The 288,358-nt window shown below is 46.4% G+C and overlaps 1 protein-coding gene across 1 annotated transcript; it reads left to right on the plus strand.

Moving 5' to 3' along the window:
- The first annotated feature begins 86,052 nt into the window (after positions 1 to 86,052).
- On the plus strand, positions 86,053 to 211,193 carry LOC130367534 (erythropoietin-like). Its single transcript, XM_056569963.1, has 5 exons — positions 86,053 to 86,328; positions 178,975 to 179,096; positions 199,468 to 199,542; positions 209,184 to 209,348; positions 210,936 to 211,193. Exons 1-5 carry the CDS (start codon positions 86,316 to 86,318, stop codon positions 211,077 to 211,079), a joined length of 519 nt encoding a protein of 172 aa, XP_056425938.1. The 5' UTR covers positions 86,053 to 86,315; the 3' UTR covers positions 211,080 to 211,193.
- The last annotated feature ends 77,165 nt before the right edge of the window (positions 211,194 to 288,358 follow it).

Consider the following 288,358-nt stretch of genomic DNA (forward strand, 5'->3'; position numbering starts at 1 on the left):
TAGGTGTGACAATGGTGCCCCCAATTTAAGGAGCAGCAGCGCCTGGTGTCATAGGACAGGATTTTGCAGCTGTTCATTGTGTTATTCTCTGAGCTCAAAGAAGAAAACATGATAATAAATCCAGATAAGATGGCGGTGAGATATGGCAAGGGAGCAAAGTTGCTTCTGGGTTTACATAACCACAATCAATGCATGAGCAATTACAGTGCAAGTGCTGTTACATCAAGTGGCCACAGGGGGCACTGTGAATTTCTTATACATGATATGCTATCTTGAAAATATTCACATTTTAAATGGTTAACATTTCAGGAAATGCTGAAGTTCTGAAGAATCTGTCAATGTCACACACAGCAGGTCACCCTGGTTAAAACCTGACCAGGTCCGTCACATGATTAGTGTCTCCTGGATGACAAATATAAGACATACCAAGAGCTCTGCGGCTGGTGTAGTGAAGAAAACTGTTCCCTGTAGAGAAATGTGCCCAAGCAGCTGATGATAAATGCTGAGTCAGCAAAGCCACTGTGATTGGCTAAAATGCGCACCCCCGCCCCATACTACTGGTTGTTGGGGGGGGGGGGGGGGGGTGTAGCCTCGCTCAGCTCAGTATTTGGCACCAGCTCCCTGGACACATTTCACTACACCCCAATCTCTCTATGAGAGCAAAGAGATCGGGACAGAGAAGCGGAGAACAGGGATGTTGAAAACTGTGTCCCCGCTGCTGCGGCTCGCTCTTACCTCTGCTGTAAAACTGTGAACCCGATCCCCACAATTCTCATTAGCCTGGGGGATGTAGAAATGTGTGTCCCCGCTGCTGGCTCTCTCCATCCCGATCCCCGCAGTGAGGTTGTATTAATGTGTGTCCCCGCTGCTGGCTCTCTCCATCCCGATCCCTGCGGTGAGGATGTAGAAATGTGTGTCCCCGCTGCTGGCTCTCTCCATCCCGATCCCTGCGGTGAGGATGTAGAAATATGTGTCCCCGCTGCTGACTCTCTCCATCCCGATCCCCCGGTGAGGATGTAGGAATATGTGTCCCCGCTGCTGACTCTCTCCATCCCGATCCCCCGGTGAGGATGTAGGAATATGTGTCCCCGCTGCTGACTCTCTCCATCCCGATCCCCCGGTGAGGATGTAGGAATGTGTGTCCCTGCTGCTGGCTCTCTCCATCTCGATCCCCGCAGTGAGGATGTAGAAATGTGTGTCCCCGCTTCTGGCTCTCTCCATCCCGATCCCCTGGTGAGGATGTAGAAATGTGTGTCCCCGCTGCTGGCTCTCTCCATCCCGATACCTGTGGTGAGGATGTAGGAATGTGTGTCCCCGCTGCTGGCTCTCTCCATCCCGATCCCTGCAGTGAGGATGTAGAAATGTGTGTCCCCGCTGCTGGCTCTCTCCATCCCGATCCCTGTGGTGAGGATGTTTATAAAGCATTGGTACGGCCTCACCTGGAATATGCTGTTCAGTTTTGGTCGCCTGTTCATAAAAGGGACACTGCGGAGTTGGAAAGGGTGCAGAGACGCGCGACTAAACTAATATGGGGCATGGAACATCTTAGCTATGGGGAGAGAGAGCAAAGAGATCGGGACAGAGAAGCGGAGAACAGGGATGTTGAAAACTGTGTCCCCGCTGCTGCGGCTCGCTCTTACCTCTGCTGTAAAACTGTGAACCCGATCCCCACAATTCTCATTAGCCTGGGGGATGTAGAAATGTGTGTCCCCGCTGCTGGCTCTCTCCATCCCGATCCCCGCAGTGAGGTTGTATTAATGTGTGTCCCCGCTGCTGGCTCTCTCCATCCCGATCCCTGCGGTGAGGATGTAGAAATGTGTGTCCCCGCTGCTGGCTCTCTCCATCCCGATCCCTGCGGTGAGGATGTAGAAATATGTGTCCCCGCTGCTGACTCTCTCCATCCCGATCCCCCGGTGAGGATGTAGGAATATGTGTCCCCGCTGCTGACTCTCTCCATCCCGATCCCCCGGTGAGGATGTAGGAATGTGTGTCCCTGCTGCTGGCTCTCTCCATCCCGATCCCCGCGGTGAGGATGTAGAAATGTGTGTCCCCTCTGCTGGCTCTCTCCATCCCGATCCCCGCTGTGAGGATGTAGAAATGTGTGTCCCCGCTGCTGGCTCTCTCCATCCCGATCCCTGCGGTGAGGATGTAGAAATGTGTGTCCCCGCTGCTGGCTCTCTCCATCCCGATCCCTGTGGTGAGGATGTAGAAATGTGTGTCCCCGCTGCTGACTCTCTCCATCCCGATCCCCCGGTGAGGTTGTATTAATGTGTGTCCGCGCTGCTGGCTCTCTCCATCTCGATCCCCGCAGTGAGGATGTAGAAATGTGTGTCCCCGCTTCTGGCTCTCTCCATCCCGATCCCCTGGTGAGGATGTAGAAATGTGTGTCCCCGCTGCTGGCTCTCTCCATCCCGATACCTGTGGTGAGGATGTAGAAATGTGTGTCCCCGCTGCTGGCTCTCTCCATCCCGATCCCTGCAGTGAGGATGTAGAAATGTGTGTCCCCGCTGCTGGCTCTCTCCATCCCGATCCCTGTGGTGAGGATGTTTATAAAGCATTGGTACGGCCTCACCTGGAATATGCTGTTCAGTTTTGGTCGCCTGTACATAAAAGGGACACTGCGGAGTTGGAAAGGGTGCAGAGACGCGCGACTAAACTAATATGGGGCATGGAACATCTTAGCTATGAGGAGCGATTAAAGGAGTTACAATTGTTTAGTCTTGAGAAGAGACGTTTAAGGGGGGATATGATAAACGTATATAAGTATATAAATGGCCCATACAAAAAATATGGAGAAAAACTGTTCCAGGTTAAACCCCCCCAAAGGACGAGGGGGCACTCCCTCCGTCTGGAGAAGAAAAGGTTTAGTCTAAAGGGGCGGCACGCCTTCTTTACCGTGAGGACTGTGAATTTATGGAACGGTCTACCTCAGGAACTGGTCACAGCAGGAACAATTAACAGCTTTAAAGCAGGGTTAGATACATTCCTGGAACAAAATAACATTAATGCTTATGCAGAATTATAAAACTACATCCCTTTCCCTTATCCCCTTACATCCTTCCCTTCAATCCCCTGGTTGGACTTGATGGACGTATGTCTTTTTTCAACCATACTAACTATGTAACTATGTAACTATGATGTAGAAATGTGTGTCCCCGCTGCTGACTCTCTCCATCCCGATCCCCCGGTGAGGTTGTATTAATGTGTGTCCGCGCTGCTGACTCTCTCCATCTCGATCCCCGCAGTGAGGATGTAGAAATGTGTGTCCCCGCTTCTGGCTCTCTCCATCCCGATCCCCCGGTGAGGATGTAGAAATGTGTGTCCCCGCTGCTGGCTCTCTCCATCCCAATACCTGTGGTGAGGATGTAGAAATGTGTGTCCCCGCTTCTGGCTCTCTCCATCCCGATCCCCGTGGTGAGGATGTAGAAATGTGTGTGTCCCCGCTGCTGGCTCTCTCCATCTCGATCCCCGCAGTGAGGATGTAGAAATGTGTGTCCCCGCTTCTGGCTCTCTCCATCCCGATCCCCGTGGTGAGGATGTAGAAATGTGTGTGTCCCTGCTGCTGGCTCTCTCCATCCCGATCCCCGCAGTGAGGATGTAGAAATGTGTGTCCCCGCTGCTGGCTCTCTCCATCCGGATCCCCGCGGTGAGGTTGTATTAATGTGTGTTCCCGCTGCTGGCTCTCTCCATCCCGATCCCCGCGGTGAAGATGTAGAAATGTGTGTCCCCGCTGTTGGCTCTCTCCATCCCGATCCCTGCGGTGAGGATGTAGAAATGTGTGTCCCTGCTGCTGTCTCTCTCCGTCCCGATCCCCGCGGTGAGGATGTAGAAATGTGTGTCCCCGCTGCTGGCTCTCTCCATCCGGATCCTCGCAGTGAGGTTGTATTAATGTGTGTCCTCGCTGTTGGCTCTCTCCATCCCGATCCCCCCGGTGAGGATGTAGAAATGTGTGTCCCCGCTGCTGGCTCTCTCCATCCCGATACCTGTGGTGAGGATGTAGGAATGTGTGTCCCCGCTGCTGGCTCTCTCCATCTCGATCCCCGCAGTGAGGATGTAGAAATGTGTGTCCCCGCTTCTGGCTCTCTCCATCCCGATCCCCGTGGTGAGGATGTAGAAATGTGTGTGTCCCCGCTGCTGGCTCTCTCCATCTCGATCCCCGCAGTGAGGATGTAGAAATGTGTGTCCCCGCTTCTGGCTCTCTCCATCCCGATCCCCGTGGTGAGGATGTAGAAATGTGTGTGTCCCCGCTGCTGGCTTTCTCCATCCCGATCCCCGCAGTGAGGATGTAGAAATGTGTGTCCCCGCTGCTGGCTCTCTCCATCCGGATCCCCGCGGTGAGGTTGTATTAATGTGTGTTCCCGCTGCTGGCTCTCTCCATCCCGATCCCCGCGGTGAAGATGTAGAAATGTGTGTCCCCGCTGCTGGCTCTCTCCATCCCGATCCCTGCGGTGAGGATGTAGAAATGTGTGTCCCTGCTGCTGTCTCTCTCCGTCCCGATCCCCGCGGTGAGGATGTAGAAATGTGTGTCCCCGCTGCTGGCTCTCTCCATCCGGATCCTCGCAGTGAGGTTGTATTAATGTGTGTCCTCGCTGTTGGCTCTCTCCATCCCGATCCCCGCGGTGAGGATGTAGAAATGTGTGTCCCCGCTGCTGGCTCTCTCCATCCCGATCCTTGCGGTGAGGATGTAGAAATGTGTGTGTCACGATTCGGCTGGCTGGAGGTGGATCCTCTGTGCCAGAGAGGGATTGGCGTGGACCGTGTCGGTGGACCGGTTCTAAGTTGCTACTGGTATTCACCAGAGCCCGCCGCAAAGCGGGATGGTCTTGCAGCAGCGGTAGCAACCAGGTCGTATCCACTGGCAACGGCTCAACCTCTCTGACTGCTGAGATAAGCGCGGTACAAGGGAGTAGACAAGAGCAAGGTCAGACGTAGCAGAAGGTCGGGGCAGGTGGCAAGGTTCGTAGTCAATGGTAATAGCAGAAGGTCAGGAACACAGTAGTGGTAAACACAGAGTAGCTTTCTCTAGCCACTAAGGCAACAAGATCCGGCAAGGAAGTGCAGGGGAAGTGAGGTAATATAGCCAGGGAGCAGGTGGAAACTAATTAGGGTGATTGGGCCAGGCACCAATCATTGGTGCACTGGCCCTTTAAATCTTAGAGAGCTGGCGCGCGCGCGCCCTAGAGAGCGGAGCCGCGCGCGCCAGAGCATGACAGCCGGGGACCGGGACAGGTGAGTGACTTGGGATGCGATTCGCGAGCGGCCGCGTCCCGCTATGCGAATCGCATCCCCGCCGGCAATGTCAGTGCAGCGCTCCCGGTCAGCGGGTCTGACCGGGGCGCTGCAGGGAGAGAAACGCCGCGAGCGCTTCGGGGAGGAGCAGGGACCCGGAGCGCTCGGCGTAACAGTACCCCCCCTTAGGTCTCCCCCTCTTTTTGTCGGGATGTCGCTCCACATGGGACGAGGACATTGGGAGCAATAGTAGAGTCTCCTTCTGGGGGACAGTGAAGTCCTGGGTATGCTCATGCACGGCAGACAGTTCAGAAGGAGTGGGAATGGGGAGGGGGGGCAGAGGGTGAGGCTTGGCACGGGGCAGAGTGTCACCAGGACGGGGGCTATGAGGAGGCACGGCACAGTCCTGATAGGCCTTGGGGAGACCAGGCACAGGAGGAGACACTGAGGCTCGACAGACGGGGCAGGGAGCAGAAGTGAGGCATTTCTTGCGGCAAGCAGGACCCCAATTCTTGATCTCCCCGGTGGTCCAGTCAAGGGTGGGAGAATGATGCTGGAGCCATGGCAGACCGAGGAGGACTTCAGAGGTGCAGTTGGGCAGAACCAAAAATTCGATTTTCTCGTGATGCAGTCCAATGTTCATAAGCAGGGGCTCTGTGCGGTAACGCACAGTGCAGTGCAACTTGACTCCGTTGACCGAAGAAATGTAGAGCGGCTTGACGAGACGGGTCACCGGGATGCAGTACCTATCAAGCAAAGAGGCCAGAATAAAATTTCCAGAAGAACCAGAGTCCAAGAAGGCCGCGGCTGAGAAGGAGGAGTTGGCAGAAGGAGAAATCCGCACGGGCACAGTGAGACAAGGAGAAGCAGACTCCGTACCAAGAGACGCCAGACCCACGTGAGCTGGTTGCGTGCGTGCGTTTTCCAGACGTGGAGGACGAATAGGGCAATCCACCAAGAAATATTCGGTACTAGCGCAGTACAGACATAGATTTTTATCCCTACGGCGAGACCTCTGTTAAAGGGTCAGGCGAGACCGATCCACTTACATAGCCTCCTCGGCGGAAGGCACAGGGGTAGATTGCAAAGGATACTGTGAGAGAGGTGCCCAGGGATTAAGGTCTTTTTCCTGGCGGAGCTCCTGGTGTCTCTCAGAAAAACGCATGTCAATGCGGGTGGCCAAAGGGATAAGTTCATGCAGGTTGGCAGGAATTTCTCGTGCGGCCAGCACATCTTTGAAGTTACTGGATAGGCCTTTTTTAAAGGTCGCGCAGAGAGCCTCGTTATTCCAGGATAATTCAGAGGCGAGGGTACGAAATTGGATGGCGTATTCGCCTACAGAAGAACTACCCTGGACCAGGTTTAACAAGGCAGTTTCGGCAGAAGAAGCTCGGGCTGGTTCCTCGAAGACACTGCGAACCTCAGAGAAGAAGGACTGTACAGTGGCGGTGACAGGATCATCGCAGTCCCAGAGTGGTGTGGCCCAAGACAAAGCCTTCCCAGACAGGAGACTAACCACGAAAGCCACCTTCGACCGTTCTGTAGGAAATTGGTCCGACAACATCTCCAAATGTAGGGAACATTGTGACAGGAAACCACGGCAGAGTCTAGAGTCCCCATCAAATTTGTCCGGCAGGGACAAGCGGAGGTTAGGAGCGGCCGCTCGCTGCGGAGGAGGTGCAGGAGCCGGCGGAGGAGATGGTTGTTGCTGGTGTAGCTGTGACTGAAGTTGCTGTAGCTGTGACTGAAGCTGCTGTAGCTGTGACTGAAGTTGCTGTGTCATGGTGGTCAAGTACGACAGCTGGTGATCTTGTTGGGCGATCTGTCGGGATTGCTGGGCGACCAGCGTGGTGAGGTCAGCGACAACTGGCAGCGGGACCTCAGCGGGATCCATGGCCGGATCTACTGTCAAGATTAGGCTGGCTGGAGGTGGATACTCTGTGCCAGAGAGGGATTGGCGTGGTCCGTGTCGGTGGACCGGTTCTAAGTTGCTACTGGTATTCACCAGAGCCCGCCGCAAAGCGGGATGGTCTTGCAGCGGCGGTAGCAACCAGGTCGTATCCACTGGTAACGGCTCAACCTCTCTGACTGCTGAGATAAGCGCGGTACAAGGGAGTAGACAAGAGCAAGGTCGGACGTAGCAGAAGGTCGGGGCAGGCGGCAAGGTTCGTAGTCAATGGTAATAGCAGAAGGTCAGGAACACAGTAGTGGTAAACACAGTAGTAGCTTTCTCTAGCCACTAAGGCAACAAGATCCGGCAAGGAAGTGCAGGGGAAGTGAGGTAATATAGCCGGGGAGCAGGTGGAAACTAATTAGGGTGATTGGGCCAGGCACCAATCGTTGGTGCACTGGCCCTTTAAATCTCAGAGAGCTGGCGCGCGCGCCCTAGAAGAGCGGAGCCGCGCGCGCCAGAGCATGACAGCCGGGGACCGGGACAGGTGAGTGACTTGGGATGCGATTCGCGAGCGGGCGCGTCCCGCTATGCGAATCGCATCCCCGCCGGCAGTGTCAGTGCAGCGCTCCCGGTCAGCGGGTCTGACCGGGGCGCTGCAGGGAGAGAAACGCCGCGAGCGCTTCGGGGAGGAGCAGGGACCCGGAGCGCTCGGCGTAACAGTGTGTCCCCGCTGCTGGCTCTCTCCATCCCGATCCCCCAGTGAGGATGAAGGAATGTGTGTCCGCGCTGCTGGCTCTCTCCATCCCTATCCCCGCGGTGAGGATGTAGAAATGTGTGTCCCTGCTGCTGGCTCTCTCCATCCCGATCCCCCGGTGAGGATGTAGGAATGTGTGTCCCCGCCGCTGGCTCTCTCCATCCCGATCCCCGCGGTGAGGATGTAGAGATGTGTGTCCCCGCTGCTGGCTCTCTCCATCCCGATCCCCCGGTGAGGATGTAGGAATGTGTGTCTGCGCTAGGGGACACACATTTCTACATCCTCACCGCAGGGATAGGGATGGAGAGAGCCAGCGGCGGGGACACACATTTCTACATCCTCACTGCAGGGATAGGGATGGAGAGAGCCAGCGGCGGGGACACACATCCTACATCCTCCAGGCTGATGAAAGCCATCGGGTTCACAGTTCTACAACAGTGGTAAGAGCCGCAGCAGTGGGACACAGTTTTCAACATCCCTGTTCTCCGCTTCTCTGCCCGATCTCTCATAGAGAGGATACAGTTTGCTATATTGTTAGGGCGCAGAGATGGGGGTGTAGTGAAATGTGCCCAGGGAGCTGGCGCCAAATACTGAGCAGAGCAAGACTGCCCCCCCCCCCCAACAACCAATAGTATGGCTGCTCAGGCGCCTGCTAGCGACACGACTGAGGGATCGGTGTTCTGCCACAAATATTTTTCGCTATAGGTGTCAAATACGGTCCAAAACTTTCTGACACCAGCTGGTTTTAAAACATTTGTTTTCCATCAGAATACCACTTTAAGGCTCGGTTCACACTACAGAAAATTTCCGCCAGGAGATTCCGAGTGCGCCCAGGACTGCGCGGACACTGCAGTCTCCAATAGACTGCAACGTGTTCCGCAAGCATTTCTGCCTAAAGAATGAGCAACACCATTCTTCAGGCAGAAATTTCCAAGCGGATTTTCCGTTCACAAATTCCGAAGTGTCAATTTGTGAAGAGAAAACCATTCACTGCACTAAACATTTTAGCAAGCGGAATTTCTGCCTGCAGTAGTTTTTCTCCTCTTCCGAATACGCCACTCACAGTCCAGTTTCTGTTTCAGGCACGGCTGGTTTTCAATTAAAGGGGTACTCCTGTGGAAAAAAAAATTATTCTAAATCAACTGGTACCAGAAAGTTAAACAGATTTGTAAATCACTTCTATTAAAAAATCTTAATCCTTCCAGTACTTTTTAGGGGCTGTATACTAAAGAGAAATGCATTTCCTCTGATGACCACAGTGCTCTCTGCTGACCTCTGCTGTCCATTTTAGGAACTGTCCAGAGCAGCATATGTTTGCAATGGGGATTTTCTCCTGCTCTGGACAGTTCCTAAAATGGACAGCAGAGGTCAGCAGAGAGCACTGTGGTCATCAGAGGAAATGCATTTCTTTTTTGGATTTCTCTTTAGTAGACAGCCCCTAAAAAGTACTGGAAGGATTCAGAATTTTTAATAAAAGTTATTTACAAATCTGTTTAACTTTCTGGCACCAGTTGATTTAAAAAAAAAAAAAGTTTTCCACGGGAGTACCCCTTTAACCCCTTAACGACGCAGGACGTAAATGTACGTCCTGGTGACGTGGTACTTAACGCACCAGGATGTACATTTACGTCCTGAGCATAACCGCAAGCATCGGAGCGATGCCGGCATCATGTGCGGCAGGTCCCGGCTGTGGATCGCAGCCAGGGACCCGCCGGTAATGGCGGACACCCGCGATACCGCAGATGTCTGCCATTAACCCCTCAGATGCTGGGATCAATACCGATCACGGCATCTGCAGCATCATGGCCACTTAACAAGATGATCGGATCGCCCGCAGCGCTACCGCGGCGATCCGATCATCCTGCACGGCAGACAGAGGTCCCCTCACCTGGCTCCGCTGTCTTCCTGGCGTCTTCTGCTCTGATCTGCCTTCCCGCAGACCAGAGCAGAAGATGACCGATAACCAGTCCTATACATAGCACTGAACAGGATTAGCAATTGAGTGATTGCTATAAATAGTCCCCTATGGGGAATATTAAAGTGTAAAAATAAAAGTAAAAAAATAAAGTAAAAAAAAAATTGAAATCCCCCCTCCCCCAATAAAAACGTAAATTGTCCCATTTCCCCTATTTTACCCCCAAAAAGTGTAAAAAAATTATTTTATATACATATTTGGTATCGCCGTGTGCGTAAATATCCAAACTATTAAAATAAAATGTAAATGATCCCGTACGGTGAACGGCGTGAACGTAAAAAAAAAAAAAAAAAAAAGTCCAATATAGCTGCTTTTTTTTAATAACATTTTATTCCAAAAAAATTAATAAAAAATGTAATAAAAGTTTTGTATAAGCAAATATGGTATTAATAAAAAGTACAGATCACGGCGCAAAAAATGAGCCCTCGTACCGCCGCTTATACGGAAAAATTAAAAAGTTATAGGTCTTCAAAATAGGGGGATTTTAAACGTACTAATTTGGTAAAAAAGTTTGCGATTTTTTTTAAGTGCAACAATAATATAAAAGTATATAATAATGGGGATCATTTTAATCGTATTGGCCCAGAGAATAAAGAACACACGTCATTATTACCGTAAATTGTACGGCGTGAAAACAAAACCTCCCAAAATTTGCTAAATTGCGGTTTTCTTTTTCATTTCCCCACACAAATAGTATTTTTTTGGTTGCGCCATACATTTTATGGTAAAGTGAGTGATGGCATTACAACGGACAACTTGTCGCGCAAAAAACAAGCCTCATACTAGTCTGTGGATGAAAATATAAAAGAATTATGATTTTTTGAAGGGGAGAAGGAAAAAAACGAAAACGTAAAAATAAAATTGTCCTTAATAGTCCTTAAGGTCCAAATGGGCTGAGTCCTTAAGGGGTTAAGTATAATGTGTACATTTATTGCCTATTTGTAAGGCTTTTTGTTGGTTCAGTGGTCTCAAACTGTGGCCCTCCAGGTGTTGCAAAACTTCAACTCCCAGCATGCCCGGACAGCCGTTGGCTGTCCGGGCATGCTGGGAGTTGAAGTTTTGCAACATCTGGAGGGCCACAGTTTGAGACCACTATTTTAAGTGCTGAGGGGCTTGGGATTTGTTGTTTCCATCCTTGCCTGCTTGGACAGGAACCCCCCTTTATAATTGTACTCATTAAAAGAAAAGATGACCAGGGTGATCATAAAATCATCATCAATACAAAAAATCCAACATTAGAGGGACCGTATAGTCCTGAATACAGTTCTGTGACTTTCTCATAGACTTTATATGGAAGCAGAAATCAGTCCCCGGGATTGTCTGTGCCTTGTCCTTACATAGGTGAACGCTGAGACCTGGCGCCACCTTGTGGTGTTTAGGGAGATCTGCTTCCAGTTTATTCGGATCAAGGATTCAGACAATAAAATCCCATCATAATCATGAAATCATTGTTCAGTCTCTGCCACAATCAGGCCGGGTGCAAGGATTTTTGTCACCCTCAGGGTACGTTCAGACGAGCGGATTTACAGCGGATTTTACGCTGTGGATCCGCCGCCAAAGGACCTCTGTATTCTGCCTTTACATGTGCCTCCTCGGAGCAGTAATACGCCGCTACGTGCAGACACACTGCAACGATGTGCGAGTCGCGGTGTACTCAATGAGCTAGGCCGAGAGCTGCCGCGATGTGCGACTATACTGCGCATGCGCGCGGCGACTCGCACATCACAGTGTGTCTGCTTGTAGAGGCGTATTGCCGTTCCGAGCAGGCACATGTAAAGGCAGGATACAGAGGTCCTTCAGCGGCGGATCCGCAGCAGAATACGCAGCGAAAATCCGCTTGTCTGAACGTAGCCTTAAATATGTGATAGCCTGGGGAATGTAGGGTATGGGGATAACCCTTGCTATTCGTGACGCCAGGGTGAGGGCTCCTCAGTAATGCTTGTCTGAACGTAGCCTTAAATATGTGATAGCCTGGGGGAGTAGGGTGTAGGGAGTGTAGCTGTGCGGTGATTAAAGGGTGCTTGTTAACCCTTGCTATTCGTGACGCCAGGGTGGGGGCTCCTCAGTAATGCTTGTCCTACCGCCACCCTTCCCAAGAGCGATAGGGAGGAAGATAATAATAGAATGTCCACAACTGGAGAGTTTGCTGAAACAGGTATAACTTTTACTGAAGATTTTCTGCAAGCTTCATAAACCGAACAGTCTCTAGGCATACAACTGCTTTCTCTGGAGATTGACAAAGGTTGGGACTTTAGCAATTTAGAGTCTTTAGGTATTGTGCACTGTTCCACTGGATTTAGGGGATTTAGTTGCGGTCCAGTAGTCACGCTAGCTTTAGCGGGGGTAGTTTAGAACTCACGGTTTTAGTTCCGCTGAGGCCGGTAGGTTTTCAGGCCCAGCGTGTCTTTGAAAGCTGCGCAGATCCGTCCTGCTAGTCCGGCATCCACGAGAGCAGCAACCCAAGAGAGCGATAATTGGCTACAGCTCCCTTAAATGGGCAGGGGCTGGACTAGAGCTAATTGGTCCAATACTTGTGTCAATCACCATTACAAAGACTTGTGGGTAACACGTGACCCAAGGTCCTCCAACATACCATAGAGGTTATTAACACGGTCACATGACCGAAGGTCCTTCGACGCTAAACAAGGTAAGTACTATACATTATATTAGATATACATTACTATTAAATATATACATGTATTAGCATTAAAGAATTAGACTTAAAGAGAGGCGACTAGGGGCTGTCCCACCTGAGGAACCCTACCTGAACGTAGTTACTCTGACTTTGGGGACCTCTATACTAGGTACGGTATGCAATACGGTACCGGGACACCGCAAATACAATTTTACTGCCCCTTGACCCCGCCCATTGGCTCCTCCCGATGTATGGAGGCACGCTCGATGTCAGGATGTTGGATGGATCTTAGTGATCGCCCCGGTCTGCCTCGGAGGTGGCGCTGCGCTCTTCCAGCAGGCTGAAAATGTCAGATTATTATAGTACGGGTGGTGATAGCATGGCAGGGTTTTGCTTGATGGGCACGTGCTTCAGATGCTGGCTATCTTTATTGCAGCAGGCAGAGCGGCGCCCACATCAAGAGGGCGCTTTAGGCGGCTGCCTATTTTGCCTATAGGCATAGCCGGCCCTGGCCACAATTTGTGGTCTGGTCTTCTATTAATGGTGTGTAGGTCTGTCATTCAGTGGGATTTGTGGTCTGGGCTCCATTGATTGAATATAGTCATTCATGGTCGTCTCTGCTGTGATCAGTGATTAAAGGGGTACTACCATGGAAAACTTTTTTTTTTTTATTAATCAACTGGTGCCAGAAAGTTAAACAGATTTGTAAATTACTTCTATAAAAAAAAAAATCTTAATCCTTCCAGTACTTTTTAGGAAATGCTTATCTTTTTGGATTTCTCTTCTGTCATGACCATGTGCTCTCTGCTGACCTCTCTGTCCATTTTAGGAACCGTCGAGAGCAGCATATGTTTGCTATGGGGATTTTCTCTGGACAGTTCCTAAAATGAACAGCAGAGGTCAGCAGAGAGCACTGTACTCATGACATAAGAGAAATCCAAAAAGATAAACATTTCCTCTGTAGTATACAGCCACTAAAAAGTACTGGAAGGATTACCATTTTTTTAATAGAAGTAATTTAGAAGTAATAGAAGTAATTTACAATTCTTTAACTTTCTGGCACCAGTTGCTTAAAAAAAAAAGTTTTCCACGGGAGTACCCCTTTAAGGTCTGGTCTGGTCTTCCATTAAGGGCTGGTACATGAGGTGTCTCTGTAGTCCCTTACAAGAACTGGACCGGGTCCTCTGCGTTCTCGGCTATGCCTTGACAATGAACTTGTACTTGTCTTTCTTGTGCTCTTGTTCTACTCCATGTCTCGTTCTACTCCTATACTTCATCTTGTTCTTCCAACCCATATACAGCGGGTGAAATAAGGAGTGAACATGTCCCCATTTTTGTTACTAAAAATATATTTTCAATTTTGCTTTTGATATGAAATTGTTCACCAACTGTTTTTAACAACTCAAGTAATCCATATATACAAAGAAACCAAAACAAATAATACCAAAAATAAAAGTAAAAAGTATTGAACACACGAAGAATGGGAGGTGCAAAAGGCATGAAAAGCCAAGACAATAGCTGAAATCTATCTGTAATTAAAAAGCAATCCAGCCCCTTGTCAGTGCAAGTTATTATCAGACGGTTCAGTCCCAACTCAAAGGTGTTATTGCCGGAGGTGTCACACAAGACACATCTTATGATGGGGAAAAGCAAAGAGCCGTCTCCAGCCCTTCACAAGGTAATTGTTGTAAAACATAATGATGGTGTTGGTTACAGGCGCGTTTCTAAACTTCTGAAGGTTCCAGTGGGCTCTGAAAAGACAATCGTTTTACCATAGATTTCCCTCGGCCAGGTTCTCCTCGCAAGATTTCTGACAGAGGAGTGAAGGGAATAATTATGAGTTGTTTAAAGGGGTACTCCGGTGGAAAACTTATTTTAAAAATAAAACTGGTGCCAGAAAGTTAAACAGATTTGTAAATGAAAACTAAAAACAAGGTGGAGCTCACAACACAAGGACCGAGGTAATTAAAGCTATAGCCGGACCCCACCGGCAATGGAGTATAAATATGGACGAAATAATAACTTATACCTCTAGGGCCTCACCCCCCTTGGTGCATAATGATAGAAGTGGAAAATAAATGTAAATATAACAGCGTTACTAATATATAACATTTTAATAGTAAATATAATATAAACAACATTTACACATTTGACTGGCACTGTTGAATATTGATCCCACTGGGCCCTAGTGGGAAAAAAATGGGTGATTAAAATGGATTCAGTAAAATGTCCAATAGTCCGGTGTAGAAATCCGGAAACAAAGAATGCAAGTCCCGTTTTCTAAAAAATTAAGTGCACTTAAAATGATACAAAGTCAATCTCCCGATTTAAGATATAGATGGTGTTAAGATGATAGTTCTCACCATTAGTGGCTCAATGATCCTCTGTTGATGCTAAAGTCCCATCGGCAAGGTGGCATGGCGGTCTCACTTTCCTCTCGCAGCCCCGATAGCAGGGGGGGCGCGATGTCATGCTCCGTACTGCAAGCTCCGATGGCAGGGGAGCGCGGTATATTGGTCAGTGCTGCAGGCTGTACTCGCTCACCGGCTGCCTCAGGATGGTATAGTACGGAGTGTCAGTAGGCACGGGAGCGAGGGTGAGTCCGGGGATGGTGTCCCACGTGGAGGCTTAGGCTACGGGAGGTAGTTGGAGGACAGGTGCCGCCGGGCAGGGCGGAATGAAACTAGATTTAACTCCTCTGTTTCCGGCACTTGCAAGTTTGCAAACGGACACTGATAGCGGTAATGTGAACAGTGCCAGACACCTAAACGCGTTTCGGGGTGCTGGGAATTATAGTCCTCTGACCCCTTCCTCAGTAGAAATGTGTATATAGTAAAACTTAGTAAAACTTAGTAACGCTGTTTTTATAATAGAGTCACACCTAGTTGGTGATTACTAAAACTAAAGAAAAAACCCGGTTTTTGGATCATGATGGATGTCTCCTAGATCTAACAAATATATGGAGCGGAGCAACTCTGCCAAATCATTCAGGGAAATCGAATGGAACCTTGTTCACACCCGGTTTCCCTCAATGACCGGGAACCATATCGTTCGCAATGCAACAAACTGGATTCATTACAGGTAACGTGTCCATAAAGTTACATTCATACATTAGGTAACTTGTTGGGTACATTCAGGAACTTAGAATTATTATAAACTAATAGATGGAATAAAATAATAAATAGAAATATTAATTAAATAGAGAATAGAAATATATATACATATGCATATGGAACTATGCATATATATTAATGTAAATAAATACGTAAAAGTATATGTTAATTTATATAAAAAGTAATGATAAACAACTGATGTAAAATATATAAAAAAAAAATAATACTAATAAAATATAAAAAAAATAAAAAAATAAAAATAATAAAAAATAAAAATAAAAAAATATATATATAAATGATTGAATTATATCATTGCATTGTTTTATTTTATTGCATTATTTTATTAGTATTATTTTTATTTATTTTAATTTTACATCAGTTGTTTATCATTACTTTTGATCTAAATTAACATATACTTTTATGTATTCATTTACATTAATATATATGCATATTTCTATATATCTGTTGCCAATTTGTTGCATTGCGAACGATATGGTTGACCTGGTCATTTAGGGAAACCGGGTGTGAACAAGGTTCCATTCGATTTCCCTGAATGATTTGGCAGAGTTTCTCCGCTCCATATATTTGTTATATCTAGGAGACATCCATCATGATCCAAAAACCGTGTTTTTTCTTTAGTTTTAGTAATCACCAACTAGGTGTGACTCTATTATAAAAACAGTGTTACTACTAAGTTTTAGTAGCAGGAGAAAACATATGCTGCTCTGGACAGTTCCTAAAATGGACAGCAGAGGTCAGCAGAGAGCACTGTGGTCAGGACATCAGAGGAAATGCATTTCTTTTTTGGATTTCTCTTTAGTAGACAGCCCCTAAAAAGTACTGGAAGGATTAAGATTTTTTAACCACTTAAGGACCTAGGGCGTATGGATACGCCTTGACGTCCTGGTATTTAAGGACCCAGGGCGTATCCATACGCCCGTGGGAATTTCGGTCCCCCCCCTGTCGGCGATCGGAGCAAATCGCAAGTGAATTCACACTTGCGATTTGCGCCGATTCCGAGTCATTCGGGTCTATGGTGACCCGGAATATAAGGGGGATCGCGGTTGTCTAAGACACCCACGATCCCCCTGTAGGCATAGGAGTGAGGTGGCAGAGGTGCCACCCCTCCTATCCCTGCTATTGGTCTGCTATTGATTATCAGAGGCAACGACCAATAGCAGACCGGGGGCGGGGGGGTTAACTTTCGTTTTCCCTGTCCTGCCCACCCACAATAGGCAGGGCAGAACGGGGAACCGAAGGGGACCGGGCGCCGACGTCCACTTACCCATCTGGAGGCTGCGGCGACGGTGATCGGCGGGCGGCGTGACGTGCGTCTGAAGAGGACGGCTCCCGGGATCCTACGGAAGCCGGTAAGTTGATCTGAAGGGCTACAGTCTGAGACTGGGGTCTCTAAACTGTAGCCCTCCAGATGTTGCAAAACTACAACTCCCAGCTGTTTGGGCATGCTGGAATATGTCGTTTTGCAACAGCTGGAGGGCTGCAGTTTGAGACCACTATACAGTGGTCTCTAAACTATATGCCTCCAGATCTTGCAAAACTACAACTCCTAGCATGCCCACATAGCTGTTTGTTGTCTGGGCATGCTGGAAGTTGTAGTTTTGCAACATCTGGAGGTCCACAGTTTGGATATCACTGTGCACTGGTCTAAAAACTGTAGCCCTCGAGATGCTACAAAACTGCATATCCCAGCATACCCAGACAGCAAACAGCTGTCTCGGCATGCTGGGAGTTGTAGTTGGGTACCTCCAGCTGTTGCATAACTACATCTCCCAGCATGCCCTTCGGTGATTAGTACATGCTGGGAGTTGTAGTTTTGCAACAGCTGGAGGCACACTGGTTGGAAAATACTGAGTTAGATAACAGAACCTAACAGAAGGTTTTCCAACCAGTGTGCCTCCAGCTGTTGCAAAACTACAACTCCCAGCATGCACGGTCTGTCAGCACATGCTTGGAGTTGTAGTTTTGAAACAGCTGGAGGTTCCCCCCCCCCCCATGTGAATGTACAAGGTACAGGGTACATTCACACGGACAGGTTTAGGCATATTTTTTGCCTCAGCGCAAACTCCTAGCGGGAAACTCACCGAAACCCGACAGTGCGAAAGTACCCTAAAAACACTACAGTACACTACACTAACACATAATAAAGGGTAAAACACTACATATACACCCACTTACACTTTCTCCCCCAATAAAAATTAAAAACATCTTGTACGGCAGTGTTTCCAAAACGGTGCCTCCAGCTGTTGCAAAACAACAACTCCCAGCATTTCTGGACAGCCACTGACTGTCCAGGCATGCTGGGAGTTTAGCAACAGCTGGAGGCACCCTGTTTGGGAATCACTTGCGTAGAATACCCCTATGTCCACCCCTATGCAATCCCTAATTTAGTCCTCAAATGCGCATGGCGCTCTCTCACTTCAGAGCCCTGTCGTATTTCAAGGAAACAGTTTAGGGCCACATATGGGGTGTCTCTGTACTCGGGAGAAATTGCACTACTAATTTTGGGGGTCTTTTTTTCCTTTTACCGCTTGTGAAAAGGAAAAGTTGGGGGCTACACCAGCCTGTTAGTGTAAAAAAATAAAACATTTTACACTAACATGCTGGTGTTGCCCCATACTTTTTATTTTCACATGCGGTAAAAGGAAAAAAAGACCCGCAAAATTTGTAACGCAATTTCTCCTGACTACGGAAATACCCCATATGTGGGCGTAAAATGCTCTGCGGACGCACAACAAGGCTCAGGAATGAGAGTGCACTATGTACATTTGAGGCCTAAATTGGTGATTTGCACAGGGGTGGCTGATTTTACAGCGGTTTTGACAAACGCAAAAAAAACTAAATACCCACATGTGACTCCATTTTGGAAACTACACCCCTCACGGAATGTAATAAGGGGTATAGTGAGCCTGAACACCCCACAGGTGTTTGACGAATTTTCATTAAAGTTGGATGGGAAAATGAAAAAAATGTAACTAAAATGCTGGTGTTATCCTAAATTTTTCATTTTCACAAGGGAAAATAGGAAAAAAGACCCCCCAAATTTGTAACCCCATCTCTTCTGAGTAAGAACATACCCCATATGTGAATTTAAAGTGCTCTGAGGGCGAACTTCAATGCTCAGAAGAGAAGGAGCGCCATTGGGATTTTGAAGAGAAAATTTGACCGGAATTGAAGGCCACGTGTGTTTACAAAGCCCCCATAGTGCCAGAACAATGGACCCCCGACACATGTGACCCCATTTTGGAAACTACACCCCTCGTGTAATGTAATAAGGGGCACAGTGAGAATTTACGCCCCACAGGTGTCTGACAGATTTTTGGAACAGTGGTCCGTAAAAATGAAAAATTACATTTTTCATTTGCACAGCCCACTGTTCCAAAGATCTGTCAGACACCTGTGGGGTGTAAATTCTCACTGTACCCCTTATTAAATTCTGTGAGGGGTGTAGTTTCCAAAATGGGGGTCACATGTGGGGGGGTCCTGGCACCACGGGGGCTTTGTAAACGCACATGGCCCCTGACTACCATTCCAAATGAATTCTCTTTCCAAAAGCTCAATGGCGCTCCTCCTCTTCTGAGCATTGTAGTTCGCCAGCAGAGCATTTTACGTCCTAACATGGGGAATTTTCATACTCAGAAGAAATGGGGTTACAAATTTTGGGGGTCATTTTCTCCTATTACTCCTTTTAAAAATGTAAAATTTAGGGGAAAAACTCCTGTTACGCCGAGCGCTCCGGGTCCCCGCTCCTCCCCGGAGCGCTCGCTACACTCTCGCTACTGCAGCGCCCCGGTCAGATCCACTGACCGGGTGCGCTGCGATACCGCCTCCAGCCGGGATGCGATTCGCGATGCGGGTGGCGCCCGCTCGCGATGCGCACCCCGGCTCCCGTACCTGACTCGCTCTCCGTCCGTCCTGTCCCGGCGCGCGCGGCCCCGCTCCCTAGGGCGCGCGCGCGCCGGGTCTCTGCGATTTAAAGGGCCACTGCGCCGCTGATTGGCGCAGTGGTTCTAATTAGTGTGTTCACCTGTGCACTCCATATATATACCTCACTTCCCCTGCACTCCCTCGCCGGATCTTGTTGCCCTTGTGCCTAGTGAAAGCGTTCCCTTGTGTGTTCCTAGCCTGTGTTCCAGACCTCCTGCCGTTGCCCCTGACTACGATCCTTGCTGCCTGCCCCGACCTTCTGCTACGTCCGACCTTGCTTCTGTCTACTCCCTTGTACCGCGCCTATCTTCAGCAGTCAGAGAGGTTGAGCCGTTGCTAGTGGATACGACCTGGTCACTACCGCCGCAGCAAGACCATCCCGCTTTGCGGCGGGCTCTGGTGAATACCAGTAGTGACTTAGAACCGGTCCACTAGCACGGTCCACGCCAATCCCTCTCTGGCACAGAGGATCCACCTCCTGCCAGCCGGCATCGTGACAACTCCATTTTAGTAAAAAAAAAATGTTTTCATTTACACATTCAACTTTAACGAAAAGTCTTCAAACACCTGTGGGGTGTTAAGGCTCAGCGGACCCCTTGTTACGTTCCTTGAGGGGTGTAGTTTCCAAAATAGTATGCCACGTGGGTATTTTTTGCTGTTCTGGCACCACAGGGGCTTCCTAAATGCAACATGCCCCCAAAAAAACATTTCAGCAAAAGTCGCTTTCAAAAAGCCAAATGTGACTCCTTCTCTTCTGAGCATTGTAGTTCGCCCGCAAAGCATTTTACGTCCTAACATGGGGTATTTCCATACTCAGAAGAGATGGGGTTACAAATTGGGGGGGGGGGGGCATTTTCTCCCATTACCCTTTGTAAAAATTGTAAATTTGGGGGGGAAAACTGCACTTTTTTTTTACATTTACACATCCGATTTTAACGAAAAGTTGTCAAACACCTGTGGAGTGTTAAGGCTAACTGGACCCCTTGTTACGTGCCTTGAGGGGTGTAGTTTCCAAAATGGTATGCCATATGGGGTTTTCTGCTGTTCTGGCACCAAAGGGGCTTTCTAAATGTGACATGCCCCCCAAAAACCATTTCAGAAAAATTCACTCTCCAAAATCCCATTGTCGCTCCTTCCCTTCTGAGCCCTCTATTGCGCCCGCCGAACACTTGACATACACATAAGAGGTATTTCCTTACTCAAGAGAAATTGGGTTACAAATTTTGGGGGCTTTTTCTCCTATTACCACTTGTAAAAATTCAAAAACTGGGTCTATAAGAACATGCGAGTGTAAAAAATGAAGATTTTGAATTTTCTCCTTCACTTTGCTACTATTCCTGTGAAACACCTAAAGGGTTAACACACTTACTGAATGTCATTTTGAATACTTTGAGGGGTGCAGTTTTTATAATGGGGTCATTTGTGGGGTATTTCTAATATGAAGGCCCTTCAAATCCACTTCAAACCTGAACTGTCCCTGAAAAATTCCAATTTTGAAAATTTTGTGAAAAATTTGAAAATTGCTGCTGAACTTTGAAGCCTCTGGTGTCTTCCAAAAATAAAAACATCTCAACTTTATGATGCAAACATAAAGTAGACATAATGTATATGTGAATCAATTTATAATTTATTTGGAATATCCATTTTCCTTATAAGCAGAGAGCTTCAAAGCTTTCAATTTTTTCATCAAATTTTGGAATTTTTCACCAAGAAATTATACAAGTATCGACAAAATGTTACCACTAACATAAAGTAGAATATGTCACGAAAAAACAATCTCGGAATCAGAATGAAAGGTAAAAGCATCAGAGTTATTAAAGGAGATGTCCGGTGCTCACTTTTCTTATTTTATCTATTCCGGGCTGAAAAATAAAATAAAACGAATTTTCTCTTACCTGCCTAGACTCCCCCGGTGCTTTGGTACAGGTGTTCGGTCCCCGGGCTGTATTCTTCTTACTTCCTGTTAGCCCGGCACGTCACACGGATATTCAACCTATCACCGGCCGCAGCGATGTCCCGCCTCGGCCAGTGATAGGCTGAAGCTCCTTGTGACCTGTCGGGCTAACAGGAAGTAAGAAGAATACAGCCCGGGGACCGAATGCCTGTACCGGAGCAACGGGAGGGAGCTTGCAGCCCGGAACGGATACAATAAGAAAAGTGAGCACCGGACATGTCCTTTAATGCTTGAAGTGACAGTGGTCAGATGTTCAAAAAATGGCCGGGTCCTTAACGGGTTAATAGAAGTGATTTACAAATCTGTTTAACTTTCTGGTACCAGTTGATTTAAAAAAAAAAAAAAAAAAAAGTTTTCCATGGGAGTACCCCTTTAAGAATACTTGTGCAAGAAAAGAGGGTAGAAGGCGCTCCATGTATAAAACCTTTCGGTTAGGTGCGGTAGGGGGTGGGAACCAACCAAAGCCGCTTACCAGTTGGAGTTGTGTGGAAGCACACACAACAAGGTTTAGCGTACGGAGGTATAAACCAATTCGTCCGCATCCTTCCTGGAAGTTGAATGGACCAAGGAGTGACCGAAAAGAACAGGACTAATATAGGCGCCTGGACCAGTCCAGGCGCCTACATTAGTCCTGTTCTTTTCGGTCACTCCTTGGTCCAAGCACCACTTGTGGAAGCTTCAAAAAGACCTGAAATTAGCAGATACTTTTGTAAGCGATGCCCACCGCCGCCGCCATGTACTGAATGCACGCTCACCACGCAAGACTCCATCATTGAACACAAAGCAGGGTGAAGCTCGGGTGAAGATTGCTGCACGACATTTGGGAAAGCCGGAGAAATACTGGGAGAATATAGCGCAGTCAGATGAAACCAAAATGGAGGCGTTTGGACGCCATAATACGCATCATGTTTGACCCTAAAACACAACACATACAGTGAAGTTTGGAAGAGTAAATATCATGGTGTGGGGCGGATTTTTAGCGAATGGTACTGGCAAATTTTACATGATTGAAGGAAGGGTTTTTTTCTGGCAGTTTTGGGATTTCTGCCACTGCAGTTTTTGAGCCAAAGTCAGAAGTGGATCCAGTAGGAAGGAGAAGTGTAAGTCCTTCCTTTATATTTCCTTTTCCTTTTGAATACATTTCTGGCTTTGGCTCAAAAACTGAAGTGGCAGATATCCCAAAAAATGTCAGAGGAAAAACCCGCGTGGAAACTTAGTCTTACCAAGATATTCTTGACAAAAATCTGCTGCTGCCATCTACCATGAAGATGAAATGAGGGCGGACATTTCAGCAATGATCCGACAAAAACACCCAAGAAAATTACAAATGGTTTTAACCCCTTAAGAACCAGGCCCATTTTGGCCTTAAGGACCAGACCAATTTTATTTTTGCATTTTCGTTTTTTCCTCCTCATAACTCTCTTATATTTCCATCCACAGACCCATATGAGGACTTGTTTTCTGCGCCACCAATTGTACTTTGTAATGACATCACTTATTTTACCATAAAATGTACGGCGCAACCAAACAAATATTATTTATGTGGGAAAATTGAAAAGAAAACCGCAATTTAGCAAATTTTGGAAGGTTTTGTTTTCACGCTGTACGCTTTCCGGTAGAAATGACGTTTTCTTTATTCTGTGGGTCAATACGATTAAATTGATCCCCATGTTATATTCTTTTCTATAATTTTACCGCTTAAAAAAAAACTCAAACCATTTTAACAAAATTAGTATGTTTGAAATTGCCCTATTTTGACCACCTATAACTTTCTCATTTTTCCGTATATGGGGCGATTTGAGGGCTAATTTTTTGCGCCATGATCTGTTTATCAGTATCACTTTTGCTTAGGTTTTACTTTTTATAAATTTTTTATTAATTTTTTGGGGGAATAAAATGTGACAAAAAAGCAGCAATTTTGGACTTTTTTATTTTTTTTCGTTTACGACGTTTACCGTACGGGATAATTAACAATATATTTTAATAGCTCAGACTTTTACGCACACAGCGATACCAAATATGTGTATTAATTTTTTCTTTTACGCTTTTTTGGGGGTAAAATTGGATAAACGGACGTTTTACTTTTTTATTGAGGGAAGGGATTTTACTTTTTTATTTTACATTTTTTTACTTTTTTTTTTATTTTATTTTTTACACTTTTTATGTCCCCATAGGGGACTATTCATTGCAATCAGTTGATTGCTAATACTGTGCAGTGCTATGCATAGGACACAGTACTGCTCAGTGTTATCGGTGATCTTCTGCTCTGGTCTGCTCGATCTCAGAGCAGAAGACCCCGGGAGACGGCCGGAGCCAGGTGAGGGGATCTCCGGCCGCCATGCTGGATGATCGGATCGCCGCGGCAGCGCTGCGGGCGATCCGATCATCCGTGCAAAGTACTGCACTGCCGCAGATGCCGTGATCTGTATTGATCACGGCATCGGAGGGGTTAATGGCAGACATCCGCGCGATCGCGGATGTCCTCCTTTACCGGCGGGTCCTGCCGGGCATGATGCGTGTCACGATGCCGGCTGGCAGGTGGTGGATCCTCTGTGCCAGAGAGGGATTGGCGTGGACCGTGCTAGAGGATCGGTTCTAAGTCACTACTGGTTTTCACCAGAGCCCGCCGCAAAGCGGGATGGTCTTGCTGCGGCGGTAGTGACCAGGTCGTATCCCCTAGCAACGGCTCAACCTCTCTGGCTGCTGAAGATAGGCGCGGTACAAGGGAGTAGACAGAAGCAAGGTCGGACGTAGCAGAAGGTCGGGGCAGGCAGCAAGGATCGTAGTCAGGGGCAACGGCAGAAGGTCTGGAATCACAGGCAAGGAACACACAAGGAACGCTTTCACTGGCACTAGGGCAACAAGATCCGGCGAGGGAGTGAAGGGGAAGTGAGGTGATATAGGGAAGTGCACAGGTGTAAACACTAATTGGAACCACTGCACCAATCAGCGGTGCAGTGGCCCTTTAAATCGCAAAGACCCGGCGCGCGCGCGCCCTAGGGAGCGGGGCCGCGCGCGCCGGGACAGAACTGACGGGGAGCGAGTCAGGTACGGGAGCCGGGGTGCGCATCGCGAGCGGGCGCTACCCGCATCGCGAATCGCATCCCGGCCGGAGGTGGTAACGCAGCGCCCCGGGTCCGTGGAACCGACCGGGGCGCTGCAGTGAGGGAAGTGTAGCGAGCGCTCCGGGGAGGAGCGGGGACCCGGAGCGCTCGGCGTAACAGTACCCCCCCCCCTTGGGTCTCCCCCTCTTCTTGGGGCCTGAGAACCTGAGGATCAGACTTTTGTCCAGGATATTGTCCTCAGGTTCCCAGGACCTCTCTTCTGGACCACAACCCTCCCAATCCACTAAAAAAAAAGTTTTTCCTCTGACTTTTTTAGAGGCCAAGATTTCTTTGACAGAGAAGATGTCCGAGGAGCCGGAAACAGGAGTGGGAGGAACAGATTTAGGAGAAAAACGGTTGAGGATGAGAGGTTTAAGAAGAGAGACGTGAAAGGCATTAGGGATACGAAGAGAAGGAGGAAGAAGAAGTTTGTAAGAGACAGGATTAATTTGAGACAAAACTTTAAAAGGACCAAGATAGCGTGGTCCCAACTTATAGCTCGGGACACGGAAACGGACATATTTAGCGGAGAGCCATACCTTGTCTCCAGGGGAAAAAATGGGAGGAGCTCTTCTTTTCTTATCTGCGAATCTCTTCATGCGAGAAGAAGCCTGTAAGAGAGAATTTTGGGTCTCTTTCCATATGGTGGAAAGATCACGAGAAATTTCATCCACAGCGGGCAGACCAGAGGGCAAGGGGGTAGGGAGGGGGGGAAGAGGGTGACGGCCGTACACCACGAAAAACGGAGATTTGGAGGAAGATTCAGAGATTCTGAAATTATACGAGAATTCGGCCCAAGGTAGAAGATCTGCCCAGTCATCCTGGCGGGAGGAAACAAAATGTCGTAAATAGTCACCCAAGATCTGGTTAATTCTCTCTACTTGTCCATTGGATTGAGGATGGTATGCAGAAGAAAAATTTAATTTAATCTTGAGTTGTTTACAGAGAGCCCTCCAGAATTTAGACACAAATTGGACGCCTCTATCCGAGACGATCTGTGTAGGCAACCCGTGAAGACGAAAAATGTGTACAAAAAATTGTTTAGCCAACTGAGGCGCTGAAGGAAGACCAGGAAGAGGGATGAAATGTGCCATTTTGGAGAATCGATCAACGACCACCCAAATAACAGTGTTGCCATGGGATGGGGGTAAGTCAGTAATAAAATCCATACCAATCAGAGACCAAGGTTGTTCGGGGACAGGTAGAGGATGAAGAAAACCAGCGGGCTTCTGGCGAGGAGTCTTATCCCGGGCACAGATAGTGCAGGCTCGCACAAAGTCCACCACATCAGTCTCTAGAGTCGGCCACCAATAGAAGCGAGAGATGAGTTGCACAGATTTCTTAATGCCCGCATGACCTGCGAGATGGGAGGAGTGACCCCATTTGAGGATCCCAAGGCGTTGGCGTGGAGAAACAAAGGTCTTTCCTGGAGGAGTTTGTCTGATGGAGGCTGGAGAAGTGGAAATCAGGCAGTCAGGAGGAATGATGTGTTGAGGAGAGAGTTCAATTTCAGAGGCATCTGAGGAACGAGAGAGAGCATCGGCCCTAATGTTCTTATCAGCAGGCCGAAAGTGAATTTCAAAATTAAATCGGGCAAAGAACAGAGACCACCTGGCCTGACGAGGATTCAGCCGTTGGGCAGACTGGAGGTAGGAGAGGTTCTTGTGATCGGTGTAAATAATAACTGGAAATCTTGATCCCTCCAGCAGATGCCTCCATTCCTCAAGTGCTAATTTAATGGCTAGAAGCTCTCGATCCCCGATGGAGTAGTTCCTCTCCGCCGGAGAGAAGGTCCTGGAAAAAAAACCACAAGTAACAGCATGCCCGGAAGAGTTTTTTTGTAGAAGGACAGCTCCAGCTCCCACTGAGGAGGCATCAACCTCCAATAGGAAGGGTTTAGATGGGTCAGGTCTGGAGAGCACGGGAGCCGAAGAAAAGGCAGACTTGAGTCGTTTAAAGGCGTCTTCCGCTTGAGGAGGCCAAGACTTGGGATCGGCATTTTTTTTTGTTAAAGCCACAATAGGAGCCACAATGGTAGAAAAATGTGGAATAAATTGCCTGTAATAATTGGCGAACCCCAAAAAACGTTGGATGGCACGGAGTCCGGAGGGGCGTGGCCAATCTAAGACGGCAGAGAGTTTATCTGGGTCCATTTGTAGTCCCTGGCCAGAGACCAAGTATCCTAGAAAAGGAAGAGATTGGCATTCAAACAGACATTTCTCTATTTTGGCATAGAGTTGATTATCACGAAGTCTCTGAAGAACCATACGGACATGCTGGCGGTGTTCTTCAAGATTGGCAGAAAAAATCAGGATATCGTCCAGATATACAACAACACAGGAGTATAGGAGATCACGAAAAATTTCATTAACAAAGTCTTGGAAGACGGCAGGGGCGTTGCATAGACCAAAGGGCATGACCAGATACTCAAAGTGTCCATCTCTGGTGTTAAATGCCGTTTTCCATTCATCCCCCTCTCTGATGCGGATGAGATTATAAGCACCTCTTAAGTCCAGTTTGGTAAAAATATGGGCACCTTGGAGACGATCAAAGAGTTCAGAGATGAGGGGTAGGGGGTAGCGGTTCTTAACCGTGATTTTATTAAGACCGCGGTAGTCAATGCAAGGACGTAGAGAGCCATCTTTTTTGGACACAAAGAAAAATCCGGCTCCGGCAGGAGAGGAGGATTTACGGATAAAGCCCTTTTTTAAATTTTCTTGGACGTATTCAGACATGGCAAGAGTCTCTGGGACGGACAGAGGATAGATTCTGCCCCGGGGTGGAGTAGTGCCCGGGAGGAGGTCAATGGGACAATCATAAGGCCTGTGAGGAGGTAGAGTCTCAGCTTGTTTTTTGCAAAAAACGTCCGCAAAGTCCATATAGGCCTTAGGGAGACCGGTTACATGAGGAAGCACAGGGACACGGCAAGGTTTACTGGGAACCGGTTTTAAGCAGTCCTTGGAACAAGAGGGCCCCCAACTCTTGATCTCCCCAGTGGACCAATCCAGGATTGGGGAATGGAGTTGAAGCCAGGGAAGTCCAAGAAGGATTTCAGAAGTGCAATTGGGGAGGACCAACAGTTCAATCCTCTCGTGATGAGATCCGATGCGCATTAGAAGGGGCTCCGTGCGGAAACGTATAGTACAGTCCAATCTTTCATTGTTTACACAATTGATGTAGAGGGGTCTGGCGAGACTGGTCACCGGGATGTTGAACCTGTTGACGAGAGAGGCCAAGATAAAATTTCCTGCAGATCCAGAGTCCAAGAAGGCCACAGCAGAGAAGGAGAAGGCAGAGGCAGACATCCGCACAGGCACAGTAAGACGTGGAGAAGCAGAGTAGACATCAAGGACTGTCTCACCTTTGTGCGGAGTCAGCGGACGTCTTTCCAGGCGGGGAGGACGGATAGGACAATCCTTCAGGAAGTGTTCGGTACTAGCACAGTACAGGCAGAGATTCTCCATGCGGCGTCGTGTCCTCTCTTGGGGTGTCAGGCGAGACCGGTCGACCTGCATAGCCTCCACGGCGGGAGGCACAGGAACAGGTTGCAGGGGACCAGAGGAGAGAGGAGCCGGGGAGAAGAAACGCCTCGTGCGAACAGAGTCCATATCCTGGCGGAGCTCCTGACGCCGTTCGGAAAAACGCATGTCAATGCGAGTGGCAAGATGGATGAGTTCATGTAGGTTAGCAGGGATTTCTCGTGCGGCCAGAACATCTTTAATGTTGCTGGATAGGCCTTTTTTAAAGGTCGCGCAGAGTGCCTCATTATTCCAGGATAATTCTGAAGCAAGGGTACGGAACTGTACGGCATACTCGCCAACGGAAGAATTACCCTGGACCAGGTTCAACAGGGCAGTCTCAGCAGAAGAGGCTCGGGCAGGTTCCTCAAAGACACTTCGAATTTCCGAGAAGAAGGAGTGTACAGAGGCAGTGACGGGGTCATTGCGGTCCCAGAGCGGTGTGGCCCAAGCCAGGGCTTTTCCAGACAGCAGGCTGACTACGAAAGCCACCTTAGACCTTTCAGTGGGGAACTGGTCCGACATCATCTCCAAGTGTAATGAACATTGGGAAAGAAAGCCACGGCAAAACTTAGAGTCCCCATCAAATTTATCCGGCAAGGATAGTCGTATTCCAGAAGCGGCCACTCGCTGCGGAGGAGGTACAGGAGCTGGCGGAGGAGATGATTGCTGGAGCTGTGGTAGTAACTGTTGTAGCATAACAGTCAGTTGAGACAGCTGTTGGCCTTGTTGCGCAATCTGTTGTGACTGCTGGGCGACCACCGTGGTGAGGTCAGCGACAACTGGCAGAGGAACTTCAGCGGGATCCATGGCCGGATCTACTGTCACGATGCCGGCTGGCAGGTGGTGGATCCTCTGTGCCAGAGAGGGATTGGCGTGGACCGTGCTAGAGGATCGGTTCTAAGTCACTACTGGTTTTCACCAGAGCCCGCCGCAAAGCGGGATGGTCTTGCTGCGGCGGTAGTGACCAGGTCGTATCCCCTAGCAACGGCTCAACCTCTCTGGCTGCTGAAGATAGGCGCGGTACAAGGGAGTAGACAGAAGCAAGGTCGGACGTAGCAGAAGGTCGGGGCAGGCAGCAAGGATCGTAGTCAGGGGCAACGGCAGAAGGTCTGGAATCACAGGCAAGGAACACACAAGGAACGCTTTCACTGGCACTAGGGCAACAAGATCCGGCGAGGGAGTGAAGGGGAAGTGAGGTGATATAGGGAAGTGCACAGGTGTAAACACTAATTGGAACCACTGCACCAATCAGCGGTGCAGTGGCCCTTTAAATCGCAAAGACCCGGCGCGCGCGCGCCCTAGGGAGCGGGGCCGCGCGCGCCGGGACAGAACTGACGGGGAGCGAGTCAGGTACGGGAGCCGGGGTGCGCATCGCGAGCGGGCGCTACCCGCATCGCGAATCGCATCCCGGCCGGAGGTGGTAACGCAGCGCCCCGGGTCCGTGGAACCGACCGGGGCGCTGCAGTGAGGGAAGTGTAGCGAGCGCTCCGGGGAGGAGCGGGGACCCGGAGCGCTCGGCGTAACAATGCGAACACCGCTCCAGTGCTCGCGATCATGTCGGCGCGTAAATGTACGTCATGGTGCGCTAAGTGCTTTCTGCTGACATCTCTGTCCATTTTAGGAACTGTCCAGAGCAGCATGTGTTTGCTATGGGGATTTTCTCCTACTCTGGACAGTTGTTAAAATGGACAGAGATGTCAGCAGAGAGCACTGGGGTCGTGATGTCAGCAGAGAGCTCTGTGTTCCAAAAAGAAAATAATTTCCTCTGTAGTATTCAGCAGCTAATAAGTACTGGAAGGATTAAGATTTTTTTAATAGAAGTCATTTACAAATCTGTTTAACTTTCTGGCACCAGTTGATTTATAAAAAAAAAATAAAATAAATTAAATAAAAAAAAAGCGCCACCAGTGTCTTCTCCGTTATAAGCATTTATGAGTATCTACTAAACCTGTTTTACAACATAGACAGAAAATATAACAACATACGTTGCTGCTTGTTGGAACATCGTAACCTTTCGTTGCGAGTTAATGTTCAAATTGTTACCATCTAAGTTTGTGACTTTTGTCGTAATAACTTTGGTATGAAATCCCTATTTTATACAATATATAATCATAACGTAAATTGAGTAAATTTTTTATTAACTGAAATGAATCATTCCTTGGACAGCGAGATGGATAGCACGTTAATATTGCTTGGAATAACAGGACAGTAATAAAACTACCTTTATAGATTCTTTATTTTATCTGTGGAAATGTGTCTATTATATGTGCATTTGCTTATATGTCTGTTTTTATAAATGGAATTGTAGTAAATCAGGCGGATGCAGGACTTTGGACCTTATCGCCATTACCGCTCGCACCCAGAACCTCTAATGGTTAAAGCGGCACTCCGGTGGAAAACTTTTTTTTTTTTATTCAACTGGTGCCAGAAAGTTAAACAGATTTGTAAATTACTTCTATTAAAAAAATCTCAATCCTTCCAATACTTATTAGCTGCTGAATCCTACAGAGGAAATTATTTTCTTTTTGGAACACAGAGCTCTCTGCTGATATCATTACCACAGTGTTCTCTGCTGACATCTCTGTCCATCTTAGGAACTGTCCTAAAATGGACAGAGATGTCAGCAGAGAGCACTGTGCTCGTGATGTCAGCAGAGATCTCTTTGTTCCAAAAAGAAAATAATTTCCTCTGTAGGATTCAGCAGCTAAGAAGTACTGGAAGGATTAAGATTTTTTGAAAGAAGTAATTTACAAATCTGTTTAACTTCCTGGCGCCAGTTGATTAAATAAAAAAAGGTTTTCCACCGGAGTACCCCTTTAACGACGCAGGACGTAAATGTACGTCCTGGTGATGTGGTACTTAACGCACCAGGACGTACATTTACGTCCTGAGCATAATCAAGGGCATCGGATGTCGCGGATGTCCACCATTAACCCCTCAGATGCCGTGATCAATACAGATCACAGCATCTGCAGCATCGCGGTCACTTAACAGGATGATCGGATCGCCGCAGCGCTACCGCGGCGATTCGATCATCCTGCACGGCAGACGGAGGTCCCCTCACCTGCCTCCGCTGTCTTCCGGGAGTCTTCTGCTCTGCCTTCCCGCAGACCAGAGCAGAAGATGACCGATAACCCTGATCAGTGCTATGTCCTATAGACAGCACTGAACAGGATTAGCAATCGAATGGTTGCTATAAATAGTCCACTATGGGGACTATAAGAGTGCAAAAGTAAAAAAAAGTAAAAAAATAAAGTAAAAAAAATGTGAAAAACTCCCTCCCCCAATAAAAACTTAAATTTTCCCTATTTTACCCCCAAAAAGTGTAAAAAAATTATTTTATATACATATTTGGTATCGCCGCGGGCATAAATATCCGAACTATTAAAATAAAATGTAAATGATCCCGTACGGGGAACGGCGTGAACATGAAAAAAAAAAAAGTCCAAAATAGCTGCTTTTTTTTTAATAACATTTTATTCCCAAAAAATTTAATAAAAAATGTAATAAAAGTTTTGTATAACAAAATATGGTATTAATAAAAAGTACAGATCACGGTGCAAAAAAATGAGCCCTCATACCGCCGCTTATACGGAAAAATGAAAAAGTTATAGGTCTTCAAAATAGGAGGATTTTAAACGTACTAATTTGGTTAAAAAGTTTGCGATTTTTTTTAAGTGCAACAGTAATAGAAAAGTGTATAATCATGGGTATCATTTTAATCGTATTGGCCCAGAAAATAAAGAACACACGTCATTTTTACCATAAATTGTACGGCGTGAAAACAAAACCTTCCAAAATTTGCAAAATTGCGGTTTTCTTTTTCATTTCCCCACACAAATAGTATTTTTTTGGTTGCGCCATACATTTTATGGTAAAGTGGGTGATGGCATTAGAACGGACAACTGGTCGCGCAAAAAACAAGCCTCATACTAGTCTGTGGATGAAAATATAAAAGAGTTAGGATTTTTTGAAGGCGAGGAGGAAAAAACAAAAGCGTAAAAATAAAATTGTCTGAGTCCTTAAGGCCAAAATGGGCTGAGTCCTTAAGGGGTTAATACATTAAAGGGGTACTCCGGCACTAAGACATCTTATCCCCTATTAAAAGGGTTCTCCGATGCTTACACATCTTATCCCCTATCCAAAGGATAAGGGATAAGATGTCTGACCACGGGGATCCCGCCGCTGGGGACCCCCGCAATCTTGCATTTGGCTCCCACCTCTTTGAACTGCACGCCGCGCTGCCAGCTCACAAACTGCTGGGTGCCGACCACGGGGCTGGAGTATTGTGACGTCAGGCTCCGCCTCCGTGTGACGTCACACCCTGTCCTCGTGATGTCCATAGACTTGTATAGCAGGGGGTGACTTCACACAGGGGGGGAGTTGTGATGTCACGATACTCCGGCCCCGAGGTTGGCACCCGTCAGTTTGTGAGCTGGCAGCGCCGTGTGCACCTCAAAGAGGTGGGAGCCGAATGCAAGATTGCGGGGGTCCCCAGCGGCGGGATCCCCGCGTTCAGACATCTTATCCCCTAGCCTTTGGATAGGGGATAAGATGTCTTAGGGCCGGAGTACCCCTTTAACCATAGTAATCATTTTAAATTGACCTGATGAAAAGAGAAGGCTTCTCTCAAAACACGTTGTCCGATTAAAATTTGTACCAGTTTTTATTTTAATCGTGTCCAAGGGTTATATTTTTCTTAGCAACAACCAGTGAGCGCAGTACAAAAAAAATAACCATTTTTTCCTACGCTCATCTGGGTGTCTGTTTAGTGAATTTGTTGCATTTTGTACAAAGCGAGACATCCGTACCGATGAGAATCTGTCTGCAGAATTACATGAATGTGCTGCAAACGTCTACTGCAGTAACAGGGAAAATACAGTAGATGGCGCTAAGCATCTGGAAGCTGACAAGGAACAGGACTCCAGGATTGATTTATAGGATATCCTCAGACAAGAGAACTTATAAATGCTTGATGAGTATAACCGCTCAAAGTCTGTGCCAAAGAAACCATTTCTCTCGTATGTGAACTGGGCCTAAGAGTCAGCAACTTGGCATACACTTTACATTAACCCCTTCAGGACCAAGCCCATTTTGGCCTTAAGGACCGGAGCGTTTTTTGCCCATCTGACCACTGTCACTTTAAACATTAATAACTCTGATGCTTTTAGTTATCATTCTGATTCCGAGATTGTTTTTTCGTGACATATTCTACTTTAACATAGTGGTAACATTTTGTGGTAACTTGCATCCTTTCTTGGTGAAAAATCCGTAAATTTGATGAAAAATTTGAAAATTTAGCATTTTTCTAACTTTGAAGCTCTCTGCTTGTAAGGAAAATGGATATTACGAATATATTTTTTTTTCACATTTCCAATATGTCTACTTTATGTTTGCATCATAAAATTGACGCGTTTTTACTTTTGGAAGACACCAGAGGGCTTCAAAGTTCAGCAGCAATTTTCCAATTTTTCACAAAATTTTCAAACTCAGTATTTTTCAGGGACCAGTTCAGGTTTGAAGTGGATTTGAAGGGTCTTCATATTAGAAATACCCCATAAATGACCCCATTATAAAAACTACACCCCCCAAAATATTCAAAATGACATTCGGTCAGCGTTTTAACCCTTTAGGTGTTTCACAGGAATAGCAGCAAAGTGAAGGAGAAGATTCACAATCTTCATTTTTTACACTTACATGTTCTTGTAGACCCAATTTTAGAATTTTTACAAGGGGTAAAAGGACAACATTTTTACTTGTATTTGTAGCCCAATTTCTCTCAAGTAAGCACATACCTCATATGTCTATGTAAAGTGTTCGGCGGGCGCAGTAGAGGGCTCAGAAGGGAAGGAGCGACAAGGGGATTTTGGAGAGTACGTTTTTCTGAAATGGTTTTTGAGGGGCATGTCACCTTTAGGAAGCCCTTATGGTGCCAGAACAGCAAAAAAAAAACACACATGGCATACCATTTTGGAAACTAGACCCCCTCGGGGAATGTAACATGGGGTAAAGTGAACCTTAATACCCCACAGGTGTTTCACGACTTTTGCAAATGTAAAAAAAAATTAAACATTTTTTACCTAAAATGCTTGTTTTCCCAAAATTTTTTTATTTTTAAAAAGGGTATTAGCAGAAAATACCCCTAAAATTTGAAGCCCAATTTCTCCCGATTCAGAAAACACCCCATATGGGGGTGAAAAGTGCTCTGCTGGCGCACTACAGGTCTCAGAAGAGAAGGAGTCACATTTGGCTTTTTGAAAGCAAATTTTGCTCTGGGGGCATGCCGCATTTAGGAAGCCCCTATGGTGCCAGGACAGCAAAAAAAAAACACATGGCATACCATTTTGGAAACTAGACCCCTCGGGGAACGTAACAAGGGGTTAAGTGAACCTTTATACCCCACACGTGTTTCACGACTTTTGCATATGTAAAAAAAATAAATTTTTTTTAACCTAAAATGTTTTTTTTCTCAAAAATTTTACATTTTTAAAAAGGGTAAAAGCAGAAAATACCCCCCAAAATTTGTAACACAATTTCTCCCGAGTACGGCGATACCCCATATGTGACCCTAAACTGTTGCCTTGAAATACGCCATGCGCATTTGAGGCCTAAATTAGGGACTTGCATAGGGGTATTCTACGCCAGTGATTCCCAAACAGGGTGCCTCCAGCTGTTGCAAAACTCCCAGCATGCCTGGACAGTCAACGGCTGTCCGACAATACTGGGAGTTGTTTTGCAACAGCTGGAGGCTCCGTTCTGGAAACAGTGGCGTACCAGACGTTTTTCATTTTTATTGGGGAGGGGAGGGGGGCTGTGTAGGGGTATGTGTATATGTAGTGATTTATATTTTTTATTTTTTGTGGTAGTGTAGTGTAGTGTTTTTAGGGTACAGTCACACGGGCGGGGGTTCACAGTAGTTTCTCGCTGGCAATTTGAGCTGCAGCAGAAAGTTTGCGGCAGCTCAAATTTGCAGCCAGAGACTTACTGTAATCCTCCGCCCATGTGAGTGTACCCTGTACGTTCACATTGGGGGGGGGGGGGGGACATCCAGCTGTTGCATAACTACAACTCCCAGCATGCCCGTTGGCTGTCGGTGACTGCTGAGAGTTGCAGTTTTGCAACAACTGTAGGCACACTGGTTATGTATCACTGAGTTTGTGACCTAACTCAGTGTTTCACAACCAGTGTGCCTCCAGCTGTTGCAAAACTACAACTCCCAGCATGTACGGTGCATGGTGTACGGTGACTGCTGAGAGTTGTAGTTTGCAACAGCTGGAGGCACACCGGTCGTGAAACACTGAGTTAGGTAAAAAAAAACTCTGAGTTTCACAACCAGTGTGCCTTCAGCTGTTGCAAAACTACAACTCTCAGCAGTCACCGACAGCCAACGGGCATGCTGGGAGTTGTAGTTATGCAACCAGCAGATGCACCACTACAACTCCCAGCATGCACTTTAGCTGTTTGTGCAAGCTGGGAGTTGTAGTTATACAACAGCTGAAGGTACACTTTTCCATAGAAAGAATGTGCCTCCAGCTGTTGCAAAACCATAAGTCCCAGCATGCCCATAAGGGAATGCTGGGAGTTGTGGTGGTCTACCTCCTGCTGTTGCATAACTACAGCTCCTAGCATGCCCTTTTTGCATGCTGGGAGCTGTTGCTAAGCAACAGCAGGAGGCTGTCACTCACCTCCAACGATCCAGACGCTGCAGGTCAGTCCCGCCGCCGCCGCTGCTCCTGGGGCCCCGATCCCAACATTAACGCCGGGGATCGGGGTCCCCAGCACCCGGGGTGCACGTCCCGCACCCGCTCACGTCCTCCAGAAGAGGGGCGGAGCGGGTGCGGGAGTGACACCCGCATCAGGCGCCCTGATTGGTCGGCCGGTGATCCGGCCGACGAATCAGGGCGATCGTGAGGTGGCACCAGTGCCACCTCACCCCTGCAGGCTCTGGCTGTTCGGGGCCGTCAGAGACGGCCCCGAACAGGCAGTAATTCCGGGTCATCGGGTCACTGGAGACTCGATTGACCCGGAATCGCCGCAGATCGCTGGACTGAATTGTCCAGCGATCTGCGGCGATCGCCGACATGGGGGGACATACTGACCCCCCTGGGCGATATGCCGGGATGCCTGCTGAACGATTTCAGCAGGCATCCGGCTCCGGTCCCCAACCGGCTAGCAGTGGGGGCCGGAATTCCCACGGGCGTATGGATACGTCCTCGGTCCTTAAGGACTCGGGATGCAGGGCGTATCCATACGCCCTATGTCCTGAAGAGGTTAATGGTGGCCAAACCTGGTGATTTCAATAGGAATGGGCAATGGTCAGGAGTGCAACACTCACATTTAACCCTGGTGGATGTGGATCCGCTAGACCTTTGTGGCTGATGACTCGGACCGTACCAGGGACTGGAGTCTAAGGTGCCGCTAATTTTCACCAGAGCCCGTCACAAAGCAGGATGGACTTGCTGCTGCAGGCGCCACCCAGGTCGCTACTAGAGATGAGCGGCATTGGCCATATTTGAATTCACGATATTTAACGAATATATAGATAAATATTCATCCTATATTTGCGAATTCCGTGTATTCGTTATATTCGCATATTCGAGGAAGAAAACAGTGAGGGGGTGGGCAACTTTACTATTGGTTGCTAGGGATGTTGTTGATAACCTCTGACAAGTATTTGCATCATTCTAATTGGTCCACAAGTGAAAAGAAGGAACATGTGCATATGCGGAAAAACGAATATTCACAATTTTGAATATATAGCGAATATATTGGCAATATTCGTGAATTCACGAATTTGCAATATTCGTGATGAAAATTCGAAATGCGAATATTCGTGCCCAACACTAGTCGCTACCCCTGGCACAGCTCGACCACACAGGCGGCTGAGGAGATGCGAGGCACAGGAGGGATAAGACAGCTCGTAGTCTGGATAGCAGAAGGTCAGGGCAGGCAGCACAGTAGCATAGTCAAAGCGAAGTCGTAGGTCAGTAGGCAGGCGGCAGAGGAGCAAGGTCAAGTCACCAAAGCAAGAGATCTGGTACACGGCAAGGCAATACAATGGAACGCCTTCTCTAGGGCACAAGGCAACATAGATCTGGCAGGGAAGTGAGGAGGGTGGAGGAATTTATAAATGAGCCACAGGGGAATTACACTAATGATCGCATTTTCCCTTTACTTCTTAAAGCTCCGGCACATGCGCGCCCTAGGGGATGGGGACACGCGCGCCGGAGCAGAGAGGCAGAGGCAGGAGAAACACCCGGAGAGTGACGGACTGGGGCACGCATGCAGGCGCATCCTGCGATGCCAGTCCCAGCCTCCCAGCCCCGTTGGCATCAGAAGGTAAGGGGACCATGCGCTCACGGCCAGCGTGTGTGGTCGGAGCACAAAATGCAACAAGGAGGCATTTATACATTACATGGTTGGCCAGTCTTACTGAAGGTTGGGAGGGGTACGGCATGTATAATTTCATAATTTTGTTCTGAAGGGAGAACCACCACCAGTGGGGACCAGGGGGCAGCAGCTGTCTCTCCTCTTCCCACTGAGAACACACGATAGTCCAAACATGACCGCACGTGTGTATGAGGCTATCAGGAGGAAGAGCTGTTGGATGTGATTTTGGGAACTGTATTTATTGACGTGCTGTACAGAGACTGTCACCCTGTCCTCAGGAGCTTACAATCTAATCTCCCCATCTCACGCACACACTGAGACAAATCAGTAAATATTTGGAGAGTGGGAGATAACCCATAAAAACATATAACCTCCATGCAGTTGTTGTCTTTGGTTGTAACCCAGGACCCCGGAACCTCAACTTGAAGACAATGGGACAATGAGTAACGTCCCCATTTATTGCTCATTTATGAATAATTTACTATTATGGTCTCTGAAAAGCCTTGTCTCCTTGCTTTGTTAAAAACTTACAAATGTCCTACAATTGAGCCTAGAAAATGACTCTCAAAGATGCTCAAGTTTTGAGTTTCACGATCATAGAAAACCATTGGCCAATAAGAAGTGATTATAGGGAGTAATGTGGATGATCCGAATGTACTGCCCATATAAATATCAGGTGTCACATTAGTAAATAGCTCAATGAGCCCCTATAGAGATAAATACATAAGAAAATGGACTATGCTCCCAACATTTACACACCAGCTGAAGTAGGAGTATCCACCTGATGACTAAATTTAAAGGCAGTTTATCTCTATTGATTTTTCCGGATTTCTCTGCAGCATCTGACACTGTAGATCACCAACTTCTCCTCAGTAGTCTCCACTTCATTGGTCTTAAGGACTTTAATCTCTCCTGGTTTTCCTCCTACCTCTCTGACCGCTCTTTCAGTATCTCATTTTCTAGCTCTACATGTCACGTTGGGCAGGGATAGAGTACAGCCCTAGTCTTGCCCACTCCCTCTGTCCCTGCCTACTTGCGTACCCGTCCTAAATAACGGTTCCACAACCACAAAGACGGTTGCTTCCTAAATAAGTGAAGGACCCCAGATGAACCTTGCCAGAGGTAGTTCTTCGATAGGCATGATATACTTGTGCGTCCAAGTGGCCTCCACGATTACCACTTTGACGCCGACGCTTGAAACAGGACCTGATGAAATGTGTGTTCTCCCCACAATAGAAAGACAGGCCGTAAAGTTGGCGAAGTCTCCTGTGCTCCTCCGGGGTATGAATAGCTCTATCTTCATGGGTTCCTCCTCTGGCACTGGTTGATGATGAGGGACAGGAGAGGAGTCAAGCAGAAAGGGAGAGATATAAGAAGAACACTCGCAGACGTCTATCCAAACACACAGCTAATGTAATTTCTTGGTCAAGGGTGTGAGGAGAGGGGTAAGTAACCACATGTCCTTTAAGGTGTCAGGTAATCACAGTCTGAACTGATAAATCAAACTGGTGTGTTCCATTTGGAGGCCACACACCACTTTCTAAAGTCTGTACAACTGGTCTGCGTCCTTGTTTTAATGTGCGCAGCTGAGAGTCAGCATACGCAGCTCTATCAGGTCCAGCATACAAAAGTCCCAAACCAGCAAACAAGAAATCCACTGAGGATAACTCAGGGGCATCAGGATCAAGAGAAAATATCCACTCTTAGGGACCCCCTTGCAAAAGGGACGTTATAATACCTACTCTCTGTTCCTCAGTACCAGAAGTGAAAGGTCTTAACCGAAAGTACAATTTACAACTCTGACAAAAGGTTTAAAATGCTTTCCGGTTCCACGAAAAACACAAAGTTTACAATCTCTGAATCAACTGCTCCTGATATTCTAGCTTCTCAATCAAGTCCTGGTTTATTCTAAACTTGCAGCTGTACCTTCTCAGCTAAATCCTGGACCAACTGAGTGAGACCCTGCATTTGTTCCACCAAAGCAGACATAGCCATAGCTTGCATAATGCAGGAGCAAGGCAAATGCAGGTATTTGGGCCAGTGAAAATATCACATTGGGCAGGGATAGAGTGCAGCCCTAGTCTTGCCCACTCCTTCTATCTCTGTTTTCTTGCGTACCCGTCCTAAATAACGGGTCCACAACCACGGAGACGGTCCCTTCCGAAATAAGTGAGGGACAGTCTAATGGTAAAATTAATTGGGGTGTCCCGGTACCGTACATTCTGTACCTTCTGTTACAAGTTCCTCTGTACTTATAGGGGGCTCTTAGTGGGATAACCCCTAGTCACCTCTTCCTTCTTTAATTTTATGTGTTTGTAATATATAATGTATAGTGTAAATGTTGCTTCCAGGACCTTAGGTCACATGATTAAAAATTATATTGTTCTGCTAAGGTTAAGGACCTTTCAGGTCAGGTGCTCATGTCACATGTTGTACCACAATGCTTTGTACTAGGACTGACAGGTCTGGGGGACCAATACGCTTGAAGCCCGTATCCAATCCTCGCTCTCTTGGGTTCCGGACTAGCAGAGAGAGAGAGAAGCTCCGTGTATACCTCCAAGACCAATCTCGGCCTGAAGCCTGCTAACTTCGACCGATTACAAAACCGTGAGTTCAATCTAACTCAATCCTAATTCTACGTGACTGCTGGACCTAAATGATTCCCCTAAATCCAGTGGAACAGCGTAAAGCATTACTTCAAGCTTATTCCCTAAAGTATCCCAACCAAACCTGTGAGGAACCTAAAGTCCGGTCCTCGTAAAGACTGTTACTACGTTTAACCTGCATAAAATCTGCAGTAAAGTTATCTTCAGTTTACTTAAACTCTGGTTGTGGACAATCCTTTATTCCTCCCTATCGTTCCTGGGATGGGTGGCGGTAGGATATTTATACAGAGAGGAACCCGCACCCTGGCGTCAAGACAGTTAAGGGTTAATCCAACACCCTTTCATCATTGCACAGCTACACACTACCTACCTTACACCCCAAGCTACCACATAGCTTTTTGGCGTCTCCTGAACAGGATACGGGTGTGTGCCTACAGCTGTTGCCACCGTTTAAAGTGTACACCCCCATATAAAGAACTGTATTAATGTACTGTGAAAAACCTTCGCATACTGCGAAAAGGTGTGCGCACACAAGTGATAGGGACTGTGCTGGCATTTTTGTGTGTAAGAAGTGCGCACGAAAAGTAAGGGGGGCCCAAAAAGCGCGCAAGGAAAGCCTGCGCTTCTCCACGACCCGCCCCTGGGCGTGGCTACCAAGTACATTTGTCGCAGCCAAAAGGGAACTTAAAGTCACTGCTGTTGTTTGACGGGGGACCGGAAGTCGGGGCTGCACCGATGACGTCTTTCTGGTTGGCAGCCATTTTGGAGAAGCCCAAGATAAAAGGAGCCCTGCACAGCGACCTCTTCAGTCTGCACGAGGAAGAGGTGAGTACAGACATGGTGGAGAGAGCAGCGTTCCATGTGGCAAGAGTCCAAAGATGGTGCAGGAGCAGCGGTAAGTTGTGGCGGTCGCAGCCCAACTATTCCAAGAACTTGCCGACCGTCTGCCGCAATCGTCATGCAAGTGGGAGTATCGCATAAAGAAAAGATTGAATTCTATGTTCTGCCACACTGTACTTCTGAGATTCTTCTTGGTCTTCCTTGGCTGCAACGCCATTCCCTGCAACTGGATTGGAGAACTGGAGAAATAATTCACTGGGAACAATCCTGTCAACATTTTTGCCTCCAACCAGTTCTGCTTAAAGTTGTTTCTCGTCTTTTACCTTTACCTGGCCTGCCGCCACCTTACCAAGATTTCTCGGACGTCTTCTGCAAGAAACAGGCTGAATCACTTCCTCCACATCGTCCTTACAACTGCCCTATTGATCTTCTGCCTGGTACCACTCCTCCTCATGGGAGGATATACCCTCTTTCACTTCCTGAGACCAAAGCCATGGCTGAGAATATCCAGGAGAATCTCCAAAAGGGTTTTATCCATAAGTCCTCTTCTCCTGCTGGAGCAGGTTTCTTCTTTGTAGGGACTTAACAAAATCACGGTCAAGAACCGTTAACCTCTACCTCTTATCTCAGAACGTTTTGACCGCCTACGCGGTGCCAAGGTCTTCTCCAAGTTGAACTTACGCGATGCGTATAACCTCGTTCGTATCCACAAGGGAGATGAATGGAAAACGGCCTTAAATACTCGCGATGGACATTTTGAGTATCTTGTAATGCCCTTTGGTCTCTGCAATGCTCCAGCCGTGTTCCAGGAGTTCGTCAACGATATCTTCCATGATCTTCTCTACACCTGTGTTGTCGTATACCTAGATGACATCCTGATCTTCTCTTCCAACTTAGAGGAGCATCGTACTCATGTTCGTCTGGTTCTTCACCGACTACAGAAGAATCATCTCTACGCCAAACTGGAGAAATGCCTGTTCGAGAAACCTAGTCTTCCGTTTCTTGGCTACATTGTCTCTCATCAGGGCCTGCAGATGGATCCAGATATGTTGTCTGCAGTATTGAATTGGCCTCGTCCTTCAGGCCTACATGCGATTCAACGCTTTCTGGGATACGCTAACTATTATCGTCAGTTTATCCCACATTTTTCATCCTTGGTTGCTCCTATTGTGGCTCTCACTAAAAAGGCATCTAATCCTAAATCTTGGCCTCGAGAGGCTGAAGAGGTCTTCTCCCGTTTAAAGTCTGCGTTTGCCTCTGCTCCCGTGCTTACAAGACCTGATCCAGAGAGGTCCTTTGCTTTGGAGGTTGATGCCTCATCTATTGGAGCGGGTGCCATTCTCACTCAGAAAAACGCCAAAGGCAAGAGTGTAACTTGTGGGTTCTTCTCCAAGACTTTCATGCTGAAAGGAATTACTCCATTGAAGATCATGAACTCCTTGCTATCAAGCTAGTTTTGGAGGAATGGCGACATTTATTGGAAGTTTCTTCTCATCCGGTCAGCATCTACTCCGACCATAAGAATCTTCTATACCTTCAGTCTGCTCAGCGTTTGAACCCCGCCAGGCAAGATGGTCACTGTTCTTTTCCAGGTTCAACTTCTTCATTCACTTCCGTCCAGCAGACAAGAACATTGGTTTAGACATCATTGGTTTAGACTCCACGCCTAGGCATATTATTCCTCCTGACCGATTGATTCCTGCCACTCCTGCCAAGATTAAGCAAGTTCCTCCCGGAAAATCCTTTGTGCCCACCAGATTGAGACGCAAGGTACTGAAATGGGGTCATTCTTCCTTGACAGCAGGACATTCTGTAATAGTCAAGACTCTACTTCTTATTTCGCGGCACTACTGGTGGCCCCATCTATAACGTGATGTTTCTGATTTTATTCGGTCCTGTGTAACTTGAGCCCGTGACAAAACTCCTCGGCAAAGACCTGCAGGACTCTTACAGCCTTTACCCATTCCAGAGACTCCCTGGTCCCATATCGCCATGGATTTCATCACCGATTTGCCACCTTCTCATAATAACACTGTCATCTGGGTCGTGGTGGGTCGGTTTTCCAAGATGGCTCATTGCATTCCTCTACCAGGTCTTCCTTCTGCTCTGCAGCTGGCGAAGTACTTCTTGTTGCATGTCTTTCGTTTACATGGTCTTCTTCGGCATATCGTTTCGGATCGAGGTGTGCAGTTTGTCTCCAAGTTTTGGCGAGACCTTTGTAACCGTCTGGAAATCAATCTGGACTTCTCCTTGGCCTACCACCCTCAGTCCAACGGTTAGGTGTAGAGGGTTAATAAAGTCCTTGAGACTTTTCTTCGGCATTTTGTTTCAGCTCGCCAAGATGATTTGGTCGACCTTCTCCCTTGGGCTGAATTCTCATATAATCTTAAGGATTCCGAGTCCACGAGGTCGTCTTCCTTTTTTGTTGTCTACGGACTCCATCTCCATCCTCCCCTTCCTTTCCCAGTCTCCTCCAGTGTGCCTGCTGTTGATAAGCTGGTCCGTGACTTCTCCACCATCTGGTAACAGACCCGACAGTCGTTGTCCCAGGCTTCTTCATGCATGAAGGCGCAAGTGGATAAAGGTAGAAGACCTCCTCCGTCCTTCTCTCCTGGTGACATGGTGTGGCTCTCATCCAAATAATTCTGCTTCAAAATCCCCTGTTACAAGCTCGGTCCCCTACACCTTGGTCCCTTCCAGATTCTACAAAAGATCAATCCAGTCTCCAACAAACTCCGTCTACCTGCTACGTTATGTATTCCCAATTCCTTCCACGTCTCTCTCCTCAAGCCTCTTGTCGTAAATCGTTTTTTTCAGAAGAATCCTGTCCCAACACCTGTCTCTGACTCATCTGACGTCTACAAAGTTAAACAGATTCTTGCTGCAAAAACTGTGAGAGGTAAACAACTTTTTTTGGTCGACTGGGAGGGTTACGGTCCTGAGGAGAGATCTTGGGAACCTGAGGAGAATATCCTGGACCATGACATTCTCAGGAGTTTCCTCTCTTGTAAAAGGAGTGGGAGACCAAAGGGGGGGGGGGTATTGTTACACTATGCGCTCCAGCCTCACATGCTGGCCGTGAGTGCATGGTCCCCTTACCTTCTGCTGTCGACGGGGCTGGCACTCGCATTGCGTGACACACCAGCATGCGAGCCCCAGTCCGTCACTCTCCGGGTGTTTCTCCTACCTCTGCCTCCACCTCTCTGGTCCGGCGCATGTGTCCAAGTCCCTTAGGGTGTTCGCGCAACGGAGCTTTAAGATTTAAAGGGCCAGTACGCTCATTAGTGTAACCACCTGTGGCTTGTTTATAAATTGCTCACCCTCCTCAGTTCTCTGCCGGAGCTTTGTTGCCTTGTGCCCAAGAGAAAGCGTTCCTTTGTATTGCCTTGCCATGTACCAGATCTCCTGCTCTTGTGACTTGACCTTGCTCCTCTGCCGCCTGCCTATCGAACTCCTGCTATGTCCTGACTACGCTACTGTGCCGCCTGCCCTGATCTACTGCTATCCAGACTACGAGTTGCCTCATCCCTCCTGTGCCTTGCATCTCCTCAGCTGCCTGTGGGGTCGAGCCGTGCCAGGGGTAGAGACCTGGGTGTCGCCTGCAGCTGCAAGCCCATCCTGCTTTGCGGCGGGCTCTGGTGAAGACCAGCGGCACCTTAGACTCCACTCCCTGGTACGGTCCAAGTCATCTGCCACACAGGTCCAGTGGATCCACATACAGCGGAGTTCCTGTCTTCAGAAACGTGAGTGTTCCATCAATGCATGTACGGAGTGAGCCATCCTTCTTTCCAACAAAGAAGAAACCAGCTCCAGCAGGAGAAGAGGACTTATGGATAAATCCCTTTTTGAGATTCTCCTGGATATACTCAGCCATGGTCTCAGGAACCGATAGAGGCTATATCCTTCCATGAGGAGGAGTGGTACCAGGCAGAAGATCAATAGGGCAGTCGTAAGGACGATGTGGAGGCAGAGACTCAGTCTGTTTCTTGCAGACAACGACAGATAAATCTTGGTAAGGTGGCGGCAGGTCAGGTAAAGGAGGAAGACGAGAAACAATTTTAGACTGAACTGATTGGGGGCAAAGATTTTGACAGGATTGTCATCAGCGAATCATTTCTACAGTTCCCCAATCCAGGTGCGGGGAATGGTGTTGCAGCCAAGGAAGGCCAATGAGAATCTCAGAAGTACAGTGTGGCAGAACATAGAATTCAATCTTTTCTTTATGCGATACTCCCACTGGAATGACGAGAGATGAACAAGGGCTTGGCAAGCCGAGTAAGGGGAAGATGATACTTGTGGACTAAAGCTGCATCAATAAAGTCACCTGCTGATCCGGAGTCCAAAAGATGCAGGATCACGTGCAGTAAGGGCATCTTTAACCCCTTAATGACGCAGGACGTATATTTACGTCTTGCGCCGGCTCCCGCGATATGAAGCTGGGTCGCGCTGCGACCCTGCATCACATCGCGTCGGTCCCGGCGCTCATCATCGGCCAGGACCCGCGGCTAATACCACACATCGCCGATCGCGGCAATGTGCGGTATTAACCCTTTAGAAGCGGCGGTCAAAGTGAAAGTGAGCTAGTCAGTCGGGCTGTTCGGGACCGCAGCGGTGAATACACGGCATCCTGAACAACTTACAGGACACCGGGAGGGCCTTTACCTGCCTCCTCGGTGTCCGTCGACGAATCACTGCTCCGTGCCTAAGATCCAAGCAGGAGCAGTCAAGCGCCGATAACACTGATCACAGGCGTGTTAATACACGCCAGTGATCAGCATGAGAGATCAGTATGTGCAGTGTTATAGGTCCCTATGGGACCTATAACACTGCAAAAAAAAGTAAAAAAAAAGTGTTAATAAAGGTCATTCAACCCCTTCCCAAATAAAAGTTTGAATCACCCCCCTTTTCCCATAAAAAAAATAAAACAGTGTAAATAAAAAATAAATAAACATATGTGGTATCGCCGCATGCGAAAATGTCCAAACTATAAAAATATAGCATTAATTAAACCGAACGGTTAATGGCGTACGCGCAAAAAAATTCCAAAGTCCAAAAAAGGGTCTTTTTGGTCACTTTTTATACCATTAAAAAATGAATAAAAAGTGATCAAAAAGTCCGATCAAAACAAAAATCATACCGATAAAAACTTCAGATCACGGCGCAAAAAATGAGTCTACATACCGTCCTGTACCTTGAAAAATAAAAAAGTTATAGGGGTCAGAAGATGACATTTTTAAACGTATATATTTTCCTGCATGTATTTATGATTTTTTCCAGAAGTGCGACAATATCCAACCTATATAAGTCGGGGATCATTTTAACCATATGGACCTACATAATAATGATAAGGTGTCATTTCTACGGAAATATCCACTGCGTAGAAATGGAAGCCCCCAAAAGTTACAAAATGGCGTTTTTTCTTCGATTTTGTCGCACAATGATTTTTTTTCCGTTTAGCCGTGAATTTGTGGGTAAAATGACTAATGTCACTGCAAAGTAGAATTGGTGACGCAAAAAATAAGCCACAATATGGATTTTTAGGTGGAAAATTGAAAGGGTTATGACTTGTAAAAGGTAAGGAGGAAAAAACGAAAGTGCGAAACCTGAAAAACCCTGAGTCCTTAAGGGGTTAATTCTGCTTGACAGTCCTTTTTGAATGTGGCACACAAGGTCTCTTCATTCCATGCCAGTTCTGAGGCTAGAGTGCAGAAGTGTACCGCGTAGCCACCAATGGAAGAATTCCCTTGACAGAGGATCAACAACGCTGTCTCAGCAGAAGATGCACGTGCGGGTTCCTCAAAGACACCGCAAAATTCTGCCAGAAAAGCCATCAAATTGGAAGCTACTGGATCCCCGCGGTCCCAAAGGGGTGTAGCCCAGGCCAGAGCTTTTCCGGACAGTAGACTAATTACAAAGGCCACCTTACTACGTTCTGCCGGAAACAGTTCAGACATGAGCTCCAAGTGCATGGAGCACTGTGTAACAAAGCCTCTGCACGACTTGGAATCACCGTCATACTTGGAGGGTAAAGGAAGACGTAGCTGGGAGCCAGAAGACACTGTAGGAGCTGGTGGTGGGAGTGGGCCAGGTTGCGGTACCTGCTGCTGTTGCAAGGCCAAAAGCTGTTGCATCATAGCTGAAAGTTGAGAAAGTTGCTGCGCCTTTCGGGCAAACTGCTGTGACTGACGTACCACAATGGAGGGAAGATCCACGACTTCAGGCAGGGGTACCTCAGCGGGATCCATGGCCGTATCTTACTGTAACACTCATGTTTCTGAAGACAGGAACCCCGGGATGGACTTGCTGCGGCAGGCGGCACCCAGGTCGCTACCCCTGGCACGGCTCGACCACACAGGTGGCTGAGGAGATACGAGGCACAGGAGGGATAAGGCAGTTCGTAGTCAGGATAGCAGAAGGTCAAGGCAGGCGGCACAGTAGCATAGTCAGGATGTAGCAGGAGGTCAGTAGGCAGGTGGCAGAGGAGCAAGGTCAAGTCACAAAGCAAAGGATCAGATACATGGTAAGACAACTCTCAGGAATTCTTTCTCTCAGGCACAAGGCAACAAAGATCCGGCAGGGAAGTGAGGAGGGTGGAGGAATTTATCAATGAGCCACAGGTGAATTACACTAATGAGCGCACTGGCCCTTTAAATCTTAACACTCCAGCGCGTGCACGCCCTAGAGGACGGGAACACGCGCGCTGGAGCAGAGAGGCAGAGGCTGGGGAAGGAGAAGCACCAGGTGAGTGACGGACTGGGGCTCACATGTGGGCGTGTCCAAAGATGCGAGTCCCAGCCCCCCGGCAACAGCAGGTAACGGGGCCATGCACTCACGGCCAGCGTGTGCAGACGGAGCGCATAATGTAACAGATCTTTCCAGAAGAAAAAACATTTTGTCTGACCAATAGCTGATCATTTCAAACACAGCTGCCTTTGGTCAAGTAAAATGATAATTTAGTGTTTAAATTGTTTTAGTAGAAATTGTCCATTTCCCCTAACTTTAATCTATCTTTATAAGAAAAAGGGTTTCAGACCTCAAGGTATATACTTACTATACGTGGAATGGATCACTGGGTTCTTGATAGAAGTATATAGTGGTTAAATTGGGATATATGTGTAATGGAATAGAATGCGCAGACTAGTTGTATAGATAACCAAAAAGTGTTTATTGATTAATTAGTTACATAAATGTCTCAGCAGGGCCCTTACTAGAGACCAGTATTGAAAAACAAAATAGTATTAAAACAATGATGTAAGATAAAATAATATAAAATAATAGTTTATAGCAGCCCCCTCTGTATAACTTGGATTTTATTTGGTCAAGTCCAGCTGTTTCTGTTATCTGATCCGTATTATCGGCAGTCTTAGAATAACAGTAGCAATAGGTGTTGTAATCCAGGAAATATTGTAACAAGTAGGGATCCAGAGATACTGTAGCAAGTAACGATTGTTGGTCCTACTGCACCACTCACCGCTCCGTTTGGGTCGGGATGGTAGCCCCTGGTGTGCTGGGCTCCTCGTCACAGGCTGGCTCGGCTGGGCAGCCGGCACAATAGATTTGTCTGTGCGGTGTGTCCCGAACCTCCTCCAGTGGGGCACAGATGATTGCTCGGTCTTACGGATGGAATCACGGCAAACAGGCAGGTTGGTGTTACGCCGAGCGCTCCGGGTCCCCGCTCCTCCCCGGAGCGCTCGCGGCGTTCACCCTGTCGCAGTGCCCCGCTAAGACCCGCTGACCGGGAGGGCTGCATTATTGTCACTAGCGGGGATGCGACCCGCGAAGCGGGACGCGCCTGCTCGCGGTTCACATCCCAGTCTTCTTACCCGACCTGTCCTCCGTCAGTTCAGTCCCGGCGCGCGCGGCCCCGCTCCCTAGGGCGCGCGAGCCGGCTCTCTGCGATTTAAAGGGCCAGTGCGCCTCTGATTGGCGCCTGGCCCAATTAGTGCATACACCTGTGTCCTAGCCTATATTACCTCACTTCCCCTTCCCAGCATTGCCGGATCTTGTTGCCATTGTGCCAGTGAAAGCGTTTCCTTGTATGTCCCAAGCCAGTGTTCCAGACCCTCTGCTGTTGCCCCTGACTACGATCCTTGCTGCCTGCCCTGACCTTCTGCTACGTCCGACCTTGCTCTTGCCTAATCCTTTGTACCGCGCCTATCTCAGCCGTCAGTTGGGGTTGAGCCGCTATCGGGTGGAACGACCTGGGGGTTACCTGCCGCAGCAAGTCCATCCCGCTTTGCGGCGGGCTCTGGTGAAAACCAGTGACCACTTAGACTCCGTTCCCCTGGTACGGTTCACATCATCACCCCACTGACACAGAGGATCCACCACCAGTATCCTCACAGTACCCGGATCCTGACAGTTGGTGAGTGGATGCAGGTGATGCTTGTATGCGCAGCAGCGTGCGCATGTCCTGAACAGTAGTCCCGGCAATGGGGGGTTCCAGCTGTTGCCATTGTTGGTAGTGGGTAATAGTTCCAGAGGTGGTCTGTGTGAAGTAGGTACAGGGCTAGACACGTTTTGGGGAGACACCTTTTTCATCAGCTATTGAAAAAGAGGTCTCCCCGAAACGCCGTTTGCCGTGATTCCATCCGTAAGACTGAGCAATCATCTGTGCCCCACTGGAGGAGGGTCGGGACACACCGCACAGACAAATCTATTGTGCCGGCTGCCCAGCCGAGCCAGCCTGTGACGAGGAGCCCAGCACACCAGGGGCTACCATCCCGACCCAAACGGAGCGGTGAGTGGTGCAGTAGGACCAACAATCGTTACTTGCTACAGTATCTCTGGATCCCTACTTGTTACAATATTTCCTGGATTACAACACCTATTGCTACTGTTATTCTAAGACTGCCGATAATACGGATCAGATAACAGAAACAGCTGGACTTCACCAAATATAATCCAAGTTATACAGAGGGGGCTGCTATAAACTATTATTTTATATTATTTTATCTTACATCATTGTTTTAATACTATTTTGTTTTTCAATACTTGTCTCTAGTAAGGGCCCTGCTGAGACCATTTATGTAACTAATTAATCAATAAACACTTTTTGGTTATCTATACAACTAGTCTGCGCATTCTATTCCATTACACATATATCCCAATTTAACCACTATATACTTCTATCAAGAACCCAGTGATCCATTCCATGTATAGTAAGTATATACCTTGAGGTCTGAAACCCTTTTTCTTTTATTGTGTTCACTTTTTACACGTGGGGTTACGTGTAACGCAGAAACCTTGGCAAACACTTCCTTCAAAATATTAGTGTGAGCCCCCCAACTCCTCTTTTTACTAATCTATCTTTAATCTACACTGCTTAAAACATAAAGGGAACATCAACACCACAATGTAACTCCAAGTCACTGACACTTGTGTGAGATCCCACTGTCCACTCAGGAAGAACACTGATTGACAATCAATGGAACAGACAACAGGTGGAAATTATAGGCAATTAACAAGACACCCCCAATAACGGAGTGGTTCTGCAGATGGTGACCACAGACCACTTCTCAGTTCCTATGCTTCCTGGCTGATGTTTTGGTCACTTTTGAATGCTGGCGGTGCTTTCACTCTAGTGGTAGCATGAGACGGAGTCTACAACCCACACAAGTGGCTCGGGTAGTGCAGCTCATCCAGGATGGCACATCAATGCGAGCTGTGCCAAGAAGGTTTGCTGTGTCTGTCAGCGTAGTGTCCAGAGCATGGAGGCGCTACCAGGAGACAGGCCAGTACATCAGGAGACGTGGAGGAGGCCGTAGGAGGAGAACAACCCAGCAGCAGGACCGCTACCTCCGCCTTTGTGCAAGGAGGAGCAGGAGGAGCACTGCCAGAGCCCTGCAAAATGACCTCCAGCAGGCCACAAATGTGCATGTGTCCACTCAAACGGTCAGAAACAGACTCCATGAGGGTGGTATGAGGGCCCGACGTCACCAGGTGGGGGTTGTGCTTACAGCCCAACACCGTGCAGGACGTTTGGCATTTGCCAGAGAACACCAAGATTGGCAAATTCACCACTGGCGCCCTGTGCTCTTCACAGATGAAAGCAGGTTCACACTGAGCACATGTGACAGACGTGACAGAGTCTGGAGACGCCATGGAGAACGTCCTGCTGCCTGCAACATCCTCCAGCATGACCAGTTTGGCGGTGGGTCAGTAATGGTGTGGAGTGGCATTTCTTTGGGGGGCCGCACAGCCCTCCATGTGCTTGCCAGAGGTAGCCGGACTGCCATTAGGTACCGAGATGAGATCCTCAGACCCCTTGTGAGACCATATGCTGGTGCGGTTGGGTTCCTCCTAATACAAGACAATGCTAGACCTCATGTGGCTGGAGTGTGTCAGCGGTTCCTACAAGAGGAAGGCATTGATGCTATGGACTGGCCGCCCGTTCCCCTGAATCCGATTGAGCACATCTGGGACGTCTCTCTCCATCCACCACAGACTGTCCAGGAGTTGGCGGATGCTTTAGTCCAGGTCTGGGAGGACATCCCTCAGGAGACCATCCTCCACCTCATCAGGAGCATGCCCAGGCGGGGAGGTCATACGGGCACGTGGAGGCCACACACACCACTGAGTCTCATTGGGACTTGTATTAAGGACATTACATAAAGTTGGATCAGCCTGTAGTGGGGTTTTCCACTGTGATTTTGTGTGACTCCATATCCAGACCTCCATGGGTTCATACATTTCATTTCCATTGATAATTTTTGGTGATTTTGTTGTCACATTCAGCTATGTAAAGAGGAAAGTATTTCATACGATTAGTTCATTCAGATCTACGATGTGTTATCGCAGGGAGACCTTTATTTATTTTTTTGAGTAGTGTTTTAAGTATAGATGCCTGGTAAGGATACCAGATATGATATATGTACATACTGTATATGAGATATATAGAAAGATATTAGATAGATATAAGATGGATGGATAGATATGAAATTAATAATTTTTTAGCTAGATTGCTACATACATATGAGATAGATAGATAGATATTAGATACATAGATAGGAGATAGATAGACATGAGATAGACATATATTAGATATATAGATATGAGATAGATAGATATGAGATAGATATATAGATAGATAGATATGAGATAGATAGATATTAGATAGATATAAGATAGATAGATATAACATAGATAGATATGAGATAGATAGATATAAGATAGATAGATATGAGATAGATAGATAGATAGATAGATAGATATAAGATAGATAGATAGATATGAGTTAGATAGATAGAGATAAGATAGATAGATATTAGATAGATAGATATGAGATAGATAGATATGAGATTGAAAGATAGATATGAGATAGATAGATAGATATAAGATAGATAGATAGATAGATATAAGATAGATAGATATGAGATAGATAGATGAGATAGATATAAGATAGATAGATATAAGATATTAGATAGATATGAGATAGATATGAGATAGATAGATATTAGATAGACAGATATTAGATAGATAGATAGATAGATATGAGATAGATATATAGATATGAGATAGATAGATATGAGATAGATATGAGATAGATAGATATTAGATAGATATGAGATAGATAGATATGAGATAGATATATAGATATGAGATAGATAGATAGATATTAGATAGATAGATATGAGATAGATATGAGATAGATAGATATTAGATAGATATGAGATAGATAGATATGAGATAGATAGATATGAGATAGATATGAGATAGATAGATATTAGATAGATATGAGATAGATAGATATGAGATAGATAGATATGAGATAGATATAAGATAGATAGATATGAGATAGATAGATATTAGATAGATAGATATGAGATAGATAGATATGAGATAGATAGATAGATATTAGATAGATATGAGATAGATAGATATTAGATAGATATTAGATAGATATGAGATAGATAGATATTAGATATATAGATATGAGATAGATATGAGATAGATAGATATTAGATAGATATGAGATAGATATGAGATAGATAGATATTAGATAGATAGATATGAGATAGATATGAGATAGATAGATAGATAGATAGATATGAGATAGATAGATAGATATTAGATAGACAGATATTAGATAGATATATAAATAGATATGAGATAGATAGATATTAGATAGATAGATATGAAATAGATATGAGATAGATAGATATTAGATAGACAGATATGAGATAGATAGATATGAGATAGATAGATATTAGATAGATATTAGATAGATAGATATTAGATAGATAGATATTAGATAGATAGATATTAGATAGATATTAGATAGATAGATATTAGATAGATGTTACGCCGAGCGCTCCGGGTCCCCGCTCCTCCCCGGAGCGCTCGCAACATCCTCGCTACGGCAGCGCCCCGGTCAGACCCACTGACCGGGTGCGCTGCGATACCGCCTCCAGCCGGGATGCGATTCGCGATGCGGGTGGCGCCCGCTCGCGATGCGCACCCTGGCTTCCGTACCTGACTCGCTCTCCCTCGGTCCTGTCCCGGCGCGCGCGGCCCCGCTCCCTAGGGCGCGCGCGCGCCGGGTCTCTGCGATTTAAAGGGCCACTGCGCCACTGATTGGCGCAGTGGTTCCAATTAGTGTCTTCACCTGTGCACTCCCTATGTATACCTCACTTCCCCTGCACTCCCTCGCCGGATCTTGTTGCCATCGTGCCAGTGAAAGCGTTCCCTTGTGTGTTCCTAGCCTGTGTTCCAGACCTCCTGCCGTTGCCCCTGACTACGATCCTTGCTGCCTGCCCCGACCTTCTGCTATGTCCGACCTTGCTTCTGTCTACTCCCTTGTACCGCGCCTATCTTCAGCAGTCAGAGAGGTTGAGCCGTTGCTAGTGGATACGACCTGGTCACTACCGCCGCAGCAAGACCATCCCGCTTTGCGGCGGGCTCTGGTGAATACCAGTAGTGACTTAGAACCGATCCACTAGCACGGTCCACGCCAATCCCTCTCTGGCACAGAGGATCCACCTCCTGCCAGCCGGCATCGTGACAGTAGATCCGGCCATGGATCCCGCTGAAGTACCTCTGCCAGTTGTCGCTGACCTCACCACGGTGGTCGCCCAGCAGTCACAACAGATAGCGCAACAAGGCCACCAGCTGTCTCAACTGACCGTGATGCTACAGCAGCTACTACCACAGCTTCAGCAATCATCTCCTCCGCCAGCTCCTGCATCTCCTCCGCAGTGAGTGGCCGCTTCCGGCCTACGACTATCCTTGCCGGATAAATTTGATGGGGACTCTAAGTTTTGCCGTGGCTTTCTTTCACAATGTTCCCTGCACTTGGAGATGATGTCGGACCAGTTTCCTACTGAAAGGTCTAAGGTGGCTTTCGTAGTCAGCCTTCTGTCTGGGAAAGCTCTGTCATGGGCCACACCGCTCTGGGACCGCAATGACCCCGTCACTGCCTCTATACACTCCTTCTTCTCAGAAATTCGAAGTGTCTTTGAGGAACCTGCCCGAGCCTCCTCTGCTGAGACTGCCCTGCTGAACCTGGTCCAGGGTAATTCTTCCGTTGGCGAGTACGCCATACAATTCCGTACTCTTGCTTCTGAACTATCCTGGAATAATGAGGCCCTCTGCGCGACCTTTAAAAAAGGCCTATCCAGCAACATTAAAGATGTTCTGGCCGCACGAGAAATTCCTGCTAATCTACATGAACTCATTCATCTTGCCACTCGCATTGACATGCGTTTTTCCGAAAGGCGTCAGGAGCTCCGCCAGGATATGGACTTTGTTCGCACGAGGCGTTTTTTCTCCCCGGCTCCTCTCTCCTCTGGTCCTCTGCAATCCGTTCCTGTGCCTCCCGCCGTGGAGGCTATGCAAGTTGACCGGTCTCGCCTGACACCTCAAGAGAGGACACGACGCCGCATGGCGAATCTCTGCCTGTACTGTGCCGGTACCGAACACTTCCTGAAGGATTGTCCTATCCGTCCTCCCCGCCTGGAAAGACGCACGCAGACTCCGCACAAAAGTGAGACAGTCCTTGATGTCTACTCTGCTTCTCCACGTCTTACTGTGCCTGTGCGGATATCTGCATCTACCTTCTCCTTCTCTACTATGGCCTTCTTGGATTCCGGATCTGCAGGAAACTTTATTTTGGCCTCTCTCATCAACAGGTTCAACATCCCGGTAACCAGTCTCGCCAGGCCCCTCTACATCAATTGTGTTAACAATGAAAGATTGGACTGTACCATACGTTACCGCACGGAGCCCCTTCTAATGTGCATCGGACCTCATCAAGAAAAAATTGAGTTCTTGGTCCTCCCCAATTGCACTTCCGAAATTCTCCTTGGACTACCGTGGCTCCAACGCCATTCCCCAACCCTGGATTGGTCCACGGGGGAGATCAAGAGCTGGGGTACCTCTTGTTTCAAGGACTACCTTAAACCGGTTCCCAGTACTCCCTGCCGTGACCCTGTGGTTCCCCCTGTAACCGGTCTCCCTAAGGCCTATATGGACTTTGCTGATGTGTTTTGCAAAAAACAAGCTGAGACTCTACCTCCTCACAGGCCTTATGACTGTCCTATTGACCTCCTCCCGGGCACTACTCCACCCCGGGGCAGAATTTATCCTCTGTCCGCCCCAGAGACTCTTGCTATGTCTGAGTACATCCAGGAAAATTTAAAAAAGGGGTTTATCCGCAAATCCTCCTCTCCTGCCGGAGCTGGATTTTTCTTTGTGTCCAAAAAAGATGGCTCCCTACGTCCTTGCATTGACTACCGCGGACTTAATAAAATCACGGTAAAGAACCGCTACCCTCTACCTCTTATCTCTGAACTCTTTGATCGCCTCCAAGGTGCCCACATCTTTACCAAACTGGACTTAAGAGGTGCTTATAATCTCATCCGCATCAGGGAGGGGACGAATGGAAAACGGCATTTAACACTAGAGATGGACACTTTGAGTATCTGGTCATGCCCTTTGGCCTGTGCAACGCCCCTGCCGTCTTCCAAGACTTTGTTAATGAAATTTTTCGTGATCTCTTATATTCCTGTGTTGTTGTGTATCTGGACGATATTCTGATTTTTTCTGCCAACCTAGAAGATCACCGCCAGCATGTCCGCATGGTTCTTCAGAGACTTCGAGACAACCAACTTTATGCCAAAATGGAGAAATGTCTGTTTGAATGTCAATCTCTTCCTTTCCTAGGATACTTGGTCTCTGGCCAGGGACTACAAATGGACCCAGACAAACTCTCTGCCGTCTTAGATTGGCCACGCCCCTCCGGACTCCGTGCTATCCAACGTTTTTTGGGGTTCGCCAATTATTACAGACAATTTATTCCACATTTTTCCACCATTGTGGCTCCTATCGTGGCTTTAACCAAGAAGAATGCCAATCCTAAGTCATGGCCTCCTCAAGCGGAAGACGCCTTTAAACAGCTCAAGTCTGCCTTTTCTTCTGCTCCCGTGCTCTCCAGACCTGACCCATCTAAACCCTTCCTATTGGAGGTTGATGCCTCCTCAGTAGGAGCTGGAGCAGTTCTTCTACAAAAAAATTCTTCTGGGCATGCTGTTACTTGTGGGTTTTTTTTCTAGGACCTTCTCTCCGGCGGAGAGGAACTACTCCATCGGGGATCGAGAACTACTGGCCATTAAATTAGCACTTGAGGAATGGAGGCATCTGCTGGAGGGATCAAAATTTCCAGTTATTATTTACACCGATCACAAGAATCTCTCCTATCTTCAGTCTGCCCAACGGCTGAATCCTCGCCAGGCCAGGTGGTCTCTGTTCTTTGCCCGGTTTAATTTTGAAATTCACTTTCGTCCTGCCGATAAGAACATTAGGGCCGATGCTCTCTCTCGTTCCTCGGATGCCTCGGAAGTAGAGCTCTCTCCGCAACACATCATTCCTCCTGACTGCCTGATCTCCACTTCTCCAGCCTCCATCAGGCAAACTCCTCCAGGGAAGACCTTCGTTTCTCCATGCCAACGCCTCGGAATCCTCAAATGGGGTCACTCCTCCCATCTCGCAGGCCATGCGGGCATCAAGAAATCCTTGCAACTCATCTCTCGTTTCTATTGGTGGCCGACTCTGGAAACGGATGTTGTTGATTTTGTGCGGGCCTGTACTGTCTGTGCCCGGGATAAGACTCCTCGCCAGAAGCCTGCTGGTCTTCTTCATCCTCTGCCTGTCCCCGAACAGCCTTGGTCTCTGATTGGTATGGACTTTATTACAGACTTACCCCCATCCCGTGGCAACACTGTTGTTTGGGTGGTCGTTGATCGATTTTCCAAGATGGCACATTTTATTCCTCTTCCTGGTCTTCCTTCAGCGCCTTAGTTGGCAAAACAATTTTTTGTACACATTTTTCGTCTTCACGGGTTGCCCACGCAGATCGTCTCGGATAGAGGCGTCCAATTCGTGTCAAAATTCTGGAGGGCTCTCTGTAAACAACTCAAGATTAAATTAAACTTTTCTTCTGCTTATCATCCTCAATCCAATGGGCAAGTAGAAAGAATTAACCAGGTCCTGGGTGATTATTTACGCCATTTTGTTTCCTCCCGCCAGGATGACTGGGCAGATCTTCTACCATGGGCCGAATTCTCGTACAACTTCAGAGTCTCTGAATCTTCTTCCAAATCCCCATTTTTCGTGGTGTACGGCCGTCACCCTCTTCCCCCCCTCCCTACTCCCTTGCCCTCTGGTTTGCCCGCTGTGGATGAAATAACTCGTGATCTTTCCACCATATGGAAAGAGACCCCAAATTCTCTCTTACAGGCTTCATCACGCATGAAGAAGTTTGCTGATAAGAAAAGAAGAGCTCCCCCCATTTTTTCTCCCGGAGACAAGGTATGGCTCTCCGCTAAATATGTCCGCTTCCGTGTTCCCAGCTACAAATTGGGACCACGCTATCTTGGTCCTTTCAAGATCTTGTGCCAAATTAATCCTGTCTCTTACAAACTTCTTCTTCCTCCTTCTCTTCGTATTCCTAATGCCTTTCACGTTTCTCTTCTTAAACCACTCGTCATCAACCGTTTCTCTCCCAAACTTATTTCTCCTACTCCTGTCTCCGGTTCTTCAGACATCTTCCCCGTAAAGGAGATACTGGCCTCCAAAAAGGTCAGAGGAAAAACTTTTTTTTTTAGTGGACTGGGAGGGCTGTGGCCCTGAAGAGAGATCCTGGGAACCTGAGGACAATATCCTAGATAAAAGTCTGGTCCTCAGGTTCTCAGGCTCTAAGAAGAGGGGGAGACCCAAGGGGGGGGGGTACTGTTACGCCGAGCGCTCCGGGTCCCCGCTCCTCCCCGGAGCGCTCGCAACATCCTCGCTACGGCAGCGCCCCGGTCAGACCCACTGACCGGGTGCGCTGCGATACCGCCTCCAGCCGGGATGCGATTCGCGATGCGGGTGGCGCCCGCTCGCGATGCGCACCCCGGCTTCCGTACCTGACTCGCTCTCCCTCGGTCCTGTCCCGGCGCGCGCGGCCCCGCTCCCTAGGGCGCGCGCGCGCCGGGTCTCTGCGATTTAAAGGGCCACTGCGCCACTGATTGGCGCAGTGGTTCCAATTAGTGTCTTCACCTGTGCACTCCCTATGTATACCTCACTTCCCCTGCACTCCCTCGCCGGATCTTGTTGCCCTTGTGCCTAGTGAAAGCGTTCCCTTGTGTGTTCCTAGCCTGTGTTCCAGACCTCCTGCCGTTGCCCCTGACTACGATCCTTGCTGCCTGCCCCGACCTTCTGCTACGTCCGACCTTGCTTCTGTCTACTCCCTTGTACCGCGCCTATCTTCAGCAGTCAGAGAGGTTGAGCCGTTGCTAGTGGATACGACCTGGTCACTACCGCCGCAGCAAGACCATCCCGCTTTGCGGCGGGCTCTGGTGAATACCAGTAGTGACTTAGAACCGATCCACTAGCACGGTCCACGCCAATCCCTCTCTGGCACAGAGGATCCACCTCCTGCCAGCCGGCATCGTGACAATAGATAGATATTAGATAGATAGATATGAGATATATAGATATTAGATAGATAGATAGATAGATATGAGATATATAGATATTAGATAGATAGATATTAGATAGATATGAGATAGATATATATGAGATAGATAGATATTAGATAGATATGAGATAGATATATATGAGATAGATATATATGAGATAGCTAAGTAGATGGATGTTCGTTCTGAAGGATTTGACCCTTTTGTAACCTCAGTCTGACATTAGTCACGTTCAACACTTTTTAATCACAAAAGACCTCATTTTCACGCCAAGTATTTTCCTATTTACTTTACAGAGGAGGATACAAAACCTGGCAAAAAAAATCCCAAACACAACTAGGACACGTAGGAGAGATTAGAGATTCTTTGCTGTTCCATTTGCTTGGAATCCCCATGTGGTCTTGCAGGATGCAGATAATGTAGTCAGGGTTCTACAAAAACCCAACGAGACAACCCAACCGAAATATAGAGGTACAAAGCCGTCTTATATCATGGAGGAAGATGTAGAAACATTACTATAAAAATACAAAAAGGGATCCAGCACTGGCCACAATCACTGTTGCATTTTCTTGGCCACCGATCAATCAGGGCCTGGCTCTTGTTGAGGGATTTTCTCTGCATAGACCAGAGAAATCCAGATGCTCCTATATGTGGAAGCCGATGGTATTTGTTCCTTTTGGAAACCTTTACTATGGTGCTGGAAAGTGCGGCAAAAACTATGGCTGGGTCATTTGTGTGGCCCTTTACTCCCATTATTTGTTGGCGGCACATCCCCTATTACACTGCGAACAGCAGATAAATGAGCATTGGATTACTCGTCACCTTATCGCTGGCCCATATAATGGCCCAAAGAGGCTTCACATAGGGCAATTCTCACTCCAACACAGTGGATTAGGCTTCATACTGGCTCCACTTAGCCATATTACAGTCATGACAGGTAGCGGCAGACTGTTTAGAGTGTCTATGCCAATCCCTGTCCACCACCATAAGGGTTCCTTAATGGGCCCGACTATCAGAACCATGAACCAATGGAAGGAAGTGGCTTGGGTTGAGAAATCATGGATTTTCTTGCCCCTCGTCAGTACAGAGCGGAGTGCAGGCTGCCTGTGTATTAGAAGTCTATTGTTGTGGTAACAAATGCTGCTCCTTGAGGAGACTATAATCCTTCTAAGGCTGGGTCCACACTACGTTTTGTCCCATACGGGAGCGCATACGGCAGGAGGGAGCTAAAAGCTCGCGCTCCCGTATGTGACCGTATGCGCTCCCGTATGCCATTCACTTCAATGAGCCGACCGGAGTGAAACGTTCGGTCCGGTCGGCTCATTTTTGCGCCGTATGCGCTTTTACAACCGGACCTAAAACCGTGGTTGACCACGGTTTTAGGTCCGGTTGTAAAAGCGCATACGGCGCAAAAATGAGCCGACCGGACCGAACGTTTCACTCCGGTCGGCTCATTGAAGTGAATGGCATACGGGAGCGCATACGGTCACATACGGGAGCGCGAGCTTTTAGCTCCCTCCTGCCGTATGCGCTCCCGTATGGGACAAAACGTAGTGTGGACCCAGCCTAAGAGTGTTGTATGGCACTTCAGGAGAGTGCACCTATACAGTGGTCCCTCAACATACGATGGGAATCCGCTCCAAATGGACCATCGTTTGTTGAAATCATCGTATGTTGAGGGATCCGTGCAATGTGAAGTATAGGACAGTGGTCTACAACCTGCGGACCTCCAGATGTTGCAAAACTACAACACCCAGCATGCGGCATGCTGGGAGTTGTAGTTTTGCAACATCTGGAGGTCCGCAGGTTGTAGACCACTGGTATAGGAAGTTGTACTCACCTGTCCCCGCTGCTCCGGACCGTCATCGCTCGTCACCGCTGCCCTGGATGTTGCCATCCATCGCTGTCGCCGCGTCCCCACGGTGTCCCCGATGCTCCGGCAAGGCCTCTGCTTCCCCGGCATTCTCGCTCTCCGTCGCCGCCATCACGTTGCTACACATGCCGCTCCTATTGGATGACGGGACGGCGTGCGCAGCGACGTGATGACGACGATGGAGAGCGCCGACGATGCAGAGGATCCCGAAGAGGACGAGCCGGAGCCCCGAGGACAGGTAAGTGATCGTCAGCGGACCACACGGGGCACCGTAAACGGCTGAAGCAGTCTGCGCTGGAGGATAGCCGTTTGTGCGATGGCTCCGACATACAAAAGCATCGTATGTTGATGCTGCCTTCACCATGCGATGGCCTCTGAGAGTGATCGTATGTTGAAATGATCGTATGTTGGGGCCATCGTAGGTCGGGGGGTCACTGTATTCCATACTATATTCCATGGGAATAGGGTCTATACCTAAAGCTGATCCTATTAGATAGATATTGGCTGAACGCTCAACCAGCCAACAGCTGTCTCTTATGATCCTCTCATAGAAAAGCATGGTCAGCAAGGCCAAGCATTCTTGTGTTTTTAATAGGAAGAGAGGGGGGCATGTCACTGAGAGACCACTGGTGGCATAAAAGAAATGGACAGTTAAAATCTAAACACCTGATCCTTCTCTTTCACCAACATCGGGGAGAGTTGGGAGACCACCATACATATTAATTTGTCATCCATTTCGACCTAGTCAACTGGTTCAACCAACAACAACCTAATGTGTATGTCGAGGTTTAGTGTGAGTTTCCCACTTTGTAGTGATCTTGAGAAGGGAAGGCTCCTATTAGTCCAGAGCTTTCCCAACTTTTCACGTTGGTGACACCCTTTTCACACATGCAGTTTTGTGACACACTCCACACTGCACCACCAATTGCACATATCATGTTGTGCGTCTTACGACACACACAACAGTATTCCAGTATTAGAAATACAAATATGGCTGCTACCCCTTTGTGTCATTTCATTACCCCCTGTGCAGATGAATTTCCTCTCAACCTTGAACCCCCCCCCCTCCGTGTAACTTAATTCCCCCCCTTGATTCCCCACTGTGCCACTTCATTCCCCCTCCTTGAGCCCCCCTGTGCCACTTTATTACCCCCTGATCCCCCCCCGTGTCATATTATCCCCCCCACCTAGATCCCCCCATGTCACTTCACCCCACCATGTGCCACTTCTCCCCCTCCTCCCCTCTTGATCCCATTTTACACCTGGGCTGTGTGCACTCTTACAGGCTCAGGTATAGGCTCAGTCTGACAAATGATGTACTCTGTCCTAGTCCCACAACACCCACGGGGACTGCCACTGACTCAATATGTTGCAGCAAGCTCACCTGCATAGACTAATGGCTTCCAAGTAGTCTTGACATCTGATGTATATTCTGCCGCACCCTCATGAACAGATCTTTTGAGTCCACAAATGGTGACTGCAGGGGAAGGACTGCTACGTGATAGGATTTCTCTGAAATCTAAAACCAAACACAATTGTCACGATTCGGCTGGCTGGAGGTGGATCCTCAGTGCCAGAGAGGGATTGGCGTGGACCGTGTCGGTGGACCGGTTATAAGTTGCTACTGGTATTCACCAGAGCCCGCCGCAAAGCAGGATGGTCTTGCAGCGGCGGTAGCAACCAGGTCGTATCCACCGGCAACGGCTCAACCTCTCTGACTGCTGAGATAAGCGCGGTACAAGGGAGTAGACAAGAGCAAGGTCGGACGTAGCAGAAGGTCAGGGCAGGCAGCAAGGATCGTAGTCAGGGGCAACGGCAGGAGGTCTGGAACACAAGCTAGGAACACACAAGGGAACGCTTTCACTGGCACAATGGCAACAAGATCCGGCGAGGGAGTGCAGGGGAAGTGAGGTATAAGTAAGAAAGTGCACAGGTGACGGTACTGATTAAAACCTCATGCGCCAATCAGTGGCGCACCGGCCCTTTAAATCGCAAAGACCCGGCGCGCGTGCCCTAGGGAGCGGGGCCGCGCGCCGGGACAGCACAGACGGGGAACGGGTCTGGTAAGCGAGTTGGGATGCGCATCGCGAACTGGCGCGTCCCGCATCGCGAATCGCATCCCGGCTGGGAACATTATCGCAGCGCACCCGGTCAGCAGGTCTGACCGGGGCGCTGCGAATAGGAGAACGCTGTGAGCGCTCCGGGGAGGAGCGGGACCCGGAGCGCTCGGCGTAACAACAATTCAAGTCATCCAGAGGGAAAAGCCCTTTACTTGGGTAGTGCCTGGTATAACAACTTACATAATCCCTAGAGATACTGGAGCTCCTGTTATATATAGTTCAATAATGAAGGCATGGCCCTCCTCACCTGGCATTAGTGAATACCACAGATTCCGTTTTCAGAAGACAGAAGTAAGATTAGTTCAGGTATTGGTTTTAGAAGCCACTTAGGTTCACTTTCTCTGGTTATCTTCTCTGTGCGTTCATTTCCAAGCCAAGGACCAGTGGTTTCTTAGAACGTGACATTTTACGAGAACAAGATCACCAGTTTTGTAGAATGTCTTGCCATTTGTTCTGTGGTTGCAGTGTGGTGTAGAACGGTTTACGGTTCATGTCGTGAAGCTTTTACACTGTCCTTAGGTAATGACTTTCTTGATGAAGCCCTCAGTCTCCTTGAAAAGACGGCTTCTTGCTTAGTAAGGATAAAGTTGTTTCTTGAATGTTTCTGATGCTCCAAATTTTGACATCTGGGTTGAGAATTTCTTGACTCTCTGAGATCTGGCCATATGCACGAGATAATGGTTGGCCAAAATGGATGACCGTGGTCTGTAAATTACGGGTGACAATCAATTTAGTCTGACATTTAGCTGGCATGATCTTTGTATGAACGATCCCGTGGGACTTTGATCGGTCACAGTTCCAAAGTTCCATGTTAATGGGCAACTTTAGGGTTAGGTATTTGAGGACAGATTCAAAATCGGAGTCTGAATTCCTTAAAGGGGTACTCCACCCCTAGACATCTTATCCCCTATCCAAAGGATAGGGGATAAGATGTCAGATCGCCGCAGTCCCGCTGCGGCACCCCGCTCTCATTACAGCACAGAGTGAGTTCGCTCTGCACGTAATGATGGGCAGTACAGGGGCCGGAGCATCGTTACGTCATGGCTCCGCCCCTCGTGACGTCATGGCCCGCCCCTTTCAATACAAAGGATAGGGTATAAGATGTCTCACCACTGGGGACCCCCGCAATCTTGTATTCGCCACCCACCTGTTTGAGCTGCACGCCGCGGTGACAGCTCACAAACAGCCGGGTGCCGACCACAGGGAAGGAGTCTCATGACGTCACGACTTCGTCCCCGTGTGACGTCACCCCCGCCCCCGCTATGCAAGTCTATGGGAGGGGGCGTTACAGCCGTCACGACTCCCCCCATGTGACGTCACCCCCCCTGCCCTAGCTATGCAAGTCTATCTTATCCCCTATCCTTTGGGCCAGAGTACCCCTTTAAAGTCCTTTAATGTTTGTTCTGTACGCATGCATACATAAACAGACTCTCCATTTAGTGGCCTAGTTTGGTCAGTGTTTTCTCCCTCTTCTGTTCTCATCGGTTTGAAGAAAGAAATTAGGCATTTTGGGAGAAACTCACTTTGCACTTTAGGACATATACTAAATGTCTTCATGTCTTTACTTCAAGATCTACACCACTAGCATAAGGAAAATTGGCTCCAATATGCTTAAAAAACATATAAATAAGCCCTGGTCTATCTCGAGCTCCTATCCCGACCTCCTATCCCATCCTCCTATCCCGTCCTCCTATCTCGACCTCCTATCCCGACCTCCTATCTTGACCTCCTATCCCGTCCTCCTATCCCGACCTCCTATCCCAACCTCCTATCCCGTCCTCATATCTCGTCCTCATATCTCGTCCTCCTATCTCGACCTCCTAACCCAACCTCCTATCCCGACCTCCTATCCCGTCCTTATATCTCAACCTCCTATCCCGTCCTCCTATCCCAACCATCCCGTCCTCGTATCTCGACCTATCTCGACCTCCTATCCCGACCTCCTATCCTGTCCTCCTATATCGACCTCCTATCTCGACCTCCTATCCGACCTCCTATGCCTTCCTCCTATCTCTACCTCCTATCCCGACCTCCTATCCTTTCCTCCTTACTCGACTTCCTATCTCGACCTCCTATCCCGTCCTCCCATCCTGACCTCCTATCCCGTCCTCCTAACTCGACCTATCTCAACCTCCTATCCCGACCATCCCGTCCTCGTATCTCGAACTATCCCGACCTCCTATCTCGACCTCCAATCCCGACCTCCTATCCCGACCTTCTATCCTGACCTCCTATCTCTACCTCCTATCCTGTCCTCCTTACTCGACTTCCTATCCCGACCTCCTATCCCGACCTTCTATCCCGACCTCCTATCCCGACCTTCTATCCCGACCTCCTATCCTGTCCTCCTTACTCGACTTCCTATCTCGACCTCCTATCTTGGCCTCCTATCCCGATAATCCCGTCCTCCTATCCCAAACTCATATCCCGACCTCCCATCCCGACCTCATATCCTGACCCGTAATATGTGACCAGGTATTGAAATATCTCCAGCCATATGGAAGTTATGTGGGAACATACATTTCCCATTGATTTGCATGGGACTTTAAACAAAAACCCTGACCCTCACATATGGGGGTAGTTAAGGGTTAGATTAACTATCCTATATTTTAAGTGGACATATAAGTAACATGTGACCAAGCATTATCGAAATATCTCCAGCCGTACGGAAGTTATGCACTAACATTTATTTCCCATAGACTTGTATGGGACTTAATAAAAAAAATAAAAAATAAAAAAACAACCCCTTTTTCACCCCCTTAAGGGTGGAATTTCGAAAAATCCTTTCTTATTCCTTGTCTACGTCTTAAAAACACCTGTGCAAAAATTCAGGTTTCTAGGTCCAAGGGTTTAGTCTGGGCGTTGATGAGTCAGTGAGTCAGGTCTTCTCCTTTTATATATAAGATAAACGTTCTATTATATGTCACCTGTCAAACCCAGGAAGAACTGCGCCATTGCCTTAGAAAGATTGATACTCACAAATCAGCTGCTTCAGGTGGCATTCACCCCTTTGTACTGAGGGAGTTAGGTACAGTAATAGACAGGCTCTTAGTTGTAATAGTTAAGGACTCTACTGTATAGCCACGGTATCTGGTCCCTAGGACATAGCAAATATCTCCTGGGGACATATAGTGTTACTGGTAACTATAGGCTTGTAAGTATAACCTCCAAAACTAAGCCAAAAAATCAGCCACCATCATCTGGAGATGTAAAAGATTTGGGTACTTTATTCTTTTTGCCCTTCATTAGTTCTTGGTGCTGGTTTAACACTGAAATGCTAAAATGCTCACAGACTGTCAACTGTGACTGTGCCACCCAACTAGTGTGTCTTTGGGCCACTCTCAAGGGCATTATCAAGTGCCGGCGTTGTATTACTAACCAACGCTAAGCTGTCATGGGGGTGGGGGAGTTTTTCTCTCCATTAAGAACTAGACTTTCTTGACCATCCAGATGAGGGTTTAGAGCCTCATCACAGTGGTCCCTCAACATACGAGGGTAATCCGTTCCAAATGGACCATCGTTTGTTGAAACCATCATATGTTGAGGGATTCGTGCAATGTAAAGTATAGGACAGTGGTCTACAACCTGCGGACCTTCAGATGTTGCAAAACTACAACACCCAGCATGCCCGGACAGCCAATGGCTGTCCGGGCATGCTGGGAGTTGTAGTTTTGTAACATCTGGAGGTCCGCAGGTTGAAGACCACTGGTATTGGAGGTTATACTCACCTGTCCCCACCGCTCCGGACCGTCACCGCTGCCCTGGATGTCGCCCTCCATCGCTGTCGCCGCGTCCCCGGGGGTGTCCCCGAAGCTCAAGCAAGGCCTCTGCTTCCCCGGCATCCTCGCTCTCCGTCGCCGCCATCACGACGCTACGCACGCAGCTCCTATTGGATGACGGGACGGCGTGCGCAGCGACGTGATGACGACGATGGAGAGCGCGACGATGCAGAGGATCCCGAAGAGGACGCGCCGGAGCCCCGAGGACAGGTAAGTGATCGTCAGCGGACCACACGGGGCACCGTAAACGGCTATCCGGTGGTGGCTGAAGCAGTCTGCGCTGCCGGATAGCCGTTTATGCGATGGCCCCGACATACAAAAGCATCGTATGTTGATGCTGCCTCTGAGAGTGATCGTATGCTGAAATGATCGTATGTCGGGGCCATCGTAAGTCGGGGGGGTCAATGTATTATATCAGTGGCCAAAATTAATGGCACAAATAGCTCATAAATGGGGTCTGAATCTTTGAAGCAGTGACTCCATGACGTATCATGGCTGGTGATTGGCTGCCATGAAAAGAAACGGTGGGCTTATTTCCTAGACCTAGCACCCCCTGTCCATGGATTGTGCTTGGTATTGCAGTTAATCCCCATAAGTAAATACCAGACCTATCCAATAGACAAGAATGGCCCTGCTTCTGGAAAAACAACAAAAGCAGACATTGTTTTTAATGCTGGGTGACTCCGGTTGTTTTCGTCCCTTACATTGATGCATTCACCTCTATGAAGAAAACATGACAAAATTCCAGGCCAATAAAAGGATCACATAGAAAAAGCGCACGTTCCTGAATGTCACATCCCCATGATCCCGGCCTGCCTGTCTCCACAGCTTTGAGATCAGATCCTCTGGCAGTGGAAGACCCTCATTTACTAATTGTTATTTCTTCCTGCAGTAAACACATCACTGGGAAGGAGAAGTATTTAGAGTTGGAAGCGGACCACGGAGCACAGACGCCACTATTGTCTGGAGAGGGACGAGAAGAAAAAGGGAGACATAGGATGTAGTAAAACAAGGGCAGATGACATGCAAACATCATATCGGAATTAAATCAAGGAATCTACAGGTTTCATTCTGTACTGTGCCCATAAAATGCATTTTTACACTATATAATAGGAAAAGACTCTTGTAAAACCAATGCTTAAGTAATCCTCTTACACTACTGAACCCGCCACCCTCCTTCTCTGTTCTACTCCGCCGCCTTCTCTTCGCAGCTCCATGTGGCAATCACTGCATCAAGTTGGGTCTCTTCAGTGATGTTCTCTTGCCTTCCGGGGTCCTCTTGGCGCACATTTGAGATGGCCAGTGATCTCCTTTTCCTCCAACCTCCTGACACTATGTCCAATCTCTTAGTTGTTGCTTGTCCTGTTATCCATAATGACAGAACTCTGCCCACCCTTCTGCCTATCCCTATGGTACCATACACCGATACATCAACTGTTGCCTTATACACTATGTGGTGTCCCAGTACCGTATTGCATACCGTACCTTGTATGGTGGTCCCAAAGTCAGAGTTACTACGTTCAGGTAGTGTCCCCCAGGTGGGACAGCCCCTAGTCACCTCTCTTCTACTCTAATTTCATGTTTATATATGTACATATTTAATAATAATGTATATTTAATATAATGTATAGTATACTTAACTGGTTAGCGTCGCAGGACCTTCGGTCATGTGACCATGTTAATTCCTCTATGGTATGTTAGAGGACCTTTGGAGGTCCTTGGGTCACATGCTACCCATAATAATGTAAGGGTGATGGACAGAAGTATTGGAGCAATTAGCACTAGTCCAGCCCCTGCCCATATAAGGGAGCTGTAGCCAATGATCGCTCTCTTGGGTTGCTGCTCTCGTGGATACCGGACTAGCAGGACGGATCTGCGCAACTTTCAAAGACAAGCTAGGCCTGAAAACCTACCAGCCTCAGCTGAACTAAACCGTGAGTCCTAAACTAATCCCCGCTAAAGCTAGCTTGACTACTGGACTGCAACTAAATCCCCTAAACCCAGTGGAACAGCGCATATCAGTCTAAGGACTCTAAACAGCTTAAGGTCCCAACCTTTGTCAATCTCCAAGAGACTTTGCATGTATAGAGACTGTTCCGGTTATGAAGCTTGCATAAAATCTTCAGTAAAGTTCCGACTGTTTTCAGCAAACTCTCCGGTTGTGGACATTCAATTATTCAATACCTCCCTATCGCTCTTGGGAAGGGTGGCGGTAGGACAAGCATTACAGAGGAGCCCTCACCCTGGCGTCATGAATAGAAAGGGTTAACCAGACACCCTTTATTCACCGCACAGCTACATCACATATACCCTACTCCCCCAGGCTATCACACTATATTAGGCTTGTGACCTGGGGATTCCCTAAAAGTCAACAACTTCTTGTGGAGGTTAAAGGTGAAGATCCACACAATCCCTTAGATGTGAAGGAAGCCTGGAGAAAAAAAATATATGGCAGGAAGGATATCCGGCACTCAATGGAGGGGAAATGTTAAAAAGACCAACTTTATTTCATCCATATGAATAAAATGGTCAGAAGTTTTATATCCATTTTAGAGCATTTACGCCAGTCCCCCGCTCACCACAGCTGTGATTTACCATTTTGGCACCTGAAGTTTAGCCTATGGGGTCATATGTAATGAGAATGGTGAGCTGTAGCTAATCCTTTTCCTTTATGTAGAATCTCTTAGACTTCTCTCCCTGTCATAGTCCAAAATCAGATCCAAAGCAACCCAGCGATTACATCTCTACTGCCAGGAAGGCTTCATGTCAGTCTGCACAGGCCATGCATCCTACTGATCTTCTCCAGCCTAAGGTTGGGATTGTCATAGCAAAACCAACACTACGAGGTTCTGCAGAATGTAACATTCCAGCTAGCTGCCCTCACCCCTGTGTCTGGTATATCTGCTGCCTCCTGTATGCTTGCTGAAGAGCGTCATAACCCTAAGGAACCTCCAGCATAGATTTACCAATGCCTTCCTCTTACAATAGAAACCCCAAGACCTGCAGAGGTGCACCATTCACTTTGCTTCTCAGCCTTTTGGCAAGTGTAGTACCTACCTGTTTGTTGGCAGTGTGGAAGACCACCAAGGCAGGACACGGGAACCCCACAGAATGGTGCAGGTGTACCAGGGCAAGCTGTATGGCCAGGCGGCAGGCCCTGAAGCGACCTGTAGCTTTTGGATCTCGCCCAAAGGTTCGGGTAGAGTGAAGGCCGAGGTGCAAAAGTGCCCTCACTTTGGAGTAGCGACCCCACTTGACTGATGGCACGCAGCACACACTTTTTCTCTCACTCTTCTGAGCACTCACCTCTAGTGTTCCGGCCTTCTGGCTGTTGATCTGCAGAGGAATTTTTATAGATCTGTCTGGATGTCCAGGCAGTATTACACTTATTTATTTTATATGTTTTGTAACTGTGCTCATGTTTGGTCCTTTGGAGTATCCCTCCTGCCGGTCTAGGGGAGGTACGTGTGGCCATCAGTTTGACCTTCCTGCCATGACCCGTGGCATTCCTGCTTTGGCAGGAATGCTGAACCGGTTTTACTGGTTCCTCGGTAGCAACTTGGTTAACGTCTAGTTGTTCACCAGGAACACTTTTCGGTCCCTGAGTAGCTCCGGCAAAAGGGGACATCGTACCTGGAACCTTGCAGGTGCCTTTTGGCCCGGAGGCAAAGGGTTTGGTTTGTTGAGGGGCCTCTCTCCTCGTGCATGGTTTTTTGCGTGAACACTTGCACTTTTTACTTGCACTTGGGTGATTTGAGAGCACGAATCTCGGCTTTCAATAAGAAAACAAATCACTTTAAATTACTGCCTCCAATTGAACAAAGGTGACCATCATTATTTGTCTATATTAAAGAGAGAGACCCTTGGAAGGGCAACTCCTCTGTGGTAGCGTTTCCTACCATCTTCTGAATGAGGTTTTAAGTTTCTTCTCTCCACTTATGTCAAGAAAACTCCACTTTGGGACTGTAAATTATCCAGTTTCACACCTGGAAAAAACCTAAATAACAATTTATGTCCGTATAAGTGGGGCCTATGATTACTTTCTGTGAAATTGCCCATTGAAGCCGGGAAGCGCCAGTCCCTAGGGTAAGTATGAGTGGTCACCACCACTCCCTACTCCCAGGGTAACCTATATGCCTTCTACACTGAATTCTTCTGGAATTTGCTTCCTGATCCAAGCTTTTCTGGGTTCTAGCTTTATGGCAGTATGTTAGGATATCTACTGTTTACTAGAAAACCAGTCTTACAAAACAATAGAGCACTCACCAGGTATCTTCTGACAACAGAAAACTGTCTTTATTCCAAACAGTACATCAAACGGGAGCGGACAGGTGCAGCGGAGTGTGGGGCGCTCTGGGCGATGGACTGTGCTTCGTCAGGCCCTTGTGCACGACACGGTCCGTCGCCCAGAGCCCCCCCCCCCCCAACCCAGCTGCACCTGTCCGCTCCCCTGTTAGCTGTACAATTTAGAATAAAGTTTTTCTGTTATCAGAAGATACCTGGTGAGTGCTCCATTGTTTTTCGTTTCTCTACTGTGTGCTATACAGTGATCCCCCGACCTGCGATGGCCCCGACATACGATCATTTCAACATACGATCACTCTCAGAGGCCATCACATGGTGAAGGCCGCATCAACATACGATGCTTTTGTATGTCGGGGCCATCGCATAAACGGCCATCCGGCAGCGCAGACCGCTTCAGCCACCACCGGATAGCCGTTTACGGTGCCCTGTGTGGAACGGCGATGATCACTTACCTGTTCATTTTTTCCTCTTTGTCTGTTGAAATCCATAACTTATCCCATTTTGCATCTATAGGGTTTCTTCTTTGTGGGATTAATTGTACTTTGTAATGACATCGCTCATTTTACCAGAAAATGTACAGTGGAAAAAAAAATGTGTGTGGCAAAACTGACAAAAAGGCAAGTTCTAGGGGGATCAGTATCTACTCCGGTCCACATGATTACAACGATACCCAATTTATATAGGTTTTGTTTTAATTTACTAGTTCGGACATTTATGCATGCAGCAGTACCACATACCGTATATACTCGAGTATAAGCCGAGTTTTTCAGCACGATTTTTCGTGCTGAAAACACCCCCCTCGGCTTATACTCGAGTGAACTCTCCGCCCTCAGTGGTCTTGAACCTGCGGACCTCCAGATGTTTCAAAACTACAACTCCCAGCAAGCCCAGGCAGCCATCGGCTGTCCGGGCTTGCTGGTAGTTGTAGTTTTGAAACCTCTGGAGGTCTGCAGGTTCAAGACCACTGCGGCCTTCGACATCATCCAGACCCCCCACCCCCTTTAGTTTTGTACTCGCCTCCGCTCGGCGGGACGTTAGGGTGCGCTGGTCCGGTGCTGCAGGACGGTCCGGTGGGGAGGGATAGTCGTTCCGGGCTGTCCATCTTCACCGGGGGGCCTCTTCTCCGCGCTTCGGGCCCGGCCCCGGAATAGTCACATTGCTTTGACGACAACGCACAGGGCATTCATTAGTAACGTCCCTGTGAGTCGTTGTCAAGGCAACGCCTCTATTCCGGGCCCGAAGCACAGAGAAGAGGCCCCCCGGTGAAGATGGACAGCCGGAACGACTATTCCTCCCCACCGGACCGTCCTGCAGCACCTGACCAGCGCACCTTAACGTCCCGCCGAGCGGAGGTGAGTACAAAACTAAAGGGGGTGAGAAGGTGGGGGGCTGGATGATGTGAAAGGCCGCAGTGGTCTTCAACCTGCGGACCTCCAGAGGTTTCAAAACTACAACTCCTAGCAAGCCCGGACATCCGATGGCTGCCCGGGCTTGCTGGAAGTTGTAGTTTTGAAATATCTGGAGGTCCACAGGTTCAAGACCACTGTATCAGACATTGACAAGCGGTGATGATGAAGGGGGGGGGGCTGATGACATGCGGTGATGATGAAGGGGGGTTGGGGATGATGACAAGGGGATGATGAAGGGGGGGTGGGGATGATGACAAGGGGATGATGAAGGGGGGGTGGGATGATGATAGGCGGTGATGATGAAGGGGGGGTGGGATGATGACAAGGGGATGATGAAGGGTGGGATGATGACAGGCGGTGATGATGAAGGGGGGGGGGATGATGACAGGCGGTGATGATAATGAGGGTGTTAATGAGGGAGGTCTGGATGATGACATGCGGTGATGATGAAGGGGGGGTGGGGATGATGACAAGGGGATGATGAAGGGGGGGTGGGGATGATGACAAGGGGATGATGAAGGGGGGTGTGGGATGATGACAAGGGGATGACGACAGGTGGTGATGATGACAAGGGGATGATGAAGGGGGGGTGGGATGATGACAGGCGGTGATGATGAAGGGGGGGTGGGATGATGACAAGGGGATGATGAAGGGTGGGATGATGACAGGCGGTGATGATGAAGGGGGGGATGATGACAGGCGGTGATGATGAAGGGGGGGGATGATGACAGGCGGTGATGATGAAGGGGGGGGTGGGATGATGACAAGGGGATGATGAAGGGTGGGATGATGACAGGCGGTGATGATGAAGGGGGGGATGATGACAGGCGGTGATGATGAAGGGGGGGGGATGATGACAGGTGGTGATGATAATGAGGGTGTTAATGAGGGAGGTCTGGATGATGACAGGGGGGATGATGACTGGGGTCTGGATGATGACATGGGGGGATGATGTATTTCCCAACCTAGGCTTATAGTCGAGTCAATAACTTTTCCTGGGATTTTGGGGTGAAATTAGTGGCCTCGGCTTATATTCGGGTCGGCTTATACTCAAGTATATACGGTATATTAATTTTTATTTTCATTATTACATTTTTTGGGGAGGTGTTTAAACTTTTATTGGGGGGATTTGTTCACATTTATTACTGTAATATGCAATCTTTAGATTGCTAACACTGTTTAATGCTGTGCTATTGCACAGCATTGATCAATACTATCCACACTCTGCTGCTGCAGGAGCAATAGTGAGAAGATCAGATGACACTAAGGCAGGTAGGGACCCTCCAACTGACAAACCGCCCAAACATTACAAAGTACTTTAGATCCTGCAATTCACTTTGATCGTAGGATCTAAAGGGTTAATAGACCAGCTACTAGCTGCAGCCCCTGGCAGAGGATTCCATTTGGGGGGGGGGGGGGGGGGGGGGGCCCAAGGTGTAGAGAGGGATGACATCATTTCACAAGTTTCCAGGTTGAACTTGCTACTTTGCTATTTGTCACTAACTTTCCTGTGTGAAGCACTTATGTTGTCTACAGGTTATGCAATGTTCAAGAAGCGCCTGACGAACTTGTCAAGAAGTTTATTTGTAACCATTTGCGTAAGTGTACATGCTCGGCTTTTAGCTGTGATTCTTTACTAAAAACTCCAAAACCTAGCCAAGGATCCAGCGGTATACCTTAGGGTGGTATTGAGGATGAACCACGCACTGGGGTCACGAATACAAGGGGTTAATGCCATCTGCCCCTAGGGTAATTCCATCTGCCCTGCATCACACCCCATGCCATATCTGTCACATGAATCGTGAATACACCACTATTACCGTTGTAAGGAGAACGTCCAGTCTGAGGTAAACAATCAGCACCATCTTACCGACAACTATTACACCATCATCTGAAAATCTACCTTTTATGACTTTAAAGGGGTACTCCACCCCTAGACATCTTATCCCCTATCCAAAGGATAGGGGATAAGATGTCTGATCGCATGCGGCACCCACCTGTTTCTTGTCCGGAAGCGATGGAGGGTCTGGGTTGCGACCACGGGAACGGAAGTCCGTGACGTCATGACTCCGCCCCTGTGTGATGCCACGCCCCGTCCCCTCAATGCAAGTCTATGGGAGGGGGCGTGATGGCCGGACAAGAAACAGGTGGGTGCCGCATGCTATATTGCGGGGGTCCCCAGCGTCGGGACCCCTGCTATCAGACATCTTATTTTTTATACTTTGGATAGGGGATAAGATGTCTAGGGGTGGGATTCCCCTTTAAACTCTGGACCTTTTCATGAGGGATTTTACTATATTTTGTTTACTAAACAACTCTTTTGGCTTTTGTAGATCGATATCTGCACACGTTCTGGCCTCCAGGAGACTTTCTAGTTTTGCATAGTGACTGTAGAAAGACAATGGTAAAACGTGGCAATAGATCTGGACTACAGTAGAAGTCTTATTAGCAAATACAAAGATTACAATAGGCGAGGACTTTTTTCTTTTGTCTGCTTCCTGCGCGCCATTATATTGTGCTTCTTGTGTGAGCTGTCATTTCTAGGACGCCAACCTTTAGCTGTGCTATCTTTGACTCACTTCCAATGATTGACTGTCCTGACATCCACAGCTGTGTCTTACAAAAACTCCTTTGTATCTCTGGAGGATAGATTTCACGTACTCTATACCGTTCCAGCTAAGGAAGTAGCAGAACTCGCTTCTGATGCAACGTGGAAAATCCTGTGTGACTGTAGGAAATCTATACCGAATCATATAATGTCAACATGCGAGACATGAACGTGTGTCTTCTGGTGCACAACTAAATGGGATAAAAATCAATCATTATTGTTACAAATATCTAAAAACACAACAAATATATAAAATGGACCAGCAGCAGTGAGAAGATACAGGTCATAGTGGCAAAAAGAAGGAATTGCATAATATATAGTAGGTGTAAATGGACAGACAAACGTTCAGTGTCCCGCAAAGTTACCTATTGCATCAACAGGACATCAACTAGAACAAAAAAAGATCCTCTATCCCCTACAATAATATGCAGAAGTAATTTATAGACATCCAATTGTTGACTCTCAGGAGTAAATGGGCAAGCGATGGTGAGTGGGTGTACTTTACACAAGGTATTATGAAGCCTCATCCCTACCCCCATCAGCTGGTAGCTCAAACAATACAAATCCCATGTACCAATCCAGAGGAAACAATATGGTGTACTTACTTGCCCGGAACTATGGCCACCCCTACGCCGTTTCGCTTTAAGCTTCTTCAGGGAGTGAATCAGATAAGTCCAAGAGAGCAATTTATACACAGTCCCAACCAATAAAATCAGAGAATATAAAATGAATACCTCCTAAGACCGCTGCGGCGACCCGCATGGAGTTTCCGGTGGCCGGCGCCATCTTGACGCACATCGCGCCTGCGTGAATTGCACGCAGCGTGATGACGTAACGCTAACCGAAGATTCACGCATGCACTGAGCAAAAATACAAATTGGCGCATGCGCGTCATGCATGCAGTAATTATTCTGCCACGATGTCCCATCACTGTATAATGCATATACGGGTGCAAACGGGCAGTTACAAAACCCCATAGGCTGCAATGCAATTTAGTCACGGCCGTCAGGGGTTTTGTAGCTGTAGTGACGGAACATGTGACGGAAGTTTGTAAACGGAGAAATTCATAGTGTGAAAGGAGCCTATGTTGAGAGATCACTGTACGAATGTGCACGGATAGTATGTGAGCCCACCCCATATATTTTTGTTAATATTCTCTTCTATCTTTTTATGTGACAACACTGAAGAAATGACACTTAGTGTTGACACTCACAGTGCACGGCCTGTATAACAGTGTGTAATGTTGTGTCCCCCTAAAATAACTCAACACACGGCCTGTCTAAACCTTGGCAACAAAAGTGAGGACACCCCTTGGGCCTGAAGGCTGACATTTATCATTGCCTTTAGACAGCAGAAATGTAAACCAAAAACCGCCAAAAAGGCGCAAGCAGGGTTTATTTGCGCCTTTTGGTTTACACATTTCTGCTGATTTTGAGTTGTAATCCACAAATTTTGGCAATTCACATGATATGGAAGGTTTTTTTTTACTGTATAAAGCCCGTAATGAATTACGGCATATACGGGTGCAAACAGGCAGTTACAATTCCCCATAGGCTGCAATGCAATTTAGTCACGGCCGTCAGGGGTGGAGTCGTGATGGTCGTCATGCCCCCTCCCATAGACTTGCATAGCGGGGGCAGGTGACGTCACACGCGGGCGGAGTCATGACGTCACGATACTCCGGTCCCGTGATCGTCACACGACAGATTCTGAGCTGGCACTGTGGTGTGCAGCTCAAACAGGTGGGTGGCGAACACAAGATTGCGGGGGTCCCCAGCGGCGGGACCCCCACGGGGTTGGGGAAAAGATGTCTCAGGGCCGGAGTACTCCTTTAAGCCTCTTGGTCATGGAGTTCACCAGATCTTCACAGGCTCATATGGCGTCCTCTTCTCTCCTCCCTGATGACATCACGGAGCGGGTGGATAGACCTTGCGCTCCCCCACCTTCTATTTGAGGAGGCCCCAGAGATGCTCAATAGGGTTGAGGTCTGAGACATGCTTGGCCAGTCCATCACCTTTGCCCTCAGCTTCTACAAGGCACTGGAGGTCATGGAGGTGTTTGGGATCATTATCATGTGTGAATACTGCCCCGCGGCCCGGTCTCTGAAGGGAGGGGGTCATTCTCTGTCACAGTACATGTTGGCATCCATGGTCCCATAATGAACTGTAGCTCCCTAGTGTCAGCAGCACTCTTGCAGGCCCAAACCATGACACTCCCACCACCATGTTTAACTGTAGGCAGGACACACTGGTCTTTGTACTCCTCACCTGGTCCCCCCACACTCACCTGACACCATCTGAACCAAATAAGTTTATTTTGGTCTCATCAGACCACAGAACATGGTTCCAGTCATCCATGTTCTTAGTCTGCTTGTCTTCAGCAAATGTTTTGCAGGCTTTCTTGTGCTTCATCTTAAGAAAAGGCTTTGTTCTGGAAGGACAGACATGTAGACCGATTTGATGCAGTGTGCGGCATATGGTCTGAGCACAGACAGATTGACCTTCCACTCCTTCGACCTCTGCAGCAATGCTGACAGCATTCATACTCATATCTCACAAAGACATCCTCTGCATATGACAAAGAGCACATGCATTTAATTTCTTTAGTCTACCATGATGAGGCCTGTTCATAGTGGAATCTGTTTTGTAAAACAGCTTAAAGGGGTTCTCCACCATAAGGTATTTTTAGTACATTCCTGGCAGACAGTAATGGACATGGCTTAGGAAGGATCTGCGCTTGTCTTGGGGCTAAGTGGCTAGCTTTTTGTGAACTGGTATTTCCTATTTGACTTTTCTTTTGACTACAAATCCCATAATTCCATGTTCCTCCCTCCCACACATCAGCCACCCCACCCATTGAAACATAAATGAGCTGCAACCAAGGACATATATTTACGTCCTTGGCCGGCTCCCGCGATATAACACGGGGTCACACGGATATCGGGTCGGTCCCGGCATGCATCTGAAGCCGGGACCCAGGGCTAATAGCGCGCGGCAGCGATCGCGGTGCCGCGCACTGTTAACCCTTCAAAGTTAAAAACGGCGTCTAAAACTAAAGTGAAAGCTGCCCAGCTGCTCAGTGGGGCTGATCGGGACCACCGCAGTAAAAATGCGGTGTCCCAATCAGCTGGGACACGAGCGGAGGTCCTCTTACCTGCCCCCGACGTGTCCCCTCGGCGATTGATTGCTCCAAGCCTGAGATGCAGGCTTGAGCAATCGACCGCCGATAACACTGATCACTGCAAAGCTATGGCTTTGCAGTGAACAGTGCTGGCAATAAGTGTGTGCAGTGTTATAGCCCCCTATGGGAGCTATAACACTGCAAAAAAAAAGTGTAAAAAAAGGTAATAAATGTGATTTAACCCTTTCCTTAATAAAAGTTCAAATCACCCCCCTTTTCCCATATAAAAAACACCATGTAAATAGAAATAAATATAAACAAATGTGGTATCGCCGCGTGCGGAAATGTCAGAACTAAAAAAATATAGAATTAATTAAACTGCACGGTCAATGGCGTACGCGCAAAAAAATTCCAAAGTTCAAAATAATGTATTTTTGGTCGCTTTTTATATCATGAAAAAATTTATAAAAAGCGATCAAAAAGTCCGATCAATACAAAAATGGTAACAATAAAAATGTCAGATCACGGCGCAAAAAATGAGCCCTCATACCACCCCATACACAGAAAAATAAAAAAAAGTTATAGGGGTCAGAAGATGACAATTTTAAATTTCCGTGCATTTAGTTATAATTTTTTTCAGAAGTACAACAAAATCAAATCTATATAAGTAGGGGATCATTTTAATTGTATGGACCTACAGAATAATGATAAGGTGTCATTTTTACTGAAAAATGTACTACGTAGAAACGGAAGCCCCCAAAATTTACAAAATGGCGTTTTTTCTTTAATTTTGTCGCACAATGAATTTTTTTTCTGTTTCACTGTAGATTTTTGGGTTAAATTACTGGTAGATTTTTAGGTGCAAAATTGAAAGGGTTATGATTTTTAAAAGGGGAGGAGGAAAAAACGAAAGTGCAAAAACCGAAAAACCCTGAGTCCTTAAGGGGTCAATGGTCTTGAAGATCAGTTTCAGGGTCTTGGCAATCTTTCGATAGCCTAGGCCATCTTCATGTAGAGCAACCATTCTTTTTTTTTCAGATCCTCAAAGAGTTGTTTGCCATGATAAGCCATGATGAACTTAGAGAGTATGAGAGTGATAACACCAAATTTAATACAAAAAAGCGAGACTAATGGCTGGAGGGCAAAATATACAATAATCACTAATAGATTGCCGAAGGCAATCCAATAAAGGCCCTGAGGGTCCCAACCAAAAATTTACTATGTACAGGACTTTAATTTACGGGTCCAAAATTATAATAGTGAGAAAAGAAGGAAAAAATCACACATTTAAAAACACTATGTGCTCCTGACTGATGGCTGAATTAAGGCTTATTGGGCTCGACTAGCTCCATCATTTTCCTTAATTCGTAGGAGATACATTGTATTTTTGCATCCCAGAACTACTGATTGTTAGGGCACATAGCAGTTAAAACTATAACACTGCCCCCCTCAACGTTTCGCCACCAAGTGGCTTTGTCAAGAGGCAAATGGGCAATGGCCAATTGCCTCTTGACAAAGCCACTTGGTGGCGAAACGTTGAGGGGGGCAGTGTTATGGTTTTAACTGCTATGTGCCCTAACAATCAGTAGTTCTGGGATGCAAAAATACAATGTATCTCCTACGAATTAAGGAAAATGATGGAGCTAGTCGAGCCCAATAAGCCCTACTAATTCAGCCATTAGTTAGGAGCACATAGTGTTTTTAAATGTGTGATTTTTTCCTTCTTTTCTCACTATTATAATTTTGGACCCGTAAATTAAAGTCCTGTACATAGTAAATTTTTGGTTGGGACCCTCAGGGCCTTTATTGGATTGCCTTCGGCAATCTATTAGTGATTAACACCAAATTTAAGACACCTGCTCGCACCTAACGAGCTTCGGTACATGACACCGGGAAAGAAAATGTCTAATTAGGCCCAATTTGGACATTTCCACTTGGGGTGTCCTCACTTCTCTAGTCAAAGTTTATACATTAAAGGGGTATTCCAGTGAAAAACTTTTTTTTTTTTTTTTTTTTAAATCAACTGCTGCCAGAAAGTTAAACAGATTTGTAAATTACTTCTATTAAAAAATCTTAATCCTATCAGTACTCATGAGCTTCTGAAGTTGATTTGTTCTTTTCTGTCTAAGTGCTCTCTGATGACACCTGACTCGGGAACCACCCAGTTTAGTAGAGGTTTGCTATGGGGATTTGCTTCTAATCTGGGCGGTTCCCGAGACAGGTGTCATCAGAGAGCACTTAGAAAGAAAAGAACAACTCAACTTCAGCAGCTCATAAGTACTGAAAGGATTACGATTTTTTAATGGAAGTAATTTACAAATCTTTTTAACTTCCTGGGGCCAGTTCATATATCTAAAAATAAAATTTCCTGGATAAGGCTGGGTTCACACCACGTTTTTCAAATATGGTTACCGTATACGGTTTTTCCCCGTACGGTTCTATCCGTTTGCATCAGTTTTTGCCAACGGTTTTGCTATTTTGTTGGAATTAGTTTTCCAGCAATTTAATAAAGTTACTATTGTTCTATTGAAATTCCAATCTGCGCATGTGTCAACTCCAAAAACGGATTAGAAAAACAGTGTGCAACCGTATTCTGAAATTCTGTTTACGGTTCTCATAGACAACAATGTTAAAAGAACCGCATACGGTTCGCATACGGTTTTCCAACCGGAGGCAAATACATGGTCGACAGCGTTTTCGCCTACAGTTGAAAAATCGGCAAAACCGTATCCGAGGCTAAATGGATGCAACCGTACACAACATTTGGAATACGGTTTACAATGCATTCTCTATGCATACGGTTTCGGATACTTTTTTTGCGGAAAACCGTATACGATTACCGTATTTGAAAAGCGTGGTGTGAACCCAGCCTTACCTCTTTAAGTGTCGTCACATGAAAAAATAGAATTAAATATTTACAAAAATGTGCGAGGCGGCCTCACATATGAGAGATACTGTATAAGCCATAATAAACGCACTGACTGTGAAGTATCTCATGACTATCTAGTGACAATGGCACCTGTCAGGGAGGGAACAGTCAGTTCTTAAAGTTCTTGTGTTGGAAGCATGAAAAACTGGCAAGCGTGAGGATCCGAGCAACCTTGACAAAGGGCAAATTGTGCTGGTTAAACTGGGTCAGAGTGACTACACAACAGCCCGTCATAAGGAGTCTCCGATACTGTGGTTAGGATCTTCGAAAAATATTCCAAGGAGGCAACAAGTGACCATTGTTTGATCCATAAATAACCCACAGGACACAAAGGATCAGTAATGGTGGGGAGCTGGACACTACAATATCACAAGTCCATGGTTATGTTTTGTTAAAGGGGTACTCCACTGGAAAAAAAAATGTTTTTAAATCAACTGGTGCCAGAACGTTAAACAGATTTGCAAATGACTTCTATTAAAAAATCTTAATCCTTCCAGTACTTATCAGCTGCTGTATAATCCACAGGAAGTTCTTTACTTTTTGGATTTCCTTTCTGCCTGACCACAGTGCTCTCTGCTGACACCTCTGTTCATGTAAGGAACTGTCCAGAGCAGGAGAGGTTTTCTATGGGGATTTGCTCCTACTATGCACAGTTTCTAAAATGGACAGAGGTGTCAGCAGAGAGCACTGTGGTCAAACAGAAAATAAATGTAAAAAAGAAAATAACTTCCTGTGCAGCATACAGCAGCTGATAAGTACTGGAAGGATTAAGATTTTTTAATAGTAATTTACAAATCTGTTAAACTGTCTGGCACCAGTTGATTTAAAAAAAAAAAAAAAATGGATGTCCCCCCCCCCCCCCGCACCATCATATTATGGGACCTGCACGGATGTCCTCCCCCCCCCCCCCGCACCATCATATTATGGGACCTGCACGGATGTCCCCCCCCCCACACCATCATATTATGGGACCTGCACGGATGTCCCCCCCCCCCCCACACCATCATATTATGGGACCTGCACGGATGCCCCCCCCCCCCCCCCGACACCATTATATTATGGGACCTGCACGGATGTCCCCCCCACACCATCATATTATGGGACCTGCACGGATGCCCCCCCCCCCGACACCATTATATTATGGGACCTGCACGGATGTCCCCCCCACACCATCATATTATGGGACCTGCACGGATGTCCCCCCCCACACCATCATATTATGGGACCTGCACGGATATCCCCCCCCCCACACCATCATATTATGGGACCTGCACGGATGCCCCCCCCCCCGACACCATTATATTAGGGGACCTGCACGGATGTTACCCCACCCCCCCGCACCATCATATTATGGGACCAGCACGGATGTTACCCCCACCCCCCCGCACCATAATATTATGGGATCACTCTACATGTCTACAGATTCCTTAGGATCACTTTATAGGCCTTTTAAAAAATGCGCTCTGATTAGTTGCTATGGGCGACTGGGAAACGTTTCCTTTTCACGGGTTTTGATAACTCTCCCCAAAGGTTTTGGTTTTGCCTTTGAATCATGAAGAAACAAATCACTTCCCCTCTTCAGGAATTTCTTTTATTTGTCGCTTACAGTTTCTTATAGGGAATTGTGGAGCCTACTTAATGGTTTACTAAACTAAGAATTACGGTAAATGATTGGGGTTGGCTCTCCTCCAGAAGGAAGACAGCTGTCTCTCTAGTGCCACCTATAGGAAGAACCCTGTAAGTCAATAGAGTCTAGATAATGACTACACTCATTCCAGTTCCTCTTCCTATAGGTAACATTAAGTTTTGCTCATCCTCACCTCCCCCCCTCGGGTTCTCCACCCCTAGACAACTTATCCCCTATCCAAAGGATATCCCTGCTGCACCCGGCATTCATTTAGAGCGTTGGGCGCAGCGCCGGAGGCTCGTAATGTCACAGCCGCACCCCACTCGTGACATCACGGCCACACTCCCTTAATGTAACTCTATAGGGGGGGGCCTCCGCCCCACATCACCAGTCATCTGGCACGGAGCGAAGTTTGCTCTGTGCACCAGATGTCTGGGTTGCCGCAGCCGAGATGACGGCTAGACCCCCGCAATCAGACATCTTATCCTCTATACTTTGGATAGGGCATAAGATGTCTAGGGGCGGAGTACCCCTTTAAGGCAAACTCTCTTTTAGCTTGTTCCTACAACCCCCTCGGTGGCCTACTGTAGACCATATTCAGCTCTCCTCTCAGTCCTCTACAACCTCCATTACTTGTTCCCCTGCTGCCCAGCATATACATTATCAGAATTCTCCTAATGATGTACAGCAAACTTCACAAGCCATCATCTTGGGATGCCGTCTGACCTATACTCACGGCTCCTTATCAGATCTTATATATTTTGATCCGGTGCAGAGATGTAGAAAAATAAAGCACTCACCCGTTCTTAGATGAAGAAAACTTCTTTATTGCATCAAACGAATTTAGGGCGTTCTCATGGAGTGCGGGAGAGCGGACATTAACAGGGGGCTGGGGGAGTGGGATGGGAGACGGTCCGTATCGCGCATAAAGCGCTTTGCCAGGCCCCGAGGGCGTTCTCATGGAGTGCGAGAGAGCGGACAGGAACAAGGAACAGGGAGGTGGGGGAGTGGGATGGGAGACGGCCCGTATCGCGCATAAAGCGCTTCGTCAGGCCCCTAGGGCATTCTCAAGGAGGGCGGTAATGTGGACAGGAACAGGGGGGTGGGGGAGTGGGATGGGAGATGGTCCATATTGCTCAGACAGCGCTTCGTCAGGCCTTTAGGGCGTTCTCATGGAGTGCGGGAGAGCGGACAGGAACAGGGGGGTGGGGGAGTGGGATGGGAGACGGTCCATGCCGCTCAGACAGCGCTTCGTCAGGCCTTTAGGGCGTTCTCATGGAGTGCGAGAGAGCGGACAGGAACAGGGGGGTGGGGGAGTGGGATGGGAGACGGTCCGTATCGCACAGACAGTGCTTTGTCAGGCCCCGAAGGGCCTGACGAAGCGCTGTCTGCGCGATACGGACTATCCTCCATCCCACTCCCCCAACCCCCTTTTTCCTCTCCGCTCTCCCGCACTCCATGAGAACGCCAAGATTCATTTGATGCAATAAAGAAGTTTTCTTTATCAAAGACTGGGTGAGTGCTCCATTTTTCTACATCTCTGCACCGGATTTATATTTCACCTTATATGAGAAGCACCGGAATGGTCATACAATTGCAGGAGTTAGATGCACAGTCCCATATGTGAAGTAAGGCTCCTTTCCCACTAGTGATTTCTCCGTTATTGAATTTCCGTCGCATGTTCCGTCACGATTTTCGGTGAAAACCGGCCGTTACAAAACCCCTGACGGCCGAGACTAAATCGCATTGCAGCCTATGGGATTTTGTAACTGCAAGTTTGCACCCGTATATGCCCGGAATTCATTACGGACGTTATACAGTGACGGGACATCGTGGCGGAAAAATTACTGCATGGGTGTGTGATGTGTCTGATTGTAGGGGGTCTGACTGCTCCCCCCACGATCTCCAGAACAGGGACTAGTTTTTTCCTAGGCATGAAGTTGTGAGTCAGCTGATACATTCTCTATTGGAGGGCCGGAGGTACACGAGTGCTGATATCTCCAGCGCTCCTATAGACAGTGCATGGATAAAGGGCCAACACTCAGGGTATGAGGCTGACTGCCATCCCGGATACCCCAAGTGGGCACTGCTTTAAACTTGGTGTTCACCTTTTAGATGCACCCAGAGTTTAAATGGGCACTGTCAGATACAAAAACTTTTGATATGTTGTAAAGCATGTATAACCAATAGATTTTGCAATTGCTTTCATTAGAAAATTTTCAGTATTCCATACTGAAAAAGTTATCCATAGAACTGCCTCCCTGCCTGCTTGGACACTTACTAGTCCTGCTGTGACCATGAGTCATGGACACACTTCCTTGATTGACAGCTGTGAGTGAAGGGCTCCTCCCACTGTCAGCTTGTGTCCCACTACTGTCAGTGAGGACAAGCTGGGATTTGTAGTTTTGCTAATGCTAGGGGAGATGTGAGCAGACAGCATACTGAGAGAGGGGGCGGAGACCTGCACAGTGAGGCCACGCCCCCTCCCTTTGAGAGGACTAGTGAGCTAAACTAAAAGTGTAATAATAAAATAAATAAAGGAGCTAGACACATAAAAATTAGATGTACATGGTCAGGATTAGGTATTGAGTGATATATTAAAAAAATATTTTTTTTTTGGATCTGACAGGTACACTTAAAGTATGTGGTGGTCGTAACAGGTAAGGAACTGCGGGAGGAAGAGGGCCTGGTGCTTACGGGGAATGATGGATATGTAAGTGGTACTTCAGCAACAGTGAAAATATAGTGAAAAAATGCAGAAAATGTAAAACAAAAAATGTACATGTAAGGAAAAATATAAAAATTAAATAGAAATAAGAAAAAAAAATACAGTACACCCCCCCCCCCGAAGCCTGTCTGTCTATACACCCCCAATATAGTAATGTCTACATGTTTATTTTCCATTATTTCAGCATAACTTTGTGCTTATAATAAAACAAAAATTGAAAAACAGATATTTCAAAAAATGTAATTTACTAAGATAAAAATGACATAAAAATAAAGATTTATCAGAGGGAAAAAGGCACAATTTCTTTTTCCTAATAGAATGAGACGACAGGACCTGTCTGCAAGGAGTTAATCAATAACTTAATAATGATATGAATAATTTTAGGTACAACTGTATGGATGTCCTGTTCTTCTCTCCGTATAACCTCGGTGTATGTTACTCTAGGTATAACGCCTGCATATGTGAGTATATATAGAGCAATAAGTCTCCCGGGGGAGTAGACGTGATGAGTTCTGCATTGCCTACTTCCTTCTGGATAGTCAGTTTCTTCTTCGTTCAGGAAATCCTCCCTTACAGACACATATATGAATTGGAAAAGGCTTCGGGATCACATCCCCTCAGCACCTTTCTCCCAGTTCCAACTGCTGGTGAAATATTAACCGCGGCTGTCTGTCCTGCACGCTGCATTCCCCCTGGGAAGCCAAGAACGTGCACCTTCACAAGAACTTCTTCAGCAATATCAGACCCCATTTACTGGAATTATAAGACCTGCACCCCAGGATTTGGCTGCGCCCATCGTGGATTTAACTCTTAAGGATATCACCTTGGCTTCTTTTTGTTTGAAAGTTCATACCCATCTATTGAGATGGAATATGCGGGCCCCCTACATGTGAAGATTTGGATATGGGTGTGACTGGTAGGTAATTATTACAGTATGATTGTGCAAAGTGTTGGCATGGGACAGGTATATAAAAAGTCTTCATTTGTCATGTGAACACGGGCTGACATCTATACGGTGCACCTACTCGTACCCGTCCAGTACTGCAGGCAATGACAGGCAAATGGGAATGATGAGGAATAATCTGGTGAGTAAGAGAAGCAGAAGTCAGCGTCTCCTCACCTGACAATTATAGGACCGGGCAATTATATAGGGATGTGCTAATTATCAGTGTATATCGGTATTATTATATAGTCATGTGATCATTATCAGTGTATATCAGTATTATTATATAGTCATGTGATCATTATCAGTGTATATCAGTATTATTATATAGTCATGTGATCCTTATCAGTGTATATCAGTATTATTATATAGTCATGTGATCATTATCAGTGTATATCAGTATTATCATATAGTCATGTGATCATTATCAGTGTATATCAGTATTATATATAGTCATGTGATCATTATCAGTGTATATCAGTATTATTATATAGTCATGTGATCCTTATCAGTGTATATCAGTATTATTATATAGTCATGTGATCATTATCGGTGTATATCAGTATTATTCTATAGTCATGTGATCATTATCAGTGTATATCAGTATTATTCTATAGTCATGTGATCATTATCAGTGTATATCAGTATTATTATATAGTCATGTGATCATTATCAGTGTATATCAGTATTATTATATAGTAACAGGATCATTATCAGTGTATATCAGTATTATTATATAGTCATGTGATCATTATCAGTGTATATCAGTATTATTATATAGTCATGTGATCATTATCAGTGTATATCAGTATTATATATAGTCATGTGATCATTATCACTGTATATCAGTATTATTATATAGTCATGTGCTAATTATCAGTGTATATCAGTATTATTATATACTCATGTGATCATTATCAGTGTATATCAGTATTATCATATAGTCATGTGATCATTATCAGGGTATATCAGTATTATTATATAGTCATGTGATCATCATCAGTGTATATCAGTATTATTATATAGTCATGCGCTGATTATCATTATATAGCAGTATTATTATATAGTGACAGGATCATTATCAGTGTATATCAGTATTATTATATAGTCATGTGATCATTATCAGGGTATATCAGTATTATTATATAGTCATGCGCTGATTATCATTATATAGCAGTATTATTATATAGTAACATGATCATTATCAGTGTATATCGGTATTATTATATAGTAACATGATCATTATCAGTGTATATCAGTATTATTATATAGTCATGTGATCATTATCAGTGTATGTCAGTATTATTATATAGTCATGTGATCATTATCAGTGTATATCAGTATTATTATATAGTCATGTGATCATTATCAGTGTATATCAGTATTATTATATAGTCATGCGCTGATTATCATTATATAGCAGTATTATTATATAGTGACAGGATCATTATCAGTGTATATCAGTATTATTATATAGTCATGTGATCATTATCAGTGTATATCAGTATTATTATACAGTCATGTGATCATTATCAGTGTATATCAGTATTATTATATAGTCATGTGATCATTATCAGTGTATATCAGTATTATTATATAGTGATGTGCTAATTATCAGTGTAAATCAGTATTATTATATAGCAATGTGCTAATTATCAGTGTATATCAGTATTATTATATAGTGATGTGCTAATTATCAGTGTATATCAGTATTATTATATAGTCATTAGATCATTATCAGTGTATATCAGTATTATTATATAGTCATGTGATCATTATCAGTGTATATCGGTATTATTATATAGTCATGTGATCATTATCAGTGTATATCAGTATTATTATATAGTCATGTGATCATTATCAGTGTATATCAGTATTATCATATAGTCATGCGCTGATTATCATTATATAGCAGTATTATTATATAGTGACAGGATCATTATCAGTGTATATCAGTATTATTATACAATCATGTGATCATTATCAGTGTATATCAGTATTATTATATAGTCATGTGATCATTATCAGGGTATATCAGTATTATTATATAGTCATGCGCTGATTATCATTATATAGCAGTATTATTATATAGTAACATGATCATTATCAGTGTATATCAGTATTATTATACAATCATGTGATCATTATCAGTGTATATCAGTATTATTCTATAGTCATGTGATCATTATCAGTGTATATCAGTATTATATATAGTCATGTGATCATTATCAGTGTATATCAGTATTATTCTATAGTCATGTGATCATTATCAGTGTATATCAGTATTATTATATAGTCATGTGATCATTATCAGTGTATATCAGTATTATTATATAGTCATGTGATCATTATCAGTGTATATCAGTATTATTATATAGTCATGTGATCATTATCAGTGTATATCAGTATTATATATAGTCATGTGATCATTATCAGTGTATATCAGTATTATTCTATAGTCATGTGATCATTATCAATGTATATCAGTATTATTCTATAGTTATGTGATTATCAGTGTATATCAGTATTATATATAGTCATGTGATCATTATCAGTGTATATCAGTATTATTATATAGTTCTGTGATTATCAGTGTATATCAGTATTATTATATAGTTATGTAATTATCAGTGTATATCAGTATTATTCTATAGTTATGTGATTATCAGTGTATATCAGTATTATTCTATAGTCATGTGATCATTATCAGTGTATATCAGTATTATTATATAGTGATAGGATCATTATCAGTGTATATCAGTATTATTATATAGTCAATATATATGTATTATTATATAGTCATGTGATCATTATCAGTGTATATCAGTATTATTCTATAGTCATGTGATTATTATCAGTGTATATCAGTATTATTATATAGTGATAGGATCATTATCAGTGTATATCAGTATTATTATATAGTCAATATATATGTATTATTATATAGTCATGTGATCATTATCAGTGTATATCAGTATTATTATATAGTCATGTGATCATTATCAGTGTATATCGGTATTATTATCATGTGATCATTATCGGTGTATATCATTATTATTATATAGTCATGTGATCGTTACTGGTGTATATCAGTTATTATATGGCCATGTGATCATTATCGGTGTATATCAGTTTTATACAGTCATGTGATCATTATCGGTGTATATCAGTTTTATACAGTCATGTGATCATCATTAGTGTGTATCAGTATTATTATATAGTCATGTGATCATTATCAGTGTATATCAGTATTATTATATAGTCATGTGATCATTATCAGTGTATATCAGTATTATATATAGTCATGTGATCATTATCAGTGTATATCAGTATTATTCTATAGTCATGTGATCATTATCAATGTATATCAGTATTATTATATAGTCATGTGATCATTATCAGTGTATATCAGTATTATTATATAGTTATGTGATTATCAGTGTATATCAGTATTATTATATAGTCATGTGATCATTATCAGTGTATATCAGTATTATTATATAGTCATGTGATCATTATCAGTGTATATCAGTATTATTCTATAGTCATGTGATCATTATCAGTGTATATCAGTATTATTATATAGTCATGTGATCATTATCAGTGTATATCAGTATTATTATATAGTAACAGGATCATTATCAGTGTATATCAGTATTATTATATAGTTATGTAATTATCAGTGTATATCAGTATTATTCTATAGTTATGTGATTATCAGTGTATATCAGTATTATTATATAGTCAATATATATGTATTATTATATAGTCATGTGATCATTATCAGTGTATATCAGTATTATTATATAGTCATGTGATCATTATCAGTGTATATCGGTATTATTATCATGTGATCATTATCGGTGTATATCATTATTATTATATAGTCATGTGATCGTTACTGGTGTATATCAGTTATTATATGGCCATGTGATCATTATCGGTGTATATCAGTTTTATACAGTCATGTGATCATTATCGGTGTATATCAGTTTTATACAGTCATGTGATCATCATTAGTGTGTATCAGTATTATTATATAGTGATGTGATCGTTACCAGTGTATATCAGTTATTATATGGCCATGTGATCATTATCAGTGTATATCAGTATTATATATAGTCATGTGATCATTATCAGTGTATATCAGTATTATTATATAGTAACAGGATCATTATCAGTGTATATCAGTATTATATATAGTCATGTTATCATTATCAGTCTATATCAGTATTATTATATAGTCATGTGATCATTATCAGTGTATATCAGTATTATTATATAGTCATGTGATCATTATCAGTGTATATCGGTATTATTATATGGTCATGTGATCATTATCAGTATTATTATTCTGTGACAGGATAATTATTAGTGTATATTAGTATTATTATATAGTCATGTGATCATTATCAGTGTATATCAGTATTATTATATAGCGACAGGATCATTATCAGTGTATATCAGTATTATTATATAGTTATGTGATTATCAATGTATATCAGTATTATTCTATAGTTATGTGATCATTATCAGTGTATATCAGTATTATTATATAGTGACAGGATCATTAATAGTGTATATCAGTATTATTATATGGTCATGTGATCATTATCAGTGTATATCAGTATTATTATATAGTGACAGGATCATTATCAGTGTATATCAGTATTATTATATGGTCATGTGATCATTATCAGTGTATATCAGTATTATTATATAGTGACAGGATCATTATCAGTGTATATCAGTATTATTATATGGTCATGTGATCATTATCAGTGTATATCAGTATTATTATATAGTGACAGGATCATTATCAGTGTATATCAGTATTATTATATAGTCATGTGATCATTATCAGTGTATATCAGTATTATTATATAGTCATGTGATCATTATCAGTGTATATCGGTATTATTATATGGTCATGTGATCATTATCAGTGTATATCGGTATTATTATATAGTGACAGGATCATTATCAGTGTATATTAGTATTATTATATAGTCATGTGATCATTATCAGTGTATATCGGTATTATTATATAGTGACAGGATCATTAATAGTGTATATCAGTATTATTATATAGTCATGTGATCATTATCGGTGTATATGAGTTTTATACAGTCATGTGATCATTATCAGTGTATATCAGTATTATATAGTGACAGGATCATTATCAGTGTATATCAGTATTATTATATAGTCATGTGATCATTATCAGTGTATATCAGTATTATTATATAGTCACATGATCATTATCAGTATATATCAGTATTATTTTATAGTCATGTGATCGTTACCGGTGTATATCAGTTATTATATGGCCATGTGATCGTTACCGGTGTATATCAGTTTTATACAGTCATGTGATCATTATCGGTGTATATTAGTTTTATACAGTCATGTGATCATTATCAGTGTATATCAGTATTATTATATTGTCATGTGATCATTATCAGTGTATATCAGTTATTATTATATAGTAATGTGATCATTATCAGTGTATATCAGTATTATTATATACTCATGTGATCATTATCGGTGTATATCAGTATTATTATATGGTCATGTGATCATTATCAGTGTATATCAGTATTATTATATAGTGACAGGATCATTATCAGTGTATATCAGTATTATTATATGGTCATGTGATCATTATCAGTGTATATCAGTATTATTATATAGTGACAGGATCATTATCAGTGTATATCAGTATTATTATATGGTCATGTGATCATTATCAGTGTATATCAGTATTATTATATAGTGACAGGATCATTATCAGTGTATATCAGTATTATTATATAGTCATGTGATCATTATCAGTGTATATCAGTATTATTATATAGTCATGTGATCATTATCAGTGTATATCGGTATTATTATATGGTCATGTGATCATTATCAGTGTATATCGGTATTATTATATAGTGACAGGATCATTATCAGTGTATATTAGTATTATTATATAGTCATGTGATCATTATCAGTGTATATCGGTATTATTATATAGTGACAGGATCATTAATAGTGTATATCAGTATTATTATATAGTCATGTGATCATTATCGGTGTATATGAGTTTTATACAGTCATGTGATCATTATCAGTGTATATCAGTATTATATAGTGACAGGATCATTATCAGTGTATATCAGTATTATTATATAGTCATGTGATCATTATCAGTGTATATCAGTATTATTATATAGTCACATGATCATTATCAGTATATATCAGTATTATTTTATAGTCATGTGATCGTTACCGGTGTATATCAGTTATTATATGGCCATGTGATCGTTACCGGTGTATATCAGTTTTATACAGTCATGTGATCATTATCGGTGTATATTAGTTTTATACAGTCATGTGATCATTATCAGTGTATATCAGTATTATTATATTGTCATGTGATCATTATCAGTGTATATCAGTTATTATTATATAGTAATGTGATCATTATCAGTGTATATCAGTATTATTCTATACTCATGTGATCATTATCGGTGTATATCAGTATTATTATATAGTCATGTGATCATTATCAGTGTATATCAGTATTATTATATAGTCATGTGATCGTTATCAGTGTATATCAGTATTATTATATAGTCATGTGATCATTATCGGTGTATATCAGTATTATTATATAGTCATGTGATCATTATCAGTGTATATCAGTATTATTATATAGTCATGTGATCATTATCAGTGTATATCAGTATTATTATATACTCATGTGATCATTATCGGTGTATATCAGTATTATTATATAGTCATGTGATCATTATCAGTGTATATCAGTATTATTACATAGTCATGTGATCATTATCAGTGTATATCAGTATTATTATATAGTCATGTGATCGTTATCAGTATATATCACTATTGGAGATGAGAGAACTTTTTCAAAAGTTAAGTTTGCTGGGCTTGGAAAATGTTTGTTTTGTGTCGAACAAGTTTTCTGCAAACCAGCACTTAAATCCGCCTGAAAACGTGTTTAATACTGCCTAAGAGCTCTGAAGCCCTGTATAACATTGCTGGAAATGTATTCAAGTAGTTTTTGGCTATGTTCACACTTCGGAATGTCTGCACTGAAAATCTATGTGCGGATATTCCGGAGACTGCGGGCACCAGCATAACCTGCCGGTGCTAAGACCGCACGGAGATCCACCGTCTCATAGACGGCTAAGCCTTCTGTGCAGAGTCTGCAAAAAGAATCAACAGGTTAATTATTTCCGCGGAAGCGGAAAACTGAATTTTCGCACCAGAAACATCTGTCGTGGAAATTCCGCAATGTGCACAGCGCAGCAGAGTTCCTTTGAATACAATGGGACACTGCTGCTCCGGATCTCCAGAAGAATTCCAATGCAGAATTCCACATGGAAATTCCGGACGTGTGAACATAGCCTCAAGTGGTTTTAAGGCTAAGTTAATGTCAAAGTTACAGAAACATGCAGTAACCCATGGTAACTAACAGCTCTAGCAGGTTTTGTATGCTTTTTAACACTACAATAAAGCTGCATAAAGTACCGGCGGTTGTTGTCAGATGCCTGTCGGTGATATAATACACATGGAGGTATCACGGGACGCAATGGCTTTTTCTAAGCATTCCAAAAATGATCCCTTTTGGGAGAGGCAACAGGGGTGGTGTCCCAAAATAGTGAAGAAGAAATATATTTGGTATTCCTTACTTCCTCTCTGCAGAGATGGTACTGCGCCTACTTTGTACATCCAAGAAAGAAAGAAGAACGGAGCACATGTCTTCAGTTTAGGGGTGTGAGGTAGAGGGAGGGTGGTCCCGTGGCAGGAGGGGGAATGTCAGGCAATGGTCTGTGTCACGCTGGAATGCGCTTCGTCAGGCCCTCAGGGCCTGACGAAGTGCATTCCAGCATGACACGGACTGTTGCCAGGGCCTGACGAAGTACATTCCAGCGTGACATGGACTGTTGCCAGGGCCTGACGAAGCACATTCCAGCGTGACACGGACTGTTGCCAGGGCCTGATCAAACGCATTCCAACGGGACACGGACTGTTGCCAGGGCCTGACGAAGCGCATTCCAGCGTGACACGGACTGTTGCCAGGGCCTGACGAAGTACATTCCAGCGTGACATGGACTGTTGCCAGGGCCTGACGAAGCACATTCCAGCGTGACACGGACTGTTGCCAGGGCCTGATCAAACGCATTCCAACGGGACACGGACTGTTGCCAGGGCCTGACGAAGCGCATTCCAGCGTGACACGGACTGTTGCCAGGGCCTGATGAAGCGCATTCCAGCATGACACGGACTGTTGCCAGGGCCTGACGAAGCACATTCCAGCGTGACACGGACTGTTGCCAGGGCCTGATCAAACACATTCCAACGGGACACGGACTGTTGCCAGGGCCTGACGAAGCGCATTCCAGCGTGACACGGACTGTTGCCAGGGCCTGACGAAGTGCATTCCAGCATGACACGGACTGTTGCCAGGGCCTGACAAAGCGCATTCCAGCGTGACATGGACTGTTGCCAGGGCCTGACGAAGCACATTCCAGCGTGACACGGACTGTTGCCAGGGCCTGATCAAACGCATTCCAAAGGGACACGGACTGTTGCCAGGGCCTGATGAAGCGCATTCCAGCATGACACGGACTGTTGCCAGGGCCTGACGAAGCACATTCCAGCGTGACACGGACTGTTGCCAGGGCCTGATGAAGCGCATTCCAGCATGACACGGACTGTTGCCAGGGCCTGGCGAAGCGCATTCCAGCATGACACGGACTGTTGCCAGGGCCTGATCAAACGCATTCCAACGGGACACGGACTGTTGCCAGGGCCTGACGAAGCGCATTCCAGCGTGACACGGACTGTTGCAGGGCCTGATGAAGCGCATTCCAGCATGACACGGACTGTTGCCAGGGCCTGACGAAGCACATTCCAGCGTGACACGGACTGTTGCCAAGGCCTGATGAAGCGCATTCCAGCATGACACGGACTGTTGCCAGGGCCTGATGAAGCGCATTCCAGCATTACACGGACTGTTGCCAGGGCCTGGCGAAGTGCATTCCAGCATGACACAGACTGTTGCCAGGGCCTGGCGAAGCGCATTCCAGCGTGACACGGACTGTTGCCAGGGCCTGACGAAGCGCATTGCAGCATGACACGGACTGTTGCCAGGGCCTGATCAAACGCATTCCAATGGGACACGGACTGTTGCCAGGGCCTGACGAAGCGCATTCCAGCGTGACACGGACTGTTGCCAGGGCCTGACGAAGCGCATTCCAGCATGACACGGACTGTTGCCAGGGCCTGACGAAGTGCATTCCAGCATGACACGCACTGTTGCCAGGGCCTGACAAAGCACATTCCAGCGTGACATGGACTGTTGCCAGGGCCTGACGAAGCACATTCCAGCGTGACACGGACTGTTGCCAGGGCCTGATCAAACGCATTCCAACGGGACACGGACTGTTGCCAGGGCCTGACGAAGCGCATTCCAGCGTGACACGGACTGTTGCCAGGGCCTGATGAAGCGCATTCCAGCATGACACGGACTGTTGCCAGGGCCTGACGAAGCGCATTCCAGCATGACACGGACTGTTGCCAGGGCATGATCAAACGCATTCCAACGGGACACGGACTGTTGCCAGGGCCTGACGAAGCGCATTCCAGCGTGACACGGACTGTTGCCAGGGCCTGACGAAGCGCATTCCAGCGTGACACGGACTGTTGCCAGGGCCTGACGAAGCGCATTCCAGCGTGACACAGACTGTTGCCAGGGCCTGACGAAGTGCATTCCAGCGTGACACAAACTGTTGCCAGGGCCTGACGAAGCACATTCCAGCGTCACACGGACTATTGCCAGGGCCTGATGAAGCGCATTCCAGCGTGACACGGACTGTTGCCAGGGCCTGACGAAGTGCATTCCAGCGTGACACAGACTGTTGCCAGGGCCTGATGAAGCACATTCCAGCGTGACACAGACTGTTGCCAGGGCCTTATGAAGCGCATTCCAGCGTGACACGGACTGTTGCCAGGGCCTGACGAAGCGCATTCCAGCGTGACACAGACTGTTGCCAGGGCCTGGTGAAGTGCATTCCAGCGTGACACGGACTGTTGCCAGGGCCTGACGAAGCACATTCCAGCGTGACATGGACTGTTGCCAGGGCCTGACGAAGCACATTCCAGCGTGACACGAACTGTTGCCAGGGCCTGATAAAACGCATTCCAACGGGACACGGACTGTTGCCAGGGCCTGACGAAGCGCATTCCAGCGTGACACGGACTGTTGCCAGGGCCTGATGAAGCGCTTTCCAGCATGACACGGACTGTTGCCAGGGCCTTATGAAGCACATTCCAGAGTGACACGGACTGTTGCCAGGGCCTGGCGAAGCGCATTCCAGCATGACACGGACTGTTGCCAGGGCCTGATCAAATGCATTCCAACGGGACACGGACTGTTGCCAGGGCCTGACGAAGCGCATTCCAGCGTGACACGGACTGTTGCCAGGGCCTGACAAAGCGCATTCCAGCATGACACGGACTGTTGCCAGGGCCTGATCAAACGCATTCCAACGGGACACGGACTGTTGCCAGGGCCTGACGAAGCGCATTCCAGCGTGACACGGACTGTTACCAGGGCCTGACGAAGTGCATTCCAGCGTGACACAAACTGTTGCCAGGGCCTGACGAAGCACATTCCAGCGTCACACAAACTATTGCCAGGGCCTGATGAAGCGCATTCCAGCGTGACACGGACTGTTGCCAGGGCCTGACGAAGTGCATTCCAGCGTGACACAGACTGTTGCCAGGGCCTGATGAAGCACATTCCAGCGTGACACGGACTGTTGCCAGGGCCTGATGAAGCGCATTCCAGCGTGACACAGACTGTTGCCAGGGCCTTATGAAGCGCATTCCAGCGTGACACGGACTGTTGCCAGGGCCTAACGAAGCGCATTCCAGTGTCACATGGACTGTTGCCAGGGCCTGACGAAGCGCATTCCAGCGTGACACGGACTGTTGCCAGGGCCTGATGAAGCGCATTCCAGCGTGACACGGACTGTTGCCAGGGCCTGAGGAAGTGCATTCCAGCGTCACACGGACTGTTGCCAGGGCCTGACGAAGCACATTCCAGCGTGACACGGACTGTTGCCAGGGCCTGATGAAGCGCATTCCAGCGTGACACGGACTGTTGCCAGGGCCTGATGAAGCACATTCCAGCGTGACACGGACTGTTGCCAGGGCCTGATGAAGCGCATTCCAGCGTGACACAGACTGTTGCCAGGGCCTTATGAAGCGCATTCCAGCGTGACACGGACTGTTGCCAGGGCCTAACGAAGCGCATTCCAGTGTCACACGGACTGTTGCCAGGGCCTGACGAAGCGCATTCCAGCGTAACACGGACTGTTGCCAGGGCCTGATGAAGCGCATTCCAGCGTGACACGGACTGTTGCCAGGGCCTGACGAAGTGCATTCCAGCGTCACACGGACTGTTGCCAGGGCCTGACGAAGCACATTCCAGCGTGACACGGACTGTTGCCAGGGCCTGATGAAGCGCATTCCAGCGTGACACAGACTGTTGCCAGGGCCTTATGAAGCGCATTCCAGCGTGACACGGACTGTTGCCAGGGCCTGACGAAGTGCATTCCAGCGTGACACAAACTGTTGCCAGGGCCTGATGAAGTGCATTCCAGCGTGACACGATGTTGCCAGGGCCTGACGAAGCGCATTCCATGGTGACACGGACTGTTGCCAGGGCCTGACGAAGCGCATTCCAGCGTGACACGGACTGTTGCCAGGGCCTGACGAAGTGCATTCCAGCGTGACACAAACTGTTGCCAGGGCCTGATGAAGTGCATTCCAGCGTGACACGATGTTGCCAGGGCCTGACGAAGCGCATTCCATGGTGACACGGACTGTTGCCAGGGCCTGACGAAGCGCATTCCAGCGTGACACGGACTGTTGCCAGGGCCTGACGAAGTGCATTCCAGCGTGACACAAACTGTTGCCAGAGCCTGATGAAGTGCATTCCAGCGTGACACGATGTTGCCAGGGCCTGACGAAGCGCATTCCATGGTGACACGGACTGTTGCCAGGGCCTGACGAAGCGCATTCCAGCGTGACACGGACTGTTGCCAGGGCCTGACGAAGTGCATTCCAGCGTGACACAAACTGTTGCCAGGGCCTGATGAAGCGCTTTCCAGCGTGACACGGACTGTTGCCAGGGCCTGGTGAAGCGCATTCCAGCATGACACGGACTGTTGCCAGGGCCTGACGAAGTGCATTCCAGCGTGACACGGACTGTTGCCAGGGCCTGACGAAGCCTATTCCAGTGTGACACGGACTGTTGTCAGGGCCTGATTAAGCGCATTCCAGCGTGACACGGACTGTTGCCTGACGTTACCCTAAATTACAGCAAGAGATCCACCTGGGTAGCGGTGCCAAATATACTCTGTGCTATGTCTTTATGACTGTGTCGCTATGCTCTTATGACTGTGCCTCTTGCTGCATCTGAAAACATAGTAAAGAATTTTCACATGGCCATAAAGAGATAGGTACACCTATCACCTAGGATAAAGAGATAGGTACACCTATCGCCTAGGAAAAAGAGATAGGTACACCTATCACCTAGGATAAAGAGATAGGTACACCTGTCACCTAGGATAAAGAGATAGGTACACCTATCGCCTAGGAAAAAGAGATAGGTACACCTATCGCCTAGGAAAAAGAGATAGGTACACCTATCGCCTAGGATAAAGAGATAGGTACATCTGTCACCTAGGATAGAGAGATAGGTACACCTATCACCTAGGATAAAGAGATAGGTACACCTATCCCCTAGGATAAAGAGATAGGCACACCTAGGATAAAGAGATAGGTACACCTGTCACCTAGGATAGAGAGATAGGTACACCTGTCACCTAAGATAAAGAGATAGGTACACCTAGGATAAAGAGATAGGTACACCTGTCACCCAGGATAAAGAGATGGGTACACCTATCACCTAATATAAAGAGATAGGTACACCTATCACCTAGGATAAAGAGATAGGTACACCTATCACCTAGGATAAAGAGATAGGTACACCTATCACCTAGGATAAAGAGATGGGTACACCTGTCCCCCAGGATAAAGAGATAGGTACACCTATCACCTAAGATAAAGAGATAGGTACACCTATCACCTAGGATAAAGAGATAGGTACGCCTGTCACCTAGGATAAAGAGATAGGTACACCTGTCACCTAGGATAAAGAGATAGGTACACCTTTCACCTAATATAAAGAGATAGGTACACCGATCACCTAGGATAAAGAGATAGGTACACCTATCACCTAAGATAAAGAGATAGGTACACCTATCACCTAGGATAAAGAGATAGGTACACCTGTCACCTAGGATAAAGAGATAGGTACACCTATCACCCAGGATAAAGAGATAGGTACACCTATCACCCAGGATATTTCCCATATCACCTAGGATAAAGAGATAGGTACACCTATCACCTGGGATAAAGAGATAGGTACACCTGTCCCCCAGGATAAAGAGATAGGTACACCTATCACCTAAGATAAAGAGATAGGTACAACTATCACCTAGGATAAAGAGATAGGCACACCTGTCACCTAGGATAAAGAGATAGGTACACTTATCACCTAGGATAAAGAGATAGGTACAACTGTCACCTAGGATAAAGAGATAGGTACACCTATCACCTAGGATAAAGAGATAGGTACACCTATCAACTAGGATAAAGAGATAGGTACACCTGTCACCTAGGATAAAGAGATAGGTACACCTATCACCTAGGATAAAGAGATAGGTACACCTATCACCTAGGATTAAGAGATAGGTACACCTGTCACCTAGGATAAAGAGATAGGTACACCTGTCACCTAGGATAAAGAGATAGGTACACCTGTCACCTAGGATAAAGAGATAGGTACACCTGTCACCTAGGATAAAGAGATAGGTACACCTATCACCTAGGACAAAGAGATAGGTACACCCCTGCTCCTCCTCCAGATTTCAAATGTGCAGATGCAGCAACGTCGCCGTCACTAGTTCCTGATTAGGCCATCATGTCTGCTGACATACTTCTCATTAAAATCCTCCTCATGGTCTCCACCACTCCTCTCAGTGGGAACTTCTGATGTCTGATCCTGGGCTCCATGTTCCATCTCAGTACATCCACCATGATGCCTTACAGTATCCCCACCACACCTATCACCACAGACCCTCTAGTTCTATGCTCGGCCACTGCTTCCACCTCCACCATCTCTGCAACACATTTCAAAGGCTGACCGTAACACAACTCCTCCTCGAGGCTAATGTTACCCTTCTGCTTAACACAAGGGAAGGAAGCAAAGACAGAGAGGAGGAAACAGACTGCCTAGGAGGGCCATTGCCACCGCGCCATGTAACTGTACAAGATGAGGAATTCACTGACACCTGGCTCAATGTCATAATGTCAGACTCTTCTACAACCTTCTGAAAAGACTTCAAATAAGTCAACCAGTCCACAAGGGTCGTACTGTACTCTGAAACCAAACAATCCCTGGAAGACTACTACTATCACCAGTCACCTGGCTGCTGCTACCTTTACTAGTGCTGATACTGCCACAAACATTCTTACTGGCAGAGGACATGGCAGGGGTGTTCTGTCCTGTACCCTGTCCAAGAATGATTTTACTAGACATATATTTTTTTTTTATAAAAAAGAATTTGGAGGTTATTTTTGGGGTGACTTGTCACTCACCTACTAGTCAACTTTTACTCTCAACAGTTTAAACTGCTTAGTTATGTTAAACCCAGATACAAATACTACAAGTTTTATTAAACCCAGAAAATACAAGTAACTTAACCTTAGATGTCTATTCCATGTTCACAATACTTTTAAAACGTATTTATGCTAAAATAAAGGTCAGCCTTCTGCCTTGCTCAGTTTGCTAGGTATTTGTAGCTTTTGTGAGCTTGTATGAGCTATTATGAGCTCATTCACACCTGGCTGGGATTTGAAGTGCACCAACTGTACACGGGACTGTAAGTTACTGGAGGTCACTGTCTGAGGTCAGCCCACTAAACAATACTTTGCTCTGCTTGCAATGTGATAGCTTTTATGGGCTGGTTCACTGCTGGCTGGGATTTGTAGTGCACCAACTACACACAGCACTGCAGACGACAGGAGGTCTCTGTATGAGGCAGCCCACTGATTAAGGATTTGATCTGCTTGCTTTTGAAATCTATAGGTTTGGTGATGGCTTTATGGGATCAGTAGTCCTTGCTTAACGCTCTCTCTTTCTTTCTCAGCTTTCTCTCAAAATGGCAGCCACAATGCTTTATTGGCCTCTTTAACCCAACCCTCTTGTTACGCCGAGCGCTCCGGGTCCCCGTTCCTCCCCGGAGCGCTCGCCTCTTCTTCGTTGTTGCAGCGCCCCGGTCAGATCCACTGACCGGGTGCGCTGCGGTCCCGTCTTCAGCCGGGGTGCGATTCGCGATGCGGGTAGCGCCCGCTCGCGATGCGCACCCCGGTCCCCGTACCTGACTCGCTCTCCCTCGGTCCTGTCCCGGCGCGCGCGGCCCCGCTCCCTAGGGCGCGCGCGCGCCGGGTCTCTGCGATTTAAAGGGCCAGTGCACCAATGATGGTGCCTGGCCCAATCTTCCCAATTAGCTTAATTGGTAATCTTCCCTTGCACTCCCTCGCCGGATCTTGTTGCACTTGTGCCTAGTGGAAGCATTCCTTGTCTGTTCCTAGTCCGTGTTCCTGACCTCCTGCCGTTGCCCCTGACTACGATCCTTGCCGCCTGCCCCCGACCTTCTGCTACGTCCGACCTTGCTTCTCCCTACTCCATTGTACCGCGCCTATCTTCAGCATCTTCAGCAGCCAGAGAGGTGAGCCGTTGCTAGTGGATACGACCTGGTCACTACCGCCGCAGCAAGACCATCCCGCTTTGCGGCGGGCTCTGGTGAAAACCTGTAGTGGCTTAGAACCGGTCCACTAGCGCGGTCCACGCCATCCCTCTCTGGCACAGAGGATCCACTACCTGCCAGCCGGCATCGTGACAGTAGATCCGGCCATGGATCCCGCTGAGGTTCCCCTGCCAGTTGTCTCTGATATCGCCCGACAGATCGCCCATCTAACCCACCAGCTGTCGGAAGTGTCCACCATTTTGCACCAACATCCCCTGCCAGTTGCCTCTGATATCGCCCGACAGGTCGCCCTTCTAACCCACCAGCTGTCGGAAGTGTCCACCATGGTGCGCCAACATTCGCAACTTCTTCAGCAATCATCTCCTCCGCCAGCTCCTGCACCTCCTCCGCAGCGAGTGGCCACTCCTAGCCTCTGCCTGTCTTTGCCGGACAAATTTAATGGGGACTCTAAGTATTGCCGTGGCTTTCTTTCGCAATGTTCCCAGCACTTGGAGATGATGTCGGACCAGTTTCCTACTGAAAGGTCTAAGGTGGCTTTCGTGTTCTGCCTTCTGTCTGGAAAGGCCCTGTCATGGGCCGCACCGCTCTGGGACCGCAATGACCCCGTCACTGCCTCTGTACACTCCTTCTTCTCGGAAATTCGAAGTGTCTTTGAGGAACCTGCCCGAGCTTCTTCAGCCGAGATTGCCCTGCTGAACCTGGTCCAGGGTGTTTCTTCCGTTGGCGAGTACGCCATTCAGTTCCGTGCTCTTGCTTACGAGTTGTCCTGGAATAGTGAGACTCTCTGCGCGACCTTTAAAAAAGGCCTATCCAGCAACATTAAAGATGTTCTGGCCGCACGAGAGACTCCTGCTGACCTACATGAACTCATTCATCTAGCCACTCGCATTGACATGCGTTCTTCCGGATGGCGTCTGGAGCTCCGCCTGGATATGGACTTTGTTCGCACGAAGCGTTTTTTCTCTCCGGCTCCTCTCTCCTCTGGTCCTCTGCAATCTGTTCCTGTGCTTCCCGCCGCGGAGGCTATGCATGTTGACCGGTCTTGCTTGACACCTCAAGAGAGGACACGACGCCGCATGGAGAATCTTTGCCTGTACCATGCCGGTACCGAACACTTCCTGAAGGATTGTCCTATCCGTCCTCCCCGCCTGGAAAGACGCACGCTGACTCCGCACGAAGGTGACACAGTTCTTGATGTCAACTCTGCTTCTCCACGCCTTACTGTGCCTGTGCGGATATCTGCCTCTACCTTCTCCTTCTCTACTATGCTCTTCTTGGATTCCGGATCTGCAGGAAAATTTTTTTTGGCCTCTCTCATCAACAGGTTCTACGTTCCTGTGACCAGTCTCGCCAGACCCCTCTACATCTATTGTTTTTACAATAAAAGATTGGACTGTCTTGTACGTTTCCACACTGAACTCCTCCTAATTTGCATCGGACCTCTTCACGGAAAAATTGAGTTTTTTTTCAGGTTCTTTGGCCCCAAGAAGAGGGGGAGACCCAAGGGGGGGGGTACTGTTACGCCGAGCGCTCCGGGTCCCCGTTCCTCCCCGGAGCGCTCGCCTCTTCTTCGTTGTTGCAGCGCCCCGGTCAGATCCACTGACCGGGTGCGCTGCGGTCCCGTCTTCAGCCGGGGTGCGATTCGCGATGCGGGTAGCGCCCGCTCGCGATGCGCACCCCGGTCCCCGTACCTGACTCGCTCTCCCTCGGTCCTGTCCCGGCGCGCGCGGCCCCGCTCCCTAGGGCGCGCGCGCGCCGGGTCTCTGCGATTTAAAGGGCCAGTGCACCAATGATGGTGCCTGGCCCAATCTTCCCAATTAGCTTAATTGGTAATCTTCCCTTGCACTCCCTCGCCGGATCTTGTTGCACTTGTGCCTAGTGGAAGCATTCCTTGTCTGTTCCTAGTCCGTGTTCCTGACCTCCTGCCGTTGCCCCTGACTACGATCCTTGCCGCCTGCCCCCGACCTTCTGCTACGTCCGACCTTGCTTCTCCCTACTCCATTGTACCGCGCCTATCTTCAGCATCTTCAGCAGCCAGAGAGGTGAGCCGTTGCTAGTGGATACGACCTGGTCACTACCGCCGCAGCAAGACCATCCCGCTTTGCGGCGGGCTCTGGTGAAAACCTGTAGTGGCTTAGAACCGGTCCACTAGCGCGGTCCACGCCATCCCTCTCTGGCACAGAGGATCCACTACCTGCCAGCCGGCATCGTGACACCTCTGCTGTCTACTGATTGGCCTGGGAGCTGTATGACACATAAATCAAAGCAATGATTGGAAAACCTGGGGTCATGTGATCTTGCTGATAGTTGCAAGGTATGCTGGACTACCCTGACATTATCTCAGTGTTCCCAGTACTTTTTCCTTTTATTTAGGCGCCAAAACACCATCCTCATCCCTTCTGCTATCATTGTAGCCATTGGCAAGTCTGCACAAGCCAGCGTCACACCAAAGTTCTGAGCAAGTTCGCCAGGCCCAGCTCGCTCATCTCTAATCACTATTTTTATATATTCATGTAAACATTATAAGTGTATACCAGTATTGTTATACAGTCATGTGATCACAACCAGTGTATATCAGAATTATTATATACAGTCATGTGATCACAACCAGTGTATATCAGAATTATTATATACAGTCAGGTGATCACAACCAGTGTACATCAGAATTATTATATACAGTCACGTGATCACAACCAGTGTATATCAGAATTATTATATACAGTCAGGTGATCACAACCAGTGTACATCAGAATTATTATATACAGTCATGTGATCACAACCAGTGTACATCAGAATTATTATATACAGTCACGTGATCACAACCAGTGTATATCAGAATTATTATATACAGTCAGGTGATCACAACCAGTGTACATCAGAATTATTATATACAGTCATGTGATCACAACCAGTGTACATCAGAATTATTATATACAGTCATGTGATCACAACCAGTGTATATCAGAATTATTATATACAGTCATGTGATCACAACCAGTGTATATCAGAATTATTATATACAGTCAGGTGATCACAACCAGTGTATATCAGAATTATTATATACAGTCATGTGATCACAACCAGTGTATATCAGAATTATTATATACAGTCAGGTGATCACAACCAGTGTACATCAGAATTATTATATACAGTCACGTGATCACAACCAGTGTATATCAGAATTATTATATACAGTCAGGTGATCACAACCAGTGTATATCAGAATTATTATATACAGTCATGTGATCACAACCAGTGTATATCAGAATTATTATATACAGTCATGTGATCACAACCAGTGTACATCAGAATTATTATATACAGTCATGTGATCACAACCAGTGTATATCAGAATTATTATATACAGTCATGTGATCACAACCAGTGTATATCAGAATTATTATATACAGTCATGTGATCACAACCAGTGTACATCAGAATTATTATATACAGTCATGTGATCACAACCAGTGTATATCAGAATTATTATATACAGTCATGTGATCACAACCAGTGTATATCAGAATTATTATATACAGTCAGGTGATCACAACCAGTGTACATCAGAATTATTATATACAGTCATGTGATCACAACCAGTGTATATCAGAATTATTATATACAGTCAGGTGATCACAATCAGTGTACATCAGAATTATTATATACAGTCAGGTGATCACAACCAGTGTACATCAGAATTATTATATACAGTCACGTGATCACAACCAGTGTATATCAGAATTATTATATACAGTCAGGTGATCACAACCAGTGTACATCAGAATTATTATATACAGTCATGTGATCACAACCAGTGTATATTAGAATTATTATACACAGTCAGGTGATCACAACCAGCGTACATCAGAATTATTATATACAGTCATGTGATCACAACCAGCGTACATCAGAATTATTATATACAGTCATGTGATCACAACCAGCGTACATCAGAATTATTATATACAGTCACGTGATCACAACCAGTGTATATCAGAATTATTATATACAGTCAGGTGATCCCAACCAGTGTATATCAGAATTATTATATACAGTCATGTGATCACAACCAGTGTACATCAGAATTATTATATACAGTCAGGTGATCCCAACCAGTGTATATCAGAATTATTATATACAGTCAGGTGATCACAACCAGTGTACATCAGAAAATGATATACAGTCATGTGATCACAGCCAGTGTATATCAGAATTATTATATACAGTCAGGTGATCACAACCAGCGTACATCAGAATTATTATATACAGTCATGTGATCACAACCAGTGTATATCAGAATTATTATATACAGTCATGTGATCACAACCAGTGTATATCAGAATTATTATATACAGTCAGGTGATCCCAACCAGTGTATATCCTAATTATTATATACAGTCATGTGATCACAACCAATGTATATCAGAATTATTATATACAGTCATGTGATCACAACCAGTGTATATCAGAATTATTATATACAGTCATGTGATCACAACCAGTGTATATCAGAATTATTATATACAGTCAGGTGATCACAACCAGTGTATACAAGAATTATCATATACGGTCATGTGATCACAACCAGTGTATATCAGAATTATTATATACAGTCACGTGATCACAACCAGTGTACATCAGAAAATTATATACAGTCATGTGATCACAACCAGTGTATATCAGAATTATTATATACAGTCAGGTGATCACAACCAGCGTACATCAGAATTATTATATACAGTCATGTGATCACAACCAGTGTATATCAGAATTATTATATACAGTCATGTGATCACAACCAGTGTACATCAGAATTATTATATACAGTCATGTGATCCCAACCAGTGTATATCAGAATTATTATATACAGTCATGTGATCCCAACCAGTGTATATCAGAATTATTATATACAGTCATGTGATCCCAACCAGTGTATATCAGAATTATTATATACAGTCAGGTGATCCCAACCAGTGTATATCCTAATTATTATATACAGTCATGTGATCCCAACCAGTGTATATCAGAATTATTATATACAGTCAGGTGATCACAACCAGTGTATATCAGAATTATTATATACAGTCAGGTGATCACAACCAATGTATATCAGAATTATTATATACAGTCATGTGATCACAACCAGTGTATATCAGAATTATTATATACAACCATGTGCTGAATATCAGTGTTTCCCAGTGTTATGGTATAGTCTTGTGATCATTATCAGTATATATTAGTTATAACACAGTCATTGGATCATTACCAGTATGTATCAGTCAGGCCCCTATCACACTTCCGTTTTCACGCGGCAGTGTGACGGCCTTTGGGGCCACCGGGGAAAATAGGAGAAAAAATACAGCTGGCACCATCTTTTACTCCCACTAATCCCGCTGAAAAACAGCGGCGCCCGACAGACCCCATTGACTATGATAGGATCCATTGGGACCTTGAGCTCCGTGAAAAAAAAAAAAGAGAGTTTGATGGCTGTGGCCATTCTCGATGGGATGCAACGGTAGTGTGAAAGAATCCTTATACAGTCATGTGATCAATTTCAGTGTATATCATTATTATATAGTCACCAAACAACTGAAGAGGTAATCACGGCCCCCCCGGGTGCACTGCCTACAATCACCTGTATTACCACTCGGTTCGGACACCAGGGAGGGGTGGTGCGGGTGCAGGGGGTGTATTAGAGGCAACAGTCTGTTTCACGTCAAATGATGCTTCATCCGGCCTCTCCGTCCATTATTACATAGTCATATGATAATAAGTGTATATCAGTATTATTATACAGTCATGTGATCATTATCAGTGTATATCATTATTATATAGTCACCAAACAACTGAAGAGGTAATCACGGCCCCCCCGGGTGCACTGCCTACAATCACCTGTATTACCACTCGGTTCGGACACCAGGGAGGGGTGGTGCGGGTGCAGGGGGTGTATTAGAGGCAACAGTCTGTTTCACGTCAAATGATGCTTCATCCGGCCTCTCCGTCCATTATTACATAGTCATATGATAATAAGTGTATATCAGTATTATTATACAGTCATGTGATCATTATCAGTGTATATCATTATTATATAGTCACCAAACAACTGAAGAGGTAATCGCGGCCCCCCCGGGTGCACTGCCTACAATCACCTGTATTACCACTCGGTTCGGACACCAGGGAGGGGTGGTGCGGATGCAGGGGGTGTATTAGAGGCAACAGTCTGTTTCACGTCAAATGATGCTTCAGTCATGTGATCATTATCAGTGTATTTCATTATTATATAGTCACCAAACAACTGAAGAGGTAACCGCGGCACCCCGGGTGCACTGCCTACAATCACCTGTATTACCACTCGGTTCGGACACAAGGGAGGGGAGGTGCGGGTGCAGGGGGTGTAATAGAGGCAACAGTCTGTTTCACGTCAAATGATGCTTCATCCGGCCTCTCCGCCCATTATTACATAGTCATATGATAATAAGTGTATATCAGTATTATTATACAGTCATGTGATTATCATTCTATATCACTAGTATAATACAGTCATGTTATCCTTATCAGTCATGCAATCATGTGCACAATATGTTTTTCACTGTATACCTAGTGCCATCCACTACTTCCATATAGATAAAGATACAATTTGCATAAACACGGAGAATTGTAGGGTAGGTGTGCCATCCTCTAAACTAAGGCTATGTTATCCAATGTGTATTTCTACTACTGGTTGTCATCCGTCCCATCCAAAATAAATACAATGCTGCTTATGTCCTTAGTGGACTTCTTTATGGAGTGGCAGAAAAACTCCATCTTGGAAAATTTCCCATTGCATGTGTTTAGATCTCCTTGCTATGGCCCTGTACACCGTTTGTTCTACTCTACTAGGAGAATCGTGTCCGTTTGTGACACCTTAATTATTCCTTGTATGAATTATGTCCAGGCTCTAGTGGGTATACGCCTGATGAAAAAAACAGATGGGTTTTGAAACGCGTTGCGTGCACCTTGTACCAGAATAAACCAGTTTGCTAACAATATTTTGGATCCATCCTACCTTTTTGCGTTTCCTCCTTCTACTTTTGTCTCTACTAGGAGACTCGGGCAGAGTCAATCAGAAACTAAGGGGCTCATGGACCCCAACACGTTTTGATGTGTCAAAGCTTTGATGAAAGGATAAAAACCCTTTAAAGTGGTACTCCGCTGCTCAGCCTTTGGAACAAACTGTTCCGAACACTGGAGCCGGGAGCTCGTGATGTCATAGCCCCGCCCCCTCATGACATCACGCCCCACCCCCTCAATGCAAGTCTATGGGAGGGGGCGTGACGGCTGTCACGCCCCCTCCCATAGACTTGCATTGAGGGGGCGGGGCGTTACGCCATGAGGGGGCGAGGTTATGACGTCGCAGGCTCCCGGCATCGGCTCCAGCGTTCAGAACAGTTTGTTCCAAACGCTGAGCAGCAGAGTACCACTTTAAAGGGGTACTCCGGTGGAAAACTTTTTTTTTTTTAATCAGCTTGTGGCAGAAAGTTAAACAGATTTGTAAATTACTTCTATTAAAAATTTTAAAACCCTTCCAGTACTTATTAGCTGCTGAATACTACAGAGGAAATTCTTTCTTTTTGGAACACAGAGCTCTCTGCTGACATCACAAGCACAGTGCTCTCTGCTGACATCTCTGTCCAGAGTAGGAGAAAATCCCTATAGAAAACATATGCTGCTCTGGACAGTTCCTAAAATGGACAGAGATGTCAGCAGAAAGCTCTGTGTTCCAAAAAGAAAATACTTTCCCCTGTAGTATTCAGCAGCTAATAAATACTGGAAGGATTAAGATTTAATAGAAGTCATTTACAAATCTGTTTAACTTTCTGGCACCAGTAGATTTAAAAAAAGAAAGTTTTCCACCGGAGTACCCCTTTAAGGTGTTCATGCACATAAGAAGTCAGCAAAACCCGCCAATATTTCCTGGTGGTCTTATAAGTACGAGCACTGTTCAATGTTCATTGACTGTAGATGTAGAAGAAAGAGGAATCCAAAATGTTGGATTTCATCGTGACCAATTTTTTCTTTTTGTGGTATTTGCTGCTGCCATAGCTGTGTTGGAAGGAAAAATGGTCACGCAGTGGATTATTTCCATCTTGCCATTGAAATAATTATATACAGGTTTAGTATTTGGCTGAAAATGATCTGGTGTCTATTGTAGTCTATATATGACTAAGGATATGGTCCAGTGAGATGAGCTGTGGGCCTAGATAACTAACATCACTGGTCATCCAAGAACAAATGGCAGCACAATCTACCTATATAAATGTTTTTTTTCCCTACTGCAGGGCCGGATCATCATTGGCACACATGGAGCACATGCTCCAGGCCCCGTGTCCGCAGGGGGCCCCCGTCACATTCGGAACATCCCTGTGTCCCGAAAAATCTTTTCAGGACACAAGGATGTTACCCCTCTGCGGCCCCGCGTCAACTTTAAAAACGCAGGGGCCGCTGGGAGGTAGCGCACGCAGGGAAGTCAATGACGTCCCTGCGTGCGCCCATAGGAGAAGAGAAGAACGGAGCAGAGCAGTGAGGAAGAAGTGCGCACATGGTAAGTATCCAGCACCAACACGTCATCTTCAGTGTTCTGACCATAGTCCATAGAAGTAGATCATGACCCCGGAGCGGTGGTCGGAACACTGAAGTGGGGCAATAAACAGGCATACAGCCTCCAGCCATACACTGTATATGGCTGAAAGCAGTATGTCTGTGGGGGAACTGTACTGCACCTAATGGGGGGGGGGGGACTGTACTGCACCTAATGTGGGGGAACTATACTGCCAACCTAATGTGGGGGAACTATACTGCACCTAATGTGGGGGAACTATACTGCCAACCTAATGTGGGGGAACTATACTGCCAACCTAATGTGGGGGGGGGGGGACTATACTGCCAACCTAATGTGGGGGGGAACTATACTGCCAACCTAATGGGGGGGACTATACTGCCAAGCTAATGTGGGGGAACTATACTGCCAACCTAATGTGGGGGAACTATACTGCCAACCTAATGTGGGGGGGGGGGGGGAACTATACTGCCAACCTAATGTGGGGGGGAACTATACTGCCAACCTAATGGGGGGGACTATACTGCCAAGCTAATGTGGGGGAACTATACTGCCAACCTAATGTGGGGGAACTATACTGCCAACCTAATGTGGGGGGACTATACTGCCAACCTAATGTGGGGGGAACTATACTGCCAACCTAATGTGGGGGAACTGTAGGGGGGGGCATCATAATGTAGTGCTCCGTCTTCCAGTCAGCCTTAATCTGGCCCTGCCCTACTGATTTGGATAGAGGAAAATAAATTTACAGTAGCAGGAACATTCTATGTATTTCTTCTGTAAAACATCCTTCCTCTCCTCAAAAACTTCAACATGCTGAAAAAAACAGTCCAGCGTATATCCATATGGTCATGGCTACTGAAAATGTGACTGAGCATTTTAGGTTAAGGAACAGAATCTTCTTGTCAGAATTAAACTAAGGAAGTTACACAAGATCTGACTGGGGAAGAAACACAAAAAAACGTATAGAAACTATTACAATTCAAAATTATTTATTTAAAAGGAATAGTCTCATGGAATGAGTTTTAGATTGCAGGGGGTCCAAGTGCTGGGCCCCCCCGTGATCTCGTGTATGGAGCCCTGGTTCTCCCATGGAGCAGTCCATCACAACCCCAAAGAGGGGAACATCGCCACCCCCCTCCATATATCTCTATGGGAGAACTGAAGATAGCTAAACGGCTCTGCCATAAAGATATATGGAGGGGGCGTGGCAGCCCCCGCATCAGACAAAGGTTGTGATGGGCTGGTCCACGGGCGAGCCAGGGCTCAATACAGGAGATCAAGGGGGGGGGGGGCAAGGCTCGGACCCCCCACCATCTAAAAACGTATCCCTTATCCTGTGGATAGGAGAAAAGTTTTATTCCATAAGACTATTCCTTTAAACAGCTGTTCACAGGAGTACGAGGGTTCATTGTTAAATTTTACCCAACATACGATCCTCTTGGTTGTAATATTCTATTTTCATCAATATTTATCTAATGTCTTATGGGTATCTTAACTCCTTGGGGACTCCGGGTTTTTCCGTTTTCGCACTTTCGTTTTTTCAACATTAACGGGCTGCTATTCATAAGGTGGCCATGCGCATTGGACAGAAGTCGTGGATAGTTGAACAGTTGTTGAATGAATAATTGTATGATGTATAAAGTATTGTTTCGCAGACACAGACGTACACATTTTAGTCCATATTGGCCATGAGAGTTTTTCAATTTAGCCCATACATGACCAATGACACTGGAAAAGGGCAAACCATTTTTTGGGGAATGTTCTCGGAATGTTGTAATAACATTTAACATTCCTTCCTAAAAATTGGTCATCGCCAGGAGATCTCTCTTCAGTTAAAGATCTTCTGTCTGACTCTTGGCTGAAAATGTCAAACATGGCTAAGATGATGATGGTTTGGTCATCAGTCAGTTAAAAACAATCGCCCCCCCCCCCCCCCTGTTAAAATTCACCCAATGAATAATTGTTCTGGTTTAAATCGTCTGTTTTCATCAACTTTAATTTAATATGTGTAGGCACCTTTAGAGCAGCATCGGCTCTGGGTAGCATTCTAGTGGCTCAACTTCGTCTCTTAAAAATTGAGCAGATTGGAGCTATCCTACGATGGTGGGATTGAAGCCGCACAGCCTCATCACTTACTCCAAAAGTAACTACTGATTGATGGGATCTGGCAACTGGGACCCCAATCACAAGAATGGTGGTCAATATTCCCCCAAGAGAATAGAGCGTCAGTGTGCATTTTTAGACACCGCCTCAATCTGTCTATGGGACTCTTGAACATTTCCAAGTTACGCACTTGCTAATCTTTGCAAGCCCCACAGAGAATAAAAGGTCTGGTAGCAAAGCATGCACACTACCACTTTTTGGACGCACAACAAGGATGAAATGTGACGGCGCTATGGAGGAAGGGTAAATCCTTATTAATTGCTTTGTCAGACTTCACTAGAAAAAATGTTAGGCATCAGTAAGTCTGGTGAGAGTCCCGGATGTCACTTCCTTATTCTGATTTCTGGTTTAAGAGAATTACACACGTTCCCTCCTTGCCCTTCAACAAAGCCAAACTTACTTCCCTATTTATACAGAAACACTGACAATTAGTAAGAAGTCTCAGCTTAGTTTAAGCCTAGTGGCCAGAATAGAAATGGCAAGATTTCAGGAAAAAATGTAAAATGAGAAAAAACATCATAAAAATTATCTAAAATATGATTAACATAAAAACTTGATTTCAAACAATAGTTTTTTCTCTGATGACCCATTCCCTTTATGTTGGGTGCCGTACTTTGACTTAAAGGGGTACTCCGGCGCTAAGAAATCTTATCCCCGATCCAAAGGATTGGGGATAAGATGCTTGATCGCGGTGGTCCCGCCGCTGGGGACCCGTGATCTTGCACGCAGCACCCTGTTACAATCAGTTCCCGGAGCATGTTCGCTCCGGGTCGGATTACTGGCGATCACGGGGCCGGAGCATTGTTACGTCATGGCCCCATGTGACTTCACGCTCCGCCTCCTCAATGCAAGCCTATGGGAGGGGGCGTGACAGCTGTCACGCCCCCTCCCATAGGCTTGCATTGAGGGGGTGGAGCGTGACATCACAATGCTCCGGCCCCGTGATCGGCAGTCATCAGACCCGGAGCGAACATGCTCCGGGGACTGATTGTAACGGGGTGCGGCGTGCAAGATCACAAGGGTCCCCAGCGGAGGGACCCCCGCGATTAGGCATCTTATCCCCTATACTTTGGATAGGGGATAAGATGTCTTAGCGCCGGAGTATCCCTTTAAACTTAAGTAGACCTTCTCTGTGGATACCAGACATAAATGCTGCAAGTATTTATAGGGAAATCTTTACATAGTTTTTTTTTTTTTTTTACAGTTTTTTACTGTATTTACAGTCATTTCTTAGTTTGCTGATTCATGCTGAAGCTTCTCCAAATTGTGTTGAGATGATTTATAAGGGGAGACTTCTCCAAATGTTTTATCCATATCACCACAAGTAAGGTCAGTCCTACTGACCTCTGGCAGACGTCCAAGACATTACAAGAATGGGTTTTCCCACCACAAGTATTCATGCAGGTTCACACTAATTTCCATGTGTAATTCCGGTGCAGTAGAGTCCCATTGTTGTTAACTGGAATCCGCTGCACGGTGCACATGTAGGACGTTCAGCTTGGGCATTCTTTTGGCAGAATACATGCGGAATCATTGCCATCTATGGGGATAGTAATGTCTGTGCAGTCCTGGCACCATCGGATTTCTCAATATATACGGAATGGTGGGTGTCCGACCATTGGGACCCAGGGGAGAGGAGACCGCACATGGGTCACAACTCTCCATTCGCCTTATGGGACCGTCACTGATCATACTTTTATGACTTGTAGTATTGATGTGCCATAAATCGCTTAGGTAAGAAAAATCTCCCTTGCTCTAGGCCTTTCCTTGCATTCTTTTGTGGACTCACTCTCTAAGGCTGGGTTCACATCACTTTTTTACCAATACGGGACCGCCTACGGCTGGGGGGAGCTAAAACCTTGCGCTACCGTATCCCTGCTGTATGCCGCCCGTATGTAATTCAATTCAATGAGCCGACTGGAGTGAAACGCTGACTCCGGTCGGCTCATTTTTGCCCGGTATGAGGTTTTCCCACCGCACCTAAAACCATAGGCAACCACGGTTTGAGGTGCGGTGGAAAACCACATACGGGGCAAAAATGAGCCGACCGGAGTCAGCGTTTCACTCCAGTCGGCTCATTGAAATGAACTACATACGGGCGGCATACGGTAGGGATACGGGAACGCAAGGTTTTAGCTCCCCCCAGCCGTATGCGGTCCCCTATTGGTAAAAACGTGTGAAGCCAGCATCAGTGACGTCCTTCTTGTCATCCTCCAGGAGTCCTCATGTCCTGTGCTTCTGGCCTTGCTGCTTGCTGAATACATTTCCAGATGGCAGTTCCTTAGACAAGAATGCGGTGATATTACACATCCTAGGGGGTCGCGTGGAGATCTTTCCTGATTGCTGAGTAATTGTTTCTGAACAGTGACCTTACCAGCAGAATAGTGAGTACAGCTCTAAAGTATAATACAGGATATAACTCAGGATCAGTACAGGATAAGTAATGTAATGTATGTACACAGTGACCTTACCAGCAGAATAGTGAGTACAGCTCTGGAGTATAATACAGGATATAACTCAGGATCAGTACAGGATAAGTAATGTAATGTATATACACAGTGACCTCACCAGCATAATAGTGAGTACAGCTCTGCAGTATAATACAGGATATAACTCAGGATCAGTACAGGATAAGTAATGTACTGTATGTACACAGTGATCTCACCAGCAGAATAGTGAGTCCAGCTCTGGAGGGTGTGGTCACTAGGTGTGTCTGTCTGTTGCTGAGCTCCTGAGACTCCAGACTTCCAGAGGAGAGAGACTGATTTTTCCACCTGCCTTCCCAGGAAGGTGGCAGATTCCTGGAGAAGAGCCTCCTGCAATGGAGCCTCATGGCTCCACTTCCCGTTCTAGGCTGGCGGGGGGTGGAGTGAAAACTTTGACAGCCATTGTTCCGGCCGGGGAAAGATCTGGCAGAGTCTGCAGCAATGCAGGCTCTGCTTCTCAGGCTACGGGTGCCAGCCAGGGATCCACAGGTGGAAGAAGGGCACGGAAAAGCAGGGTGGAGATGTGGTCGGAGAGAGGGCCCTAGGAGTCCAGCTCCACGCACTGCTCCCGCATGGCCACAAGGTTTGCGGAATATGATCAGTGTGGCAGGGAGCTGAGGATGGCCAGAGCGGCCCAGAGTCTGGTAAGCGCTGGATCCCGAAAGAGAAGTCCAGGGCTGAGGAAAAGGATAACATCGCTGAGAGGCGAGGTTGTGAAGCTGGAGGCGAGGAGAGCGGAGATACTGGAGGGGAGCGGTCTCTTTAAGGAGAAACTGATAAACAACGATCGGTTTGCCGCCACAAAATCCCCAGGAAAGGTGGAGGTGGATGACGGGGCCTTACTGCCCCCCCTCTGGTTGACCTGTCAAACCGGTCATCCACCGGTGAATATAGTGAGGATGGTGGTGAAAATGTGATGGAGGAAAGTGCACAATGTGCAGAAGTTGTAGCCACTCCCTGTGACACCCAGACCCAAGACAGCTACATTGAGGCTGGACAGGTGGCACTACCACCAAGTGAGAGCGAGGAGGATGACGTGGAGGGTGAGGCTGGGGGTCTATTGAGGGCGATTGTGATGCAAGAGTCCCCAGCCCACCTCCAGAATTTCACCTTTGGTGACGAAGAGTGTGAGGATGTGGTGGTAAAGCGGAAGGCAGGGAAGTGGAAGACCAAGGAGACGGTGCAATATGTATTTGTCCCTTTCCAGCAGTCTGGGCCAGCTGCAAAGCTGGTTCAGGCTGCGGGCTCCCCCAAACTGTCAGACCCCGTTCCTGTGGTGGAGCGGGGCCAGCATGGGGGGTACAGCATGGAGTCAGAAAAGGCTTAGGGCGCAATAGTTGTGAAGCCCACCCATCCTGTTGGTAGGGAAGGGCAGGATGGGCTCATGCTAGGCAGCTCTGGCACTGCAGGACTGCCCCAGGTTGGCAGGGGGCGTGTCCAAGTGCCAGAGGCAAGCTACGCTGCCGTGTGCTCGGGGGGCGGTACCCCGAGTACTGTGGGCACTACTGGCACTGCGGGGCACTCTCCTGTGAGGGGGGGGGGGGGTGTCCCAGTGCCGGGATCAGTGTCCGGCAATGGCGCCGTGGGAGGAGCTGGGGTGCACTCAGTGGGGATGCCCCAGACTCAGGAGGCGTCATTGCCCATTCAGAAGGAGACATCGCCATCAGCATTGACCCCAGCAGCAGCCAAGCCAGAAAAAAAGACTTTGGTTAAACCAGCGGTACTACAATTCCCAGCCAGCCCAGAATCAGTTAGGCAGGGTATGAGTGCAGGATGTGAGAATGCTGAGTGTACTAGTGTTGTGGATGAGAGGAGTGTCAGTGGAGTGAATGTTGGTGGGAGTAGTGGTACGAATGGAAAGTCTGGTATGGATGGAAAAATGGATGATGTAGGTGGTGGTGTGAATGGTGGTTCTGGGTCTGGTCCGGCTGCCCCCCCGGCAGTGACTGCTCCTAGGAGCTATGCTAATGTCGCTGCCGGGGGTCCAGGGGGGTCCCCATCTCCGTCCGGCCCCGGGGGTTACTTGCAACAGTGCCTCCTGGAGGCTCTGCGTAGGAGCGACAGGTCGATCCAGGTAGAGGGAAGGGGTGAGGTCTGGGGGCTTTCCGAGAGCGGAATGGGGAGGTCTGACAACCGGGCAGGACAATAACCGCTGGAATGTGGTCCGTCTGATTTGGAGGGGTGAGGATGCGTGCCCACCTCGCGCTAAAGTGGTTGAGCTCCTCCTCCAGATGGAATTCAGGGCGAGTGACATCTTTGCCCTGATCCACCCCTACGGTTCGTCCGAGTTTGACGTCAGTTTTGTTCGGCAAGAGGGTCTCGAACTCTTCTGGTCAAACTACGAGGTGGCGAAGAACGAGCCCGGCTGGCGGGATTTTGCCGTAAAGGCAATTTCCCGTCAGAACTCAGTCAAGAAGGTGACCGTTTTGACCCGTAACGAGTCACTTTCTTGTTATGACATCATGACCTGGCTCGGTCGGTATGGGGATATGACGGACATGACCAGGAAAAACTTTGATGAGCACGGGATCTGGTCTGGGGCCTGGACGTTTTCCGTCAAACTCAGACGTTCAGGGAGTACATTCCGTCAGCCGCCTTCCTTGGACGTGACAGGATCCAGGTCTTCTACCATGGGCAGCCTAAGGTCTGTCACAGGTGCGGTAGCCCCACCCATTTTTGTCCTAGCGCCTTCGCCAGTGCGTCGGCCGCTCCGGCTGGGGAGAGCTGTGAAGTTGCCTCAGCTGGAGAGGGTACGAGCAGGGATGGGGGCGCACCAGGGCAAGTGAGGAGGAAGGGCCCCGCCAAACTAAGGAGGGAAGAAAATCGGAGGAGGAGGGAGCTGGAGAGTGCCCAAGTGACGGGAGTAGCTCCGGCCCCTGCTCCTGAAGCTGGCCCTGAAATTACTGAAGCCCTGGAGGAGGACGTGCTGGATGAGGAGATCAGGAGACTGGGCAAAGAGGAAGGCAATATGGCCGACTCTTCCGATTCCTCCCACTATGAAAGTGTGGATGAGGAGAGTGTAGAGAAGGCCAAAAAGAAAGACAAGGGCAAAAGGAAAGGGAGAAAGAAGAGGTCCAAGCCCTCTCTCCCTTGAATTGCGGGCCAGGTCCAAAACGAAAGCCTTACTGCCCCCCCTCTGGTTGACCTGTCAAACCGGTACCTCATCCTTGATAACATCTCCTCCCCCTCCTTGGAGGGGGAAGGTGAGGGCAGGGTGCCTAGGGAGAAAGAGCCTCTGGGGGGAACTGGGCCCTGTCCTGTTGAGGCACCTTCCTCGGAGGGCAGGGCTAGACCGGGGTTGGACGGAGACGGGGACCATATGGAACAAAGCGAGAGGTAAAAGCGGTCCTGCCCTTTCTTCTTCTTCTGGGGATGAGGGGACGAAGAAGAAGGGGAAGAAAAAATAAAGGTGTGGCCGTCAAACTTAATTATCCATGATGGCGGCACCCATTGACGCTGGCATCCATTAACTGTGCCAGTATTAAGTCGGATACGGCTAGATTCGCAGCCTTTGATTTTCTCGGCCGTGTTGAAGCCGACATTTTCTTTTTACAGGAGACCAGGTTGTCAGATCTAGCCTCTCTGGTTAAAGCCAGAAGAGAGTGGAGGCGGGGGCCCTCCCACTGGTCTCTTGCGGCTGAGCCGTATAGTGGGGTGGCGGTCCTTTTTACCGCTCCGGTTGAATGCCGGCGGGTTATTGAGTTAGAAATGGGGAGGTGCCTGATCTTAGATGTCCTCATGAAGGGGCAAGAGCTCCGGCTCATTAACATCTATGCCCCACAAACCAAGTGGGGCCGCAAAGATCTCTTTATGAGGATTAAGCCCTTCCTTTTTACTAGCCGGCAAGTGATTTTTGGAGGGGACTTCAATAATGTCACGAGGTCCTAAGATAGGAGAGGTTCCAATGGTCCGCTGGCTTAAGATAGCATGGTCCTCAATAATGTAGTTAGGGAAGCTCGCCTAGAGGACGCCCACATCCGGAGCCCCTCGGGCCACGTGGGTTTCACCTATCATCGAGGTAGCTGCAGGTCTAGGATAGACAGGTTTTATTTAAAGTAGGAAGCCGTCTCTTCCGCAGTGTCCGTGGTTGAGGTAGAATTCTCCGATCACTGTATGATTTTGTTTTCCTTAAATGTTTCAGAGACCCCCCGGATGGGTAAAGGTTATTGGAAGCTGAATTCATCCCTCCTGGAGGAAGCGGAGGTAAGACAGTCCTTTGAGGATTTTTTTCAGAGTCAGGTACCTTTACTGGACCTTTGTAGTAGTAAGTCAGAGTGGTGGGAGATATTCAAGAAGCGGGTTGCGGGGTTCTTCCACCAGCTCTCGAGCCTCAGGTCCCTGAATAGGTACAGCATGTATCAGGTTCTGAGCAGGAAACTCGAGCTCCTTGTCTCGACTGGAGGTAGCCAGGAGGATATCTCCAGAGTGAAGTCCTTGCTGATGAGGTGTCAGTACGATAGACAGTACGATAGACACGCATCAACCGGGATAAGTGTGAAAGTCTCTGGCTGGGAGGGGGAGATCCCATGTTTGATCTCCCGGACACCCTTCCAGGGCTCCAAGAGTCAGCAAAAATTCTGGGCATCACATTCGGCCAGGATGATTATCACACCAAAAACTGGGATGGTAAGCTCCAGGATGCCACTCAGAAGGTGAACCAGTGGAATGGTTGGTCTATGACCCTCAGGGAAAGGTTACACCTGATCAAATCGTACCGGCTCCCCTTGTTTATCTATCTGGGCAGTGTATGTATCTTACCAGAGGCTTACTACACTAGGGTCTACAGCCTGTTTTTCCAACTGTTATGGGGGAACAGGTTGAACCTAGTCAAGAGGGAGGTTACATACCGCACGAGGAGACTAGGGGGTTTATCTATGGTAAACCCCGTGGTGTTCTTAATGAACACCTTCTTGAAAGCCAACATTGCAAACCTCTGGAAAGAGAGGGCTCCTCCGTGGGTGCTCTCCTGCAGGGAATGGTTTCGGCCTTTCTTCCAGGAATGGGAGACAGGAGGGCAAGTGAAGGACCTCCGTACGCCCCATGGATATCTTCCGGCTTACGCTACCCCGGCTCTGAAGGCGATACGTCGGTGGGGTCTGGGAGTGTGGGAGATCAGGACCCAGTCAAGGCGTCTCCTTGACAAACGGGTTCTGTTAACCCACTTCCAGAAGCCTCTGGCGCTCAGGGACTGCCCAGGTCGGGATCTGAGGGTGGGGTTGTATCTTTTAAACATGAAAAGGATCTCCCAGAAGTTTTCGGACTTGGCCTGGCGCTGCTTTCAGGGGAAGCTATGTGTAAGGGACAATCTGAAGTGCAGGAGATCTGATGACCGGGGATGTCCACGAGAAGAGTGCGGGGACACGCTGGAAAGCATGGACCACTTCCTGCTTCATTGTCCCTTTAACATAGGGGTCTACAACAGGGTGGGCGCTTCCATCGGCTGGAGTCAACTTGCCGGCCTTGCCTATCCGGAGTGGGCTTATGGGGCATTCCTGGGTAGGGCAACCTGGGTGGCCGAGATCGGGGCACTTTATTCTTAGTCAGTTTAGTGGTTAGGTACTACACGTGGAACGCACGGTGCTTAGTGTCGACCCAACAGAAAATCCTCTCCGAGGTGGAGGTCTGTAGGAACATCACCGGTGACCTTGGGAAGATCAGGTCTTTGGAGTATGGCAGTCTTGGTACCAGTAGGGCTTCTCTCCTGTGGAGAGGTTTCTCATTTCATGTGCCCTAGGTACTAAACCTTTTGGGTAGAGTACCTTTTATTTTGTTTAGGGGCAGTGTTATAGGGGTAGAGATAGGGTGAGGGCAGGGTCAGATTTATTGTAGGGATAGAATTAGGGAGAATTGTAGGGGGAGTTAGAGAAAGTGTATAAAATGATTTATGTATCAGGTCTGCCATCCTTCTCCCTGGTGGTGGGCTGATGCATGTGCACATTAGCTTTTTGTTTTGTTTTCAATTTACATGGTATGAAGGGCTTACAGGCAACCAAACTTGGGCCTAAAGGGGGTTGTGGTTTGTATATAAGTTGGTTGGGAGGAGTGTTAGGTGGGGAGGGTGTATTTGTGGGTGTTGTGTTTTTTTTTTTTTTTTTGAGTGGCGTTTTAGGGACCTGACATGGGTCAGTTAAGGACTGGACTTTGAGAACTGTATGGACGGTATGGACTCTGACCCATGTACTGGAGGGGTGGTGTGGGTGAGGGAATAGTTTTAGTGTAGGTGTTTTCTGTTGTTTTCTGTAGTGTATTTATTATATTTTGTATATTTTCTGTGATTTTTGTATATATTGTGTTTTGTATATATTGTGTTTTGTATTTTTATTGTTTTATATTATATAGTGTATAGTGGCAGTCGGGCCAGTAGTAAAGTGGTGTCATATGTGTTTATGTGTATGTTTGTGTATGTTTATGTTTCTCCTTGGGGGGGCCGCTCCCCTCCGGTGTCTCTGCCCTCCTCGCCTCCGGCTTCGCGGTCCCGTTTTTCGGCGGTGTTGTCCTTCTCTTCGGTTCTGACTTGCTCTTTTTGGGTCTGGCACTCGCCGGATTCTGGGCCGTGCGCGGGTCCTCTCTGGCCGTCCTCGGCTCTTTGCCGCGCTGGGCGTGCTTCGCGGGCCTTGCACCCGTGCGGGGGCGGTGCGTGGGGCTGGGATCTTTGGGCCCTCTCTCCGGCCGCATCTCCACGCTGCTTTTCCTTGCCCTTCTTTCACTGGTGGATCTCTGGCTGAGAGGCAGAGCATTATTTTGTATCGTGTTTTTTTTTTTTTTCTTTTTTTTCTTCTCTCCCCTGGATAAGGTTAGTTTTTGAGTTATAGCCAGTTGTGCTACTTTTATGTTCCTTTTTGTTTTATAGCCAAGTCGTGCTGAATTTTATGTTTATATATTTTCTATAAGCCAAGTTGGGCTATTTTTCTGTTCATGTTTTTTTTTGTATGTGTGTTTGTGTTATTTTGGTATGGGGAAAAGAAAAAAAAAAGTGTATTTTAGTAAATTTGGGCTGGCCAGTTAGGCAGAGTTTGCTTTTGTAATTTTATTTTTGTTATGTTTGTTATAGCTGGTTAAGCTTGTTTTTGTTTTATGTTTTGTATTGGATGTGTTTTGTATTTTTATAATAAAAAGAGTTACAGGATATAACTCAGGATCAGTACAGGATAAGTAATGTAATGTATGTACACAGTGACCTCACCAGCAGAATAGTGAGTACAGCTCTGGAGAGAGGTTGGGTGTGTCTGAGCTCCTGTGACTTCCAGAGACTTCCAGTGAAGCAGCGTTTTCATCCGCCCCTACCCAGGTGTGTGGCAGGCGCCTGGGTAGGTTTTTCCTGCTATGGACCCCAGAATTCCATCGTCCACTCCCCGTTTATGGCCGGCTGGGAGTGTGAGGGAGCATGCGACGGCCAGTAGCCAGGATGGGGTGAGGCGTTCAGCCAGGACCCACAACATCCCCCCCCTCCCCCATCCCCTGCTGGAAGCTGCAAAGCTTCCAGCAAAAGTGTCTCCAGGCAAAGGAGTGCAGGAAAGGCTAAGGTGTCTGGTTCCTCTGAACCCCAGCAATGGGGAGTAAAGGGGCCCAGAGAATCCCTGGCTACCTTCGGATCCAGAATCCAGGCTAAGATGGCAGAATATGAGCAACTCGGCAAACAGCTCAGAGGCCTGAGGGAAGAGCTGAAGCTTGTGTCTTACCAGGCAGATACAGCAGCCAAGACCAAGAGAGCAGCATTCACTGCAAAGGTGAGATCGTTAAAGAAAGAGGTGGAGGATCTGGTGCAGCTGAGGTCGGACATTGTGGCTGGAGCTGGATTCCTCAGTGAGAAGCTGATCAATAAGGAAAGGTTCTCCAACATGCGTGCCACCAGAGGTTCAGAAAAACTGCATGATGACTGCCAGAGCGAGGAGGAGGAGATAGAGGAAGGTGATGGAGGTGAGGAGGGCAATGTGAGTGGGGGGGATATGGACATGGGTTCTGTTGGTGCCACCAATGTTGCCCCTGACCCCCCACTTACCCTGAGTGAGGACTACATAATGGCAGCTCAGGTGGCCTTACCTCCCTCCAGCGAGGATGAGGACGGTGATGGCAGTGACTGTGGTGAAGGCAGCGGCTTGGCGGATGGGGGTCTCCTGCGGGCGATTGTAATGCAGGAGTCCCCCACCCGTCTGGAAAATTTTTCTTTTGGAGAAGATCTGGGCCCAGAGGAGAAGAGGAGGAATAAAAAAAAGGGCAAGAAGAGGAAAAAAACTGAAGGGCAGATAAAGTTTGTGTTTTCTCCCCTCCAGCAGTCTGGGCCGGCTGAGAAGTCAGTTCAGGGTGCTGGGTCCCCCAATCTGCCAGACCCCGTTTCTGTAGTGGAGCGGGGCCAGCATGGGGGATACAGTAGTGCACCCAAAATGTCCGCGGGTGCTATAGAAAATAAAGGGCACTCTCCTGTGAGGGGGGAGGATGTCCAGGCACCAGAAAATGGCGGCAGTTTCTCCCGTTCAGGGGACGGTCCCCGGGTTGAAGTGAGCGGTACAAGTCCTGGCGCTGCAGGGCACTCCCCTGTGAGGGGGGGGAGTGTCCGGGCACCAGACCTTGGTGGTTTAGGGGGCGGTCCCCTATGTGCGGTTGGTACCGTTTCTGGCGCTGCGGGGCACTCACCTGTAAAGGGGGAGGTTCCCTGCACGTCAGCTGCAGTAGGCGGGGCAGGAGTGCGTCCGGAGGGACAGCTCCTGCCAAAATCCATGACTTCGTGTGAGGGGGCGGTGCCATCCATATCAGAGGCGGAGCCTGTGTCTGCACCCCAGAAGACTGGAAATGCAACCTTAGTCCTGAAACCGGCGACCCTTATACATAATGCAATAGACCCAGCCAGCCCAGCCTGTAATATACAGAGTGTAGGCAAGAGTGAAAGTGAGAGCAAAAATGTGTGGAAAAATGGTAATGTCCAGAGTGTGAGTTATGGTAGTGCGCATGGGAGGAGTTGTAGTAGCTGTTACGCCGAGCGCTCCGGGTCCCCGCTCCTCCCCGGAGCGCTCGCTTCACTCTCCCCGCTGCAGCGCTCCGGTCACGTCCTCTGACCCGGGGCGCTGCGATTCCGCTGCCAGCCGGGATGCGATTCGCGATGCGGGTAGCGCCCGCTCGCGATGCGCACCCCGGCTCCCCTACCTGACTCGCTCTCCGTCTGTTCTGTCCCGGCGCGCGCGGCCCCGCTCCCTAGGGCGCGCGCGCGCCGGGTCTCTGCGATTTAAAGGGCCACTGCGCCGCTGATTGGCGCAGTGGTTCCAATTAGTGTGTTCACCTGTGCACTTCCCTATATCACCTCACTTCCCCTGCACTCCCTTGCCGGATCTTGTTGCCATTGTGCCAGTGAAAGCGTTCCTTGTGTGTTCCTTGCCTGTGTTTCCAGACCTTCTGCCGTTGCCCCTGACTACGATCCTTGCTGCCTGCCCCGACCTTCTGCTACGTCCGACCTTGCTTCTGCCTACTCCCTTGTACCGCGCCTATCTTCAGCAGCCAGAGAGGTGAGCCGTTGCTAGTGGATACGACCTGGTCACTACCGCCGCAGCAAGACCATCCCGCTTTGCGGCGGGCTCTGGTGAAAACCAGTAGTGGCTTAGAACCGGTCCACTAGCACGGTCCACGCCAATCCCTCTCTGGCACAGAGGATCCACTACCTGCCAGCCGGCATCGTGACAGTAGATCCGGCCATGGATCCCGCTGAAGTTCCTCTGCCAGTTGTCGCTGACCTCACCACGGTGGTCGCCCAGCAGTCACAACAGATAGCGCAACAAGGCCAACAGCTGTCTCAACTGACCGTTATGCTACAACAGTTACTACCACAGCTTCAGCAGTCATCTCCTCCGCCAGCTCCTGCACCTCCTCCGCAGCGAGTGGCCGCTCCTGGGATACGCTTATCCTTGCCGGATAAATTTGATGGGGACTCTAAGTTTTGCCGTGGCTTTCTTTCCCAATGTTCCCTGCATCTGGAGATGATGTCGGACCTGTTTCCCACTGAAAGGTCTAAGGTGGCTTTCGTAGTCAGCCTTCTGTCCGGAAAAGCCCTGTCATGGGCCACACCGCTCTGGGACCGCAATGACCCCGTCACTGCCTCTGTACACTCCTTCTTCTCGGAAATCCGAAGTGTCTTTGAGGAACCTGCCCGAGCCTCTTCTGCTGAGACTGCCCTGTTGAACCTGGTCCAGGGTAATTCTTCCGTTGGCGAGTATGCCGTACAATTCCGTACTCTTGCTTCAGAATTGTCCTGGAATAATGAGGCCCTCTGCGCGACCTTCAAAAAAGGCCTATCCAGCAACATTAAAGATGTTCTGGCCGCACGAGAAATTCCTGCTAATCTACATGAACTTATTCACCTAGCCACTCGCATTGACATGCGTTTTTCCGAAAGGCGTCAGGAACTCCGCCAAGATATGGACTCTGTTCGCACGAGGCGTTTCTTCTCCTCGGCTCCTCTCTCCTCTGGTCCCCTGCAATCTGTTCCTGTGCCTCCCGCCGTGGAGGCTATGCAGGTCGACCGGTCTCGCCTGACACCTCAAGAGAGGACACGACGCCGTATGGAGAACCTCTGCCTGTACTGTGCTAGTACCGAACACTTCCTGAGAGATTGTCCTATCCGTCCTCCCCGCCTGGAAAGACGTACGCTGACTCCGCACAAAGGTGAGACAGTCCTTGATGTCTACTCTGCTTCTCCACGTCTTACTGTGCCTGTGCGGATGTCTGCCTCTGCCTTCTCCTTCTCTACAGTGGCCTTCTTGGACTCTGGATCTGCAGGAAATTTTATTTTGGCCTCTCTCGTCAACAGGTTCAACATCCCGGTGACCAGTCTCGCCAGACCCCTCTACATCAATTGTGTAAATAATGAAAGATTGGACTGTACCATACGTTTCCGCACGGAGCCCCTTCTTATGAGCATCGGATCTCATCATGAGAGGATTGAACTTTTGGTCCTCCCCAATTGCACCTCGGAAATTCTCCTTGGACTTCCCTGGCTTCAACTTCATTCCCCAACCCTGGATTGGTCCACTGGGGAGATCAAGAGTTGGGGGTCCTCTTGTTCCAAGAACTGTCTAAAACCGGTTCCCAGTAACCCTTGCCGTAACTCTGTGGTTCCTCCAGTAACCGGTCTCCCTAAGGCCTATATGGACTTCGCGGATGTTTTCTGCAAAAAACAAGCTGAGACTCTACCTCCTCACAGGCCTTATGATTGCCCTATCGACCTCCTCCCGGGCACTACTCCACCCCGGGGCAGAATTTATCCTCTCTCTGCCCCAGAGACTCTTGCCATGTCCGAATACGTCCAGGAGAATCTAAAAAAGGGCTTTATCCGTAAATCCTCCTCTCCTGCCGGAGCCGGATTTTTCTTTGTGTCCAAAAAAGATGGCTCCCTACGTCCTTGCATTGACTACCGCGGTCTTAATAAAATCACGGTTAAGAACCGCTACCCCTTACCCCTCATCTCTGAACTCTTTGATCGCCTCCAAGGTGCCCACATCTTCACTAAATTGGACTTAAGAGGCGCCTATAACCTCATCCGCATCAGAGAGGGGGACGAGTGGAAAACGGCATTTAACACCAGAGATGGACACTTTGAGTATCTGGTCATGCCCTTTGGACTGTGCAACGCCCCTGCCGTCTTCCAAGACTTTGTCAATGAAATTTTTCGTGATCTGTTATACTCCTGTGTTGTTGTATATCTGGACGATATCCTAATTTTTTCTGCCAATCTAGAAGAACACCGCCAGCATGTCCGTATGGTTCTTCAGAGACTTCGTGACAACCAACTCTATGCCAAAATTGAGAAATGTCTGTTTGAATGCCAATCTCTTCCTTTTCTAGGATATTTGGTCTCTGGCCAGGGACTACAGATGGATCCAGACAAACTCTCTGCCGTCTTAGATTGGCCACGCCCCTCCGGACTCCGTGCTATCCAACGCTTTTTGGGGTTCGCCAATTATTACAGGCAATTTATTCCACATTTTTCTACCATTGTGGCTCCTATCGTGGCTTTAACCAAAAAAAATGCTGATCCCAAGTCCTGGCCTCCTCAAGCAGAAGACGCCTTTAAACGACTCAAGTCTGCCTTTTCTTCGGCTCCCGTCCTCTCCAGACCTGACCCTTCCAAACCCTTCCTATTGGAGGTTGATGCCTCCTCAGTGGGAGCTGGAGCTGTTCTTCTACAAAAAAATTCTTCCGGGCATGCTGTCACTTGTGGTTTTTTCTCTAGGACCTTCTCTCCGGCGGAGAGGAACTACTCCATCGGGGATCGAGAGCTTCTAGCCATTAAATTAGCACTTGAGGAATGGAGGCATCTGCTGGAGGGATCAAGTTCTCCTGTTATTATCTACACCGACCACAAGAACCTCTCCTACCTCCAGTCTGCCCAACGGCTGAATCCTCGCCAGGCCCGGTGGTCTCTGTTCTTTGCCCGATTTAATTTTGAGATTCACTTTCGTCCTGCCGATAAGAACATTAGGGCCGATGCTCTCTCTCGTTCCTCGGATGCCTCAGAAGTTGAACTCTCTCCGCAACACATCATTCCACCTGACTGCCTGATCTCCACTTCTCCTGCCTCCATCAGGCAGACTCCTCCAGGAAAGACCTTTGTTTCTCCTCGCCAACGCCTCGGAATCCTCAAATGGGGTCACTCCTCCCATCTCGCAGGTCATGCGGGTATCAAGAAATCTGTGCAACTCATCTCCCGCTTCTATTGGTGGCCGACTCTGGAGACGGATGTTGTGGACTTTGTGCGAGCCTGCACTATCTGTGCCCGGGATAAGACTCCTCGCCAGAAGCCCGCTGGTTTTCTTCATCCTCTGCCTGTCCCCGAACAGCCTTGGTCTCTGATTGGTATGGATTTTATTACTGATTTACCCCCTTCCCGTGGCAACACTGTTATTTGAGTGGTCGTTGATCGATTCTCCAAAATGGCACATTTCATCCCTCTTCCTGGTCTTCCTTCTGCGCCTCAGTTGGCTAAACAATTTTTTGTACACATTTTTCGTCTTCACGGGTTGCCTACGCAGATTGTCTCGGATAGAGGCGTCCAATTCGTGTCTAAATTCTGGAGGGCTCTCTGTAAACAACTCAAGATTAAATTAAATTTTTCTTCTGCATATCATCCCCAGTCCAATGGACAAGTAGAAAGAATTAACCAGATCTTGGGTGATTATTTATTATTTTGTTTCCTCCCGCCAGGATGACTGGGCAGATCTCCTCCCATGGGCCGAATTCTCGTATAACTTCAGGGTCTCTGAGTCTTCCTCCAAATCCCCATTTTTCGTGGTGTACGGCCGTCACCCTCTTCCCCCCCTCCCTACTCCCTTGCCCTCTGGTCTGCCCGCTGTGGATGAAATTTCTCGTGACCTTTCCATCATATGGAGAGAGACCCAAAATTCTCTCTTACAGGCTTCATCACGCATGAAGAAGTTCGCGGATAAGAAAAGAAGAGCTCCCCCCGTTTTTTCCCCTGGAGACAAGGTATGGCTCTCCGCTAAATATGTCCGCTTCCGTGTCCCTAGCTACAAGTTGGGACCACGCTATCTTGGTCCTTTCAAAATTTTGGGTCAAATTAATCCTGTCTCTTATAAACTTCTTCTTCCTCCTTCTCTTCGTATCCCTAATGCCTTTCACGTCTCTCTTCTCAAACCACTCATCCTCAACCGTTTTTCTCCCAAATCTGTTCCTCCCACTCCTGTTTCCGGCTCCTCGGACATCTTCTCGGTCAAAGAAATTTTAGCTGCCAAAAAGGTCAGAGGGAAAAATTTTTTTTTAGTGGACTGGGAGGGTTGTGGTCCTGAAGAGAGATCCTGGGAACCTGAGGACAACATCCTAGACAAAAGTCTGCTCCTCAGGTTCTCAGGCTCTAAGAAGAGGGGGAGACCCAAGGGGGGGGGTACTGTTACGCCGAGCGCTCCGGGTCCCCGCTCCTCCCCGGAGCGCTCGCTTCACTCTCCCCGCTGCAGCGCTCCGGTCACGTCCTCTGACCCGGGGCGCTGCGATTCCGCTGCCAGCCGGGATGCGATTCGCGATGCGGGTAGCGCCCGCTCGCGATGCGCACCCCGGCTCCCCTACCTGACTCGCTCTCCGTCTGTTCTGTCCCGGCGCGCGCGGCCCCGCTCCCTAGGGCGCGCGCGCGCCGGGTCTCTGCGATTTAAAGGGCCACTGCGCCGCTGATTGGCGCAGTGGTTCCAATTAGTGTGTTCACCTGTGCACTTCCCTATATCACCTCACTTCCCCTGCACTCCCTTGCCGGATCTTGTTGCCATTGTGCCAGTGAAAGCGTTCCTTGTGTGTTCCTTGCCTGTGTTTCCAGACCTTCTGCCGTTGCCCCTGACTACGATCCTTGCTGCCTGCCCCGACCTTCTGCTACGTCCGACCTTGCTTCTGCCTACTCCCTTGTACCGCGCCTATCTTCAGCAGCCAGAGAGGTGAGCCGTTGCTAGTGGATACGACCTGGTCACTACCGCCGCAGCAAGACCATCCCGCTTTGCGGCGGGCTCTGGTGAAAACCAGTAGTGGCTTAGAACCGGTCCACTAGCACGGTCCACGCCAATCCCTCTCTGGCACAGAGGATCCACTACCTGCCAGCCGGCATCGTGACAGTAGCAGTGTGGATGAGGGGTGTGCAAGTGGGGTGCAAGAGAGAGGTGCAAGGGGAGTGCAAGAGAGGGGTGCAAGGGGAGTGCAAGAGAGGGGTGCAAGTGGAGTGCAAGAGAGGGGTGCAAGTGGAGTGCAAGAGAGGGGTGCAAGTGGAGTGCAAGAGAGGGGTACAAGTGGAGTGCAAGAGAGGGGTACAAGTGGAGTGCAAGAGAGGGGTACAAGTGGAGTGCAAGAGAGGGGTACAAGTGGAGTGCAAGAGAGGGGTGTAAGTGGAGTGCAAGAGAGGGGTGCAAGTGGAATGCAGGTGAGGAGTGGTAGTGGAATGCCAGAGAGAGGTTTGACTGACACCTCAGCTAAGAACAAGGGTCCTGGTTTGGGATCTGGGTCAGGTCCTGGTTCGACTGCCCCCCCGGTAGTGGCTGCTTCTCCCAGAAGCTATGCCAGAGTCACTGCCGGGGGATCAGGGGGATCCCCATCTCCATCTGGCTCTGGGGGCACTTGCAACAGCGCCTCCTGGAGGCTCTACGTAGGGGAGACAGGTCAATCCATGTAGAGGGGAGGGGTGAGGTTGACCTGTCTTTTTGGATAGAAAGACACGGCTTAGGCGCCTTCCGAGAACAAAACGGGGAGGTGGTCTGGTCCCTCCCGACATCCGGGCAGGAAAGTGGCCGTAGGAATGTGGTCCGTTTAGTGTGGAGGGGCGAAGATGCATGTCCGCCTCGGGGTAAGGTGGTTGAGCTCCTCCTCCGGATGGAATTCAGGGCAAGTGACATCTTTGCCCTGATCCACCCCTACGGTACTTCCGAATTTGACATCAGCTTTGTTTAGCCGGAGGGTTTGGAACTCTTCTGGTCGAACTATGAGGTGGTGAAGAGTGAGCCCGGCTGGCGGGATTTCGCCGTAAAGGCCATATCCCGTCAGAATCTGGCCAAGAAAGTGACCGTATTGACACGTAACGAGTCACTATCTTGCTATGACATCATGACCTGGCTCAGCCGATATGGGGATGTGACGGACATGCCAAAAAAGAACTATGACGAACATGGGATCTGGTCTGGGGCCTGGACGTTTTCCGTCAAACTGAAGCGTTCGGGGAGCACTGTTGCCCACATCCCATCAGCTGCTTTTCTTGGGAGAGACAGAATCCAAGTTTTCTACCAGGGGCAGCCCAAGGTCTGTCACAGATGTGGCAGCCCCACCCACTTTAGCGCAGCTTGTACCGTGCAGGTCTGTGCACTGTGCGGTGGGGTAGGTCATCTTGCCGCATCCTGTAGGCAGATCCGGTGTCATCTGTGTGGTGTCTTAGGACACCCTTTCAGCCGTTGTCCTAGTGCTTTTGCCCGTGCGACGGTCACCTTGGCTGGGGAGAGCAGTAATGTTGCCTCAGCTGGGGAGGGCACGAGTGCGGGTGAAGGTGCAACAGGGTCAGTGAAGAGGAAAAGTCCCGCCAAGCTGAGGCGGGAGGCTAATCGCAGAAGGAGCAGGGAACTGGAGAGTTCCCATGTGGCAGGGGTAGCTTCTGACCCTGCTCCAGAGGTTAGTCCTGAAACTGCTGAGGCCCTGGAGGAAAATGTGCTGGAGGAGGAAGCGAGGAGAATCTGTGGAGAAGAGGGCAGCAAGGCCGATCTTTCCGATTCCTCCCACTTTGAAAGTGTGGATGAGGAGGGTGAAGAGCGGCCAAAAAAAGAAGGGCAATAAAAGGGGAAAGAAGAGGTCGGAGCCCTCTAGTCCCCGTGCTACGGACCAGGTCCCAAGCGGAAGCCTACCTGCCCCCCCTCTGATTGATCTGTCTAACCGGTTCTCTGTCCTTGATGACATCTCCTCCCCCTCTTTGGAGGGGGTGGTCGAGGATGGGGTACCTGAAGTGGGGGAGCCTCCGGGGGGAACTGGGCCCTGTCCTGATGGGGCAATTTCCTCAGGGGACGGGGCCAAACCAGAGCCAGACAGAGATGGGGATTCAAAAATGGACCAATCAGAGTCTAAAAAAAGGCTAAAAGAGAAAGAAGCCTCCTCGTCTGGGGATGAGGGGGTAAAGAAAAGACAGAAGTGAGGGGGTTAGGGCCGTCTAACTCAATCACCCATGATGGCGGCACTCACCCCATTGACGCTGGCATCTATTAACTGTGCCAGTATAAAGTCTGATACGGCTAGATTCGCAGCCTTTGATTTTCTCGGCCGTGTTGAAGCCGATATTTTGTATCTGCAGGAGACCAGGTTGTCAGATCTTGCCTCCCTGGTAAAAGCCAGGAGAGAGTGGAGGCGCGGGCTTTCCCACTGGTCTCTTGCGGCTGAGCCGTATAGTGGGGTGGCGGTCCTTTTTACCGCTCCGGTTGAATGCAGACGGGTTATTGAGTTAGAAATGGGGAGGTGCCTGATCTTAGATGTCCTCATGAAGGGACAGGAGCTCCGGCTCATTAACATCTACGCCCCACAAACCAAGTGGGGCCGCAAAGATCTCTTTATGAGGATCAAGCCCTTCCTTTTTACTAGCCGGCAAGTGATCTTTGGAGGGGACTTCAATACTGTCACAAGGTCCCAAGATAGGAGAGGTTCCAATGGTCCGCTGGCTTACGATAGCATAGCTCTCAATAATATAGTTAGGGAAGCTCGCCTAGAGGACGCCCACATCCGGAGCCCCTCAGGCCACGCGGGTTTCACCTATCATCGAGGTAGCTGCAGGTCTAGGATAGACAGGTTTTATTTAAAGGAGGAAGCCGTCTCTTCCCCAGTGTCCGTGGTTGAGGTGGAGTTCTCCGATCACTGTATGATTTTGTTTTCCTTGAATGTTTCAGAGACCCCCCGGATGGGTAAAGGTTATTGGAAGCTGAATTCGTCCCTCCTGGAGGAAGCGGAGATAAGACAGTCCTTTGAGGATTTTCTTCAGAGTCAGGTACCTTTACTGGACCTTTGTAGTAGTAAGTCAGAGTGGTGGGAGATATTCAAGAAGCGGGTTGCGGGGTTCTTCCGCCAGCTCTCGAGCCTCAGGTCCCTGAACAGGTATCGCTTGTATCAGGGTCTGAGGAGGAAACTCGAGCTTCTCGTCTCGACTGGAGGTAGCCGGGAGGATATCTCCAGAGTGAAGTCCTTGTTGATGAGGTGTCAGTATGATAGGCACGCATCTTTGGTTTTTGAGAGGGATTTTGGGAAGTACCGCTCGCCCGACCCTTACAGAAACTGCAAGATGTCAGTGAGTAGTAAAATCATCTCAGGACTGATTGATAGTACGGGATCTCTGAATCGGTCCAGATCAGGGATCCTGGAGGTCGTCAGATCCTTCTACTTGCACCTCTTGGGGAGGAAGGATCTAGATCGGGACAAGATGTCGGCTTTCCTGGCTGAAACCATTCCTGAGCCAGGGGTAGACCCCTCTCTTGGCGTTTTGGCAGAAGAGATTAAGGAAGAGGAAGTGAGACTGGCGATCGAGGGGCTTGCCCCCAAGAAGTCGCCAGGTCCGGATGGCTTAACATCCGAGTGGTACAAGACCTTTAAGGAGTCTTTAGCTCCCCTCTTGACTGTGGTATTCAATGAGTGTCTCTCCTCGGGCACTCTGCCTAGGTCAATGAGGAGGTCAGCCCTGATTCTTCTCTCAAAGGGTAAAGATCCTAGCCGGATTGAGAATTGGAGGCCCATAGCTCTTCTCAATACAGACAGGAAGCTTCTGGCCAAGATACTGTTTAATCGGTTGGTGGATTTTGCACCCCGACTCCTTTCGGGGGCCCAGCACTGCTCTGTTCCAGGCCGAAGCACGTTAAGTGCTGTCCTCAGTGTCAGGGAGGCAGTGGAGCGGAGCAGTGCAGGTCTCTGGAAGGGGTACTTACTGTCCTTGGATCAGGCAAAAGCATTTGATCGGGTGAACCATGACTACCTCTGGTCCGTCCTTCTAAGATATGGCTTACCGAGTACTTTTGTTAATTGGCTCAAGATCTTGTATGCAGGGGCAGAGAGTTTCCCGCTGGTGAACGGTTGGTCTGGCCGCTCTTTTGAGGTTGGGTCCGGAGTCCGTCAGGGTTGTCCTTTGAGCCCGCTGTTATACGTGTTCGCAATCGATCCCTTCGTCCGGAGGGTAGATTGTGGACCGTTGGCGGGAGTCGGGATGAGTCTGGCGGAGCCGGATGTCGCCCAGAGAGTTGTGGCGTATGCTGATGATGTCACCATTTTCGTCTCCTCGAGGGGGGAGGTCGATGTGGTGATGTCAGAGGTGGACCGCTACTCGGAGGCTTCCGGGTCTAAGATCAACCGGGATAAGTGTGAAAGTCTCTGGCTGGGAGGGGGGGATCCCACATTTGATCTCCCGGACACCCTTCCGGGGCCCCAAGAATCAGCAAAAATTTTGGGCATCACATTCGGCCAGGATGATTATCCCACCAAAAACTGGGATGGTAAGCTCCAGGATGCCACTCAGAAGGTGAACCAGTGGAAGGGTTGGTCTATGATCCTCAGGGAAAGGGTACACCTGATCAAATCGTACCTGCTCCCCTTGTTTATCTATCTGGGCAGCGTATGTATCTTGCCAGAGGCTTACTACACTAGGGTCTACAGCCTGTTTTTCCAACTGTTATGGGGGAACAGGATGAACCTAGTCAAGAGGGAGGTTACGTACCGCACGAGGAGACTAGGGGGTTTATCTATGGTAAACCCTGTGGTGTTCTTAACAAACACCTTCTTGAAGCCAATATCTCAAACCTCTGGTCAGAGAGGGCTTTTCCGTGGGTACTCTCCTGCAGGGAATGGTTTCGGCCTTTCTTCCAGGAATGGGAGACAGGAGGGCAAGTGAAGGACCTCCGTACGCCCCATGGATATCTTCCGGCTTATGCTACCCCGACTCTGAAGGCGATACGTCGGTGGGGTCTGGGAGTGTGGGAGATCAGGACCCAGTCAAGGCAGTTCCTTGACAAACGGGTTCTGTTGACCCACTTCCAGAAGCCTCTGGCGCTCAGGGACTGCCCAGGTCAGGATCTGAGGGTGGGGTTGTTTCTTTTAAACATGAAAAGGATCCCCCAGAAGTTTTGGGACTTGGCCTGGCGCTGCTTTCAGGGGAAGCTATATGTGAGGGACAATTTGAAGTGTAGGAGATCTGATGACCGGGACTGTCCCCGAGAAGAGTGTGTGGACACGCTGGAAAGCATGGACCATTTCCTCCTTCATTGTCCCTTTAATATAGGGGTTTACAACAGGGTGGGCGCTTCCATTGGCTGGAGTCAACTTGCCGGCCTTACCTACCCGGAGTGGGCTTATGGGGCATTCAGGAACCTGGGTGGTCGAGACCGGGGCACTTTATTCTTAGTTAGCTTAGTGATTAGGTACCACACGTGGAACGCACGGTGTTTAGTGTCTACGCAGCGTAAAGTCCTCTCCGAGGTGAAGGTCTGTAGGAATATCACCGGTGACCTCGGGAAGATCAGGTCTTTGGAGTATGGCAGTCTTGGTACCAGTAGGGCTTCTCTCCTATGGAGAGGGTTTTCTTTTGATGTGCCCTAGGTACTAGACCTTCTGGGTAGAGTACCCTTGTTTTGGTTAGGAACAGTGATGTAAGGGGACAGGGTTAGGGTGATAGTAGGGTCAGTTTCTATTTTAGGGATAATGGTAGGGTGAGAGGTAGGAAGGTGTTAGGGAAAGTATGTAAATTTTTGTATGTATCAGGATTGCCATCCTTCTTCCTGGTGGTGGGCTAATGCATGTGTACCATAGCTTCTTGTTTTGTTTTCCGATGTTTAGGTTATGAAGGGCTTACAGGCACCGAACTTGGGCCTAGTGTGGGTTATATTGTTTATGTATGTTATAAAGTTGGTTATGGTTAAGTTGGTTGGGAGGAGTTCTAGGTTGGGTGGGTGTATTTGGTGGGTGGTGGTTTTCTTTTGGTGGACCTGGCATCGGTCAGTCGTGGCTGGACATTGAGAACTGTGGACTCTGACCCATGTACAGAAGGGCGGGTGGTGTGGGTGAAGGGATAGTTTAGAGTAGGATGTTTTATTGTATATTTAGGTGTGTTTCCTGTATAATAATAGGTGTGTATATAGTGTATATAGTTTATAAGTATAAATTGTGTACATTACATGTAATTATTATAAAAATATATATATATTAATTTTTTATTTTTATTTTTTATTTTTTTTTTTATTATTTTTTTATTTATTTATTTATTTTATTTTTTTTAATCTTGATTTGTGAATTATATATTGTTTATATTGTGTTTATAGTAGAGATAGATATGGCAGTCGAACCAGATGTTATTTTTGTAGTAATTTTTGTATCCAGTTGTGGTTTAGGTCTTGTGGGATAACGTAGAAAACTAATGTATATATGTGTGTGTGGAAGGGGAAAAAAAAAAGTGTGTGTGTGTGTATATATATATATATAACATTTGGTGTGCAGTGGGAGTGTTTTCGGTTTGTAATATGTGATTTTTCCCAAGTTTGGGTGTTTTTTGAGTTGTAGATTAATTTATCTTTATGCCTTTGTAAAGTTATGGATCTGTGATGCATGTGTGTGGCATAGTATTATTATTATTATTATTATTATTATTATTAGTGTTATTATAAAAAAAAAAAAAAATAGTTTACAAAAAAAAAAAATAAAAAAAAATAAAAAAAAAAACATAAAAAAAAAAGGGGTGTGGTGTGTAGTGGGAGTGCTTGTTGTGTTTTCTGTGTGTTTTGTAGTGTGTGTTTTTCCCAAGTCTGGGTGTTTTTGAGTTACAGCTAAATAGTGCTATTTTTATGTTTCTTTTTTGGTTATGTAAGTTGAGTATGCATGTGAGTGTGTTGTTAGATATTAGGTTATGTAAGGTGTGTTTCTTTTTGTTAGGAAAACTGGGCTGGCCGGTTAGGCAGGATTTATGTTCTTTTATTTTAAATGTAAAGTTTTGGTTTCTGTTATTTCATGTTGCTGTTTTCAGTTATGGCCAAGTTGTGCTGGTTTTGTGTTTTTGTTATGATTTATATTTTTCTAATAAAAGATCTACAAGATATAACTCAGGATCAGTACAGGATAAGTAATGTAATGTATGTACACATTGACCCCTCCAGCAGAATATTGAGTACAGCTCTGGAGTATAATACAAGATATAACTCAGGATCAGTACAGGATATACAGTGGGGATCAAAAGTTTAGGCACCCCAGGTAAAAATGTATATGCATGTGCATAAAGAAGCCAAGGAAAGATGGAAAAATCTCCAAAAGGCATCAAATTACAGATTAGACATTCATATGTCTAAAAAGTTACATTTTATTTCCATCATTTACACATTCAAAATAACAGAAAACAAAAAAATGGAAAAGTTTGGGCACCCTGCAGAATTTATAGCATACACTGTCCCCTTTGCAAATCTGAGATCTGCCAGTGTCATGGATTGTTCTAAATCATCATCTGGGAAGACCAGGTGATGTCAACCTCAAAGGTTTTAAATGCCCAGACTCATCTGACCTTGCTCCAACAATCAGCACCATGGGTTCTTCTAAGCAGTTGTCTAGAAATCTGAAACTGAAAATAGTTGACGCTCACAAAGCTGGAGAAGGCTATAAGAAGATAGCAAAATGTTTTCAGATGTAAATATCCTCTGTTCAGAATGTAATTAAGAAATGTCATCAGGAACAGTGGAAGTTAAAGCAAGATCTGGAAGACCAAGAAAATATCAGACAGAACAGCTTGCAGGATTGTGAGAAAAACAATTCAAAACCCCACGTTTGACTGCACAATCCCTCCAGAAAGATCTGGCAGACACTGGAGCTGTGGTACACTATTCCACTATAAAGAGATACTTGTACAAATATGGTCTACATGGAAGAGGCATCAGAAGAAAACCTCTTCTACGTCCTCACCACAAAAATCAGCGTTTGAACTTTGCAAATGAACATATAGACAAGCCTGATGCATTTTGGAAACAAGTTCTGTGGACCGATGATGTTAAAATTTAACTTTTTGGCCGGAATGAGCAAAGGTAGGTTTGGAGAAGAAGGGGAACAGAATTTATTGAAAAGAACCTCTGTCCAACTGTTAAGCATGGGGGGGGGGGATCAATCATGCTTTTTGGTTGTATTGCAGTTAATGGCACAGGGAACATCTCACGAGTAGAAGGAAAAATGGATTCAATAAAATTTCAGCAAATTTTGGATGCTATCTTGATGCCATCTGTGAAAAAGCTGAAGTTAAAGAGAGGATGGCTTCTACAAATGGATAATGATCCTAAACACACCTCGAAATCCATTGGGGATTACATCAAGAGGCGTAAACTGAAGGTTTTGCCATGGCCTTCACAATCTCCTGACCTCAATATAATTGAAAATCTATGGATAGACCTTAAAAGAGCTGTGCGTGACAGACAGCCCAGAAATCTCAAAGAACTGGAAGACTTTTGTAAGGAAGAATGAGCAAAGATACCTCAAACAAGAATTGAAAGACTCTTGGCTGGCTACAAAAAGTGTTTACAAGCTGTGATATTTGCCAAAGATATTGAGTACAGCTCTGGAGTATAATACAAGATGTAACTCCTGGCATTTGTCAGGGTGGTGCTTTGAGCCCACTTTTGTATGTGTTTGCAACTAATCCATTCCTTAGGAGAGATTGTGGACTGCTGGCAGGGGTTAGAATGAACCAGGCAGTTTTGGATTCCACTTTGCGGGTGGTAACAAATGTCACCAATGTCACCAACTTTGTCTCCTCACAAGAGGAAGGGCAATGAGCGATGTTACTTGGAAGTGTCCGGGTACAAAATCTACTAAGATAAGTGTAACAGTCTCTGACTGGGAGGGGAAGATCCTGGTTTTGATCTCCAACCTTTTCAGAGCCCCAGGAGCCTATAATGGTTCTCGGCATCATATTTGCTCATGGGGATCGCTGCTTAAAAGGTGGAACAGTTGGCGACTCCGAACCTGATCAAAACATTCCTGCTCCCTTTACTGATATATCTAAGTGTTTGCATCGCATTGGTGAAGCTTCCATGGGAAACTGTGTGAGGACAATCTGAAGTGCAGGAGCTCTGAGGACCGGGAGGAGTGTGGAGCTCTGAGGACCGGGAGGAGTGTGGAGCTCTGAGGACCGGGAGGAGTGTGGAGCTTTAAGTCCCCGGGAGGAGTGTGGAGCGCTAAGTCCCCGGGAGGAGTGTGGAGCTCTAAGTCCCCGGGAGGAATGTGGAGCTCTAAGTCCCAGGGAGGAGTGTGGAGCTCTAAGTCCCCGGAGGAATGTGGAGCTCTGAGGACCGGGAGGAGTGTAGAGCTCTAAGTCCCCAGGAGGAGTGTGGAGCTCTAAGTCCCCGGGAGGAGTGTGGAGCTCTAAGTCCCCGGGAGGAATGTGGAGCTCTAAGTCCCAGGGAGGAGTGTGGAGCTCTAAGTCCCAGGGAGGAGTGTGGAGCTCTAAGTCCCCGGAGGAGTGTTGAGCTCTAAGTCCCTGTGAGGAGTGTGGAGCTCTGAGGACCAGGAGGAGTGTGGACCTCTAAGTCCCCGGGAGGAGTGTGGAGCGCTAAGTCCCCGGGAGGTGTGTGGAGCTTTAAGTCCACGGAGGAGTGTGGAGCTCTAAGTCCCCGGGAGGAGTGTGGAGCTCTAAGTCCCCGGGAGGAGTGTGGAGCTCTAAGTCCCCGGGAGGAGTGTGGAGCGCTAAGTCCCCGGGAGGAGTGTGGAGCTCTTAGTCCCAGGGAGGAGTGTGGAGCTCTAAGTCCCCGGGAGGAGTGTGGAGCTCTAAGTCCCCAGGAGGAGAGTGGAGCTTTGCGGACCGGGAGGAGTGTGGAGCTCTAAGTCCCCGGGAGGAGTGTGGAGCTCTAAGTCCCGGGGAGGAGTGTGGAGCTCTAAGTCCCCGGGAGGAGTGTGGAGCTCTAAGTCCCAGGGAGGAGTGTTGAGCTCTGAGGACCAGGAGGAGTGTGAAGCTCTAAGTCCCCGGGAGGAGTGTGGAGCTCTAAGTCCCCGGGAGGAGTGTGGAGCTTTGCGGAACGGGAGGAGTGTGGAGCTCTAAGTCCCTGGGAGGAGTAAGGAGCTCTAAGTCCCCGGGAGGAGAGTGGAGCTCTAAGTCTCCAGGAGGAGTGTGGAGCTCTAAGTCCCCAAGAGGAATGTGGAGTACTTTGTTGTCCCTTAAACCTGTTAAGGACGCAGAGCTGATCCCATTACCAGCGTTTAAAACACGCTCACAGGCTGAACATGCGTCAAACCCGGTGGGTCCCAACTGCTATAAGCAGCCAGGACCCAGGGTTAAAGGGATATTCCAGGCCAAAACTTTTTTTTATATATCAACTGGCTCAGGAAAGTTTAACAGATTTGTATATTACTTCTATTAAAAAATCTTAATCCTTCCAATAGTTATTAGCTTCTGAAGTTGAGTAGTTGTTTTCTGTCTAACTGCTCTCTGATGACTCACGTCCCGGGAGCTGTGCAGTTCCTATGGGGATATTCTCCCATCATGCACAGCTCCTGGGACGTGACATCATCATTGAGCAGTTAGACAGAAAACTTCAGAAGCTAATAACTATTGGAAGGATTAAGATTTTTTAATAGAAGTAATTTACAAATCTGTTTAACTTTCCAGAGCCAGTTGATATATATATAAAAAAGGTTTTGCCTGGAATACCCCTTTAATGTCGGGCATTACCGATCCGGCAGAAGCTCTGCATTAACCCTTTAGACGACTCGATCAAAGTTGATTTCCGTGTCTAAAATGAAAGTGAAACCATCCTGGCAGTTCAGCGGAGCTGATCGGGACCATCACTATGAAATTGCAATGTCCCGATCAGCTGAGAGGACAGTGGGAGAGCCCTTACCTGCCTCCTTGCCGTCTGATCGGTCCTCTGCTGCTCCAGTAAGCTTTAGCAGGCTGGAGCTGCTGAGCACTGATAACACTGATCAATGCTATACTATGGCACAGAACAGTATATGCAATCAAAAGATTTCATGGTATAGTTAACAAATGTGAATAAGCCCATCCCCCAATAAAAGTTTGAATCACCCCCCCCCCCCATTTCCTATTTTTAAATAAAATAATGTAATAAAAATAATCATATGTGGTACCACCATGTGAGTAATTGTCTGAACTATTAACTCCTTCACTGCCGGGCCATTTTTTATTTTTGCACTTTTGTTTTTTCCTCCTCACCTTGATTGCGTTTTATTCATTTTTTGTAGTATATGAAGTGACCAAATAACGCATTTCTGGAATTTGAATATTTTTTTAGTGCTTGCGCCTTTGACCATGCAGTTTAATTAACATTATATTTTAATAGTTTGGATATTTACGGACGCGGCAATACCCCACATGTTTTTATTTATTTATTTATTTTTATTTGAAAAATGGGAAAAGGGGGGTTGTTACGCCGAGCGCTCCGGGTCCCCGCTCCTCCCCGGAGCGCTCACGGCGTCTCTCTCCCTGCAGCGCCCCGGTCAGTCCCGCTGACCGGGAGCGCTGCACTGACATGGCCGTCGGGGATGCGATTCGCACAGCGGGACGCGCCCGCTCGCGAATCGCGTCCCAAGTCACTTACCTGTCCCGGTCCCCGGCTGTCATGCTCTGGCGCGCGCGGCTCCGCTCTCTAGGGCGCGCGCCAGCTCTCTAGATTTAAAGGGCCAGTGCACCAATGATGGTGCCTGGCCCAATCTTCCCAATTAGCTTGATTAGTTTCCACCTGTGCACTCCCTATTTATACCTCACTTCCCCTGCACTCCCTCGCCGGATCTTGCTGCCCTTGTGCCTAGTGAAAGCGTTCCCTTGTGTGTTCCTAGCCTGTGTTCCAGACCTCCTGCCGTTGCCCCTGACTATGATCCTTGCTGCCTGCCCTGACCTTCTGCTACGTCCGACCTTGCTCTTGCCTTATCCCTTGTACCATGCCTATCTCAGCAGTCAGAGAGGTTGAGCCGTTGCCGGTGGATACGACCTGGTTGCTACCGCCGCTGCAAGACCATCCCGCTTTGCGGCGGGCTCTGGTGAAAACCAGTAGCTACTTAGAACCGGTCCACCGACACGGTCCTCGCCAAACCCTCTCTGACACAGAGGATCCACCTCCAGCCTGCCGAGCCGTGACAGTAGATCCGGCCATGGATTCCGCTGAGGTGCCGCTGTCAAGTCTTGCCGACATTTCCACGGTGATCGCCCAGCAATCCCTAATGATCACCCAACGAAATCACCAGCTGTCATACTTGACCACCGTGACACAGCAACTTCAGTCACAGATACAGCAGCTGCTGCCGCAGATACAGCTACTTCAGTCACAGACACAGCAGCTGCAACAGCAACAACCATCTCCTCCGCCGGCTCCTGCAGCTCCTCCGCAGCGACCGGCCGCTCCCAACCCCTGCTTGTCCCTGCCGGACAAATTTGATGGGGACTCTAGACTCTGCCGTGGTCTCCTGCCTGGGAAGGCCCTGCCATGTGCCACACCGCTCGGAGCACCTCTCTCACAGTATCCTTTGCAATCCACCCCTGTGTCTCCCGCCGAGGAGGCTATGCAAGTGGATCGGTCTCGCCTGACCCCTGAAGAGAGGACTCGCCGCAGAAAGAAAGAAGATTTACTTCTATACTGCACTGTGCGATTGAGCGTGGAACTGTATCTCGGAAAAATTGAACTTTTTGTTTTGCCCAAATGCTCCTCTGAAGTCCTCCTCGGTCTGCCATGGTTCCAACGCCACTCCTCTACCCTTGTCTGGACCACCGGGGAGATCTTGAGCGGGGGTGCTTCTTGCCACAGAAAATGCCTCACGTCTGCTCCCAGTCCCGTCAGTCAAACCTCTGTGTCTCCTCCTTTACCTGGTCTCCCCAAGGCCTATCTGGACTATGCTGTGTCTCCTCCTCACAGCCCCTGTCCTGTTAACACTCTGCCCCGTGCCAAGCTTGACCCTCTTCCCTCCCTCCCCACCCCCACACCTTCTTGTGTGCCCGCTGTTGATGTGGTTTCCCGGGGCTTCGCCACCATCTGGAAAAAGACTCTAAAGTCCCTCATACTAGCCTCATCCCGGGTAAAGAAGCTTGCCGAAGAAAAAAGAAGAACTCCTCCTGTTTTTGTGTGGCTCTCCACCAAGTATATCCGCTTCCGTGTCCCCAGTTTTAATCTCGGACCACGTTATCTTGGACCCTTTGTACTTGAGTGCTCAGAGGAGAGCTCTTGGGAACCTGAGGACAACATCCTGGACAAAAGTCTTATCCTCAGGTTCTCAGGCTCCAAGAAGAGGGGGAGACCCAAGGGGGGGGGGGGGGGTACTGTTACGCCGAGCGCTCCGGGTCCCCGCTCCTCCCCGGAGCGCTCACGGCGTCTCTCTCCCTGCAGCGCCCCGGTCAGTCCCGCTGACCGGGAGCGCTGCACTGACATGGCCGTCGGGGATGCGATTCGCACAGCGGGACGCGCCCGCTCGCGAATCGCGTCCCAAGTCACTTACCTGTCCCGGTCCCCGGCTGTCATGCTCTGGCGCGCGCGGCTCCGCTCTCTAGGGCGTGCGCGCGCCAGCTCTCTAGATTTAAAGGGCCAGTGCACCAATGATGGTGCCTGGCCCAATCTTCCCAATTAGCTTGATTAGTTTCCACCTGTGCACTCCCTACTTATACCTCACTTCCCCTGCACTCCCTCGCCGGATCTTGTTGCCCTTGTGCCTAGTGAAAGCGTTCCCTTGTGTGTTCCTAGCCCGTGTTCCAGACCTCCTGCTGTTGCCCCTGACTACGATCCTTGCTGCCTGCCCTGACCTTCTGCTACGTCCGACCTTGCTCTTGCCTTATCCCTTGCACCATGCCTATCTCAGCAGTCAGAGAGGTTGAGCCGTTGCCGGTGGATACGACCTGGTTGCTACCGCCGCTGCAAGACCATCCCGCTTTGCGGCGGGCTCTGGTGAAAACCAGTAGCTACTTAGAACCGGTCCACCGACATGGTCCTCGCCAAACCCTCTCTGACACAGAGGATCCACCTCCAGCCTGCCGAGCCGTGACAGGGGTGATTTTAGCTTTTATTAGGGATGGGGTTATTACATATTTATTTACTTTTTATTTATCTACGCATTTTTAAGTCCTCATAGGGGACTATAACATGCAATCTTTAGATTGCATACACTGATAAATGCTTCTCCATAGGAGAGCATTGATCAGTGTTATCGGTGCTCCATTGCTTCAGCCTGGCAAAGCTGAACGAAAACCTGGAGCACCATTCGAACTGCATAGAGGAATGTAAGAGACCTCCCCCCATCCTCTCAGCTGATCGGGATGCCGCGGTTTCGCCACTGCAGTCCCGATCAGCCCAGCTAGCCAGGAACGGAATTAACCGCTTTTAGACACCGCAATCAATTTTGATCGCAGCATCAAAAAGTTAATGCCCGATCGGCAATGTCCAGCATTATTCATGGGTCACAGTTGCTGAATGCCTGTCATACAGCGGGAACCCAGAGTGGACATTCATATACGTCCATTTGCCTGAAAGGGTTAAAATATAAGGCTGGCTAAACTGCACAGTCGATGACGTACACGTAAAAAAAAATACCAAAGTCCAAAATTGTGCATTTTTGGTCACTTCATATACCATTAAAAAGAATTTATAAAAAATTATCAAAAAGTCCCATCAAAACAAAAATGGTACCACGGCACAAAAAATTTGCATTCACACATCCTTGTATACGAATTAATGTAAAAGTTATAATAGGGGTCAGAAGATCACAATTTTAAACATTCTAATTTTGGTGCATGTAGTTATAATTTTTTTTAAAAGGAGATATCCAGTGCTGAAAAGATCGCGGGGGTGGGGCGGGGGGGTGGGGTTGTGGGGGGTTATGGTCCGACTGCTGGGGCCCCCCGCGATCTCCTGTAAGGGGCCCTGGCAGCCCGCGCTGTCTTTGGCGATCTCCGGCTCTGCCATGGCACTGTATTGAGGGGGTGTGTCAGCTGCCGATAAGTTTTTCAGCACTGGACTACTCCTTTAAGCAGTAAAATACCTACATAAATTGGGTATCCTTGTAACCGTACGGACCTACAGAATAAAGATAAAGTTTGATTTTTACCGTAAAATACACTGCGTAGAAACAGAAGCCCTAAAAATCTACAAAATGGTGTTTTTTTTATTTCACCCCACAAATATGTTTTTTTTTTTTTGTTTCACCGCAGATTGTTATAAAATATGTGAGGTCATTACAAAGTACAATTGGTGACAAAAAAAAAGCCCTAATATGGGTCTGTAGGTGCAAAATTTTGAAAGCGTTATGATTTTTGGAAGGAGAGGAGGAAAAAACAGAAGTGCAAAAATAAAAATTGGCCTCGTCCTTAAGGTGAAAATGGGCTTAGTTCTTAAGGGGATAATAAAGAGGTATACAACAAGGTGCACTTCTATCTCTTAGCCTATGATGGCCAGTCTCTTCTATGTGGAATGGGCCTATGGGGCATTGAAAAACCTTGGAGGCTGTGACTGGAGAACTTTATTCCTAGTCAGCTTACTGGTCAGGTACTACAAGTGGAATGCCCGATGGTTAGTATCTATGCGGCATAAAATCCTCCCTATGGATGAGGTTGTCAGGAACATACTGGGTGACCTGGTGAAGGTGCGTTCTCTGGAGTATGAGAGACTCTGCCTTTAACCTGTTCAGGACCCAAGGGACCCTGGAACTTAAGGACCCAGGACGTATGCATACGTCCTGAGTCATTCTGGTCTCCGCCGCTCGCCGGGCGGAGATCGGAAGCGGATGCCTGCTGAAATCGTTCAGCAGGCATCCAGGGCAAACGCCGAGGGGGGCCATGTAGATCGCCGCAAATTGCAAGACCTTTGCAGGTACCGATACCGGGCTGATCGGGTCTCTGGGACCCGACCTCCCAGTAATTTTTCATGATCCCGGTTGTCACAGACAAGCCTGCCACCTCCTCCTATCCCCTGCGATTCCTCGGGTAGCTAACCAACCAATTGCAGGGGGGGGCAGTTACTTCCTCCCGCCCTGCCCGGCCCCTGGAAGTCCGGAGAGAACGGGAGGAAGACCGGAGGACGCGGCGGGGGACGGGGGAGTGCTGGGGACCGGCCCCGGTACTTACCTCGTCCCTGAAGACCCGGATCCAGACGGCGGAGACGGGGCGGTGCGACAGGTGAGTGGATCTTCGGCGGCGGCGTGGGACCTTTGCAGCAGTCCAGACCGCCGTAAAGCGATCTGGACTGCTCCATCTGGTCCCCTTACACTACAACTCCCAGCATGCCCAGACAGCCTTGGCGTCTGGGCATGCTGGGAGTTGCAGTTTTGCAACATCTGGAGGTCCACAGTTTGGAGACCACTGTGCCCTTCCAGATGTTGCAAAACTACACATCCTCAGCATGCCCTTACTGTCCAGTCATGCTGGGAGTTGTAGTTCTGTAACATCTGGCCCTTCAGATGTTGCAGAACTACAACTCCCAGCATGCCTGGACAGTTTTGGCATACTGGGAGTTGTAGTTTTGCAATATCTGGAAGGGCACAGATTGGGAACCACTGTATTAGTGGTCTGCAAACTGTAGTCCTCCAGATGTTGCAAAACTACAACTCCAAGCATGTTGGTAGTTGTAGTTCGGCAACATCTGGCTCTAAAGATGTTGCCGAACTACTACTTCCAGCATGCCTGAGAATGTTTGGGAGTAGTGGTTTTGCAACGACTGGATGCACACTGGTTGGGAAACATTGTCTGCTTCCTAACTCAGTGTTTCCAACCCCTGTGCCTCCAGCTGTTGCAAAACTATAACTACCAGCATGCACTGATAGACTGTGCATGCTGGGAGTTGTAGTTTTGCAACAGCTGGAGCCCCCCCCCCTGTGAATGTACAGGGTACATTCACATGGGCAGGGGGCTTACAGTGAGTATCAGGCTGCAAGTTTGCGGGAAACTCGCTGTAATCCCCCGCCAGTGTGACTGTACCCTAAAAACACTACACTACAGTACCACAAAATAAAATAAAAAGTAAAAAACACTACATATACACATACCCTTACACAGCCCCCCTCCCCAATAAAAATGAAAAACATCTGGTACGCCACTGTTTCCAAAATGGAGCCTCCAGCTGTTGCAAAACAACAACTCCCAGTATTGCCGGACAGCCGTTGACTGTCCAAGCATGCTGGGAGTTTTGCAACAGCTGGAGGCACCCTGTTTGAGAATCACTGGCGTAGAATACCCCTATGTCCACCCCTATGCAAATCCCTAATTCAGGCCTCAAATTCACATGGCGCTCTCTCACTTTGGAGCCCTGTCATATTTCAAGGCAACAGTTTAGGGCCACATATGGGGTATCTACGTACTCGGGAGAAATTGCCGAACAAATTTTGGGGGGCTTTTTCACCTTTCACCCCTTATGAAAAGGTGAAGTTGGGGTCTTCACCAGCATGTTAGTGTAAAAAAAAAATTTTTTTACACTAACATGCTGGTGTTGCACTATACTTTTCATTTTGACAAGAGGTAAAAGGGGAAAAAGCCCCCCAAAATTTGTAATGCAGCTTCTCCCGACTAGTGAGATATCCCATATGTGGGCGCAAAGTGCTCTGGGGGCGCACAACAAGTCCCAGAAGGGAGAGTGCACCATGTACATTTGAGGTGATTTGCACAGGGGTGGCTGATTGTTACAGCGGTTTTGACAAACGCAAAAAAAAAAACACATGTGACCCCATTTCGGAAACTACACCCCTCACGGAATGTAATGAGGTGTGCAGTGAGAATTTACACCCCACTGGTGTCTGACAGATCTTTGGAAGAGTGGGCTGTGCAAATTAAAAGTGTTGTACAGCCCACTGTTACAAAGATCTGACAGACACCAGTGGGGGGTAAATGCTCACTGTACCCTTTTTTACGTTCTTCAAGGGGTCTAGTTTCCAAAATGGTATGCCATGGGGGGTTATTTTGCTGGACTGGCACCATAGGGGCGTCCTAAATGTGACATGCCTCCCGAGCAAAATTTGTTTTCAAAAAGCCAAATATGACTCCTTCTCTTCTGAGCATTGTAGTTTGCCCATAGTGCACTTCAGGTCCACTTATGGGGTACCTCCATACTCAGAAGAGATGGGGTTACAAATTTTGGGGGGTATTTTCTGCTATTAACCCTTGCATAAATGTGAAATTTGGGGGGGAAACACATTTTAGTGAAAAAACATTTTTTTTTTACATATGCAAAAGTCGTGAAACCCCTGTGGGGTATTAAGGCTCACTTTATTCCTTGTTACATTCCTCAAGGGGTCTAGTTTCCAAAATGGTATGCCATGTGTTTTTTTTTGCTGTCCTGGCACCATAGGGGCTTCCTAAATGCGACATGCCCCCGAGCAAAATTTGCTCTCAAAAAGCCAAATATGACTCCTTCTCTTCTGAGCATTGTAGTTCACCCGTAGTGCACTTCAGGTCAACTTATGGAGTACCTCCATACTCAGAAGAGATGGGGTTACAAATTTTGGGGGGTATTTTCTGCTATTAACCCTTGCAAAAATGTGAAATTTGGGGGGAAACACATTTTAGTGAAAAATATATATATTTTTTTTACATATGTAAAAGTCGTGAAACATCTGTGGGGTATTAAGGCTCACTTTATTCCTTGTTATGTTCCTCAAGGGGTCTAGTTGCCAAAATGGTATGGCATGTGTTTTTTTTTTTTTTTTTTTTTTTGCTGTTCTGGCACCATAGGGGCTTCCTAAATGCAACATGCCCCCCAAAAACCATTTCAGAATAACGTACTCTCCAAAATCCCCTTGTCGCTCCTTCGCTTCTGAGCCCTCTACTGCGCCCGCCGAACACTTTACATAGACATATAAGGTATGTGCTTACTCGAGAGAAATTGGGCTACAAATATAAGTATAAATTTTCTCCTTTTACTCCTTGTAAAAATTCAAAAATTGGGTCTACAAGAAAATGCGAGTGTAAAAAATGAAGATTGTGAATTTTCTCCTACACTTTGCTGCTATTCCTGTGAAACACCTAAAGGGTTAAAACGCTAACTGAATGTCATTTTGAATACATTGGGGGGGGGGGGGGGGTGCAGTTTTTATAATGGGGTCATTTGTGGGGTATTTCTAAGATGAAGACCCTTCAAATCCACTTCAAACCTGAACTGGTCCCTGAAAAATAGTGAGTTTGAAAATTTTGTGAAAAATTGGAAAATTGCTGCTGAACTTTGAAGCCCTCTGGTGTCTTCCAAAAGTAAAAACTCGTCAATTTTATGATGCAAACATAAAGTAGACATATTGTATATGTGAATATAAAAAAAATATTTGGAATATCCATTTTCCTTACAAGCAGAGAGAGAGCTTCAAAGTTAGAAAAATGCAAAATTTTCAAATTTTTCATCAAATTTGGGGATTTTTCACCAAGAAAGGATGCAATTTACCACAAAATTTTACCACTATGTTAAAGTAGAATATGTCACGAAAAAACTATATCGGAATCAGAATGATCAGTAAAAGCATTCCAGAGTTATTAATGTTTAAAGTGACAGTGGTCAGATTTGCAAAAAATGGCTGGGTCCTAAGGTGTAAAATGGCTGGGTCCTTAAGGGGTTAAAGTGCCTTAGCCTGTTGTCTCCCCCTGGTGGTGGGCTGATGCTGGCACATTAGTCTTTTTTGTTTTGTGCCTGCAGGCTTTGTACTTGGACTTTGCATTGTATGGTGTTATATGTACTTTGTTCTTGTGTATATTATTGTTATTCTATGTATGTATTGTTTGTTTTCATCTAGAGTTGGGGTTTAGTGTTGGGTTTGGAGGTCAGTTCAATTGGAGTGCGGGTTTCTGTGAAGTTTTTGCAGGACTTTGCTGTTTACAGATAATTCTGGTCTAATTCATGGATGTCTTTTATAATGTAGTAGAGGTTTGGGATGCAGAATTAGCTTAGGGCAAAAAAAAAAGTAGAAGTATTTAGTTTGAGCACATTTGATTCATTGTGTGTGTTTTGTAGGAAAAAAATAGAAATGCAACTGGATTAGGGTATTTTTTTGTATAACGCTACTGTAAATTGTTTATTATATTGTTACGATTATTATTATCATTGTTAGTACTTAGTAGTTATTGCATGTGTGTGTGTGTGTGTGTGTGTGGGGGGGGGGGGGGGTCTTAATAAAATTGGTGTCATTATGAACAAATGAGTGTTTAGTATGATTGAGGCTTTTCCAGTGTACGGACTATTATAGACCCACTTTTGTATACAGTCCCGGCCGAAAGTTTTAAGACTGACACGCATTTTAGTTTTCACAGAGTTTTAGTTTTCACAGAGTTTGCTGCTTCCGTGTTTTTAGATATTTTACTCACATGTCTCTAAATGCGACCAAAAAATCAACAAGTGCATTTAGTGATCCCTTAAAGGGTCTTCCGTTTCAATGCCAGACCGGTTTTGGGGCACAGCGCCAAAGGATGTAAAGTGCCTGGAGACCAGAAATAGCAGACTATTTATGAAGTGTGCTTATTAAGATCCTTGGGTAGGTGCCATCTGGCCCCAGGCCAACACATGACTATACAAAACAATATAAAGCACATTATACATTAAAAAAATATACAACAGTTTTAAATGTAAATGTATCAAGATGCTAAGTTTAATTATTATTATTAATTAGTATTATTATTAGACAAGTATTTTATAGCTCTGCATACTCTATCAGGATGCACAATAACTAAAGTCGTATTAGGATTTTGTATGTATATACGGGATCTTTGTAGGGTTTGTATACATATACCATAAATTACATATACCACTTTTGGCATAAATATATATCTCTAACCAACTGTAAATCCACTGAACTCTCCATACACATACAAGCTTGGCTTTGCCAAGGGTTCAGGTCTTTAAAATGGGGAGTAGGTAGGTAAGTCCCTGTCATACTCCATTGGCAGTGGTTTATCTCCCTAAAAACAAAACTTCAAGTTAAAATTCATCTGTCAGGGTAAACACGAGAAGCCACCATACAAATTAGATGGTTGGCTGGTCACATGTTCACCCGACACATTTCTAAGGTGTACGGGGCCTTTAGTCAAATTTCCAATTGGAAATGAATCAAAGGCTTTGCTGAAGTCCACATCGGTGATATCCACAGAAACATCTTCATCCAACACTTTTGAGATAGTCAGAGAGATTTTCGAGATTATTTTGACGTGACCTGCCCTTGCTGGTTTGGGTCTAATAAGTTGTCGGTTTTAAGCAACATATTCTTTTATTTGAGAAGATTTATTTTCAATCAGTTTTACCACTACAGATGTTTAGCTATCTGGTTCATAGTTACGAGCTTCTTCTGTATGGTACAACAATGGCCGTTCTCCAATCATCAGGAACATCCATAGAAGGGATTGGGATTGATTATAAAGCGCTCATAGATAAGAGTTCTTTATAATCTAGCATTGACTCCATCTAGACCCTTTTACCTATTAAACCTAATATGTGCAACTTCAAAGAAAACATTGACCTTTAAATACACCAGAGCTGCTTTTTTTATTTCCAGTAGCCGGACAGGATTATGTTCGGGATGGTACGGGGATCCCTAGTGGTCTTTTGTTGTTATGAAGTACAGCCTGGGCCATTTCTATGGATACACCTTAATAAAATGGGAATGGTTGGTGATATAACTTCTTGTTTGGGGCACATTAGTATATGTGAGGGGGGAAACTTTTCAAGATGGGTGGTGACCATGGCGGCCATTTTGAAGTCGGCCATTTTGAATCCAACTTTTGTTTTTTCAATAGGAAGAGGGTCATGTGACACATCAAACTCATTGGGAATTTCACAAGAAAAACAATGATGTGTTTGGTTTTAACGTAACATTATTCTTTCATGAGTCATTTACAAGTTTCTGATCACTTATAAAATGCGTTCTATGTGCTGCCCATTGTGTTGGATTGTCAATGCCACCCTCTTCTCTATATACTGCTATATACTACTATATACACCGCAGGAGAAATGCTAGCACAGGCTTCCAGTATCTGTATACACTGCTATATACTACTATGTACACCCCAGGAGAAATGCTAGCACAGGCTTCCAGTATCCGTATACACTGCTATATACTACTATATACACCGCAGGAGAAATGCAGCACAGGCTTCCAGTATCTGTATACACTGCTATATACTACTATATACACCGCAGGAGAAATGCTAGCACAGGCTTCCAGTATCCTTATACACTACTATATACTACTATATACACTGCAGGAGAAATGCTAACACAGGCTTCCAGTATCCGTATACACTGCTATATACTACTATATACACCGCAGGAGAAATGCTAGCACAGGCTTCCAGTATCCGTATACACTACTATATACTACTATATACACCGCAGGAGAAATGCTAGCACAGGCTTCCAGGATCCGTATACACTGCTATATACTACTATATGCACCGCAGGAGAAATGCTAGCACAGGCTTTCAGTATACACTGCTATATACTACTATATACACCACAGGAGAAATGCTAGCACAGGCTTCCAGTATCCGTATACACTGCTATATACTACTATATACACCGCAGGAGAAATGCTAGCACAGGCTTCCAGTATCCGTATACACTACTATATACTACTATATACGCTGCTGGAGAAATGCTAGCACAGGCTTCCAGTATCTGTATACACTGCTATATACTACTATATGCACCGCAGGAGAAATGCTAGCACAGGCTTCCAGTATTCACAGTTTCAGGTGCTGCACATCTTGTATCTTCACAGCATAGACAATTGCCTTCAGATGACCCCAAAGATAAAATCATAAGGGGGTCAGATCGGGAGACCTTGGTGGCCATTTAACTGGCCCACGACGACCAATCCACTTTCCAGGAAACTGTTCATCTAGGAATGCTCGGACCGGACACCCATAATGTGGTGGTCACCATCTTGCTGGAAAAACTCAGGGAACGTGCCAGGTCAGAGCATTCCTAGATGAACAGTTTCCTGGAAAGTGGATTGGTTGTTGTGGGCCAGTAGAATGGCCCCCAAGGTCACACATCACAATTTATATCAAATGACAATCATCATATCTGTCATGGTCGACCCACTTCATGTACAAACAAACAGTTTCCACTCCTGAAGCTCATAAGTAGGTAAAGATCTCTTTTTTATCATAGTAATTTTATTCTTCATCCAGTATTTGTATTTCAAAAGTCACTTTAAACAACAAGCTCCGCCCAAAAATCTTGCTCCATATGTAGAGTAGTAAACTCGGCGTCTGCACACCGGCCTTGATCCTCGTGTAGTTACATCATCTCAGTTGACATAAACTGGAAGCTCATGAAGCTTTGTTGGCTTATCTTTCTTCAGGAAAACGAAGGGCGCAGCATTCTAGGAACTACTGATGATGCAGCAATGGGTTACTAACATTAATGGTTAAACAAATGACAGCTCGGTGATATACCAGCTTCATCTCTCCAATAAGGCTGGAAAGAGCCGGGGTTTCATGCTAACATTGCGTCATGTGTCCTTCATGATTTATGGAGTCCCATTTGCAGAAGCTTTACAAAAAATGTTTTTTTATTTTTTTATTAACAACAAACGTGTGCTCCAATAGTAGATGACAGTGTGCTCCAATAGTAGCTGGCAGTGTGCTCCAATAGTAGCTGGCAGTGTGCTCCAATAGTAGATGGCAGTGGGCTCCAATAGTAGATGGCAGTGTGCTCCAATAGTAGATGGCAGTGTGCTCCAATAGTAGCTGGCAGTGTGCTCCAATAGTAGATGGCAGTGGGCTCCAATAGTAGATGGCAGTGTGCTCCAATAGTAGATGGCAGTGGGCTCCAATAGTAGATGGCAGTGTGCTCCAATAGTAGATGGCAGTGTGCTCCAATAGTAGATGGCAGTGTGCTCCAATAGTAGATGGCAGTGGGCTCCAATAGTAGATGGCAGTGGACTCCAATAGTAGATGGCAGTGGGCTCCAATAGTAGATAGCAGTGTGCTCCAATAGTAGATGGCAGTGTGCTCCAATAGTTGATGGCAGTATGCTCCAATAGTAGATGGCAGTGTGCTCCAATAGTAGATGGCAGTGGGCTCCAATAGTAGATGGCAGTGGGCTCCAATAGTAGATGGCAGTGGGCTCCAATAGTAGCTGGCAGTGTGCTCCAATAGTAGATGGCAGTGTGCTCCAATAGTAGCTGGCAGTGTGCTCCAATAGTAGATGGCAGTGTGCTCCAATAGTAGCTGGCAGTGTGCTCCAATAGTAGATGGCAGTGGGCTCCAATAGTAGATGGCAGTGTGCTCCAATAGTAGCTGGCAGTGTGCTCCAATAGTAGATGGCAGTGGGCTCCAATAGTAGATGACAGTGGGCTCCAATAGTAGATGGCAGTGGACTCCAATAGTAGATGGCAGTGGGCTCCAATAGTAGATGGCTGTGGGCTCCAATAGTAGATGGCAGTAGGCTCCAATAGTAGATGGCAGTGGGCTCCAATAGTAGATGGCAGTGTGCTCCAATAGTAGATGGCAGTGGGCTCCAATAGTAGATGGCAGTGGGCTCCAATAGTAGATGGCAGTGTGCTCCAACAGTAGATGGCAGTGTGCTTCAATAGTAGAGAGCAGTGTGCTCCAATAGTAGATGGCAGTGGGCTCCAATAGTAGATAGCAGCGTGATCCAATAGTAGATGGCAGTGGGCTCCAATAGTAGATGGCAGTGGGCTCCAATAGTAGATGGCAGTGGGCTCCAATAGTAGATGGCAGTGGGCTCCAATAGTAGATGGCAGTGGGCTCCAATAGTTGATGGCAGTGTGCTCCAATAGTAGATGGCAGTGGGCTCCAATAGTAGATGGCAATGGGCTCCAATAGTAGATGGCAATGGGCTCCAATAGTAGATGGCAGTGTACTCCAACAGTAGATGGCAGTGTGCTCCAATAGTAGATGTTAGTGTGCTCCAATAGTAGATGGCAGTGTGCTCCAATAGTCGATGGCAGTGTGCTCCAATAGTAGATGGCAGTGGGCTCCAATAGTAGATGGCAGTGGGCTCCAATAGTAGATGGCAGTGTGCTCCAATAGTAGATGGCAGTGTGCTCCAATAATACATGGCAGTGGGCTCCAATAGTAGATGGCAGTGGGCTCCAATAGTAGATGGAAGTGTGCTCCAATAGTAGATGGCAGTGTGCTCCAATAATAGATGGCAGTGAGGTCAATAGTAGATGGCAATTTGCTCCAATAGTAGATGGCAGTGGGCTCCAATAGTAGATGGCAGTGGGCTCTAATAGTAGATGGCAGTGGGATCCAATAGTAGATGGCAGCGAGGTCCAATAGTAGATGGCAGTGGGATCAATAGTAGATGGCAGTGTGCTCCAATAGTAGATGGCAGTGGGGTCCAATAGTAGATGGCAGTGTGCTCCAATAGTAGATGGCAGCATGCTCCAATAGTAGATGGCAGTGGGCTCCAATAGTAGATGGCAGTGGGCTCCAATAGTAGATGGCAGTGTGCTCCAACAGTAGATGGCAGTGTGCTCCAATAGTAGAGAGCAGTGTGTTCCAATAGTAGATGGCAGTGGGCTCCAATAGTAGATAGCAGCGTGATCCAATAGTAGATGGCAGTGGGCTCCAATAGTAGATGGCAGTGGGCTCCAATAGTAGATGGCAGTGGGCTCCAATAGTAGATGGCAGTGGGCTCCAATAGTAGATGGCAGTGGGCTCCAATAGTTGATGGCAGTGTGCTCCAATAGTAGATGGCAGTGGGCTCCAATAGTAGATGGCAATGGGCTCCAATAGTAGATGGCAGTGTACTCCAACAGTAGATGGCAGTGTGCTCCAATAGTAGATGGCAGCGAGGTCCAACACTAGATGGCAGTGTGCTCCAATAGTAGATGGCAGTGTGCTCCAATAGTAGATGTTAGTGTGCTCCAATAGTAGATGGCAGTGTGCTCCAATAGTCGATGGCAGTGTGCTCCAATAGTAGATGGCAGTGGGCTCCAATAGTAGATGGCAGTGGGCTCCAATAGTAGATGGCAGTGTGCTCCAATAGTAGATGGCAGTGGGCTCCAATAATAGATGGCAGTGAGGTCAATAGTAGATGACAATTTGCTCCAATAGTAGATGGCAGTGGGCTCCAATAGTAGATGGCAGTGGGCTCTAATAGTAGATGGCAGTGGGATCCAATAGTAGATGGCAGTGGGATCCAATAGTAGATGGCAGTGGGATCAATAGTAGATGGCAGTGTGCTCCAATAGTAGATGGCAGTTTGCTCCAATAGTAGATAGCAGTGGGATCCAATAGTAGATGGCAGTGGGCTCCAATAACAGATGGCAGTGTACTCCAACAGTAGATGGCAGTGGGCTCCAATAGTAGATGGAAGTGGGATCCAATAGTAGATGGCAGTGGGCTCCAATAATAGATGGCAGTGTACTCCAATAGTAGATGGCAGTGTGCTCCAATAGTAGATGGCAGCGAGGTCCAATAGTAGATGGCAGTGTGCTCCAATAGTAGATGGCAGTGGGCTCCAACAGAAGATGGCAGTGTGCTCCAACAGTAGATGGCAGTGGGCTCCATTTGTAGATGGCAGTGGGCTCCATTAGTAGATGGCAGTGTGCTCCAATAGTAGATGGCAGTGTGCTCCAATAGTAGATGGCAGTGTGCTCCAATAGTAGATGGCAGTGGGCTCCAATAGTAGATGGCAGTGGGCTCCAACAGTAGATGGCAGTGTGCTGCAATAGTAGATGGCAGTGGGCTCCAATAGTAGATGGCAGTGTGCTCCAATAGTAGATGGCAGTGGGCTCCAATAGTAGATGGCAGTGGGCTCCTACAGTAGATGGCAGTGTGCTCCAATAGTAGATGGCAGTGTGCTCCAATAGTAGATGGCAGTGGGATCCAATAGTAGACGGCAGTGTGCTCCAATAGTAGATGGCAGTGTGCTCCAATAGTTGATGGCAGTGTGCTCCAATAGTAGATGGCAGTGTGCTCCAATAGTAGATGGCAGTGTGCTCCAATAGTAGATGGCAGTGGGCTCCAATAGTAGATGGCAGTGGGCTCCAATAGTAGCTGGCAGTGTGCTCCAATAGTAGATGGCAGTGTGCTCCAATAGTAGCTGGCAGTGTGCTCCAATAGTAGATGGCAGTGTGCTCCAATAGTAGCTGGCAGTGTGCTCCAATAGTAGATGGCAGTGGGCTCCAATAGTAGATGGCAGTGTGCTCCAATAGTAGCTGGCAGTGTGCTCCAATAGTAGATGGCAGTGGGCTCCAATAGTAGATGGCAGTGTGCTCCAATAGTAGATGGCAGCATGCTCCAATAGTAGATGGCAGTGGGCTCCAATAGTAGATGGCAGTGGGCTCCAATAGTAGATGGCAGTGTGCTCCAACAGTAGATGGCAGTGTGCTCCAATAGTAGAGAGCAGTGTGTTCCAATAGTAGATGGCAGTGGGCTCCAATAGTAGATGGCAGTGGGCTCCAATAGTAGATGGCAGTGGGCTCCAATAGTAGATGGCAGTGGGCTCCAATAGTAGATGGCAGTGGGCTCCAATAGTAGATGGCAGTGGGCTCCAATAGTTGATGGCAGTGTGCTCCAATAGTAGATGGCAGTGGGCTCCAATAGTAGATGGCAATGGGCTCCAATAGTAGATGGCAGTGTACTCCAACAGTAGATGGCAGTGTGCTCCAATAGTAGATGGCAGCGAGGTCCAACACTAGATGGCAGTGTGCTCCAATAGTAGATGGCAGTGTGCTCCAATAGTAGATGGCAGTGTGCTCCAATAGTAGATGTTAGTGTGCTCCAATAGTAGATGGCAGTGTGCTCCAATAGTCGATGGCAGTGTGCTCCAATAGTAGATGGCAGTGGGCTCCAATAGTAGATGGCAGTGGGCTCCAATAGTAGATGGCAGTGTGCTCCAATAGTAGATGGCAGTGGGCTCCAATAATAGATGGCAGTGAGGTCAATAGTAGATGGCAATTTGCTCCAATAGTAGATGGCAGTGGGCTCCAATAGTAGATGGCAGTGGGCTCTAATAGTATATGGCAGTGGGATCCAATAGTAGATGGCAGTGGGATCCAATAGTAGATGGCAGTGGGATCAATAGTAGATGGCAGTGTGCTCCAATAGTAGATGGCAGTGTGCTCCAATAGTAGATGGCAGTGGGATCCAATAGTAGATGGCAGTGGGCTCCAATAACAGATGGCAGTGTACTCCAACAGTAGATGGCAGTGGGCTCCAATAGTAGATGGCAGTGGGATCCAATAGTAGATGGCAGTGGGCTCCAATAATAGATGGCAGTGTACTCCAATAGTAGATGGCAGTGTGCTCCAATAGTAGATGGCAGCGAGGTCCAATAGTAGATGGCAGTGTGCTCCAATAGTAGATGGCAGTGGGCTCCAACAGAAGATGGCAGTGTGCTCCAACAGTAGATGGCAGTGGGCTCCATTTGTAGATGGCAGTGGGCTCCATTAGTAGATGGCAGTGTGCTCCAATAGTAGATGGCAGTGTGCTCCAATAGTAGATGGCAGTGTGCTCCAATAGTAGATGGCAGTGGGCTCCAATAGTAGATGGCAGTGGGCTCCAACAGTAGATGGCAGTGTGCTCCAATAGTAGATGGCAGTGGGCTCCAATAGTAGATGGCAGTGTGCTCCAATAGTAGATGGCAGTGGGCTCCAATAGTAGATGGCAGTGGGCTCCTACAGTAGATGGCAGTGTGCTCCAATAGTAGATGGCAGTGTGCTCCAATAGTAGATGGCAGTGGGATCCAATAGTAGATGGCAGTGGGCTCCAATAGTAGATGGCAGTGGGCTCCAATAGTAGATGGCAGTGCGCTCCAACAGTAGATGGCAGCGAGGTCCAATAGTAGATGGCAGTGGGCTCCAATAGTAGATGGCAGTGTGCTCCAATAGTCGATGGCAGGGTGCTCCAATAGTAGATGGCAGTGGGCTCCAACCAATAGTAGATGGAAGCGGTCTCCAATAGTAGATGGCAGTGGGCTCCAATAGTAGATGGCAGTGGGCTCCAACAGTAGATGGCAGTGTGCTCCAATAGTAGATGGCAGTGTGCTCCAATAGTAGATGGCAGTGGGCTCCAATAGTAGATGGCAGTGTGCTCCAATAGTAGATGGCAGTGGGATCCAATAGTAGATGGCAGTGGGCTCCAATAGTGGATGGCAGTGTGCTCCAATAGTAGATGGCAGTGTGCTCCAATAGTAGATGGCAGTGGGATCCAATAGTAGATGGCAGTGGGCTCCAATAGTGGATGGCAGTGTGCTCCAATAGTAGATGGCAGTGGGCTCCAATAGTAGATGGCAGTGGGCTCCAATAGTAGATGGCAGTGTGCTCCAATAGTAGATGGCAGTGTGCTCCAATAGTAGATGGCAGAATCAGTGTGCAGATGCATAGGTTGCACATATCATAAGGTTTTGTTGTGTGTGTCTCTGTGCTGTGTATATGATGTTTTGTGTAAATTAGATGATTACTTGAGTATACGTACGTCCTGTGCATGCTCCCGTTCTATGATGTGTGCTCAGGAGTTGAGCGCGTGTCATAGCAGGATGGTTCTGATGGCTATTAATCAAAGCTGAATCAAATGATAAAAATGTTATCCCTGCTGCTCAGTCGGGCTGATTGGGACCCCAGCCATGTAAACGCAGTTTCCCAATCAGCTGAGAGGATGGCGGGAGGGCCCTTACCTGCATCGCAAGTAATAAATGTGAAGTAAGCGCCTACCTAATAAAAGTCCCATCACAACAAAAAATGGTATCGATAAAAACTACAGCTCCCTCCTCAAATAATTACCCTGATACATCCCCATATACAGAAAAATAAAAGTGTTGTAGAAGTCAGATGAGGGCAATTTCAAGCATACTCATTTTTGTACAAAAAGTAAAAAAAATTTAAAGTAGTAAAACAAAATAAAACCTATATAAATTGAGTATCGTTGTAATTGTATGGACCTCACTAATAATGATAATGTTCCATTTTTTCTAAAAGTGCACTGCATAGAAATGGAAGCCCACAAAAGTAACAGAATGGCATTTTTTTTTATTTCAACACACAATAAAAAAATTTTTGTTTTGCAGATTTTGTTATAAAATTATTGATGTCATTACAAAGTACAATTGATGGCGCAAAAAACAAGACCTCATATGGGTCCGTAGGTAGAAATGTAAAGCATTATGAATATTAGAGGGGGAGGAGGAAAAAAAGAAGGTGCAAAAATGACAATGTTCACATCACAGAATTTTCGTGAGGAATTTCCCTCTGGAATTCTGCATGGAAATTCCGAAGCAGCAGAGTCCAGTTGAATTCAAAAAGATTCTGCTGTGCACGCAGTGGAATTTCCATGCCAGATGTTTCCAGCATGGAAATTTCGAATTCCTTGTCTGCAAAAAGAATGAACCTGTTCATTCATTCTGCGGACTGCTATAAGACAATGCTTTCCTGTGCGTTCCTAGCACAGACACATTGGCCCAGATTTATCAAATAATGTCTACGGTAGCGCTATTTTCCCACATTTATTTGGGCAGTGGGTTTGACTGGCGTGCATCTTATTTATCAAGAAGGTGCAGCAGGATGATGAATTTTGCGTAGCTCTGCTGTGGCGGGAAAAGCTCTACCTTTTTCTAGACGCTTGTGAGGGAGGGAAGTAGACACTTTCCCGGGTCCTGAATTTGGCAGGTTGGGTTTTTTTGCATTTCAGACGCTACAATCAAATTTGATTGCGCTGTCTAAAGGGTTAAAGCCGGGCATCACCGTGATCGGTGATGTCTGGCATTAGAGATGGGTCCTGGTGGCAGAAAACCGCCAGGACCACCCAGCTATGACCCGCGCTCAACTCCTGAGCGCGTGTCATAGAAGGGGAGTGGGATGCTGTTGTCCACAAGAGGTTAAAGGTTGAATTGCGGAAGGTAGAAGGGATTCTCACGCCTACTGGTAGGTGGTGTAGCTTTGTGCCTAAAAAAGTACCTTTGCGGACAAAATAGCAACTTTTCACAAAAGTCACAAATGATAAATACGTGACCACTGCATGGTCAAAAAGAAAAAGTTCTACGGGCAGGTAAAAAGAGAGAAACTGTCTATATCAAAAGGCGCATAAAACTCGCTAAATATGCTGCTTGCGCCTGAACTGCGCCAAAACATAGACAAAAAAAAATGCTCTAAAAGCAATGATAAATCTCCCCCATTGTGCCAGCACCCGCAGACTGCAGAATTTTCCGTGTGGACATCCCGTAGTATGAACATAGCCTAAGGGGGTATTATGGTGTATGTGTACATGTCTAGTGTGTTTATATACTGAATGGCAACTGTAGTAGAGACATCCATCTAGTTCTGTAGTGGATCTTCTTCCGCCTTCAGAACCAGTATATTCCACAAGGTGTTGAAGCTGTTCTGCAGGAATAATGTCACACAGTTCTCACCATCTATCAGATTGAGGTTCTGACACGCTCTAAATAGCCCGTTCTGTCCTAGAGATGTCTTTAGAATTAAGATTTGGAGATTGTAAATGACATAGAAGGAAAACTCATTTTCATATTCCTGGAACCAAATCTATAACTATGTGACTCTCGCGGATGGTGAATTTACACCTGACAGGAAGGGGTCATCAATAGTGTTGGGCACGAATATTCACATTTTTGTTTTCACAGTACACATCACAGTGTCCATCCCTCCCTGCTTCCAGCTTGTGGTGTCAACAAGGCTCCAATACTAGTTACTGTGTCATACTGGCGGGTGCCCGGAAATTTGCATGTGCGAATTTTCATGCATATTGATCCCTCCCTTCTTTTAGCTTGTGGGCCAATGAGAATGATCATGTTTGCTGAAGATCATGTGATATTGCGCATGCAAATTTTATGGCGAATGCGCATGCAAATTTTATGGCGTATAGCAAAAAAAGGCTGCGGATATATGAATTTTACGAATATATGAGGAATATTGCTCCGTATATTTGACAAATATCGCAAATTCGAATATGGACTATGCCATTCAACACTAGTCATCAATTCTTGCCGCTTGTGCCAAATTCTGCTCCCCCGATTAGCATGGTGCCACAGAGATTTGGATCTATCTGACCAGCCCATGTTTCTCCAGAAATCTGGATCCATCAGACCTGGGGTATGCTTCTCCAGAGATCTGGATCCATCAGACCTGGGGTATGTTTCTCCAGAGATCTGGATCCATCAGACCTGGGGTATGCTTTTCCAGAGACCTGGATCCATCAGACCTGGGCGATGCTTCTCCAGAGATCTGCATCCATCAGACCTGGGGTATGCTTCTCCAGAGACCTGGATCCATCAGACCTGGGGTATGCTTCTCCAGAGATCTGCATCCATCAGACCTGGGGTATGCTTCTCCAGAGATCTGGATCCATCAGACCTGGGGTATGTTTCTCCTGAGACCTGGATCCATCAGACCTGGGGTATGTTTCTCCAGAGATCTTGATCCATCAGACCTGGGGTATGCTTCTCCTGAGATCTGGATCCATCAGACCTGGGGTATGTTTCTCCAGAGATCTGGATCCATCAGACCTGGGGTATGTTTCTTCAGAGATCTGGATCCATCAGACCTGGGGTATGTTTCTCCAGAGATCTGGATCCATCAGACCTGGGGTATGCTTCTCCAGAGACCTGGATCCATCAGACCTGGGCGATGCTTCTCCAGAGATCTGCATCCATCAGACCTGGGGTATGCTTCTCCAGAGACCTGGATCCATCAGACCTGGGGTATGCTTCTCCAGAGATCTGCATCCATCAGACCTGGGGTATGCTTCTCCAGAGATCTGGATCCATCAGACCTGGGGTATGTTTCTCCTGAGACCTGGATCCATCAGACCTGGGGTATGTTTCTCCAGAGATCTTGATCCATCAGACCTGGGGTATGCTTCTCCAGACACCTTGATCCATCAGACCTGGGGTATGCTTCTCCAGAGATCTGCATCCATCAGACCTGGGGTATGCTTCTCCAGAGATCTGGATCCATCAGACCTGGGGTATGCTTCTCCAGAGATCTGCATCCATCAGACCTGGGGTATGCTTCTCCAGAGATCTGGATCCATGAGATCTGGGGTATGTTTCTCCTGAGACCTGGATCCATCAGACCTGGGGTATGTTTCTCCAGAGATCTTGATCCATCAGACCTGGGGTATGCTTCTCCAGAGACCTTGATCCATCAGACCTGGGGTATGCTTCTCCAGAGATCTGCATCCATCAGACCTGGGGTATGCTTCTCCAGAGACCTGGATCCATTAGACCTGGGGTATGCTTCTCCAGAGATCTGCATCCATCAGATCTGAGGTATGCTTCTCCAGAGATCTGGATCCATCAGATCTGGGGTATGTTTCTCCAGAGACCTGGATCCATCAGACCTGGGGTAGGTTTCTCCAGAGATCTGGATCCATCAGACCTGGGGTATGTCTCTCCAGAGATCTAGATCCATCAGACCTGGGGTATGTCTCTCCAGAGATCTAGATCCATCAGACCTGGGGTATGTTTCTCCAGAGACCTGGATCCATCAGACCTGGGGTAGGTTTCTCCAGAGATCTGGATCCATCAGACCTGGGGTATGTCTCTCCAGAGATCTAGATCCATCAGACCTGGGGTATGTTTCTCCAGAGACCTGGACCCATCAGACCTGGGGTAGGTTTCTCCAGAGATCTGGATCCATCAGACCTGGGGTATGCTTCTCCAGAGACCTGGATCCATCAGACCTGGGGTATGCTTCTCCAGAGATCTAGATCCCTCTGACCAGGCCATACTTATCCCTGATTCATGCTCATACAGCCCATACTGTATGTACTAAGAAGCAGTGAGTGATAGGTTCAGACTCGTTTGGAGGCCACTGTTGTATTTGGCTGCAGGTTCCTGACTGTTATCCAAACAATTCTTGGCTATCTGAGAGCCTAGCTTACATGGTCCATATATACATATCTACACCAACATTATTGACCATAAGACATACTCAAACATATCAAAGACATATTGAAAAATGTTAATCTTTATTGTTTACAAAAATAGCATAAAAACAAGTAAAAAACATATAATAGTGAGGTACAACGGAATACACAGGTAGATGAAAAGCAGGAGTTGAGGATATGGGTAAATTGATCAAATATTAGTACAAGTAAAAAGCGGGGTGTACATTGTAACTACAGGTAAGTATCAGGTGAAACTGCAATATTAGAGTGCACACTGATGGTAAGTCACCGGTGATGCGGCGTGGGTACACAGATGAATATGGTATATAGGCCTCTATGGGAGGAACAATGGTTACTCCCCTGGGCAATAGCAGTTATAACATAATAATACCAGATTTATCAACATGAATACCAGGACACATGAACACACACCCCACAAACCACCTCTCATCTGTACCTGAATGCGTTTTCATAATGCTGCTTCGTGAGGTGGCGTCCCGTGGATGCTCCCTGAGCCTGCAGGACAGCTTGTATATCTTTGGAACTTGTTAGGGGCAGCTTATCCACCATCCGGACTATCCTGCGGTGATACCTTTAATTAATTTTTCTCTTCCGTCCATGCCCAGGGAGATCAGCTACAGTGCCATGGATTGTAAACTTCTTGATAATGTTGTGCACTGTGGACAAGGACAAATCTAGATCTCTGGATATGGACTTGTAACCTTGAGATTGTTGATATTTTTCCACAATTTTGGTTCTCAAGTCCTCAGACAGTTCTCTTCTCCTCTTTCTGTTGTCCATGCTTAGTGTGACACACACAGACACACAATGCAAAGACTAAGTGAACTTCTCTCCTTTTTATCTGCTTTCAGGTGTGGTTTTTATATTGCCCACACCTGTTACTTGCCCCAGGTGAGTATAAAGGAGCATCACATGCTTTAAACAATCTTATTTTTCTACAATTTTGAAAGGGTGACAATAATTGTGTCCGGACCATTTTTGGAGTTTGGTGACATTATGTCCAATTTGCTTTTTTTCCTCCCTTTTTTGGTTTAGTTCCAATACACACAAAGGGAATAAACATGTGTATAGCAAAACCTGTGTTACTGCAATCCTTTCCTGTGAGAAATACTTCATTTTATAGAGAAATGTCAGGGGGGCCAACATTTACGGCCATGACTGTAGATTTACATTATGAGGCCGTTCAGGTCGGTGACACCGAGTCGGGAGAGAACGAGATAAGTGCGCACCTCTCCTGGCTTCTACTAGTCATTGGTCAGGGACAAACATTCAGACATACCAAAAGTTGTCATTCATGACAGTGCCCATTTAAAGCACTGTATGGTAGTAATATTAAAAAGCAATGTATAATAATGGTGGTATTAGGGAATCATTATGTGGTGAGGATTAAAAAAAAATGGGAATGCATAATGGCAAGATTTTAGGAGGATCTGTATGGTAGTAATTATAATAAGCAAGACATAATAATGCACACTCTTTTGGCCACTATGGTGGTAGTATTTTGGTACTGTAATGTATTTGGGTACTTCTTTAGTATCTTTAGTTATAGAATTCTTTATTTTCGAAAAGTGTACTAGAACAAATAAAGGGCTATTCCAGGAAAAAAACTTTTTTTATTTTTTATATATATATATGAACTGGCTCCAGAAAGTTAAACAGATTTGTAAATTACTTCTATAAAAAAAATCTTAATCCTTCCAATAATTATCAGCTGCTGAAGTTGAGTTGTTCTTTTCTGTCTGACAACAGTGCTCTCTGCTTGTCTCGGGAACTGCACAGAGTAGAAGAGGTTTGCTATGGGGGTTTACTCTGGAAAGTTCCCGAGACACGTGTCATCAGAGAGCACTTAGACAGAAAAGAACAACTCAACTTCAGTAGCTCATAAATACTGAAAGGATTAAGATTTTTTTTTTAATAGAAGTAATAAACAAATCTGTTTAACTTTCTGGAGCCAGATTATATATAAAAAAAAAAGTTTTTTCCTGGATAACCCCTTTAGATTCGGATTTGTCATGGACCTGCAAAATGGCATTTTATCTTAGACAATTTCACATTCCAAACTGCTGACCTTGTTAAATGCTGTTAGGGCAAAGAGACACATGGTACTGTCATATATCTAGTTAATGTAGAATAATGCTTTTATTCTCTAGTGCAAAGACTTGAAGAGGCGTTCCTAAGTCCTTGGCTGCAGCACCATCTGCCTCCCCCTCTAATCACTGATTGACAGCTGGAAGCTGAGCCGTTCCAAATCTTACACCTGCGCGATGCATACAAATTGTGCACTGGGGTGAGATTTGGAAACAGGGCTTGGCTTCCAGCTCAATAAAGCAGGGACAGGGACTGGAGAGGGAGCAAAGAGGCATTCCAGCTCTCAGCACTTCAGGGGCTCGGGAACGCCTCTTTGAACCAGAGAATTAAAGGGCTATTCTGTTTTTTATTTTATTTTTTTATTTGACTATGCTACAGGGGCTGTAAAGTTGGTGTAGTTCATAAAATAGTGTCTGTACCTGTGTGTGATCCTGGTCGTCCCAGGTGTTTTCAGGTTGCAGTGCGGCCCGAGACATTACATCACTAGTCAGGTGTTCAGAGGAAGCCTATCTGCTTTAACCCCTTAACAACAATGGACGTAAATGTATGTCATGGTAACGTGGTACTTAACTACCATGACGTATATTTACGCGCCTCTATGAATGCCAAGGACCCGCCAGTAATGGCGGACATCCGCGATCGCGCGGATGTCTGCCATAAACCCCTCAGATGCCGTGAACAATACAGATCACGGCATCTGCGGCAGTGCGGTACTTTGAATGGATGATCGGATTGCCCGCAGCGCTGCCGTGGGGATCCGATCATCCAGCATGGTGGCCGGAGGTCCCCTCACCTGGCTCCGGCAGACCAGATCAAGCAGACCAGAGTAGAAGATCACAGATAATACTGATCAGTGCTATGTCCCATACATAGCACTGAACAGTATTAGGAATCAACTAATTGCTATGAATAGTCCCCAATGGGGACATAAAAAGTGTTAAAAAAAAAAAAAGTAGAAAATGTAAAATAAAAAAATAAAAAAAAATGGAAAAATCCCCTCCCCCAATAAAAAAGTAAAACGTCAGTTTTTCCCATTTTACCCTTAAAAAAGCGTAAAAAAATAAATAAAAAATTATACACATATTTGGTATCGCTGCATGTGTAAAAGTCTGAACTATTAAAATATATTGTTAATAATCCCGTATGGTGAACGGTGTAAACTTAAAAAATAAAAAAAAGTTCAAAATTGCTGCTTTTTTTGTCACATTTTATTCCAAAAAAAAAATGTATCAAAAAGGTATAAAAAGTAAATTGTAAGCAAAAGTGGTACTGATAAAAACTACAGATCATGGCGCAAAAAATGAGCCCTCATACCGCCCCATATACGGATAAATGAGAAAGTTATAGGTGGTCAAAATAGGGCAATTTCAAACATACATTTTGTTAAAATGGTTTGAGATTTTTTTTAAGCGGTACAATTATAGAAAAGAATATAACATGGGGATCAATTTAATCGTATTGACCCACAGAATAAAGGAAACGTCATTTTTACCGGAAAGTGTACAGCATGAAAACAAAACCTTCCAAAATTTGCTAAATTGCGGTTTTCTTTTCAATTTTCCATCATAAATAATATTTTTTTGGTTGCACAGTACATTTTACGGTAAAATATAATTACAAAGGAAAATTGGTGACGCAAAAAACAAGCCCTTATATGGGTCTGTGGATGGAAATATAAAAGAGTTATGATTTTTAGAAGGCGAGGCGGAAAAAAACGAAAATGCTAAAATAAAATTGATCTGGTCCTTAAGGCCAAAATGGGCCTGGTCCTTAAGGGGTTAATAGGTGGAGTGACCGCTGGGTGGGAGGGAGATCATTCTGCATGAATTCTAATTTTGCAACAGCTGGAGGCACCTTGGTGAGAAAAAACTGGTCAATTGCATTGAAGGGATCACAGGTGTGTTTCAATGGGTGGGGTGGCTGTGCGGGAGGGAGAAAAGTAACCTAAGACTTACAAACAAGGAACTATGGGACTTGTAGTTTAGGAGAACGAACTCCAACAGGAAATAGCCAGTTCACATAAATATAGCCAGAGTGATATGGTGGACTCACAACATAGCCATTTAGCCCAAAGACAAGCACGGATCCTTCCTAATCATGTCCATTACTGTCTGGCAAGTAAGTGCTAAAATCACCTTATGGTGGAGAACCCCTTTAAAGCATCTTTCTATGTTATGTTAGCACAGGCAGATTATATAAAAAGGAACCAGATGTCTCCTTTTCTGAACAGTATCAAACAGTCTCAGCAGTTTGGAACATGAATTGCAGCTGACAGATTTTCTTTAAATGACGCCCAAATTATACATTCTGAAACTCACTTAAAATAACTTGCATCCCATCTAGTAAAGGGACCAGTGGGCATCACAGTCCATAAATTACAATACTTGACCAGGAATTAAGGGAAGGCATTCTTTAAAGGGGTATTCTGGGCAAAAACATTTTATCCCCTATCCAAAGGATAGGGGATAAGATGTCTGATCTTGGGGGGCCGGCTGCTGAGACCCCCCGCGATCTCCCTGCACCACCCACTTTCTATGCGGGTGCTGAATCTCCAGTTTCGGAAACCTCCAGGTTTCCGGGACTGAGGACGGGACGTCACGCCCCCTCCCATAGACATGAATGGAGGGGGCGTGGCGTGATGTCACATCCTAATTCTTTAAGGATTAGGCTAATGTTGGCCTTAAAGGGGTACTCCGCCTCTAGGCATCTTATCCCCTATCCAAAGGGATAGGGGATAAGATGTCTGATCACGGGGGTCCTGCCGCTGGGGACCCCCCGCGATCTCCTTGATGCACCCGGGGTTCGCTTAGAGCGTCGGGTGCATCGCAGGAGGCTTGTGACATCACAGCCACGCCCTGCTTGTGGCGTCACGCCCACGACCCCTTAATGCAAGTTCAAGGGAGGGGGTGAAACAGCCATCACTCCCCCTCCTATAGACTTCCATTGAGGGGGCATAGCAGTGACATCATGAGCGGGGCGTGATAGTAACATCATGAGACTCTGCCCCCCATCGCCAGTCATCCGTCACGGAGCAAAGATCACGGGGTCCCAAGCGGCGGGACCCCCATGATGAGACATCTTATCCCTTATCCTTTGTGGGGTGTAGGTGCTCTGGTGTCCACTTGGGTACGTGGCAGGTATATTGCAGAGTTCTGATCTTCTATACTTTATTGTTATGAGCTGTTACAATGCACATTCCCCGATCCTATATTGTTATTCTAGTCTTTACTATTGTCTATTTATTGGGATTGTGCAATTGTATACTTCATGCTCTGTATTACTGCATTTTAATTGTACCCATTAACTCCTTATTCTCTGTATTCTTCATCTTGAAGTGCCTATATGATTCTATTTTTAGAGTGTTTTTAAATGTATGTGCATTTACTACAATAAAGTTTCTTTATGTCTGATTATAAAGTGTAACTCTGGTACCTTTTTCTTGGGTGTAATAGGGGATAAGATGTCTAAGGGCAGAGTACCTCTTTAACTCCTTAATGACCACGGATGACCAGAAGCTGAGCGAGCTTCATACCTGGCAGTTCCCGGTTGCTATCAGCAACCAGGACACGCGGCTAATACCGGACATCGCCGATCGGGCTGATGTCCGGTATTAACCCTTTAGATGCCACTGTCAAAGTTGATCGTGGGGTCTAAACTGGCAGAAATCACTGACGGTCTGCTCAGCGGAGCTGTTCTGGACCGCCGTGGGGAAATCGCGGTGTCCCGAACAGCTGGGAGGGTGCTTACCTTCCTTAACGCTGTCAGTTCGTCGCTCCATTGCTCCAAATCTGAGATCCAGGCAATCGAGCACAGATAAGACTGATCAATGCTATGGTATGGCATAGTATTGTTCAGTGTATGCAATCTTCGTATTGTATGTAAGCGACCACTATGGGGACAAAAAAAAAAGTGTAAAAAAAAGTTAATAAATGTGATTTAACCCCTTCAGTAATAAAAGTTTGCATCACCCCTTTTCCCATAAAAATAAAAAAATAAAAAATAAAAAAAAATATATATATATATATAAAAACCAGATACAGGAGCAGCACTCCAACAAAATAAGTGATTTAATATCTCATGTCAGCATTACAACGTTTCAGCTCCTCCTGGAGCCTTTTTCAAGCATGCATTTTTCATGCTTGAAAAAGGCTCCAGGAGGAGCTGAAACGTTGTAATGCTGACATGAGATATTAAATCACTTATTTTGTTGGAGTGCTGCTCCTGTATCTGGTTTTTATCTTGGATGGACTCTGATCAAGTCCTTTGGGACGCTGGCACCAATTTTTTGGTTGGACTGGATAAGTAGTGCTGCTTTATTTTGGGATTATATATATATATATATATATATATATATATATATATATATATAAAAACAAAAATAAACATATGTGGGGTATTGCCGCGTGCGTAAATGTCCAAACTATAAAAATATAATGTTAATTAAACCGCACGGACAATGGCGTACACATAAAAAAAATTCCGAATTCCAAAATTGCGTATTTTTGGTCACTTTGTATACCCAAAAAAAATGTATAAAAAAAAGATCAAAAAGCCCCATCAAAACAAAAATGGTAACGATAAAAACTTATATCGCCCGTATACGGAAAAAAATGTTAATTTTACTAATACTAATTTTGGTTAATTTTTTTTAGTGGTAAAATAAAATCTATATAAATTGGGACCTACAGAATAAAAATATGGTGTAATTTTTACCGAAAAGTGCACTGCATAGAATCGGAAGCCCCCAAAATTTACAAAACAGTGTTTTTTTTCCAATTTTGCCCCACAAATATTTATTTTTTTCTGGTTTCGCCATAAATTTGGTGGTGAAATGATTTAGGACCAAGTCCTTGTCCTACATTATGTTATGATAACTTTAAGAACTTCATATTTTTCATGGCATATTGTGTTTAATGTTTGTGGTAAAGTATGGTGAATGCATGCCGCTCTTGTATAAAAAAAAAAAATGGAAAATAAAAAATCTTATAACTTTTTTGAAAAGGTCTAAATTTTTACATTTTCTGACACGTAATGAAGATGGTCATGCCACATTCATTTGTAATGAATTCACAAATACAATGATCTACTTTACTAAAGGGTTACTTAGATTGATTCCCACCTTGACTCTTGGCAACATTTTTGTTAATGCAGCATGTCAGCTGTCGGACCCACACCGATCCCGGCAAACACTAAAAAAGTTGTCCTCTCACAGCCTCGTAGACAGAAAAATATGGCTAATTTTATTACTTGCTTTTTGAAGTAGTAAAATAAAAGAAAAGCTAAATAAATTTGGTATTGTAGTCATTGATGTGCACTGCCTATAAACTAAAACCCTAAAAATTCCAAAATTGTGTTATTTTTTTTTATTTTTTTATTACATTATACATATTTTAGTAAAATGAAAGGTGTCATTATGAAGTACAATTAGTCCCACAAAATAAGTGTAACTTATTGATTTAAATCCTGGCTAGTTCTGGGATTAGGAGTCCAGTGGGCTGTCCTAATAAGTGATTGACAGTCGTCTCTGTAGGCATTGTTGGAAGACGACCCACTAAAGGGCGAAGCCCAGTTATACTTTATCTTTTAGGCTCCACTCCTTCTGCTTTATAGGAATATTAGATTTCCCTTTGAAAAGAAACTGCCCCTACCAAGGGTCTTCTGAGTATGCTTTAACTTTCTTTAAAGGGGTTCTCCGGTGCTTAGACATCTTATACTTTGGATAGGGGATAAGATGCCTGATCGCGGGGGTCCCGCCGCTGGGGACCCCCGTGATCTTGCACGCAGCACCCGGTAAAATCAGTCCCTGGAGCGTGTTCGCTCTAGGTCTGATAACTGTCAATCACGGGGCTGGAGAATTGTGATGTCACGGCTCCGCCCCCGTGTGATGTCACGCTCCGCCCCCTCAATGCAAGCCCATGGGAGGGGGCGTTCACGCCCCCTCCCATAGGCTTGCATTGAGGGGGCGGAGCATGACGTCCTACTGGGGTAGACAGCTGTCACGCCCCCTCCCATAGGTTTGCATTGAGGGGCGGAGCCATGACGTCACAAAGCTCCGTCCCCGTGAACGACGGTAATAAGACCCGGAGCGAACATGCTCCGTGGACTGATTTTAATGGGGTGTGGCGTGCAAGACCCCCGCGATCAGGCATCTTATTCCCCTATCCTTTGGATAGGGGATAAGATGTCTAAGCCCCGGAGTGCCCCTTTAAGCAAACTTTTCTGAAAAAACAAAGCAGAGCTTCTCATGGGATAGTAGTCTGGATAGTGATGGTGATCTGCTAGCACGCAATGACACTGAATTTTAAATTCTTCTCCAAATTCTTTTCTTTACCCCCCCCCTTTCTTTTTATTGAACAGATCATGTATTCCATTAGCATTTTATATTTAACATTTATTTATTTTTATACCCAGTATGGTTTTATTAGTATAGTAATATACTTTATATTATATATTCTGTGTCTCTTTTTACTAATAAGTGACAATCACTATATGTTGACATGCATTGCACATAAGCCTGCATTTGCCCTTAAAGGGGTACTCCGCCCCTAGACATCTTATCCTCTATCCAAAGGACAGGGGATAAGATGTCAGATCGCGGGAGTCCTGCCGCTGGGGATCTCGGCTGCAGCACCCACCTGTTGCGGCTTCCGGCAGCAGTGGAGGCTCTCATCCTAACGCCTCCCGACCCACGCCCCCTCCCATAGACTTGCATTGAGGGGCGGGGCGTTACACGGGGGCGGAGTTGTGACGTCATGATCTCACGTCACCGTGGTCGGGAGCCGAAGCCTCCAGCGCTTCTGGAAGCTGCAACAAGTGGGTGCTGCAACTGAGATACCGGGGGTCCCCAGCGGCGGGACCCCACGATCTGACATCTTATCTCCTGTCCTTTGGATAGGGGATAAGATGTCTAGGGACGGATTACCCCTTTAATTACAGCCCCCAATTTATTGTTTCACCATCATACACATTTAGCCAGAACCAACCATGATTATTCACTTATTTTTACTATTGTACCCATTTCAGCAGCGGACCAGCACTTACATACGCGCTGCCGCGATCCCCGTTCACTGACAGCACAGACAAACACCACGCGCATGCGCGACTCACAGCGTCCCTAGCAACCTATATCACCAGCAGACCAGCGCTTACACACGCACTGCCGCTATCCCCGCCAGCTGTCATCCTCACAGATAGTGTTAGGAGGCAGCTAAACAGACCAAAGCAATGTAGAAGCCCTATAGTACACAGCGCCTAATGCTGTGGCAGTAGATGAAGGGCTTGTCAGCATTACAAGATTCTCTTACATACGTAGCTTCTCATGAATGAATGAAACACGTGGCTCACTGTTTACACTGCACATCAGTGCTCTGCGCTCCCAGCAGAAGCCCTGACGTCAGCCCTGCTGCAATCCATTATCTTTTTACGCCCTTTTCCTTTTATAAACTCCACTGTTTGCACTGCTTGCACATGCCAATTTTAACATTGAGAAAGAGGCTTGTTTAGGCCTCAAAACGCGTTTGTTTGTAATGGCTATTGAATAAATGGACTTCCTTTTCACACGCCTGAAACTGTGATTACTTGTGACGGCCTGTGACGAAAAAACCTGTGGAACTTTTTATTCCTCCAATTTATATCAGTACATCTTTGGAGCGCTCTTCCCAAAGCCCTTCTCCCTGATTACTAAGTTCTGTGAGACACCAGCTCTAGGAAGAGTCCTGGTTTTTCCTTCTTCTTCCATGTAAGAATTATGGAGGCCATTTTGCTATTGGAAACTTTCAGTGAAGCAGAAATATTTTTGTCTCTTTTTTCTGATCTGCGGCACCACAGAATCCTGTCTCTAAGCTCTACAGTCAGCTCTTTCCTTCTCATGGTGTAGGCTCTGATATACATTGTCAACTGTGAGATCTTATACAGACAGGACTGTGTCTGAGCTCTACAGGCAGTTCTTTCCTCCTCATTGTGTTTGCTCTAATATACATTGTCAGCTGTGAGACCTTATATAGACAGGGCTGTGTCTGAGCTCTACAGGCAGTTCTTTCCTCCTCATGGTGTTTGCTCTGATATACATTGTCAGCTGTGAGACCTTATATAGACAGGGCTGTGTCCGAGCTCTACAGGCAGTTCTTTCCTCCTCATGGTGTTTGCTCTGATATACATTGTCAGCTGTGAGACCTTATATAGACAGGGCTGTGTCTGAGCTCTACAGGCAGTTCTCTCCCCCACATGGTGTCTGCTCTGATATACATTGCCAGCTGTGAGACCTTATATAGACAGGGCTGTGTCTGAGCTCTACAGGCAGTTCTTTCCCCCACATGGTGTCTGCTCTGATATACATTGCCAGCTGTGAGACCTTATATAGACAGGGCTGTATCTGAGCTCTACAGGCAGTTCTTTCCCCCACATGGTGTCTGCTCTGATATACATTGTCAGCTGTGAGATCTTATATATACACGGGGCTGTGTCTGAGCTCTACAGGCAGTTCTTTCCCCCTCATGGTCTTTGCTCTGATATACATTGCCAGCTGTGAGACCTTATATAGACAGGGCGGTGTCTTGTCCAATCAGATGAATTTACCACCGGTGTCTCTGATCAGGGTGGAGAAACATCTTAGAGATGATCAGGAGAAATGGGAGGAGCCAGAGATAAATGTCACGTGTCATAGCAAAGGGTCTGAACACATTTGTACATGCCAGCGTTGAGTTTTCCTTAATTAATTTAGTATAATTCTGTTTTCACTCCATCAATATTAGGGGCAGAATTACAAAATGTGACAAAAGTGAAAGGGTTTGAAAACTTTCCAGACGTATTGTATACTGAGTGCAATGTATAAACCTGCTTTTCTTATTTGGGAATGTAGAATTGGGGTCCCCATTACAGTAACAACAGAATCGGTATAAACAATAAGAAAAAGAGGAAACTGCGTACACTGCCTGGAGGAAGGAACTGAAAGACGCAAGATCAAAGAAATCTCTGCAAATAAAGGACATCTGTAGTGCGACAGAACTTATCCCCTATCCTAGTTATAGATCGCAGGGGTCCGAGCGCCGGGGACCCCCACAATCTCCTGGATGGGGCTGCGGCAGTCTGTAGGAAGTGCAGTGTGGTCCCCAGCAGAAAGCCGTGGCAGACACGCCCCCTCAATGTATCTCTATGGGGTACATCGGCCGCCGCATCATGAGGTGACGGAACGCCCAATTTCCAGCATATTGCCGTGGCCCCATCCGGGAGATTCCAAGGGGCCTCAGCTCTGGGACCCCTCACTATCTATAACTTATCCCTTATCCTACAGATGTCCTTTAACATAAACTTTAGGCTTTTACATGCAGACTTGAGAAATATTCACTTGTGCACCTTTAGGCCGTGTTCACACACTGTAAACCGACTGTTTTGTCAGCCGTAAAAAAAACACCAACTTTTGCTTTAAATGGGCACTGTCAGATTCAAAAAGTTTTTATATGTTGTTCATCTTGGAAAAACATTAACTTTTCTAATATACGTAATAAAAAATGTATTTCCTTATTATAGAAATCATGGCTGTGTCCAAGCTGAAGCACAAGCATGGACGAAGTCTAGTAAGTGAGGGTGGGCCAGCACTCCTCTGTACACTCCCCTGTCTGATAGGACTCCTCTGTACTCTACCCTGTCTGATATCACTCCTCTGTACACTCCCCTGTCTGATAGGACTCCTCTGCACTCTCCCCTGTCTGATATCACTCCTCTGTGTTCTCTCCTGTCTGATAGGACTCCTCTGTGCTCTCTCCTGTCTGATATCACTCCTATGTGCTCTGTCCTGTCTGATAGGACTCCTCTGTGCTCTCTCCTGTCTGATAGGACTCCTCTGTGCTCTCTCCTGTCTGATAGGACTCCTCTGTGCTCTCTCCTGTCTGATATCACTCCTCTGTACACTCCACTGTCTGATATCACTCCTCTGTGCTCTCTCCTGTCTGATATCACTCCTCTGCACTCTCCCCTGTCTGATATCCCTCCTCTGTACACTCCCCTGTCTGATATCACTCCTCTGTACACTCCCCTGTCTGATATCACTCCTCTGTACACTACCCTGTCTGATAGGACTCCTCTGTGCTCTCTCCTGTCTGATATCACTCCTCTGTACACTCCCCTGTCTGATATCACTCCTCTGTGTTCTCTCCTGTCTGATAGGACTCCTCTGTGCTCTCTCCTGTCTGATATCACTCCTCTGTGCTCTCTCCTGTCTGATAGGACTCCTCTGTACACTATCCTGTCTGATAGGACTCCTCTGTACACTCCCCTGTCTGATAGGACTCCTCTGTACACTCCCCTGTCTGATAGGACTCCTCTGTACACTCCCCTGTCTGATAGGACTCCTCTGTACACTCCCCTGTCTTATAGGACTCCTCTGTACACTCCCCTGTCTGATATCACTCCTCTGTACACTCCCCTGTCTGATAGGACTCCTCTGTGCTCTCTCCTGTCTGATATCACTCCTCTGTACACTCCCCTGTCTGATAGGAATCCTCTGTACACTACCCTATCTGATAGGACTCCTCTGTACACTCCCCTGTCTGATAGTACTCCTCTGTTCTCTCTCCTGTCTGATAGGACTCCTCTGTACACTCCCCTGTGTGATAGGACTCCTCTGTACACTCCCCTATCTGATAGGACTCCTCTGTACACTCCCCTGTCTGATAGGACTACTCTGTACACTCCCCTGTCTGATATCACTCCTCTGTACACTACGCTGTCTGATAGGACTCCTCTGTACACTCCCCTGTCTGATTGATAGGACTCGTCTGTACACTCCCCTGTCTGATAGGACTCCTCTGTACACTCCCCTGTCTGATAGGACTCCTCTGTGCTCTCTCCTGTCTGATAGGACTCCTCTGTGCTCTCTCCTGTCTTATAGGACTCCTCTGTGCTCTCTCTTGTCTGGTAGCACTCCTCTGTGTTCTTTCCTATCTGACAGCACTCCTCTGTGCTCTCTCCTGTCTGATAGTGCTCCCTCCTGTCTGATAGTGCTCCTCTGTGCTCTCTCCTGTCTGATAGTGCTCATCTGTGCTCTCTCCTGTCTGATAGGACTCCTCTGTGCTCTCTCCTGTCTGATAGGACTCCTCTGTGCTCTCTCCTGTCTGATAGGACTCCCCTGTACTCTCTCCTGTCTGGTAGCACTCCTCTGTGCTCTCTCCTGTCTGATAGTGCTCCTCTGTGCTCTCTCCTGTCTGATAGTGCTCCTCTGTGCTCTCTCCTGTCTGATAGGACTCCTCTGTGCTCTCTCCTGTCTGATAGGACTCCTCTGTGCTCTCTCCAGTCTGATAGGACTCCTCTGTGCTCTCTCCTGTCTGATAGGACTCCTCTGTGCTCTCTCCTGTCTGATAGTACTCCTCTGTGCTCTCTCCTGTTTGATAGGACTCCTCTGTGCTCTCTCCTGTCTGATAGGACTCCTCTGTGCTCTCTCCTGTCTGATAGGACTCCTCTGTGCTCTCTCCTGTCTGATAGGAATCCTCTGTGCTCTCTCCTGTCTGATAGCACTCCTCTGTGCTCTCTCCTGTCTGATAGCACTCCTCTGTGCTCGCTCATGTCTGATAGGACTCCTCTGTGCTCTCTCCTGTCTGATAGGACTCTTTTGTGCTCTCTCCTGTCTGATAGCACTCCTTTTTGCTCTCCCTTGTCTGATAGTACTCCTCTGTGCTCTCTCCTGTCTGATAGCATTCCTCTGTGCTCGCTCATGTCTGATAGGACTCCTCTGTGCTCTCTCCTGTCTGATAGGACTCCTCTGTGTTCTCTCCTGTCTGATAGGACTCTTCTGTGCTCGCTCATGTCTGATAGGACTCCTCTGTGCTCTCTCCTGTCTGATATTACTCCTCTGTGCTCGATCATGTCTGATAGTGCTCCTCTGTGCTCTCTCCTGTAGTATCAGACAGGGGAGAGTACAGAGGAGTGCTAGCCCACCCTCACTTACTAGACTTTGTCCATGCTTGTGCTTCAGTTTGGACAAAGCCATGATTTCTATAAAAAGGAAATAACATTTTCTTATGAAGTATATTAGAAAGGCTAACGTTTTGCCAAGATGTACAACATATAAAAAGTTTTTGTATCTGACAGTGTCCATATTAGTCAGCTGTAAATGGTTGAAAATATAGAAGTAAAACAAAAACATTTTTTTTTTTACAATGTGTGAACACGGCATTAGACATGTGACACATGAGCTTTTTTGCACACAGACTGTTGCTATGCATAAGTATTCTGATAATATCCTAATGGTGTGCAGGCAATTACTATAAGCCTGGATTCTTTAATTATCAGATCCATTTAAAGTGACCTCTCAGTGAAAACTGAATATGCCACCTATGCCCAGAAGGGAGGAGCTCACTCACAGGGGTCTTTACATTGAATGCTCACTCACAGGGGTCTTTACATTGAATGCTCACTCACAGGGGTCTTTACATTGAATGCACACTCACAGGGGTCTTTAGATTGAATGCTCACTCACAGGGGTCTTTACATTGAATGCACACTCACAGGGGTCTTTACATTGAATGCTCACTCACAGGGGTCTTTACATTGAATGCTCACTCACAGGGGTCTTTATATTGAATGCTCACTCACAGGGGTCTTTACATTGAATGCTCACTCACAGGGGTCTTTACATTGAATGCTCACTCACAGGGGTCTTTACATTGAATGCTCACTCACAGGGGTCTTTACATTGAATGCTCACTCACAGGGGTCTTTACATTGAATTCTCACTCACAGGGGTCTTTACATTGAATGCTCACTCACAGGGGTCTTTACATTGAATGCTCACTCACAGGGGTCTTTACATTGAATGCTCACTCACAGGGGTCTTTACATTGGCAGTGGGTATCATGAGCCGCCTATAAACCCATATATATGAAATAACTCTCTGGGAATGTGTGACAGGGCCGTCCATATAAAGACCCCACTATATCCTCTAGTGGGCAGTAGGTGATAACTTAGGGGATGGTGTCTTCCTTTTGGCCACACCCCTTCCTGAATGGTCACATTATTATACAATACGTTTTTAACCTCCAACAGCAGCCGTCTGAATTAAATTGTCTCCTCTCTGCTGTTTTCCAGGTTTACTTATCCTGCTACAGATGTTACTTATTAATGTGAAGCTTGTTACTTCCCTGCCATTCTGCGATAAATCAGTTCTCGATTATTACATCAGATCCATCGCTGATCAAGAAAAAGCAATGGTGAGCTACAGGAATGTTCATAAAGCTATAGATCAGAGATGTTTCTAGTGCTAAACATATAGTTTCCAAAGAGAATTGTACGAGATATCCAGTGCTGAAAAACGTATCCCCTATCCTAAAGATAACGTATCCCCTATCCTAAAGATAACGTATCCCCTATCCTAAAGGTAACGTATCCTCTATCCTAAAGATAACGTATCCCCTATCCTAAAGATAACGTATCCCCTATTGTAAAGATAACGTATCCCCTATCCTAAAGATAACGTATCCCCTATCCTAAAGATAACTTATCCCCTATCCTAAAGATAACGTATCCCCTATCGTAAAGATAACTTATCCCCTATCCTAAAGATAACTTATCCCCTATCCTAAAGATAACTTATCCCCTATCCTAAAGATAACGTATCCCCTATCCTAAAGATAACTTATCCCCTATCCTAAAGATAACGTATCCCCTATCCTAAAGATAACGTATCCCCTATCCTAAAGATAACGTATCCCCTATCCTAAAGATAACGTATCCCCTATCCTAAAGATAACGTATCCCCTATCCTAAAGATTACTTATCCCCTATCCTAAAGATAACGTATCCCCTATCCTAAAGATAACGTATCCCCTATCCTAAAGATAACTTATCCCCTATCCTAAAGATAACGTATCCCCTATCCTAAAGATAACGTATCCCCTATCCTAAAGATAACTTATCCCCTATCCTAAAGATAACGTATCCCCTATCCTAAAGATAACGTATCCCCTATCGTAAAGATAACTTATCCCCTATCCTAAAGATAACGTATCCCCTATCCTAAAGATAACGTATCCCCTATCCTAAAGATAACTTATCCCCTATTGTAAAGATAACTTATCCCCTATCCTAAAGATAACTTATCCCCTATCGTAAAGATAACGTATCCCCTATCCTAAAGATAACGTATCCCCTATCCTAAAGATAACGTATCCCCTATCCTAAAGACAACGTATCCCCTATCCTAAAGACAACGTATCCCCTATCCTAAAGATAACGTATCCCCTATCCTAAAGATAACGTATCCCCTATCCTAAAGATAACGTATCCCCTATCCTAAAGATAACTTATCCCCTATCCTAAAGATAACGTATCCCCTATCCTAAAGATAACGTATCCCCTATCCTAAAGATAACGTATCCCCTATCCTAAAGATAACGTATCCCCTATCCTAAAGACAACTTATCCACTATCCTAAAGACAACGTATCCCCTATCCTAAAGATAACGTATCCCCTATCCTAAAGACAACGTATCCCCTATCCTAAAGACAACGTATCCCCTATCCTAAAGACAACTTATCCACTATCCTAAAGATAACGTATCCCCTATCCTAAAGATAACGTATCCCCTATCCTAAAGATAACTTATCCCCTATCCTAAAGATAACGTATCCCCTATCCTAAAGATAACGTATCCCCTATCCTAAAGATAACGTATCCCCTATCCTAAAGATAACGTATCCCCTATCCTAAAGATAACTTATCCCCTATCCTAAAGATAACGTATCCCCTATCCTAAAGGTAACGTATCCCCTATCCTAAAGGTAACGTATCCCCTATCCTAAAGGTAACGTATCCCCTATCCTAAAGATAACGTATTCCCTATCCTAAAGATAACTTATCCCCTACCCTAAAGATAACTTATCCCCTATCCTAAAGATAACTTATCCCCTATCCTAAAGATAACTTATTCCCTATCCTAAAGATAACTTATCCCCTATCCTAAAGATAACTTATCCCCTATCCTAAAGGTAACGTATCCCCTATCCTAAAGGTAACGGATCCCCTATCCTAAAGGTAACTTATCCCCTATCCTAAAGGTAACGTATCCCCTATCCTAAAGATAACTTATCCCCTATCCTAAAGATAACGTATCCCCTATCTTAAAGATAACGTATCCCCTATCCTAAAGATAACTTATCCCCTATCCTAAAGGTAACTTATCCCCTATCCTAAAGGTAACGTATCCCCTATCCTAAAGATAACTTATCCCCTATCCTAAAGATAACGTATGCCCTATCCTAAAGATAACGTATCCCCTATCCTAAAGATAACTTATCCCCTATCCTAAAGATAACGTATCCCCTATCCTAAAGATAACTTATCCCCTATCCTAAAGATAACTTATCCACTATCCTAAAGGTAACTTATCCCCTATCCTAAAGGTAACTTATCCCCTATCCTAAAGGTAACATATCCCCTATCCTAAAGATAACGTATCCCCTATCCTAAAGATAACGTATCCCCTATCCTAAAGATAACGTATCCCCTATCCTAAAGATAACGTATCCCCTATCCTAAAGATAACTTATCCCCTATCCTAAAGATAACGTATCCCCTATCCTAAAGATAACGTATCCCCTATCCTAAAGATAACGTATCCCCTATCCTAAAGATAACTTATCCCCTATCCTAAAGGTAACGTATCCCCTATCCTAAAGATAACTTATCCACTATCCTAAAGATAACGTATCCCCTATCCTAAAGATAACTTATCCCCTATCCTAAAGGTAACTTATCCCCTATCCTAAAGATAACGTATCCCCTATCCTAAAGGTAACGTATCCCCTATCCTAAAGGTAACTTATCCCCTATCCTAAAGGTAACTTATCCCCTATCCTAAAGGTAACTTATCCCCTATCCTAAAGATAACGTATCCCCTATCCTAAAGATAACTTATCCCTTATCCTAAAGGTAACTTATCCCCTATCCTAAAGGTAACGTATCCCCTATCCTAAAGATAACTTATCCCCTATCCTAAAGATAACTTATCCCCTGTCCTAAAGGTAACGTATCCCCTATCCTAAAGACAACGTATCCCCTATCCTAAAGATAACGTATCCCCTATCCTAAAGATAACGTATCCCCTATCCTAAAGATAACGTATTCCCTATCCTAAAGATAACTTATCCCCTATCCTAAAGATAACGTATCCCCTATCCTAAAGATAACTTATCCCCTATCCTAAAGGTAACGTATCCCCTATCCTAAAGATAACTTATCCCCTATCCTAAAGATAACGTATCCCCTATCCTAAAGGTAACTTATCCCCTATCCTAAAGATAACTTATCCCCTATCCTAAAGATAACTTATCCCCTATCCTAAAGGTAACGTATCCCCTATCCTAAAGGTAACGTATCCCCTATCCTAAAGGTAACTTATCCCCTATCCTAAAGATAACTTATCCCCTATTCTAAAGATAACTTATCCCCTATCCTAAAGATAACTTATCCCCTATCCTAAAGGTAACGTATCCCCTATCCTAAAGATAACTTATCCCCTATCCTAAAGATAACTTATCCCCTATCCTAAAGATAACTTATCCCCTATCCTAAAGATAACGTATCCCCTATCCTAAAGATAACTTATCCCCTATCCTAAAGATAACGTATCCCCTATCCTAAAGATAACTTATCCCCTATCCTAAAGATAACTTATCCCCTATCCTAAAGATAACGTATCCCCTATCCTAAAGATAACTTATCCCCTATCCTAAAGATAACTTATCCCCTATCCTAAAGATAACGTATCCCCTATCCTAAAGATAACGTATCCCCTATCCTAAAGATAACGTATCCCCTATCCTAAAGATAACGTATCCCCTATCCTAAAGATAACTTATCCCCTATCCTAAAGATAACGTATCCCCTATCCTAAAGATAACGTATCCCCTATCCTAAAGATAACTTATCCCCTATCCTAAAGATAACTTATCCCCTATCCTAAAGATAACGTATCCCCTATCCTAAAGATAACGTATCCCCTATCCTAAAGGTAACGTATCCCCTATCCTAAAGATAACGTATCCCCTATCCTAAAGATAACGTATCCCCTATCCTAAAGATAACGTATCCCCTATCCTAAAGATTACTTATCCCCTATCCTAAAGACAACGTATCCCCTATCCTAAAGATAACTTATCCCCTATCCTAAAGATAACGTATCCCCTATCCTAAAGATAACGTATCCCCTATCCTAAAGGTAACGTATCCCCTATCCTAAAGATAACTTATTCCCTATCCTAAAGATAACTTATCCACTATCCTAAAGATAACTTATCCCCTATCCTAAAGATAACTTATCCCCTATCCTAAAGGTAACTTATCCCCTATCCTAAAGACAACGTATCCCCTATCCTAAAGATAACGTATCCACTATCCTAAAGATAACGTATCCCCTTTCCTAAAGATAACGTATCCCCTATCCTAAAGATAACGTATCCCCTATCCTAAAGATAACGTATCCCCTATCCTAAAGATAACTTATCCCCTATCCTAAAGATAACGTATCCCCTATCCTAAAGACAACGTATCCCCTATCCTAAAGATAACGTATCCCCTATCCTAAAGACAACGTATCCCCTATCCTAAAGACAACGTATCCCCTATCCTAAAGATAACTTATCCCCTATCCTAAAGATAACTTATCCCCTATCCTAAAGGTAACGTATCCCCTATCCTAAAGGTAACTTATCCCCTATCCTAAAGGTAACGGATCCCCTATCCTAAAGATAACGTATCCCCTATCCTAAAGATAACTTATCCCCTATCCTAAAGATAACGTATCCCCTATCCTAAAGATAACTTATCCCCTATCCTAAAGATAACGTATCCCCTATCCTAAAGATAACGTATCCCCTTTCCTAAAGATAACTTATCCCATATCCTAAAGATAACTTATCCCCTATCCTAAAGTTTAAGATCACGGAAGGTCCGACCGCTGGGGCCCCCCATGATCTCCTGTATGGGCCCGCGCTGCCTTAGGCAATGTCCGGCTCTCCCATAGCAGGGTATTGAGGGGGCGTGTCAGGGGGGGGCTCTTGCGGTCGGACCCCCTGCGATCTGAAAGTTATCCCCTATCTTTAGGATAGGGGATACGTTTTTCAGCACTGGACTACTCCTTTAACACAGAATTACAACAGAGGGTTATTACAGGTCTCATACGTGTAGAATAAGCGCTGCGGAATCTGTAGGCGCTATATAAATATAAATAAATAAATGTACAATGTGATCATCAGAATCCAACACTTTACAATGTAGAAGTCGACTTTGGACCAACACGTTCCGTAAATGATGAAATAATTACACAAAAAAACCTAAAAGCAATTCAAAGCTGAACATACACATAATATAGACATTGACTGATCACTTGTTTGGCCAACAGCTACACGATATCTATATCACATATGTGAGTCCAACATATATATATATATATATATATATATATATATATATATACACACACACTATATATATATATATATATATATATATATATACACACATTATATATATATATATATATATATATATATATATATATACATATACAGTATCTCACATAAGTGAGTCCACCATATATATATATATATATATATATATATATATATATATATATACAGGGGGGCCATTAATAGGATACACCTTAATAAAATGGGAATGGTTGGTGATATTAACTTCCTGTTTGTGGCACATTAGTATATGTGAGGGGGAAAACTTTTCAAGATGGGTGGTGACCATGGCGGCCATTTTGAAGTCGGCCATATTGAATCCAACTTTTGTTTTTTCAATAGGAAGAGGGTCATGTGACACATCGAACTTATTGGGAATTTCACAAGAAAAACAATGATGTGTTCGGTTTTAACGTAACTTTATTCTTTCATGAGTTATTTACAAGTTTCTGATCACTTATAAGATGTGTTCATTGTGCTGTCCATTGTGTTGGATTGTCAATGCCACCCTCTTCTCTATATACTGCTATATACTACTATATACACCGCAGGAGAAATGCCAGCACAGGCTTCCAGTATCCGTATACACTGCTATATACTACTATATACACCGCAGGAGAAATGCCAGCACAGGCTTCCAGTATCCGTATACACTGCTATATACTACTATATACACCGCAGGAGAAATGCTAGCACAGGCTTCCAGTATCTGTATACACTGCTATATACTACTATATACACTGCAGGAGAAATGCTAGCACAGGCTTCCAGTATCCGTATACACTGCTATATACTACTATATACACCGCAGGAGAAATGCTAGCACAGGCTTCCAGTATTTGTATACACTGCTATATACTACTATATACACCGCAGGAGAAATGCTAGCACAGGCTTCCAGTATCTGTATTCACTGCTATATACTGCTATATACACCGCAGGAGAAATGCTAGCACAGGCTTCCAGTAACCGTATACACTGCTATATACTACTATATACACCGCAGGAGAAATGCTAGCACAGGCTTCCAGTATCTGTATACACTGCTGTATACTACTATATACACCACAGGAGAAATGCTAGCACAGGCTTCCAGTATCTGTATACACTGCTATATACTACTATATACACCGCAGGAGAAATGCGAGCACAGGCTTCCAGTATCTGCATACACTGCTATATACTACTATATACACCGCAGGAGAAATGCTAGCACAGGCTTCCAGTATCTGTATACACTGCTATATACTACTATATACACCGCAGGAGAAATGCTAGCACAGGCTTCCGTATACACTGCTATATACTACTATATACACCGCAGGAGAAATGCTAGCACAGGCTTCCGTATACACTGCTATATACTACTATATACACCGCAGGAGAAATGCGAGCACAGGCTTCCAGTATCTGTATACACTGCTATATACACCACAGGAGAAATGCTAGCACAGGCTTCCAGTATCTGTATACACTGCTATATACTACTATATACACGGCAGGAGAAATGCTAGCACAGGCTTCCAGTATCCGTATACACTGCTATACACTACTATATACACCGCAGGAGAAATGCTAGCACAGGCTTCCAATATCCGTATACACTGCTAAATACTACTATATACACCGCAGGAGAAATGCTAGCACAGGCTTCAAGTATCCGTATACACTGCTATATACTACTATATACACTGCAGGAGAAATGCTAGCACAGGCTTCCAGTATCCGTATACACTGCTACATACTACTATATACACTGCAGGAGAAATGCTAGCACAGGCTTCCAGTATCTGTATACACTGCTATATACTACTATATACACTGCAGGAGAAATGCTAGCACAGGCTTCCAGTATCCGTATACACTGCTATATACTACTATATACACCGCAGGAGAAATGCTAGCACAGGCTTCCAGTATCTGTATTCACTGCTATATACTGCTATATACACCGCAGGAGAAATGCTAGCACAGGCTTCCAGTAACCGTATACACTGCTATATACTACTATATACACTGCAGGAGAAATGCTAGCACAGGCTTCCAGTATCTGTATATACTGCTGTATACTACTATATACACCACAGGAGAAATGCTAGCACAGGCTTCCAGTATCTGTATACACTGCTATATACTACTATATACACCGCAGGAGAAATGCGAGCACAGGCTTCCAGTATCTGTATACACTGCTATATACTACTATATACACCGCAGGAGAAATGCTAGCACAGGCTTCCAGTATCTGTATACACTGCTATATACTACTATATACACCGCAGGAGAAATGCTAGCACAGGCTTCCGTATACACTGCTATATACTACTATATACACCGCAGGAGAAATGCTAGCACAGGCTTCCAGTATCCGTATACACTGCTATATACTACTATATACACCACAGGAGAAATGCTAGCACAGGCTTCCAGTATCTGTATACACTGCTATATACTACTATATACACCGCAGGAGAAATGCTAGCACAGGCTTCCAGTATCCGTATACACTGCTATATACTACTATATACACCGCAGGAGAAATGCTAGCACAGGCTTCCAGTATCCGTATACACTGCTATATACTACTATATACACCGCAGGAGAAATGCTAGCACAGGCTTCCAGTATCTGTATACTCTGCTATATACTACTATATACACCGCAGGAGAAATGCTAGCACAGGCTTCCAGTATCTGTATACACTGCTATATACTACTATATACACTGCAGGAGAAATGCAACACAGGCTTCCAGTATCTGTATACACTGCTATATACTACTATATACACCGCAGGAGAAATGCAGCACAGGCTTCCAGTATCTGTATACACTGCTATATACTACTATATACACCGCAGGAGAAATGCTAGCACAGGACTCCAGTATACACTGCTATATACTACTATATACACCGCAGGAGAAATGCTAGCACAGGCTTCCAGTATCCGTATACACTCCTATATACTACTATATACACAGCAGGAGAAATGCTAGCACGGGCTTTCAGTATCCGTATACACTGCTATATACTACTATATACACCACAGGAGAAATGCTAGCACAGGCTTCCAGTATCCGTATACACTGCTATATACTACTATATACACCGCAGGAGAAATTCTAGCACAGGCTTTCAGTATCTGTATACACTGCTATATACTACTATATACACCACAGGAGAAATGCTAGCACAGGCTTCCAGTATACACTGCTATATACTACTATATACACCGCAGGAGAAATGCTAGCACAGGCTTCCAGTATCCGTATACACTGCTATATACTACTATATACACCACAGGAGAAACGCCAGCACAGGCTTCCAGTATCTGTATACACTGCTATATACTACTATATACACCGCAGGAGAAATGCCAGCACAGGCTTCCAGTATCCGTATACACTGCTATATACTACTATATACACCGCAGGAGAAATGCTAGCACAGGCTTCCAGTATCTGTATACACTGCTATATACTACTATATACACCACAGGAGACACGCCAGCACAGGCTTCCAGTATCTGTATACACTGCTATATACTACTATATACACTGCAGGAGAAATGCTAGCACAGGCCTCCAGTATCCAGAGTTTCAGGTGCTGCACATCTCGTATCTTCACAGAATAGACAATTGCCTTCAGATGACCCCAAAGATAAAAGTCTAAGGGGGTCAGATCGGGAGACCTTGGGGCCATTCAACTGGCCCATGATGACCAATCCACTTTCCAGGAAACTGTTCATCTAGGAATGCTCGGACCTGACACCCATAATGTGGTGGTCACCATCTTGCTGGAAAAACTCAGGGAACGTGCAGCTTCAGTGCATAAAGAGGGAAACACGTCGTCATGTAGCAATTTCACATATCCAGTGGCCTTGAGGTTTCCATTGATGAAGAATGGCCCCACTATCTTTGTACCCCATATACCACACCAGACCATCAATGTTTGTGTCCCAACAGTCTTGGAGGGATCTATCCAATGTGGTTAGTGTCAGACCAATAGCGCTGGTTTTGTTTGTTAACTTCACCATTCACATAAAAGTTTCCTCATCACTGAACAAAATCTTCTGCGTAATCTGAGGGGCCTGTTTCAATTTTTGTTTTGCCCATTTTGCAAATTCAGTGCCGATCTAGGTCATCCTCGTTGCGATGCTGCAGTAGCAGGAGTTTGTAAGGTGCCATTTGTGAGTAGCTAATATCCGCTGAAGGGATGTTCAACTAATGCCACTCTCCAGTAACATGCGGCGAGTGCTACGCTGTGGGCTCTTGCTGAATGAAGCGAGGACAGCCACTGATGTTTCTTCTTTAGTGACAGATTTCATGTGTCCACATTTTGGCAAATCCAACATTGAACCAGTTTAACAAAACTTAGCAAGCAGTTTGCTAACTGTAGCATGGGAGATGGGTGGTCTCGTAGGGTGTCTTGCATTGAAATCTGCTGCAATGACCCGGTTACTGCGTTCACCAGACATAAACACTATTTCTATCCGCTCCTCACGTGTTAACCTCGAAGACATGTCGATGGCTGTAAACAAAGAGAAACTTGTAAATAACTCATGAAAGAATAAAGTTACGTTAAAACCAAGCACATCATTGGTTTTCTTGTGAAATTCCCAATTATTTTGATGTGTCACATGACCATCTTCCTATTGAAAAAACAAAAGTTGGATTCAAAATGGCCGACTTCAAAATGGCCGCCATGGTCACCACCCATCTTGAAAAGTTTACCCCCTCACATATACTAATGTGCCCAAAACAGGACGTTATCACCAACCATTCCCATTTTATTAAGGTGGCCCACCCTGTATATATATACTAGCTGAGTACTCGGCGTTGCCCGGTTTTTCCTTCCTCATCCTTGTTGGGGAGGAAAATCAACAAAGGAGGAAGCTTTTGACTTCATATCCCATCCCCCATATATTGTTGTCATATCCCAACCCCATATCCCGTCCTCCTATCCCGTCCTCCTATCTCGACCTCCTATCCCGACCTCCTATCCCGTCCTCCTATCCCGTTCTTCTATCCCATCCTCCTATCTCAACCTCCTATCCCGTCCTCCTATCCCCACCTCCTATCCCGTCCTCATATCACGACCTCCTAACTCGACCTCCTATCCCGACCATCCCGTCGTCCTATCCCGACCTCCTATCTCGACCTCCTATCTCGACCTCCCATCCGATCCTCCTATCCCGACCTCCTAATATGTGACCAGGTATTGAAATTTCTCCAGCCGTACAGAAGTTATGTGAAAACATACATTTCCCATTGATTTGCATGGGACTTTAAACAAAAACCCGGACCCTCACAAATGGGGGTAGTTAAGGGTTAATCTAACTATCCTATATTTTAAGTGGACATATAAGTAACATGTGACCAAGTATTATGGAAATATCTCCAGCCGTTTGGAAGTTATGCAGTAACATTTATTTTCCATTGACTCGTATGGGACTTTAAACATAAACTCCGCCCCTGGCAAATTGGGGTGAGTAAGGGTTAAATCACCTATCCTATGTTTGTTGGTGACATATAAGTAACATGTGGCCAAGTTTCATGTTAATATCTTTAGCCGTTTGGACGTGATGCTTGAACATACACACATATACATACATATACATACATATATACACACATACATATATACATACACACACACACACACGTTGAATTTTATATATATAGATATATATATATATATTGACAGAATCTATATCACATGTGAGTCAACCACATATATATATATTTAAATATACACACACATATATATATATATATATATATATATATACACACACACACACAGTATCTCACATAAGTAAGTCCACCTGCTACATTTTTGTAAATATGACATATATTCTTATGTGACAACACTGAATTTAGTGCACAGCTGTATAACAGTGTTTAATGTTGTGTTTCCTCGAAATAACTCAACACACAGCCATTAAAGGGATTATCCAGGAAAAGGAGATTTTTTAGACTTACCGTAAAATCTCTTTCTCGATGGATCCATTGGGGGACACAGACTCTGGGTATATGCTGCTGTCTATAGGAGGCTTGACACTATGGTAACCAAAAAGTCGGCTCCCCCAACAGCAGGATATACCCGCCTCCAGGCCACTGAGCAATTCAGTTTAGTCTCAGAGCAATAGGAGGAGACCGACAGGTCAAAAGAAAAAAACCATGAACTGTCCGAGAACCCGAAGAAACAATAACTGAACACTCCCTCGGACAGATAACCGAAAAGGAACCCCAGAAAAAGGGCGGAAGCTGTGTCCCCCAATGGACCCTTCGAGAAAGAGATTTTACGGTAAGTCTAAAAAATCTCCTTTTCTCTATCGGCTCCATTGGGGGACACAGACTCTGGGACGTACCAAAGCCGTTCCTTGGGTGGGCAGAGAAAAAAGGTCAGGCAGTCGGCTGTACCACCGCCGCCTGCAACACCTTACGGCCCAGACTAGCATCAGCCGATGCGAAAGTATGAACCTGGTAGAATCTCGAAAAGTGTGCAAAGACGACCAGGTGGCCGCTTTACAGATCTGCGAGGCCGAGGCCTTGCTTTGGAGAGCCCAGGATGCTCCCACAGAGCGAGTGGAATGAGCTAAAATCCTGAAGGGTGGGGTCCTCCCCTTGCAGCGGTAAGCTTCTGAAATAGCACATCAGATCCACCGAGAAATGGTGGCCTTAGAAGCAGGCTGTCCCTTCCAATCGCCTTCCGTAAGGACGAAAAAAGAATTGCAGTAACGAAAGGAAGAGGTGACGGAAAGATAAGTCCGAACAGCTCGTACCACATCCAATTTGTGGAGCAGGCGCTCCCTGGGATGAGGGGTAGCGGGACAAAAGGATGGAAGGAAGATGTCCTCGTTGAGATGAAAATCCGAAACGAATTTAGGCAAGAAAGACGGATCTGGTTGGAAAACAATCTTGTCCAGATGAACTATCAGGAAAGGAGAACAGCAGGAGAGAGCTGCCAGTTCAGATACTCTCCTAATGGAGGTAATAGCTATAAGAAAAGCCACTTTCCAGGAAAGGAGGCAAAGGGGAACCTCCCCAAGAGGCTCAAAGGGTGTGCCCTGGAGAGAGCCTAGAACAAAGTTCAAGTCCCAAGGGGGAGAAGGGGACCGAAAAGGAGGGGCAGCATGTGCCACTCCTTGGAGGAAGGTCCGGACATGAGAATTGGAAGCCAGAGGATGCTGAAAAAGAATAGAAAGGGGCGAAACCTGACCCTTAAGGGAGCTGAGAGCCAACCCTTGTTCCAACCCCGACTGTAAAAAGGAGAGGAGACGGGGCACGGAAAAGGTAACTGGAGTAAAAAATTGAGCTTCGCACCAACGAAAGTAGGACCGCCAGGTACGGTGACGGTAATGAAACTGGGCAAAGGGTACGGCCTCCATGGCTGCCACCATCCGACCCAGGACTTCCATGCAAGTACGGATGGTGACCGGGGATGGTGTCCGGAGGGAGCGGACTCCCGATAAGAGGGCCAGACGTTTGTCCAGCGGAAGGCGAATCCGAGCCGAGGCAGAGTCGAACTGAAGCCCCAAGAAGACCAGAGACTGGTTGGGGTAGAGAACTGACTTGTCTCGGTTGACCATCCACCCGAAGCGACATAAGGTCTGAAGAGTGAGGCTCACATTCTCTGGTGGGGGCTTTGATGAGAAGGTCGTCCAAGTAGGGTATCACTGAGACCCCTCTTGACCGTAACAGAGCTACCACAGGCACCAGAATCTTGGTAAAGACCCGTGGTGCCGTGGCCAGACCAAAGGGGAGAGCCACAAATTGATAATGACCTTCCTGAACCGCAAAGCGGAGACACTAAGCAAAAACTGAATTGCTCAGTGGCCTGGAGGCGGGTATATCCTGCTGGGAGGAGCCGACTTTTTGGTTACCATAGTGTCAAGCCTCCTAGAGACAGCAGCATATACCCAGAGTCTGTGTCCCCCAATGGAGCCGATAGAGAAAAAAAATGTTTTAATAAATCAACTGACTCCAGAAAGTTAAACAGATTTGTAATTGACTTCTATTAAAAAACTGTAATCCTTTCAGTACTTATGAGTTGCTGAAGTTGACTTGTTCTTTTCTGTCTAAGTGCTCTCTGATGACACCTGTCTCGGGAACTGTCCAGAGTAGAAGCAAATCCCCATTGCAAACCTCCTCTACTCTGTTCAGTTCCCGAGACAGACAGAGATGTCAGCAGAGAGCAGTGTTGCCAGACAGAAAAGAACAACTCAACTACAGCAGCTGATAATTATTGGAAGGATTATTTTTTAATAGAAGTAATTTACAAATCTGTTTAATTATCTGGAGCCAGTTGATATGGAATACCCCTTTAAAGTCTTAACCTTGGCAACAAAAGTGAGGACACCCCTAAGTGGAAATATCCAAAGTGGGCTCAATTTGCCATTTTTTCTCCCTAGTTTCATGTGAATTTATTAGTTATATCAGGTCTTAAGTGTGAATGGGGAATGAAAAAAAAGAATTGTTGCTCTACATAAAGATGGCCTAGACCAGTGGTCTCCAACCTGCGGACCTCCAGATGTTGTAAAACTACAACTCCCAGCATACCCGGACAGCCGTTGGCTGTCCGGGCATGCTGGGAGTTGTAGTTTTGCAACATCTGGAGGTCCGCAGGTTGGAGACCACTAACCTAGGCTATAAGCAGATTGCAAAGACCCCGAAACTGAGCTGCAGCACGGTGGGCGACACCATACAGCGATCTCACAGGACAGGGTCCACTTTAGAACAGAATCTGGTGAACTCAATTTAAGGCAGTGCTGGAAAACTTTTTTTTTTAACGAACTGGTGCCAGAAAGTTAAACAGATTTGTAAATCACTACTATTAAAAAATCTTAATCCTTCCAGTACTTATTAGCGGCTGAATACTACAGAGGAAATTCTTTTCTTTTTGGAACACAGAGCTCTCTGCTGACATCATGACCCCAGTGCTCTCTGCTGACATCTCTGTCCATTTTAGGAACTGTCCAGAGCAGAATGTGTTTGCTATGGGGATTTTCTCCTACTCTGGACAGTTCTTAAAATGGACAGAGATGTCAGCAGAGAGCACTGGGGTCATGATGTCAGCAGAGAGCTCTGTGTTCCAAAAAGAAAATAATTTCCTCTGTAGTATTCAGCAGCTAGTAAGTACTGGAAGGATTAAGATTTTTTTTTATAGAAGTAATTTACAAATCTGTTTAACTACTTGGCACCGGAGTACCCCTTTAACCCCTTAAGGACCACGGGTTTTTCCGTTTTTGCACTTTCATTTTTTCCTCATTACCTTTTAAAAATCAAAACCCTTTCAATTTTGCACCTAAAATTTCATATGATGCTTATTTTTTGCGCCACCAATTCTACTTTGCAGTGACGTCAGTCATTTTACCCAAAAATCTACGGTGAAACGAAAAAAAAAAAAAATTGTGCGACGAAATTGAAGAAAAAAACGCCCTTTTGTAATTTTTTGGAGGCTTCCGTTTCTATGCAGTAAATATTTTGGAAAAATGACACCTTATTATTCTGTAGGTCCATACGGTTATAATGATCCCCGACTTATATAGGTGATTTTGTCGGACTTCTGTAAAAAATCATAACTACATGCAGGAAAATTTATACGTTTAAAATTGTCATCTTCTGACCCCTATAACTTTAATTTTTTTCCATGTATGGGGCGGTATGAGGGCTCATTTTTTGCGCCGTGATCTAAAGATTTTATCGGTACCATTTTTGTATTGATCGGACTTTTTAATCGCTTTTTATTCATATTTTCATGATATAAAAAGCAACCAAAAATACGTTATTTTGGACTTTGGAATTTTTTTGCGCGTACACCATTGACCGTGCAGTTTAATTAACGATATATTTTTATAATTCGGACATTTCCACACGCGGTGATACCATATATGTTTATATTTATTTACATGGTGTTTTTTTTATATGGGAAAAGGGGGGTGATTTGAACTTTTATTAAGGAAAGGGTTACAATCACATTTATTAACTTTTTTTTTTTACACTTTTTTTTTTGCAGTGTTATAGCTCCCATAGGGATCTACAGCACTGCACACACTGATCTCTTATACTGATCATTATTATCCCATAGGAGACTATAACACAGCACACACTGATCTCTTATACTGATCATTGTTATCCCATAGGGATCTACAGCACTGCACACACTGATCTCTTATACTGATCATTATTATCCCATAGGAGACTATAACACAGCACACACTGATCTCTTATACTGATCATTGTTATCCCATAGGGATCTACAGCACTGCACACACTGATCTCTTATACTGATCATTATTATCCCATAGGAGACTATAACACAGCACACACTGATCTCTTATACTGATCATTGTTATCCCATAGGGATCTACAGCACTGCACACACTGATCTCTTATACTGATCATTATTATCCCATAGGGACCTATAACACTGCACACACTGATCTCTTATACTGATCATTATTATCCCATAGGGACCTATAAGACTGCACACACTGATCTCTTATACTGATCATTATTATCCCATAGGAGACTATAACACTGCACACACTGATCTATCATACTGATCATTATTATCCCATAGGGGCTATAACACTGCACACACTGATCTCTTATACTGATCATTGTTATCCCATAGGAGACTATAACACTGCACACACTGATCTCTTATACTGATCATTGCTATCCCATAGGAGACTATAACACTGCACACACTGATCTCTTATACTGATCATTATTATCCCATAGGGACCTATAACACTGCACACACTGATCTCTTATACTGATCATTATTATCCCATAGGAGACTATAACACTGCACACACTGATCTCTTATACTGATCATTATTATCCCATAGGAGACTATAACACTGCACACACTGATCTCTTATACTGATCATTATTATCCCATAGGAGACTATAACACTGCACACACTGATCTCTTATACTGATCATTATTATCCCATAGGAGACTATAACACTGCACACACTGATCTCTTATACTGATCATTGTTATCCCATAGGGGGCTATAACACTGCACACACTGATCTCTTATACTGATCATTGTTAACCCATAGGGACCTATAACACTGCACACACTGATCTCTTATACTGATCATTGTTATCCCATAGGGGGCTATAACACTGCACACACTGATTGCCAGCACGGTTCACTGCAAAGCCATAGCTTTGCAGTGATCAGTGTTATCGGCGGTCGATTGCTCAAGCCTGCATCTCAGGCTTGGAGCAATCAATTCCCGAGGGGACACGCCGGAGGCAGGTAAGAGGACCTCCGCTCGTGTCCCAGCTGATCGGGACAACGCATTTTCACTGCGGTAGTCCCGATCAGCCCCGCTGAGCAGCCGGGCAGCTTTCACTTTCGTTTTAGACGCGGCGTTCTACTTTGAACGCCGTGTCTAAAGGGTTAATAGTGCGCAGCACCGACCCGATATGACGCGGGGTCACCACGTGACCCTGCTTTATATCGCGGGAGCCGGCCAAGGTCGTTGGTCGTTAAGGGGTTAATGGCAGTTTGTTGAATTATTTAGAGGAGACACAACATTACACACTGTTATACAGGCCGTGCACTCACTACTTTACATTGTAGCCAGAGGAAAAGTTGCTGAGTGGCCAATAGCAACCAATCAGATCACTTCTTTCATTTTGCAGAGGCCTTTTTAAAGGGGTACTCCACTGGCCAGCGTGGAACAAAATGTCCTGAAAGCTGTTTTCGAGTTAAGTGGTCTGACCACGCCCCCACATGACGTCACGACCACGCCCCCTCGATGCAAGTCTATCACGCCCCCTCATGCCGTCATGCCCCCCCCCCCCAATGCAAGTCTATGGGAGGGGGCGTGGCATCCCAAAGACTTGCTTTGAGGGGGCGGGACATGATGTCATGAGGGAGAGGGGCTATGACGTCACAAGCTCCCGGTGCCGGCTCTAGCGTTCGGAATAGTTTGTTCCAAACGTTGAGCAGCGGAGTACCCCTTTAAGAACAAGCTTACTATAACAAGCTTACTATTTCTTTTAAGGCGTGTGATTTGGTATCAAAATATGATAAAAATACATTGTTGTATCGTCAGTTTCCTCACATATAAGGGGAATCTACACCATAGGAACACAAGCATTGGGATGCACCTCTTAACAGGGTATTCAGAAGTTTCCAAATTTATTTCCCTGCTAAAAAGTATTTGCCTTTTTCCCAGCGACCAGACCTCTCGCAATCAAACCTCCTATGTTCTAGTGCTGGGCGCTATACCGGTTCATACCGAATACCGATTTTTTGGGCTGCACGATATGAATTTTCCCCCATAACGCAATACCGGTTGGGCCCCTCCCCCTCGGGAATGTATTATCAGCGCTGCGCTGTCCCCACATCAGGGAACTAATCCTATGTGACCCGCCAGCGCTGTTCTGCCCCCGCCCCCCAATTAATGATCAGCCCAGCGGGGTACTACCCACAGATGTCACCCGCAAGCACTGCCCTCCTCCTCTTTGTTGGGGGCAGCCGGGTGCTGGAACTCTATACTGTACGCCAGTGGTCTCCAACCTGCAGACCTCCAGATGTTGCAAAACTACAACTCCCAGCATGTCCCGACAGCTGTGTGCCTGTCGGCCTCCTCCAGAGGATCCACACTGCTGGGAGTTGTAGTTTTGCAACAGCTGGAGGTCCGCAGGTTGGAGACCACTGCTGTATTCTGTATCCCTATGCCCGGGCTGCAAAAGATAAAGAAAATAAACTTTAAACTCACCTACGTCGGCCTCACGCTGGGGACAGGAATGTCGGACAGCCCGGGCATAGGTATACAGCGTACAGCAGTGGTCTCAAACCTGCGGACCTCCAGCTGTTGCAAAATTACAACTCCCAGCATGTCCCGACAGCTGTGTGCCTGTCGGCCTCCTCCAGAGGATCCACACTGTCCCTGAAAGGTAAATCAAGGCTTTCCTCTCATCTCATCCTTTAGTCCAGAGCTCTAGAAACTGCTATCTTCCGGCTGTTGCAAAACTACAACTCCCAGCAGGCCGGGACAGCCGTTGGCTGTCCGGACATGCTGGGAGTTGTAGTTTTGCAACAGCTGGAGGTCCGCAGGTTTGAGACCACTGTTGTACGCTGTATCCCTATGCCCGGGCTGCAAAAGATACAGAAAATAAACTTTAACTTACCTACGTCAGCCTCACACTGTTCCTTGGGACTGGAATGTCAGCCAGCCGTCAGCCTATCACTGGCCGCAGCAATGTCCCGCCCCTGCCAGTGATAGGCTGAGCCCACTGTCATTTAAGAAGCCGGCCAGAGATCCTTACATGACAGTGGGCTCAGCCTATCACTGGCAGGCGCGGGACATCGCTGCGGCCAGTGATAGGCTGACGGCTGGCTGACATTCCAGTCCCAAGGAACAGTGTGAGGCCGATGTAGGTAAGTTAAAGTTTATTTTCTGTATCTTTTGCAGCCCGGGCATAGGGATACAGCGTACAGCAGTGGTCTCAAACCTGTGGACCTCCAGCTGTTGCAAAACTACAACTCCCAGCATGCCGTTGGCTGTCCGGGCATACTGGGAGTTGTAGTTTTGCAACATCTGGAGGTCTGCAGGTTGGAGACCACTGGCGTACAGTATAGAGTTCCAGCGCCCGGCGGCCCCCAACAAAGAGGAGGAGGGCAGTGGTTGACATGTGAGTAGTACCCCGCTGGGCTGATCATTAATTGGGGGGAGCAGTACAGCGCATGCAGGTCACATGATTGGGGCGGGGGCAGAACAGCACTGGCGGGTCACATGATTGGGGCGGGGGGGGGGGGCAGAACAGCGCTGGCGGGTCACATGATTTGGGGGGGGAGACGAACACCACGTGCGGGTCACATGATTGATAATTGGGGCGGGGGGGGTGCAGAACAGCACTGGCGGGTCACATGATTGGGGGGGGGTGAAAATACCATTATATACCGCGGAACCGCCGTAAATTAAAAAAAATACCGTGATACACATATTTGCTCATACCGCCCAGCCCTACTATCTTCTATCCTTTGAATAGGCAATAGGATGTCTACCCCTTTAAGTGTGACAGATTTCCAAAAATATAAAATCTCGGGCCCGGCACCCCATTAATCAACTGATCCGTGCTGGACTATGAGCGACCACAGCTGTCACACCCTTTCCCATAGAAATGAATGGTAGGGTCCGTGACGACCAGAAGCCTAGCGTGGCGTACAGAACGATGGGGTGCTGGGCCGGATATTGCGGGGGATCCCCCCAAAATCAGACATCTGGTGTAGGGGATAAGATGTCTAGGGGTAGAATATGTTTCAGATCTTCAAACTAGTTTTAATAGTACACAAAGATAACCCAAACTCTGGCTTTCTTCCCATAATAAATGAAATGATCCCTTGAGAACTGCATTTTGTGTGTACTTGGGTTTTCTTTGTGTAATGCTAAAATTTGTTAGTTTGGAAGATTTAAAGCGTAACCGTCAGATTAAAAAAAAATGTTTTATGTGTCTAGCGCCTTTATTTATTTATTACACTTTTAGTTTAGCTCACTAGTCTGAATTCCTGTCAAAGGGAGGGGGCGTGGCCTCACTGTGCAGGTCTCCGCCCCTTCCCTCAGTATGCTGTCTGATCACATCTTCTCTAGCATTAGCAAAACTACAACTCCCAGCATGTCCTCACTGACAGTAGCGGGACACAAGATGACAGTGGGAGGATTAACCCTGCGCTCACAGCTGTCAATCAAGGAAGTGTGTCCATGACGTAGGTGATGATGCATGGACACGGGGGGGGGGGGGGTGGCAGTTGTTTGACTGGCTTTATCTGTATGAAATACTGAAACATTTAAGAACTACAAATAATCCTCCACAAAGTGTAAACCACGTAAAGGTATTGAGTGGGGTCATTGAGGCTCATAGGGCATAAGATGACTCCTTATTAATGTCTATGGGTTTAGAATGTTGAATATTATATTCGTGCTGGGACAGTGAGGGCTTCAGATTACAGACTGCCTGCAGGTTACAAGTCCAAAGACATACATCGAGTTCAGCTCCGGGTTCCTACCTTATTGTTACTTTATTTAAATATATATTTAAATTCACTGTTATAGGCTCATCCTTGTTCTCCTATATAGAATGTTCCATGTCAGTTCTCAGAGAATGTCACCCTACCACAACCCAACCTGAATGCGGAATGGCGGAGGCTCCAGGTAAGAGACACTATTGCTTTGTAAAATAGATATGCCACTCTTTTCCTGTATTATAATTCAAAGCCACACTCACTATTCTGCTGGTGGGGTCACTATGTACATACATTACATATCCTGTATTGATCTTGAGTTATATCCTGTATTATACCCCAGAGCTGTACTCACTATTCTGCTGGTGAGATCACTGTGTACATACATTACATTACTTATCCTGTACTGATCCTGAGTTATATCCTGTATTATACCCCAGAGCTGTACTCACTATTCTGCTGGTGTGGTCACTGTGTACATACATTACATTACTTATCCTGTACTGATCCTGAGTTATATCCTGTATTATACTCCAGAGCTGTACTCACTAGTCTGCTGGTGAGATCACTGTGTACATACATTACATTACTTATCCTGTACTGATCCTGAGTTATATCCTGTATTATACTCCAGACCTGTACTCCCTATTCTGCTGGTGAGGTCACTGTGTATATACATTACTTATCCTGTACTGATCCTGAGTTATATCCTGTATTATACTCCAGAGCTGTACTCACTATTCTGCTGGTGAGGTCACTGTGTACATACATTACATTACTTATCCTGTACTGATCCTGAGTTATATCCTGTAGATCTTTTATTAAAATTTCAAACATAACAATAAAAAAAATTACAAAACATAAACATATCATATCCGACAGAACATATCAATATAATGATCATAAATCCAACACCCTAGCATAAAATACAACACCGGTCCACCCCACACTCATTCCTGCACACAAACAAATATATACAATATTTACAAAAGACATATTCCTATAATACCCTTAATACCCATACCATACTAATAAACTATATACACTAATACTAAATGTGAATTTCCTGGCCCAGTTGCAATACCAAAAACCCAATACCAGTAATATACCAAAAAGAATAACAACAACAACAATAATAATATATACAAAATAATAAAAACCAACACAAACAAAATAACACCACATTTTTTTTTTTTTGGCCCTGAGCTGGTCCCGCATCCCATGCCCCCAGTACATGTTACCAGACGTCCATGAACCAGTCCAGGATTTTCTGTATATATAAAAGTCCCATACAAACCCCCTCCCCCCTTTTTAACCCACCACCCAACCTAAACTAAACCCAAACCCCAGGTGGCATCACACAATATATACAATATATACATTACATAAAATATACACAGACTAACAATATATACAATACATAAGTATACAAATAGACTACAACAATAAATACAATAACAAATACATATAACACTATAAGCCAAACAACAAACCCCTAAAGCTCAAGTTCAGTGCCTGCAAGCCCTATATTACCATAAACCAACTGCTCAAAACAAAAAGACTAATGTGCCAGCATCAACCCACCACCAGGGGGGGACAACAGGCTAAGGCACTTTAAAGGCAGAGCCCCTCCATAGACGAGAGGCCCTGCCAGCACCCAGCCTCTCGTACTCCAGAGAACGCACCTTCACCAGGTCACCGAGAATGTTCCTAACCACCACATCCACAGGGAGGATTTTACGCTGCGTCGACACTAAACACCGTGCGTTCCACGTGTAGTACCTAACCACTGAGCTGACTAGGAATAAAGTGCACCGGTCCCAGCCTCCAAGGTTTCTGAATGCCCCATAGGCCCATTCCGCATAGGAGAGACTGGCCAGCCGAGGCCAACCAATGGAAGCGCCCACCCTGGTGTAAACCTCTGTGTTAAAGGGACAATGAAGCAGAAAATGCTCCATGCTTTCCAGCATGCCTCCACACTCTTCGCGGGGACATCCCTGGTCATCAGAGCTCCTGCACTTCAGATTGTCCCTCACACACAGTTTCCCATGGAAGCAGCGCCAAGTCAAGTCCCAAAACTTCAAGGGGATCCTGATAGAATTCAAAAGCTCTAAACCCACCTCCAGATCCCGACTTGGGCAGTCCTTGAGTGCCAATGGCCTCTGGAAATGAGAAGACAGGACCCTCTTGTCAAGGAATTTCCTCGACAGAGTCCTAATCTCCCACATCCCCAGACCCCACCGACGAATAACCTTCAGAACCGGGGTAGCATAAGCCGGGAGATGCCCGTGTGGTGTGCGAAGATCCTTCACTTGCCCTCCTGTCTCCCATTCCTCGAAGAAAGGCCGAAACCATCCCCTACAGGAGGATACCCACGGAGGAGCCCTCTCTGACCAGAGGTTTGCTATATTGGTCTTAAGAAAGGTATTCACTAGGAACACCACAGGGTTGACCATACACAACCCCCCTAGTCTCCTCGTATGGTAAGTAACCTCCCTCTTCACTAGGTTCAGTCTATTCCCCCATAACATTTGGAAGAACACACTGTAGACCCGGGTCCAAAGAGGTTCTGGCAACATGCATACACTGCCCAGATATATCAGCAAAGGGAGCAGGAAAGTTTTCATCAGGTTAACCCTTTCCCGGAGGGTCAAAGACCAACCCTTCCACTGATCTACCTTCTGAGCGGCGATCTTAAGCCTGCTGTCCCAGTTTTGTTTGGGGTAATCCCCTTGACCAAATTCGATGCCGAGGACTTTTGCGGATTCCTGGGGCTCTGGAAGGGCGTCCGGGAGATCAAAATCAGGATCTCCCCCTCCCAGCCAGAGACTCTCACACTTATCCTGATTGATCTTGGACCCGGATGCCTCCGAGTAGCGGTCCACCTCTGACATCACCCATCTGCCCTCCTCTTGTGAGGAGACAAACACGGTGACATCATCAGCGTACGCTACCGCCCTCAGAGCTGAATCCGGCACCGCCAGGTCCATTCTCACCCCCGCCAACGGTCCACAATCAATCCCTCTAAGGAAAGGATCGATTGCAAACACGTACAGCAAAGGGCTCAAAGGACAACCCTGACGGACACCAGACCCAACCTCAAAAGAGCGGCCAATCCAACAATTCACAAGCGGGAAACTCTCTGCCCCTACATACAAGGTCTTAAGCCAATCAACAAACCCCCCTGGCAGGCCATATCTCAGAAGGACAGACCAGAGGTACTCATGGTTAACCCGATCAAATGCTTTTGCCTGATCCAAGGAAAGCAAGTACCCCTTCCAGTGGCCAGCCCTACCCTGCTCCATAGCCTCTCGGACACTGAGCACAGCACTGAATGTACTGCGGCCTGGAACAGAGCAATGCTGAGCCCCCGAAAGGAGCCGGGGTGCAAACTCCACCAGCCGGTTAAACAGCACTTTTGCCAGAATCTTTCTGTCCGCATTGAGAAGTGCTATGGGATGCCAATTCTCAATGTGGGACGGGTCTTTACCCTTTGACAGGATGATCAGCGCTGACCTCCTCATTGACTTTGGCAGAGTGCCCGAGGATAGACACTCATTAAAAACCGTGGTCAAGAGGGGAACCAAAGTGTCCTTAAAGGTCTTATAGAACTCAGATGTTAAGCCATCCGGCCCGGGTGACTTCTTGAGGGCAAGCCCATCAATAGCCATCCTGACTTCCTCTTCCCAGATCATCTCTGTCAAAACGTCAAGAGAGGGGTCTACTCCTGGTTCAGGGACGGTTTCAGCCAAGAAAGCTGACACCTTATCTCGATCTAGATCCTTCCTTCCCAAGAGGTGCGAGTAGAAGGATCTGATGACCTCCTGGATCCCTGATCTGGACCTTTTCAAGGATCCCGTACTATCAATCAGTCTTGAGACTACTTTACTATTCACTGACATCTTGCAGTTTCTGTAAGGGTCGGGCGAGCGGTACTTCCCGTAATCCCTCTCAAAAACCAAAGATGCGTGCCTATCGTACTGGCACTTCATCAGCAAGGACTTCACTCTGGAGATATCATCACGACTACCTCCAATCGAGACAAGGTTCTCAAGTTTCTTCCTCAGGCCCTGGTACAAGCGGTACCTGTTTAGGCTTCTGAGGCCCGAGAGCTGGCGGAAGAATCTCGCAACCCTTTCCTTGAAGATCTCCCACCACTCTGACTTACTGCTACAAAGGCCCAGCAATGGTACCTGGCTCTGAAGAAAATCCTCAAAGGACTGTCTTATCTCCGCTTCTTCCAAGAGAGACGAATTCAGCTTCCAATAGCCTCTGCCCATCCGGGGGGTCTCTGTAACATTCAGACAAAACAAAATTAAACAGTGATCGGAGAACTCCACCTCAACAACAGACACTGCTGAAGAGACGGCTTCCTCCTTTAAATAAAACCTGTCTATCCTAGACCTACAACTACCCCTATGATAGGTGAATCCCGCGTGGCCTGGGGTGTGCCGGATGTGGACATCCACCAGGCGAGCCTCACTCGCTATGCTATTAAGGGCGACGCTATCATAAGTCAGCTTGTCTCTGGCACCTCCCCTGTCTTGGGGCCTCGTGACAGCATTAAAGTCCCCTCCAAAGACCACCTGCCGACTTGTAAAAAGATAGGGCTTGATCCTCATAAAGAGGCACTTCCGGTCCCACTTAGACTGTGGGCCGTAGATGTTAATAAGGCGAAGTTCTTGTCCCCTCATGAGGACATCTAAGATCAGGCACCTCCCCATTTCTAACTCGATAACCCGTCGGCATTCTACTGCTGCGGTAAAAAGGACCGCCACTCCGCTATACGGCTCAGCCCCAAGAGACCAGTAGGAGGGCCCATTCCTCCACTCTCTTTTAGCCTTGTAGATAGATGACATGTCTGTTAGCCTGGTCTCCTGCAAAAATAAAATATCAGCATTAATATGGGCAAAAAAATCATAGGCAGCAAATCGAGCCGTATCTGACTTAATGCTGGCGACATTAATGGACGCCAGCGTCAACGGAGAGGGTGCCGCCATCAAGGGTGATTGAGTTAGACAGCTTTCTTTTTCCCACTCCCCTTCTCACCCTCCACATCAGAAGAACTCTTCACCCTCTTTAGAGAAATGGAAGTGTCCATCTCACCAGACGTCGTTTTACTTTCCTCGTCTCCGGATTCTAGGCCAGTCCCTTCCCCCGAGGACATAACCTCCCCAGGGGAAGAGGACTCGGCGCCCCCTGGAAGCCCCTCTGCCACCTCCCCCTCATCCTCCCCTTCCGAAGAAGAGGAGGAGATGTCCCTGAGGGGTCGGAATCGATTGGAAAGGCCAACTAGAGGGGAGTCAGTTTTGCCTTCCTTTGGCACCTGGACCAGGGTGGGAGAAGATCTCAAATCTCCCTTTTTTTTTTTACTTGTACCCCGATCAAACGCTTTCGTGTCTCCTTCTGCCATCCCACATCATCCTCCTCCACGCTATCTGAGGAGATGGCACCTTCCTCATTCTGGATCCTCCTGACCTCCTCATTCAGCTCGCCATCCCTCAGGGTCTCAGCAGCAAGGTTGGCCTCTGGGACAGAATGAGAGGTCGTCCCAGTAACCCGGGCTTTCCCCATCACCCTATCCCTTTGGCGTTTATCAAGACGTCTTAGTTGGGCTGGTGTCTTTCTCTTGCTGTTCCTCACTGACCCCTCAGTTCCTCCACCCCTGCTAGTCCCCTCCCCAGCAGATTCCGGCTCGTGATCTTCACCCGCCGGGGACAAGACTGCATTAGCAAAAGAACGAGGGCAACGACTGAATGGGTGACCTAAGTCACCACACAGGTGACACCTAATCTCTGCACAAGATGCGGCAAGATGGCCTACACCCCCACACAAGGCACATTTCTGCACCGTACAGTTTGCACTGAAGTGTGTGGGGTCACCACATCTGTGACAGAGCATCGGCTGATCCCGGTAGAAAATCTGGATACGATCCCTGCCGAGAAAGGCAGAGGATGGAATATGGGTAACTGTATTTCCTGAACGTTTAAGTTTTACCAAAAACGTCCAGGCTCCTGACCAGATGCCAAACTCGTCCCTGTTCTTCTGCGGGACCCCCATTACCTCGCCATACCGTCCTAACCAGGTGATGATGTCAACACAAGAGAGTGATTCGTTACGGGTCAAAACGGTCACTCTCTTGATTTCGTTTTGAAGAGACAATGCCTGTACGGCAAAGTCTCGCCAGCCGGGCTCATTCTTTACCAATTCATAATTCGACCAGAAAAGCTCAAGCCCCTCTGGCCGAACAAAACTGATATCGAATTCAGGAGCACCGTAGGGATGTATCAAGGCAAAGATATCAACTGCCTTGAAGCCCATCTTTAGCAAGAGCTCAACCACTTTGGTCCTTGAAGGACACATATCTTCGCCCTGCCACCGAAGACGGACCACATTCCTACGGTTACTACCTGCCCCGGCTGTTGGGAGGGACCACACAGTATCGCCCCTTCTTTCCTCTCGGAAGGCAGAGAGACCGTGTCTCTCTATCCAGAAGGACAGATCAACTGCTCTACCCTCTACATTAATCGACCTTTCCCCCTTTTTCAGAGCTTCCAGGAGACGACGCTGCAATAAACCGTCTCTAGAGTCAGGAGACGAGGAAAGTATTCTACTTCCCCCAGCAGTGACATTGGCATAACTCCTATGGTCTGTCACCACTGGGGGGGCAACCGGACCAGACCCTACACCTACACCACTTCTAATGACAACATCCCCACCACCCTCAATAATAACATTAGCACTTCCCCCAACAACATTGTTTCCAATAACATCATCTGTAGTCCCATCACCACCCCTAATTTCAGCAACAGCAAAATCACCTTCTCCAATAACATTAACCTCCATCCGCTCCCCAGTCATACACCCCGTACCCCCATTTACCTTCTCATTCACACTGGCTGGACCAGAAACAGATAATCCGGCAAACGATGACGATGATGAAATTTTTTCCCGTTTTGCCTCAGCATCACAGGGCACTAGGGCTGGGACAACCTCCGCTGGCCCTTTAAGGGACCGGGCAGCATGCTTGCCCGGTCTAGAGGAGGCCCCAGCCCTGTTCTTATTAGTGCCCTCCGCCTCATCAGCATCATCTCCAGTCTTTTCATGGCGCCGCTGATCAATGGGATCAGCGGCACCAATACAAAACAAACGTTTTTCTTCACTTTTGGGAGTGTCCGTTATGCCCTTTACTACCTCCGGCACTGAGTCACCCCCCTCTCCCACAGGGGAGCGAACTACAGCACCGGAGTCTGCCTCTCTGCCCACCGCTGGGCCGCCCTCACTGTACGGCCTTTCGGCCGATGCCTTCTCTGCTCCATCCCTGCTACTGCAAACAGGCATGGAGCTCTGCGCCCTTTTAGTATCTGTACTCTCCCCGCACCTTTGCACCGAGTCCACCACAGAACACGGGCTGGGCTGGGTAACGGGGCTTGCACAATGAGCTGACCCTGCGGCCGACTCAGGATTTACAGGGAGGGGGGTGTAGATGTAACTCACCACTTCTTGCTGCTTTGGCTTGGTCTTCTTTTTCTTCTTACCCCCAGGTGCCTCATTTGGGAGCTCATCTCCAAACACCAGGTTCTGAGGACACACTGGGGATTCCAGCATGCGGATCTGGGCCATTAGCGCCCCTCCCTGGTAGCTGCTGTCACTGTCCTCCCCTGAGTCGGCAGGTGATACTGCTGGTTGCTGTGCAGGGGGCCCACTGTACGGGGCCTGCTGCTGTTGCCGCAGGCCACCAGGCTGATCTGGCTGTTGTTCTTCCTCCATCTCCTCCACATCATCCACCTGGCTCTCAGGTTGCAGCCCCATCAACCTTTTATTTTTATCTTCTTCTTTCACCCTGAAGCGCTCCTCATTTTCCAGTTTCTCTTTAAATGGACCACTCTTCTCCAATAATTCGGCTCTCCTCTCCTCCAAAACTTGTATTTCAGCCATAAGTCTCTTTATCTGCCCCTGGATCTCCGTCTTTTTCCTCTTAGGAGTTACCTTAGCCCTGGCACGGGCACAGCGCAGTTCCTCTCGGAGCCTCCTGATGGTCTTACAGGCGTCTTCATACTCACTGAGGTGACTTTTTACCCGGGAGGTATAGGTGGAAATAGACTCCCGGGTCCTCAGCACTCCCCAGCCTTCCTCACTGAGGTCGGCTTCACCTCCGTGAGCACTCTGCCTTCTTCCAGACAAACCCAGCTTTCCGCTGGCTGCACCCAGCTTTTCCGAGGAGGATCCAGCCTTGCAGCTTCTCACCTCTGTGGGGGGAGTTGGAGCAGCATTGCTGCGACTCCTAGTAGAACGCCTCACCCACAAATCCTCCGATGTACAGGCCGCTTGCTGGCTTCTACTGCTCCCCTGCGGCCTATTCCGAGGAGCAGAAGCCTGGTCCTCGCCTCCCTCACTCATGCCTGGAAACCCACTCCCTCCCTGGGGAGGAGGAAGCAGGCCCCAGGTGGAACAGATGGTAATTCCCTGGAGCTCAGGAGGCACAGCAGACACACACAGCACAGCTGAAGCACGACCACACCCGCAACTAATTGGTCAGCACTCCAGAGCTGTACTCACTACTCTGCTGGTGAGATCACTGTGTACATACATTACATTACTTATCCTGTACTGATCCTGAGTTATATCCTGTATTATACCCCAGAGCTGTACTCACTATTCTGCTGGTGAGGTCACTGTGTACATACATTACATTACTTATCCTGTACTGATCCTGAGTTATATCCTGTATTATACTCCAGAGCTGTACTCACTATTCTGCTGGTGAGGTCACTGTGTACATACATTACATTACTTATCCTGTACTGATCCTGAGTTATATCCTGTATTATACTCCAGAGCTGTACTCACTATTCTGCTGGTGAGGTCACTGTGTACATACATTACATTACTTATCCTGTACTGATCCTGAGTTATATCCTGTATTATACCCCAGAGCTGTACTCACTATTCTGCTGGTGAGGTTACTATGTACATACATTACATTACTTATCCTGTACTGATCCTGAGTTATATCCTGTATTATACCCCAGAGCTGTACTCACTATTCTGCTGGTGAGGTCACTGTGTATATACATTACATTACTTATCCTGTACTGATCCTGAGTTATATCCTGTATTATACTCCAGGGCTGTACTCACTATTCTGCTGGTGAGGTCACTGGGTACATACATTACATTACTTATCCTGTACTGATCCTGAGTTATATCCTGTATTATACCCCAGAGCTGTACTCACTATTCTGCTGGTGAGGTTACTATGTACATACATTACTGATCCTGTACTGATCCTGCATTGTCTATTGTCAGTGTTTATGCATTGCTCCTTAAACATAAATATCCAAAATGACATCTAATTTAATAGCAACGGAAAAAAGTCTTACTTAACAATAAAGTATGACCGGATTTTAATCTGTATAAAGAAGAATATTCAGATGTAGTTGCCTCCACACCATGATGCCCTAAATAACATAACAAAGAGCAATTACCCAGGAACAATGTTGATTATGGCATCGGGGTTAATTACCAGAATGGAGCGGCTTCCTCTGATGACAGTGACATGGTGACAGGAAGGGCTTTGACGTAACCATTACAGCCACGACGGGCACAAACATCCCAACAAGTCCAATGACAGAATAGTGGAGGTGCCTGTCTGTAGAGGTGTCTGTATGTAACTCAATACATCAATTCCCATGGGGCAAAGTAACGCCCCCCCCCCCCCCCAGTGCACCAACCTCCACATCTAAACTAGTAATATCTGTACAATCTACACTACACAAAGAATTAACCAGGCAATGAAATTACCGGTACACCACCATTGTTTCCTTACAGACGTCTCAGCAGGAGGCCGACATTCTGCATGGATTTACGCTACTTCTTGATTCTGTTCCGAAAGTGACAACGTTTGTCTCACAATGCAAGTTAGAACTGTCCTTACAGAGGTTCTCCAGCAACATACGGACACTGACCAACATCCTGCAAAGAGTCAACCAGAAGGTGAGGCAACGGTTCATGGCCTTTACCCTAGGGTATATGACCGATTGCTTTTAGGCTCTGAGCAAATTGTGTTTAAAGGGGTCCCTTGGCCCTAAGACATCTTATCCCCTATACAAAGGATAGGGGATAAGAGGTCTGACCGCGGGGGTCCCGCAATCTTGCATTCGGCACCCAAGCCGTGCTGCCGGGTGCCGACCACGGGGCCGGAGTATCGTGACGTCACGACTCCGCCCCCGTGTGACATCCTACCCCCGCTATGCAAGTCTATGGGAGGGGGCGTGACGCCCCCTCCCATAGACTTGCATAGTGGGGGGCGGGGCGTGACGTCACACGGGGGTGGAGTCGTGACGTCAGGATACTCCGGCCCCGTGATCGGCACCCGGCAGTTTGTGAGCTGGCAGCGCGGCATGCAGCTCAAAGAGGTGGGTGACGCCCCCTCCCATAGACTTGCATAGCGGGGGCGGGGCGTGACATCACATGGGGGCTGAGTCGTGAAGTCACGACACTCCGGCCCCGTGGTTGGCACCCGGCAGTTTGTGAGCTGGCAGCGCGGCATGCAGCTCAAAGAGGTGGGGAGACACCCCCTCCCATAGACTTGCATAGCAAGGGCGGGGCGTGACATCACACGAGGGTGGAGTCGTGACGTCAGGATACTCCGGCCCCGTGGTCGGCACCCAGCAGTTTGTGAGCTGGCAGCGCGGCATGCAGCTCAAAGAGGTGGGGAGACACCCCCTCCCATAGACTTGCATAGCAAGGGTGGGGCGTGACATCACACGAGGGTGGAGTCGTGAAGTCACGATACTCCAGCCCCGTGGTCGGTACCCGGCAGTTTGTGAGCTGGCAGCGCGGCGTTCAGCTCAAAGAGGTGAGTGACGCCCCCTCCCATAGACTTGCATAGCGGGGGGAGGGGGCATGATGTCACACGGGGGCGGAGTCGTGACGTCACGATACTTCGGACCCGTGGTCGGCACCCGGCAGTTTGTGAGCTGACAGCGCGGCGTGCAGCTCAAAGGGGTGGGTGACGCCCTCTCCCATAGACTTGCATAGAGGGGGCAGGGTTTGACGTCACACGGGGGCGGAGTCATGACATCACGATACTCCGGCCCCGTGGTTGGCACCTGGCAGTTTGTGAGCTGACAGCGCGGCGTGCAGCTCAAAGAGGTGGGTGCCAAATGCAAGATTGCGGGGGTCCCCAGCTGCGGGACCCCCTGTGGTCAGACATCTTATCCTTTGGATAGGGGATAAGATGTCTTAAGGCCAGAGTACCACTTTTAATAGAATTCTTATTGTAGTCTCGGTTTAAGACTTGCAACATGTGTTTTGCATTTGCAGAGTAGTATTATAGCGTTACTGTATAGGACAGAACATCCCCTGGTCCTATTTATAGTATGCAAATACAGTACATTACGATACGTTTCGGGGAAAACTCCAGCATGGAGATAAGTTCCCAGGTGGATCCCCCTGAAGATGCAGAAAAGGAAGTACAGAGAAACCTGCAAAGATAAAGCACAGCAGCAATACTTCTTCCTCCCATATGGTTTACAGTCTACTAATAATTCTCCCTTTGTTTTTTCTTTTCTTTTTTAGACTGAAACACAGAATTCGGAGCATGAAGTACGGACTCTGACTGTATCGACTTTACAGCAATTCTACACTGTTTACAGAAACATTTTAATAGGAAAATATAAAACTCTTATAATATCTCTGTGCAAAAGCCTTCAACACAGATGATAAGTGTCCTGGATAAAGGTCACCTCCACTCCAAAAATCAAGGACTGCTTTCGGAACGCGAGTGTTAATGGACGACTGTTATATGTTTGTTGCGTTTGTTTATCTGTAAGTGGAAATAAGGTCAAAAGGTATGAAGATAGTTTATATTTGATATTAAGTTAAATTGTAAATAGTCTTATATATATTTATCTTTGGCTTAAATAAATATATTTTATTGTGCTCTGGTGGGATCATTAATGTCGGGATCTGGTGACTGCCGGATATATTCGCGTTTGAGCTTTTGTTATTCATCTTGTTTACAGCAGTGAAACGTTTAGGTTTCAAATAAAAAACAAAAACAAACATAAAAGAAGGAAACTGCGAAACAGACAATACAGTACGTTGTCTGAGTAGAGACTTCCCAGCCATCCCCTGGCTCCACAGAGGAGGAGAGTGACGCCGCTCTCTACTAGGCCACTTCCGACAGATCTTTCCTGCTGTCATAAATGAGAATCTCTTCTCACCAGCATCAACATATACTAGCAGTGTAATAACAGGCAGGACTCGTAGTTACATCACCACAACTAAGTAGACCAATCCCAGAACGTCTCTGGACCTCAGACGTCTCATCCTCACATTCACAGGACAAATGACGCATTCTAGTGACTGACCGGAATCCAAAGCTCAGAACTTCCTGAGAAGAATGAATCAAAGGCCTCCATGTCCTTATATAATCTAAAGCTCGTATCCTAATCTCAGCGTTATTGTTGATTGTTTGGAGAAGGCAGCATTGTCTATCTCCTCTATTCATATCTTTAATTCTTGTTTGCAAATATATCGGTTAACAAGGCGCCGTCATCTGGCCTCTGAATATAATGTTAATGTTTATATCTAGATATAATCTTCAACAAGAACTGATTATCTCTGCACATACTTTACATTACATTACTGATCCTGTACTGATCCTGAGTTATATCCTGTATTATACCCCAGAGCTGTACTCACTATTCTGCTGGTGAGATCACTGTGTACATACATTACATTACTTATCCTGTACTGATCCTGAGTTATATCCTGTATTATACCCCAGAGCTGTACTCACTATTCTGCTGGTGAGGTCACTGTGTACATTACATTACATTACTTATCCTGTACTGATCCTGAGTTATATCCTGTATTATTCTCCAGAGCTGTACTCACTATTCTGCTGGTGAGGTCACTGTGTACATACATTACTTATCCTGTACTGATCCTGAGTTATATCCTGTATTATTCTCCAGAGCTGTACTCACTATTCTGCTGGTGAGGTCACTGTGTACATACATTACATTACTTATCCTGTACTGATCCTGAGTTATATCCTGTATTATACCCCAGAGCTGTACTCACTATTCTGCTGGTGAGGTCACTGTGTACATACATTACATATCCTGTACTGATCCTGAGTTATATCCTGTATTATACTCCGGAGCTGTACTCACTATTCTGCTGGTGAGATCACTGTGTACATACATTCCATTACTTATCCTGTACTGATCCTGAGTTATATCCTGTATTATACTCCGGAGCTGTACTCACTATTCTGCTGGTGAGATCACTGTGTACATACATTACATTACTTATCCTGTACTGATCCTGAGTTATATCCTGTATTATACCCCAGAGCTGTACTCACTATTCTGCTGGTGAGGTCACTGTGTACATACATTACATTACTTATCCTGTACTGATCCTGAGTTATATCCTGTATTATACCCCAGGGCTGTACTCACTATTCTGCTGGTGAGGTCACTGTGTACATACATTACATTACTTATCCTGTACTGATCCTGAGTTATATCCTGTATTATACTCCGGAGCTGTACTCACTATTCTGCTGGTGAGGTCACTTTGTACATTACATTACATTACTTATCCTGTACTGATCCTGAGTTATATCCTGTAAATCTTTTTTATTAGAAAAATGTAAATAATAACAAACACAAAACCAGCACAACTTTGCCATAACTGAAAACAACAACATAAAATAACATAAACCCAAACTTTACATTTCAAATAAAAGAACATAAATCCTGCCTAACCGGCCAGCCCAGTTTTCCCTAGAAAATACTAGAGACGCACCTTACATAACCAAATATCTAACAACACTCACATACATACTCAACTTGCGTTACTAAAAAAGAAACATAAAAATAGCACAATTTAGCTGTAACTCAAAAACACCCAAACTTGGGAAAACACATACAACAAGGACTCCCACTACACCCCATTAATTTAATATATATATGTATATATACACATACTTTTTTTTTCCCTAATTGTTAAGAAAGAAAATTAAAACTATGACTCAAAAACACCCAAACTTGGGGAAAAGAAGACCTAGACCAAAGAAAAACGAAATCGACTACGGGATACAAAAATACCAAAGAAAAATTACTACAAAAATAACAACTGGTTCGACTGCCATAAAATAAGATAAACAAAATTATAACATATTATACATATAGACTATATACATTATATACACCTAAATATACAGAAAATACACCTACAAATACAATAAAACAACCTACACTAAACTGTCCCTTCACCCACACCACCCGCCCTCCTGTACATGGGTCAGAGTCCATACAGTTCATAGTCCTCAATGTCCAGTTCATAACTGACCCATGCCAGGTCCACCAAAAGAAACAACCACCACCACCCACAAATACACCCTCCCAACCTAGAACTCCTCCCAACCAACTTTATCATTATCAGCATTACAATATACTTAAACAAACAATACAACCCACTTTAGGCCCAAGTTCGGTGCCTGTAAGCCCTTCATAACCTTAACATCTGAAAACAAAACAAAAAGCTATGGTGCACATGCATTAGCCCACCACCAGGAAGAAGGATGGCAATCCTGATACATACAAAATTTACATTCTTTCCCTAACTCCACCCTACCTCTCTCCCTACCATTATCCCTAAAAATAAACTGACCCTACTATCACCCTAACCCTGTCCCTACATCACTGTCCCTAACCAAATCAAGGGTACTCTACCCAAAAGGTCTAGTACCTAGGGCACATCAAAAGAAAACCCTCTCCATAGGAGAGAAGCCCTACTGGTACCAAGACTGCCATACTCCAAAGACCTGATCTTCCCGAGGTCACCAGTGATGTTCCTACAGACCTCCACCTCGGAGAGGACTTTCCGCTGTGTAGACACTAAACACCGTGCATTCCACGTGTAGTATCTAACCACTAAACTGACTAAGAATAAAGTGCCCCGATCACGGCCACCCAGGGTCCTGAATGCCCCATAAGCCCACTCCGGATAGGTAAGGCCGGCAAGTTGACTCCAGCCGATGGAAGCGCCCACCCGGTTGTAGACCCCTATATTAAAGGGACAATGAAGCAGGAAATGGTCCATGCTTTCCAGCATGTCCCCGCACTCTTCTCGGGGACACCCCCGGTCATCAGATCTCCTACACTTCAAATTGTCCCTCACATATAGCTTCCCCTGAAAGCAGCGCCAGGCCAAGTCCCAAAACTTCTGGGGGATCCTTTTCATGTTTAAAAGATACAACCCGACCCTCAGATCCCGACCTGGGCAGTCCCTGAGTGCCAGAGGCTTCTGGAAGTGGGTCAACAGAACCCGTTTGTCAAGGAACTGCCTTGACTGGGTCCTGATCTCCCACACTCCCAGACCCCACCGACGTATCGCCTTCAGAGTCGGGGTAGCGTAAGCCGGAAGATATCCATGGGGCGTACGGAGGTCCTTCACTTGCCCTCCTGTCTCCCATTCCTGGAAGAAAGGCCGAAACCACTCCCTGCAGGAGAGTACCCATGGAGGAGCCCTCTCTGACCAGAGGTTCGAGATGTTAGCTTTCAAGAAGGTGTTCGTTAAGAACACCACAGGGTTTACCATAGATAAACCCCCTAGTCTCCTCGTGCGGTACGTAACCTCCCTCTTGACTAGGTTCATCCTGTTCCCCCATAACAGTTGGAAAAACAGGCTGTAGATCCTAGTATAGTAAGCCTCTGGCAAGATACATACGCTGCCCAGATAGATAAACAAGGGGAGCAGGTACGATTTGATCAGGTGTACCCTTTCCCTGAGGGTCATAGACCAACCCTTCCACTGGTCCACCTTCTGAGTGGCATCCTGGAGCTTACCATCCCAGTTTTTGGTGGGATAATCATCCTGGCCGAATGTGATGCCCAGAATTTTTGCTGACTCTTGGGGCCCTGGAAGGGTGTCCGGGAGATCAAACGTGGGATCTCCCCCTCCCAGCCAAAGACTTTCACACTTATCCCGGTTGATCTTAGACCCGGATGCCTCCGAGTAGTGTTCCACCTCCGACATCACCACATCAACCTCCTCTCTCGAGGACACGAAAATGGTGACATCATCAGCGTACGCCACTACTCTCTGGGCAACATCCAGCTCCACCAGACTCATCCCGACTCCCGCCAACGGCCCACAATCTACCCTCCGGACGAAGGGGTCGATTGCGAACACGTATAAAAGCGGGCTCAAAGGACAACCCTGACGGACTCCGGACCCCACCTCAAAAGAGTGGCCAGACCAACCGTTCACCAGCGGGAAACTCTCTGCCCCTGTATACAAGATCTTAAGCCAATTAACAAAAGTACACGGTAAGCCATATCTCAGTAGGACGGACCAGAGGTAGTCATGGTTCACCCGATCAAATGCTTTGGCCTGATCCAGGGACAGCAGGTACCCCTTCCAGAGACCCGCACTACTCTGCTCCACTGCCTCCCTGACACTAAGGACCGCACTTAAGGTGCTTCGGCCTGGAACAGAGCAGTGCTGAGCCCCCGAAAGGAGCCGGGGTGCAAACTTCACCAGCCGATTAAACAGTATCTTGGCCAGAAGCTTCCTGTCCGTATTGAGAAGAGCTATGGGCCTCCAATTCTCAATACGGCTGGGATCTTTACCCTTTGAGAGAAGAATCAGGGCTGACCTCCTCATTGACTTCGGCAGAGTGCCCGAGGAGAGACACTCATTGAATACCTCAGTCAAGAGGGGAGCTAAAGACTCCTTAAAGGCCCTGTACCACTCGGATGTTAAGCCATCCGGACCTGGTGACTTCTTGGGGGCAAGCCCCTCGATCGCCAGTCTCACTTCCTCTTCCCTGATTTCTTCTGCCAAAACATCAAGAGAGGGGTCTACCCCTGGCTCAGGAATGGTTTCAGCCAGGAAAGCCGACATCCTGTCTCGATCTAGATCCTTCCTTCCCAAGAGGTGCGAGTAGAAGGATCTGACGATCTCCAGGATCCCTGATCTGGACCGATTCAGAGATCCTGTACTATCGATCAGTCCTGAAATGACTTTACTACTCACTGACATCTTACAGTTTCTGTAAGGGTCGGGCGAGCGGTATTTCCCGAAATCCCTCTCAAAAACCAAGGATGCGTGCCTATCGTACTGACACCTCATCAGCAAGGATTTCACTCTGGAGATATCCTCTCGGCTACCTCCAGTCGAAACAAGAAGCTCGAGTTTCCTCCTCAGTCCCTGATACAGGCGATACTTGTTCAGGGACCTGAGGCTCGAGAGCTGGCGGAAGAACCCCGCAACCCTCTTCTTGAATATCTCCCACCACTCTGACTTACTACTACAAAGGTCCAGTAAAGGTACCTGACTCTGAAGAAAATCCTCAAAGGACTGTCTTACCTCAGCTTCCTCCAGGAGGGACGAATTCAGCTTCCAATAACCTTTACCCATCCGGGGGGTCTCTGAAACATTCAAGGAAAAAGAAATCATACAGTGATCGGAGAACTCCACCTCAACCACGGACACTGCGGAAGAGACGGCTTCCTCCTTCAAATAAAACCTGTCTATTCTAGACCTGCAGCTACCTCGATGATAGGTGAAACCCGCGTGGCCTGAGGGGCTCCGAATGTGGGAATCCTCTAGGCGAGCTTCCCTAACTATACTATTGAGAGCTATGCTATCATAAGCCAACCGATCATTGGAACCTCTCCTATCTTGGGACCTTGTGACAGTATTGAAATCCCCTCCAAAGATCACCTGTCGGCTTGTAAAAAGAAAGGGCTTAATCCTCATAAAGAGATCTTTACGGTCCCACTTGGTTTGTGGGGCGTAGATGTTAATGAGCCGGAGCTCTTGCCCCTTCATGAGGACATCTAAGATCAGGCACCTCCCCATTTCTAACTCAATAACCCGTCGGCATTCAACCGGAGCGGTAAAAAGGACCGCCACCCCACTATACGGCTCAGCCGCAAGAGACCAGTGGGAGGGGCCGCGCCTCCACTCTCTCCTGGCTTTTACCAGAGATGCTAGATCTGACAACCTGGTCTCCTGCAGATACAAAATATCGGCTTCAACACGGCCGAGAAAATCAAAGGCTGCGAATCTAGCCGTATCAGACTTTATGCTGGCACAGTTAATAGATGCCAGCGTCAATGGGGTGAGTGCCGCCATCATGGGTGATCGAGTTAGATGGCCCTAACCCCATCATTTCTGTCTTTTCTTCACCCCCTCATCCCCAGACGAGGAGGCTTCCTTCTCTTTGGACCGTTTTTTTGATTCTGACAGGTCCATTTTTGAATCCCCATCTCCACCTGGCTCCGGTTTGGCCCCATCCCCTGAGGAAATTGCCCCTTCAGGACAGGGCCCAGTTCCCCCTGGAGGCTTCCCCACTTCAGGCACCCCATCCTCGACCCCCTCCTTCAAGGAAGGGGAGGAGATGTCTTCAAGGACAGAGTACCGATTAGACAGATCAATCAGAGGGGGGGCAGGTAAGCTTCCGCTTGGGACCTGGTCCGTAGCACGGGGACTAGAGGGCTCCGACCTCTTCTTTCCCCTTTTATTGCCCTTCTTTTTTGGCCGCTCTTCACCCTCCTCATCCACACTTTCATAGTGGGAGGAATCGGAAAGATCGGCCTTGCTGCCCTCTTCTCTACAGATTCTCCTCATTTCCTCATCCAGCACATTCTCCTCCAGGGCCTCAGCAGTTTCAGGACTAACCTCTGGAGCAGGGTCAGATGCTACCCCTGCCACATGGGAACTCTCCAGCTCCCTGCTCCTTCTGCGATTAGCCTCCCGTCTCAGCCTGGCGGGACTTTTCCTCTTCACTGACCCTGTTGCACCTTCACCCGCACTCGTGCCCTCCCCAGCTGAAGCAACATTACTGCCATCTCCAGCCAAGGTGACCGTCGCACGGGCAAAGGCGCTAGGACAACGGCTGAAAGGGTGTCCTAAGACACCACACAGATGACACCGGATCTGCCTACAGGATGTGGCAAGATGACCTACCCCACCGCATAGTGCACAGACCTGCACGGTACAGGCTGCGCTAAAGTGAGTGGGGCTGCCACACCTGTGACAGACCTTGGGCTGCCCCTGGTAGAAAACTTGGATTCTGTCTCTCCCAAGAAAAGCAGCTGATGGGATGTGGGCAACAGTGCTTCCCGAACGCTTCAGTTTGACGGAAAACGTCCAGGCCCCAGACCAGATCCCATGTTCATCATAGTTCTTTTTTGGCATGTCCGTCACATCCCCATATCGGCTGAGCCAGGTCATGATGTCATAGCAAGATAGTGACTCGTTACGTGTCAAAACGGTCACTTTCTTGACCAAATTCTGACGGGATATCGCCTTTACGGCAAAATCCCGCCAGCCGGGCTCGCTTTTCACCACCTCATAGTTCGACCAGAAAAGTTCCAAACCCTCTGGCCGAGCGAAGCTGATATCAAACTCGGAAGTACCGTAGGGGTGGATCAGGGCAAAGATGTCACTTGCCCTGAATTCCATCCGGAGGAGGAGCTCAACCACCTTTCCCCGAGGCGGACACGCATCTTCGCCCCTCCACACTAAACGGACCACATTCCTACGGCCACTTTCCTGCCCGGATGTCGGGAGGGACCAGACCACCTCCCCATTTTGTTCTCGGAAAGCGCCTAAGCCGTGTCTTTCTATCCAAAAAGACAGGTCAACCTCACCCCTCCCCTCTACCTGGATCGACCTGTCTCCCCTACGTAGAGCCTCCAGGAGGCGCTGTTGCAAGTGACCCCCAGAGCCAGATGGAGATGGGGATCCCCCGGCAGTGACGCTGGCATAGCTTCTGGGAGAAGCAGCCACTACCGGGGGGGCAGTCGAACCAGAAACCAAACCAGGACCATTATTCTTGACAGAAATATCAGCCATAACACCTCTCTCTCCCATTCCACTACCGCTCCTCACCTGCATTTCACTAGCACCCCTCTCTTGCACCCCACTTGCACCCCTCTCTTGCACCCCACTTGCACCCCTCTCTTTCACTCCACTTGCACCCCTCTCTTGCACCCTACTTGCACCCCTCTCTTTCACTCCACTTGCACCCCTCTCTTGCACCCCACTTGCACCCCTCTCTTTCACTCCACTTGCACCCCTCTCTTGCACCCCACTTGCACCCCTCTCTTGCACTCCACAAGTTCCCCCCTCATCCACACTGCTACCACAACTCCTTCCATGCACACCACCATCATTCACATTTTGCACATTACCATTTTTGCTCTCACTTTCACTCTTGCCTACACTCTCCCTTGGTGTGTTACAGACTGGGCTGGCTGGGTCTTTTGCATGTTTAATGGCTGCCGGTTTCAGAATTGGCGCTGCATAGTTCTTTCTTCCCGTCTCTTGGGGTGCAGACACACGCTCCGCCTCTGACATAGGTGGCCACGCCCCCTCGCAAAATGACTGTCCCTCCGGACTTACTCCCGCTACAGCCGACGCACAGGGAACCTCCCCCTTTACAGCGGAGTGCCCCCTGGCGCCAGAACCGGTACCAACCACATCACCTAGGGGACCGCCCCCTGAACCAACAGGGTCCGGTGCCCGGACACTCCCCCCCCTCACAGGAGAATGCCCTGCAGCGCCAGGACCAGTACCGCCCACTTCAACTGAACGGGTGAATCTGCCGCCATTTTCTGGTGACTGGACACCCTCCCCCCTCACAGGAGGGTGCCCTTTTTTTTCTATAGCACCCACGGCCATTTTGGGTGCACTACTGTATCCCCCATGCTGGCCCCGCTCCACTACAGAAACGGGGTCTGGCAGGTTGGGGGACCCAGCACCCTGAACCGACTTTTCAGCCGACTCAGACTGCTGGAAAGGAGAAAAGACAAACTTCACTTGTCCCTCAGTTTTCTTTCTTTTCTTGCCCTTTTTTTTTATTCCTCCTCTTCTCTTCTGGGCCCAAATCGTCTCCAAAAGAAAAATTTTCTAGACGGGTGGGTGACTCCTGCATTACAATCGCCCGCAGGAGACCCCCGTCTGCCAAGCCGCTGCCTTCACCGCAGTCACTGCCATCATCATCCTCACTGGAGAGAGGTAAGGCCACCTGAGCCGGGTTTATATAGTCTGCACTCAGGGTAAGTGGGGGGTCAGGGGTAGCAATGGTGGCACATACCGATACAGTGTCCATATCCCCCTCACTAACATTGCCCTCCTCACCTCCATCACCTTCCTCCATCTCCTCCTCCTCACTGCGACAATCCTCATCTTGCTGACTTTCACAACCTCTGGAGGCCCTCATGCTGGAGAACCTCTCTTCATGAATAAGCTTCTCACCAATAAACCCAGCACCCTCCACAATGTCCGATCTCCTCCTCACAAGCTCCTCCACCTCTTTCCTCAGAGACCTCACCTTGGTGTTGAATGCTGATCTCTTTGCCTTAGGTGCCTGATCCGCTTGATAGACGGCAAACTTTAGATCTTCTCTAAGGCCACGAAGCTGCTTTCCAAGCTGTTCATATTCAGCCATCTTCGCATGGATTCTTGATCCAAAGGTCGCCAGTGATTCTCTGTTCCCCTTTTCCCCCCATTGCTGGGGTTGTGAGGGTCCAGAGACAGCTGCCTTCACTGCACTCCTCTGCCTGGAAGAGCTTCTTTTCCTTGCAGGGCTTTTGCTGGAGGCTTTGCAGCTCCCAGCTGAGGACGGGGGAGGGGGCACCACATTACTGTGAGCCCTGGTTGTTCTCCTAATTCCGTCCTGATTATTGGCCGTGGCATTTTCCTTGGCACCCCCCGCCGGCCGGGTACGGGGAGTGCAAGATGAAGCTCCAGATCCCCTGGGCTCCATAGCAGGAGAACCTACCCAGGTGTCTGCCACACACCTGGGGAGGGGCGGATGGAAATCACTGCTTCTGTGGAAGTCTCAGGAGCTCAGCAGAACACAACCTCTCTCCAGAGCTGTACTCACTATTCTGCTGGTGAGGTCACTATGTACATACATTACTTATCCTGTACTGATCCTGAGTTATATCCTGTATTATACTCCAGAGCTGTACTCACTATTCTGCTGGTGAGGTCACTGTGTACATACATTACTTATCCTGTACTGATCCTGAGTTATATCCTGTATTATACTCCAGAGCTGTACTCACTATTCTGCTGGTGAGGTCACTGTGTACATACATTACATTACTTATCCTGTACTGATCCTGAGTTATATCCTGTATTATACTCCAGAGCTGTACTCACTATTCTGCTGGTGAGGTCACTATGTACATACATTACTTATCCTGTACTGATCCTGAGATATATCCTGTATTATACTCCAGAGCTGTACTCACTATTCTGCTGGTGAGGTCACTTTGTACATTACATTACATTACTTATCCTGTACTGATCCTGAGTTATATCCTGTATTATACTCCAGAGCTGTACTCACTATTCTGCTGGTGAGGTCACTATGTACATACATTACATTACTTATCCTGTACTGATCCTGAGTTATATCCTGTATTATACCCCAGAGCTGTACTCACTATTCTGCTGGTGAGGTCACTGTGTACATACATTACATTACTTATCCTGTACTGATCCTGAGTTATATCCTGTATTATACTCCAGAGCTGTACTCACTATTCTGCTGGTGAGGTCACTTTGTACATTACATTACATGTCGGATTAATCTGGAAGGAGAATAAATTACGTATCTCCTGGAGAACGGTCCTTACACAGGTACGCTTACAACTCTTTGAATGGTATCTGTTATTTGAAGAAAAAAAAATAAATGTTGTAGATAAGTCTATTGCTATTAACTTCTTAATGTACAGTGGTCCCTCAAGTTACAATATTCATTCGTTCCAGGACGACCATTGTATGTTGAGACCAGAACTCCATGGAAACCTGGTAATTGGTTCTGAAGCCCCAAAATATCATCCAAAAATAGGAAAAAGTGAGGATTAAACATAAATAAGTAGATACTAATACAGATAAAACAAATCCTGCAGGCGGGAACTCAGCTCTACACTGCATGTCCGCGCCAATCTGAGGAGGATTGAGAAGTAGTCTGCCGTGATTGGAGACCGAACTTAGCATAAAACAGGGAGGGAGAAAGTTCTCTGCGGCAGGGCTTCGGGTGACATTTCACCTGCCAGGGAACGCCCCCTCCAGAACTCCGGAGCTCATTAAGATTGAGCAGAGGAAATAGCACAAAAAAAAATGATGAGCTCAAAAAAGGAAAATCATACAAATAAAAGGCATGGGGGGGGGGGTGTTATTATGGTGGGGTGTTATCATGGGGGGATATTATCGGGGTGTTATGGGGGGTGTTATCATGGGGGGTGTTATCATGAGGGGGGGTGTTATCATGGGGGGTGTTATCATAGGGGATGTTATCATGGGGGGTGTTATCATTTGGGGTGTTATCATGGGGGGTGTTATCATGGAGGGGGATGTTATCATGGGGGGATGTTATCATGGGGGGATGTTATCATGGGGGGGATGTTATCATGGGGGGGATGTTATTATGGCGGGGATGTTATAATGGGGGGATGTTATCATGGGGGGTGTTATCATGTGGGGGATGTTATCATGGGGGATGTTATCATGGGGGGGATGTTATCATGGGGGGTCTTATCATGGGGGATGTTATCATGGGGGGATGTTATCATGGGGGATGCTATCATGGGGGGTGTTATCATGGGGGTATGTTATCATGGGGGGGATGTTATCATGGGGGATGTTATCATGGGGGGGATGTTATCATGGGGGGTGTTATCATGGGGGATGTTATCATGGGGGATGCTATCATGGGGGGTGTTATCATGGGGGTATGTTATCATGGGGGGGATGTTATCATGGCGGGGATGTTATCATGGGGGTATGTTATCATGGGGGGGATGTTATCATGGCGGGGATGTTATCATGGGGGGGATGTTATCATGGGGGATGTTATCATGGGGGGGATGTTATCATGGGGGTATGTTATCATGGGGGGGATGTTATCATGGCGGGGATGTTATCATGGGGGGGATGTTATCATGGGGGGGATGTTATCATGGGGGGTCTTATCATGGGGGATGTTATCATGGGGGGATGTTATCATGGGGGATGTTATCATGGGGGGGATGTTATCATGGGGGGGATGTTATCATGGGGGGGATGTTATCATGGGGGATGTTATCATGGGGGGGATGTTATCATGGGGGGTCTTATCATGGGGGATGTTATCATGGGGGGGATGTTATCATGGGGGATGTTATCATGGGGGGGGATGTTATCATGGGGGGTGTCACAGCTGGAATGGAGACTCCTCAGACCAGACAATGTTCTTCCATCTTTCATTGCCCAGTTTTGGTGCCTGTGTGAACTGCAGCCTCCGTTTATTCAAGTTACTGTTGCATTTCTGTCATCTCAAACCAGTCTGCCTATTCTCCACTGACATCAATAAGGAAATTTCATCCAGATAACTGCCGCTCACTGGATATTTTCTCTTTCTTGGACCATTCTCTGAAAACACTAGAGGTGGTTGTGTCTGCAGATCCCAGAAGATCAGCATATTGTGAAATCCTCAGAATGGCCCGTCTGCCACCAACACCCATGACACGTTCACAGTCACCTACATTCCCTTTCTTCCCCATTCTGATGCTCGATTTGATGTTCAGCAAGCTGTCTTGCCCATGTCTACATGCCTAAATGCATACTGTGAGTAGCTGATTAGCTATTTGTCTTAACAAGCAATTGGAGAAGTGTACCTAATAAAGTGGCCAGCGAGTGTATGTCCCATAAGCCATATTAACAGGGGTTCTATGATATAGTGTTGTCTTTCTTTTTCTGGTAGTTATTCGGAATTATCCCTCTTATCTGATTGTCTTCATTGCTTTCCCTTCACTCTTTCCTGCCGCTCCATGCGCTTTGATCAGGGCGCAGTAAACACAGAGCCGCCACGTCATGCAAGAGACAAAATCTGATCTCAGGGACATTTCCAATAACAATAATCCTGTTTCCGTAAGATAGAAAGGAATAGAGAACGACTTGTTACTCAGCTAAATATCTCCAGGCTCCAAAGAAGATCCTGAAGCCTGATAACGCCAACCAGTGCCCGGTGCTTCCCATGGTCACAGCCATGTCTTTCCTGCCCGGAGACTGGGATGCGCGTTCGGAGACAGACTCTGATCCTGTGAATGGGCCTGGGGGGGGGGGGCACATGATCTTATCGTGTCACAGGCTCGGCCTAACGTGAATATATAACCTCATAATAATATCACATGTATGACTCTATAATATCTCATTAGGGATCGACCGGTTATCAGTTTGGACGATATTATCGGCCGATATTCACGATTTTGGGCATTATCAGTATCGGCAATTACCTTGCCGATAAGCCGATAATGCCCCCCCCCCCGCACCGCCCCCACCGCACCACGACCACCCCCAACCCCCGCCACCCCCGCCGCACCGCGACCGCCCCCCCGACCCACCGCACACCCCACCGCACCGCCCCAGCCTCATTGCCTCCCCCATCCCCGGTTTTATTATTACCTGTTCCCGGAGCCCACGCTACTTCTTGCTCCTGCTGCGTCCTGCGTTACACTGTGCGCAATGACGAGTGACGTGACGTGCGCGACGTGACATCACCGTCAGTGCGCACAGTGACCACTCAGAAGGACGCCACCGGAGCCAGATGTAGAGTGGACCCCGGCCCAGGTAATTATAAAACCGGGATGGGGGAGGCAATGGGGCCGGGGCGGTGGGAGGTGCGATGCGGAGCGGTGCGGGAGTGGCGGTGATAGGACTCAGGACCCCCGGACAGGCAGGGGGAGAGTAGCGGGTGGCGGCGGCGGTCTATGGCACCGCAAAAGCCACTGCAGTGCATTGATTTAAACCGCCCGCTTTAAATCAATGATCTGTAGTGGTGTCGCGGGGGGGATAAATAGCCGATAACTTATACCGGAATATGGGTATAAGTTATCGGCTATCGGCCCTAACCTCCACCGATTATCGGTATCGGCCCTAAAAAAAGGATATCGGTCGATCCCTATATCTCATCACCCCTCACATATAATATAGAGATAATAACCTCATAATGATAATAATAATAATATCATATATATGACTGTACAATATCTGATCACCTCTCACATATAATATACAGTAATAGAGATAATTACCTCATAATAATATCATATGTATAACTGTACAATATCTAATCACCTCTCACATATAATATACTGTAATATAGAGATAATTACCTCATAAAAATATCACATGTATAACTGTATAATATCTGATCACCTCTCACATATAATATACAGTAATATTGAAATAAATTACCTCATAATAATAATATCACATATATGACTGTACAATATCTGATCACCTCTCACATATAATATACTGTAATATAGAGATAATTACCTCATTATAATATCACATGTATGACTGTATAATATCTGATCACCTCTCACATATAATATACCGTAATATAGAGATAATTTACATCATAATGTCACATATATGACTGTATAATATCTCATCACCCCTCACATTTAATATACTGTAATATAGAGATAATTACCTCATTATAATATCACATGTATGACTGTATAATATCTCATCACCCCTCACATTTAATATACTGTAATATAGAGATAATTACCTCATTATAATATCACATGTATGACTGTATAATATCTCATCACCCCTCACATTTAATATACTGTAATATAGAGATAATTACCTCATTATAATATCACATGTATGACTGTATAATATCTCATCAACCCTCACATTTAATATACTGTAATATAGAGATAATTACCTCATTATAATATCACATGTATAACTGTACAATATCTGATCACCCCTCACATATAATATACAGTAATAGAGATAATTACCTCATAATAATATCACATGTATAACTGTACAATATCTGATCACCCCTCACATATACAGTAATATAGAGATAATTTACCTCATAATAATATCACATGAATGACTGTATAATATCTGTTCACCCTCACTTATAATATACAGTAATATAGAGATAATTACCTCATAATATTATCATATGTATGACTGTATAATATCTGATCACCTCTCACATATAATATACTGTAATATAGAGATAATTACCTCATAATATTATCATATGTATGACTGTATAATATCTGTTCACCCTCACTTATAATATACAGTAATATAGAGATAATTTACCTCATATCACATATATGACTGTATAGCATCTCATCACCCCTCACATATAATATACTGTAATATAGAGATAATTACCTCATAATCATAGCACATGAATGACTGTATAATATCTGATCACCCCTCACATATAATATACTGTAATATAGAGATAATTACCTCATAATCATAGCACATGAATGACTGTATAATATCTGATCACCCCTCACATATAATATACTGTAATATAGAGATAATTACCTCATTATAATATCACATGTGTGACTGTATAATATCTGATCACCCCTCACATATAATATACAGTAATAAAGATAATTACCTCATAATAATATCACATGTTTAACTGTATAATATCTGATCACCCCTCACATATAATATACTGTAATATAAAGATTATTACCTCATAATATTATCATATGTATAACTGTATAATATCTGATCACCTCTCACATATAATATACTGTAATATAGAGATAATTACCTCATAATAATATCACATGTATAACTGTATAATACCTGATCACCCCTCACATATAATATACTGTAATATAGAGATAATTACTTTATAATATCACATGTATAACTGTACAATATCTGATCACCTCTCACATATAATATACTGTAATATAGAGATAATTACCTCATAATATTATCATATGTATAACTGTATAATATCTGATCACCCCTCACATATAATATACTGTAATATAGAGATAATTTACCTCATAATATTATCATATGTATAACTGTATAATACCTGATCACCCCTCACATATAATATACTGTAATATAGAGATAATTATCTCATAATAATATCACATGTATAACTGTACAATATCTGATCACCTCTCACATATAATATACAGTAATAGAGATAATTACCTCATAATAATATCATATGTATAACTGTACAATATCTAATCACCTCTCACATATAATATACTGTAATATAGAGATAATTACCTCATAATAATATCACATGTATAACTGTACAATATCTAATCACCTCTCACATATAATATACTGTAATATAGATAATTACCTCATAATAATATCACATGTATAACTGTATAATACCTGATCACCCCTCACATATAATATACTGTAATATAGAGATAATTATCTCATAATAATATCACATGTATAACTGTACAATATCTGATCACCTCTCACATATAATATACAGTAATAGAGAGATAATTACCTCATAATATTATCATATGTATAACTGTACAATATCTGATCACCTCTCACATATAATATACTGTAATATAGATAATTACCTCATAATAATATAACATGTATAACTGTATAATACCTGATCAACCCTCACATATAATATACTGTAATATAGAGATAATTACCTCATAATATTATCACATATATGACTGTATAATACCTGATCACCCCTCACATATAATATACAGTAATATAGAGATAATTACCTCATAATATTATCATATGTATAACTGTACAATATCTAATCACCTCTCACATATAATATACAGTAATAGAGATAATTACCTCATAATAATATCATATGTATAACTGTACAATATCTAATCACCTCTCACATATAATATACAGTAATAGAGATAATTACCTCATAATAATATCATATGTATAACTGTACAATATCTAATCACCTCTCACATATAATATACTGTAATATAGAGATAATTACCTCATAAAAATATCACATGTATAACTGTACAATATCTGATCACCTCTCACATATAATATACTGTAATATAGAGATAATTACCTCATAATAATATCACATGTATAACTGTACAATATCTGATCACCTCTCACATATAATATACAGTAATAGAGATAATTACCTCATAATAATATCATATGTATAACTGTACAATATCTAATCACCTCTCACATAATATACTGTAATATAGAGATAATTACCTCATAATAATATCACATGTATAACTGTACAATATCTGATCACCCCTCACATATAATATACTGTAATATAGATTATTACCTCATAATAATATCACATGTATAACTGTACAATATCTGATCACCTCTCACATATAATATACTGTAATATAGAGATAATTACCTCATAATATTATCATATGTATGACTGTATAATATCTGATCACCCCTCACATATAATATACTGTAATATAGAGATAATTACCTCATAATATTATCACATGTATAACTGTACAATATCTGATCACCCCTCACATATAATATACTGTAATATAGATAATTACCTCATAATAATATCACATGTATAACTGTATAATATCTGATCACCCCTCACATATAATATACTGTAATATAGAGATTATTACCTCATAATATTATCATATGTATGACTGTATAATACCTGATCACCTCTCACATATAATATACTGTAATATAGAGATAATTACCTCATAATATTATCATATGTATGACTGTATAATACCTAATCACCTCTCACATATAATATACTGTAATATAGAGATAATTACCTCATAATAATATCACATGTATAACTGTATAATATCTGATCACCTCTCACATATAATATACTGTAATATAGAGATAATTACCTCATAATGATAATAATAATATCATATATATGACTGTACAATACCTGATCACCTCTCACATATAATATACTGTAATATAGAGATAATTACCTCATAATAATATCACATGTATAACTGTACAATATCTGATCACCTCTCACATATAATATACTGTAATATAGAGATAATTACCTCGTAATATTATCATATGTATGACTGTATAATATCTCATCACCCCTCACATATAATATACTGTAATATAGAGATAATTACCTCATAATATTATCATGTGTATGACTGTATAATATCTCATCACCCCTCACATTTAATATACTGTAATATAGAGATAATTCCCTCATAATAATATCATATGTATGACTGTATAATATCTGATCACTCCTCACATATAATATACTGTAATATAAAGATAATTACCTCATAATAATATCACATGTATAACTGTACAATATCTCATCACCCCTAACATATATATAGTATGTAATATAGAGATAATTACCTCATAAAATTATCATATGTATGACTGTACAATATCTCATCACCCCTCACATATAATATACTGTAATATAGAGATAATTACCTCATAATAATATCACATGTATGACTGTATAATATCTGATCACCTCTCACATATACAGTAATATAGAGATAATTTACCTCATAATAATATCACATATATGACTGTATAATATCTCATCACCCCTCACATATAATATACTGTAATATAGAGATAATTACCTCATAATAATATCACATGTATGACTGTATAATATCTCATCACCTCTCACATATAATATACAGTAATATAGAGATAATTACCTCATAATAATATCACATGTATAACTGTATAATACCTGATCACCCCTCACATATAATATACTGTAATATAGAGATAATTACCTCATAATATTATCATATGTATGACTGTATAATACCTGATCACCCCTCACATATATACTGTATGTAATATAGAGATAATTACCTCATAATAATATCACATATATGACTGTATAATATCTCATCACCCCTCACATATAATATACTGTAATATAGAGATAATTACCTCATAATAATATCACATGTATGACTGTATAATATCTCATCACCTCTCACATATAATATACAGTAATATAGAGATAATTACCTCATAATAATATCACATGTATGACTGTATAATATCTGATCACCTCTCACATATACAGTAATATAGAGATAATTACCTCATAATATTATCATATGTATGACTGTATAATACCTGATCACCCCTCACATATAATATACTGTAATATAGAGATAATTACCTCATAATATTATCACATATATGACTGTATAATACCTGATCACCCCTCACGTATACAGTAATATAGAGATAATTACCTCATAATATTATCATATGTATGACTGTATAATACCTGATCACCCCTCACATATAATATACTGTAATATAGAGATAATTACCTCATAATATTATCACATATATGACTGTATAATATCTGATCACCCCTCACATATAATATACTGTAATATAGAGATAATTACCTCATAATAATATCACATGTATAACTGTACAATATCTGATCACCCCTCACATATAATATACTGTAATATAGATTATTACCTCATAATAATATCACATGTATGACTGTATAATACCTGATCACCTCTCACTTATAATATACTGTAATATAGAGATAATTACCTCATTATAATATCACATGTATGACTGTATAATACCTGATCACCCCTCACATATAATATACTGTAATATAGAGATAATTACCTCATAATAATATCACATGTATAACTGTACAATATCTGATCACCCCTCACATATAATATACTGTAATATAGATTATTACCTCATAATAATATCACATGTATAACTGTATAATACCTGATCACCCCTCACATATAATATACTGTAATATAGAGATAATTACCTCATAATATTATCATATGTATGACTGTATAATACCTGATCACCCCTCACATATATACTGTAATATAGAGATAATTACCTCATAATATTATCATATGTATGACTGTATAATACCTGATCACCTCTCACATATAATATACAGTAATATAGAGATAATTACCTCATAATATTATCATATGTATGACTGTATAATACCTGATCACCTCTCACATATAATATACTGTAATATAGAGATAATTACCTCATAATATTATCATATGTATAACTGTATAATATCTGATCACCTCTCACATATAATATACTGTAATATAGAGATAATTACCTCATAATATTATCATATGTATGACTGTATAATATCTGATCACCTCTCACATATAATATACTGTAATATAGAGATAATTACCTCATAATATTATCACATATATGACTGTATAATACCTGATCACCCCTCACATATAATATACAGTAATATAGAGATAATTACCTCATAATATTATCATATGTATAACTGTACAATATCTGATCACCTCTCACATATAATATACTGTAATATAGAGATAATTACCTCATAATATTATCACATATATGACTGTATAATACCTGATCACCCCTCACATATAATATACTGTAATATAGAGATAATTACCTCATAATATTATCACATATATGACTGTATAATACCTGATCACCCCTCACATATAATATACAGTAATATAGAGATAATTACCTCATAATATTATCATATGTATAACTGTACAATATCTGATCACCTCTCACATATAATATACTGTAATATAGAGATAATTACCTCATAATATTATCATATGTATGACTGTATAATACCTGATCACCTCTCACATATAATATACCGTAATATAGAGATAATTACCTCATAATATTATCATATGTATGACTGTATAATACCTGATCACCTCTCACATATAATATACTGTAATATAGAGATAATTACCTCATAATATTATCATATGTATGACTGTATAATACCTGATCACCCCTCACATATAATATACAGTAATATAGAGATAATTTACCTCATAATATTATCATATGTATGACTGTATAATACCTGATCACCTCTCACATATAATATACTGTAATATAGAGATAATTACCTCATAATAATATCATATGTATGACTGTATAATACCTGATCACCTCTCACATATATACTGTATGTAATATAGAGATAATTTACCTCATATTGGACAGGGTAGTAAGCAGGTGGAGTCATCACACGGAAGCCATCACTATAAAGTATAGAAACATAAACACACAGGGCAAATTATCAATGGAGTCCTACAGGCTCAGGGGCTCCGTGTTGGACCCCAGTTACTGATATCCTATTGGCCTGAAGGAGGACTAGCAGAAGTTGGCAGTTAGTCATTGAGCAGCGACTGCTGTAGTGTACAGTGTAGCGCCCCCTGGAGGTCACCTCCTGCTGTAGTGTACAGTGTAGCGCCCCCTGGAGGTCACCTCCTGCTGTAGTGTATAGTGCAGCGCCCTCTGGAGGTCACCTCCTGCTGTAGTGTACAGTGTAGCGCCCCCTAGAGGTCACCTCCTGCTGTAGTGTATAGTGCAGCGCCCCCTGGAGGTCACCTCCTGCTGTAGTGTATAGTGCAGCGCCCCCTGGAGGTCACCTCCTGCTGTAGTGTATAGTGTAGCGCCCCCTGGAGGTCACCTCCTGCTGTAGTGTACAGTGTAGCGCCCCCTAGAGGTCACCTCCTGCTGTAGTGTACAGTGTAGCGCCCCCTGGAGGTCACCTCCTGCTGTAGTGTACAGTGTAGCGCCCCCTAGAGGTCACCTCCTGCTGTAGTGTATAGTGCTGCGCCCCCTAGAGGTCACCTCCTGCTGTAGTGTACAGTGTAGCGCCCCCTAGAGGTCACCTCCTGCTGTAGTGTATAGTGTGCGCCCCCTAGAGGTCACCTCCTGCTGTAGTGTATAGTGTGCGCCCCCTGGAGGTCACCTCCTGCTGTAGTGTATAGTGCAGCGCCCCCTAGAGGTCACCTCCTGCTGTAGTGTATAGTGTGCGCCCCCTGGAGGTCACCTCCTGCTGTAGTGTATAGTGCAGCGCCCCCTAGAGGTCACCTCCTGCTGTAGTGTATAGTGTGCGCCCCCTGGAGGTCACCTCCTGCTGTAGTGTATAGTGTGCGCCCCCTGGAGGTCACCTCCTGCTGTAGTGTATAGTGCTGCGCCCCCTAGAGGTCACCTCCTGCTGTAGTGTACAGTGTAGCGCCCCCTGGAGGTCACCTCCTGCTGTAGTGTATAGTGTGCGCCCCCTGGAGGTCACCTCCTGCTGTAGTGTACAGTGTAGCGCCCCCTAGAGGTCACCTCCTGCTGTAGTGTATAGTGTAGCGCCCCCTAGAGGTCACCTCCTGCTGTAGTGTACAGTGTAGCGCCCCCTGGAGGTCACCTCCTGCTGTAGTGTATAGTGTGCGCCCCCTGGAGGTCACCTCCTGCTGTAGTGTATAGTGTGCGCCCCCTGGAGGTCACCTCCTGCTGTAGTGTACAGTGTAGCGCCCCCTAGAGGTCACCTCCTGCTGTAGTGTACAGTGTAGCGCCCCCTAGAGGTCACCTCCTGCTGTAGTGTATAGTGTAGCGCCCCCTGGAGGTCACCTCCTGCTGTAGTGTATAGTGCTGCGCCCCCTGGAGGTCACCTCCTGCTGTAGTGTATAGTGCTGCGCCCCCTGGAGGTCACCTCCTGCTGTAGTGTATAGTTCAGCGCCCCCTGGAGGTCACCTCCTGCTGTAGTGTATAGTTCAGCGCCCCCTGGAGGTCACCTCCTGCTGTAGTGTATAGTGCTGCGCCCCCTGGAGGTCACCTCCTGCTGTAGTGTATAGTGCTGCGCCCCCTGGAGGTCACCTCCTGCTGTAGTGTATAGTGTAGCGCCCCCTGGAGGTCACCTCCTGCTGTAGTGTACAGTGCTGCGCCCCCTGGAGGTCACCTCCTGCTGTAGTGTATAGTGCTGCGCCCTCTGGAGGTCACCTCCTGCTGTAGTGTATAGTGTAGCGCCCCCTGGAGGTCACCTCCTGCTGTAGTGTATAGTTCAGCGCCCCCTGGAGGTCACCTCCTGCTGTAGTGCATAGTTCAGCGCCCCCTGGAGGTCACCTCCTGCTGTAGTGTATAGTGCAGCGCCCCCTGGAGGTCACCTCCTGCTGTAGTGTATAGTGCTGCGCCCCCTGGAGGTCACCTCCTGCTGTAGTGTATAGTGCTGCGCCCCCTGGAGGTCACCTCCTGCTGTAGTGTATAGTGCAGCGCCCCCTAGAGGTCACCTCCTGCTGTAGTGTATAGTGCTGCGCCCCCTGGAGGTCACCTCCTGCTGTAGTGTATAGTGCAGCGCCCCCTAGAGGTCACCTCCTGCTGTAGTGTACAGTGTAGCGCCCCCTGGAGGTCACCTCCTGCTGTAGTGTACAGTGCTGCGCCCCCTGGAGGTCACCTCCTGCTGTAGTGTACAGTGTAGCGCCCCCTAGAGGTCACCTCCTGCTGTATTGTACAGTGTATCGCCCCCTGGAGGTCACCTCCTGCTGTAGTGTATAGTGTAGCGCCCCCTGGAGGTCACCTCCTGCTGTAGTGTATAGTGCTGCGCCCCCTGGAGGTCACCTCCTGCTGTAGTGTATAGTGTAGCGCCCCCTGGAGGTCACCTCCTGCTGTAGTGTATAGTTCAGCGCCCCCTGGAGGTCACCTCCTGCTGTAGTGTATAGTTCAGCGCCCCCTGGAGGTCACCTCCTGCTGTAGTGTATAGTGCTGCGCCCCCTGGAGGTCACCTCCTGCTGTAGTGTATAGTTCAGCGCCCCCTGGAGGTCACCTCCTGCTGTAGTGTATAGTGCTGCGCCCCCTAGAGGTCACCTCCTGCTGTAGTGTACAGTGTAGCGCCCCCTGGAGGTCACCTCCTGCTGTAGTGTATAGTTCAGCGCCCCCTGGAGGTCACCTCCTGCTGTAGTGTATAGTGCTGCGCCCCCTGGAGGTCACCTGTATTATAGGACTTGGCTCTGAGGTAATTCAGGAAAATGTCGGGCCGCTGAGGAGGCGGAAGTTGTCGGTGCCCCATCTTGTCTTTCCCCTTGTTTATCAGAGAAGATGGAGGCAAAAGTAAGGCCTGGACCCTGACACGGAAGGTGAGTGTATGTATGTGAGTAAGTATGTGTGCATGAGGATGTGTGTGTATGTATGTGTGTATGAGGATGTGTGTGTGTGTATGTATGTGTGTATGAGGATGTGTGTATGAGGATGTGTGTGTGTGTATGTATGTGTGTATGAGGATGTGTGTGTATGTATGTGTGTATGAGGATGTGTGTGTAAGTATGTGTGTATGAGGATGTGTGTGTATGTATGTGAATATGTGTGTGTAAGTATGTGTGTATGAGGATGTGTGTGTATGTATGTGTGTATGAGGATGTGTGTGTGTAAGTATGTGTGTATGAGGATGTGTGTGTAAGTATGTGTGTATGAGGGTGTGTGTGTGTGTGTAAGTATGTGTGTATGAGGATGTGTGTGTATGTATGTGAATATGTGTGTGTAAGTATGTGTGTATGAGGATGTGTGTGTGTAAGTATGTGTGTATAAGGATGTGTGTGTATGTATGTGAATATGTGTGTAAGTATGTGTGTATGAGGATGTGTGTGTATGTATGTGAATATGTGTGTAAGTATGTGTGTATGAGGATGTGTGTGTGTAAGTATGTGTGTAGAAGGATGTGTGTGTATGTATGTGAATATGTGTGTAAGTATGTGTGTATGAGGATGTGTGTGTATGTATGTGAATATGTGTGTGTAAGTATGTGTGTATGAGGATGTGTGTGTATGTATGTGAATATGTGTGTGTAAGTATGTGTGGATGAGGATGTGTGTGTATGTATGTGTGTATGAGGATGTGTGTGTGTAAGTATGTGTGTATAAGGATGTGTGTGTATGTATGTGAATATGTGTGTGTAAGTATGTGTGTATGAGGATGTGTGTGTATGTATGTGAATATGTGTGTGTAAGTGTGCATGAGGATGTGTGTGTATGTATGTGAATATGTGTGTGTAAGTGTGCATGAGGATGTGTGTGTATGTATGTGAACATGTGTGTGTAAGTATGTGTGTATGAGGATGTGTGTGTATGTATGTGAATATGTGTGTGTAAGTAAGTGTGCATGAGGATGTGTGTGTATGTATGTGAATATGTGTGTGTAAGTATGTGTGCATGAGGATGTGTGTGTATGTATGTGAATATGTGTGTGTAAGTATGTGTGTATAAGGATGTGTGTGTATGTATGTGAATATGTGTGTGTAAGTATGTGTGTATAAGGATGTGTGTGTATGTATGTGAATATGTGTGTGTAAGTATGTGTGCATGAGGATGTGAGGATGTGTGTGTATGTATGTGAATATGTGTGTGTAAGTATGTGTGTATGAGGATGTGTGTGTATGTATGTGAATATGTGTGTAAGTATGTGTGTATGAGGATGTGTGTGTATGTATGTGAATATGTGTGTAAGTATGTGTGTATGAGGATGTGTGTGTAAGTATGTGTGTATGAGGGTGTGTGTGTGTGTAAGTATGTGTGTATGAGGATGTGTGTAAGTATGTGTGTATGAGGATGTGTGTGTATGTATGTGAATATGTGTATGTAAGTATGTGTGTATGAGGATGTGTGTGTAAGTATGTGTGTATGAGGATGAGTGTGTATGTATGTGAATATGTGTGTGTAAGTATGTGTGCATGAGGATGTGTGTGTATGTGTGTGTGTGGATGTGTGTATGTATAAGTATATGTGTATGTATAAGTATATGTGTATGTATAAGGATGTAAGTATGTGTGTATGTAATAGAATGTGTGTACATATAAGTATGTGTCAGTATGTGAACCAGGCAACATTTCACACCTGACCTACCAGACCACACCTCACACCTGACCAACCAGACCACACCTCACACCTGACCTACCAGACCACACCTGACCTACCAGACCACACCTCACACCTGACCAACCAGACCACACCTCACACCTGACCAACCAAGCTACACCTCACACCTGACCTACCAGACCACACCTGACCTACCAGACCACACCTCACACCTGACCAACCAGACCACACCTGACCTACCAGACCACACCTCACACCTGACCAACCAGACCACACCTCACACCTGACCAACCAGACCACACCTCACACCTGACCAACCAGACCACACCTCACACCTGACCAACCAGACCACACCTCACACCTGACCAACCAGACCACACCTCACACCTGACCAACCAGCCCACACCTCACACCCTGACCAACCAAGCCACACCTCACACCTGACCAACCAGACCACACCTGACCAACCAGGCCACACCTCACACCTGACCAACCAGGCCACACCTCACACCTGACCCACCAAGCCACACCTCACACCTGACCAACCAGACCACACCTCACACCTGACCAACCAAGCTACACCTCACACCTGACCAACCAGACCACACCTCACACCTGACCAACCAGACCACACCTCACACCTGACCAACCAAGCCACACCTGACCAACCAGACCACACCTCACACCTGACCTATCAGTCCACACCTCACACCTGACCAACCAGACCACACCTCACACCTGACCAACCAGACCACACCTCACACCTGACCAACCAGACCACACCTCACATCTGACCGACCAGACCACACCTCACACCTGACCGACCAGACCACACCTCACACCTGACCAACCAGACCACACCTCACACCTGACCAACCAAGCTACACCTCACACCTGACCAACCAGACCACACCTCACACCTGACCTACCAGACCACACCTCACACCTGACCTACCAGACCACACCTCACACCTGACCAACCAGACCACACCTCACATCTGACCGACCAGACCCACACCTCACACCTGACCAACCAAGCTACACCTCACACCTGACCAACCAGACCACACCTCACACCTGACCAACCAAGCCACACCTACCAACCAGACCACACCTCACACCTGACCACAGACCACACCAGACCACACCTCACACCTGACCAACCAGACCACACCTCACACCTGACCAACCAAGCCACACCTCACACCTGACCAACCAGACCACACCTCACACCTGACCAACCAGACCACACCTCACACCTGACCAAACAGACCACACCTCACACCTGACCAACCAGACCTCACACCTGACCAACCAAGCCACACCTCACATTTGACCAAACAGACCACACCTCACACCTGACCAACCAGACCTCACACCTGACCAACCAGACCACACCTCACACCTGACCCAACCAGACCACACCTCACATCTGACCTACCAGACCACACCTCACACCTGACCAACCAGACCACACCTCACATCTGACCAACCACCAACCAAGCCACACCTCACACCTGACCAACCAGACCACACCTCACACCTGACCAACCAGACCACACCTCACACCTGACCAAACAGACCACACCTCACACCTGACCAACCAGACCTCACACCTGACCAACCAGACCACACCTCACACCTGACCAAACAGACCACACCTCACACCTGACCAACCAGACCTCACACCTGACCAACAAGCCACACCTCACATCTGACCAAACAGACCACACCTACACCTGACCAACCAGACCTCACACCTGACCAACCAGACCACACCTCACACCTGACCAACCAGACCACACCTCACATCTGACCGACCAGACCACACCTCACACCTGACCAACCAAGCCACACCTCACACCTGACCAACCAAGCTACACCTCACACCTGACCAACCAAGCCACACCTCACACCTGACCGACCAGACCACACCTCACACCTGACCGACCAGACCACACCTGACCGACCAGACCACACCTCACACCTGACCGACCAGACCACACCTCACACCTGACCAACCAGACCACACCTCACACCTGACCAACCAAGCCACACCTGACCAACCAGACCACACCTCACACCTGACCTATCAGTCCACACCTCACACCTGACCAACCAGACCACACCTCACACCTGACCACCAGACCACACCTCACACCTGACCAACCAGACCACACCTCACATCTGACCGACCAGACCACACCTCACACCTGACCGACCAGACCACACCTCACACCTGACCAACCAGACCACACCTCACACCTGACCAACCAAGCTACACCTCACACCTGACCAACCAGACCACACCTCACACCTGACCTACCAGACCACACCTCACACCTGACCTACCAGACCACACCTCACACCTGACCAACCAGACCACACCTCACATCTGACCGACCAGACCACACCTCACACCTGACCAACCAGACCACACCTCACACCTGACCAACCAAGCTACACCTCACACCTGACCAACCAGACCACACCTCACACCTGACCAACCAAGCCACACCTGACCAACCAGACCACACCTCACACCTGACCAACCAGACCACACCTCACACCTGACCAACCAAGCCACACCTGACCAACCAGACCACACCTCACACCTGACCTATCAGTCTACACCTCACACCTGACCAACCAGACCACACCTCACACCTGACCAACCAGACCACACCTCACACCTGACCAACCAGACCACACCTCACATCTGACCGACCAGACCACACCTCACACCTGACCGACCAGACCACACCTCACACCTGACCAACCAGACCACACCTCACACCTGACCAACCAAGCTACACCTCACACCTGACCAACCAGACCACACCTCACACCTGACCTACCAGACCACACCTCACACCTGACCTACCAGACCACACCTCACACCTGACCAACCAGACCACACCTCACATCTGACCAACCAGACCACACCTCACACCTGACCAACCAGACCACACCTCACACCTGACCAACCAAGCTACACCTCACACCTGACCAACCAGACCACACCTCACACCTGACCAACCAAGCCACACCTCACACCTGACCAACCAGACCACACCTCACACCTGACCAACCAGACCACACCTCACACCTGACCAACCAGACCACACCTCACACCTGACCAACCAAGCCACACCTCACACCTGACCAACCAGACCACACCTCACACCTGACCAAACAGACCACACCTCACACCTGACCAACCAGACCTCACCTCACACCTGACCAACCAGACCTCACACCTGACCAACCAAGCCACACCTCACATCTGACCAACCAGACCACACCTTACACCTGACCGACCAGACCACACCTGACCGACCAGACCACACCTCACATCTGACCGACCAGACCACACCTCACACCTGACCAACCAAGCCACACCTCACACTGACCAACCAGACCACACCTGACCTACCAGACCACACCTCACACCTGACCAACCAGACACACCTCACACCTGACCAACCAGACCACACCTCACATCTGACCGACCAGACCACACCTCACACCTGACCGACCAGACCACACCTCACACCTGACCGACCAGACCACACCTCACACCTGACCAACCAGACCACACCTCACACCTGACCAACCAGACCACACCTCACACCTGACCAAACAGGCCACACCTCACACCTGACCAACCAGACCTCCACACCTGACCAACCAAGCCACACCTCACATCTGACCAAACAGACCACACCTCACACCTGACCAACCAGACTCACACCTGACCACCAGGACCACACCTCACACCTGACCTACCAGACCACACCTCACACCTGACCAACCAGACACACCTCACAACCTGACCTACCAGACCACACCTCACACCTGACCGACCAGACCACACCTCACACCTGACCAACCAGACCACACCTCACACCTGACCAACCAGACCACACCTCACACCTGACCAACCAGACCACACCTCACACCTGACCTACCAGACCACACCTCACACCTGACCGACCAGACCACACCTCACACCTGACCAACCAGACACACCTCACACCTGACCTACCAGACCACACCTCACACCTGACCTACCAGACCACACCTCACACCTGACCAACCAGACACACCTCACACCTGACCAACCAGACCACACCTCACACCTCACCAACCAGACCTCACACCTGACCGACCAGACCACACCTATTTATTTTTTTTTTTTAACCTTTATTCTGCTCCAGGATGTCTAAGCGGGACAATTTCACCTAGAAGGTATCAAGTTTCTGCCCGAAGAGTGACAGACACCGGGGACACAGGCAAAGGTGAGACTGGTGCATAAATGGTGTCAGGCAGAGAGGGCCCCCCCATAAATGGTGTCAGGCAGAGAGTGCCCCCATGAATGGTGTCAGGCAGATAGTGCCCCATAAAATGGAATCAGGCTGAGAGTACCCTCATAAATGGTGTCAGGCAGAGAGTGCCCCCCATAAATGTCGTCAGGCAGAGGCTGTCCCCATAAATGGTGTGAAGCAGAGACTGCCCCCCATAAATGGTGTCAGGCAGAGAGTTCCCCCCATAAATGGTATCAGGCTGAGAGTGCCCCTCTTAAATAGTGTCAGGCAGAGAGTGCACCACATAAATGGTGTCAGGCAGAGAGTGCCCCCCCATAAATGGTGTCAGGCAGAGACTGCCCCCCATAAATGGTGTCAGGCAAAGAGTGCCCCTCATAAATGGTGTCAGGCAGAGAGTGCCCCCCATAAATGGTGTCAGGCAGAGAGTGCCCCCCATAAATGGTGTCAGGCAGAGAGTGCCCCCCATAAATGGTGTTGTGGTAACTGGGGTGTTGCAATGGTGAATGAAGGCTCTGGTGGTATTAACCCTTGTGTCGTGACGCCAGGGTGAGGTTTTGTTAGTATAGGAGATCCTATACACTATTTCTCTTGAGGTAACCGGGATGCACAGGCTTTGCTGGGACTGGTAGTAATGAGCTTTATGCAGGCACTGTGCTACTAATTATAAGCTTTGAGTAGAATAGTAGTCACACAGGATTTGTAGGTTGAGCTTTATAACTCACGGTTTTAGTGGCTGCTGATCCTTTAGGCTTTGGCCGAGATGAGATGAGATTGAAGATCTCCAGGTCTCAAGAGAGCGAATTTACAGACTACAGCCTTTATATATTAAGGGGGCTGGACTAAGCTCATTGGCCAGCAAACCTGTAAGTCCTGAACCCAGTGAACTCTGGGTACATCACATGACCCAGGAAGGTCCTTAACCCCTTAAGGACTCCTGACGTATGCGTAGGCCATGACACCCTGGTACTTAACCCCTTAAGGACCCAGCCATTTTACACCTTAGGACCCGGCCATTTTTTGCACATCTGACCACTGTCACTTTAAACATTAATAACTTTGATGCTTTTAGTTATCATTCTGATTCTGAGACTGTTTTTTTGTGACATATTGTACTTTAACATAGTGGTAACATTTTATGGTATCTTGCATCCTTTCTTGGTGAAAAATCCCAAAATTTGACGAAAAATTCGAAAATTTAGCATTTTTCTAACTTTGAAGCTCTCTGCTTGTAAGGAAAATGGATATTCCAAATAATTTTTATTTTTTTTCACATTTCCAATATGTCTACTTTATGTTTGCATCATAAAATTTATGAGTTTTTACTTTTGGAAGACACCAGAGGGCTTCAAAGTTCAGCAGCAATTTTCCAATTTTTCACAAAATTTTCAAACTCACTATTTTTCAGGGACCAGTTCAGGTTTGAAGTGGATTTGAAGGGTCTTCATCTTAGAAATACCCCACAAATGACCCCATTATAAAAACTGCACCCCCCCCCCCAATGTATTCAAAATGACATTCAGTCAGTGTTTTAACCCTTTAGGTGTTTCACAGGAATAGCAGCAAAGTGAAGAAGAAAATTCACAATCTCCATTTTTTACACTCGCATGTTCTTGTAGACCCAATTTTTGAATTTTTACAAGGGGGAAAAGGAGAATATGTATACTTATGTTTGTAGCCCAATTTCTCTCGAGTAAGGACATACCTCATATGTCTATGTAAAGTGTTCGGTGGGCGCAGTAGAGGGCTCAGAAGGGAAGGAGCGACAAGGGGATTTTGGAGAGTACGTTTTTTTTAAATGGTTTTTGGGGGGCATGTTGCATTTAGGAAGCCCCTATGGTGCCAGAACAGCAAAAATCCCCCACATGGCATACCATTTTGGAAACTACTTCCCTTGAGGTATGTAACAAGGAATAAAGTGAGCCTTAATACCCCACAGGGGTTTCACGACTTGTGCATATGTAAAAAAATAAAAATAAAATTTCACTAAAATGTGTGTTTCCCCCCCAAATTTCTCATTTTTGCAAGGGTTAATAGCAGAAAATACCCCCCAAACATTATAACCCCATCTCTTTTGAGTATGGCGGTACCCCATAAGTTGACCTGAAGTGTACTATGGGGGAACTACAATGCCCAGAAGAGAAGGAGTCATATTTGGCTTTTTGAGAGCAAATTTTGCTCGGGGGTATGTCGCATTTAGGAAGCCCCTATGGTGCCAGGACAGCAAAAATAAAAAACACATGGCATATCATTTTGGAAACTAGACCCCTTGAGGAACGTAACAAGAAATAATTAATACCCCACAGGGGTTTCATGACTTTTGCATACGTAAAAAAAAAAAAAAATTACTAAAAGGAGTGTTTCCCCCCCAAATTTCACATTTTTGCAAGGGTTAATAGCAGAAAATACCCCCCAAAATTTGTAACCACATCTCTTCTGAGTATGGAGGTACCCCATAAGTTGACCTGAAGTGCACTACGGGCGAACTACAATGCTCAGAAGAGAAGGAGTCATATTTGGCTTTTTGAGAGCAAATTTTGCTCGGGGGGCATGTCGCATTTAGGAAGCACATATGGTGCCAGAACAGCAAAATAACCCCCACATGGCATACCATTTTGGAAACTAGACCCCTTGAGGAACGTAACAAGGGGTACAGTGAGCTTTTACCCCCCACTGGTGTCTGTCAGATCTTTGGAACAGTGGGCTGTACAAAATTTTTAATTTGCACAGCCCACTGTTCCAAAGATCTGTCAGACACCAGTGGGGTGTAAATTTTCACTGCACCCCTCATTACATTCCGTGAGGGGTGTAGTTTCCGAAATGGGGTCACATGTGTTTTTTTTTTTTTTTTTTGCGTTTGTCAAAACCGCTGTAACAATCAGCCACCCCTGTGCAAATCACCTTAAATGTACATGGCGCACTCTCCCTTCTGGGCCTTGTTGTGCGCCCCCAGAGCACTTTTTGCCCACATATGGGGTATCTCCGTAGTCGGGAGAAATTGCGTTAAAAATTTGGGGGGGCTTTTTTCCCTTTTACCTCTTTTCAAAATGAAAAGTATAGTGCAACACCAGCATGTTAGTGTAAAAAGTTTATTTTTTTACACTAACATGCTCGTGTAGACCCCAACTTCACCTTTTCATAAGGGGTGAAAGGAGAAAAAGACCCCCAAGATTTGTTAGGCAATTTCTCCCGAGTACGGCGATACCCCATATGTGGCTCTAAACTGTTGCCTTGAAATACGACAGGGCTCCAAAGTGAGAGCGCCATGTGCATTTGAGGCCTGAATTAGGGATTTGCATAGGGGTGGACATAGGGGTATTCTATGCCAGTGATTCCCAAACAGGGTGCCTCCAGCTGTTGCAAAACTCCCAGCATGCCTGGACAGTCAACGGCTGTCCGGCAATACTGGGAGTTGTTGTTTTGCAACAGCTGGAGGCTCCATTTTGGAAAGAGTGGCGTACCAGGCATTTTTCATTTTTATTGGGGAGGGGAGGGGGGCTGTGTAGGGGTATGTGTATATGTAGTGTTTTTTATTTTTTATTTTATTTTGTGGTACTGTAGTGTAGTGTTTTTAGGGTACAGTCACACGGGCGGGGGATTACAGCGAGTTTCCCGCTGCGAGTTTGAGCTGCTGCGCAAAATTTGCTGCATTGCAAACTTGCAGCCTGATACTCACTGTAAGCCCCCTGCCCATGTGAATGTTCCCTGTACATTCACAGGGGGGGACCTCCAGCTGTTGCAAAACTACAACTCCCAGCATGCACAGTCTCAGTGAATGCTGGTAGTTATAGTTTTGCAACAGCTGGAGGCACACGGGTTGGGAAACACTGAGTTAGGAAACAGACAATGTTTCCCAACCAGTGTGCCTCCAGCTGTTACAAAACCACAACTCCCAAACATTCTCAGGCATGCTGGAAGTAGTAGTTCTGCAACATCTTTAGAGCCAGATGTTGCCGAACTACAACTCCCAGCATGCTTGGTGTTGTAGTTTTGCAACATCTGGAGGACTACAGTTTGCAGACCACTAATACAGTGGTTCCCAATCTGTGCCCTTCCAGATGTTGCAAAACTAGAACTCCCAGTATGCCAAAACTGTCCAGGCATGCTGGGAGTTGTAGTTCTGCAACATCTGAAGGGCCAGATGTTACAGAACTACAACTCCCAGCATGCCTGGACAGTAAGGGCATGCTGAGGATGTGTAGTTTTGCAACATCTGGAAGGGCACAGTGGTCCAAAAACTGTGGACCTCCAGAAGTTGCAAAATTGCAACTCCCAGCATGCCCAGACGCCAAGGACTGTCTGGGCATGCTGGGAGTTGTAGTTTACAGGGTCCCAATACAGCAATGCATGTCGCTTTACCCGGGCCCGACCGCGGCTGAAGATATACTCACCTGTCGCCGCCGCCGCCATCTTCCTCGCCGGGATCCGGGTCTTCGGGGACGAGGTAAGTACCGGGGCCGGTCCCCAGCACTCCCCCAAGGGGCCGGGCAGGACGGGAGGAAGTAACCGACAGATGGCAGGGAATAGGAGGAAGTGGCAGGCTTGCCACCTCGCTCCTATACATTAGCATGGTCCTGGCTGTCTGTGACAACCGGGATCATGCAAAATTACCGGGCGGTCGGGTCCCAGAGACCCGATCAGCCCGGTATCGCCGCAGATCGCAAGGGCGATTTGCGGCGATCGCCGACATGGGGGGCCTACATGGCCCCCCTCGGCGTTTGCCCTGGATGCCTGCTGAAGGATTTCAGCAGGCATCCAGTTCCGATCTCTGCCCGGCACGCAGCAGGGACCGGAAAATGCCAGGACGTACGGGGACGTCCTGGGTCCTTAAAGCCCAGGGTGCGGGGACGTCCCCGTACGTCCTGGGTCCTTAAGAGGTTAAGGACCCATGACGTACGCGTACGTCATGGAGAATTCCGGCCCCCGCTGCGCACCGGGGATCGGACCAGGGTGACTGCTGAAATCATTCAGCAGGCATCCCGTGCAAAGGCCCAGGGGGGTCATCATGTCGGCGATCGCGGCAAATCGCAAGTGAATTCACACTTGCGATTTGCGCGATTCCGGGTCATTATGGGTCTATGGTGACCCAGTGACCCAGAATAGAAGGGGGATCGTGGGTGTCCATGACACCCCCAATCCCCCTGAAGGCATAGGAGTGAGGTGGCAGAGATGCCACCCCTCCTATCCCTGCTAGTGGTGGTCTAGACGCGACCACCAATAGCAGATCGGGGGCGGGGGGTTAAATCGGGGGGCGGGGGGTTAACTTTCATTTTCCCCGTCCTGCCCACCCACAATAGGCGGGGCAGGACAGGGAAACCCGACAGGGACTGGCGCCGAAGATCTTCTTACTGATCCGGAGGCTGCGGGCGACGGAGATCGGCGGGCGGCGACGTCGTGCGGCTGGATTCTACGGAAGCCAGTGAGTTGCCTAGCGACATCTGGAGGGTACAGTCTGAGACTGATGTTGCAAAACTACAACTCCCAGCATGCCCAGACAGCTGTTTGGGCATGCTGGAATATGTAGTTTTGCAACAGCTGGAGGGCTACAGTTTGAGACCACTATCTAGTCGTCTCTAAACTGTATCCCTCCAGATCTTGCAAAACTAAAACTTTGCTGTCCGGGCATGCTGGGAGTTGTAGTTGCGTACCTCCAGCTGTTGCATAACTACATCTCCCAGCATGCCCTCTGGTGATCAGTACATGCTGGGAGTTGTAGTTTTGCAACAGCTGGAGGCTCACTGGTTGGAAAATACAGAGTTAGATAACAGAACCTAACTGAAGGTTTTCCAACCAGTGTGCCTCCAGCTGTTGCAAAACTACAACTCCCAGCATGCATGGTCTGTCAGTACATGCTGGGAGTTGTAGTTTTGAAACAGCTGAAAGTTTGCCCCCCCCCCCCCATGGGAACGTACAGGGTACATTCACACAGGTAGGTTTACAGTAAGTTTCTAGCTTCAAGTTTGGGCTGCGGCAAATTTTTTGCCGCAGCGCAAACTCCTAGCGGGAAACTCACTGTAACACGTCAGTGGAACGTACCCTAAAAACACTACACTACACTACACTAACACATAATAAAGGGTAAAACACTACATATACACCCCCTTACACTGCCCCCCCCCCCCAATAAAAATTAATAAAAATTAAAAACGTATTGTACGGCTGTGTTTCCAAAACGGAGCCTCCAGCTGTAGCAAAACAACAACTCCCAGCATTTCTGGACAGCCACTAACTGTCCAGGCATGCTGGGAGTTTAGCAACAGCTGGAGGCACCCTGTTTGGGAATCACTGGCGTAGAATACCCCTATGCAATCCCTAATTTTATGTAAATACAAGACGCTTCGTATTATGCTTACACCTCTTTTACTCACTCAGCAGCAAAAGAAATGGATATGTATATATTAATGATAAAACAGAAAAAACTTTGATAACAAAGGTATGGCATAGCCAAACATGTTGACATATTCAGTGACCAATCAGAGTGTGAAGACAGGTATAATAGTGACAGTTGCCCATATTTCCTCCTCTTCTTTTGCTGCTCAGCAGTACATATAGATGAGTATCACTGTTCTCCTTATTTCTTACAATTATTCCATTGAGTTTTATATGTAATTATATTCTCATTATAAAGATTTTTTATCATTTTCCCCTGCATATATACCAATATATATATATATATCTTCTTGTTACATATATATATTTCAAATTATTTTATAGTTATATATATATATATATATATATATATATATATATTTCCCCATTCCCCCCCCTTTTTCCCCCTTCCCCTCCGTTTATCATATTAATTCCTATTAATCCCTATTCATATTGTCTTACAGTCATTCGATTTTTCCTTATTTCTTCTTATATATTTTTGTTCCGTCCGTTTCCACTTGAATTTCGCTTGGTTTTCGCTCATACCTATATTATTTCTTATATCTTATCCTCCACTCACTTACCTGTGATTCTTTATACTTTCCGGTGTCTTCACATCCCGCATCTTCCTCTATCGTCTTCTTTCTTTTTCTCCTGCGTCACGGCGGCCATCTTCGCTTCGGCTGTGAGACTTCGGCAGCCGTTCTCGCGATAACACGCAGTGTGGTGATCACCTGCGTCACAGTGAGCGCGAGTCCTGTCACATTCAATTCCTGTCAGGATCCTGTCAAGCAAACATCGGAAGTTTATTGTGCAGTTCAGCTATACTTATAATAATACTTCTAATACTTATTATTTTATATATATTTTCCAGTAATTTCATCATTATTGGCCTTCCCATTTAACATAGTTATTATTCACTTTATTACTATATATATATATATATATATATATATATATATATATATATATAAATATATATATATATATAAATATATATATCGTTCTCCCATCTCTGACCATTTACCATTGATTTACACTATATCTAGTTTTACCTATAGTCAGTTAAATTACATTAATCTAGTTTATCTCTCATTCTATTATTCATAAGATATAATTTATATTTGTCATGGACAATTCTGAGGACACTAGAATTTCTAACAGAGATGTAAGACAACCATCTTTATCCTCTGATAATAAGATCCCTGACCACTTACAATCAGCAGTGGATGAGTCAGTAGCTCGCTCAGTCCACTCTGCTATATCTATCTTACAAGATAGCATTAATAAATCCATGTCTATGGCATTATCTAAAGCTGGTCCTTCTAGTGAAATTCCAGGCCCTACTACCCCCTCTGAAATCTACTGGTCACCAGAAACATCAGTTTCTAAACTGGCTAAAGGTTTTAATACCTCAAAAAAGGCTAAGGCTAAACGCCATCATATTGCTGACGACAAAGTTCCCTTCAGGAAATATTCTAAGGGACCAGGTCAAGATTACCCCCATAATAAAAGATCTAAGTCAGATCATTCTACTGGTGTCCTTCAGAAACACCCAATACCCTCAGCTCCTGAGGAAGTTGTTTCAGAAAGAGCCAAAAAAGCAGCTAAAAGATGTAAACCAGATTCCTATAACGAATCCCATTCTGAAGATTCAGATGTCCCTACTAATACTGATGACATTTTTATCTCCGACTACTCCTCTGAGGAGAGTGGGGAATTAGCCGAAGACCCTGATAACCAGGAAGATTGCATTCCAGTAGAATCGGATCAATCTTACTTCGATCCCGCCCTAATTCGCCATCCCAGGTTAGGGGAATGGCTTCCCACCGATAAGGTGGCAAAATTCATATCTGCTAGAGTGTTCAAAAGTTTAGACAGAACCACTCAAAATGAAGGCAGAGTGTCCAAGACCTACCCTGCCACACAATTATGCAGTTACTCCTGAGCTAGACCCCGTTCTAACAAAATTCTTAATGAAATCGGGGAAAAACCCCAAGAAGGGTCTGGATCGGAGCTTCCAAGCATGCCAGGATAAATTAATGGACCTTATTGGCCCTCTAACTAAAATAGTTGATTTGGCCGAGATATCCTCCACCAACAATAGACCCGTAGACACGGAAGTCTTATTGGGATGGGCACAACGTGCCGTTTGTATATTTGGAAACGCCAATGCAGCGCTTTCTGTAGAACGTAAACGTTCTATTTTAATGAAGATTGACCCCCAAATTACAAATTTAGCATCCAAAGAACCTGAAAAGCCTACAGAGGGCTTATTATTTGGGGACAATTTTATACATGACATGGGCAAATATGTAGGATTGTTTTCATCCATTAACAAGGCCCAATCCTCCCTCAAGAAAGTCTTCTTTAAGAGAGTTTTTGGTCAGGCCAGGAAAGGTAGGAGCCGCTTTCCCGGCCGATCTCTCCCCAACAGACAAAATATTAGAGGCTCCTACCACACCAACCAAACTTACCAACCTTCACAACCGGTCTCTACACCATTCTTTCCTTATCGCGGAAGACCATGGAGAGCCAGAGGCCAGAGAGGAGTCCCTTGAGCTAGATCATCTACAGGTAAGCCATCTCCATTCTTTAGCAGATCTCCCATTGGGAGGAAGAATCATGCATTTTTTGAAAAATTGGACTATGATTACTTCCGACTTATGGATACTAAATACTGTATCGGGGTTCCTGATAGAATTTGTCTCTCCACCCATTCAATATTGTCTTCCCCATCCAATCCAATTTTCCAAAATAGATCAGGCTCTAATCGACTCGGAAGTGGAGGATCTAGTTTCCAAGAATGCTATTGTTCCGGTCCCCATGAATTCTATGGGATTTCTCAGCAACCTATTCTTAGTAAAAAAAGAAGGACGGGGGTCACAGACCCGTTATCAATCTAAGACTACTCAACAATCATGTTGTGTACAGACACTTCAAGATGGAGGGCATCCATCTTTTAAGAGATATGTTACTCAAAGACGATTGGTTACTCAAGATAGACTTGAAAGATGCCTATCTCACGGTTCCAATTCATCCATCTTCTCAAATGTATCTCCAATTTCTTTGGAACAATCAAAAATGGCAATTTACTTGCCTCCCATTCGGACTAGCATCAGCTCCATGGTGCTTCACCAAACTTCTAAAACCTATTGTGGCCCTTCTAAGAAACCGAGGTGTTTGTCTAATTATCTATCTAGACGATATTCTCCTTATGGCTCAAACAGAATCAATTCTTCTCTTACACAAAGATTGGACTTTATCCCTCCTAACCAATCTGGGTTTCCTTATCAATCACAAAAAATCAGTTCTCCTACCTTCTCAGGAATTGGAATTCCTGGGCTTTACGATCAACACCCAGTCGACCATTCTAAGTCTTCCTCCCAGGAGACTGAAGACTATCCGCAAGGAGATTCGCCAATTCTTCACAAAAACCCTTTACGCATTTCCACCATTCAATCTAATTCCTCGTCTACTCTTTCAAACTTCCCTCCGGAAATCATCCTTGGTCCTAATCACTCCTTGGTGGCAAACTCAACCTTGGTTTCCTCAACTTCTAAATCTCTTAATAGATTATCCTCTACTTCTACCTACTTCTCAGGATCTCCTCGTAGACCCTCTGGGCAATTTTCATCCATTGATCTTGTCAGATCAATTGACTCTTGTCGCTTGGCTAATTTCGGGCATTCCAGGACAGTCTCACCACTTTCTTTCACAACTACAGAACTCCTCTCAGATGCATGGGCTCCAGGCACCAGATCTGCTTACAGATCAGCCTGGAAAATTTGGCTTCATTGGTGCTCTCAAAGGGATTTGGATCCCTTTCAAACGTCTATCCCTAACATCTTAAATTTTTTATCCAACTGTTTTGATGATGGTAAAGCTTATCGCACCATCAATTTATATCGTTCAGCCATTTCGGCTAGTCATTCTCTCATTGATTCATTACCTATAGGCAAACATCCTTTAGTATGCAGACTCTTGAAAGGCATACACTATCGACGTCCTCCTTTGCCTAAATATAATTCTACTTGGGATGTTAACATCATCCTGGATCTCTTTCTTACGTGGGAAGATAATGACTCTCTATCTCTAAAACTCCTTTCCTTTAAACTTACTGTTCTTTTGTGCCTTATTTCCATCAAACGCGTATCTGATGTTATGGCACTAGATATTTCTAGAATGCAATTTTCTCCTGATGGAGTTATCTTCACTATCTATCATCGTACTAAAACTTATTTGCACTCCGTATTTTATCCAGCGTTTCCTCATCAAACCAAACTTTGTGTGGTTAGATGTTTACGCTCTTATGAAACTAGGACGAAATCTTTGAGAACTTCTTCTTCTCAATTAATTATATCATATTGTAAACCTCACAATCCTGTTTCTTCTTGTACTTTAGCCCGTTGGGTTAAATCAACTATGGACATAGCTGGCATAGACATTACCAAATTTGGCGCTCACTCTACCAGAGGAGCTGTGTCCACTAAGTAATTTCAATCTGGTGCTACTCTTTCTGACATTTTGAAAGCTGCAAATTGGTCTTCCGACTCTACCTTCAAGACGTTTTATTTTAAACCCGATTCTCATGTCTCTATGGTTCTTTTATAATTACAAATTGTATTGTTTGGTTATTATTATTTAACTGTTGTTATCATCTCTCTTTATTTGTTTTATTATTACTATAGCTTTAAACTAGCATAATACGAAGCGTCTTGTATTTACATAAAATTGAAGATTTTCCTATCCTTGGTGAAGGAAAATATAGATTTTATTAAAGACAAGACGCGAGTATTATCCCGCCCTATATTCCCATCCCTATAATACGTCTTTTGTTGTTTATTTTCACAGTATCCTAGAATATCCTTCCTTGAAGAAATGTCCTCTCTTCTTCCAAGACTGGTTATTCCTTGTTAAAGACTGTTTCGTTTGAATTACTACCATAGCATGTTCCTGTTTTGGACTCTTTCTTCGCCGCAAAGAAGAGGAGGAAATATGGGCAACTGTCACTATTATACCTGTCTTCACACTCTGATTGGTCACTGAATATGTCAACATGTTTGGCTATGCCATACCTTTGTTATCAAAGTTTTTTCTGTTTTATCATTAATATATACTTATCCATTTCTTTTGCTGCTGAGTGAGTAAAAGAGGTTTAAGCATAATACGAAGCGTCTTGTCTTTAATAAAATCTACATTTTCCTTCACCAAGGATAGGAAAATCTTCAATTTAGTCCTCAAATGCGTATGGCGCTCTCTCACTTCAGAGCCCTGTCGTATTTCAAGGAAACAGTTTAGGTCCACATATGGGGTATCGCCCTACTCGGGAGAAATTGCACAACAAATTTGGGGGGCTTTTTCTCCTTTTACCCCTTATGAAAAGGAAAATTTGGGGCTATACCAGCTTGTTAGTGTAAAAAAATAAAAAATTTACACAAACATGCTGGTGTTGCCCCATACTTTTTATTTTCACAAGCGTTAAAAGGAAAATTGACCCCCAAAATTTGTAATGCAATTTCTCCTGAGTACGGAAATACCCCATATGTGGTCGTAAAATGCTCTGCGGGCGCACAACAAGGCTCAGGAGTGAGAGCGCACTATGTACATTTGAGGCCTAAATTGGTGATTTGCACAGGGATGGCTGATTTTACAGCGGTTCTGACATAAACGCAAAAAAGTAAATACCCATATGTTACCCCATTTTGGAAACTACACCCCTCACGGAATGTAATAAGGGGTACAGTGAGCATTTACGCCCCACAGGTGTCTGACAGATTTTTGGAACAGTGGTCCGTGAAAATGAAAAATGTAATTTTTCATTTGCACAGCCCACTGTTCCAAAGATCTGTCAAACGCCAGTGGGGTGTAAATACTCACTGCACCCCTTACTAAATTCTGTGAGGGGTGTAGTTCCAAAATAGGGTCACATGTGGGGGGGTCCACTGTTCTAGCACCACGGGGGGGCTTTGTAAACGCACATGGCCCTGACCATTCCAAACACTTTTTTTTACCAAAAGCTCAATGGCGCTCCTTCTGTTCTGAGCATTGTAGTGCGCCAACAGAGCACTTGACGTCCACACATGGGGTATTTCTATATTCAGGAGAGATGGGGTTTCAAATTTTGGGGGGCATTTTGTCCTATTACCCCTTGTAAAAATTTTAAATTTGAGGGAAAACTGGCATTTTTGTGGAAAAAAATAAATCATTTACACATCCAACTTTCACGAAAAGTCGTCAAACACCTGTGGGGTGTTAAGGCTCACTGGACCCCTTGTTACGTGCCTTGAGGGGTGTAGTTTCCAAAATGGTATGCCATTTTTTTTTTTTTTGCTGATCTGGCACCATAGGGGCTTCCTAAATGTGACATGCCCCCCAAAAACCATTTCAGAAAAACTCACTCTCCAAAATCCCACTGTCGCTCCTTCCCTTCTGAGCCCTCTACTGCGCCCGCCGAACACTTGACATACACATATGAGGTATTTCCTTACTCGAGAGAAATTGGGTTACACATTTTAGGAAGATTTCTCTCCTTTTACCCCTTGTAAAAATTCAATAACTGGGTCTACAAGAACAGGCGAGTGTAAAAAAATTTTGATTTTGAATTTTCTCCTTCAATTTGCTGCTATTCCTATGAAACACCTAAAGGGTTAACAAACCTTTTGAATGTCATTTTGAATACTTTGAGGGGTGCAGTTTTTATAATGGGGTCATTTGTGGGGTATTTCTAATAAAAAGGCCCTTCAAATCCACTTCAAAACAGAACTGGTCCCTGAAAAATTTCGATTTTGAAAATTTTGTGAAAAATCGGAAAATTGCTGCTATACTTTGAAGCCCTCTGATGTCTTCCAAAAGTAAAAACATGTCAACTTTATGATGGAAACATAAAGTAGACATATTGTATATGTGAATCAATATATAATTTATTTGGAATATTCATTTTTCCTTATAAGCAGAGAGCTTCAAAGTAAAAAAAAAATGCAAAATTTTCAATTTTTTTCATCAAATTTTGGAATTTTTCACCAAGAAATGATGCAAGTATGAACAAAATTTTACCACTAACATAAAGTAAAATATGTCACGAAAAAACAATCTCGGAATCAGAATGAAAGGTAAAAGCATCCTAGAGTTTTTAATACTTAAAGTGACAGTGGTCAGTTGTGCAAAAAATGGCCGTGTCCTACAGTGAAAATTGGCTGGGTCCTTAAGGGGTTAATCATATGTACATTCACAACTGTAGATCACATGACCTGGGAAGGTCCTATACATTTATTATACATTAAATAATATACATGTAAATACAATTAGATGAGATGACCAAGGGGCAAGCCCTGCAGGAGAGCCCTGTGGAGATGGAGGAGCTCTAGCTGAGGGGACTTAACACAAGGGAAAGGACAAGGTCCTGTACAGGGGCACCACAAACCCCCTTACTTAAGACAAGTCGTCCTCAGCGTAGGTCCTCTAAGGTAGAGGGACAGAATGGCCATAGGGCCGGATGCATTCCTGAGCATTAATACAAATGTCCATATTCAGGCTGGTATGAAGAACAGATATAGAGTCTCTGCGCATTTAGGTAATGTCCATATCATGCTCTAAAATGATACACTAAGAGGATTGTTGGGGATTGATTCACGAACAGGATAACCTAGATCCCTATTCACAAACAGGATGAATAATCTAGGATGAACATATGTCTTATACCTTGGAGTATCTACATTTTATCTTATTTTATGACACTATGCATTAGGGATCGACCGATATCGTTTTTTTAGGGCCGATACCGATAATCGGTGCAGGTTAGGGCTGATACCCGATAACTTATACCGATATTCCGGTATAAGTTATCGGCTATTTAACCCCCTGCGACACCGCTGCAGATGAATCTATGCTTTAAATCAATGATCTGCAGTGGCTTTTGCGGGGCCATAGACCGCCGCCTCCACCACCCGCTTCTCTCCCCTACCTGCCAGGGTGCTCCGGGCCATCCATCCATCGTTCATGTAGTGTCCGGGGGCGTTCCGGGTGGAGGGTGGTCCGGTCCGGGCTGTCCTTCTTCTCCGGCGGTCATCTTCTCCACTCCGGGCAGGCTCCGGCCTAGTACGCTGCATAGACGCCGCTGCGCAGTGACGCCCGTGCGCAGCGACGCACCTGACGTCACGGCGTAGCGGCTTCTATGCAGCGTACTAGGCCGGAGCCTGCCCGGAGTGGAGAAGAAGACCGTGGAAGAAGAAGGACAGCCCGGACCGGACCACCCTCCACCCGGAACGCCCCCGGACACTACATGAAGGAAGGATGGCCTGGACCACCCCCATTATGGGTAAGTTAAATTTTTTTATTGACTCGGAGGGTGGGGGAGGGGCCCGACCGGTATAGCGGTATGGGAAAAAATCCATACCGGTATACTGCCTAGCATCACGGTGGGGGGTGCGACGCGGTGCGGTGGGTCAGGGGTGCGGTGCGGCAGCTCGAGGGGGTGGCGGTCGCGGTGCGGTGGGGGCGGTGCGGGGGGCGGGGCATTATCGGCTTATCGGCAAGATAATTGCCGATACCGATAATGCCCAAAATCGTGCCATACCGATAATCGGTCGATCCCTACTATGCATGACATTTAATTATGCACTAGCTATAACATCCTCAACTATAGCTGAAAATATTATTGACATTAGACATTTGATGTATGTCTGAACTTTAATCCTGACTGATGAAAGTGATGCTTCTACATACTATAATTAATCTCACAGTTTTTTTTTCTTTTTGACATACATTAAATATTATACCACATATCATTGTTTCATGTTATACACTGGCTGCGGATTGGGTTGACTGAGGCTTTCTGCCCAATGCCTTAGCTAATAGGGTCTATCGGTACTACACACTTACCCCTAGAACTCTTTAGACCTAGATAACAATTAAGCATACTGTTACCTTACTGTATACGTGTATTTTTAGTTAGCTACAGGTATACCTTCTGGCCAGGAAGAGCATCCTGAACACGTAAAGACAAAAGAACATATTAGTGCATGACATTAGTGCATAACAGTGGTACAGACTGATTTAGAACATGTTACAGTCCCTAAGACTCATTTTCTTTGTTTGTGAGATATATTTTCTGAGTTATGTGTACTGGACTTAATGAATGTACACTAATGAAGTTTATGTACTGTACAATGTGTACATTGAGTTTTATGAATGTATTCAGTCTTTGTATCTGATTGGTATGTTTCCTTGTGTCGATGCTGGTGACGGGTGGCATTGATTGTTACTCCCAGAGGAGCTGGGAGGGCACCTTTAAGTAACCACTATAACACCTGGAAGAAATAGGTACTTGTGTACAGGAACTTGATACTTCTGTACAATAACACCACTTACATTTGTTTGACATTTTATGTCAGTAGACATTTTATTGATTGGAACACAAGGGCTACATGATAGCAGCACAACACTTAATGTATTCAGGCAACATTTGCCTGTGGTTTGGGTGCAACATTTTGTGCCCAAAAATATATTACTATGAGGAAATTTACACAAACGGTCATGCAAGGCTCAACAGTCCATCTGCATTATAGAGTCCTTAAAGAAACCCGGCTGTTGCCGGAGCCGGGTACAACTTACTAGAATCTCCTCAGGTAAGGAGTCTCTCGGCCTGGGGCCGGGCACAAGCTTAGGAAGGTGTTTACATTGCTGAACAGGTGAACTTCTTGGCATAGTCCTGCCAGGCACTTCATCTTGAACTGGTTACCAAACTGAAGAAATCTGCAACACAATAAAAGTACTGGTGTACCATACAGTTAATGACAAGCAAAATACTTTAGAACGAAAATTCTCTTGACTCCCAACCTCGCCTATTAGCGTGCTTCCGGCTCTGAGATATGTAGCGAGGAGCACGAGGTTGGAATTCCCTCATGGGATTTATGGCAGTGTCCCAAGAGACATTTGTGAGTCGGGACTGTGCCACAGATGTGTTCACGCTCACCACATTGTTCATAGTAGCGGCTGAGGCCACTGGTACTACCGTTGGTGCTGGTTGGTCCGGCCTCACCTCCTTGGGTGGAGTAGGCTGCGGCACTTCCGTTGGTGCCTGTTGATTAGGCCACACCTCCAGGTGTGGAGTAGGCCCAGGGACTTCTGTCGGTGCCCGTTGCTTAGGCCTCACCTCCTCAGGGGGAGTAGGCCTAGGCACATATGTTGGTGCCCGTTGCTTAGGCCTCACCTCCTCGGGGAGTAGGCCTGGGCACATATGTTGATGCCTGTTGCTTAGGCCTCACCTCCTCCGAGGGAGTAAGTCTGGGCACATCTTCTGTTAGAGATGCTGTAGAATGAGACCATGACATATACTTAGGATCCATGATGTGCACTTGGTAAGTTTCCTCTTCACAGGCTGTGTTAGGCAGCCTCATCGGCCGGATTTCGTGGGGATCTGCGTCCCAGTCATCCAAAGGGAAGTATGTGAAGGGTATCTGTGTTGGATCTTTAGGTCTTGTTACTGCTGCAGCCCATTCACCCCGCAGACTCTTGACTGGGGTGTGTTCTACAATCTCCTGTCACTCCAGGGAGTGGCAACTTTTGGGCAGGTAGTCCCGCTGAATAGCCCTTCTGTTGACAAATATGGTCCCTCCGTGTTGGCAGTCTAGGAGGGTCCCAAAACCTCTGGCCTTGTCCAACTTGACCACTGTGGCCTGTCGGCGCTCCAAGGGTACCTCACCCTCTCATGGGTAGTCCAGCATGCGGATATACAGAGCTTCTAACTTTTTAGTGACCCTCTGCTGCTCTGCCTGGACTTCATACGGGAGGCGTTTCGGGCCATACCTCTCCCTATGCTGGGCCTTTAATTTTTCAATAACGTCGGAGACTTCAGCCTCCCTGCAGGCCCTGTCTGCCTCAGCTGTGAGGACCGGTGAATGAGTCTTCCCCGGCAGGGGAAGGACGTTGTCCCACATGTACTGTATCAACGCAGGCTCATCGGCGAACGCCCATTTTGGTAGAGGGGGCGATCGTGGGCATGTGCTGGCTGAAGTCACTTGGGAAAAGGGGACCTCTCTCTCTGGGCTGGATAAAGAAGAAAAGGCGGCTTCAACCGGAGTATTCACATCTGAGTCTTCAGTCGGAATGTCGGCCCAGGATCCTCATGTCCGGTGGTGAGGTGACAATCTCACCGGTGATGCCATTACTGATGTCCCGGGTGATGCCCCTTTTGGGGTAGCCGGCCACTCATTGTCCTCCAGTAGCGGGGGGTAGGTTGCAGGCCTCCTCGGCCCCAAGGGACACCTGCTGCAAAAGGTCGTCAAGGTCTTGGAAAAGTTGCGCTGCGGCCGCTGCAACTTTCCTCTGCTCTGGCGCCATCTTACTGCTCTCCTCACATGTTGCGGTGGGCTCTGCCTTCTCTGTACACCTCGCTGCCATCTCGAGACTGTAGAGTTCTGGCCGTGTGGCTTCTTTTATATGGGGCTCCCACAAGATGGGCAGGTGCAGCTCTGACTTCCTAACCCGGCTATTCAGTCGGGCTGTTCGGGACCGCCACGGTGAAATCGCGGCGGTCCCGAACAGCCCGACTCAACAGCCGGGTTAGTGTCACTTTCCCTTCAGACGCGGCGGTCAGCTTTGATCGCCGGGTCTGAAGGGTTAATACAGGGCATCACCGTGATCGGTGAGCGTGTGTACAGTATATATGCTCCGAGCATGTGCACAGCATGAATGCTACCAGCGTATTTACAGTATAAATGCCCTGAGCGTATGCATGGTAAGAATGCCACGAGCGTACGTACAGTATAACTACTACGAGCATGTGCACAGTATAATTGCTACGAGCGTACATACAGTATTATTGATACGAGCGTATGTACCTGTGACTGCCACGAGCGTACGTACAGTGAAATTGCTACGAGCGTACGTACAGTATGACAGCTATGGGCGTGTGTATAGTATGAATGCTCCGGGCATCTGTACAGTATAATAGCTACGGGCAAATGTACAGTATGAATGCTACAGGCAAATGTACAGTATAAATGCTACGTGCATATGTACAGTAAAAAGCTACGGGCGTATGTACTGTAAAAAGCTACGGGCTTATGTACATTAAAAAGCTACGGGTGTATGTACAGTATGAATGCTACGGGCGTATGTACAGTAAAAAGCTACGGGCATATGTACAGTAAAAAGCTACGGGCGTATGTACAGTAAAAAGCTACGGGTGTATGTACAGTATGAATGCTACGGGCGTTTGTACAGTAAAAAGCTACGGGCGTATGTACAGTATGAATGCCACGGGCGTATGTACAGTAAAAAGCTACGGGCATATGTACAGTAAAAAGCTACGGGCGTATGTACAGTAAAAAGCTACGGGTGTATGTACAGTATGAATGCTACGGGCGTTTGTACAGTAAAAAGCTACGGGCGTATGTACGGTATAAAAGCCACGGGTGTATGTACGGTATAAACGCTACGGGTGTATGTATAGTATAAAAGCTACGGGCGTATGTACAGTGTAAATGATACGGGCCGGGCGTATGTTCAGTGTAAATGGTACGGGCGTATGTACGGTATAAATGGTACGGGCGTATGTACGGTATAAAAGCCACGGGTGTATGTACAGTATAAACGCTACGGGTGTATGTATAGTATAAAAGCTACGGGCGTATGCACAGTGTAAATGCTACGGGCGTATGTTTAGTGTAAATGGTACGGACATATGTATGGTATAAATGGTACAGGCATCTGTACAGTGTAAATGGTGCGAGTGTATGTACAGCATAAATGCTGCAGGCATAAGAACCGTGAAAATGCTATTATTGTATCTGTGGAATAATTGCTACATGCGTATGCACAGTAAAAATAATAGGGGTGCACTACCAGCGTCCATGCGGCACCGATACTACCAGCGCATCCACCGCACTAACGCTACCAGCGCATGTAGCGATAAACCCTTGACACGCCCTTGCTCTCAGCAGGAGGGCCGTGTCATGACCCCAGTCTAAACAAAGAGCATATACACCGAATAGGATATATATTTTTTTCTTCCAGTAACAGGGGGGGGGGGTCAAATGTGATCACACAGGAGACAGCAAAAAAGAGAGAGGGGGGGGGGGGCTGTGATGCTGATGCCGAGGACCTAGCGTAAGGGAAATAACCAGCCTATGAACCCCCCCAACCCATGGAATCGTGGGGGTGCAAGGTCTCACAGGAGACAACCCCAGAATAACAAGCAGCGTGAACCCCTGATAGAGCAGCGTGAACCCCTGATGGGCCCCCCACGTGTGCGGGCAAATCCCGCAAAATACTGGCTCAACCAATGCCCATAGACGCGGGTTCCTGAAAAATGAAACCGTGTCCAGGTCTGGTCCGATCATCGGCTTACCTCCGGTGATCGGGCTGCGATGGAACGCCGCTCCCCGGCCAGCCCCCAGCCACTTACCCGAACGCCGCACTGCGAAGACTTCCGGTCAGCTGACACCACGCGTCAGCTGATCCATGTCAAGTGAAGAATCCGTGGTGACTGCGACCGGCACCTCTGGTCCCCCGGCTCCTGTGACCTATTCACTGGCCAACGGGGGCGAGATGACAGCGTGCCGCTTGCAGGAGCCGGGAGGACCAGCCACATGCTCACACTGGAGACGCCGCTTCCTGTATCAACTTCCTGTCAGCTGACTGCTGACATCACGTGAAGAACCCGCGGCATCAGTAACAGGTACTACCGCGGGTTCTTATAGTAAATCCCCGCCTCTCCCACAAACTCGGGCTAAATGCTTTAGCCTTCTTACATATATATATATATATATATATATATATATATATATTTATTTACTGCTGATTCTATTCATATATATATATTCACTGATGATTCTATTCATATATATATATATTTACCGCTGATTCTATTCATATATATACCATATTTTTCGCTGTATATGACGCACTTTTTCTTCCCCAAAACTGGGGGGGAAAAGTCGGTGCATCTTATACGGCGAATACACCCCTATCGCGGCGGTCCCTGCGGCCATCAACGGCTGGGACCCGCGGCTAATACAGGATATCACCGATCGCGGTGATGCCCTGTATTAACCCTTCAGACGCGGCGATCAAAGCTGACCACCGCGTCTGTAGGGAAAGTGACACTAACCCGGCTGTTCAGTCGGGCTGTTCGGGACCGTCACGATTTCACCGCGGCGGTCCTGAACAGCCAGACTGAATAGCCGGGTTAGTGCTTACAGGACACCGGGAGGGACCTTACCTGCCTCCTCGGTGTCTTCTCCATTCAGGGATCCCCTGTATGGCTGGCGCTCTCCTTCCTCGTCATCACGTCGTTGCGTACGTGCGTCGGCGTGCGTAACGACGTGATGGCGGCGACGGAGAGCGAGGATATCCGGCCGGCAGCAGAGACGTTCCGGAGCGATGGAGCGACATCCAGGGCAGCGGTGACGGGTCCGGAGCAGTGGGGACACATGAGTATTACCTCCTATGCAGTGGTCTTCAATCTGCGGACCTCCAGATGTTGCAAAACTACAACTCCCAGCATGCCCGGACAGCCAACGGCTGTCCGGGCATACTGGGAGTTGTAGTTTTGCAACATCTGGAGGTCCACAGGTTGAAGACCACTATTGGGTTCAAAATCTAAAATTTTTTTGATTTTGCACCTAAAAATAGGGTGTGTCTTATACGCCGGTGCGTCCTATAGGGCGAAAAATACGGTATATATTCACTGATGATTCTATTCATATATATTTTCACTTATGATTCTATTCATATATATATATATATATATATATTCACTGATGATTCTATTCATATATATATATATTCACTTATGATTCTATTCATATATATATATATTCACTTATGATTCTATTCATATATATATATATATATATTCACTGATGATTCTATTCATATATATATTCACTGCTGATTCTATTCATATATATATATATATATATATATTCACTTATGATTCTATTCATATATATATATATATATATTCACTGATGATTCTATTCATATATATATATATATATTCACTGATGATTCTATTCATATATATATATATATATATTCACTTATGATTCTATTCATATATATATATATATATTCACTGATGATTCTATTCATATATATATATATATATTCACTTATGATTCTATTCATATATATATATATATATATGTATATTCACTGATGATTCTATTCATATATATATTCACTGATGATTCTATTCATATATATATATATTCACTGATGATTCTATTCATATATATATTCACTGATGATTCTATTCATATATATATATATATTCACTGATGATTCTATTCATATATATATATATATATATTCACTGATGATTCTATTCATATATATATATATATATATATATTCACTGTTGATTCTATTCATATATATATTCACTGATGATTCTATTCATATATATATATATATTCACTGATGATTCTATTCATATATATATATTTACTGATGATTCTGTTCATATATATATATGTATTGTAGAGATGTATATATGTAGAGATGTGTATATATTGTAGAGATGTATGTATGTATGTATATATTGTCACGATGCCGGCTGGCAGGTAGTGGATCCTCTGTGCCAGAGAGGGATTGGCGTGGACCGTGCTAGTGGACCGGTTCTAAGCCACTACTGGTTTTCACCAGAGCCCGCCGCAAAGCGGGATGGTCTTGCTGCGGCGGTAGTGACCAGGTCGTATCCACTAGCAACGGCTCACCTCTCTGGCTGCTGAAGATAGGCGCGGTACAAGGGAGTAGGCAAAAGCAAGGTCGGACGTAGCAGAAGGTCGGGGCAGGCAGCAAGGATCGTAGTCAGGGGCAACGGCAGAAGGTCTGGAAACACAGGCAAGGAACACACAAGGAACGCTTTCACTGGCACTAAGGCAACAAGATCCGGCAAGGGAGTGCAGGGGAAGTGAGGTGATATAGGGAAGTGCACAGGTGAACACACTGATTGGAACCACTGCGCCAATCAGCGGCGCAGTGGCCCTTTAAATCGCAGAGACCCGGCGCGCGCGCGCCCTAGGGAGCGGGGCCGCGCGCGCCGGGACAGAACAGACGGAGAGCGAGTCAGGTAGGGGAGCCGGGGTGCGCATCGCGAGCGGGCGCAACCCGCATCGCGAATCGCATCCCGGCTGGCAGCGGAATCGCAGCGCCCCGGGTCAGAGGACGTGACCGGAGCGCTGCCGCGGGGAGAGTGAAGCGAGCGCTCCGGGGAGGAGCGGGGACCCGGAGCGCTCGGCGTAACAGTACCCCCCCCCTTGGGTCTCCCCCTCTTCTTAGAGCCTGAGAACCTGAGGAGCAGACTTTTGTCTAGGATGTTGTCCTCAGGTTCCCAGGATCTCTCTTCAGGACCACAACCCTCCCAGTCCACTAAAAAAAAATTTTTCCCTCTGACCTTTTTGGCAGCTAAAATTTCTTTGACCGAGAAGATGTCCGAGGAGCCGGAAACAGGAGTGGGAGGAACAGATTTGGGAGAAAAACGGTTGAGGATGAGTGGTTTGAGAAGAGAGACGTGAAAGGCATTAGGGATACGAAGAGAGGGAGGAAGAAGAAGTTTATAAGAGACAGGATTAATTTGACACAAAATTTTGAAAGGACCAAGATAGCGTGGTCCCAACTTGTAGCTAGGGACACGGAAGCGGACATATTTAGCGGAGAGCCATACCTTGTCTCCAGGGGAAAAAACGGGGGGAGCTCTTCTTTTCTTATCCGCGAACTTCTTCATGCGTGATGAAGCCTGTAAGAGAGAATTTTGGGTCTCTCTCCATATGATGGAAAGGTCACGAGAAATTTCATCCACAGCGGGCAGACCAGAGGGCAAGGGAGTAGGGAGGGGGGGAAGAGGGTGACGGCCGTACACCACGAAAAATGGGGATTTGGAGGAAGACTCAGAGACCCTGAAGTTATACGAGAATTCGGCCCATGGGAGGAGATCTGCCCAGTCATCCTGGCGGGAGGAAACAAAATGTCGCAAATAATCACCCAAGATCTGGTTAATCCTTTCTACTTGTCCATTGGACTGGGGATGATATGCAGAAGAAAAATTTTATTTAATCTTGAGTTGTTTACAGAGAGCCCTCCAGAATTTAGACACGAATTGGACGCCTCTATCCGAGACAATCTGCGTAGGCAACCCGTGAAGACGAAAAATGTGTACAAAAAATTGTTTAGCCAACTGAGGCGCAGAAGGAAGACCAGGAAGAGGGATGAAATGTGCCATTTTGGAGAATCGATCAACGACCACCCAAATAACAGTGTTGCCACGGGAAGGGGGTAAATCAGTAATAAAATCCATACCAATCAGAGACCAAGGCTGTTCGGGGACAGGCAGAGGATGAAGAAAACCAGCGGGCTTCTGGCGAGGAGTCTTATCCCGGGCACAGATAGTGCAGGCTCGCACAAAGTCCACAACATCCGTCTCCAGAGTCGGCCACCAATAGAAGCGGGAGATGAGTTGCACAGATTTCTTGATACCCGCATGACCTGCGAGATGGGAGGAGTGACCCCATTTGAGGATTCCGAGGCGTTGGCGAGGAGAAACAAAGGTCTTTCCTGGAGGAGTCTGCCTGATGGAGGCAGGAGAAGTGGAGATCAGGCAGTCAGGTGGAATGATGTGTTGCGGAGAGAGTTCAACTTCTGAGGCATCCGAGGAACGAGAGAGAGCATCGGCCCTAATGTTCTTATCGGCAGGACGAAAGTGAATCTCAAAATTAAATCGGGCAAAGAACAGAGACCACCGGGCCTGGCGAGGATTCAGCCGTTGGGCAGACTGGAGGTAGGAGAGGTTCTTGTGGTCGGTGTAGATAATAACAGGAGAACTTGATCCCTCCAGCAGATGCCTCCATTCCTCAAGTGCTAATTTAATGGCTAGAAGCTCTCGATCCCCGATGGAGTAGTTCCTCTCCGCTGGAGAGAAGGTCCTAGAGAAAAAACACAAGTGACAGCATGCCCGGAGGAATTTTTTTGTAGAAGAACAGCTCCAGCTCCCACTGAGGAGGCATCAACCTCCAATAGGAAGGGTTTGGAAGGGTCAGGTCTGGAGAGGACGGGAGCCGAAGAAAAGGCAGACTTGAGTCGTTTAAAGGCGTCTTCTGCTTGAGGAGGCCAGGACTTGGGATCAGCATTTTTTTTGGTTAAAGCCACGATAGGAGCCACAATGGTAGAAAAATGTGGAATAAATTGCCTGTAATAATTGGCGAACCCCAAAAAGCGTTGGATAGCACGGAGTCCGGAGGGGCGTGGCCAATCTAAGACGGCAGAGAGTTTGTCTGGATCCATCTGTAGTCCCTGGCCAGAGACCAAATATCCTAGAAAAGGAAGAGATTGGCATTCAAACAGACATTTCTCAATTTTGGCATAGAGTTGGTTGTCACGAAGTCTCTGAAGAACCATACGGACATGCTGGCGGTGTTCTTCTAGATTGGCAGAAAAAATTAGGATATCGTCCAGATATACAACAACACAGGAGTATAACAGATCACGAAAAATTTCATTGACAAAGTCTTGGAAGACGGCAGGGGCGTTGCACAGTCCAAAGGGCATGACCAGATACTCAAAGTGTCCATCTCTGGTGTTAAATGCCGTTTTCCACTCGTCCCCCTCTCTGATGCGGATGAGGTTATAGGCGCCTCTTAAGTCCAATTTAGTGAAGATGTGGGCACCTTGGAGGCGATCAAAGAGTTCAGAGATGAGGGGTAAGGGGTAGCGGTTCTTAACCGTGATTTTATTAAGACCGCGGTAGTCAATGCAAGGACGTAGGGAGCCATCTTTTTTGGACACAAAGAAAAATCCGGCTCCGGCAGGAGAGGAGGATTTACGGATAAAGCCCTTCTTTAGATTCTCCTGGACGTATTCGGACATGGCAAGAGTCTCTGGGGCAGAGAGAGGATAAATTCTGCCCCGGGGTGGAGTAGTGCCCGGGAGGAGGTCGATAGGGCAATCATAAGGCCTGTGAGGAGGTAGAGTCTCAGCTTGTTTTTTGCAGAAAACATCCGCGAAGTCCATATAGGCCTTAGGGAGACCGGTTACTGGAGGAACCACAGAGTTACGGCAAGGGTTACTGGGAACCGGTTTTAGACAGTTCTTGGAACAAGAGGACCCCCAACTCTTGATCTCCCCAGTGGACCAATCCAGGGTAGGGGAATGAAGTTGAAGCCAGGGAAGTCCAAGGAGAATTTCCGAGGTGCAATTGGGGAGGACCAAAAGTTCAATCCTCTCATGATGAGATCCGATGCTCATAAGAAGGGGCTCCGTGCGGAAACGTATGGTACAGTCCAATCTTTCATTATTTATACAATTGATGTAGAGGGGTCTGGCGAGACTGGTCACCGGGATGTTGAACCTGTTGACGAGAGAGGCCAAAATAAAATTTCCTGCAGATCCAGAGTCCAAGAAGGCCACTGTAGAGAAGGAGAAGGCAGAGGCAGACATCCGCACAGGCACAGTAAGACGTGGAGAAGCAGAGTAGACATCAAGGACTGTCTCACCTTTGTGCGGAGTCAGCGTACGTCTTTCCAGGCGGGGAGGACGGATAGGACAATCTCTCAGGAAGTGTTCGGTACTAGCACAGTACAGGCAGAGGTTCTCCATACGGCGTCGTGTCCTCTCTTGAGGTGTCAGGCGAGACCGGTCGACCTGCATAGCCTCCACGGCGGGAGGCACAGGAACAGATTGCAGGGGACCAGAGGAGAGAGGAGCCGAGGAGAAGAAACGCCTCGTGCGAACAGAGTCCATATCTTGGCGGAGTTCCTGACGCCTTTCGGAAAAACGCATGTCAATGCGAGTGGCTAGGTGAATAAGTTCATGTAGATTAGCAGGAATTTCTCGTGCGGCCAGAACATCTTTAATGTTGCTGGATAGGCCTTTTTTGAAGGTCGCGCAGAGGGCCTCATTATTCCAGGACAATTCTGAAGCAAGAGTACGGAATTGTACGGCATACTCGCCAACGGAAGAATTACCCTGGACCAGGTTCAACAGGGCAGTCTCAGCAGAAGAGGCTCGGGCAGGTTCCTCAAAGACACTTCGGATTTCCGAGAAGAAGGAGTGTACAGAGGCAGTGACGGGGTCATTGCGGTCCCAGAGCGGTGTGGCCCATGACAGGGCTTTTCCGGACAGAAGGCTGACTACGAAAGCCACCTTAGACCTTTCAGTGGGAAACAGGTCCGACATCATCTCCAGATGCAGGGAACATTGGGAAAGAAAGCCACGGCAAAACTTAGAGTCCCCATCAAATTTATCCGGCAAGGATAAGCGTATCCCAGGAGCGGCCACTCGCTGCGGAGGAGGTGCAGGAGCTGGCGGAGGAGATGACTGCTGAAGCTGTGGTAGTAACTGTTGTAGCATAACGGTCAGTTGAGACAGCTGTTGGCCTTGTTGCGCTATCTGTTATGACTGCTGGGCGACCACCGTGGTGAGGTCAGCGACAACTGGCAGAGGAACTTCAGCGGGATCCATGGCCGGATCTACTGTCACGATGCCGGCTGGCAGGTAGTGGATCCTCTGTGCCAGAGAGGGATTGGCGTGGACCGTGCTAGTGGACCGGTTCTAAGCCACTACTGGTTTTCACCAGAGCCCGCCGCAAAGCGGGATGGTCTTGCTGCGGCGGTAGTGACCAGGTCGTATCCACTAGCAACGGCTCACCTCTCTGGCTGCTGAAGATAGGCGCGGTACAAGGGAGTAGGCAAAAGCAAGGTCGGACGTAGCAGAAGGTCGGGGCAGGCAGCAAGGATCGTAGTCAGGGGCAACGGCAGAAGGTCTGGAAACACAGGCAAGGAACACACAAGGAACGCTTTCACTGGCACTAAGGCAACAAGATCCGGCAAGGGAGTGCAGGGGAAGTGAGGTGATATAGGGAAGTGCACAGGTGAACACACTGATTGGAACCACTGCGCCAATCAGCGGCGCAGTGGCCCTTTAAATCGCAGAGACCCGGCGCGCGCGCGCCCTAGGGAGCGGGGCCACGCGCGCCGGGACAGAACAGACGGAGAGCGAGTCAGGTAGGGGAGCCGGGGTGCGCATCGCGAGCGGGCGCAACCCGCATCGCGAATCGCATCCCGGCTGGCAGCGGAATCGCAGCGCCCCGGGTCAGAGGACGTGACCGGAGCGCTGCCGCGGGGAGAGTGAAGCGAGCGCTCCGGGGAGGAGCGGGGACCCGGAGCGCTCGGCGTAACATATATATATATATATATATATATATATATATATTCACCTCTGATCACTCATAGTAAATGGCACATTTTTAGGACCCAGAGTTCTGCAAATATTTAGCCTGTTGTGGGTTTTCTCTGGACACTGTTTGTTCTAGTGCTGTGGAGCCTGGGAGTCGTGTTTGCTCTTGGAGTCCGAGGTTGCAGCAGTCAGAGGTCGAAGCACTTTGGGCTTGTCAGGGTTCCCAGAGACGTGCAGAGTGTGAGAGGTGTGTGCCAAGTCCTGGCCTCTCACCGCGCCACGGTCTGACCTGCTGTCTCTTTGAAAGGCCAGGCTGCTGGCCAAAGCAAACAGATCAGTATTAATATCACTGGCCGTATCTCTGCGGGATAGAACCGGCACAAGGTCCTGTACGAGACGACTGCGTGGGAAGACCTGGGGTAAATCTCAGCCGGAGCTCAAGGAAATCTCTACATATCACTACCTCTGCGGAGTTCTCACTACTGTCATGTCTTTTAAGTACCCGACCCATATAGAGAGTGCATAATGACTGTTGGGGGTGTTTTGAGCATTAGGCCTCCCAGGGGGTGGGCTTGGTGGGTTGGCCACAGGATATTTGGACCTATTAGGACCTTCTCTACCCTCCCATATTCCCCTATAAAATCTTTGTGCCCCCCTACTCCTTCCCTTTAGTCATGGAGCGGTTTTGGGCAGACTAGATGGACCGAATGGTTCTTTTCCGCTGTTTGTCCCCTACCTGCTGCCTGTCCCATGTCCTATAATGCTCAGCTGTTGGCAGCCCTGTGGACACGAGTCCAGGCCGAAAGAGAGGGGGGGATGGGTCACCTCCTGGCTGACTTGTTTTCTCCTCTTCCTTGCCCTGTGTCCTCTCCTTCCCCCACTGTTTTCATGGCTTCCTCAAGGGAGTGGAGATTAGCGCAGCGGGTCTGTCTGCCCGCCGGGCGGCTTCTGGCTGCGGTGGGACAGAGTGGTGTTCCCCGCCCCAATCCTTCTTTTCTGGCCTGCCGGTGCAGTGGAGTGGCTTACAAGTCGCTGGGGGGGGGGGGGGGGGGGGGGATAAGCTTGATGCTGCTACGGTGAAGATTTTCAGAGGCGTTTCGTGTTACCTCCAGACATTGAGTCGGGTTCTAAGGCTACTAGTTGAGCTTGATGATGGTGCAAAAGCATCAGCCGTTTTCTGGAGTGGCCACCGCCTCTGAGTCTGGTACTATCCAGGGTTGGGTGGTCTTTAGACGCCCAGGGTCCTGCTGGCTCTTTTATAACAGTTCCTGAAAATTTGCACCTATATAAGCACAGGCACTCTACATTTTGGTGCTCGCACCCCACAGTTCAGTACTTCTGTCCTTCTGCAAAGTCGGTGAGCAAACCAGCTAGATACGGTGACACAAAGGACGCCCGTTACCATGGTATAAATACGATCAAAATGATCCCCAATTTATATAGGTTTTGTTTTATTTTACTACTTTTAAGAAATTAGAACTTTTTCTACGAAAATTAGTATGTTTAACTCCTTAAGGACACTTGACGTACTGGAACGTCATGTGTCCGCTCCCGATCTATAACGCAGAGCCACGGCGTGTCGGGCCTGGCCATTTAACCCCTTCCCTATTAAAAGTTTGAATCACCCCGCTTTTCCCATAAAAAAAAAAAAAAAAACACAGTGTAAATAAAAATAAACATATATGGTATCGCCGCGTGCGGAAATGTCTGAATTATAAAAATATATTGTTAATTAAACCGCACGGTCAATGGTGTACGTGCCAAAAAATCAATAAGTCCTATCAATGCAAAAATGGTACCGCTAAAAACTTCACAGATCACGTCGCAAAAAATGAGCCCTCATACCGCCCCATATGCGCAAAAATAAAAAAGTTATAGGGGTCAGAAGATGACAATTTTAAACGTATTAATTTTCCTGCATGTAGTTATGATTTTTTCCAGAAGTACGACAATATCCAACCTATATAAGTAGGGGATAATTTTAATCGTATGGACCTACAGAATAAAGATAAGGTGTCATTTTTACCGAAAAATGTACTACGTAGAAATGGAAGCCCCAAAAGTTACAAAACAGCGTTTTTTTTTCAATTTTGTCTCACAATGATTTGTTTTTCCATTTTGCCGTAGATTTTTGGGCAAAATGACTGACATCATTACAAAGTAGAATTGGTGGCGCAAAAAATAAGCCAACATATGGATTTTTAGGTGCAAAATTGAAAGAGTTATGATTTTTTAAAGGCAAGGAGGAAAAAACAAAAAATGGAAAAACCCTCGGTCCTTAAGGGGTTAAAATTGTCTTCTGACCTCTATAACGTATATATTTTTCATATACGGGGATGTGTGAGGGTCATTTTTTGTGATGTGATCTGATGTGACTTTATAACCGCTTTTTAAACATTTCTTTAGGGTATACAAAGTGACCAAAATATGCAGTTTTGGACTTTGGTATTTTTTTTATGTATATGCCATTGTCTGTGCGGTTTATTTAATATATTTTTGTGGTTTAGACATTTATGCACGTGGCGATTACACGTATGTTTATTTTTGCCTGGGTGGCATGCAGGAGATCGCAGGGGTTCCCAGGGGATAAGATGTCTATTGGCGGAGTATCCCTTTAAATCACTTTTATTAACTTTTTTACAATTTTTTAGTCCCCATCGGAGACTATAACACGCAATCATTAGAATGCAAACACTGAACAATGCTATGAAATTGCATTGCATTGATCATTGTTATCAGTGCTCTATTGCTCCAGCCTGCTATGGCCTACTGGAGCATTGGAGTACCGATCGGACAGTAAAAAGGCAGGTAAGGGCCCTCCCGCCGTCCTCTCAGCTGATCGGGACACCGTTTTTTTTTTACCACGGTGGTCCCAATCAGCTCCACTAAGCAGCCGGGATTGTTTTTCTTTTCAGACGCTTCGAACAACTTTAATCGTAGTGTCTAAGGGGTTAATGCTGAACATCACCACAATCAGTAATGTCCAGCATTAACCACGGGTCCCAGCTCTGAGGGGGGGTGGGCCTCAGGAGACCGAGATCACAGTCTTAGCTAGAAATAGCCGTATGGAACATGAAGAGTATTACAGCGCTGGGTCTCGGGGGATTCTGATACCAGTAACCTCTGACCCTTTCCGAAGAACCGCTTCCCAGAACGATGACAGGGATGGACAACTCCACCAGATATGCGTCATCGTACCCTTGGCAGCCCCAGACCTCCAACAGCAATCCGGAACTGATGGGTACCAGCGATGAAGTATCGATGGTACACGGTAGCACCGCAAGATAATTTTGAAGCAGGAGGGTACTACTTGCCCAACTCCGCCTCCCATGCCGCACAGTAGTGTGGGAGGGTCTGAGATCTGGGGGAAAGCAAGAGAGCATAAAGAAGTGAGATGGAGTGCTGGAAGCAGGACGAGGCCATACAGAATTGTTCAAATGGAATGAGCGAGCGATGCAAGCAGAGATCGGCAGACAGCGAAGAATAAAAATGTTGTAATTGGAGGTATTAAAACGGAGCTCTACAAGTGGTGGGCCAAGAGTCACGTAAGGTGGTGTCCAAGGGCTTGAGGACGCCATGGGCAAGGACATGAAAGAAACGTAATGGGCGGGAGAAGCAGGACCCATGAATCCCCCCTGCTGAGGATGCACCAGGGGCAAAGTCAGGATGGTCTGAGATCGGGAGGAGAGGACCCGACCAATCCACCAAGGAACCAGCAGGGCCCACCGTATGCAAGGAGGCCAGGGAGTGTTGTGTAGTGAAGGAAAGAGGTAAGGAGTCATGGGCAGAGGGTGTCCACGTCCAAGGCACCATGGCCAAGGACCGAGGCAGAGATTTTGTGCAAGTCGGATTAGTAAGACAAACCAGAAGGTCATCAGCAAAGGCTGAACATTTATACTCGTGAGCACCTACTCGGACGCCATTGATATCTGGATCAGCTCTTCTAGAGGACAATAAGTGTTCCATCACCAGGACGTAAAGGAGGGGAGACGGGACATCCCTGTCGGGTACCATTATGGATAGATAAGGGAGCAGAGAAAGAGCCATTGATTTTAAAGGGGTATTCCAGGCAAAAACTTTTTTTTATATATCAACTGGCTCTGGAAAGTTAAACAGATTTGTAAATTACTTCTATTAAAAAATATTAATCCTTCCAATAGTTATTAGCTTCTGAAGTTGAGTTGCTGTTTTCTGTCTAACTGCTCTCTGATGACTCACGTCCCGGGAGCTGTGCAGTTCCTATGGGGATATTCTCCCATCATGCACAGCTCCCGTGACGTGACATCATCATTGAGCAGTTAGACAGAAAACTTCAGAAGCTAATAACTATTGGAAGGATTAAGATTTTTTTTATTAGAAGTAATTTACAAATCTGTTTAACTTTCCGGAGCCAGTTGATATATATAAAAAAAAGTTTTTGCCTTGAATACCCCTTTAAGACAAGACATCAGGGAATGATACAAAACAAGAATCCTTTCTGTAAACAGGGGGCCCAATCCAATGTGTTGGAGGGTTTGTGCCAGGGAGGACCAGGACACACGATCAAAGGCTTTTTCCGCATCTAGAGAGAGGACTACCACAGAAGCCCTGTAGTGCGTGCATGATGAATGATATCAAGAGTTTTAAGCATGTTATGCCTGGCTTCCCTCCCCGGCACAAACCCCACCTGATCCAAATGGACAAGAGAAGGGAGAATGGTGTTCAAGCGGTTAGCTATTAGTTTGGAATAAATCTTGAGGTCCACATTCAGGAAGGATATGGGGTGATAGCTTCCGCATAACTGCGGGTCTTTCCCACGCTTTGGAATGAGAACTACATGGGTCAAGGTGGAGACAGACGGAAAGGTAGAGGAGGATAAAATTTAGTTGAAGGCCGATAGCAGGAGTGGGGACAGAGAGGATTCCAAAATTTTCTAGAACCTGGACGTATAGCCGTCAGGGCCAGGGCTCTTGCCGGCCGGAAGGTCCCTGATCACTTGAGCCAGTTCCTCGGCCGTAAAAGGGGCTTCCAGCATCTCCACGATATCAGAGGAGAGGTAAGAGAAAGGGGAAGGTGGAGAAGAGGAGGGGGCAGGCGCAGGAGGTGGGAGTAGGTTATAAAGGTCAGAGAAAAAGGAGTGAAAAACAGAAAGGATGTCAGAGGTGGTGTGGACAAGCGAAACTGAAGATGACTTGATAAAATTGATATGAAACTGAGCTAATTTGCATCGCAACGCCCTGGCCAACATACAACCACTCTTGTTGCCATATTTGTAGAATTTGCTACGGCCTACTTGAAGGAAGCGTCCCCAAGAGGCCTCTAAAAGGCGTTTCACTTCGAATGTGGCAAGAGTAAGATCTTGGAGGACCGAAGGAGTGAGAGATCGCTTGTGAGCTAGTTCGAGGGAGTTGACCCGGGGGAGCACAAGATGCAGAGCATGAGCCTTTTGGCGTTTGAGTCTCGCACTGTGCTTCACCAGGACACTCGGTAGAACGCATTTGAGGGCTTCCAAGCAGATCATGGGCGAGATAGTATCTGAGGCATGATCAGACACAAAATTGGAAACAGTCTGGGAGAAATCCACCAGGCACACCGTGTCCAGGAGCAAAGATTCATTCAACCTCCAGGTTGGGAACAGAAAAGAAGTGTCAGGACCGACTGGGAAAGACAGGGAGAGTGAGCCCGAAACTGACCCTAAAACCACTCTCCCTGCCTACTTGCCCATCCATCCTAAACAATGGATTAACAACTGGGCGCCGGTACCTTCCTGCGCTAAAGTGCAGTGGAGTAAAAACACATATACATAGTCGGTCACAGGCCAGAAAACGGAAAACTACTAGACAACCAGATATACCAGACAAGATACAAATACTAACAGGGCTGAATATAAACAGGCAAACTGATACAGGAATATAGGACACTGTTCACAAACAGGTACAAGTACAAAGGACAAAGATCAGATCAACCAAACAGGATGTAAATATAGGACACTGTTCACACTGGACACAAGACTAGGAAACGGATGAGTCAGAATAAACTCCAAGAACAAAACAGGAATAAGCTCAATCCCGCAGAAGGCCTTCGGGACAATACCCCCAGAGTCCCCTACACAAAGATAAAAGGGATCTATTGCTAAATAGGAATAAACACAATACCCCAGAACCACCAGAAGACACAGGAATGTCTTGATACTAGAACGCAATCTTCCAGAGTCCACCATGGGGCACGGAGATCTCTTGTACTAATACTCAATTCCCTGGGGTCCCCAAGGACAGGTAACCAGGATATCTCGGTACAGAAACACAGAAAACGGATACAAGAGAAAACACAGTGTGAACAGACACATAGCAGAAAGTATATACAAATCCTAAAAACCGACTAATAAAACACAGATTAAAATATACTATGAGCATGCTATATTACCATGGCTAAAACCCAGAACATACAAAGTGCATGATAAAGCAAAAATAGTAGATTTAAGGTACAAACAAACAAAGAGTGTTTCACCAACAGCTTCATAGCAGCATGTCAGGAGCAAGACAGGATGTCAATCACCAGCCCAGAAGCTAGACTGAGCTGGCCATTTCGAGACACACCTGCACAGCTATTGGGTGAAAAGACAAAGGCTTTAACTATTCCCTGGCCAGGAAACAGAAAATTGTTCAGACCACCAAAATCAAACGGCAGTCTGAACATAACCCAAAACAGACATTACAAGAAGCAAAAAATAGGCTAATGATCTGACCACAGAATGTTTCCAATATAGGAGCTTTTAAGCCAAGGCAAGGCACTGTGTTGTACCAGGACATAGTCGATCCAACTGTAAGAATTATGGAGGAGGGGGGGGGGAACTAGTCCCTGTCAGAGGGGTGTAGGAGATGCCAAGCGTCACAGAGTTGGAGTTTCACCTCCTTAGTAGCCACGTAGGAGACACTAGACCGACCTGAGGAATTATCAAAAGTGGGGTCGAGAGTTAAATTGAGATCCCCACAAAGGATAACAGTACCCTGTGTCGTGTGCAGGACCCTATCCACTGGTGAGGATAAAAAGTCCGTCTGACCTTGGTTAGGGGTATAGAGGGGCATAGGGACATTAAGGATCGTGAATTTCCGCCCACCCAGAGAGACCATAAGGACCAAATATCTAGCAGTGGGATCAACCTGAACCGCCAGGACCTGATGTGCTAAAGACTTAGGAATGGCTATGGCTACACCTTTGGTACGGGCGTCAGGATTATTAGCACAGTACCAAAAGGGATAGAACTTGTTGAGAATGGGGGCATGGCCAGACTTAAAATGGGTTTCCTGAAAACAGACAATATGTACCTTACACCTGTGGAAGTGGTGAAGGATCTGGGCCCATTTGGACAGGACATTCAATCCCTTTGCGTTGAAGGACACGACATTCAAGTCCGCCATCCCAGAGCAGGAGTAGATCGGCACAGCTACCACCGGGAATTGATAGGGGAAGAGTCGAGGACCTCCTGGTCAGGAAAAAGAAATGAGAAAACAAGAAACACCGGAAGGGGGCGGGGAAAATAATAAGCAGCTGAGGGTCTACTGCAGCAGATACTAAACAAGGACAATCATCTACAAAGGAAGCAATCACCAAGACAAAGTCTCAGCAAGGCTACCACCCTACGGTGGGGGGGGGGGGGGTTGTATAGGCCAGGACAAAAAAAAAGCCGACAGTAGTAAGCAAATGAAAGGGGAAGAATCACAGGAAGGAAGGGCCAGTAACCCAGCCAGTCAAAGCAGGAAGAAGGGAAGATGAAACAGGAGGGAGGGAAAGAGCCAGAGAGAAGGATAAGGGAAGGTAAGCAGGGGGACTGATGGGTCAATTGACCGGGGGGGGCGGGGGGATCCCCATAAAATACTATGTACCACACTAAGAGGGTAGAGGGAATATAGGGACAAGGAAGTAGGGAGGCAACACCCATCATCTAGGGGAGGGGGATCCCAGGGTAACAACAAGTACAACAATAATTAGGGAAGGGTCACCCCTAAAAACTGTAAAAATGCAGTAGGTAGGAAATAAACATTTCAGGTGCCTAGAGTCCCGTGAAAGGAGGTGGAAGGCACTGTTTCCCATCTGGTGATGAGCCTCTGCCGACGGAAACCCCGTGGCAGAGGTCCTGGATGAAGCGACATGGAGGGTTGGAGAGGAGATCACTGCAGGGACCGTCTTGGGGCACCAGAGGATAAGGACGGCAATTCAGACAGGGTAACCGAGGGCATATCAAGTTCCTGCAGGAAACTCAGTAAGTCATCCGGTGAGCGAAGAACAACACTGCGGCCATTTTTCCGAACAATGAAGGCAAAGGGGAACCCCCACCGGTAAAGAATGTCCCGTTCACAAAGAATCTCCAGGACAGGTTTAAGAGCAGCTCGTTGGGCAAGTGTATGCTGTGAGAGGTCCGGAAACAACTGGACTGCAACATCTTTGAAGAGAATTTGGCGACGTGCTCTAGCTCTCGGCAAGATTGACCAAACAGTTCTCGCTATGATCATAGGGATGAGTGCAGGGAGGGGATAGAGAGGACTGTACAGCTGTAACTGTGTAGAGAAGACTGTGCAGCTGTAACTGTATGACCAAACAGTTCTCTCTATGACCATAGAGATGAGTGCAGGGAGGGGATAGAGAGGACTGTGCGGCTGTAACTGTGTAGAGAGGAATGTGCAGCTGTAACTGTATGACCAAACAGTTCTCTGTATGACCATAGAGATGAGTGCAGGGAGGGGATAGAGAGGACTGTGCAGCTGTAACTGTATTACCAAACAGTTCTCTCTATGACAATAGAGATGAGTGCAGGGAGGGGATAGAGAGGACTGTGCAGCTGTAACTGTATTACCAAACAGTTCTCTCTATGACAATAGAGATGAGTGCAGGGAGGGGATAGAGAGGACTATGCTGCTGTAACTGTATGGACACACAGTTTTTCGTGGAATTGATTTTCCAGTTGCCTGTGGACATCCCCAAAATCCCCTGGTCACCATATCAGGATTACTAAGTTGCTTAAGCCTGACTTGAGGCTTTGAAGCTATTTTTCGAGAAGGAGTGGTGTGCTTTGTCATGGCGGCTGTCGACATCTGGCATCCTCAGATATGTGATCTCACATTTGATTTTCGTCTCGCCTCGTCCTCGCTGTTTTGTGTTTGTTACGCCATTTGGTTTTGAGATGTTTGCAGTTTAATATTTTCTTTAGTCTCGCAGGTCCCTGGTAGGTTTAATTGCTGATGCTCTCTCTCAATTTCATTGGCAGGAGTTCCAAACCCTTCTACCAGTGTTGCAGATCATAACCCACTTTAAACCTTTTGTTAGACAATGATGGCCACAGAAGTTATAACCTCATGAACAGAGCTTTCAGGAAGCAGTATGCCGGCCTCCAGTGGGCAAGTCTGGCTTCCCACTCTTTCCTGCCTTGTATCCCTACACATCAATGTCGTAAGCTGTTCCAATCAAGAAAAGATGAATAGGGCACTCACCAAGTGTACTGCTGAAGTTTCCCTGCTCAAGGGCTGTAAAGGAGAAGACATGACTGCCTTCTAGTATGGCAAGAAAAATAGAGTAGAGCATGTACGATCGCTCAGGATGGGAGTTGGCGCTACTCTTCTCCATTACAGAAATATTCACCAGAAGAAAGAAAAAGCTGACATAAGATACTCAGAGATACAACAGAGGGAGAGAGAAGAAGCGACAAGCTTCGTTTCGCACTTAACAAGTGCTTCCTCCGGCTTGTCACCTTTGTACCCTCTGCTTCTTCCCTCTCCCTCTGTTGTATGTCTTATGCTGCAGTAAAAGCTAGAAGATGGATGGACCATGGTGAGTGACCAGCTTCTTCTTTCTTCTGGTAAATATTTCTATTGTTAATATAACGACAAAGAAGAAAAGAAACGGAGCACCCACACAATGACTGGTAGATAGCCGTCCAGGGGTCTTTTCCTTTCCTTAGCGTGGAGGCGGTGGATGTTCCGGGGGGAGGCTCAGAAGCCGGCGATCCCGCCTCCCCGCTAAGGAACGGAAAAGACCAATGGACGGCTATCTACCTGCCTGATATACAGTCATCGTGTGAGTGCTCCGTTTCTTTTCTTCTTTGTCGTTATATTTATTGGATACCTTTATTATAACGTGAGCACCTCCGGACACATAGAAAAACAATATATCCAAACACTGTGTGAACCAGATGGTATTTGGAAGTCGGGATGACTTCTAAATACCATCTGGTTCACACAGCGTTTGGATATATTGTTTTTCTATGTGTATGGTTTAAGTTTGCAAGTGAAATCAGGGCCAATTTACACAACTCTTCTCCAGATCATATATTTCTATTGTTAAATACTGCAGGAGCCAGAGCACCGCCACCATTCAGTTGCAAGTACTGATAGGGATGACCCTTATGTTTCTAATGACTGATCAATATACTAATACTAATATGCCATTGCTGCTGGAAAAAAAATATCTGTTACCTACCCCTTAACCCATATACATCAGCTTGCAATATCCTCGTGACTCCTAAAATAGGCCTTGGGATGACTCCATGCAGAAGTAGAAAGACAAAATATCTGACGAACAGAGAACTCTGGAATTTCCCAGCAGAGAAACTTCTGCCAAGAAATTAATGGACACTAGATATGCTAATATATATATATGGACACAATAATCAAACAACCAATCAAAAAGTAACATGCTAATTCTGATTATTAGCTAATTCAGATTATGAGTATGACTAAGGTCCGTGCCTAGGACCGAAACGCGCCACGTTGTCATGTCCTCCATGTATTGAAGCTTTTATACAATAAAGAGGTTTTCCGATACCTGCGCTGGACATCCTGTTCATTTGCATATCTGTTTCAGTTGGCGTTGCCCACGCCAGTCCGAGCGCTACGGGCTTAGGGAGTGAGCTGGACTCTCTTCTAAGTGGTTTCCATGCTAATTCTGATGTCATAACTAAACCTCCTTCTTTGTCCAATGTAAAAACTAAATGTACTTCTTGTATTAAACAGAACTCTTTGGGGCAGCTACGAGTATGCTAAGAGAGAGTTATACCAGCATCCTGTGTGGTGTATATTTTCTTATGTCGACACTTAGCAAAATACATAGCAGCACATGCAATCACATTTGAAAGCCTCCCCTCGGCCATCCTTATCAGTACCACTTAAGCCCGTTTACCGGTTTTCCAGTGTCGCCATGGTGCCGTAGGTGCCCTTCTGTTGTCAAGAGACTTCTCCATTACAGCCCTTGAGTGAGCGGAACATGCTCGCAATGGAATGGATGGTCATCATCTGTTATTGAAATAAGAAGCCCGGTGGATACTGCGGCTAGGTGCTATGGGCCCTGCAGGTCTTAATGATGGGAATGAGATAAATGTACTATTATAGTTCTCTTTTCCACCCATGTTATTAGATATGCTTTTAATCATGTGATCACTTTCTGTGTATATGTAACTATGACTACTTGGAGGTCAAAGGCTACATAAGCGTATCCTCTAATGTGCTGACGTGTGGGCGCTATTAATGCGTGAAACGGCACCTTAGCCCGGAGTTTACTCTTCTGAACGCCCGTCCTGTAGTGTTCCAGCACTGTATATGTTTTTCACAATTTAGGAAACTTCAGTAGTACACTTGGTGAGTGCCCTTTTCATCTTTTCTTGATTGGAATTGTTATATACGGACTTATGCTGTTTAATAGTGAGCACCACCTATTCGCCGGGTACTCATTTTGCCTGAATTGGTGTTACGCCGAGCGCTCCGGGTCCCCGCTCCTCCCCGGAGCGCTCGCTACACTTCCCTCACTGCAGCGCCCCGGTCGGTTCCACGGACCCGGGGCGCTGCGTTACCACCTCCGGCCGGGATGCGATTCGCGATGCGGGTAGCGCCCGCTCGCGATGCGCACCCCGGCTCCCGTACCTGACTCGCTCCCCGTCAGTTCTGTCCCGGCGCGCGCGGCCCCGCTCCCTAGGGCGCGCGCGCGCCGGGTCTTTGCGATTTAAAGGGCCACTGCACCGCTGATTGGTGCAGTGGTTCCAATTAGTGTTTACACCTGTGCACTTCCCTATATCACCTCACTTCCCCTTCACTCCCTCGCCGGATCTTGTTGCCCTAGTGCCAGTGAAAGCGTTCCTTGTGTGTTCCTTGCCTGTGATTCCAGACCTTCTGCCGTTGCCCCTGACTACGATCCTTGCTGCCTGCCCCGACCTTCTGCTACGTCCGACCTTGCTTCTGTCTACTCCCTTGTACCGCGCCTATCTTCAGCAGCCAGAGAGGTTGAGCCGTTGCTAGGGGATACGACCTGGTCACTACCGCCGCAGCAAGACCATCCCGCTTTGCGGCGGGCTCTGGTGAAAACCAGTAGTGACTTAGAACCGATCCTCTAGCACGGTCCACGCCAATCCCTCTCTGGCACAGAGGATCCACCACCTGCCAGCCGGCATCGTGACAGTAGATCCGGCCATGGATCCCGCTGAAGTTCCTCTGCCAGTTGTCGCTGACCTCACCACGGTGGTCGCCCAGCAGTCACAACAGATTGCGCAACAAGGCCAACAGCTGTCTCAACTGACTGTTATGCTACAACAGTTACTACCACAGCTCCAGCAATCATCTCCTCCGCCAGCTCCTGTACCTCCTCCGCAGCGAGTGGCCGCTTCTGGAATACGACTATCCTTGCCGGATAAATTTGATGGGGACTCTAAGTTTTGCCGTGGCTTTCTTTCCCAATGTTCATTACACTTGGAGATGATGTCGGACCAGTTCCCCACTGAAAGGTCTAAGGTGGCTTTCGTAGTCAGCCTGCTGTCTGGAAAAGCCCTGGCTTGGGCCACACCGCTCTGGGACCGCAATGACCCCGTCACTGCCTCTGTACACTCCTTCTTCTCGGAAATTCGAAGTGTCTTTGAGGAACCTGCCCGAGCCTCTTCTGCTGAGACTGCCCTGTTGAACCTGGTCCAGGGTAATTCTTCCGTTGGCGAGTATGCCGTACAGTTCCGTACCCTTGCTTCAGAATTATCCTGGAATAATGAGGCACTCTGCGCGACCTTTAAAAAAGGCCTATCCAGCAACATTAAAGATGTTCTGGCCGCACGAGAAATCCCTGCTAACCTACATGAACTCATCCATCTTGCCACTCGCATTGACATGCGTTTTTCCGAACGGCGTCAGGAGCTCCGCCAGGATATGGACTCTGTTCGCACGAGGCGTTTCTTCTCCCCGGCTCCTCTCTCCTCTGGTCCCCTGCAACCTGTTCCTGTGCCTCCCGCCGTGGAGGCTATGCAGGTCGACCGGTCTCGCCTGACACCCCAAGAGAGGACACGACGCCGCATGGAGAATCTCTGCCTGTACTGTGCTAGTACCGAACACTTCCTGAAGGATTGTCCTATCCGTCCTCCCCGCCTGGAAAGACGTCCGCTGACTCCGCACAAAGGTGAGACAGTCCTTGATGTCTACTCTGCTTCTCCACGTCTTACTGTGCCTGTGCGGATGTCTGCCTCTGCCTTCTCCTTCTCTGCTGTGGCCTTCTTGGACTCTGGATCTGCAGGAAATTTTATCTTGGCCTCTCTCGTCAACAGGTTCAACATCCCGGTGACCAGTCTCGCCTGACCCCTCTACATCAATTGTGTAAACAATGAAAGATTGGACTGTACTATACGTTTCCGCACGGAGCCCCTTCTAATGCGCATCGGATCTCATCACGAGAGGATTGAACTGTTGGTCCTCCCCAATTGCACTTCTGAAATCCTTCTTGGACTTCCCTGGCTTCAACTCCATTCCCCAATCCTGGATTGGTCCACTGGGGAGATCAAGAGTTGGGGGCCCTCTTGTTCCAAGGACTGCTTAAAACCGGTTCCCAGTAAACCTTGCCGTGTCCCTGTGCTTCCTCATGTAACCGGTCTCCCTAAGGCCTATATGGACTTTGCGGACGTTTTTTGCAAAAAACAAGCTGAGACTCTACCTCCTCACAGGCCTTATGATTGTCCCATTGACCTCCTCCCGGGCACTACTCCACCCCGGGGCAGAATCTATCCTCTGTCCGTCCCAGAGACTCTTGCCATGTCTGAATACGTCCAAGAAAATTTAAAAAAGGGCTTTATCCGTAAATCCTCCTCTCCTGCCGGAGCCGGATTTTTCTTTGTGTCCAAAAAAGATGGCTCTCTACGTCCTTGCATTGACTACCGCGGTCTTAATAAAATCACGGTTAAGAACCGCTACCCCCTACCCCTCATCTCTGAACTCTTTGATCGTCTCCAAGGTGCCCATATTTTTACCAAACTGGACTTAAGAGGTGCTTATAATCTCATCCGCATCAGAGAGGGGGATGAATGGAAAACGGCATTTAACACCAGAGATGGACACTTTGAGTATCTGGTCATGCCCTTTGGTCTATGCAACGCCCCTGCCGTCTTCCAAGACTTTGTTAATGAAATTTTTCGTGATCTCCTATACTCCTGTGTTGTTGTATATCTGGACGATATCCTGATTTTTTCTGCCAATCTTGAAGAACACCGCCAGCATGTCCGTATGGTTCTTCAGAGACTTCGTGATAATCAACTCTATGCCAAAATAGAGAAATGTCTGTTTGAATGCCAATCTCTTCCTTTTCTAGGATACTTGGTCTCTGGCCAGGGACTACAAATGGACCCAGATAAACTCTCTGCCGTCTTAGATTGGCCACGCCCCTCCGGACTCCGTGCCATCCAACGTTTTTTGGGGTTCGCCAATTATTACAGGCAATTTATTCCACATTTTTCTACCATTGTGGCTCCTATTGTGGCTTTAACAAAAAAAAATGCCGATCCCAAGTCTTGGCCTCCTCAAGCGGAAGACGCCTTTAAACGACTCAAGTCTGCCTTTTCTTCGGCTCCCGTGCTCTCCAGACCTGACCCATCTAAACCCTTCCTATTGGAGGTTGATGCCTCCTCAGTGGGAGCTGGAGCTGTCCTTCTACAAAAAAACTCTTCCGGGCATGCTGTTACTTGTGGTTTTTTTTCCAGGACCTTCTCTCCGGCGGAGAGGAACTACTCCATCGGGGATCGAGAGCTTCTAGCCATTAAATTAGCACTTGAGGAATGGAGGCATCTGCTGGAGGGATCAAGATTTCCAGTTATTATTTACACCGATCACAAGAACCTCTCCTACCTCCAGTCTGCCCAACGGCTGAATCCTCGTCAGGCCAGGTGGTCTCTGTTCTTTGCCCGATTTAATTTTGAAATTCACTTTCGGCCTGCTGATAAGAACATTAGGGCCGATGCTCTCTCTCGTTCCTCAGATGCCTCTGAAATTGAACTCTCTCCTCAACACATCATTCCTCCCGACTGCCTGATTTCCACTTCTCCAGCCTCCATCAGACAAACTCCTCCAGGAAAGACCTTTGTTTCTCCACGCCAACGCCTTGGGATCCTCAAATGGGGTCACTCCTCCCATCTCGCAGGTCATGCGGGCATTAAGAAATCTGTGCAACTCATCTCTCGCTTCTATTGGTGGCCGACTCTAGAGACTGATGTGGTGGACTTTGTGCGAGCCTGCACTATCTGTGCCCGGGATAAGACTCCTCGCCAGAAGCCCGCTGGTTTTCTTCATCCTCTACCTGTCCCCGAACAACCTTGGTCTCTGATTGGTATGGATTTTATTACTGACTTACCCCCATCCCATGGCAACACTGTTATTTGGGTGGTCGTTGATCGATTCTCCAAAATGGCACATTTCATCCCTCTTCCTGGTCTTCCTTCAGCGCCTCAGTTGGCTAAACAATTTTTTGTACACATTTTTCGTCTTCACGGGTTGCCTACACAGATCGTCTCGGATAGAGGCGTCCAATTTGTGTCTAAATTCTGGAGGGCTCTCTGTAAACAACTCAAGATTAAATTAAATTTTTCTTCTGCATACCATCCTCAATCCAATGGACAAGTAGAGAGAATTAACCAGATCTTGGGTGACTATTTACGACATTTTGTTTCCTCCCGCCAGGATGACTGGGCAGATCTTCTACCTTGGGCCGAATTCTCGTATAATTTCAGAATCTCTGAATCTTCCTCCAAATCTCCGTTTTTCGTGGTGTACGGCCGTCACCCTCTTCCCCCCCTCCCTACCCCCTTGCCCTCTGGTCTGCCCGCTGTGGATGAAATTTCTCGTGATCTTTCCACCATATGGAAAGAGACCCAAAATTCTCTCTTACAGGCTTCTTCTCGCATGAAGAGATTCGCAGATAAGAAAAGAAGAGCTCCTCCCATTTTTTCCCCTGGAGACAAGGTATGGCTCTCCGCTAAATATGTCCGTTTCCGTGTCCCGAGCTATAAGTTGGGACCACGCTATCTTGGTCCTTTTAAAGTTTTGTCTCAAATTAATCCTGTCTCTTACAAACTTCTTCTTCCTCCTTCTCTTCGTATCCCTAATGCCTTTCACGTCTCTCTTCTTAAACCTCTCATCCTCAACCGTTTTTCTCCTAAATCTGTTCCTCCCACTCCTGTTTCCGGCTCCTCGGACATCTTCTCTGTCAAAGAAATCTTGGCCTCTAAAAAAGTCAGAGGAAAAACTTTTTTTTTAGTGGATTGGGAGGGTTGTGGTCCAGAAGAGAGGTCCTGGGAACCTGAGGACAATATCCTGGACAAAAGTCTGATCCTCAGGTTCTCAGGCCCCAAGAAGAGGGGGAGACCCAAGGGGGGGGGTACTGTTACGCCGAGCGCTCCGGGTCCCCGCTCCTCCCCGGAGCGCTCGCTACACTTCCCTCACTGCAGCGCCCCGGTCGGTTCCACGGACCCGGGGCGCTGCGTTACCACCTCCGGCCGGGATGCGATTCGCGATGCGGGTAGCGCCCGCTCGCGATGCGCACCCCGGCTCCCGTACCTGACTCGCTCCCCGTCAGTTCTGTCCCGGCGCGCGCGGCCCCGCTCCCTAGGGCGCGCGCGCGCCGGGTCTTTGCGATTTAAAGGGCCACTGCACCGCTGATTGGTGCAGTGGTTCCAATTAGTGTTTACACCTGTGCACTTCCCTATATCACCTCACTTCCCCTTCACTCCCTCGCCGGATCTTGTTGCCCTAGTGCCAGTGAAAGCGTTCCTTGTGTGTTCCTTGCCTGTGATTCCAGACCTTCTGCCGTTGCCCCTGACTACGATCCTTGCTGCCTGCCCCGACCTTCTGCTACGTCCGACCTTGCTTCTGTCTACTCCCTTGTACCGCGCCTATCTTCAGCAGCCAGAGAGGTTGAGCCGTTGCTAGGGGATACGACCTGGTCACTACCGCCGCAGCAAGACCATCCCGCTTTGCGGCGGGCTCTGGTGAAAACCAGTAGTGACTTAGAACCGATCCTCTAGCACGGTCCACGCCAATCCCTCTCTGGCACAGAGGATCCACCACCTGCCAGCCGGCATCGTGACAATTGGGAGTGTTGTGTAGAGACACCTGTCCGTCTGGAATAGTTAACGCACACGGGCCCTCATTTACTATTGCAAACCCGACATGTTTTGTCAGGTTGTGCACCAGACTCTGACGCATTGCGCCAGAAATGTTGTCTGCGCCAGAATTTGTGCCAGAATTGAAAAAAAACCCTGACTAACTCTCCATTTAGCTAAGAAAACCTGGAAAAGGGGCGTGACCATCGTAAAAAGGGGGCATGGTCACCGAAAAGGGGTGTGTTCCCGACATTTTCACAAAAACCCAACATATTTACTAAAGTTTCCACAGAAAATGTGGTGGATTTGAGCTGAGGAAAACCCGACAGATCAGAGGAGGTGTAAAAAAAGCAAAATGTAGGGAAAAGTGGAAAATGTAGGGAAACCTTAGTAAATACCGTGGAAAATAAATTGTAAGGAATTAAAACCCACAAAGAAACCTACACAACACTCTTAGTAAATAAGGGCTACAGTGCCGAACCCAGATCTCTTCCAATGGATTAAGATTATGAGCTCCACCATGCGCAACAACAGAGGTAATTGTCTCCGCAATGAATCGGCAAAATGACTGGGCCAGACGCACTTCTACTGATATCCACCACTTGGGGCAACACCTGGGGCCACCAAAGCCCCTCAATACCTAAGCAGCGAACGTCAAGGGCCAATAAAAATAAGAGTGACGTCAGCCTGCTGAACCACAAGTAAGAATGGCCGGGCAACCATAGTGAAAGGCTGAACCACACCGGCAACACAAAAAAGGAGGGTTGGGGAGGGAGAAAGGAACGGGGGAAAGGACTGGGAAAAAGGTGGGGTGGGGGTACGTGGATCAAATCAAAAACTATTGTAACAACACATTTGGCCGTATATAACTGACAACGCAAGAAGGACATCAGCCGCCTATAGCACATGACCTCTGCCCCAGGGAGACCAGCCTTAGCTACCCCAAGTATATAAAAAGGAGATGTGTCCCATAATCCCGGGAAGGGTGAGCTAAAAAGGCCAAACATAAGGGAAAATAAAGATCTTGAAACTGATGTTTGGTGACGGGGGAGACCATCTTCATGCACCAAAAACTACCACATGATGGCCAGTAGGAGAAATACAGAGTAATCCACGCACCTCGGCCAAAACTATCAGTCTCAAACCAACGAATGCAGAAACTAAAATAATGATCTCCCAAAACTACTTAAAAAAACATCGTACCCCTAGTTTAAAATGAGAAGGAGGAAACCAAGTCACTGATCCGCAATGCCGTCCCGGATTATCTGTGGGAGGTGGTGAACAGCAATTGATGATGTTGCTGCGGACTTCAGTGATGCCGACCACATGTCAAGGTCATGGAAGGGGTTGGGCGTCCTGGTTTCTAGGGACGTGGTGTCCTCACTGTCGGCAGTTTCTTTTATTTTAAATTGCGCAGCGAAGGTGTGTCGGGCGTAGTGGCACAGCAGCCCCTCTCTAAGGTTGCCCTATTCTTCATTTTGTTATTCGCCAGGCCCTTGAAAGGAGGAACATGTGTCGGGAGTGCCATCGCCTTGTTTTGTGTGCCCTATTTTGTTCTTTCGTTTCTTCGTGTGAACACGTTTGCCTGTCTGGTCATACAGTTACAGCTGCACAGGCCTCTCTATCCCCTCCCTGCGCTCATCTCTACAATCAAATAGAGAACTGTGTTGCCATATAGTCACGGCACACAGTCCTCTCTAAACCCTTCACAGTACCACTTCTCTTGTCTTGTATGTATGCACACAGCACAGTACCATTTCTCTTTTTCCGCATGCATGCACATGGAACAGTACAACTTCTCTTTTTCTGTATGCATGCACATGGCCCAGTACCACTTCTCTTTTTCTGTATGCATGCACATGGCCCAGTACCACTTCTCTTTTTCTGTATGCATACACATGGCACAGTACCACTTCTCTTTTTCTGTATGCATGCACATGGCCCAGTACCACTTCTCTTTTTCTGTATGCATGCACATGGCACAGTACCACTTCTCTTTTTCTGTATGCATGCACATGGCACAGTACCACTTCTCCTTTTCTGTATGCATGCACATGGCACAGTACCACTTCTCTTTTTCTGTATGCATGCACATGGCCCAGTACCACTTCTCTTTTTCTGTATGCATGCACAGGGCACAGTACCACTTCTTTTTCTGTATGCATGCACATGGCACTGTACCACTTCTCTTTTTCTGTATGCATGCACATGGCACAGTACCACTTCTCCTTTTCTGTATGC

Source organism: Hyla sarda, chromosome 4, assembly GCF_029499605.1.
Source record: "Hyla sarda isolate aHylSar1 chromosome 4, aHylSar1.hap1, whole genome shotgun sequence".
Lineage (NCBI taxonomy): Eukaryota > Metazoa > Chordata > Amphibia > Anura > Hylidae > Hyla > Hyla sarda.

Excerpts from the sequence above, each read along its gene's own strand:
- LOC130367534 (XM_056569963.1), top strand. Across the intron at positions 179,097-199,467 it reads CTGATCAAGAAAAAGCAATG|AATGTTCCATGTCAGTTCTC; the intron begins GTGAGCTACAGG and ends TCTCCTATATAG. Across the intron at positions 209,349-210,935 it reads TGCAAAGAGTCAACCAGAAG|ACTGAAACACAGAATTCGGA; the intron begins GTGAGGCAACGG and ends TTTCTTTTTTAG.